This window comes from Sus scrofa, chromosome 14 (assembly GCF_000003025.6).
Source record: "Sus scrofa isolate TJ Tabasco breed Duroc chromosome 14, Sscrofa11.1, whole genome shotgun sequence".
Taxonomy (NCBI): Eukaryota; Metazoa; Chordata; class Mammalia; order Artiodactyla; family Suidae; genus Sus; species Sus scrofa.
This window is the reverse complement of record NC_010456.5, coordinates 7321058-7607703: the sequence shown is the minus strand read 5'-3', so window position 1 is coordinate 7607703 and position 286646 is coordinate 7321058. Positions and strand designations below refer to the sequence as shown.

Below are 286646 nucleotides of genomic sequence, written 5' to 3'. Positions count from 1 at the left end.
AATTATCAATTTTATTTTATTTTATCTTATTTATTTATTTATTTTGCTTCTTTAGGGCTGCACCTGCAGCATATGGAGGTTTCCAGACTAGGGGTCAAGTTGGAGCTGCAGCTGCCAGCCTCCGCCACAGCCACAGCACCGCAGGACCTGTGCTGCCTCTTCGACCTACACCACAGCTCATGGCAACACTGGATCCTTAACCCACTGAGCAAGGCCAGGAATCGAACCTGCATCCTCATGGATGCTAGTTGAGTCCATAACCTGCTGAGCCACAATAGGAACTCCAGAAATCATGAATTTTGGACGTGAGAGGTCAACCCAGCCACCTCTTCACGCCCTTTTTAAAATTACATATGGATGCTGAGGACCCATGAGGTAAACTAAATTTTCCTAAGCTTACTCAGTCAATTAGCATAGCAGGAACTGGGATCCAGTTTTCCACCTCCCAGTTTAGTACTCTTCACCTTCAATTATCCTCTCTCCCTTCTGGTTTTAGGAACCTGGCCAAGTCACTTTGCCTCTGAGACCTCAGCTGTCTGATCTATAAAATGAAAATGAAACCTAAACTGATTAAAGAAAGACAGCTGGGAAATAGGATTCCTTGAAATCCCTTCTGGTTTTCAATCAACCAGCCAACAAATATTTTTGAAGACCTAATGGCAAGTAATGGAATATTCAGCCAGAAGTAATTTAAGCAAACAAAAATTTTATTCTCCTCTCATAATAAGAAATCGGAGGTACACCCAGTGGCTGGTATTAGTTTAGTGATTTAGTGTTGCCAAAATGGACCTAGACAACTCTTTCTTTTTTTTTTTTTTTTTAGGGCCTCACCAGGGAAGTTCCCAGGCTAGGGGTTGAATAGCGGGCATACACCACATCCACAGCAACATGGGATCGCAGCCACTGTTTCTTCTTTTTTTTGCTGATCAGTCTCACTAGGAGTTAATCAATTTTATTAATGTTTCCAAAGAACCAACTTGGTGGTTTATTTTGTCCAACCAATTTTTAAAAACTTCTTCCTTCTTTCTGCTCCTTTTAGGTGCAGAATTTTTAATTAATTTTTTTTACTTATCCTAACTTCTTAAGGTGGAAACGTAAGTCATTTTCTTTACTAAAATAAACTTTTAAAGCTGTAGATTTCTAAGTACTAGGGTAGCTACATTCCATGAATTTTGATGTATTGAATTTGATGTACTTAATGTACTAAATATGATATATTGTATTTTCTTTGCCATTGTATTTGAAATGTTCCCAAAAGCTTTTTTTTTTTTTTTTTTTTTTTGCCTTTTCTAGGGCCGTTCCCATGGCATATGGAGATTCCCAGGCTAGGGGTCGAATCGGAGCTGTAGCCACCGGCCTACGCCAGAGCCACAGCAACGCGGGATCCGAGCCGCGTCTGCAACCTACACCACAGCTCACGGCAATGCCGGATCCTTAACCCACAGAGCAAGGCCAGGGATTGAACCCACAACCTCATGGTTCCTAGTCGGATTTGTTAACCACTGCGCCACAATGGGAACTCCCTGAAAGCTCTTAGAGCTGTGCCTGACATGAAGGATTCAGTAAAGTATTGCCTCCTATTAGCTTAGTTTTTTATTTCTCCTGTTAATAAGGGAGGATAAATCAGTAGCTCACTCTGACAGGTGTGTTTCTGCTCCCATCAGAGCCCCTTTGCTATTTCCACTGCTTGCAGCACTTCTTCATATAGACTCAGACTTCCTTTTTCTTCTAGATAATTCCTACTCATCTTATGGGTGTGACCTAAAACATCACTTCCTCAAAAAAAGCCTTCTGTGGTAAACAAGACTGGGCTGTACTCTCAGGTACAGACTCTCTCACCCTGGGTTGAATAGCATCCCCCCTGCCCCCAAAACTCATGTCCACTGGAACCTGTGAATGTGACATTGTTTGGAACTACCATCTTTGTAAAGGTAATCATGTTAAGAAAAATCCTACTGGTTTGGTGGGGGAGGGGTGGCACTAAATCCAATACGCCTGCTGTCTTTTTAAGAAGAGGGGCATTTGGACACAGACATACAGGAGAGCATTTTGTAACAACAGCGCCAGAGACTAGGGTAATGCATCTACAAACCAAGAAATGTTGAAGATTGCCCACAATGACCGGAAGCTGAGATGAAGCAAGGAAGCATCCTCCCCTAGACAATTGAGAGAGAACACAGCCCCACCAACACCTTGATTTCAGACTTCTGGCCTCCAGAACTGTGAAAAAATAATTTTCTGTCATTTTAAGCTACCCAATTTAGGGTCATTTGTTATAGCTGTTCTAGGAAACGTACACCATGCTACATGTTGTCATATTTTCTCTACACTTCTTTTCTTAGCTCTGATCAGATATTCATTACTTACGAATTATAAGGAAATATTGATGGTGTGATAATACTAGTCTGGCATTTTAGGGGAGCTCTCCTTCAGAGAGAGACTATCATAGTACAAAGCAGTATCTCTAATGGTAAGGACTTTGAAAGGCATACAATTATGAAGGGGCCTGGTCCTAAAATCACAGCATGAAGGTGCCCATGTATCTCTGGGCAGCAGTGTACTCGTTAAAAAGAGAGAGGGGAGAAGAAAAGGATAAAAAGCCATGGTTCTCGAAGTCTCTTCCAGCTCAGTGATTACAGGGCATTTTATTGTTGTGGTTGTTAAGCCAGAGAGTGAGGTTGTGAGCTAAGTACCAGGTCGTGGGGTCAATCTCAGGAACTGGTGCTGTCCATTTTACTATCTCTTCTCATAACTTTTCGTGTGTTGGGGGTGCTCTGTCTAACTCAGAATAGGCTCTGATATATGCAACTTTTGGCAAGGACGAAATCTTGATTCTTACTAATTATGGTGGACTTTGAGAATGTCAGTGAATGAGTGTGAGATTTCGTTTCCCACTTGTAAATTAGGGATAGCTACTGGCAACGCTGTAAAAAAAAAAACAAGAGTTGAGCAAAAATGCCGTTTCCTAGGTTTTCAAGTGCTGTTTTCCATAATCCTAAGAAGCACAAAGGAAAGATGAACTGCGATGTTATAGCACTTTGCGGCTCGCTAACAACCACACAGGCCAGGACGCGTGGTAACCCAGCCACAGCATTCGCTACTTCTGTGATGCAACTTTCACTTTTGGCACTCTCGGAGCCCAGCTGCGCGCTCTGGGTTCTGCCAACAGCCAGGCTCTCGGCTGCCAGTCACCGCGGCGGCAGGCCCCGCCCACGGCGCAGGCCCCGCCCCTAGACGTGCGCGCTCCCGGCGCGAGCGGTGACGCGACGCGAGTGGGGGCCGAGCGGCGGTGGGGCTCTCGGAAAGGAGCCGAGCTTCTGGGAAGCCGCCCCCGGGAAGCCGCGTCCGCGTTGCCGGCGCTGCCTCGCTGCGGTGGCGGTGATGCGCTCCGCCGGTGGATACCCGCTGCCGGGAGCCGAGACCGACAAGTCGGACGCTGCCAAGCAGGTGAGGCTGCCTTTCCGGCGCACGCGGACGGGGAGGGTGGGCTGCTGAAGCGTCCGGCCGGCGCGGGGACTGTTGGAGCGGGGCCCGGCCGGGCGGCGAGGCCGCGGACTAGCAGCTCTGCCCCGGGGGTCCTCCCCACCGCCCCTGCTGCGCGGCGGCCGTCAGCGCCCGTGACCTGGGGCGGCAGGTGCTGTCCCCCGGCCTCTGGCGGGAGATACCTGGCAGTCGTGCTGTCGCACCCTCTCCGGTGACCGAGCTGGATTTTCCCTCTCTGACACGTAGTGAGCGCGGATCTGGCCCGCACTGGGGAGGGACCTGGCTGGGGAGAGGATGCTGCCCCGAGGACCTCGCGGTTTCTGCCTGCCACCTTGTCGTGACATTTACAAATCAGCATCATTTTTCGCTTTGCTCTGCTTTTACTGCGTTTCATGGTTTAGATTTCTCTAAAATCTCAATCTAATTAGCTCCATTGAAACAATAGAGCTAATTGAGCGATAAAGTGATGGTAAGAGCAGTGTTTCTCAAACTTGAGTAATACGTGGACACCTCTTAAAGGGACAGTTCGCTTTTTCTCTGGAATTTGTCTCAGAACCCACAGGGGTTCTCAGATCCTAGTTAGATGAACACAGGTTTAGAGCATTTTGGAGAACATTTATCACTATTAGGAAAGAAAAGGAATGCTTTACAATTCAGAAACTTCCATGCTAGAGAATAAACTAGGTTGTTAATTCTAATTTAGAGATTCTGCTTTGTGTAATGAAAATAACTAATTTTCCAGCCTTGGAGAGGCCTAAAAGAATTAAATTCTTTGTATTATCTTCCATTTGATGTTATTATGTCTTTGTATCAGGTCTCTTCGTGCTGTTTGACACATCAGCAGAATTATAAAATGGAATATTAATTTGTTTAAGTAGTTTAATTGTTTATTTCTGTATTTACCTGCCCATTGATTTATCACTTGTATTCGTCGCATATTGAACCTATGGCTAACGTTCTTCCAGGCCTAAAAGGAATGCATGCTCTCAACCCTTGTGTATACATGTAGTCTGGAAAGAAAAAACAAAAGGAAAGTTGATCTACGTATTTATATTCTGCACATACTTATTCAGAATATTTATTTAAAATAGACTACACATGAGTAAAGGGCAGATTAAGAGTGTGGGAAAACATCAGGAAGTATAACAAGCTAAATCTTGGCAAAGAAAAATATTGACCTGGGCTTTGAAAGAAGTATAATATTGTGAGCAGAACATGGGACTGAGTGGCAAGAGACTTAAGTAAAGGCCCAGGGCAAGAATGAGAATAGCTTGATTGCAGGCGGAGGAGAGACCTGCCTAACTACAGCAGAGAGATGCTATCTGGGGCTGAGGGGAGAACAGGTTAGTGAGATAAGATGGAACCATTTGATGGATGGAAGCTCTCAGATGCCACACAGGGAAGTTAATGTTGATCTGTAGGCTCTAGATGGTTCTTGAGGTGGTCATATTTTGAAGTACTTCAGGGCATTTTGTTGTGGTGGTCGTTAAGCTAGAGTGGGGCTGTGAGTAGGTAATGTTTTACAAAGAGATGTTTCCAAAGAATGGTGTGCACGGTAGAAGGCAGAGGGGAGTGACCAACCTAGAAAACCTGTCTTGAGGTAATGGTACCTGCTCTGGTCATTTTAGATGTGTAGAATAATTAAGGAAGAATTGACAGGACCTGATGAATGACATGAAGTATCAACACACAGATAATTGGGACTCAAAGATAATGAGGACATTAAGATAATTAAGAACCAGGTGACCCCAGGAGTTCCTGTTATGGCGCTGCAGAAATGAATCCAACTAGGATCCATGAGGATTCGGGTTCCATCCCTGGCTTTGCTCAGTAAGTAGGTCGGGGATCCTGCATTGCCGTGAACTGTGGTGTAGGTCAAAGACATGGCTCAGATCCCTTGTAGCTATGGCTGTGGTATAGGCCGGCAGCTACAGCTCCAATTCTACCCCTAGCCTGGGAACCTCCGTGTGCTGTGGGTGCGGCCCTAAAAAGAAAAAAAAAGAAGAACCAGGTGACCCCATTCCGTGGTGGTTCCCCTCTTAGTCCTGGGGAATTTAGGAAGTGGTATTAGTTTGTGTTAAATGTTTGTGAGCCTAAACGGAGACTAATTGAGTTTTTGGTAATAGGGTAAGCTCAGGATGTGGAACTGAAACTTGAGGAAAGTCAGAGTTGCAGGTCTGGAAAACTACAGAGGTAATGCAGGAAAAGTGTGACCAGAAAGGGATCAAAATGGGGACTCAAAGTTTGCAAATGAACAGTGAGAGGTAGGGAAAAGGTTTAATTAGAACTTGCTATTGAAAAATGAAAGTAAATTTTTAAAAATAAGTAGTAAAGGAGTTCCCACTGTGGCTTAGCGGGTTAAGGATCCATCATGGTCTCTGAGGATGCAGGTTCTATCCCTGGCTCAGTGAGTTAAGGATCTGCTGTTGTCCCTGTCACAAGCTGTGGCATAGGTCCCAGATGTGGCCCAGAGCCAGTGTTGCTGTGACTGTGGCATAGGCCTGCAGCTTTAGCTCTGATTCCACCCTTGCCTAGCCCAGGAGCTTCCATATGCTGCAGGTGCGCCCATTAAAAAAAAAAAATAGTGAAGAAATTGTAGCTCATAAATGCAACTACATGCATTCTTTTTTTTTTTTTCTCTATTTTTTTTCAAATTGAAGTATAATTGACCTACAACACTGTGTTAGTTCCAGGTGCAAAACATAGTGATTTGATAATCCTGTACATTTCGAAAAGATCACCACCGTAAGTGTAGTCAGCATACAAACTTATTAAAACATTACTGACTATATTTTCCAGCATATATTTCATCCCTGTAACTCATTTATTTTGAAACTGGAATTTTGTACCTTTTCATCTTCCCCACCTATTATTTCATTCATCCTCCTTATCCCTCTGTCAGCCACCAGCTTATTGATGAGTCTCTTTCTGTCTTATTATGTTTGTTTGTTAGATTCTACATATTAGTGAAATCATACAGTACTTGTCAGACTTATTCCACTTAGTGTAATGCCCTCCAGGTCCACCCATGTTGTCACAAATGGCAAGATTCCATTCTTTTTGTGGCTGAGTAATATTCCATTGTATACGTATAATCAGAATTCTTTGATCCATCTGTTGATGGGCACTTAGGTTGCTTCCATGTCTTAGCTGTTGCAAATCCTGCTATGAACATAGGGATGCACGGATCTCTTCAAATTAGTGTTTTTGTTTCCTTCGGAAAAATATCCAGAAATGGAATTGCTAAATCACATGGTAGTTCCTTTTGTAATTTTTTGAGGAACCTCCATCCTTTTTTCCTCAGTGGCTGCACCACTTTACATTCCCACCAGCAAAGCTCGAGGCTCCTCCTGCTCCACATCCTCACCAACACTTGTTACCAAGCCTTCTTCTTAACAAACAAATCAAGCCATTTCGATGTACTTTTCCCACCTCTAAGTGTCACGGAGCATCATTCTTCGTTGAAGCACCCTTCGTGCCATCTTACCTGTTCCTCTCAGAGGTCTAGCTCTTCACAGTCTCATTTGTCTGTGATTTTGTTTGGCTGGGATTTCAGAATTTTCTAATGTCCACATCCTTGCATCCTGAATTTGTCACCATAGGAGCCATTTCACTTTGCACTTGACTTGCACTGTTTTCATGTTTTCCTAGGGACTGTCAGTGAGAGTGTGACTGACAAAGACCTTGATTCAGGACCCAGTGGACCTAAAGAATGTTCAGCTAAGGGAGCCCACCAGATGAAGTTGTGAGAGTTAATGCATCTCTCTGGTGATAGGTCAATTTAGGCCTTTTAAAAACAGGCAATTTTAGGGAGTTCCCGTTGTGGTTCAGTGCTCAACAAGCCCAGCTAGTATCCATGAGGACTCGGGTTCGATCCCTAGCCTTGCTTAGTGAGTTAAGGATCCAGCATTGCCATGAGCTGGGGTGTAGGTCACAGATACGGCTCAGATCTGGTGTTGCTGAGGTTCTTGGCACAGGCTGGCAGCTACAGCTCTAATTCGACCCCTAGCCTAGGAACCTCCATGCCGTGGGTGTGGCCCTAAAAAAAACCAGGCAATTTTACATAATTAATATTGCTAAGAGTTTGCCTCCCTAAACTCTGGTGCTGAGATTCTTAGCTGCAAATGCAATTGGAGTTTACTTTTTTTTTTTTTTTTTTTTTGTCTTTTTGTCTTTTTGCCATTTCTTGGGCCACTCCCGAGGCATATGGAGGTTCCCAGGCTAGGGGTTGAATCGGAGCCATAGCCGCTGGCCTACGCCAGAGCCGTAGCAACGTGGTATCCGAGCCGCCTCTGCGACCTACACCACAGCTCATGGCAACGCCAGATCCTTAACCTACTGAGCAAGGCCCGGCTTCGAACCTGCAACCTCATGGTTCCTGGTCAGATTCGTTAACCAGTGAGCCACGATGGGAACTCCTGGAGTTTACATTTTCAGATCAAATTACCATATTGTTGACTACTAGGGAATAGTTAGCTATACTTTTGTCCTAAATAAAAGTAATTACTTCAGCAGTTTATAAGCTATCCTATTTCAACACAAATTTTGTAACTTACAGAAATACTTGTTTATCCTCATGGTTAAAAATCATCACATATCTCAAAAAAATAAGTCCTGAGACAAACACCAGATTAAATGACATTTACTAAGTTTGCTATGAGGCTTCCTAACAATTCCTCTTCCTTGAAATGTATTCTGTTTTTTCCTCCCCACTCCAAAGCCTTCCTCCCACCTCCAGGAATCTTTCTGTTAACATGGTAGCCTTCATCGTGCTCTTCTCTGAACTCTTACAACAAGAATCGGGATCATTTAACATTGACCTATTAGCCTCTTGATTATTTCTGGGATATTAGTGGTTCTCACAACCTTTTTCCCTCCCACTGGTTAGCAAGGTATCATCAGACTTTAATCTGCCCATCTGATGGTGGTGAAGTCTTGGTTTTAATTGATATTTTTCTAAATACAAATGAAGTTAGATTTTATCAGGCATTTGTATTTCTTATTTTGTTAATCTCCAATTATCCTTGCTCATTTTTCTGTTCTAGTGTTTTTCTCATTTAGGCATAAGTACTTTTTATGTGTAAGGGATGTTTACCTCTTGTCATGTACCAGTAATTTTCCCCAGCCTTGTGTGGAAGGGATTTTTTTTTTTAAACACTCTGAAGTCTTAAACGCATGAGTGGATATATTTTCATTTATTTATTTATGGTTTGATACTAAAGTCCTGTGAAGGAAAGTCTTATTCTAAAATTATGTAAATATCTGCCTACATTTTCATCTTATGTTTTTGTGGATTATTTAATATTAAATCTTTGAGCCTTCGAAATTTTAATAAAAGGCGTGAGATGGTAATCTCACCATATTCAAATGCTAAAAGGTAGCTAGCTACCTTATTTTAAAAAATATGAAAATGTATTTAAACATCTAGGTAATTAACTTTTTTTTCCTTTTTGTGTAAACTTTTAAATCACAAATATTGTTTGTCCTAAGCTTTGGATACGTGTATGATATGGACACTGGATCAAAACCTGAAATAATTAAAACAGCCTTTGCCCCTTTGTCAGGTCGGCATTATTAATCCATTTTACTTTATAACATCTGTGTGTGTGTATGTTTTGTCCCCTCTCCCTCATTATAAATTCTTTAAGGGCAGGTGCATATCTGATTCATTCTTATATCCGCTGTTCCCAGCCACCCATGAAACAGACAGTAGTTGCTCATCACTCGTGTGACTGGTTGCTGGGGAAACACAGGATAAGCGACTATCCCTTCCAGTGAGGTGTTTGCCATGTGATGAGAAAGTCAACCACAATCATAATGCTGCTGTGATGAGCCAGTACTTTGGGGACATGAAAATGAGGGAAGTCCTCCTGGAAGGTCACTCTGGTTGCATCATCACAAGGAACACATAAGAGGCCAAGAGGTGCACCCTAGCGGAGTGTCATTCCACAAATGCAGAGGGATGAGGGCATCCCAGTGTCTTGCAGCTTGAGTTTAGTGTGACTGGAGCACAGGGCACAGATCTGTCTCATTGGTCTGTCAGGGGATAGGACTCGAAAGATGGAAGATGGACGGATCAGTCTTGTCTGATGCAGAAGCTGCCTGTGGCTGTGGAGCCCTTGAAATAAGGGCTCATGCAACTGACAGACTGAACGTTTTTCTCTCCCTTTTAAATAAATTTTGTTCATTAAAACAGCATCTTTATCCATGAAGATTGTTACATACATTCAAGAGTTATTATTTATCCAGTATATAGTTCTTTTTTTTATTGAGGTATAGTTGATTTACAGTGTTGTGTAAATTCATGTGTTACAACACAGTGACTCACAATTTTTAAAGATTATGCTCAATTTATAGTTATTATAATATATTGACTATATTCCCTGTGCTGTACAGTATATCCTTATAGCTTATCTTTTTTTTTTTTTTTTTTTGGTCTTTTTTGCCATTTCTTGGGCTGCTCCCACGGCATATGGAGGTTCCCAGACTATGGGTCAAATCGGAGCTGTAGCCACCGGCCTATGCCACAGCCACAGCAACGCGGGATCCGAGCCGAGTCTGCAACCTACACCACAGCTCACGGCAACACCGGATCCTTAACCCACTGAGCAAGGCCAGAGATCGAACCCGCAACCTCATGGTTCTTAAGCGGATTTGTTAACCACTGTGCCATGACGGGAACTCCTATTTTATACATAGTAGTTTGTACCTCTTAATCCCCTACTTCTCTCTTTCCCCTCCCTGCTTCCGTCTCCCTACTGGTAACCACTAGTTTACTCGTTATAACTGTGAGCCAGGCAAAACTGAATTTTTTTATATAACGGTTTTTTTGTTGTTTTTTGGCTGCAGCATGGAGTAGCTTGATGTGGGATCTCAGTTCCCAGACCCGGGATTGAACTCAGGCTGCAGCCGTGAACGCACTGAATCCTAATCATTAGACCACCAGGGAACTCCCAAGAAACTGAATTTTTAAATTTTAATGACTTTAAGTAGTCACACATGGCAATGGCTATCATATGGAACAACGCAAGACCAGTCAAGAGGGCCCCCTTGGCCATCCTAAGGAGTTAGGACTTTTTCCTGAGTGCGGAAGAAAAGTTGGGAGGTGGTACAAAGTGTCATGATTCCCACTCGTTTTAGAAAGATTCCTCTGGTATGTAAGTTTCTAACCTTTCTGGGTCCCAGAACTCTGAAATGTGACTTATTGCCAGGCCTTTTCCTAGAGGCTGCCATGCTGGGAGTGCCGCGGACAGTCAAGCAGACCTAAATCTGGCCCCTGAAGGGGCTTGCATTCTGGAGGGGGGAGACATATGAGCAACAGAAATGCAAACACATGCACTGCGTTAGAGGACAGGCTAAGGGTGTGGATTCACATACTTGAATGTCAGCTCTTTTATTTATGATCACCTTTTATTAGCTGGGTGACCTCAGACATGTTACTTAGCCTCTCTGCTTCATCTGTAAAATATTATGCAAATACTACCTACCTCGATGGTTGATAGGAGGAATAAAGGAGTTCTTGTAAAGCATTTGAGCAGGGCCTGGCACATAATAACCACTACACAAGTAGTTAATAAATAAGTAAACACCCAGGAGGAGAAGTCACTCAGGGAAGAGAGCTGGATGGAGGGGAGAGCTGACAGTTACAGATTGGGTGGCCAGGGCAAGGCTTCTTGAGAAAGTGACATTGAATAAAGACCTGAAGGGCATGAACAACTGAGCCATATGAATTATTTCCAAGTAGAAGAAGCAGCACATCAGAGGCCCTGAGACCAGACAGTGGCTGGCACGTGTGCAGACAGTGCAGACGCTGGTGTGCTGGACTGGAATGAGAAGGGGAGAGTGGAGAGGGAGGTCAGAGCAGGAACAGGTGGTGAGCAGTCAGGGCACGGCCCGTGGCCTTTATTTATGAGCGAAGGGAGCCCTTGGAGGATTTCCAGCACAAGATGAACAGGATCCTGGACCTGAGCAGGGGTAGGGGTGGATGTCAGTGTCAGATGAAGACTCTGCCTGAAGCTATTGGCTGAGGAGTTGGAGAGCCTCAGGTCAGGGACCGTCGTGATGGGTCAGGGGAAGAAACTGACCTCAGGCAAAAGCCTGAAGGAAAGGGACAGATTTTAGATAAATCGAAATTAAAGGAATGGAAGGTCTCTGTAAGAAACTGGCTTTGGAGGATGAAGGGGTGGTGGGGGTGGATCAGGCACACTCCCTAGTTGCTGCTTTGAGCAGTGGGTGGGATTGAGCACTAGGAGCGGGTGAGAGCTGCAGTTGAAGGATTCCATTTTGGAAGTGTCTCTTCTGGGCCCGGGCAGTGTTCTGATGGGTGTAACAGTAGGTGCTTGAAGATGTGTATCTATAACTCAGAAGAAAAGCACAGGGTGGAGAAAGAAAGTTCCAGGTGTCAGATCATTGAAGCAGTAACTGAAGTTGACCAGAAACAGAGCTTAGAGTAGAAGAGATTGGAGCCAGGACAGAAGACCTGGGTAACAGAGTGGACAAGGTGTGTGTGAATGCGGAGACGTGGAAGACCCTGAGATGCAGCTGTTCAAGGGCTAAGAGGCAGACTAGGGGAATGGCACCCTGAGCGGCCTGGTCAGGGGTAAAGCGCTGCCACGAGACCGAGAAAGAGCCCCACTATCACACGTCCTCTGGATCAGGCAGGTTGGAAGGAGGCCCTGGCCATGGCTGCCTGTTCTCTCTGTGAGCCAGGTCTGGGCTGGAGGAGTGGAAGCAGCTGTGAAGGTGGCGAAGAGCTCCCTAGGAAACGGAGCCTCACGTGGTACCTTGTACATGGAAAAAGACCTGGTAGACATTTATCAGATGACTGCCTGTCTCCTACTCCCACCCCTAATTTTCTGTAGCGTAATGTAAAGTAGTTAAGACCTATTTGGTGACTTGTATTTTGGGATCACTGACTGATTCACTTTTAGGTAGAAAGCACTAACTAGTGCCAGACTATTGTATCTCTTTTGATGTTGGCCTGAAACTAACTTCAAAATGTGTTACTCACAGTAAACCCTGCTAAGAGTTTCAGTGCCGGATCATGGATGTTCTTGGATTTGAACACTCACTTGATAAAGAACTTGGCTGTTTTCTTGGATTGTGCCACCTTTGTGTGTCTCACTTCCCTAGCAGGAGGAACAGGAGGGCTCTAATGCCAGGACTTCCGTAATGGTGCATGAGGACTGACTCCCAGTACCCTGCCTGACCTCTGACCCATCAGCATGGGGAGGTGAGTGATGGTGCCCAGTCACTGGTGCTGAAAAGCCTGAGATTTCAGTGTCACAGAAACAGGTCTCAAGAGGGGGGAAAAACCTAAATCCCGAGTGAAAAGTGTTCAAATTGTGCTACACTTCTGTTTAACCCCGTGGTTCTTCCAGGCCCCATTGGGGCTCCTGTCACAGAAGGAAAGTGATAATGCCACATGGGTCCTATGGGGGTTCATGTGGTTTATTTACAGTAAGGGCATGCATGTTGGAATCTGTGAGGAATTGAATTAAACACTGGACAACTGTCTGTAAGCCTCGGAGGTAGGAAGGAGTGAGCAGCTCCAAGGAGCGCCCATGAGCCAGCATGGAGACTAGGAGCTACAAATAGAAAATTCCATCAGGTTAGCAGGATACCTCCGCCTCTGTGAGATATTTTAATCTGTGAGGCACTCTTTAAAGGGAAGAGTGGAGAAAAGAACTGTAAAACAATAGACTTTATCCTAATAGCAGCAAGAATTTTTTTAAGCCGAATTCCTGACATAAACTGAGAAGAAAATTGTTTATTTGCAAAAATGAATTCCCTCTGTGGATCAGTGGCAGGATCAGTGGCATCTCTGGAGCCCTGGGACTTAGATTTGATCCCAAGCCTGGCACAGCGGGTTAAGGATTGGGCATTGCTGCAGCTGTGGCGTAGGTCACAACTGCAGCTGGGATCTGATCCCTGGCCTGGGAACTCCACATGCCATGGGGTGGCCAAAAATGAAGAAAAAAAAAAGTCTCAAGAATATTTCTAAAAACACAGGACATACAAACTTATTTATCTACTGCTATGGGACTGTCATTAAATATACTGTTTTCTCCCATTTTCTCACACACTCAGCACGGAGAAGTTGGCCTTGGATTTCAGGGTTGAAAATCTTACTTCGCCTGGGCTGTTTATATGTTTCTACTCTAATGGGCAAAGATTTGGCCACCAGCACACTCAGCCACCTTGGCAGGCTTCCCTTATTATATGTATTTCTGTGCTCTAAATTCATCACCCTTTAACCTGGTTTCCATGTAGATTTATTTATTTGTCTCATTGAACTTATTCTTGTAAGCTGTCTCTAATTCTGTTTTTGGAGCAAAGCAGGGTACAAATAAAAACTATCTGTTTTTTGTTTTGTTTTGTTTCATTCTGTCTTGTGTTTTTAGGGCCACACCTGCAGTATACGAAGTTCCCAGGCTAGGAGTCAAATTGGAGCTGTAGCTGCCAGCCTACAACACCATAGCCAGATCCGAGTTGCAGCTGCAAGCTACACCACAGCTCAGGGCGATGCCAGATCATTAACCCAGAGTGAGGCCTGGGATTGAACCCATGTCCTCATGGATAATAGTCAGGTTGGTTACTGCTGAACCACAGTGGGAACTCCAAAAAAACTACCGGTTTTATTCAGATAAAAAAACAGGAAAGGGGGAAACACAGATGTGTCCTACCATTGGGGCCTAATTCTCATTCACATTATTACCTAATGAGTTATGTAGCAAGATCACAATATGGACGGTGCTGGTACACAGATAACCCACTGGCAGGAAAACAGGGGCAGCCCCAGCAGAATGTCTTACTTTCAGATCAGTGTAGGGGTGGGCGGGGGCTCTCTGGAGCAGACTGCTTCGACTAAACCTAGCTTTCGGAATTTCAGGATCGGCATCTCCTGTCTTTTCCCTGCTTCCTGGCATTTCAGCATCTCTCCAGTGGGGTGCCCTCGAATTCTGAACACCAACTTACGCCAGATTATTGTTGTTAGCATTCTGGCTGCTGCTGTTTCACTTCTATACTTTTCCGTTGTTATAATCCGAAATAAGTACGGGCGGCTCTCCAGAGACAAGAAGTTTCAAAAGTAAGAGGAAAAACATTTTTTTTCTAGATGGGACACCCTACCTTCATTCTAGGTCTTCAAGACTTTGGGGATTAGGTTGGAATTTAAAGGAGCATGTGGCTGGAGGAAATGGATTTGGTACTGAATACAGCGTGGCATGAAAAATTAAACTGCTTAAAGCCATTTAATCATTAACCACCAAATCCATATCATAAGAGGATTTCAGCATAAGCTGCTCCTGTGATATCTTTTAAGCTGACTTTTCAGTTAATGTCGATAGTTTGGAAATGGAGTGTCGCTTTTCAGAACTTGTTGAACTTATTTAAAGGAATGACAAGTGTGTATCTGATTTAGATTTATCACTTTCACTTTTTTGTTTTCTTTTGATTTGTGAATCACTTGGCCATTGTAAAAGCGTCATAGTGGTGCTGCCTCACTGCTTAGAGATCACTGACTTGGTATTTATCTATTGCATTATTGATACTCTCTGTCCCGTTAAAAGCATATGTTTGTTTCTCTAAACGAGGTACTTGGCACGAGTCACTGACATTGAAGCTACAGACACCAACAACCCCAATGTGAACTACGGGATCGTGGTGGACTGTGGTAGCAGCGGGTCCCGGATATTTGTCTACTGCTGGCCCAGACATAATGGCAATCCTCATGATCTGCTGGATATCAGACAAATGAGGGACAAAAACCGCAAGCCTGTGGTTATGAAAATAAAGCCTGGTATGTAAACAACAAGTATTGGATTGTTATCCAGGTTCTTCGCCTGCATCCGCTGCGCTGGCTTTCACCCCATTCCCTTTTTCTCCTCACAGTCATCACCTTCAGTCAGAGCTCACACCAGGACCATTTGGTCTCCTTGTTTCGATTTCTTTTCCCTTTTCTATCCATCTTGCATAAGGTGACTTAACACCTTCATTAAATAGTCAAAGCCCTTGGCTGTCTTTTGTCTCCTGCAGCATTTATTGTAGTGCCTTGCTTATGGTGTCTGCTCAAATGTTTGCTGGTTGACATTAATTATGGAGGGATTGTTTTCTCCTTGGTAGCCATTGGTTTCTATCCTTAATGAGAAGGTAGTTTCAGATAACTCGTGGATATCTGTACTTGACATGGATATTTGTTATTTTGAACATTGCTGCCCCAGTGTATTTTTAAGTCAGTGTCTTATGCAAAAATTGGGGTTTGCCTTCCCCATTAGACAATTGACATCAGTAGTTCTCAGTCTTTTTCTGTATCTACACCATTTCCATGGGCAGCACCCTTCTCTCAGTAGTATTAGGAATGGAAGACGTCAGGAGGACCTTGAAACAGGCCTCTTGAATGGTTGATAATCAACAGTGCAACTGGACCATAGAGAGATTCAGCACTTTTATTTCATCTTACTATTGTGTTAAATGGCAAAATAGTAAATCTAAAAATTACAAGGAATTTGTCTTTTAAAATATTAGAGAATGATGATAAAAATAACTATCGTAGCTTCTTATCTCCTGTTTCAAAAATGTCAGTGAAAAGGAGATTTGCTTTTAACTGATAAGAAAACCTGCCCTCCTGAAATGATTCCTAACCAGTAGACTACAGACCCCTTGCATTCTGCTCATTCTTTAGTGATTAAGTCAGGCCACACTTCCTTCTTCAGAAAACATGTGACAAGCTGATTGTTCTTTGAGGTTTGGGCACCAACATATTGCTCAGAAAATTCAAAATCTCTACCTCATTTTTCAGGTTAGAGAGAGGAAGCTTAATATGAATCTCCGTACAAGCATTATTTTGATATCACAATACATGTCCATGAACATTTTTGGAAGTTATAGATTATTTTCTTTGTCTTAGTCAATAACTTAATTTTTAGTTTTCTATTTTCTTAAATTTTTATGTGTCTTTAAATATAGAAACACTTGCAGTGTTAAAGCAAGATTGACCAAATAAATTCATCAGAAAATTTAAAAATAAAACTCTGGAAAGCACTTTACGTTTCATCTGGCTTCATATCCCAGGTTCTCTCAGAGATTAACCTGCTCTCATGAAATAAGGTGAAAACTTCTGTGCCTTGGAGCTGTCTTTTGATAACAAGGAACAGCTACAACAGCATCCCAGAATCTCATTGAATTCTCTCTGATACTGCAAGAAATGTTTTAAGTGGAAATTCAAACGCCTTTTTATAGCACTTCTCTGTCCTGAGGTACAGACTCTTGTGTATAGCAGTATAACAAATTTCTTTATTTAGTAGATTCTGGATAGTACTGGTGTTGGTGCCTATTGAAAAAGCATTGTCTGTAAAGTCAGAAAAATCTGACTTTTTAGTCTGTTTGCTGCTGATTGCTTTGACATCTTTCTGTGCCACAATTTCCTAATCTGTGAGATAAATTTTAGACTTCTAGACCCCCTCAGCTTTAATATATTGGCGACTAAATGACAGCTGGAAATAGTCATTCACTTATATACTCATTTAGCAAACATTTGCTGAGCATCTGCTATTTGCCAGGCACTGTGTCAGGTGCTAAGCTGAGAACACATTTGAATAAGACACAGTGTGTACCCTCAAGAAGCTTCCAGTTAAAATGAGACAGGCAAGCAAATAGGTCGTTTTCAATGCGGTGGAATGAGTGCTACATCTAGAGGTGGGGGTAAGCATGGAATGCAGTGAGAGATCACCTTCGGGGTCCTGTTAGGGGAGACCTCCAGACAGTAAGAAGCTCAGTGGGTGAGTAGGAGTCAGTCAGGTGAAGGAGGAGGGGGGAGATAGTCAAAGAGAAGGCTCTCCTTGGTGGGAATGCAGGGGCCCTAAGGCAGAGTATGATGCAGTGTAGAAATTTACTCGGTCATACAGTTGAAGCGAATGGAAGGAATGTGGCGAGTTTATATTGTTCTAGAGCTGAGCTATACCTGGGGGGCATTGAGGAGCCACCAGAGGATCTCAAGACAGGGACACCCTTTGCATAGCAAATGGTCAGGGGATTCCCAGGACTGGAGAGTAGGATGTGTTGCAGCAGGCTGGCTGAGGCTGGCGGTGTCTGAAACAGATGAGAGGTGAAATAATGTGCGAGGTGAAATAAATCAGTGAAACCCAGAATGCATGTTGGAGTGAAGGAGGGGGGCTTTATCTAGGATACTGGCTGGGGCTGCTGAATAGCCAGTAATGGTGGTCACTGAGGTGCTAACAAGCAGTAAGAGCAGGTTTGTAGTAGAAGTCGAGTTCAGGTTTACATATGTTGCTGTGAGACAAGCACATGGCCATGTCCAGTGGACAGTTACTACATCCTGAGCTGGAGTTTGGGGCAGAGATCTGAGTGGCTGCTGAAAAGATTTAGAGATCTGAGACATAGATGGTGATGGCAGCTGTGGGATTGAGTGAACTTGCCTGAGGACAGTGCAGGCATGTTTTTTTAAGAGCAAGAATGAGCTTGTGCAGTTGATCCCATGTCTGGCACATAGTAGTAGCTTAATTAAGTCCATGTTTGATGACTGAGAAGAGAGCATAGGATTGAACATTTAGTACCACCATCATTTAAAGCCAAGACACTGTGGAAAGAGTTGCCAGAGGATAGGGAAAAACTAAGAGAGTATGGTGTATAGCTTGAATTTCTTTCAAATTAGCCACATTAAGGAAGCATAACTTCTTTTCGTTTGTATCTCTAAATCCCCTACCCCATCTCACCCTAACACCCTTCTTTCTCTCCACCAGTGACCACTAGTTTGCTCTCTGTATCTGAGAGTTTGCATCTTTTTTATTGCATTTACTAGTTTTATTTCTTATAGTCCACATATAAGTGATAACATACAAGTATCTTTGTCTGACTTATTTCACTAAGCATAATATTCTCCAGGTCCAGCCATGATACTGAAAATGGCAAATTTTTCATTCTTTTTTTCTGCCTAATATTCCATTGTGTATGTGTGTGCACACATTTGTATACACACACACACACACATATAAAAAGTCTCTTCTTTATTCATTCTTCTGTGGTTGGACACTTAGATAGCTTCCATATCTTGGCAGTTGTAAATAATGTTGCTGTGAACATTGGGGGTACATGTATCCTTTCAAATTAGCTTTTTTGTTTTCTTCAGATACACCCAGGAGTGGATTTGCTGGATCTATTTTTGTTTTTTTGAGGAACCTCAATACTGTTTTCCATAGTGGCTATACTAATTTACATTCCCATCAGCAGTATATGAGGGTTCCCTTTTCTCCAGCATTTGTTATTTGTGGTCTTTGTTGATAGCCATTCTGACAAGTATGAGGTGACTCACTGCAGCTTTGATTTGCATTTCTCTGATGATTAGTGATGTTGAGCATCTTTTCATGTACCTGTGGGCTATCTGTATATCTTCTTTGGAATAATGTCTATTCAGGCTCCTGCCCATTTTTTAATCAGATTTTAGTTACATGAGCAATTTATGTATGTTGGATGTTAACCCTTTTTTGGTCATATCAATTGCAAATATTTTCTCCCATTCAGTTGGTTGTCTTTCTGTTTTGTCAGTGGTGTCCTTTACTATGCAAAAGCTTTAAGTTAGTTAGCTTCCATTTGGTTTGTTTTTGTTTTTGTTTTTTGCTTTGCTTTTATTTCTTTTGCCTTAGGAGACAGATCCAAAAAAATATGTTACTATAATTTATGTTAAAGAGTGTTCCACCTATGTTTTCTTCTAGGATTTTTATGGTTTCTGGTATCACATTAGATCTTTAGTCCATTTTGAGTTTATTTTTGCATATAGTGTGTGAAAATGTTCAAATTTCATCCCTTTACTTGTACCTGTCTGGTTTTCCCAGCACTGCTTATTGAAGAGATTGTGTCTTCTCCATTGTATACTTGCTTCCTTTGTAATAGATTAAATCACCATAGGTGCATGGGTTTATTTCTGAACTCTCTGTTCCGTTCATTGATCAATGTGTCTGTTTTTGTGCTGGTACCTTACTATATTGATTACTGTAACTTTGTAATATAGTCTAAAGTCAAGGAGTGTGATACCTCCAGCTCTGTTCTTCTTTCTCAAGATTGTTTTGGCTATTTGGGTTCTTTTGTGTTTCTGAGAAAATTTTAAAATTACTTGTTCTCGTTCTGTGAAAAATGCCATTGGTATTTTCATAGGGATTGCATTGAATCTGTAGATTGCCTTGAGTGATATGGTCATTTTAACAATTTTAATTCTTCCAGTCCATGAACATGGTATATCTTTCCATCTATTTTTGTGTTGTCTTTAGTTTCTTACATCAGTGTCTTATGGTTTTTTGAGTACAGATCTCTTACCTCCTTAAGTAGGTTTATTCCTAGGTTTTTTACTTTTTTCGATGAGATGGTAATTGGGATTGTTTCTTTAATTTCTCTTTCTGACAGTTTGTTGTTAGTGTATAGAAATGGAACAGATATCTATATATTAATTTTGCATTCTGCAGCTTTACTGAATTCATTGATGAGCTCTAGGGTTTTCTATTTATAGTATCTGTTAGGATTTTCTATTTATGGTATCATGTCATCTGCAAACAGTGATGGTTTTATGAAGAAACATAACTTATTAGCTAAAGTATCTACTTGTTAACATAAGTGTCTTTTTTCTGTAGGCATTTCAGAATTTGCTACCTCTCCAGAGAAAGTCAGTGATTACATTTCTCCACTCTTGAACTTTGCTGCAGAGCATGTACCACGGGCAAAGCACAAAGAAACCCCTCTCTACATTCTCTGTACAGCTGGAATGAGAATCCTCCCCGAAAGGTGATCTTCCCCCCAGGGCAGGCCAGGCCAGTGGTGGTGGTGGTGATGGTGGTGGTGGGTTTTTCCTTCCTCATCCCTCGTCTGTCCCGCCTTGTCTTCCTCTCCCGTCATCATCACCATCATCAAAAGGAAGACATTAAAAATTCTTGCTTCAAATCTGGAATAGTAGCAGAATTATTCCCTTAGCCAGCACTCACCAAATGTCTTCTAATGTATTTATTTATGATTATAAATAGTAAACTATAAAGTCATTTTCTAAAAACTGATTTTCTGTTTTATTAGTCTAAGGATACATTGCAATTGTAGCTTTACATCTAGAAATCATATAATTTATATACCTTCCAAAAATTCCTTCCCCAAATAAACGATCTTTTCAATGAACTGTTTTGGTTTTAAAACTTACTTTTTTTCATATGGGATATATCAGAGCCATATGTTTTGTTTTTTTTTTTCTTTCTTTTTAAAACAGAAAAATTCAGGATATAATATTTTGATACTGTAAATTTTTGGATTGCTTTACAGCCAGCAGAAAGCCATTCTGGAAGACCTTCTGACCGACATCCCTGTGCACTTTGACTTTCTGTTTTCTGACTCTCATGCAGAAGTAATTTCAGGGAAACAAGAAGGTTAGTATATGGGTCTTCAACTTGAAATTTGGGAAGCTGTTCCTTTAAGTCCTCCCAACCTTCCTTGTGTACCCTTTATTAAATTACTCTTAACATGCTAAAATTTGGGAAACCATAACCTTCAAATAATTTTTAAATGGCAAAATTTAGTTTCTTACATGACTGGTCTTTATTTTCCAAGCATTAAGCTATTAAAAAAATAACTTAGTTTATCTTCACTACACTTAGAAACATATTTTGGACTCATTTTGATAGAAAAGGTTTGTGTTCCTTGCCCAAGTTATTCAGTTTTGTGAAATTATGATGATTACTGAGCTGTTGGAGCCTTCTACTGATTTACTTGCTAGAAAGGGAAAATTATTCTTGACTTTGATACACTGAGAAAATGTTCTGTTTTCAAAGAAATTACTTGAGAATGAAATGGCACATCAATGAAATTATTTCTAGCTTGCTAGAAAAGCATTTATTTCAAAATCATTTATCATTTCTCCAAATACCTCTTCTGTGAAAGACACAGTAGAGAATTCAGAATTGGGTGAAATTCACATACTTCCATCAAGCTGTTTACAGACAAGTGAGGTCCACAGTTAACTGCTTATATAAGGTTGAGTTTTAGACGCCAGAAGGAAGATAAGGAGAATGTATCATGGGAATTTGAAAGGGGAAGATTTTTTTTTTTTCCCTAGCTAAGGGCATCATGGAGAAAGTGACATTTGAATTGAGGGATTATTATAAATGCAGCATGCCAAAGCGTGGTAAGACTAGAGCTCAGAGAGAGAGATAAGAAGCTCCTTCTAGGCAGGAGAAATGATTTACATCATCACAATTGAGAAAAGCTGCACTATGGACAGAGGAATAAAAATGATTTAATTTGATGGGATTATTATGGCCCTTTAAAAGGTTATGGTAATATTGAAATTTGGAAGGTCTTAGTGATGTCAACATCTTGATGGCTTGAGTGGTCCCTTTATTCTCTCTCCTTTGATTTACAACTAATCAGACATCCATAACCAAAAAAGTGCCTCTGCACAACGCATCAGGACACCCAAGAGATCAGTTCCTCTGTGCCCACAAATGTGAGTGGACTGGACCTCAGAGGAGGCCGCAAAGCCAGGTGAGGGGCAGCAGAGGCAGCCACGTCAGGGGTGATGTGACCCAGCATGACTTCTCTGGCAGAGGAGGTGGAGGGTGAAAGTGGTGAATGGGAGTAGGGAGTTTACCTGGCCACGAGTACTGCAGTACTTCAGAGAGGGACCCATTGCCCTCTCTGAAGAGAGACGACAGTGACTGGGGTCAGGGAAAGGAAAGAGAAGAAGGCAAAGAGAACTGAAGGAACCAGTTTCTTGCTGTCTGCCCTAGGATTCTGAAAAGAGGACTGTCCGTGGACCTCTGGGACACTCCCCCCCCCACACAAAGCTCCCCTTCTGGGTAATGGCACACCTAAAGCCCCAGGTGCTAAGCACACATCTCTTTCTAACTCTGTTGCCATTCTTTTTTTTTTTCTCCACCTTCACTGGCTCTTTTTATGTTCCTGTTCTCAAACTTAGTGATGAATCAGCTCTGGTAAGAGAAACCAGAAACTTTTGCTGCAGCACCACCTTGTAGAACATAAAACAAAGGCTTCTAATTACCAGTGCGTTGAATTGTTAGAATGAAAATAAGCAAAGCTTTACTTAAGTCATTCACTGCTTCAGATGCAATAACAGAGGCACTTTTCATCAAACACTGTGAAAAACCAAAGTAATGTATCACAAAAAGAAAAAAAAAATTATTTTCCAGCAACCGAACTTTAAGGCATGGAATATTGCAATCTAACTGATCATAAATTCAAAATAACTGTTAGGAAGAAATTTGGCAAGCTCCAAGAAAACTCATAAAAGTGGTACAGTGACCTCAGGAATAAAATGAACAAATGGAAGGAATAATTTACTAAGGAGATTGAAATTCTTAAAAACACAGAAATTCTGGAGTTGAAGAACTCAGTAAATACAATGAAGAATGCATTAGAAAACATTGAAAGTCGAGCAGGTCAAATGGAAGAGAGAATAAGTGAGCTCCAAGTGTAGGAATGTAGAAATGTTTCAGGTGGAAGAGGAAAGAGAACTAAGATTTTTAAAAAGTGAAGAAACCCCATGAGAACTAGCAGGCTTCAGTAGAAAAGCCAGTGTAAGATTAACAGGTATCCCAGAAGAAGAAGAGAAGAAAGGAGCAGAGCACATTCCGAGAAGTAACAGCTAAGAACTTCCCAAGCCTGGGGAAGGAACTGGAAGCTAGTGGAACACTTTATTGTTTCAGCACAAAAAAGACCTTCTCTAAGACGCATTATATTAAAACGGTCAAAAGTCAGCAAGAAAAAATTTTAAAGGCAGCCAGGGGAAAAAAAGACAATAATCTACAAACGAACCCCCATTAGGCTATCACCAGATTTCTCTGGAGAAACTCTATATACAAGCTAGGAATGGAATGACATATCAAAGTATTGAAAGATAAAAATTGTCAACCAAGAATGCTCTTATCAGTAAAGGTATATTTCAGATATGAAGGAGAAGTAAAGGCTTTTCCAGGTGAACAAAAGCTGAGAAAGACTACACAACTAGACTACAAACCATGTTAAAAGGAGAGATCTTCAAACTGAAGTGAAGAGATGCAGGTACACAAAACTCTGATTAAAGTGTTAAATAGGCGTTCCCTTCGTGGCTCAGCAGAAACAAATCTGACTGGTATCCATGAGGATGCAGGTTCAATCCCTGGCCTTGCTCAGTGGATTAAGGATCCATCGTTGCTGTGAGCTGTGGTGTAGGTCGCAGATGTGGCTCGGATCTGGAATTGCTGTGGCTGTGGTGTAGGCCGGCAGCTATAGCTCCAATTCAACACTTAGCCTGGAACCTCCATATGCCATGGGTGCGGCCCTAAAGAGACCCCAAAAAAAGTGTTAAATAGAAAATTCACTCTTTTTAAAAATAGTGTATTAAACAATTATAGCGTAAAAGTTAAAAGGAAAGAGCTTTAGGAGTTCCTGCTGTGGTGCAACGGGATCTGTAGCATCTTGGGAGCACTGGGACACAAACAAACAGTAAAACGTTGGTTACCAGAGGAGGGGGTACAGGAGATAAAATTGATTGTGGTTAATGGTACAAACTTATAACAAGTAGTAAATAAATAAGCCATGGAGAGCTAATGCATGGTATAGTGACTATTGACAATAATACTGTTCTATAATGATGAAATGTCATACTGATATTGATTGCTGTATGTATTACAGTCTATAAATGTATCAAAGTGACACACTGTATTCCTTAAATTTGCACAATGTTAAATGTCAGATTTACTCCGTTCAAAAAAAAAGTTGGACAGGTCTTAAATTGTCTGTGGAGTTTGGCCTTTGTTGTCTAGATCAGTCCAGTAGAGAATAGAGTAGATTGGAGTGGGAGAGTCAGGGCAGGAAGATTAATTAGATCTCTGTACCAGCTTAGATCAAGGTGGTGGTGAAAATGGATAAAGATGGGGGAGTGCCTGTTGTGGCTCAGTGGGTTAAGGACTCAACATTGTCTCTATGAGGATCTGGGTCCAATCCCTGGCCTCATTCGGTAGATGAAGGATCTCTGGCATTGCTGTGGCTGCAGCTCCAATTCAGCCCCTAGCCCAGGAACTTCCATATGCTGTGGGTTCGGCCATAAAAAGAAAAAAGATTGTGTGTAGGAAATATTGTAAAAAGAGAATCAAGGACTTCCCTGTTAGCTCAGTGGGTTAAGAATCCCGCATTGTCACTGCTGTGGCTCAGGTCACTACTGTGGTGCAGGTTTGATCCCTGGCCTGGGAACATCTACATGCTGTGGATGTGGCCAAATAAATAAGTAGAGAATCATACTTGGGAACTGAGAGTGCAGGATAAAGGAATGGGGGAGTCGAGAGTTCATATGTTTTTAAAACTTTGTGCTTGGTAGATTTATTTTCATAAAAAGTAAAAGCTCCAGTATTTCAAAACGACCTATAAATTTCAAAGGAGCACCTAGGGAATTATATTTTCAACCTTAACAAATGATATGAAACTACAAAATTAAAAGTTGAGAGTTCACGGAGTTCACATTGTGGCTCAGCAGTAATGAGTCCAACTAGTATCCATGAGGATGCGGGTTCAATTCCTGGCCTCGGTCAGTGGATTAAAGGATCTGGCGTTGCTGTGGCTGTAGTGTAGGTCAGTGGCAACAGCTCCGATTCAACGCCTAGCCTGGGAACTTCCATATGCCATGAGTGTGGCCCTTTAGGAAAAAAGGGATGAAAAAAAGTTGCAAGTTCTTGGAAAACCAGTCAGAAAATATAAAATACATCAGTAGAAATGTATTTCCAATGATGTTTTCATAGGTTGTCAAAGAATGAAATAATTGCACAAAATGCATTGATCCGAGTTACATAAAATATTTTAAAACTTTATTCTTCTTATGTCTCTAGGTGTGTATGCTTGGATTGGCATTAATTTTGTCCTTGGACGATTTGAGCATATTGAAGATGGTAAGCATCATGTTTCCAACGAACATGTCTACCCGGAAATGACGGCTCTTTCGAATTAATGCACAGGACAAAAAGGGAGCCTGTGACACAGCCACGTGGGAGGAGCTGCTGTCTCACACAGTTATTTGAGCTTAGCTGGGTTTGCCTAGAAATGCTTGAACCTACCACGAAAGCAAGATGACTCTTCATAAGATCCCACTTCTCCGCCTTTGTTCTGTTCCGACAGATGTGTCTTATCTTTTCCAGATGATGAGGCAGTTGTAGAAGTTAACATCCCTGGTAGTGAAAGCAGCGAAGCCATCCTCCGGAAAAGAACAGCCGGTATTCTCGACATGGGAGGCGTGTCGACCCAGATAGCATACGAAGTCCCCAAAACTGTAAGCTTTGCCTCCTCACAGCAGGTTATTATCTGTACAAATTTCCTTCTGTTTGATTTGGTTTTCATTTAACATGTCTCCATCCATTTTTGTTTTGTTTTCTGAGTCTGAACACATCTTTACTGTGCTTGCTGAGGTACCGCCTTCTCAACCCAGGAGAAAGGAGACAGGAGGAAACCAAGGCAAACCTCCACTAAGCCGTTTGTGTTTGTTCATTGAAGTCAGCTGGTTTGTTTTCTGAACTTACCTAGAATTGCTCTCGATTATATACATCAAGCCACACTTGGGTTTTGGTTTCTATTTCCAGTCACTTCTTTTCTCAACAGCTAGTGTAAAACTTAATATAATAGCATCAGACTTCTTAAGTTATAATGGGGGGAAAATGCTTTTTTATGTGCGGCTCACGTGACTTTTGACTTTTCTGGAAAGTATAGAGGTTTGTATCCACTGCTTCCACATGTATGAACTCATGGTTTACCCTGTCATTGTGCAACCCCTTCGGTGCTATAGTTTCCCAGTGGGCTGGGCGGCCTTGTATAGGGGTGTCCAGATGCATTCCTGAATTGCTTCTGCTTTATTACTCTTTCCATTCAGTGGTAGATCAATACCAAACCCTGGTTTCCCACACTATCCTCTAGCGGATTGAGTGGTTAGGAAAGAGTGGAGGGGAGGGGGACAGACATGGGCTGTGTCATCACCCTGTCCTCACTAGTGGGACCTTACACAAGTTGCTTAACTTCAGCTCTCTCCAGGTCTCCTCAGCTGTAAAGATGAATGCAAGTGCATTCATCTTTATTATACGGTTATTATTATAAGGTTAAATAAGGCAGTGAATAGAGCGTATCTAATGCACTGCCAGACACCTCATGTCACCTGGGTAAATGTTATTGATGTACTGATTAAGCTCTTTAGAGAAATGCTTTGCAAATTCAGGCATTAGAATTTGTGTTTCCTACATCCCATCCTGACTTGCCTCTAAGAAACTGTTACACTCTTTGTAAAAGGTCATGTTTTTCCCCTCGAGATAAAGTAAAACATATATATAAAAGCAAGTTTGGAAAAAAATACTGAAAAATCAGGAATAAAACTTTCCCATGAATGTATACATTTTTTAAAATTATTGTTAGCAGTTTGGCTTATTTCTTTTCATTCTTTTTTTCCTATGTATAGTTTTTTTTTAATGTGATTGTTAAAATCTTACTGTTTTTGTGATTCTGTGTCTTTTGTTTAACAACACATAAGCATGTTCCTCCATAAACTGTTACCATAATTAACAACCCCCACCCCAAGTGTCCTAGGATTATTTTCAAAGCATTGGATTCCATAAGTAGATTTACTCCATCAGAGGATATGAAACTATATTGCTAACTTTCCTTTTCAAAGAGTTGTATCAGTATCACAGATGCACAGCCCATCTGAAATTTCTTAAGTCAGGATTGTTGTATTAAATTAGGAGGGATGCTTAGAAGGACCCTTGGGAAGTGCAGAAGCGGAAATTTTGCCCCTCTTAGATGAGAATCTTCTTAGATCCTTCTTTTTAACAGGAGGTAGTTGTTTTTGAATTGCTTAACATACTAAAGTTGATATCCTTACGTGTGCAGGAAGAAGTAGCTAAGAACCTGTTGGCTGAATTTAACTTGGGATGTGATGTTCACCAAACTGAGCACGTGTACCGCGTCTATGTGGCCACGTTTCTTGGGTTTGGTGGCAATGCCGCTCGACAGAGATACGAAGACAGACTGTTTGCCAGCACAGTTCAAAAGAACAGGTAAAGCACTTCCACTGCTCAGCTATCACTTTGAAACCTGGGTTTTTTCCTCATAGAAAACATATCCAGACAAAGCAGGGAGACCTCAGTCAGCAGGAGCACATCGCACCATTAGCTGTTTATGTCCCCTGCCTGCTGAGGCGGGAGAAGAAATGAAAATACACCAGGGTCCTGCCTTCGGACCCCACCCACCAGGCTCCAAAGAAGGATCTCTCTCTCTCTCTCTCTCTCTCTCTCTCTCTCTCTCTCTCTCTCTCTCTCTCTCTCTCTCTCAGACCCACAGCTCCCTGATGGATTCAAAGTTTCACTGTCAGGATATTGAAGTGCTTTTGAGCCCCAGGTGATGCTATTCCAGAGAAACTTGGCACCTAGGCCACTCAGGTGACCTGGAGGCCCACAGTAAGTGATGGTAGCTTTGAGTTATATGGGATGTCCTGGCGATGTTATGAGGAACCAGCCCAAGCAGTTATTTAGTGGATAAGACCATAGTGGAGGCAGTTAATCAAGAGAAAGAAATGATCTAGAAGTCAGAGTTAGTGGGTTTTTTTAAAAATTTTTTATTTTTAACTTTATGGCTGTACCCAAGGCATATGAAAGTTCATGAGCCAGGGACTGAATTCCAGCAGCAGCTATGACCTACGCCACAACTGTGGCAACACTGGATCCTTTAACCCACTGCACAGGGCGGGGATCATACCCAAAAACCTCTGCAGAGACCCAAGCTGCTGCAGTCAGATTCTTGACCCACTGCGCCATGGTGGGAACTCCCAAAGTAGTGGTTTTTAACATTGTTAGCAGTGAGACTTTTAAAAATGAATTTATGAAGAACTCTGGTACAGAAAATATATAAAAAGACTTTATCAGTTTAATTTTATAACTTTTAAGTATATAGCAATTATTTATTTGAGATTAGTACATAAGAACAAAGCCTTTTGCATGAATAAAAAGATCTGAAGTCTGGGACTATATAAAATATATCATTAATTACTATAGTTTGTTTTGTTTTGATTAAATAATTTGAGGGGAAAATCCTGACAGAGATAAATGATAGTATATTTCCTTGATCAATTTAATCTTTTTTGTTGAAGCATAGTTGATATACTTCAACAGTCTATTTCAGGTGTACAGTATACTGATTCACAATTTTTAAAGGTTTTATTCCATTTATATTTATTATAAAATATTGGCTAAAATTTAATCTTAATACACCTGTGGAGGCCTGGACCTTAAGAAAGGCCAAGTCAGGGAGTTCCTGTCGTGGTGCAGTGGTTAACCAATCCGACTAGGAACCATGAGGTTGCGGATTCGATCCCTGCCCTTGCTCAGTGGGTTAAGAATCTGCCGTTGCCGTGAGCTGTGGTGTAGGTTGCAGATGCGGCTCGGATCCTGCGTTGCTGTGGCTGTGGTGTAGGTTGCAGACGCGGCTCGGATCCCGTGTTGCTGTGGCTCTGGCGTAGGCCGGCGGCTATAGCTCCGATTCGACCCCTAGCCTGGGAACCTCCATGTGCCCAGGGAGCGGCCCTAGAAAAGGCAAAAAGACAAAAAAAAAAAGAAAGGCCAAGTCAGAGCCATTCAGTACCTCATTCTCCAAAAACTCACATATGTGAATAGGAAAAGTATTAAAAAATTATTATTTGTCTGCTCCAAACATTAACTGAATAGTGCTAAATTAAGAGATATTAACTAGGAGTTCCCATCGTGGCTCAGCAGAAACGAATCTGACTAGTATTCATGAGGACGCAGGTTCGATCCCTGGCCTCGCTCAGCAAATTAAGGATCTGGTGTTGCCATGAGCTGTGGTGTAGGTTGCAGACGCAGCTCGGATCTGGTGTTAACTGTGGCTGTGACGTAAGCCCTAGCCTGGGAACTTCCATATGCCACAAGTACTGCTCTAAAAAGACAAAAGAGAGAGAGAGAGATTAACTAGTCCCAGTTTCTTTTTAAAAATGGTATGTTAGGAGTTACCTGGTAACTCAGCAGGTTAAGGCTCTGATGTCATCAGGAACTTTCACATGCCACAGGCATGGCCAAGAAAAATGATATATAGCACACTTTGATATAATTATTTTTAATAGTAGTCTTAACATAGAAATATTTTATAAGTGACATTTGAATTAGAATTTTAGAGAAAATATCTTCTGCTACTTTAGTTTTTACTAATTGATTTAAATGTTAAGGAGCTTGTATAATGGACAATGCAATGGTACTTCTTAATATAGATATAGAACAACTAAAAACTGTGTGTTAAAGAATTATTTGACTCATTTTGGGCCTTTATAATAATTATAAATGTTAATCATCACCTTTTACTTGTGTTGTGAATTGAGCCTTGAAATGCATTATTTTTATTACTTAAACATATCATTATTTATGTTATTTATTACAATAACATAATTTTTCTTTTATTTTTATTACAATTTTATTTATTACAATAACATTATTTTTATTACTTAAACATTTTTAATTAATGGCAAAGACCTTTATTTACTTATTTATTTTATCTCTTTTAATTTATTTTTTTTTTTGCTTTTTAGGGCTGTACCTGCGGCATATAGAAATTACCAGGCTAGGGGTCAAATCAAAGCTGTAGCTGCCGGCCTACATCACAGCCACAGCAACACCAGATCCTTAAACCCACTGAGCGAGGCAAGGAATCCACCTCACTCGCATCCTCATGGATCCTAGTCGGATTCGTTAACCACTGAGCCACAAAGGGAACTCCTACAGACCTTAATTTCTTAATTCAAGTACATTTTGAGTTGCCCTGATCTTAGTAGTAAACAAGTTGTCATTTGAGTTGCAGGTAGAAACTTCACTTAATTTCAGTGCCTGAATGTTGAATCCAGGCACTCTCCTAATAGTTAAAAGCCTTTTAAACTGTATGATTTCCTGTTATCAAACACTAATATAATTTCAGCTGTTGCAAGCTCTTTTCTGTTTCTCAGTTGCTTAATGGTGAGTACACATAGTAGGATGACAGTTCTGGACATTTCCTTGTGAAATAGTAAGCTTCAGTAAACACAGTTAAGATTTCTGCAGGAATTCTCAGAGCCTGTAGTGCCGTAGAAACTGTTATCTGCTACAGTTGGAATCAATAGTTGGTTAACTTTTAAAAACCAATTAAAACATTTTGTGAATGATAAAAATAGAATCAACCTCAAGCAATTTTTTAATAAAAATTTTTTTTGGCATATTGGCGACTTACAATGCTGTGTTAGTTTCAGGTGTACAGCAAAGTGAATCAGCCATACAAAGCATTTTGTTTTAAGTTATGTGTTCGGTTGCCAGTTTTTTGCCCTGGACTAACTAAAGTCTTTTCTGAGGCTACATCTGTCGTGTCTCAGGCAGGCGCCACACCCACTCATCCTGATGTCATTTTGGCTTTCTTTAAAGAATATCTTGGCCTTAAAGACATCTGTGAAGCAATTTAATACCAATTCCATCTAGATTTTTGTTAATTTTCCCAACATTTTGTATCTTAAAATTTGACAGCATTTTTCTAGCAATTTGCCTTTATCATGTTTTTCTAAGGCATCTAACCTAGCTTTCACAGGACCTGTGACTTCTTTTCACAGTCACATTTCATTTATATGTAATTAAAATCACAGGCACTAGTGGCAAAAACCGGGCTAGAAACAACACAGTGGGTGGGCATTCAAATGCAGTGAGCAGGAGACTGGGAGGAGCTTACCAACTGTGGACCTTCAGTGACGGTGGGCTCCAGGCTGTGTCACAGAGCACAGAAAGCATCAGGTACTCTGACCAGGTTTCACTGGGCCCTGTTCAGGTGCCTGCTCTCCGCAGGTGTGTATCATGAATCTCCAGGCAGGAGCTCCAGTCTATGTTTGTCTAACTTAATTTTTCCAGAACCCTTTTATGTTCCATAGGGCAGAGTTTGAGAAACACTGACTTGCAACCCCTTTCTTCTTCACACAGTTTTCTGTTGGTCTCATGATGAAGTTTCCCTTTGTCCTCTAGGCTCCTGGGGAAACAGACAGGGCTGACCCCTGATGCTCCATACCTGGACCCCTGCCTGCCCCTGGACATTAAAGATGAAATCCAGCAGAACGGGCAGACGCTATACCTGCGGGGCACGGGGGACTTCGACCTGTGCGGGAACCATCCAGCCTTTCATGAACAAAACAAATGAGACACAGACCTCCCTCAATGGGGTCTACCAGCCCCCGATTCACTTCCAGAACAGTGAATTCTACGGCTTTTCCGAATTCTACTACTGCACTGAGGACGTGCTACGGATGGGGGGCGACTACAATGCTGCTGCGTTTACTAGAGCCGCCAAGGTAACCGCCAGGGAAGCCAGCTTCCCTGCGTGCCCTTGAGATGTGGTGTAGACAGCAGCAGGGGAGGAGCAGGGCAGGGTGGAGGGGGGAAGGCTGTGGTGCAGCCCCTTGGGAACCTTTCCCTTGGTTGGGCATGAAAATAGTCACAACAGAAGCAGAAAGTCCCCTGTGAGCCGACTTCTGCTCCCACCCCGTGGCCTGCGCTGCGGGCCATCAGCGGCTCCCGGTCTTTTACACGTAATGGTGTGATTGTGATCTGACGGTTCCTCTCAGGCTCCTCCCCTTGGCTGCCGGGCTCCTCAGCCCTTGTTCCCTACCTTCCTGACACTTTCCTGGGTTCTAAGCCTTGGTGGTCTCATTCTCCCCTGCTTGGCCCTCTGACCTTCGGGTTCTTGGATGGTCTTATCCATGTTCATGGTTTGCTGCTGCCTCTCGGGAGGCGGCTCCACACCTGACCCCCGCCCAGTGCCTGCTGGGTTTCACAGCTCCAGACAAACCCAGTTTCGTCCCCATTCTGTTCTGTGTTGTCTGGTCATGGCATTCCTAACCATCTAGTCCCCCAAACCCAGGAGTTACTTCTCCCTGCCACTCATCCTCCCTCGCTGAACTCCCCATCATGCAAGTCATCAGGCACCTTATTCTTTGTCATAAATACTTCCCAGACCCCTGCCCTCCTTCCTTTCTGTCCTTCCCTCACTGTCCTAGTCCTGCTTTGTCCGTCACCTATCCATTGCAGGAGCCTCCCAGTGGTCCTCCGGCATCTGGTCTCCTTCCATCATTCTTCCTCCTCTCTACTCCCAAGTGTTCTGTCTAAACCCACGTGCAGCCACCTGCTCTCCTGTTTAAAGTCTCCAGCAGCTTCCTCTTGCTTCCAGATGAATTTCAAATAGCCTAGTGTGTCATCCCCTCCCTGTAGCCTCATCTCCCCACCTAGCCCTGTTCAGTCCGGTCCTGTCAGGTGCCTATTCATTCCCCTCCCGTCTGTGCTCCCTCTCATCCTGTCTTCATTCATGGTGTTTCCTCTGCCTGACATGCCCGTTGTCCTCACCCTCTCACCCAGGCTGAGTGCTGTTCTCTGTGTTCCCTTTTGCAGGTTTCACCGCCTCTCTGAGCCTCAGTCCTTGAAACAGAGGTTAGAGTAGTAGCCATGTCAAAGAGTTGTTGTAAGCATTACATTTGGAAAAGGCACCAACACAGTGTTCAGTAAATGTTAGCTCTTAAAATAAACATTACAAATAGGAGTTCCCACTGTGGCACAGTGGGTTAAGAATCCAACCGTAGCCACTCAGGTCACTATGAAGGACAGATTCGAACTGTGGTCCAGTGGCACAGTGGGTTAAAGATTATGGCATTGCCGCAGCCATGGTGTGGGTATCAGCTGCAGCTCAGATTCATTCCCTGGCCCAGGAACTTCCATATGCCATGGATGCAGCCATTTAAAAAAAAAAATCAGGAGTTCCTGTCATGGCTCAGCGGTTAACGAACCCAACCATGAAGGCACAGGTTCCATCCCTGGCCTCACTCAGTGGGTTAAGGATCTGGTGTTGCCATGAGCTGTGGTATAGGTTGCAGACATGGCTCAGATCCCATGTTGCTGTGGCTGTGGCGTAGGCTGGCAGCTACAGCTCCACTTCTGCCCCTAGCCTGGGAACCTCCGTATGCCGCGGGAGTGGCCCTAGAAAAGGCAAAAAGACAAAAAAAAAAAAAAAATCATTACAAACAACTTCAGGAAAATGTAGCACCTCTTTCCCTTCTTTTAAAGATGAAGCCTTTTGTTATCATCTTTGTGTTCCCAGAACCTTGCACCGTGTAGCCACGACACAGGTATTCAGTCTCAACTAGCCGAAGTATCACTTCACCTTCTAAAAGTTTGTGCTGTCCCATGCAGTCAGAGAGGGAGAAACTCAGCAGATTTGAAGAGGTTGGTTGTGGGCAGTGAAATTCTCTTTAATGATAACTTTAGCCAAATTTTAAAAGAACAAGTATTGTCTTTGCTCATCAGTAAGTATTCAAGGAGTGTTTGTGTGTCTCGTCCTCATGGGACAGACATAAACTAAGCTCATGTTTTGAATTGGAAGGATGTGTTTGTTATGAATATGGTAAACACTTGAAAATGAAAAAAATTTAGTCAACCTTTGCTAATGATTTATTTGGGGGTGAAATTTCTTTCAGGATTATTGTGCAACAAAGTGGTCAATCTTGCGGGAACGCTTTGACCGAGGGCTGTACGCCTCTCACGCCGACCTCCACAGGCTCAAGTAAGTCACGGAGCCCAGGGTGTGTGTTAATTCAAAAATGCTAAGGCCTGGAGTTCCTATTGTGCAAGGGAAACTAATCTGACTAGTATCCATGAGGATGCAGGTTCAACCCTGGCCTTGCTCAGGTGGGGAGGAGATCTGGAGTTGGCATGAGCTTCAGTGTAGGTTGCAGGCGTGGCTCAGATCCCTCATCGCCGTGGCTGTGGCCGCTGCAGCTCTGTAGGCCGGCAGCTGCAGCTCTCATTGGACCCCTAGCCTGGGAACTCCATATGTCAAGGGTATGGCCCTAAAAAGCAAAAAAAAAAAAAAAAAAGTGCATTTGAGTTCCTACTATGGTACAGTGGGTTAGTGATCTGGTTTGTCTCTCTGGAGGTGGCAGGTCAATACTCAGCCTCGAAAGTTTCTTCAGGTAGAGGAAATTAAAAAAAAAAAGAAGAAGAAACCACACATTCAGTCTTGACCACACCCTGGTCCCAACCTACCTTTCTATCCTGGTCAGTCCCTACTCCTCCTCTGTCCTGGCTCCTTTCAGATGGGTGGGAAGTACTCGTGCCAGACATGTCTTAACAGTTTGGGGCTCAGAAGGAGAGTTTTGCTCTTGCTTCTGCTGGAATTCTCTTACCTGTTGAGGCCCTGCCCAGACGTCACAGTCCAGTCAGAGGCTGTCTCTTCCAAGTCATCCTCTGTCCACTCAGCCAGACTCAGTCCCTCGCTGTATCTCCAGAGCACTCACTCCGTCTCTCTACTAGTAGCGTTTTTCATGTTCTGCTTTATTTCATAGTTATCTCTTGCTCTGCAAAAATCCTCTTTCATTGTAAGTCATCAAGCACATTAGCTGTCTTATTATTTATTCTGATATCTTACCGCTTAGCCCAATGCTTTGCAAAAGAAAGCCTCTGATAGTTTTTTGTTGTTGTTTTTTTTTTGGATTTTTTTTTTTTTTTTTTTTTTTTTTTTTTTTTTGTCTTTGTGTCTTTTAGGGTTGCACCTGTGGCATATGGAGATTCCCAGGCTAGGGGTTGAACTGGAGCCACAGCTGCTGGCCTACGCCACAGCCACAGCCACACCAACACCAGATCCAAGCCACATCTGCTACTTACATAAAGCTCACAGCAATGCTGGATCCTTAACCCAGTGAGCAAGGCCAGGGATGGAACCCACATCCTCATGGATACTAGTTGGGTTTGTTAACCACTGAGCCGCAACAGGAACTTCTCTCTGATAAATATTTAGAGTCATAAACTATTAGAGCTGAAACGGACCGTCCTACCTTCTCATTTTGTAATTTGAAAACTGAGGTCCAGAGAAGTTGGAACTTGCTCAGTATTTTTGTGTGTGTGTGTCTTTTTGCCCTTTCTAGGGTCGCTCCCATGGCACATGGAGGTTCCCAGGCTAGGGGTCTAATAGGAGCTGTAGCCACCAGCCTACGCCACAGCCACAGCAACGCCAGATCTGTGCCACATCTGTGGCCTACACCACAGCTCACGGCAACTCCAGATCCTTAATCCACTGAGCAAAGCCAGGGATCAAACCCGCAACCTCATGGTTCCTAGTTGGATTCCTTAACCACTGCGCCACAACGGGAACTTCCTTGCTCAGTATTTATTCAATACTGGATTGAGTAAATAACAAAAGGCCTAGAGGGGAAATAATCTCTTATGGCCACACATTAAATCACACTGAGACCAAGTTTCATGCGCAAGTTGATGTTGACAGATGAATGAATGGTGCGGGACAAGATATGTAAACCAAGCGAACCAGCTCGAGGTGCATATGGTCAGTTTGGCCCTTAGAGTACGGGCCTCATGAAGCCTGTGCAGCCACATAGGTCACAGAGGGTGAGGCGGCTCTGCTCATGTGTGTTTAGACCAGTGACTCAGTCCTCCTCATGTTTGGGCTGTTTGTAGGTATCAGTGCTTCAAATCCGCCTGGATGTTTGAGGTGTTCCACAGGGGCTTCTCGTTTCCTGTCAACTACAGAAGTTGAAGACGCCTTGCAAGTTTACGACAAGGAGGTTCAGTGGACGCTCGGAGCAATCCTCTATAGGACCCGCTTCTTACCCTTAAGGTATGACCGGGAGTTTGGTAAGGAGAGCCTAATAGAAGATGCTTCTCTGCATCTGAGGTGTCATGGCAGTGGTGTGTGTGGGTGTTCAAGGCATTGTAGTGCCAGCCGGCCGTGGGCAGAGCAGGAGAGTCAGGGAGCTCTGACTTGGTCTCCCCTACAAGAGCCTCCTCCCTTCCCAACTCAGACAACCCAACTGAAAAATGGGCAGAAGACCTAAACAGACATTTTCTCCAATGAAGACATATGGATGGCCAATAGACACATGAAAAAATGCTCAACATCACTAATTATTAGATGGAAATTAAAAATTACAATGAGATACCACCTCACACGGGTCAGAATTTCCATCATTAGTAAGTCTACGTATAACAAATACTGGAGAGGGTGTGGAGAAAGGGAACCCTCCTGCACTGTTGGTGGGAATGTAAATTGGTACAACCACTATGGAAAACAGCATGGAGGTTCCTCAGAAAACTCAATGTAGAACTACCATATGACCCAGCAGTCCTATTCCTGGGCCTATATCCAGACAAAACTTTCATTGAAAAAGATGCAAAGTCTTGTTTTTAATGCATAATATAAATACATAGGTTATAGAGGAAACCATTGTATTGCAATACATTTATCAAAATATTGCAGAAGACAAACTTGAGTTACAGTAATATGTCCTCTCTGTACTTTGTAATTTCAATGCAGTGATGCCTGTTGATGATCCTTTGAGGCATCTGCAAAGCACCACAGTGTGATGTGAAGGATCCATGAGTTTCACTAGGAAACACAGTCACAAGTCCCGTTGCTGCTATGACAGGTTTTCGTCTGCATTCACATTCAGTGGAAATACTGCTTTACAGCCAGAGATGGGTAAAGTGAGGATGGGCCTTTGCCTCCGGTCAGGGTCACAGACCTGGCTGTCAGTTGACGCCCACATAAGAAGCGTGGCTCACTGATAAATAAGGTTTTTTCCCCCTTCTTTTAATTAAGCATCTTCCAGCAGTACGTTTAGCTGGGTTAACTGCCAAAAATGTGAGTAGTGGGTGTAACTGATCACAAACGTGGTTTGATTCCACACTGGCTTCTGTGTGTTAGTGAAACCCTCCCAATTCTTCTAAATTTCTCCGAAATTTATAATTTGTTACCCAAATTATAACGGTGGTAACAGCTACAGATTTATGAATACACTTGGAGGTGTTATCTTGTTCATACTTGCAACTGCCCTCCACTGGGCCACGTCATTCTGCTCTTCACAGATGGGGACCCTGAGGTTACGGTGTCTGCAGAGCTGAGTCCCTGACCAGGCTCCCCCTGCCCATATCCCCTTACACTGCCTTTCCTGCCTGACTTACTTCTTCGGTCTGTTTTCCTCCCTGCGGGCAGAGACATCCAGCAGGAGACATTTCGGGCCAGCCACGCGCACTGGCGGGGCTTCTCCTTTGTGTACAATCACTACCTGTTCTCGGGCTGCTTCCTGGTGGTCCTGCTCGCCATCCTGCTCTACCTGCTGCGGCTGCGGCGCATCCACAGGCGGACCCCGCGAGGTGGCTCGGCCGCCACCCTCTGGCTGGAGGAAGGCCTTCCGTCCCAGAAGATCGCTGGCACCGTGTGAGCCACAGTCAGAGCCTCCAGAGACTCTAAAGGAAAAGCCATTTTTGCCTCAGGGTTTCTCCTCCTCAGTCTCATTTTTTTTTTTCTTCCCTTTCCCTTTTGTTCCTTGAAACAAAACCAAAACCCACTGTTCGTAAACCCTGCTGTTGTAGAAGTGTTGCGTTTGGCCGTTCTGTGTACAGCTTTAAATTGAGGAGTAGGGAAGGGAAAAATCACTTTGTTTTTGCTGCATAGGATAGTAGCTGCCAAAAATTACTAAGATTTTTGGTTTTTCTTTGAGATAGATTTGATTTTAAACAGATGCACTTTGAGGTCGGAGGGAAATGGCAAGGCGTTTCTGTCAGTAGAAACCGAGGTGGGACCGAGGGCTGGTGCTTTCACAGAACCAAAAAAATGCAGTGACTAAAATGATCCTTCTCTCTAGTTGTCTGTCTTGAAAGCTCTGACCTAGAGATGGTGATAGTTTAATTTATTGTTCAGAGCTATTGCTGTGTGTTTTCTTTGCTGGTTTAAAAAACCAAAAACTGTTTATATCCACAATAGAGAGGAAAAGGTATCAGGAAATAAGTTTTTAAAATTGATGGTAGAGACCTGAAAAATGTGAAATAATGACCAGAGTGCCATGGAGGGGGCGTGTGAGAGAAATGCGTGTGTGTTTGTGAGAGTGTGTGAGTGTGTGTGTGTGTGTGAGAGAGAGAGAGAGAAAGTGTAACAGAGAGAGAGAGAATGTGTGTGTGTGAAAATTGCTGATGGGAGAGAGTGAGGGAATGTAGTGCTCTCACTTTTAAAAGCACACACTTCAGAATTTCATGTTTCATTTTATTTCAAAAAATCAATCCCCATCGCTGTTACCTTTTCCTGACCTCAGGTAGTTACTTTCTTCATCCCATCTCTCAGCGGCCTTAGAACGCTGTGTTTTGAGTGAGTTGGAAAATTCATAGTTTCCCTGGTTTTGGTGTTATTAGAACTAGTACTGCCACCTGCCAACAGGCACGTTCGTAATTCTTAGTGGTTCTTTTGTGCTTGTTTAACTGTGGTCCAGTTTCTTCCATCTCCAAGTTGGTATCCACCCCTGCCCCCCGCCTTGTTAATCAGAGATGGTCTCAGCAGTTACATTCAGAGATCCCACTTAGTCTGACTATGGCTATTGAGGCAATGTTGACAGGACCACTGTAAATCCAGACTAAGAGAAGAATTACAAGAAATCAGCTCACACTTCGAAGAAAACAAATTGAACATTTTAAACAAAAACCTAAAAAGGACAACTGGGGTGGCATATGTGAGATTGGTTGTTTTTCACCTATTTAGTTTAGAAGCTGTGTGTGTGTGCATGTGCGTACGCACACACACATTGTGTGTGTCCGCAGGCTATTTCTTAATAACTCCAGAACCAGATAAATTCGTCTAGTTGGTAGCAAATGTATATTTTGAGAACCATCAGCTACTTAAAAAAAATCACTGTTGAGAAAAAGAATTCAGATTCTGAAGTCCTCATTTAATTTAGGAGGGAAAAATGAATTTTTATCTTGTCCATTAATTACTTAAAAATATGGCATACTGTATATTGATAGAAGATTACAAATTTGTGAAAGAAAAGCAGATCCTCTTATTCTGCTCTTTAAAATGAATATTCTAACAGTGGAAAAATGGTTGGTAGAAAGTTTGCCTCTCAAACATAAAACGGTTGGAGGAGCCGTATGGTGTTGTAGCACCTGCCATGTAGAAAGACTCTTGTGTTCAGAGAGGGTAGAGATGGGTAGCTCTCGAAAAATCCAGCTTCTGAAATGCTGGTCTCCAGCTGTTTAAATCCTTGGTTCCTGGTAAACACTGTTCCTTATCAAGATGGAGCCACCCACGAGCTGTGTCCTGGGTACCCAGAGGTAGAGGGAGCTGGCGTGCTTCTCCTTGAGTGCTTACGGGGGTTCGCCCTGTGGGCCGTGGGTGGCATTAGTGGTGAAGAGGAAGTAAGTTTACATGTTAGCTTTTCTGCCGCCAACCACTTGGAATAGTAAAGCCCTAACCTGCAGGATGGAAATTTTCCAGTGCCTAGAGTATGGGATTTTGCCTTTCAAATCAAGGCAAGGATAAGCTAGCACAGGTACAGATTTTAATGGGGCCTAATTAAGATTTCCTCCCAGAAGTAGCCACTTTTAAAATGAAGGATGCTAATCTGGTCCAGCTCTGTACCATTCGGGAAGTGGAATAGAGACCACACAGGAGAATCCAAGCCTGAGCATCATCTGCAAGGACCTACCTCATTCTCCAAAAGAAGTTCCAGATGAGGTTTCCAGGGCCCAGTGGCCTTGGACTTTGCACAGTTAGGTGCCACGTCCCCCTGCCAAAGAACTCCGGAGCAGGCTTGACAACTGTTACCCACAGGGGAAATCGAAAAGACCCTTGAGCTGAGAAAGGTGTTCCCATTTTTAAAGGGTCATTAAAGAAAAAAAATGAGGAATATGCAACAGAGACTACATGGGGCCTGTAGAGCCTCAAGTGTTTAAGAGACGTTTGCTACGCTGCACAAATGGTCCCATTCAAAAATGGATACACAGGTGTTCCCGTTGTGGCTCAGCAAGTCAAGAACCCGACATAGCATCTCTCAGGATGTAGATTCGATCCCTAGCCTTGCTCAGGTTAAGGATCCAGTGTTGCCGTGAGCTGAGGCGTAGGTTGCAAATGCAGCTCAGATCTGGCATGGCTGTGGCTGTGGCGTAGGCCAGCGGCTATAGCTTTGATTTGCCCCCTAGCCTGGAAACCTCCATGTGCCACAGGTGTGGGCACACAGCAGCACCTCCTCCTATAGGAAGACGGCTGCCACCCATGAACACAGAAGGAGGCAAGAGAAGTGGTCAGTCTTCAGTCTCAAAATGCTTGTTTATGCACCCAAATTTCACTTCTTTTATCCTCTAGCTTTTTTTTTTTTAGGACCGCTTCCTGCGGCATATGGAGGTTCCCAGGCTAGGGGTCCAAACGGAGCTGTAGCCGCCAGCCTACGCCAGAGCCACAGCAACACAGGATCCGAGCTGCATTTGCGACCTACACCATAGCTAATGGTAACGCCGGATCCTTAACCCACTGAGCAAGGCCAGGGATCAAACCTGCAACCTCATGGTTCCCAGTCAGATTCGTTAACCACTGCGCCACGACGGGAACTCCTCCTCTAGCTTCTTTTCCAGAGAGATTTAATAGCAAACCAGGTAACATACTCCTCAGCCCCCGCTCCAGTTTGAAATGTGCTATTCTGGAGGGCTCGCTGTCTGCAGTCTCAGGAGGCCTGGTGGTTTTTCATCGCCCTGCACCGCAGGGGGAGAAGACAGCCAGGACTTTCTCTCCAGGTGCGGGCTAGGATAGCCGGCATGCAGGTGGGGAACTGACCTCAGGAAGCCAAGAATTAACATCAGGTAAGGGCTGGCCAAGAAGATGCTACACTCTGAACACTTAGTGATAGGACTCAAGAGAGATTGGACTGGTGGGAACTTGCTAAAAGCCCCGCAAAGAAAAAACAGTCCATGCTAAGTCTTGGTGAACAGACTCTACAGTGAACGCTTCTGTTGCACCGTCATACCATGTGCTGCTCCTTTGTAAACCTCCAGAGGCTGTTCTCAAAGGTTTTACAGTCTGTTTAAGGACACCACCTTAAAGGTACAAAGAGACTGAGTTGTACCAGTGGGTTTCACACATTTTCACCCTAAAACTGCTGGCTTTCTCCATCACTCCCAACCTCAGTGAACTGAGAGTCGCTGAGGCTCGGCCTGGCCACCCTGGGGGCTGGAAGTCCTCATGCTTGCCACCCATTGTCACACTTGCAAGCCCAGGTAGGCCAGCTCTAGATTACCTGCTGTTGAAATTTGAAACTCACTCCTAGTTAGGATACTTTTCCTTCTAAGAAGCATGCAACACTTAGCCAGAAACGCAAAAAGGCATATGTATTTCCCAAGCTTTTAAAAAAATCAGCTTTAGAATTTTGTGTGGTAATGTGCAGTGCAGCAAACCTACCTACAAGTAAATTATTGAGTTATTTATTTCTATTTCAGGGTTTTGTTTTTTTATGACTTTTATTGATTTTCCCTTTCAGTAATGAATGATGTGACCAACCAAGGAGAATTTTTTGTTCTGTTACTAAGAGTATATTTTACAATTAGGAATTATGCAAACGGAGGGGTCATCTTTAAATGTTTTTTATGTTTGTAAGTGGTGTTTTCCATTCAAAGAATAATTATCTTTGGGGGATTATTGTGGTGTCATATCACTTCCAATATTTTCCGTACTCCACACAGATGGGTGTTGAGAATCAATAAAGTGAAAGTTCCTCTGATGGCTCATGGACCCTGGTGTGTGCGTGCCTGCGCAGGTATATGCTCTCCTATGATCTAAAGAGATTTTTCTTAGATGTTTGAATCTTGTTAGAATGCTTGGTTGAACTTGAATGTAAATCAGTAGAACAAATTGTCCGAGTCTGGCCACGTGCGCTTGCTGTATTTGACGTGTGTGTTGTGAAGCTCTGCTGTGTGGGTGGTGGAGGGAGGGGTCCGACGTCCAGCGGGGAGACCAAGTGCTTCGCAGGGAGAAAGACAGACCAAGGTGTAACAGCAAGCCAAATTTACCAACAGTAAAAGCCATTCCAAGACTATTGTATATAAAGTTATCGTCTCAAGGGACCTTTTAAACTGTGTGTGTGTGTACACACACACACACACACACACACAAGAAAAAGAAGTCATTCATCTTTATGTATTTTGTCTTAAAGTCAGGGCTGACCTTATATGGCACCACTGTGCAGTTAGATCTAAGCTTAGTCATGGGCTTATTTCTAGAGAAACATGAATCCCATCACCAGTGTTGCTAACACCTCTTAGCAGCCCCCCTCTTTTCAGCTGTCTGAGAATATATAAATAGAGGTTTTCCTGCAGGAGGAAGGGCCTGAGCCAGAACCTGAAAATAGATGATAGAGACGGATGGAAAGGGCAGGGGACCAGCTGTCAAAAATAAAAGCAAAGCTGGTTCTGGGCAGGCAGAACGAACTGGGAGAGTGCGAGAGTGTGGAGGGCAGTGAGCACAGGAGGGGGTGCCCTCGCCACCGCCACCGCCACCGCTGCAGAAGGGAAGGAATGATAATGTGCAAAGAGAACCTGCTTAAACACGAGGCAATGCAATAAATACAGGCCTCTGTGCCTGAGGGTAAATACATTAAACTACATCAAACATCTAAAAACGTCTACATTTTATTCCTCTTGACAGAAGAGAAGTAAATGACTCTGCAAGGGCTGCCTCTGTTGACAGATCTGCAAGGCAGCAGTTCTGGCTTTTTGTTTGTTTTTCATCTGTTTCCTTTTGCCCCCTGAGTCTGGAATGTGCAAGTGGAATTTTTTTTTTTTTTTTTAGATCCTGAAATGCTTATAGTTTGCAAAGAGGAGTTTGCAGCGCTCTCACTGGCCTGGAAAAGGTCAGCAAAGACAGAGGAACGCCCTCTCTCAGAGCCCCGAGGGCAGATGGGGGATTTGCCTGGAGCTGAGCGTCCCTCTGGAGGCAACACTACACCCAGAAAGGTGCCCCCATCCCCACCTTGTCTGGGAGCCTGATGGCCTCAGCCTGTGATCTGCTGCTCTTAGCAGAGCCGATTGATCTGTCGCATTTTCTTTGCCCTTAGCAAGCTTAGCCCCCATCCTGCTTTCTGTTAACGTCCATTAAGTTGAGGACTGAGAGACCCGCGGCCCTTGGCCCTCCGTCTCCGCCCATCACTTTTGATCCTGTGTGGCAGGTGGATTGTATCTGGGCTCCAGACTTCACGGCCGCTTAAATGTTTCTGTCAACAGCCCGTTGTGTGCTAGAGACCCAAACCAGAAGGCGCAGGGCGGCCATGAGATTTCCGCCCGGAGAAAACGACTGAACGCTCCTCAGGGAACATGGTGGTGGTGGGCCCCAGACCAGCCACAGAAACTCAACTCCGGGAGGGAAAAGGAGACTCTCCTTCCTGAAAAAAAGAAAAGAGGGCAATGTTGGTCTGTGGCCAGGTCACTGGAGGGCAGAGACGCCTGCCTAATTCCCACATGGGACATACACTGCCTTAGTTCTGGGAAGTCCCCAGGCTGGCCCTTCCTGCTGTTCTCCCAGGTTTATAATTTTGATACAATCTTTTACCCTTTTTTGTCTTCATGATAATCAGAGTTTGGGAAGGATTAATCATCCTCTTCTTGGAGTTCTCATCATGACGCAGTAGTTAACGAATCCAACTAGGAGCCATGAGGTTTTGGGTTCGATCCCTGGCCTTGCTCAGTGGGTTTAGGATCCAACGTTGCCGTGAGCTGTGGTGTAGGTTGCAGATGTGACTTGGATCCCACATTGCTGTGGCTGTGGTATAGGCTGGCGGCTACAGCTCCAGTTAGACCCCTAACCTGGGAACCTCCAAATGCCGTGAGTGCGGCCCTAAAAAAACAAAACAAAAAAAAAAAAAAAAAAAATTATCCTCTTCTTGCCTGTGATTATGTTACCAAAAGTGGGTCTGGCTGCTCGTGGCTCTAAAGCCAATAAGGTGGCAAGTTTGCTTTATTTTGGAGACCAGCTACCGGGGAGGGCGGGTGGGGGGGGGAAGGACTCCTGTCCCACGGCCAACTCCCCCCACTGACCATCAGTGGGCAAGGCATTTTAAAGGGGAGTTTCAGGGGTGTACAGGGGGAGGGAGGGGGTCTACATGCAGAAACAGTGCCGTCAGCTCTGACAGGCAGCTTGAAACTGGTCATGTGGTGGTGCGACCAGCATCATCTTGATTGTTGTAGGTCTAGTTTGCCTTCAGTTCCAGGGTCATTTTGTTCCCATTTCCCTGAGGCCAGTTCTTGGAGTTGTGGCAGCTACGTCATGGCCATAGTCTGGTCCTTGTGTAGTTGATTTCTTCCACGTGGTGGGCGTTTCACCATCTATAAGAGCTTGTGGGATATGGCTCTGGATATTATCTAGAGCCCTTGAGGAGAAACAAAAGCTCCTAGACTTTGCTTAATGACTAAGCTATTACTATTTGGTCTCATTTGACTGTTTTCCTTTGCTTCTGCATTTTCTCACCTCTCTGATTAAACTTTGACTTAAGTTTTTCTAAGACAGAAGGCTGGCAGAGGACAAGGAGGAGAAGGACCATGGGCCCTGCTCTGTTTTAAGTACACATGACTTAAACCCCAGGAACCAGACTCAGCACTTTCTCTAAGAGGCCATCTTCTCCACTTTGCACAAGCCTGATGTATGACCTAGATTTTGGATTCAAAAAGCTTGAGACACTTAAACGTTTAATGGTCCCTACCTAGCCTTGTAAAGTTTTTTATTCAGGTCCTGGCAGCCAACGGAACTTTTTGGAAATTCCTGGCCATTCTCCGTAATGTTCAAATTCCATTTTAAAATTCTCTTCAAACTTCTGTGGCCCTGTTGTCCACCAGTCTGTCTGTTCCATCCCTGAGTCCCCTTGAACATGGATCATGACCAGTCTTAGGCTTACTTCATCTGTGTCTATATTTATAACTATTCCAACAAAGAAAACACCTCATAGCACACAGTTTCATAAATATTTGTAGTCTAATAAAAAAAAAAATCTGATTTGTCAAGTCACTAATGCTTTAGGGTCCTCAGATTTGCAAAAACACATTTTATAAATATTTTATTCTCAATCTTCTTTCTTCTTTCCAGATCAGAGTTTTGTGCCGATTTAAAGTCACCTGCAGGAGTTCCCTGGTGGCTAGCAGTTTAAGGATCTGGCGTGGTCACTGCTGGGGCTCAGGTTCGATCCCTGCCCCAGGAATTCCCACATGCTGCAGACCACGTACAGTGTGGTGTGAAGGATAAGATGGAATTCCAGGCCTCTCTCTTCCCTCCCACCATAAAGTTTGTTCAAGGAATGTAGCATTTTAAAGCTTTATGTAGAAAAAACTTAGGAGAACCAAATTTAGTTCAAGTGGCTTCTTCACAGTCTTGAAAAAAAGGAAAAAGAACCTCAAAATTAGATATTGATGAGTAGAAGCAAAGTAAGATGGAAGTATTCCAAATCTAGCTTGGAGAAAATAATTTCTCTATGTTGATCTTATTCAAGACATAGCTTCAGAATTCTTTTTCCTTCTAAATTGTCCTTAACATTTCATCACCTCATGGTAGTTCCCTTGTGGCAGAGCAGGTTAAGGATCCGCATTGCCACAGCTGTGGCCCAGGTTGCAACTATGATGCAGGTTCAATCCCTGGCCTGGGAACTTCCATACACTGTGAGCACTGGCCAAAAAAAAAAAGTTGGTCACTTTTTAAACTCAACCCCCAGAAGCACCAAATGCAGGGGGGTAGTGGGAAAGATTGATTTGGCTGCATTGAAAGTAAGAGTTTCTGGACGTTCCTGTTGTGGCGCAGCAGAAATGAATACGACTAGTATGCATGAGGATGTGGGTTCGATCCCTGGTCTCCATCAGTGGGTCAGGGATCTGGCATTGCCATGAGCTGTGGTGTAGGTCGCAGACACAGCTCAGATCCCTTGTTGCTGTGGCTGTGGTGTAGGCCGCAGCTGTAGCTCTGATTCAACCCCTAGCCTGGGAACTTCCGTATGCTGTGGGCACAGCTCTAAAAAGAAAAAAATTAAAATGAAAAAAGGTAAGGATTTCTGTTCAACCTCACAGTCAAAGCTAAAAGGTGCAGACTGTAAAGGTGTTTGCAGTGACCAAAATTGAAAAGGGATTGGTATATCTTACACAAGATTTCTTGCAATCAACAAGAAAAAAGGAAATCCAAAAGAAAAATGGGCCATTGATGATTCACAGAAGGGCGAGCCTGAACCGTGAACAATGAACCAAAAAATAAACCAAAAGGGAGAAACCCAGGGAGCCAGAGATGCGCAAATGGAAATAAAGGGCTGCTACCTCAAACCCATGGAATTGCCAAACGAGGGGGGACCGTCACTTTGGTATCACTCTTGGTTATAGAAACTTCTTCAGGCACTCTGGGAAGCAAGCCAGCAGCAGCACTTTTATTTTTATTTTTTTTCTTTTTCGGCCGCACCCACGGCATGCAGACTGGCCTGCAGCAGCAACCCAAGCCGCTGCAGTGACAGGGCCAGATCCTTAACTTACTGAGCCACACGAGAACTCCCCGGCAGCACTTTTTTGTTTTGTTTTGTTTTTGCTTTTTAGGGCCACACCCTCGGCATATGGAGGTTCCCAGGGTAGGGGTCTGATGGAAGTTACAGCTGCCAGCCTACACCACAGCCACAGCAACGCCAGATCCGAGCCGCATCTGTGACCTACACCACAGCTCGCGGCAACGTTGGATCCTTAACCCACTGAGCAAGGCCAGGGATCCAACCCACAACCTCATGGTTCCTAGTCAGATTCATTTCCACTGTGCTACGAAGGGAACTCTCCTTTTTTTTTAATGATTTTAATTTTTTTCCATTGTAGTTGGTTTACAGTGTTTTGTCAATTTTCTACTGTACAGCAAAGTGACCCAGTCACACATACCCCGGCAGCACTTTTAAAATTAGCTGTGTGCATGTCCAGATTCCAGTGTTCCCAGAGACATTTCTCCCTGGGTCCATCAGGGCTCTCTGGGAGGATGCTCTCAGCAGTGTTATTTAAGTAAAATGGGGCAGGTGCAGGCTGTGAGCACTGTGTGGCCAGCCATTTGCAACAATGACTCGAGGTAAGTACAGCAAAATGGATAGATCTTAAAAACAGGGTTGCAGGAGGTTCTGTTGTGGCGAAGCAGAAACGAATATAACTGGTATCCATGAGAATTCCAGTTCAATTCCTGGCCTCGCTCGGTGGGTCCAGGATCTGGCATTGCTATTTGGTAGGTCCAGGATCTGGCGTTGCTGTGAGCTGTGGTATAGGTTGCAGATATGGCTCAGATCCCTTGTGGCTATGGCTGTCGTGTAGGCCAGCAGCTGTAGCTCTTACTGGACCCCAGGCCTGGAAACTTCCATATGCTAGGAGTATGGCCCTAAAGAGGAAAAAAAAGGGGGGGGGTTAAATACTTAAAAGAAATATGTGATTTGTAGCAGAATACCATTTATGAAATGTAAGGCCCACAGCACTCTACATCTTATGAGGGTGTGGGTATTTCAACTATTAAACACTAAAATGGATGTGATGGGGGACACAGATGGGTTAGAGAAAGAGGACAACAGATAAAACTGGTCTCTTTGTTTTAGGCTGACTAGCCACACCCATTTGCTCAGGTCTTTCCTGGTTCTCACAGCCCAGTGAAGCCTCAGTCCAGGCCCCCCTCCCAAGGACGGGGAGGGGGGAATAGATAGTTTTTACCCAACCCCCACCTAGCCTGTCTTCAACACGGCAGCCTTGAAAAACCCAATTCAGACCCTGACACTTGTTGAGCAAAACCCCTCCAGTTGGCTCTCTATGTCACTCAAAGGAAGAACCAGGAGTTCCCGTCGTGGCTCAGTTGTTAACGAATCCGACTAGGAACCATGAGGTTGTGGGTTCGATCCCTGGCCTTGCTCAGTGGGTTAAGGATCCAGCGTTGCCGTGAGCTGTGGTGTAGGTTGCAGACATGGCTCGGATCCCGAGTTGCTGTGGCTCTCGTGTAGGCCAGAGGCTACAGCTCCAATTAGACCCCTAGCCTGGGAATCTCCATGTGCCCCGGGAGCGGCCCTAGAAAAGGCAAAAAGACAAAAAAAAAAAAAAAAGGAAGAACCACAGTCTTTATAATGCACGATACTCCTCACCTCTCTGATCACATCTGGTTTCTCTCTCCTGCCTCTCTCTGCTCCAATCCCACTGGCCTCACCTTCCATGACTCGCTCTCCCATGGAGGCTCCTCTGGCCACCTACTGAAAGCTGACACTTCCACTCTCCCCAGCACGTTCCATCCCCCTGACTCTGCTCTAGTTTCTCACCATGGTACTACCTCCCAACATGCTCACCTTCACTGTGTTGCTTGTGAGCCCTCCCCACCAGAACGTAATCCTCAGGGATGCAGGTTTTCCTGTTTGTTTTTGTCTTTGTTTTTGTCTTTCTAGGCCCGCACCCATGGCATATGGAGATTCCCAGGCTAGGGGTCTAATCACAGCTGTAGCCACCAGCCTACACCACAGACACAGCAATTGCGGGATCCAAGCTACGTCTGCAAACTACACCACAGCTCACGGCAACGCCAGATCTTAAACCCACCAAGTGAGGCTGGGGATCGAACCTGCAACCTCATGGTTCCTAGTCGGATTCGTTTCTGCTGTGCCACAATGGGAACTCCCCATGTGTTTGGTGTTGGATGCCCGGAGTCTGGCACAGCCATAAAGGGTCAATAATTATTTATGGGATCAAGGAAAAGAAGATCTGTGCAGGAAGGGGTGAGAGCGGACTAAGAACCAAGGAGTATGTACTTTCCCTCTGCCCCTGAGGCTTGGGGGCAGGAAGCAGGGCTCAAACCCCTTCCTTTATTGGACAGAAAGAAAGGGCTTCCTGTGCAGAAGAGCTAATAGCATAACAGCTTGCAATGGGCCAGGCAGGCTGTTTCGGGTGCTTTAGCATCTCAGGTCATCCTGAAGACAACATCTTGAGGAGGTGCATTTATTACTCTCACTCTCTAGGGTGGGAAATGGGGAAACAGACGTGGAGAGGTGGTTGAACTTGGCCACAGCGACACAGCTAGTAAGTGGTTGGGCTGGGACTTGGCATCTGGCAGCCTGGCTCCAGTCTATTCTGGAGCTTCGCTGCCCACGGTGGCAGCCATGGTCCGCTGGAAATGTGGCCAGTCCTGAGATGGGCTACAGAGGCAACATATATACCAGATGTCAAAGGCTTAGTCCCCATCCCCAAATACATAAAATCTCAACTTGTTTATATTGGTTACATAAGAGGTGATGATATTTTGGCTATAGTGAGTTCAATAAAATGAGATATCATCTGTTCCTTTTACTTTTCTGACATGGAAATGAGAAACTTGTAAATTACTTGTGGGCTCACATTATATTTCCACTGGACCGCACTGCTCTGAGTCCTTGCTTCTCAAAGCATGGTCCCTAGACCAGCAGCATCAGCCTGGTAGAAGTGCTGAATCTCAGGGCCCGGCTGGGACCTCCTGAAGCCGATCCTCCATGCCACACCATCTCTAGGCTAGTCAGAACCCACATGGAAGGTTAGGCGTGCTGGTCCAGCCAGGACTCGGCAAAATGTTCTCCAAACGGTCATATAGGAACAATTTTATCTTCCCAGACCATAAGATTCTGTTCAAAGCTTACCTCACTCTGCTTTTTGTGGTGTGAAATGAGTCGCAGACAGCACGTAAACGAATAGGTGTGGTTTTGTTCTGATAAAAAAAAAAATGTGTTCTTCATGGAAAGTGGGTGGAAGGCCAATTCCACCAGCAGACAGTGTTTGCCAGCCGCTCCCCTAGACCATGGCTCTTTGCTGGCCTGATAGGGGAGCTCGTCCGGTCTCCTGGTGCCAGCCTCTGCCTGTCATTTCTTCCTCTTGAGAGTTACCCCTTCCTGCCAGATAGGCCTTAGATGGCCCATAGGACCTCCTCCCTCTAGGCACCCCCTGGTAACTCAGACCAGAAACCTGCCTGTCATTCTAGAAGATTTCTTATTGCCCACCCTCTCCAATAATGGCCTCCAATCAAGTGTCAGAGTCACCCTTTTTCTTGGATATAAGTTTCCAGGTGCAGCTTCAGGCAGTCTGGATAGCTTCCCTTGAGACAGCCTGACTGATGGCCCCAGCAGCAAGGGTGAGACAGAACCTCACCGCGCACCCCCCACCCCCCACCCCCGCACCAGCCCAAACAGGGTCTGGAGTCCACCCGCCATCCAGCTACAGAAAGAGATGTTACTGCCTTGTGGCTTCTCTAACCCTGGTTTCTTCCCCACCTTCGCTTCTCTTTCTCTCTCTCTCTCTGGACCTCACTGCCCTTCTGAAGAAGCAATATAGCCTTTGCAGCAGAATCACAGGCTAAAAGTAATCATTTTATCAGTAGAAGTCCAGAAATGTGTGAATGTATGAAGCGCATTCTGTGTGAAAGCTTCCACAGGCCTCACTTCAGCCCCATGTTAGTGATGATGCAGCCAGTTGGCTTCCTGGGTGACACACCTGTGACGGCCCAGGCCCCTCCTCTGGGGTCTCCACTCTCACTCACCAGAGCAAAGGCTGGCCTGGACCTGGAGAGCTGAGGTCTTAACCAGACAGATTCATCCCTCACCTCACAGGGGCGTCCTAACCCGGGCAGTGAGGCATGAGTGGAAGGCAGCGAGGTATTCACTTCAAATCCACACACTGGAAGAGCAAATAGATTAGTTTCTTGTAGCAGCCATAACGAATCACCACACATTTAGGTGGCTTAATACAACAGAGGGAGTTCCTGTCATGGTTCAGAGGAAATGAACCTGGCTAGTATTCTTGAGGATGTGAGTTTGATCCCTGGCCTCACTCAGTGGGCTAAGGATCCAGCATTGCTGTGAGCTGTGGTGTAGGTCACAGACGGGGCTCAGATCTGGCGTTGCTGTGGCTGTGGTGTAGGCTGGCAGCTGTATCTCCTATTTGATCCCTAGCCTGGAACCTCTATATGCCTCAGGTTGGGCCCTAAAAAGCGAGGAAAAAAGGAAAGAAAGGCAGAAAAACAGACAGGAAGGAAGGAAAGAAAGAAAAGAAAAGAGAAAGAGTTCCCGTCGTGGCTCAGTGGTTAAGGAATCCAACTAGGAACCATGAGTTTTCGGGTTCAATCCCTGGCCTCGCTCAGTGGGTTAAGGATACAGTGTTGCCCTGAGCTGTGGTGTAGGTTGCAGACATGGCTCAGATCCCATGTTGCTGTGTCTCTGGCGTAGGCTTCAGTCCCTGGACCTGCCCACCAAGTCCCTGGACCTGCCCAGGCTTCAGTTCCGTTTTCCTTGGACTCCCTCAACCACCCCCACCCCCCACCCCCCGTTGCATGAGCCATGACACTTCTTTTTGTGCCTAGGAGCCCAAGTTGGAGAGATTGCAATTTCCACTTGGAATTGAAGGAGCACTGATGCCTTTCCAACGCTACCTCCCCAGAGTCAGGTCAGCTTTACAGGCTAAAGGCCCAGTCCCCCTCACAAGACAACCCTCACTTCAGACACCAGCTGAAACCTCTGGGGACCCCAGTCCCCTGCCTTTCTGACCAATGGGCTACAAATTCTGGGTTTCTCATGACACCCCCAGGTTTGATGACACTCTAGAATCGAAACGGACAGAACTAAGGGCCTGAACCCAGCCAGAATGCAGAGTGGGACTTGAACCCAGTTTTAAATTAGAATCACTCACCGGGTGTCTGGACTTACTGAAGTTCAGGTTCTTTATGCCTCCACGCAGAAGGAATTTAGAGAGAGACAAAGTGATAGGCAAGAAATAGATTTATTAAGATAGGACCCTTGTGAGAGATGCAAGGAGGCAGGCAAGGAGGCCCTGCCCCCAGGATCCAGCGGGCTACAGTTTTATCATCCAAGGAAAGTTGGGGAACGGAAAAGACAGCCTCCTTCCTCTTTCTTCCAGTAGTAGTTCCTCTTTAGTATCCTGTAAGATATGTATTCAAATTAGCAGGAGGCTGGTCCTCAAACTCCTGCCCTTGGTCTGAATCTGAATGCAGGCCTCATCCCATCCCCCACCCATTGACCAGAGGCTTTCTTGAGTAATTATGAACTTAAAGTGATCTCCCAAAGTCCCCTAGGTTTCCCTCTCTATCTATGGTCCCTTACTGGGACTTCTATAACTACCTGTGCCTGCTCCACCCCTATCAGAATAACTCACAGAACTCAGGAGAGCACAATACTTGCAATTACAGTTTTATTGTAAGGGATACAAATCAGGACCAGGCAAATGAAGAGACACAGAAGACAGGGTCCAGAAAGGTCCTCGACAAGACGTTTTTCTGTCCTCAAGATGTGTCACCCTCTAGGCACCTCAAGGTACATCACCAACCAGGAAGTGCCACTAAGCCTTGGTGTCCTGAGGGTTAATTGGAGGTTCAATATATAAGCGTGATTGGTTGACTCATTGGCTACATAACTGGATTCAATCTCTAGCCCCCTCTTCCAGAGATTGGGAAGTCAGACTGATATCATGTGGCCCCAAGCCCCAAGACTCTAAGCACATAGTGGGTCCTTCCGAATGGCCAGCCACCATCCTGAAACTAACCAGGGGCCGATCCTGAGTCGCCTCATTAGCATAAATTTGGGTGTGGCTGGAGGGACCCCCCCCCCACGAACAATAGAGACACTCTGCCACTGGGGAAATTCCAAGGATTTAGAGGCTTCCTGTCCAGAACCAGGGACAAAAACCAGGCAAACTGTTTAATATACAGCCCCCACATACACACCACACACACACACACACACACACACCAAAAAAATCTACAGTTACCGCAATGCAGCTAATCCCCGAATAGCTCTCGGACTCTTTCCACTCCTCAGTTCTCCATTAACTAACAGACAGAACTTTCCCTGACTTTTTAGGGAAGAAGTGATTGTGTCTGTAAAAAGAGGAAAACAGAGAGGTATGAACTTCATATTTTCCAAAGGGAGAGAAGTCAGAACTGACAGTAGGTGAGGATGCTGGGCCTGGGAGCCAAGCAGGACAGCAGGACCAACCCTGTGCCTGTTCCTCAGGACTCACTGGCCTCAGAGGGAACCAACCATACATTCCACAAATATTTATTAAACAAAGGTACTCGGAATAGCAGTGGAAAACTCGGAATAGCAGTGGAGAAAAATAAGGGAAATATAAAAGCAAGCTTGGCCACTGTGGCACTTACATCCCAGCGGAGAGGAAAACAAGTGAATAATATAACTAGTATGTGCCAAGATTTAAAGGCCAAATAGAGAAATAAAAAGCAGAGAAGAAAATGCCAGAGGGGAGGGAGGTGGAAGTTAAACTATTACAGTTGGGAAAGTTCTCCCAGAGAAGATGGCATGGGAGAAAACTCTTGAAGGAGGTGAGGGAGGAAACCCAAGGAGACCCAAGGAAATACACTTCCAGCACAAAGGAATCCGTGCAAAGGCCCTGGGGCAGGAGAAGGTCCGGGGCATTTGAGGAACAGCAGTGGGACCTGAGCAGAGAGGTCAAAGGGGAGATGAGGTCAGGAAGGCACGGGGGTGGAGGCAGGGGGCGTAGAGATTGTGGGCTGTTGCAACAACTTTGGTTTTCGCACAGGATGTGATGGGAAGCCAGTGCGGGGGGGCTGATCTAAGGAGTGACAGGCTGTGAGTGATATTTTAAAAACAGCATTTGGCCTGTGGGCACAAAAATCAACTGCTGGGGCCCAGGTAAAACAAAGCCATCAGCTGGGCTCTTCCAGTCATCTGAATGAGAGGCGAGAAGTTGAGGCGTGAGGGGAGATCCATCGAAAGCAAAGCCAGCAGGATTTGGAGTGAATTGGGTTAAAAGGAAAAGGGAGGCTGGAAAAGATGCCCTTACCCTCCCCAATGGGGGCAGATTTGGGGAGAGGACCAGGAGTGTAATTTGGGACATAACCCAGCTGAGGTGTCACTTGTATCCCCGGAGGTAAGGTTAGACATAGAGTGGCACACAGGAGGCCGATGAGTTTGGGGGAGGACCAGGCTACAGACAGACATTCTAGAATCGGCAGCTTATAGAAGTAGTTAAAGCCAGGCTCTTGAATGGGGTCCCTCAAAGCTGAGCTCTGGAGGCCTCTGATGACATTAAGAGATCAGGGAGAGACAGGTAGGGAAGTCATTACTATTTTAAAAAAGAGGAGTTCCCACTGTGGCTCAATGGTAATGACCCAAGTAGTATCCATAAGGACTTGAGTTCAATACCTGGCCTTGCTCAGTGGATTAAGGATCCAGCATTGCTGTGAGCTGCAGTGTGGGTTGCAGACACGGTTCGTATCTGGCATTGCGGTGGCTGTGGTGTAGGCCCGCAGCTGCAGCTCCGATTTGACCCCTAGCCTGGGAACTTCCACATGCCTCTGGTGCAGCTCTAAAAAGACAAAAAATAAAAATAAAAAATAAAAAAAGAGAGAAAGAGAGAGTTCCCTGGTGGCCTAGTGGGTTAAGGATCTGGTGTTGTCACTGCTGTGGCATGAGTTCCGTCCCTGGCCCAGGAATTTCCACATGCCACAGGTATGGCAAAAAAAGAGAGAGAGAAAATGTTTGTCTCCAAGGCAGGGAGGTGGTGAGGGAAGTGCCTGTGGATTGTGGCGGTCTTCCTGGGATGGCAGTAGTCACCCAGTTCTGAATAGGATGGTAGTTATAAGGGTATTTGCTTTATATTAGTTTATTAGACCCATATTTTATTCCCCTTTGTGCATGAAAATATATTTTTAACGAGGTCGTATTCTATAATTTTAAATGTTTTGAGATGATAGATAGAGACACAGCTAGATATTGGAGTGATAAGGAAAAACTAGAAGAATGAGATTGAATGGGCATAAATTATTTATGTTAAGCTATAGGGAGCTGCATTTTCCTCCCTTCCTTCCTTCCCTCCCTTCCTCCCTCCTCCCTCTCCCCCTTCCCTCCTTCTTTTCCCTTTACTACAGCTCAGGAGCTCCAGGGATCCTTTAAGGGAAAATGATTCCAATTCCTAAGGTAGAAGCCATGTGGAAAGAGGGGCCATGGTCTAAGACCGATGCTGCAATGGCTTAAGCAGCCCTGCCATGGTCTCCTAGCAACCAAGGAGGCTTGGAGCTGGGGACCGGCCTCTGACTGCACTAGTTTTCCGTGGGTTGCTCCTCTCTTTATTACCAAGTAATGATGGAGTGACTTCCCGTTTTACAGCAGATGGACGCTGAATTTCCTTCACCTTCTCAACAGCTCCGTGAGGTAGTTGCAGAAGGTATTTCTCAGTCTATAAGAAAGAACTCCAAGACTCAGAGAAAATAGAACAAGGAGATTTTTTATCTAATTTGCCCCTCATTTCCTGCAGAGAAAACCTGGGGCTGAGGTCCAAGTTGCCTAACATTCCTGGCGCTCTCCTGACACAGGTCTGTCCGTCCGGAGGAAGCGCGCGGGCTGCTACTGGCACATCGCCAACTCCAAAGAATGAGAATAAGAAGGAAACTAAGATCTTAGGTTTATTATGAAAATAGTTTTGGGAACCCCAAGGGGTTACCCAGGCCACACCTGGAGAAGCACTGATAGCCTATGAGCATGAGTGGCCAACTGGAGGAAGGGCGTGTCGGTATTCCCACATCTCTCAGGGGCCTCGATTTACTGGGTGGACCCCTTTGCTGGGAAGGCAGTGGGGGCTCAGCGAGAGGAGGGTGGTGGAGGAAAGTCCCCCAGGGTCACAGTGTTGGCCACGGCAGCTGTGGCTGGGAGGCTGTCTTAGCTCAGTTTGCTGTAACAGAACACCACAGGCACAGGTGCCTCAATGACACATATATGCTTGCTGTCTTCACGCAGCAGGAGGCGCAGAGGGCTTTGATCTTCCTCTTCTCATCAAGTCATGAATCCCACCATGAGGGCTTGGCCCTTGTACCCTATCTAACCCTCCTCACCTCCCCAAGCCCACCTCCAAATACCCTCAGCTTCAGCATCTGAGTTTAGGGGATGCAATTCAGGCCACAGTAGTCTTCCTGCCATTGAGGTGGTGAGCCCTTGGGGTCAGGGTTTTATTCTACACCCTTCCCAGATATTTAAAATAAGCCAACTGCCTTTGCAGGCTCTGGGGGGCTTTCTCCCCCAGGGGTTGGGGCTGGCGACAGCAGGATTCTGGCTCCTCTCCCTCCGCCGGGGTGCTGAACTGGGTCTGGGCACACAGGAGCCTTGTAAATGCCAGTGGCTAGAATGGAACGGAGTCAGGCTATGTCCTCAGCCAACCCTGAGAACCTGGGCAGCTGGGCAGGGCTTTGCTGGGCTGTGGCCGGAGTGGGGGCCCTGCCAGATGCCAGCCCGTCGCAAAGCAGAAAAGCTCTCATTTTTGTCTGGCTCCCCCTCCCAGTTTTAGCTGCATCTTGAGACAAGCTGGTCAGCGCTGGCAGAAGCCAGGTGTCTGGAAATGAGATTTAGATGTTTTTTGTTTTTTTTTGCCTCTAAATGACTGCGCTGGGTGAAAGTCTACATCTTCTCTCATCCTTTGGGTGGAGGAGGTAAGTGGGAAGTGAGGGGAGCAGCAAAATTATAATGTGGGCAAAGCCGTCTTCAGAACCTGTCCCTGAATGTTCTGCAGCTTTGCCAGATTTCCAGGGTCTGATTTCCACCCTGCCCCCACCCCACCTGCTCCCAGGCTTCCTGGGGCTCCTCCTTGAACAAGGATTAATTTAAGCTGGTTTCCCAGTTCTGTGTCTTTCCCTCTTTTTTTTAAGCTCAGTGAATTTTATTGTATTTGTAGTTGCACAACCATCATCGCAACGCAATTTTACAACATTTCCATGCCAAACCCCCAGCCCATCCTTCTATAAGGTTTTCAAAGTCTGTGAGTCAGTATCTGTTCTGCAAAGAAGTTCATTGTCTCCTTTTTTTTGGCTTCCACAAATAAGTGATAAAATATGTTTGTGTCTCACTGTCTGACTGACTTCATTTAGCATGATAATTTCTAGGTCCATCCATGTTGCTGAAGATGCCATTATTCCATTCCTTTTAATGGCTGAGTAATATTCCATTGTGTATATGGACCACATCTTGTTGATCCCCTCCTCTGTTGATGGGCATTTAGGTTGTTTTTATGTCTTGGCTATTGCAAATAGTGCTGCAATGAACATTGGGATACATGTGTCTTTTCCAGTCATGGTTTTCTCTGGATAGATGCCCGGGAGTGGGATTGCTGGATCAAATAGTAATTCTATATTTTTTGCTTTTTGAGGAATCTCCATACTGTTTTCCACAGTGGTTGCACCAATTTACATTCCCACCAACAGGGCAAGAAGTTTCCTTTTTCTCCACACTCTCTCTAGCCTTTATCATTTGCAGAATTTTTTACACCACTCTGGCTGATGTAAGGTGATACCTCATAGTAGTTTTGATGCCCATTTCTCTAATGATTAGTGATGTTGAACATCTTTTCATGTGTTTTTGGCCATGTGTCTGTCTCTCTAGACTCCTACCTGGCCCAGCCTGGACCCCTTGCCCTCACTTCCCTGCCTGGCTAGTCCTCACCCTCTTCTCACACCCCTCCCCCACCCATGCGCACACCCACAGACCCCACACACCCCCTCTCCCTCTCCCAGACTCTCCAGTCTCTCTGGTCTCTACTCATTGTCTGGTGCCAAGCACTTTAACCTTAATTTTATACTGCTTTGTCTGGTTATTTAATGTCTATGTGATTTTTTTCTCCCAAATCACCATATAAGCCACAAAGCACAATATGAGCCCAAGAACTGCATCAAATCTTAGTTATTCCTATTACCCATCCCTCTTCCAAATCCTGGCCATTTTACACACACACACACACACACACACACACACACACACACACACACACACATACATGAAAACAGGAAGGTATGGTGGTATTCTAGGTGCTTTGTGAAAACTGTTCAAGAAAAAAAAAAAAAAAGACAAGCCATAGACTGGGGAATAAAATCTTTGCAAAGCACATGTCTGATAAAGTATGGTTTCCAGAATATACAAAAACCTCCAAACCCAGCAATAAGAAAACAATCCATTTAAAAGTGGAGGAACTATCTGAAAAGATATCTCACCCAAAAAGATGGGCAGATGACAAGCACAGGAGGAGATGCTCCACGCCATGTTATCAGAGAAACGTAAATCACAACAACGAGACAACACTGCCACCTATTAGAATGGACAAAATCTGGAACACTAAGAACACCAAACGTTGGCAAGGATGTGGAGCAAGATGAACTCTCATTCATCATTGTCTGAGGTATTCAAAAAGTACAGTCCCTTTGGAAAACAGCTTGGCACTTTCTTACAAAACTAAACATATTCTGTTCCCCCCACAATCACTCTGCTTTATGTGACTTTTTCCCCAGCAATGTCATTGTGGTAAAATACACAGAGCACAAAATTTACCATAGCAAATATTTTTAAGTGTACGATCCAGCGGTATTAAATACATTGATAATGTTGGGCAACCATCGCCACCATCTGTCTTCATTAATTCCTTTATAAGATCTCATAACTCCATCTCATTCATTCTGTAAAACTGAAACTCTATACCCTTTAAACAATAATGGCCTGTTTCTGCTCCTCCCAGCCCCTGGCAGCCACCATTCTACATTTTGTTTCTACGATTTTGACTACTTTAAGTACCTCATAAAAGTAGACTCATATAGTATTTGTCTTTTGGGGGTTGGCTTATTCATTTAGTATAATATCCTCATGATTCATCCATGTTGTAGCATGCGTCCGAATTTCCTTTCCTGTTAAGGCAGCATAATATTCTGTTCTACATATAAACCATTAAACTAAACATACTATTACCACATAATCCATCAATCACTCTCCTTTGTATGTACCCAGACGAATTGAAAACTTAGGTCCACACGCATATTTGCGGCAGCTTTATTCATAACTGCCAAAACTTCGAAGCAGCCAAGATATCCTTCAATGGGTGAAAGGATAAATCAGTTGTGGTGTATCTAGACAAGGGAATATTATTTTGTAATAAAAAGAAATGAGTTAGAGTTCCCATTGTGGTTCAGTGGGTTAAGGACCCGACTAGTATCCATGAGGCTGTGGGTTCAATCCCTGGCCTTACTCAGTAGGTTAAGGATGCGGCATTGCCATGAGCTGTGATATAGGTCACAGAAGCAGCTCAGAGCCCGAGCTCCTGTGGCTGTGGCAGAGGCTGGCAGCTGCAGCTGTAATTTGACCCCTAGCCTGGGAACTTCCATATGCTGCATGTGTGGCCCTAAAAAGGAAAAGAAAGAAAGAAAGAAAGAAAGAAAGAAAGAAAGAAAGAAAGAAAGAAAGAAAGAAAGAAGAAGGAAGGAAGGAAGGAAGGAAGGAAGGAAGGAAGGAAGGAAGGAAGGAAGGAAGGAAAAGGGAGGGAGGAAGGAAGGAAAAGGGAGGGAGGAAGGAGGGAAGGAGGAAAAAGAGAGAGAAAGAAAAGCTAACAAGCCATGAAAAGAAGCAGAGAAAGGTTCAATGCGTATTACATAACGAAGCCAATCTGAAGAGGTTACATACTATATGGATCCAGCTATATGACGTTCTGAAGAAGCCAAAACTACAGAGACAGGAAAAGGATCAGTGGTGGTCAGGGGCCAGAGGGGAGGGAGGGGTCCCACAGGGTGGGACGAAGAGTGATTATTCACCCTAGAAAATAATATTATATGAATGAAATTACAGTTTTAAAATATAAAAACCAGGGAGTTCCCGCCACGGCTCAGTGGTTAACAAATCCAACTAGGAACCATGAGGTTGAGGTTCGATCCCTGCCCTTGCTCAGTGGGTTAAGGATCCGGCGTTGCCGTGAGCTGTGGTGTAGTTGCAGACGTGGCTCAGATCCCATGTTGCTGTGGCTCTGGCGTAGGCCGTGGCTACAGCTCCAATTAGACCCCTAGCCTGGGAACCTCCATACACAGTGGGTGCAGCCCTAGAAAAGACAAAAAGAGCAAAAAAAAAAAAAAAAAACCACACATACACACACACACACACACACACACACACACACACTATACAAGGATAGACCACTACAGATTTCTGGATCTGAGAAAGGAAGGCCTGATAGACATCAACCAATAGAGGATCCCTGGAGCATGTGAATATGTGCTCCCCAGAGAAAAGTTAGCCATATCATAAGCACTCTTGAAAATTGTGTTTTCTGAGCAGATTTGTGACTCTCCTTTGGATTAGAAGATCTCTATATGGATTGGATTTCAGCACTGCTGCTAACCTTCTAAGAGACAGTGATCCCTGGGTTTCTGGTTCCATGTCTGAAAAGGAGATGCTTGGCCCAGATGTTTCCTAAACACCTTTGGTTTCATAACTTGGCGCTGACCAGCGCAGGCGTTCAATGCCTTGTGAGAAGTGGACCACTAGGTGGCGCTGCCTCCTAGGAGAAAGCAAAAGTGATGCCCAACCCTTTTGCCTATGAAGTGTCAACATTCATCAAAAGTGGTTGTGATACACAGATCGATGGAACAGAATATAACCAGAAGTAAACCTACACACTTATGGTCAGTTAATTTATGACAAAGGAGGCAAGAATATACAATGGAAAAAAGACACATTCAATACTCGATGTTGGGAAAATTGGACCAGCTACATGTAAAAGAATGAAACAGCACTTTCTCACACCATATACAAAAATAAGCTCAAAACAGATTAAAGACCTGAATGTAAGATCAGAAACCATTAAATTCCTAGAAGAAACATGGGTGGAACACTGTTTGACATAAATCACAGCAAAAAGTTTTTTGGATCTCTATCCTAAGGCAAAGGAAGCAAAGGCAAAATAAACAAATGGGAACTAATTAAACTTAAAGGAAACTATCAACAAAACTAAAAAGACAGCCCTACCGGAGTTCCCTCTGTGGCACAGCAGGTTAAGGATGTCATGTTGCCACAGCTGCGGCACAGGTTGCAGCTGTGGTTTGGATTTGATTCCTGGCCAGGGAACTTTAATGTGCTGTGGATTTGGCCAAAATAGACAACCTTACTGAATGGGAGAAAATATTTGCAAATAATATGACTGATAAGGAATTCATACCCAAAATAAACAGTTCAAACAATTCAACATCAAAAAAAAAAAAAAACCAAAAAATCACAATTAAAAAATGGTCAGAAGAACTGAAGAGACATTTTCTCAAAGAAAATAGCAGGCACATGAAAAGGTCAGTAGGGCTAATCATCAGGAAAATGCAAATCATAACCGCAATGAGATATCACCTGCCAGGATGACTATGATCAAAAAGAACACAGGCGTTCCCTGGTGACCTAGCAGTTAAGGGCTCGGCATTGTCACTGCTGTGGCTCGGTTTGATCCCTGGACTGGGAACTTCCGCATGCCGCAGGTGTGCCCCAAAACAAAACAAAACAAAAACAACACAAATAACAGGAGTTCCCTTCATGGTGCAGCAGAAAGGAATCCAACTAGAATCCATGAGGATGCGGTTAGATCCCTGGCCTCCATCAGTGGGTCGGGGTCCAGCACTGTCCTGAGCTGTGGTGTAGGTTGCACACGTGGCTCAGATCCCAGGTTGCTGTGGCTGTGGTGTAGGTCAGTGGCTGTAGCTCCGAAAAACAAAACAAAACGAAACAAAACACACAAATAACAAATTGTTGGCTAGGACATGTAGAAAAGGAAACCCTATATGCTGTTGATGGATATGTAAATTAGCGCAGCCTCTGTGAAAAAAACAGTATGAGGTTTTTCTCAAAAAAACTGAAAAGAGAACTACCTTATGATCCAGCAATTCCATTCCTGGGTATATAGCCAAAAAAACCAAAAATACTAATTTTAAAAGATATATGCTCTCCAGTGTTCATAGCAGCATTATTTACAAGAGCCAAGACATGGAAACAATCTGAGACAATCTAAGTGTCCATCAACAGATGAATGAACAGAGAAGACACGGTGTGTGTGTGTGTGTGTTCCATTATATATGTAACCGAATTATATTAATTATATATAATATATAACAGAATATTTCTCAGCTATAAGATAGAATGAAGTTTTTGCCATTTGCAGCAATGTGGATGAACTTGGAAGGTACTATGCTTAGCGAAAAACGTCAGAGAAAGACAAATACTGTATGATATCACTTATATGTGGAATTTTAAAAATAAAGCAAACTAGTGAATATAACAAGAGAAACCAACTCTTACACACAGAGAGGAGGGTAGTGATTGACGGCGAGGAATGGGGAAGGGGAAAGACAGGAGTAGGGTAAGAGATACAAACTGCTATGCACAAAATAGATAAGCTACACAGATATATTGTACAGCCCAGGGAATATAGCCAGTATTGTATAATAAATATAACTGGAGTATAATCTTTAAACATTGCAAATCACTGTTATACGCCTCAAACTTATTTAATATTGTAAATCAACAATACTTTAATTTTTAAAAATAAAAAAGTGGTTGTGAGAGAACACGACAGACTTCTAAACCTGAGAAAGCCAGATAGTAGGGCCTGATAGATATCTGGCCAACACAAGGCCACTGGAATATGTGAAATATTTGACCCACATGATTCCTTTAACCACAACCCACCCCCCTCCCAGGGCCAGATCCAAACCCACAGCCTGGCCACTTCACATTCATTCCAAATCAGTTTCCCAAATCACTGGACCAATTTTGCTGATTGATTGCCGGTTCCCCTTTTGACTTAACAAATAGGCAAGTGGGAGGCTCTGCTTCAGTTCTGTAGATTGAAACTGCTAGTTGCTCTACTCTTACTCGCGTGGGTAATCATTCATGATATCCACTAAAAGTTGGTTGACTTTAATCAGACCTTGTGGGCTTTCAAGTGGTTTGGGTTCGATTTGAGTCACTTCAACAGACACAGATGGCCCACGACATGTGCTGCTGACCGCGGAGGTTAACAGGACAGACCTCCGTGGTTTCTGTGCACAAGGAGCGAGCTCGTAACAGTCCTCTAAGAGATAAATGGGATACACCAATAACTCTAACACAAATAGGAAGTGTGATGCACAGCGCAGGAATGATGCAAGTTAAGGGCTGCGGAGACCGGAGGAATGCGGATCTTCCACGCCCCTGTTCCCCACTCCAAGGCTCGCTCTGTGCCACGGCGGCGCAGCCCCCCCCGCTCCGCCCCTCCCGCCCCCCCCGCCCCCCCCCCAAGCTGAAAGAGTACTGTGCTGCCCTCGCCATCTCTCTTCCTTACTCCGCTTTGGTCTTGTCCATAGCACTTGCCACCGCCTGACTCCCACACTTCACTGTTTCTATGTCAGTGTGTGTCTCGCCAGCCTCCCCACACTGGCTGGCACATCTGCTGGGCCCCCACTGACTCCCAGGCTGTGCTTCCTGGATGGGACATGCCCAGACCCCTGGGAAGGTGATTTGGCAATGGAGCTCAAGAGCCAAGGAAAAAAAAAGAGAGAGAGAGAGAGAGAGCAGTCCAAGCCCTTGGACTAGTCTTCATGTCCCGGGAAAGGTGACTCCCGTGTCCCCTGGGGGTGGGGCGGGACGGGGCGGAGGTGCTGCGTGGGGCCTGCAGCTCGGCTCATGCAGGGAGTCTGCGCAGTGAGGGGCTCTCCCCTCTGGCCCCTCGCAGCCCTGCCGGAGCCGGTGCCAAACAGCAACTCATGGTGCAGCACCACAGAGCAGGGACTGTTTTGTGTCCTCTGTGCATCCAGAGCCCCTTTATTCCTCTATGGTTTGTATGTGTTTGTTGTTGTTGTTGTCATTGTTGTTTGTTTTGTCTTTTGAGGGCTGCACCCAGGGCATATGGAAGTTCCCAGGCTAAGGGTCAAATCGGAGCTGCAGCTGCCAGCCTAGGCCACAGCCACAGCAAGGCAAGATCCAAGTCATGTCTGCAACCTACACCACAGCTCAAGGCAGCAAGGATCCTTAACCCACTGAATGAGGCCAGGGATCCAACCACATTCTCATGGATACTAGTCGAGTTCGTTGCCGCTGAGCCAAGAGAGGAACTCCCTCCTCTAGGGGGTTTTGAGTGAAGTGTTTTCTACAGGTGAAGCAAGTGAGGCAGAGACCGGTCCAGGGAAGTAAGTGGAGCCAGGATTGAGCCCAGGCCCTCTGACTGCAGAAGCCTGCTCAGAATCCATTGCGTGGCCCTTCCTCTGCCGCAGCACAGAGCCTGGGAGAAGGGGGTGGCAGATCCGGACTTAAAGTCATAAAGCACATGGCAATTATAACTGTTCCATCTAGAACAGGTGTCTACCACCTCCCTGAAGTGGTCTCCCAGGTCTTTGGTTCCACAAAATTACATCCAGGAACTACTCCATGCAAGCTTCAAATGCTCCTTTTCTCTTGGGAATGGGGGATGGAGAGGCACAGAGGGGCTTGCTGAGACCCGCAGTACACGCGGCTACTTAGAACTTGCAGTAGGGGCCTCACACCTCGTAGTGATCCCAGTGTGGCCACTTATCAGCTCTGTGACTCTGGGGAAATCACCTAGCTTCTCTGAGCCTTGACTCTCTCAACTGCTGCACCTGCAGCATGTGGAAGATCCCAGGTTAGGGGTTAAATTGGAGCTGCAGCCATCGGCCTACGGCGCAGCCACAGCAACGCAGGATCTAAGCTGTGTCTGCAACCTACACCACAGCTCACAGCAATGCAATGCTGGATCCTTAACCCACTGAGGGAGGCCAGAGATCGAACCTGAAACCTCATGTTTCCTAGTCGGATTGGTTTCCACAAAAGGAACTCCTATTTGTTAATTTTTTAACAGGAAAGGCAGGACTAGAAGAGGAGGGATCTAAGAAAAGGGTGAGAGGAAAGAAAAGAGCTCAGGTCCAGTGGGGTTTTTTTTGTTTGTTTGTTTTTTTGTTTTGTTTTGTCTTTTTGCCATTTCTTGGGCCACTCCCGAGGCATATGGAGGTTCCCAGGCTAGGGGTCGAATCAGAGCTGTAGCTGCCAGCCTACACCAGAGCCACAGCAACGTGGGATCCGAGCCACGTCTGCAACCTACACCACAGCTCACAGCAACGCCAGATCCTTAACCCACTGAGCAAGGGCAGGGATCGAACCCTCAACCTCATGGTTCCTAGTCGGATTCGTTAACCACTGCGCCACGACGGGAACTCCCAGTGGTATTTATTTATCTCTAGTGAGGTGTCAAAGACCCAGGTGTTGCTGGGCATGTGCAATGTGAATGGCATGTGCAAAGGCCCTGGGGTGTGAAACAGGAACGGGGTGTGAATTAGGCATAGGCATAGGGTAAGTAAAAACTAGGCATAGTAGAACCTATTGGATGGGGGGAGTGGCTGGGAGATGGGCAGGCTGAAAACGCCCTTAGGAGAAAGTGTCAGCTGTAATAAGAGGTTCAGGTAGCATCCTGAGGGCCCTGGAGTTACATGGGCTTTTTTTTTTCCCCTCAGTGGACATTTTTATTGAGATAATTATAGATTCATAAGCAATTGTAAAAATAATACAGAGGGAGCCTTCCCACTTTGCCCAGTTTCCCCAATGGTGACATTTTGCAAAACTGTAGGACAAAATCACAACTAGAATATTGACTTTGATGCAATCCGCTGATCTTATTCAGATTTCCTGTTTTACCTGTACTTTGTGTGTAGTGTGTGTGTGTCCTTGTGTATATTAAGTTTATACAATTATATCACCTGCGTAGCTTCTTGCATCCACTACCACAGCCAAGATACTGAACAGTTCCAACAGCACAGGAACTCCCGGTGCCCTTTTAGAACCACACCCACCTCCCTCCTGTTCCTTGGCTTCACCACCCACCAGACCAGGGGTTGATTCCGTGTGGAGGGTAGGAAGGAGGGCAGAAGAGAACTCACAGGGTGGAGGGCTGTGAGTTAGGGTGCTAAGTTTGAGACTTGCTAGGTTAGCTGTGGCTGTGGGAATGTCCTAGAGAGCCGTGGATTTACGAAAGTCCACCCTAGAGGAGGGAAGTTTTTGCTGGAGTCTGAGATGGACTAGAGCTATCCCCCTCTAGTGGATCTGAGATGGACTAGATGAACTAGCCACCTATCAGGGCTAGAGCTGGGGTCTGCTGGGAGGGACCCGAATGGGCAGAGAGTATAAGGACCTGGAGGAGGATCACCACCCTTAATGGAAGTCCTCTTCTGGGTTCTGTCTGCATAGACACCCCACAGATGGGTGCCTTGTTTTGCAGCTGGCTGCCTCCTGCCCAGCCAAACCTTGTTCTTGCTTAAGAGGTCCGGGAATCTCCTCAGAGGATGCCCCCAGCCCGCAGGACCCCCTCACTTTGCCCCTAGTGTGAGCCTCAGAACCAGGCATGGAGATCCTTCTGCACAATATGCGCCCTTAGCCCAGGCTTGCTAATCCTGGCCCTCGGGTGTGGGGACGGACCTTAGAGGTCACTGAGTCCAAAGCCTTTAATTACAAAGGAGAAAATTGATCCTCAGGGGAGAAAGAATTTTGGCTGAGGCCGAAGATGTGATCTGCTGGAAGAAAGGGGGCTCTTTGCAATCACCTTCGGAAACTGCTTCCTCCAGAGAGGAGAAACCCAGCGGAGATGGACGAAAGTTTCTGAAGTCTTTCATTCATCAGTTTTTATTGAGCGTCTACTACGAGCCAGAAAGTGCCGGGTTCTGGATAGGAAGATGGATTAGGCACGGACCCGAATGCTGGTGGATTAGGACCACAAAGAGTTAAATTCCAGGATCTAGGCGGGGGGTAGGGGGTTGGAGTGTGGAAGAATCTCCCGAGGAAAAGTCCGCTCCCTAGCTACTCAGGCTCCGGAAACCTGGGCGAGAAGAGCCTGGGAAGGGCTGCCCCATTGGCGCGCGGCTTCCCCGCGGAACAAAAGGGGCAGGAGGCCGGGCCTGCGGCGGTGGCCGCCTTTAGGGAAGGGGGTGGGTCCGGGGAGGGTTTGCTGTGGGGCGCTGGTTAAAAGTACCGGGAAAAGCGCTACTCCGGCGCTCGGCTTCCTAAAACTGGGAGCTCGCTTTTTCCAACGGCCGGAAGTTTCGGCTCGTCTGCTCTGTTCGGGTAGTGGGCTCCGCGGCGCCGGGCGCAGGAGAGGGGCCGCTGTGGAAAGCCTGGCCCCAGCCGAGCCAGCGCGCACTTCTGCTGCCAAGTAAGAGCGCTGCCTGCGCGTCCCCTCTCCCCATGGCGGTTCTCGGGAAAGCCAGGGCGTCCTGGTGGGTCTCCAGGCTCCGCTCTCCTCGGGGCCCCCCTCTCAGCCTTGCTTGGGGTTCCCAGGACTCGAGCGGCGGGCATCCAGAGGGAGGGCTTCATGTTTGGAGAGACGAGGACGTGCAGGCTAACGGGTCCTGCTCCGACTAGGGCGGACTCACCCAGCCCCACCTCGCCTGAACTCTGCGAGCCGACGCAGCAGGCGCGCCCCAGGGAGCAGGGCGCTTGGTTCGTTGCTCGCCAGGGGCTCCTGCGACCAGGCAGGATAGAGCCAGGAGAGACTCGGTGCGCGGTAGGTGCCTAGGAGCGCGGGACCCTGGGGACTGCGCTGGTGCCCGGACTTCTGGCTTTTGAGGTGTGGAGCGCGCGCGGGGATGGGGGCCGCCCTGGAGTGTCCCCGGGGCTGTGGCTTTGGGGATGTGGAGCGCACAGGGCTGGGGTTGGCGGGGTAGGGGCATGGGGCTGAGCCTGGTAGCTCTAGAGCCCACAGCCTGGAGTCAGTTTTCTCCCGAGAAAGCCTCGGCTGAGCGCAGGAGCGCCCTGAGTCCTGTGCGCTGAGCGGCGAGGTCCGCACCCGAGGTATTCATTCTTGGCTCGTCCGGGTTCCAGGAAACCTCTCCCGCCGTAGTCACTGGGAGGCCCTGGAATAGGAAAGAACCAGCACAGGCGAACCCATGGGTCGTACGTGCAGGATCGCCCTGGGGCTCATCCTGGTGGTGTGCGGATACTCCCTCTGTCCTCAGTGCCCCCAAGTTTTACGCAGGCGCTTTGGACACCACGCTCCCGCCCCCGCCCCCGCCCCCCAGCCCACACCTTCTGGAACGCTCTGAAGTAGCTGCCCGCCGGAGGTGTCGCTGTAAATCAGCGCCGGAATAAATATGATTGGAAGAAACCGGCGAGATGCCTTCCTCTCCGTCGTCATCCCTCACCCGAACCGGGAAAGACCACCAAAGCCCAGCCTGGGTGGAGCGAGGCGCGGCGGCGACACGCTGTGGGGGAGGGGGACTGAACTTCTCGAAGCTGGGAAACTTCGGGCCCTGCGATAGGAATGAAAGTTAGAAACATACCCCCGAACTAATTTCATCTCCTGAAATCTCAGAACTGTGGAGATGTTCAGATCAGTCCAATCGATTCTTTTTGCAGAAAAGGAAAAGTGCTGACGCCCAAGATGCTGCGTAGTCAGTGTGGAGACTCGACCTATATCCCTTACTCCAGGCCCCATCCTTACCCCCACCTTTAGCCTGTCTGGGACCCACAAAAGGCCATATGTCACCCTTGTGGAATGATTTAGTTATTTATGGTGTATTGTATACTTATTGGTTAAGATGGGGCTTAGGACGAAGACGAAGTGCTCAATTCCGTGGTCAGTTCCCGATGAACGACTGACTCCCTGGACCCTGCCTGAGCTCAGTTACTCATCTCCCTCCTCCTTTTGTCCTCTTCCCCTTCCTGGCCCTTAGGATCTGTCCTTGGAATGACCATCAAACCCGTGGCAAAATGCTTGCATGCCATTGGCCCCTGGTGGCTCTTGGGGCCCAAGGGCATTGAGTCTCAGAGGTGTCTATGTGCCCTGCGACCGGCATCTGTTTGACTTTGTGTTGAAATTTGAATTGGTCTAAGGTCATTTAGCCATTAAATGGCAAAGGTGAATAGGAAACTTAGGTCTGGAGACAAAGCATCCATTTGATGTTGCAGGTTGGCTGACATTTGGTGTATGGCAGACAAGAGATTCTGCCTAGATGCTTCCATCTACCTCCTTGACAGCTGAGCTCTTTGCCTGGTTTCTCTTGGCCTTTTCCCAAGTCCTTGTCCTCTCACCTCTGGATGACCAGTGTGCAAGGGCCTTGTGAATGAGATAGGTTTTCTGTGCATCTGGAAGTGACCGCTAATGGTGCTGTGTAGTGTCCTGGAAAATTCTGCCCTTTTTATTTAAAAATCATTTTTGTATTCTGAAAAATTTCAAATATGGATGATGGCAGGGAAAAGGCACCCATGTACTTCTCACACAGCTTCAACATTATTGACTTTTGGCCAGACTTGCAAACTCTCCTTTTCTTATTACTTTTTCACTGAGGTATTTTTAAAGCAAATCCCAGACATAAAATCACTTCACTCTTATGTATTTCAATGCAATCTTTAAAAATATTAAATACCCATTATGCCATTACTATAACTAATGAAATTAATGATAATTCTTTGGCATCATCTAATACCCAGTCCGTATTCAAATTTTCCTTGGTTGTCTCCCAAAGTGTTTTCTTTATGGTTGACCTGAGTTCTGTTGATTTTCATAATTTAGGTTTATATTGTATGTCATTCCTTTCAAGCCACTTTTGTATCCACTGTGTTATTTGAGTCTTACAACTTCCCACTAAAGAGTGAGGTGGGTTTTATTGAATTGATTTTACAGTTGCATAAATTGGCCAACAGATAAGCTGTCCAGATGGCACAGCGGGCCACTGGTGGAGCCAGGGCCTGACCCAGTCTCCTGTTTCCTGGGCATCAGTGGTTCTGTTTCTCAGGGCTGCTCACAGAATATCAGCTGTGCTGTGATGCATTCGTCTTGGCTCTGGCTTCATCCTGGGCTTATCACTTCCTATACACCTGCTATCAGAAATCCCAGTGTAAATATTTAGTGATTGGCCATTTGGTTCTGGAGATAGATCAGCTGCAAAGGCAGGAAGCCTGGGCATATTTCCAAGCTTATAAAACTGTATGAAAGCACTTCACACAGGGTGGCCCTCTCTGGACTAGGAGCCACCATCCAGTCCCCACCCTCTGGCTCCTAGTTCTGAAAGTAGGGTGAGTGAAATGACTGGAGTGGAAATTCCTGGAAGAGGCAAAGGCCTCAGGAAGAAATCTCATTGAGAACAATTACCCCTCACTGATCACTGCCCAAATATTTTGGCAGCGGGCATCTTTAGTTGGAGGCTGCTAAATTCTATGGCAGAGGAGAGGTTCCCCTCGAAGTCCTTCATTTACAGACAACTCATTTATTCTGCTCTTGGCCGATGAGGCTGTAGAACACCAGAACATTTTGCTTTTAGCCTGTTCACTGCTTGTGTTTATTTGCTTTGGAATGCGGTGACAACTAAGTCAATTTTACATCTTATTAACGAGACTCGTGAAGTGAAATTCTCCTTCCTTGGCTGGCTGTGTGGGAAAATGAAACCTCTTGTTTCTTGACTCCTAAATTTTTCTGCTGGCCTGCTCATTGTCCTGAAATGGACATCGAATGAACAGACCTTCCACAAAGCAGCCAGTTAGGGACAGAGACACTGGTTGCTCCTATCCCATTACCTAACCCTAGGGACTCAAAAGGGGCAAAGCCTTACCCTGTAACCACACTGCCCTCTGGCAGCCATGAATTCTCTTCCCCCTCAATGGCTGTCTCCATGGGGGAAGAATTTCTAGGTGATTCCACATCAGCAGTTACCCTGGCTTTCTTCCTTTTGCGTTTTGGGAGCCTTAGGAGGAATAGTTTCCCTCCCCTGGGGCTGCCTGTGTTCAGAAGAACAGCTTATAATGACTATTGTTCATGTCCCTCTGGAGAAGGCTCTTGTGGTCAGTCTGCATGACAGTGTCTTGGAGACCCACCTGCCCTCCGGACTCTGGAGCCATGAGGCTTCAAATGAAGTGGCCACAGCCTGCCCTGTTCCAGACCCACAGAACCAGCAGGACTAACAATCATAGGGAGAGCCAAGCTGATACCCAGAGACAGGTCCTCAGTGATGCACTACTCAACCTCATGTCTAGGTTGAAGCGAGTCTTCAGACCTTCTCATCCTAGTAATTCCAGCCATCCTCCTGCAGAAGGTACGTATACTAGGCAGGGAGCCCAGCCCGGCCAGTTGGGCTGCTCAGTCCCCACCCCCTACCTGCCTTCGAGACATCTTTAGGTAACAGAACCAGCCTTGCAGAATAGGCACTTGTTTGAGGGTGATAAAGCAAGATGGTGACAGTTTAGATAAGATGTCTGTCCAGAGTTGTAAAAACTCTCTTGCATTTCCTTTGGCAGAAACAATAGACCCTGATAAATGTGTGTGTGGCAAATCGGCAGATAATGAGGATGTGATTAGGATCAGAGTAAGGCCTTGTCCAAGGCTTCTAGATCCCTTCCCTTGAAACACCTTCAGTATTATGTTATAATGTTATATTGTATAGGAATGCTGAGGCATGTTCTTTTTAGCTTTTTTCTTGGAATCTCTGTCAGATGAGCAGAGCAGACACAGCTGGCCCCGGGACTACCCCATGGTAACAGTTCCCATATGTCCTTGATATGTTGCCAGCATGATGCTAAAAGCATCTTCTGAGAAAATAGTGCTGCTTTCCTATAAAGCAAATGGTTCATGAGAAGACAACGTTTGTCAATGACTTGTGAACAACTTAGTTTTCTCTGTTTCTTTGTACTGACTGCTAGAACTTGGATCCATAAACTGCCCCCCCTCCTCCCCGAGCCTTGTCCCAGGGCGCCATTGATGTCCTGAGATAAACTTAGCACAGCTTTCCAGAATGCTGCATGACTCATGACCTATATTTTCTAAAGAAAAATGCAAAGCTCTTCTAAAACAAACACGAAGATACATTTGAGTAAAGTACCTTATTTAAGTGGCCCCCTTCCCAAGAATAGCAGATGTAAGTTAAAATGGCACCAATCCTAAGTATACAACGGGATGAACTTTGGGGTTTGTTTTTATTGTGGGAAAATAGACATAACATAAAACTCACCATTTTAAAGTGTACAGTTCAGTGATGTGACATAAAGTCACATTTTTTTACAACCATCACCACCATCCATTCCAGAATTTTTTAAACTTTCAAAAATGAAACTCTGTTCCCCTTAAACACTGACTCCCCATTCTCCCATAACCCAGCAACCTCCATGTCTCTATGATTTTGATTACTCTCAATACCTCGTATAAGTGGAATCATACAGTACTTGTCTTTTTGTGACCTGCTTATTTCTCTTGACATTGTCTTCGAGTTTCATCGTATTGTCTCCAAGTTGTGGCACGTGTCAGAATTTTCTTCCTTTTTAAGGCTGAATAATATGCCATTGTTTGTTTATATCAGGTTTTCGTTTATCCATTCTTCTGTCCCTGGACACTTGGGTTGCTTCCACTTTTGATTATTGGAATAACGCCACCATGAATGTAGTTGTACAAATACCCATTTTAGCTGGATTTTTTTTTTTTTTTTTTTTTTTTTTTTGCTTTTTAGGGCCACACCTGCGGCATATTGTTGGTTCCCAGGCTAGGGGTCAAATCAGAGCTGTAGCCACCTGATTGTTTATCTTCTTTACCAGAAGTCAGCTTATTTTGTTTTATCTTTTAATTTTTTTGGTCTTTTTGTCTTTTCTAGGGCCCCACCCTCGGCATATGGAGGTTCCCAGGCCAGGGGTCTAACTGAAACTGTTAGACCCCCGGCCTGGCTGGCCTACGCCGCAGCCACAGCAAGATGGGATCTGAGCTGCATCTGTGACCTACATCACAGCTCACGGCAACGCCGGATCCTTAACCCACTGAGTGAGGCCAGGGATTGAATCCGCAACCTCATGGTTCCTAGTCGGATTCATTAACCACTGAATCACGACAGGAACTCCGTTGTTTTGTTTGTTTGTTTAGGAGCCAGTTTAGAAGAGATGTTTGAGAAACACAGTTTATAATCTGAGAGGTGGCAAGATTGGTTGGGAGATTTAAGGAACTTCTTTCCTTAAAATGTCTAGGGAGAATAATACAGAACACTCGGGCTTTGCAGTTGCGGTTGAATTAGAACATCCGCACTGAGTATCATTCTCCCAGGCTCTACCTGGGCCAAGAGGGGTTTGTGTCCACCTGGAGAACACCTACTGTTTTGTCAGCTTCTGCTAGATCATGTGTTTTATTTGTTTGTATGTATTTATTTATTTTAATTTTATTTTTGGCCTCAGCTGAGGCATGCAGAAGTTCCCAGGGCCAGAGATCGAACCTATACCACAGCAGTGACATGAGCCACAGCAGTGACAATGCCAGATCTTTAACCTGCTGAGCCACCAGGGAACTCCTAGGTCATGAGTTTTAAGCCATGAGTGAAAAATTCATGGCTGAGTCCTGCCTTCCTTCCTTCCTCTTTCCTTTCCCACCTAGTCCTCTCTCTTCTTAACTAAAATGATTAGTGGCTTTCTATGTGCCAGACACTCTGCCAGTCTCCGTAGGAGATAAAAATGAGTAAGACATGATTATCTGACATGTGCATTTAAAAATAAATTATCAGGAGTCCCCACTGTGACACACTGGGTTAAGGATCTGGGTTGCTGCAGCTGTGGTATAGGTCACATTTGTGGCTTGGATTCGATCCCTGGCCTGGGAACTTCCATATGCCATGGGTGTGTCCAAAAAAAAATCATCAGTCAAGAATAATATTCTGATTCCTGGCAACCAACCCCAGGGCGCCCAGCTGCCAGCAGCAGCCTGAGAGGAGAGCCAAAGAATGTGTGGCGTTTGGGCCTGTGGCAACACACAAAGAAAGAAAGACTTTCCATCAGGTGATCTGGAATTGCTCTCGCATGCTGACAACCAAATTGTAAGAATAATTTTAAAAAACATTTACTTTGAATTCAGGTGCTCTGTCTGAGAGCACACTGCTAAAGGTAATTTTAGGACCATTTTAATGATTTCAGAAGAAAAAAATGAGAGTTCCTATTGTGGCACAGTGGAAACAGATCCATGAGGACGCAGGTTCAATCCCTGGCCTCACTCAGTGGATTAAGGATCCGGCGTTGCTGTGAGTTGTGGTGTAGGTCGCAGATGCTGCTGTGGCTGGGGCGTAGGGCAGCAGCTACAGGTTTGATTCGACTTCTAGCCTGGGAACCTGCATATGCCACCCATGCGGCCCTAAAAAGATAAAAACAAATAAGTAAAGGTAACGCATTTGAAAGAAAGAAGAAGTAAAAATGTAGACATCAGTGAAACACTGTGAGGTCTCTAATCCTGCTCAGTGACCCTGTTACTTTTCTTACACATATTCCCCGGGTGTTTTTGCTTCCTGCTGCTCTAGCCATGCCCACCCCTCCATCCCACCATCAACCCCCTAGGTCATCTGTTACCCCAACCTGATGGTACCCCGGCATCTCCTTCGCCTGGAGAGAGTTGCTCATTTCCTATCCAGCCTCCTTTCCCTTTCCCTCTCATAACCCTCTGTGTTAGTTCAGACCCGCTGGGAATGCTCTCCCTTCCCCGCAATTGGCCTGTCAAACTCATACCTGTCTTCACAGCCTGCTCCGATGTTGCCTGTCTAAAGTTTTCCCTGTTCCTCCTCTCCAGTTGTAATCACAGTTCTATTTCTTTCTTTCTTTCTTTTTTTTTTTTTACTGCTCAAATGAATTTATCACATCTGTAGTTGTATAATTTATGATCATAACAATCCGATTTCACAGGATTTCCATCCCATAAACCAAGCACATCCCCCCACCCCCCAAACTGTCTCCTCCGGAGACCATAAGTTTTTCAATGTCTGTGAGTCAGCATCTGTTCTGCAAAGAAGTTCAGTCTGTACTTTTTTCAGATTCCACATGTCAGTGAAAGCATTTGATGTTGGCGTCTCATTGTATGGCTGACTTCACTTAGGATGATAGTTTCTAGGTCCATCCATGTTGCTAAAACTGCTGGTATTTCGTTCCTTTTAATGGCTGAGTAATATTCCATTGTGTATATGGACCACATCTTCTTGATCCACTCCTCTGTCAATGGACATTTAGGTTGTTTCCATGTCTTGGCTTTGCAAATAGTGCTGCAGTGAACATTGGTGTACATGTGTCTTTTCAAGTCATGGTTTTCTCTGGATAGATGCCCAGGAGTGGGATTGCTGGATCAAATGGTAGTTCCATGTTTAGTTTTCTGAGGCATCTCCATACTGGTTTCCACAGTGGTTGCACCAATTTACAATCCCACCAACAGTGTACTAGTGTTCCTTTTTCTCCACACCCTCTCCAGCATTTATTGTTTGTAGACTTTTTGATGATGGCCCTTCTGGCTGGTGTAAGGTGGTACCTCATAGTAGTTTTGATTTGCATTTCTCTAATCATGAGTGATGTTGAACATCTTCTCATGTGTTTTTTGGCCATCTGTATGTCTTCTTTGAAGAACTGTCTGTTTAGATCTTCTGCCCATTTTTTGATGGGGTTGTTTGTTTTTTTTGGTATGGAGCTGCAGAAGGTGTTTATAAATTTTGGAGATTAATCCCTTGTCAGTTGATTCATTTGCAAAGACTTTCTCCCATTCTGTGGGTTGTCTTTTCATTTTGTTTAGGGTTTCCTTTGCTGTGCAGAAACTTTTCAGTTTGATTATGTCCCATTTGTTTATTTTTTTTATTATTATTTTTTTTGTCTTTTTGCTATTTCTTTGGGCCGCTCCCGCGGCATATGGAAGTTCCCAGGCTAGGGGTCTAATCGGAGCTGTAGCCACTGGCCTACGCCAGAGCCACAGCAACGCAGGATCCGAGCCGCGTCTGCAACCTACACCACAGCTCACGGCAACACCGGATCGTTAACCCACTGAGCAAGGGCAGGGACCGAACCCGCAACCTCATGGTTCCTAGTCGGATTCGTTAACCACTGCGCCACGACGGGAACTCCCCATTTGTTTATTTTTGTTTTTACTGTCAATACTCTAAGAGGTGGATCTGAGAAGATGTTGCTGTCATTTATGTCAGAGAGTGTTTGGCCTAATGTTTTCCTCTGAGAGTTTTATAGTGTCTGGTCTTATAGCTAGGTCTTTAATCCATTTTGAGTTTATTTTCACAGTTCTATTTCTGTAGCTATTTCTGTACTCATATGCTTCTCTAGATATCCTGGGATCTCCTCGAGCACAGAACCCGTGGCACATTCATCTTTGAGTCCTAGCACCTAACACACTGCTTGCCGCGTAACAGATGCTTAGTAAATAGATACTACTTAACCGAAGTGCCATTTAAGTGAATTGTTTTTGCAACAGCTTCACTGAGGCATAATTCACATACCATACAATTCAACGATTTAAATCATTCAAGCCCATGGATTTTGGTATATTCACAGATGTGTACAACCATCACTAAGAGCAACCTGTGTGCTTTAGCCGTCCCCTCCTTCTCCTCCCCTCCTCCATCCCCCTCCATAAGTTGCCACTAATCTCCTTTCTGTCTCTATATTGCTAATTCTGGATATTTAACATGAAGGAACCACATATTATATGATTGTCTGACCTCTTCAACCTCTTGTCATATTTTGAAGCTTCATCTGTGTAGTGGCGTGTATCCACACTTCATTCATTTTTTTGGTGATGTACCCGGCAAGTGGAAGTTCCCCAGGCCAGGGATTGAACTCGCACCACAGTAGTGAACTGAGCTGCAGCAATGACCATGCCAGATCTTGAACCACTGAGCTACCAGGGAACTCCTTCATTCCTTTTTATGACCCAGTAATATTCCATGGTAGGGATACACTGCATTTTGTTTATCTGTTCACTGTTGATGGACATTTGGGTTGTTTCTACCTTCTGGTGATTAGGAACAGTGCTGCTATGAATCTGTGTACAAATTTCTGTTCAAACATCTGTTTTCAATTCTCTTGGGTATGTAAGTAGGAATGGAATTGCTAGATCATATGGTAATACTTTATTTAATTTTTGGGGGAACTGCCAAACTGTTTTCCATTTTATATTCCATCCAGCAATGTATGAGGGTTCCCATCTCTCTACATCTTCACTAACACCTACTTTTCCCCACTTAAAAAAAAATTATAGCATCCTCACGGGTGTGCAGTGTTATCTCCTTATGGTTTGGATTTGCATCTCCCTGATGACTAATATTGTTGATCATTTCATGGGCTTGTCAGTTATTTGTGTATCTTCTTTGAGGAAATGTCTGTTTCAAGTTCTTTGCTCATTTTTAAATCGGATTGCTTGTCTTTTTGTTATCAAATTTTTTTTTTTGTCTTTTTGTCTTTTTCTAGGGCCACACCCGCAGCATATGGAGGCTCCCAGGGTAGGGGTTTAAAGGGAGCTGCAGCCATCAGCCTACGCCAGAGCCACAGCAACTCCAGATCCAAGCCATGTCTGCAACCTGCACCACAGCTCACGGCAACGCCGGATCCTTAACCCACTGAGCTAGGCCAGGGATCGAACCCACAACCTCATGGTTCTTAGTCGGATTTGTTTCCGCTGTGCCACAAAGGGAACTCCTGTTGTTGCATTTTAAGAGCTGAAGATGATCTGTATACTCGACCTTTATCAGATATATGATTTACAAATATTTTGTCCCATTCTGTGGGTTGTCTTTTCATATTCTTCATTTTTTTTCCTGAGTTCACATCACACTGACTCAATATTTATTCTGTGGGCTGGTGACAGGAGATCCAGAGATGTCTGAGGCCTCCAGGGGATTCATAGTATGAGGAGGGAGACAGCTATGACAACAGTACAGTAAGAAGTTGATCAATACAGCTTCCTTTTTTCCAACCCCACTGCTGCTGCTCTGGTTCATAAAGCATCCTGATAGTGTCTTTTGGTGCACAAAAGTTTGTAATCTCTCTCTCTCTCTCTTTTTTTTTTTTTTTTTTCTTTTTTTTGTGGCCCTAGCAGCATGTGAAAGTTCCCTGGGTCCGGAATGGAACTTTGGTTCCAAGTCACTGCGGTGACCACGCCAGATCCTTAGCCCACTGTGTCACATGGGAGCTCCGAAAAGGTTTTAATTTTTATGAAGTTCGCTATACACACATTTTTCAATTTGTTGCCTGGGCCTTTGGTGTCATATTTAAGAAAATATTGCCAAACCTAAAGTCATGAATACTTACCTTTGTGTTTTCTCCAAAGAGTGTTTTAGTTTTAGCTTTAGGCCTTTGATCCATTTTGAATTAATTTTTGTACAGGGTGCAAGGAAAGGGTCCAACTTCTTTCCTTTCCACGTGGCTTTCCAGTTACTCCAACATTACTTTTGTTTGTTTCTTTGAAAAGACTGTTCTTTCCCCATTGACTGGTCTCGGTACCCTTGTCCAAATCAATTGATTATAGATGTATGCGTTTATTACTGGACTTTCGATTCTGTTCCACTGATCTATATGCCTGAGCTTGGGCCAGTACTACCCTGTCTAGATTACCACTGCTCTGTAGTATTTTTTGGCAGCCTTCTACTTTGTTCATTCTCAGAACCGTCTTGGCTCTTCTGGGGTCTCTTACAACTCCATATGAATTTTAGAATCAGCTTGTCAGTTTCCATGAAACAGTCAGCTGGGATTCTGATAAGGATCATGATGAATCTATAGATCAGTTTGTGTCCCCATCGTAACAATGTTAAGTCTTCCCATCCATGAACACGGATTTTTTTTTTCATTAATTTAAATCCTCTTTAATTTCTTTCAACAATGTATTGCAGTTCACTGAGGCATAAATGTTGTACGTCTTTTGTTAAGCTTATTCCTAAGTACTCTATTCTTTTTGATGCTATTGTAAGGGGCATTGTTTTCTTAATTTCATTTTTGGATTGTTCTTTGATGCCATATACAAACAGCTGATTTGATGTTTCTGTCGTGGCTCAGTGGTTTACGGACCCAACTAATGTCCATGAGGATGTGGATTCGATCCCTGGCCTCCCTCAGAGGGTTAAGGATCCGGTGTTAAGAATGGTTTTTGTGCTATGAAAAAGATTATATAAATATGTAGCTGAGTCACTTTGCTGTACAGCAGAAATTAATACATCATTGTAAATCAACTATACAATTAAAAAAAAAAAAGAATCTGTTCTTGCCGTGGGCTGTGGCTTAGGTTGCAGACTCGGCTTAGATCCCAAGTTGCTGTGGCTGTGGTGTAGGCTGGCAGCTACAGCTCCAATTGGACCCCTAGCCTGGGAACCTCCATATGCTGTGGGTTTGGCCCTAAAAAGACCAAAAACAAAAAAAACAAAAAACAGCTATTTCTGTATATTGATCTTGTATCCTATAACCTTGCTGAATTCTTATAGCAGTTCTAATAGTCTTTCAGTATATTCCTTGGGATTTTTTAGATATACATACAAGCAGATTCTTAAACACAGAGTAGGTGTTCAAGAGGTGGACATGCGGTGTCCTAAAGCAGGGAGCAGCAAGTCCAAAGCAGGGTGGAGTGGAAGCAGGGTGCCTTCTGGGAACCCCCTGCACTTAGGTCAGTATGGCTAGAGCTTGGGGCTGTGGGTTGAAGCCAGGGGATGTCATGCTAAAGAAAGTGGAAGCATCCTGTAATTGCCAGTGGGAGCTGTGCCATGCTTGGAGATGCAGTCAGAGTATTAGAATCATTCTCAGAAGGAGGTCTGGAAAAGACTCGGGATCAGCACCAAAGACATTGATCAGCTCTAAAAGTAGCTGAGAAAATCTGCCTGCCACAGTAAGAGCAAGAACTTGTAGCTCTCTGTGTGTATGCCACTACTCTGCAGATGTCATTATCTTGACACAGTGCTGGCTGGCATTGTGCAGCTGAGCCTGGCCAGGGTCAGTGAGGTGGCAGTGGCTACCTGCTGCTATTACTCACCAGGCTTCTGGAAGGGGGCCAGTGCCTCTCTGAACAGCAGAATCCCTGATCATAGGCGCTTAACAAACTTTAGAGGTGAGCTCCTGCCACCCTCCCCTGTCTTGCCAGACATTTCTAGATAAGCCTAGGATGTGGCTGTGGCCTCTATACCAATTTCTCTTTCCTTCCTTGGGCTCTGGGATCCATTTCTCATCGAAGGGGTTCAGGCCTGAAGAATTGACCATTGATACAGGTTGCATTGCTTGGATGGAACGCTTCTGGAGACATAGAAGGTGTCCAAAGCCAAAGTTGAAACCTGCTGTGACTAGTGCGCCCTGCTACATGAAGGAAGCTAACTAGGGAGGGCTTAGGGAGGAACTAAGATAACTAAGGAACTTAGGAACTGAGCTCAGAAGGGGCTTTCTTGGTGGGTTTGAGGTTCCATCTCTTAGAAAAGCTGGTTTGTACACCCCTTCCATCCCAGAACTCCCTCTCCACACCCAGTATGCTTTGCTTACCTGCAGCTGTCCAGGCCCCTCTTTAGCTCAGTGTCCATGCCTGGACCAGCCCTCAGCACTCCCTCCCCAGAGATTTGCATGTAGTAGCTGCATCTCTAACTATACTTCCTGCCCTGGGAACAAGACTTGTTTGCAGTGATTGGCTTGCCTGCCATGTCAGCATACCATTCTGGCCCTGACTTCTGTTCTCCTCCCCTCCCTGCCTTTTATGGATTTTAGTATTGCTTTCAAAGTGGCAGAGAAATTCAGACCAATTTGGCTGCTGACTATTAGCTCTGGGAAACAGGGACTCTGAGAGTGCCTGTGGGAGGAGGGGGGAGGATGGTGAAAACCTGTTACACAAGAGCCTCGAAAAGAGTGGTCCATGGGCAGATGAATGGATTAAGAAGATATGGTACATATACACAATGGAATACTACCCAGCCATAAAAAAGAACAAAATAATGTCATTTGCAGCAACATGGATGGAACTAGAGAGTTTTATACTAAGTGATATCAGTCAGAAAAAAGACAAATACCGTGTGATATCCCTTGTATGTGGAATCTAAAATATTTCACAAATGATCCTGTCTACAGAACAGAAACAGACTCACAGACATAGAGAACAGACTTGTGGTTGCCAAGGAGGTAGGGGAGGGAGTGGGATGCACTGGGAGTTTAGCATTGGTAGATGCAAACTATTACACTTAGAGTGGATAAGCAAGGAGATCCTGCTGCATAGCACAGGGAACTATATCCAGTCACCTGGGATAGAACATGATAGAAGATAATATGAGAAAAATAATGTGTGTATATATATATATGACTGGGTCACTTTGCTGTACAGCAGAAATTGACAGAACATTGTAAATCAACTATACTTTTTAAAAAAATTTTAAGAAGAGTGGTCGATGGGTAAAGTGACACCCCTCCTGAAATTTTTTCAGGTTGTTGCCTATAAAAACTCTTAATAGTTACCACTTATTACCCATTCGCTCTGAGCCAGTCACTGACTGTCCTGGGCACATGATACTTTTTCTATAACCCACTAAGACCCTGACACCCTTCTCTATGTGCAGAAACCAGATTTGAACCTGGGACCACTCTCAGTTGTCAGCACCACGTTCTTTCAATTACCATGTGTTATCCTGTAATCAAACCATATCTCCATTTTTTTAGGGGTTTGGGGTGGCTAACCCCAGTGGGCACTCCTGCCTTCATCTGTTTATTCTGCCTTCAAGCAGCAGCACTGGTCTTGGGCTGTAGAGATAAAATGTGTCTCTTACAGACACTATGTATTTGGCTTTAGCCTTCTGATCCACTCTGAGCGTCTCCAGTAGGCACTGTGTGAAGTGTTTGAAATTGTACCTTCATCCTCCCCAGGAAACAGCCTGGTCAGAATGAGATTCTACCCAGAACCAGAGGTGGCTGTGGGGAACCCCAATCGGTCACAACGAATTATGCCTGACAAAGGCCTCTTTCTTGATGCTGAAAAAAAAAAAATCAGCTTTGTGTGCCTACCTCCTGGCCATCTCACTGAGCCCTGACCATTCCTGCTTTGTGCCCAGAAATAGACAGGACTATAGAGGTGGAATCTTTGGCCAGGGGCCCAATGGACCAGCCCTAGCCAAGCCTGATGTCAGCGTCTGCATTCTTGTCTGAGGTGCTGCAGAAGGAGCCCCTAGTCTCCGCCCCCCTCCCTCCTTTTCAGAGCACCCCCCCTTTCACCCAAGACAGCCTTCTTCCACCAAGGAATGTGTTCCGTGTGGGGCCAGAGGCAGCATCCGACCACAGCTGGGGTAGCCTCTCTGGAACCATGAATGAGGACTATTCATCACTCCGGCTGGTGGAGCAGGGAATCTGGGGCAGGCAGCAGGGGGTGGGTCTGATGGAGGCCCCCCATCCCACCCTGACCCCAGATCTGAATGTCACCGCCGACATCTGGAGAGGTCGGGTGGAGCGTTCTGTGTGGGGGAAAGAATCCAGCCGAGCTCCCCCACTGCACCATTGGCTGACACTGAGTAAGTGACCTTTGCATCAAAGGCCCCTGCTCCCGGCCCCGGGGGGAATAGCACCGTTGCCAATGCGATGCTTCCCATTTGGAGCAACCGGCCCATTACTGGGGGATCCAGAGCACAAGAGGTGGAACAGAATCATTTCCCTGCCTACCAGGAACCCCCAAAAGGATGAGGCAAAGCTGGAGCCCAAGTGAGGCCTCTTTTAGGAGGTTCTGTGGCCCAGATAGGCATATCGGTGGGTGGGTGGAGGGGGCGGTTAAGATCAACTGGTGTTAAAAGCAGTGCTTTTAGCTAAATGCGCTGTGCACAAATACTATATAATTTTTATAATGTGTTCCCCCCTTATCTGTGCATGTCTTTGTCACTGACTAGGAAATAGTTGGTCATATTGGGCATTTTTTGACACTCGGGTGTCAGTGGTAAGAGGTCAAGGTCTTATTATTTAAGAATGCATTGGGCAAGTCCAAAGCCACTGGGCTTTTCAGAAAATGTTGTTGCACGCAGGTTCTACAACACAGACCTCCTTTTCTTAGGCAGATGGTGAAGTCATTTGAATGGGGTTGCTTTTGGGGGAAGGAAAACATTTGAGTGGCCCCAAGGAAATCTTGAGACTCAGACTTGTTTGGAGTAGGCCTTTGATGGTCCTTCCTAGGCGGAATGATTCAACTGTCAAGAGAGCAGCCTAAGAAAAGGACTCTGTAAATTCCAGTTTTACATTTTCTTCTTTTCCTTTCGGAGACATGTTGGGTCAAAATCAAGTAAAGGAGGAGCTCCCATCATGGTTCAGCGGTTATCGAATTTGACTAGCATCCATGAGGACACAGGTTCGATCCCCTGGCCTCGCTCAGTGGGATAAGGATCTGGCCATCGCCGTGAGCTGTGGTGTAGGTCGCAGACGTGGCTGGGATCCTGCGTTGCTGTGGCTGAGGCTGTGGCTGGCAGCTGTTGGATTCGACCCTAGCCCGGGAACCTTCATATGCCACTGGTGTGGGCCTAAAAAGAAAAAAAATATATATATATTTTCAAATATTCATCCATTATCAGTACAACGCCACTCTTAGTATCATAGAAATCAGTGTTTCTAAAATGTACTGAAAAGTTGCAGGGGGGACATATGTTTTGGAGCTAAAGCTGTGCTCTAACAAATGAAGTTTATCAGACAATTGAAGGAGCACTGTTCATGATGAACTGAGAAAACTGAGCAAGATCCAGGCTTAGAACTTTTCTCTCTCCCTCGGACCATGCCCTTAGCTCCAACTTGCAGCAAGACCAGGAAGCACTGGTTGATTTCAGCCCTGCTTAAAAGTCTTATTTGGGAGTTCCCGTCGTGGCGCAGTGGTTAACGAATCTGACTAGGAACCATGAGGTTGCAGGTTCAGTCCCTGCCCTTGCTCAGTGGGTTAAGGATCCAGCGTTGCCGTGAGCTGTGGTGTAGGTTGCAGACGCGGCTCAGATCCTGCGTTGCTGTGGCTCTGGCGTAGGCTGGTGGCTACAGCTCCGATTAGACCCCCAGCCTGGGAACCTCCATATGCCACGGGAGCGGCTCAAGAAATAGCAAAAAAAGACCAAAAAAAAAAAGTCTTATTTGCAGGCACCACAGCCTCCCTGGGGCCCACCGTCCCATGGAGCTCGGCACGACTTAGCACCTACTTAGATGTGAACACACTTTTTGATTTAGGCAACTAAGCTTTTCTCCAACACTGTGTATTCTGTGAAGCAAATGTCTCTTTCTGGTTTTCAAATAAGTTATTGCAAGAGCTGGATCCCGGAGAAACTACCTCCGCTCACCTGTGGGAGTCCCCAACTTCCCAAATAACATTCGAGGAACTCTGAAGATCAAAATTAAATACATCTTAGCATCAACCAAAACGGTAGTTGGTACTTAAATAGCTTGACCCAGGCAGCACCTATTTGAACTAAAATATTTTGCTTGATTTTTTTTTTTTTTTGACCACCTACTATGGATCAGGAACTTAAGAAACAAGACCTTTGATTTCTCTAAGAGTTTTGAAATGAGAGTGTTTCTTGCTTTTCCTTTAAAAATTTACTTTTGGAGTTCCCGTCGTGGCGCAGTGGTTAACGAATCCAACTAAGAACCATGAGGTTGAGGGTTCGATCCCTGGCCTTGCTCAGTGGGTTAACGATCTGGCGTTGCCATGAGCTGTGGTGTAGGTTGCAGACATGGCTCGGATCCTGCGTTGCTGTGGCTCTGGCATAGGCCAGCGGCTACAGCTCCGATTCGGCCCCTAGACTGGGAACCTCCATATGCCGCAGGAGCGGCCCAAGAAATAGCAAAAAAGACACAAAAAAATAAAAAATAAAAAATTTTTAAAAAGTTACTTTTAAGTACATATTGTTTCCATTTTATGGATGCAATACTAAGACTTAGAAAACCTGAGTATGCATATAGGAGCTAATAGGTGGTAGAAAAGGGATTTGAACTCAGTTTTGGGTGACTCTAAACCACTGGGTCATGCTGCTTACTGGCAATAGGGAGGTGGGGCATGTACAGCCCATTTTTCCTGGAGGATGAATGTTTAGGCTGCCTGAAAGGGTCACTGCGTGTAGAGAGTGTTCCAGGCCCCTAGGGAAGGAAGGTGAGCGGATTCTGGCTGATGTTTATCAGAACCGCCTGGGTTCTAATTCCTGGTTCTGTGAAAGAATTCTTTCCCCATCTCTCCCAGATACCCCTGGGGGCACAAGCCCTCTTGTCAGCAAATCTTAAATGGGTATCAACCGTGTGAGCTTGCATCCTCAAATGGGTTGTTGTTTTTTTTTTTTTTTTTTTTTTTTTGGTCTTTTTGTCTTTTTAGGGCCACAGCTGAGGCATATGGAGGTTTCCAGACTAGGGGTCCAATCGGAGCTACAGCCGCTGGCCTACACCACTGCCACAGCAACGCTGGATCCTTAACCCACTGAGTGAAGCCAGGGATTGAACCCGCGTCCTCATGGATGCTAGTGGGGTTCGTTAATCGCTGAGCCACAACAGGAACTCCTTCTCAAATGGATTGAGTTGAAGGCAAGAATGTCCTCAGTTGCTTAGCCAAGAGCCCAGTGAGAAAGTACTGGGAGACACCGCTTTCTGATAAGCCATGGTTGACACCGATTTCTTCTGGCACCCGCTGGCTTATTCGCATTAGTCCAGTACTGCGGGTATTGGGCTTCTTGCCTTGACCCCCTGATGATGAGCCACTGCTAAGCTAAACTGTGTGAGGAATTGAGACCACCTGCTGCAGTAGCTCCTGGATTTCATTCAGATGTGGTTTAACACAATACTTTGCAAGGTAGGTCTTCCTCGTGTGGACCTTTCCTGGAGAGGGCTGGCGAAACCTGAACTGTGTTTGGTATGTGTGAACCAACTGCAAAAATGTTCTGCTGACCCAGTTGGCTTGTGTTCAGAGTAGAGGTTGTTCCCAGAGTTTCCGTGATGCAACCTCCCTGGCGTAGGCTCTTGGGCTGTGGATGACTTGGAGGTGTTTGCAGGTGAATGCTGAGAATAGATCACCCTATTGTCTAAAAACTCTCCCAACTGTGCTATCAGATCGTTGTCTCCATCCGGCTGAGGACTGATAGAGCAGGTGGGAAGAGGAGAAATGTGAGTTCCATCAAAGCAAAGGTCATCAGGTGTCCAGAAGAGTAAAGGGAGAGTTTACCATATAACACACTTCAGTTTGTTTGGTTTTGTTTCCTTGTTCGTTTTATTCAAATTAAAATTGAAGCTTTTCTTTGCTTTTGTTTTTAATCTTTTGGATCCTGGTAGGTTTCTGAATGAAGCTCAACTCCTTTGATCCAAAGCAGTCTTCTCAAGAAATTAGTCCCTGGCCAATGCCTGATAAATCAGAGTGTGCTTGTCCCAGAGACAGAGATAAGAATAATTAGTAAAGGAAGGTATCAGTTCTGGTATCTGGCTGCCTGGGTGCAAATCCCAACTTGATTTTTTTTTTTGGTCTTTTTGCTATTTCTTTGGGCAGCTCCCGCGGCATATGGAGGTTCCCAGGCTAGGGGTCTAATCGCAGCTGTAGCCGCTGGCCTATACCAGAGCCACAGCAACACGGGGATCCGAGCCGCGTCTGCAACCTACACCACAGCTCACGGCAACGCCGGATCGTTAACCCACTGAGCAAGGGTAGGGACTGAACCCGCAACCTCATGGTTCCTAGTCGGATTCGTTAACCACTGCGCCACGACGGGAACTCCCCAACTTGATTATTTTTAGCTATAGTCTTCCTGTCCCTTGGTTTACCCTAAGGGAAACACAGAGGTTAACAGTAACTGTCTCACAGGGCTGCCTGCAGCTGTACCATCCAATATGGGGCCACTGTGCACTTGAAATGTGCTAGTCCAAGTTGAGATACTCTGTCAGTTAAAGTATAGCCCAGATTTCAAAGACTCAGTACAGAGCTCAAAGTATCCCATTAGTAGTTTTTAAATTGATTCCATATGGAAGTGATAATATTTGGGGTATGTTGGGTTAAACAAAATGTGTCTTTGATGTTAATTTCTCCCATTTCATTTTACTTTTTTAGTGTGGCTACCAGAAAAGTTTTAATTACATATGTGGCTTGAATCACATGTGTAGCATTTCTATTGGGAAACGCTAGACTAAACCAGAGGATTAAATGAGTTCATACCTGTAAAGCACTTTTCACGCAGTAATGGACATAGAATATGTAATCAATAAGTAGAAGTTTGTTTTTTTTTTTTTAATCTAACTTTCTCTTGAGCAGAAGCCCAGTTTCAGCGCCAGCCCAGGAGGTGTCCAGGCTGCTGTATAAAAGCAGAGGTCAATCTTTTCGAACAAGGTGGGTGGGGGGTGGTGGGAGGTAAGTGCCTGCACAAAGTAGGCAGACAATAAGGAAGTCTATGTGGTCCCTAGGTGGGGGGAGCTATGTGGAAGGGCTCTCCCCAGTCCATGCAGGATAAAATGACCAGATCCCCAAAGTTAAGGCACATTTGCCTCTCAGCACCTTCCAAGATACTGTGATGCTAAAAGATAGAGCCTCTTGAGTTGCCCTGGGAGACTTCCTTCTGCCCCCCTGAGGCCAGCATCTACTTGGAAATGGCAGTGGGTGGCCTGGTAGCCTCACACATTCAGCAGGAGGAGATGCCCCACCCCCTGTAGCCTCCTGAGCTCAGCTGCAGGCATTGTTGGAGGTGAGCCAGGAGGGCAGAAGTCCAAGGAGGAAGTGGGATTTGAAAAATCCCTGTTGGTTTGCCCTGTGGGCCCAGCGGACACTGCAGGGGTCCCGTTCTCCCCTCTGAGCTGCAGCAGTTCTCCCCTCTCACTGCCTCTGACCAAGATGGGCCCTTAGGGCATCAGGGTCCAGCACAGATTTAGAAGCTCATCCTTTTGGGGGCAATCTGGTGTGTGCCGTGAGATGGCACATTTCCCCAGACATCAGCGTGTTGGGATGGGATCATGTCTCAATCTGCCTCTCTCACATCCAATCTTTTTTTCTTTCTTTCTTTTTTTTTTTTTTGCTTTTTAGGGCCACCTCTGTGGCATACGGAGGTTCCCAGGCTAGGGGTTGAATCAGAGCTGTAGCTGCTGGCCTACACCACAGCCACAGCAATGCCAGATCTGAGCTTTGTCTGTGACCTACACCACAGCTCACGGCAATGCCGATCCTTAACCCACTGAGTGGGGCCAGGAATCAAACCTGTGTCCTCATCGATACTAGTCAGATGCATTTCCACTGAGCCACAAAAGGAACTCCCCACATTCAACCTTTTAACTCATGACTCTTGTCTAGACACAAGCATCGATTATGTGCTGGGATGAGGTTTAATGATCCCAGGGCATCTTCCCATAAATTATCCCCAGGTCTGCCTTCCACCTTTACAACACAGAGTGCACTTCAGAGGCATCAGGGTCAGCAGATTGGAAGGGCGCAGGGAAAGTCCACCCACTCGCAAAAAACCCAATTATCCTTACTTCCAACATTACACGATATGAAAATTTTGGCTATTAAAGTTCTTATCTAGGAGTTCCTTGTTAAAACATAGACGGGGCCTCTTCTTAGAAAAGTAGTGAATTTATTCTTTGATGTGTTAATTTCTTAATGTGAAAAATTCATAAGGGATGAATTTATTGACTTGCTTTCCAATGCAATTAGGTCAGAAAGAAAAGGCAATTTCGATAAGGTGTGAAGATTTGCATAGGAATTTATATTTATTCATTCAATAAATATTTGCTGCGTGCCTACTGAGTACAAGGCTCAGAGCTCCACAGTCGGTTGTTTGGAGGTGGCAGGAGGGAAAGAAGAAAGTGAATGTGAAGGAATCAGTGGTGTATGCCAGGGAGTTCCACGTTATCCCATTTAATCCTCACACACGCACCTGCAAGGAAGGCTATTTCCATGAGCAGGAGAGGAAAGGCAATACCCCCAAATCTGTAGGGCTGGGAAGGAGTAAAGCCAGGATTCAGACCCTTATGTTCTGATTCCAAGGTGCCCAACAGTCTTCTCTGCAGGGAACCAATGGGGCCAATAGACACCAGGAGGAAAGGTTGCCAAGAAGCAAGAGGGACCCACACAATGGAAGGTGAGCGAGCCAGGGGCCACCAGTATCCACTTCATCTTAATAGCCCCTTGACTTGTGATCAAGGAGTAGAACTTGGAGTGCCCGCTATGGCACAGCAGGATTGCTGTCTCTGGAGGGCTGGGATGTAGGTTCCATCCCCCGGCTTGGCACAGTGGGTGAAGGACCCAGCATTCCTGCATCTGCTCTGTAGGTTGCAACTGCAGCTTGGATCTGATCTCTGGCTGGGAAACCGCATATTCCTTGGGGCAGCCAACAAAAGGGAGTAGAATTTATTTTACAACCATGGAGCCGTATATCAAGTAACAGATGAGCCCAGTGGGTGAGGGTGGAGCAGCCCTGGGAGAAGGTGGTCCCAAAGTAAACACACACACACACAAATGGAGGCAGGAGGGCTGGGACCAGTGCAGTGTTTGGTGTGGGCTCAGCAGCAGAGCATCAGCTGACAGTAGTGCAAGATCCTGAGAGGTAGCATTACTGAGATCTAGCAGCAGAGTTAGGGCCACTGATATTGGACCAGGGTTTAGAGAGGGAGGGATGCAGCCCCTGTAAGTCTGCCCAGGAATGAGGGAGGGTCTGCTTTGTGCAATACGTGCCCTGTTATTGTCCAACCCCTTTTTATTAAGCGCCCGACATGTGCCAGGCACCGTGCTAGGCCCAGATATCCAACCGCACCCCCCCGTCCGCGTGAGCAATGTGAGCAGAGAGGGGACATCCGTTCCCACGGAGTCTGGCACGTGCTGACCTGGCCTGGTTCGCGGAGAGGCCGCGGGGTTTCAGGCGCCGCTCCAGCACGGCTGCGGCGGGGCGGAGAGGCCAGGCAGCCGAGTCAGCGCGCGGTCCCCTCTAGGGGACCGTGGTCACCCGAAACGCCCCCACGGGCTCACGTGTGCTGCCCACCGCGGGCCGCGTGCGGCTGCTGCCTGGGCTCGAGGGTTGCCCGCCCGCCGCGGCCCGTAGCGCTATGAAGGGCGGGGAGCGGGGGACCGATCCTGGCGCTGCGGCGCGTAGCTCTGCAGGGGGACCCCGAAGAGGCTGCCAGCCCTGGCTGCCTGCCCGCCCCCGGGAAGGGCGCTGGTCCCTGTTCCGGCTGCCGGGACTTGGACCCACCGCCGGCCCTCTCTACGCGCGCCCAATGGGGCTCCGTTTAAAACCGGATCAGCTGGATGCCAACAGCTTTGTAACGTGACGCGGTGCAGCAGGAACCACAAGGAGGGGGGACCCCCGTGGACAGATTCCTCTATAGGCCATCCTTGACCCCAGCAGCTGGGATCTTGGGCGGAGAAGGGACTGAACCTGAGTTCAAGTGCAGAACAAAAACTGGCGCCTGCAGGGAGCGGGCGAGGCCTCTGATCCTCAGAGGTGGAAAAATGGAGCCCACCGCCGGGCAGAGGGGAGCTTCAGGGCATTTTCTCTCATCCTCCGAAGCTCTGCTTTGGACGTTGGCGATTTTTCCCTCCTGAGGGCTGGATGGATGCCAAAGTGAAAAATGAATTTTGCAGAGCAATAAGGGAAAGACATACAGTAGAATACCTTTTTTTCTCTCCTTTTCTTTCTTTCTTTTTTTTTTTTTTTTTTTTTTTTTTTTTTTTTTTTTTTTTGGCTTATCAGATGGAGAAAGTTGGAAAGCATGGCCAGAGCTAGGATTTTGAGGTTGTAGGGAAACCTACATACTGCAGGTTGAGATGTACCCTGGCACAGTCTTTCTTGGGGCAGTTAATATCGTTTTGCAAAAGTATTCACTTTTTACCAGCCCTTTGACCCAGCAATTTTACATATTTTGGGATACGAATATATCCCAAGATTGTGGAAAGTTTTAGCTACAAAGAGAATTCCCTTCAGCAATGTGTGTAGCAGTAAAACATTTACGGGTAAGATTATTCAATGGTATGGTACATCCATACGACTGAATACTGTGTAATGAAAATCTTGTAAAAGTTAATGAGGCATGATGTCTGCAATATCCCAGTAAATGTGAAAAGCACTTTAAAAAGCACTATGTAGAAAAGTATTCCAACTTTTAAGGGGAAGTATGTATCTACAGAAAGAAGGCTGGAAGGGGCGCTTACAATGATTACCAAGGGTATTGCATATTCTCTTCTACCTTTTACTTGTTTGCATTTTCCAGATTTTTATCACCAGCTTGTACAACTTTTGCAATAAGGGACAGAAAAGAACATTTTAAAAACCGTAGACATTATTTTTAAGAGAAAAGAGAAGCATCTGGGTCTAATATTTTACAATCCCCCAGAGTAGGGAGTAGAAGGCCCCACAAAAGAAGCAAAAAATTCAGGAGCACTTTTCTAGGAAAGATTTAGGAGTTGAACACTGGCCATTCCCACAAATGGAGAATCCAAGAAGATGGGTGGAGCAGTTTATAGATATGCAAATCCAGAGATTATGAATTCTTTTTTAAAAAGTGCAGAACCACATATTTTTTCCATTTCTTTTTGAGATGCGAATAGACAATCTGCAGGCCTCTTTAGCTCTCGTGTGAGGGGGAGCTTGGGGGATGGTAAAAAAGTGCTGGACTGGAGCCCTTAGGACACAGTGGAGAAGGACACAGCTCAGCCTACTGCCCTCATTCAGAGCCTGCCTTGCTGCTTAACCAACAGCCCAACCTGGGACAACTTGCCAAAGCTCTCTGTGCCTTGTTTTCCTTCTGAGGGTAATAACGGTGTTTGCCCCATTAAGTGAATTAGTACAGCAAAATGTTGAGCATTGTGCATTTTAATGCACATTGTACACAGGATTGGTTTTAATCAGGTGTGGCAAGACATGCAGTCACAGAAAAGACTGTCATGGAGGAAGAAGGTTATAGTCTCAGATCCCTGGAAACAGGAGGCCTGGTGTGCCATCTAGGGCCACATGGAGAAGCATCAGGGTTGGTCGAAAGCAGAAGGAATGAGGGGAGAAGAGCCTTTACTGACTTTCATAGTAAGTAGGCTAAACAGGTTAAGGATGGGCTTGTTGAATAATTTCAGCTTTGCTATGGGGCATAGGGCCATCTCTAGTTGTCTGGTACCTGATCCTGGAGTGATGAGGGCAAGAAGTAGTGGCCCAGAGTGTGAGATCTTGAAAAAGAGGGTAATTGGGAAGGTACAGCTCTAGTATGACTATAAAAAGTACACTTGTAGGAGTTCCCATTGTGGTTCAATGGGTTATGAACCTGACTCTCATCCATGAAGATTTGGGTTCGATCCCTGGCCTTGCTCGGTGGGTTAAGGATACGGCATTGCCACGAACTTCGGTGTAGGTCACAGGCACGGCTCAGATTTGGTGTTGCTATGGCTCTGGTGTAGGCTGGCAGCTATAGCTCTGATTCAGCCCCTACCCTGGGAACTTCTGTATGCCACAGGTGCAGCCCTAAAATAAATAAATAAAATACAAAGTACACTTGTTAGTAAGTCCTTTATCATCTCTAAGAATTACCCAGAGTAGTTTCTGGGTAGTCTTTCTCCAGCGTGGGCCAAAACCCCAGATGTCAAAACAGCAGAAATGCAGAAAAGAAAAAGACATGATTAATACACAGTACCTGCCTATAGAGGCGTTATAGTGTTTGCTTTATAATGCCTCTAACACTCTATAATGTTAGCTTCACACTGGTTCTAGCTCTGTCACTCTGTGTAACCTTTGACAAGTCATAAACTTTCAGTCTTAAATTTCTCCAAGATGAGAATAGAAGCTGGATAGAAGAGAATAAACTTCCTGAATTCAAAATCAGGCCGTTTGGAGTTTCTCAGTGGTTAACGGATCCGACTAGGAACCATGAGGTTATGGGTTCGATCCCTGGCCTTGCTCAGTGGGTTGAGGATCCAGCATTGCCGTGAGCTGTGGTGTAGGTTGCAGACAAGGCTCGGATCCCGCGTTGCTGTGGCTCTGGCGTGGGCTTGGCAGCTACAGCTCCGATTGGACCCCTAATCTGGGAAGCTCCATGTGCTGTGGGTGCGGCCCTAGAAAGGGCAAAAAGACAAAAAAAAAAAGGGTCACTTGGCCCAGGTGGTTTAATCCATGAACATTCACTGATCTCCTGTTGGCAAACCAGAAAGCTAGACTGTGAATGCCCTGTCGGGACCCATCAGAACCACAGCAAGAGCACATCTGCTTTAACCACATGAGGCCTAAGGTGTACCAAGAGCTCAGTGAATGTTTGCTGAATGAGTAAATTGATTTAATACTGTGACCTCAATGGAAATTCAAGACTTTTTAACCTTTTTACATCATTTCCAAATATTGGGGGTTTTTCTAGTTATTCTTTTATGATTGGTATATAGCTTAATGGTTCTATACTCAGATAACACATTCTGTAAGATTTCATTAGATGTGGTGAGACTTACTTTATGACCCAACTTAGGGTCCATTTGGGTAAATCTTACAAGTGAACTTGAAGCGAATCTGTCTCCTAAACTCATTGAGTCCAGTTGATTGAAACTTGTCAATTAGGTCATGTTTGTTTATTATGTAGTTCCCTTCTTTTATTATTTTTTTCTTATTTTTTGCTTTTTAGGGCCACACCTGTGGCGCATGGAAGTTCCCAGGCTAAGGGTCGAATTGGAGGTACAGCTGCCAGCCTACACCTGCCAAGCCATGCCTACACCTGCCAAGCCACGCCTGCGACTTACACCACAGCTCACAGCAATGCCGGGTCCCTGAGCCCCTGAGCGAGGCCAGGGATCAAACCCGCATGGATAATAGTCGGATTTGTTTCCACTATGCCACAGCGGGTACTCCTCTAGTTCACATCTTTAGTGCAAGGATTTTTGGTCTGCTTCTCCTGACAATAGATGTGTAAAATCTTCTCCTATGACTACAGACTAGTTGTTGTTTTTTTTTTTTTTTCTGTTATTCTATCCATATTTATTTCATACATACTGAGTCCAAGAATACAAATTGAGAAGAGTTAATGTCTTCCTGGTGGACTGACTTTTTCATCATCATAAACTTTCCATGTTTGTCTCTAGTAATATTTTGTGTCTTAACGTTGACTTTATCTGACTTTGTACCAACTCTTTTGGGGATTAACGTGTGTATGGTAAATCTTCCATCCTTTTCCCTTAAACCTCTGTGTCTTCTGTAGGAAACGCAAATAGTGTTGCTTTGTTAAATCCACTGCAACAATCTTTGTCTTTTCATTGGACTGTATTTTTTAATCTAAAGTAATTACTGATATATTTGTGTTTGAATCCTCCATCCTACTATTTTTAAAAAATTTATGGAAAATGGAGTTCCCGTCATGGGCTCAGTGGTTAACAAACCTGACTAGTATCCACGAGGACCTGGGTTCGATCCCTAGCCTCGTTCGGAGGGTTAAGGATCTGGCGTTGCCTTAAGCTGTGGTACAGGCCCTGAAAAGTCCAAAAAAAGATTATGAAAACTATTCTATGTAACTTTTTCTCTGCTCTGTTGCTCTCATTTTGGATTAACCAGAGTTTTTAAAAATAATTTCATCTTTTCCCCCTTTATTAGTCTGTTCACTCTACTTTTTGTTCTCTTCTTACGGTGATTATGTAAAGACTACAGTGTGCACCCAGCTAAGACTATTAAGACGTGCTAATGTGTAATCGAAAAGAGTACCCTTTTTTTGGCCATGCCTGCAGCATGTGGAAGTTCCCAGGCCAGTGATCAAAATCACGCCATAGCAGTGACCATGCCGGATCCTTAACCCACTGAACCACAAGGGAACTCCAGACAAGAGTACTTTTACCCCACCTCAGAAGCACAAAGACCTTGGAACACTTCCATTTACCCCCCCTCCTGCCTTTTGTGCTGTTGCCACCCTGTATTTTAATGATACGTATTTTAAACCCCACAAAACATTATGATTGTTTTACGCAGTTGATCTGCATTTAGATCCATCAGCATAGCAACAGCCTCTTCCTTCCATTCACGCCACATGAGGATTATTTGTCCTGTGGTCTGAAGAACTCCCTTTAATGTCTCCATCTCGTGGATCCTCTGATGACAAAGTCTGTCCACCTTTGCGACAACCTTCCTTCTCTCCAGAGGGTATAGAATTCTAGGGTTTGTTTTTGTTTTGTTTTTTCTTTTGGTCTTTGTAGGGCTGCACCCTTGGCATATGGAAGTTCCCAGGCTAGGGGTTGAGTCAGAGCTACATATTTGCCAGTTTACATCACAGCCACAGCAACGCCAGATGTGAGCCGGGTGTGCGACCCATACCACAGCTCACAGCCATGCTGGATCCTTAATCCACTGAGCCAGGGCCAGGGATTGAACACACATCCTCATGGATAATAGTCCCTTGTTGGGTTCCTTACCATATGAGCCACAATGGCAACTCCCTAGAATTCTAGGTCGACTTAATTTTTTCAACCTTTTGAAAATGTCATCTGATTATCTTATTTGTTTCCTTCTTTTTTTGAGAGCCCAGCTGTTAGCCCTATTCTTGCCCCTTTGAAGGTAACGCTCCTTTTTCACTTTGGCTGCTTATAGGCTCTCTGTCCTTGTCTCAGATTTTCCACAGTCTAATTTTGATGTGCCCTGATGTTGTTTTCTTTGCAGACTATCCTGCTTGGGCTTGATATTTTTCATCCAGTTCATATAATTCTTGGCCATTGTTTCTTCAAATATTTCTTCCAGACATTCCTTCTCTCCTCTTTTGGAATTCCAATTATATGGATGTTAGACCTTTCTAACACGTAGACCATAACTCTGCCCTAACTTCTGGAGTTTAATCCATCAGGGACCCCTGTCTGAAAGCCTGGGGCTGTTTAACAGGGCCCTTCCTCCTTTGTAGGCTCTGGACTCCGTGTCTTCAGTCCTGGGAGGTTGCCTGGAGCTTTGCTTAGCTGTTGACCATGGCCTTGGAATTGGCAAGTGGCTTAAGGGGAAAAGCAGACACAAGGGTCAGGCTCGCCTTGCTGTACTTCCCATCTCTCCGGATTCTTGGCTTCTTGAGTCCTTGCTGCCTCGGTAGCTCTTCAGGGTCTTCAAATACATGTTTTTGGCACTTTATCCACTTTTTCCAGTTGTTCTTGGTGGGAAGTTTTCTCTAGTATAAGCTAGTCTGCCGTAACCAGAAACATGCCATACTGGGTGGAAATGATAAGAGGTGGCTTCTGCCCCCAGGGACTGAGGCTCTGGTAGAGCCTGGCATGACCATGGTATACAGCACAAGCGGAATGTTTTTTTTTTTTTAATATGTATAATCTATTTTATTTATTTATTTATTTATTTCACTGTACAGCATGGGGACCAAGTTACAGATACATGTATATATAATTTTTCCTCGCATTGTTGTGTTGCAATATGAGTATCTAGACATAGTTCTCAATACTACACAGCAGAATGCTATTTTATTTTATTTATTTATTTATTTTGGTCTCTTGCCTTTTCTAGAACCACACCCACAGCATGTGGAGGTTCCCAAGCTAGGGGTTGAATCGGAGCTGTAGCCACTGGCCTACGCCAGAGCCACAGCAACGCGGATCCGAGCCGCATCTGCAACCTACACCACAGCTCACAGCAACGCTGGATCCTTAACCCACTGAGCAAGAGCAGGGATCGAACCCGCAACCTCATGGTTCCTAGTCGGATTCGTTAACCACTGCGCCACGACGGGAACTCCCAGAATGCTATTTTAAAGGGAATCAGAGGAAACATTGATTCTGATTAGGTGCATCTGGAAAGCTTTCCTTGAAGAACAGGATGGATCGTGACACATTATTTAGAGAGAAGGGGAGAGGTGTGGATGGAACACGTTGATCTAGGTGGGAAAACCTGAGCCACTCTAGGCTGCGATGATGGGACAGCTGACACGTGAAGGGCTGCAGTGAGGCCAAGGAGCGTAGTTGAAGCCAGGAATGCAGGTATGTGCCATGTTGTAAAGGCTTCTAAATCCCAGGCAGAATTTGGATTTTTTTAATACGTGAGAGTGGGTGTTTTGGTAGCTTGGCATTGACTACTTCTGGCTTTACTGGCACTATCTGTGCATCTCCGGTGAAGTCTAACAGAAAAGTCCTCTGGTTCTTGATTTTCTCCCTCATAGAATAAGAATCCTCCTCCGCGGCTCCTTCACCCCTGCCTCAAGTTTCTAGAGGCACAGATGAGCCTGTGGAAACCAATGTGCCCTGATGGGAATGAAGCATGGCCAGGGTGGAGGAGGTGCATAAGGAGCCCCTTCAGAGCCATGTACTAGCTGGTCAAGCTGTGGTCTGAAGGGGGCAACTGCAGGAACCCCACAACTTTTTGGCCTGGTTTGTGAGTCATGGGATGCAAATGGCTGGAGCTCCAGTAAACCAGACGGCCTTCTGAAGTCCTTGGTATTGACTGTCCTCTGAGCCCTGGCCTCTCTGCCCCAGCATCTGTGATGGGACGGCACTGCCTGGCCATCCTGACAGACGTGGACCTGCCTCTCTCTGAGGTCGATCATCCTTCCAGGTGCTCTGGGCACGTATCTGGTCCTTCCTTGATGGTGATGCACCATGCACTGAGCAATAGGATTAGCCTAACCCTCTGTACCTGGTTAATATAGAAGGTGTAGCTTTCACCTGCTGAGCCCCACATCCCAAGTCTACTTCCCCTTCCGTGAAACACATCTGCAGTCCTTTAAGACAGCCTTGTCCTCTCTCTCAATTATGGAAGAACCAAGACACATGAGCATAAGTCTTTGTTTCCTGCTATATGAGCTTTTCCTGCTATATGATCTCATCCTGAAATTCTGAGGTAGGTGAGAATATAAAATTTTTGAGGAGTTCCCATTGTGGCTCAGCGGTTAACAAATCCAACTAGGAACCATGAGGTTGCAGGTTCGATCCCTGGCCTTGCTCAGTGGGTTAAGGATCTGGCGTGGCTGTGAGCTGTGGTGTAGGTCACAGACACGGCTCAGATCCCGAGTTGCTGTGGCTCTGGTGTAGGCCGGCGGCTACAGCTCCGATTGGACCCCTAAACTGGGAACCTCCATATGCCCTGGGAGCAGCCCTAGAAAAGGCAAAAAGACCAAAATAAATAAATAAATAAATAAATAAAATTTTTAAAAATTTTTTGAGAATTTGAGAATTTAAAATTTGTATTATCAAATGCTCCTCTAGGCTTATTATGTGCCATTCATCCAATTTTCATAACAATGTTGTGAGCTAGATACAATTATTATCCCCATTTATAGATAGGAAACACTGAACAGCACAGAGAAGTTAAGTATTTCGCCCAAGGTCACACAGCTAGTCAGTATCAGAATGAGGGTTCAAATCCAGATTGTCTAGCTCCAGAGTCTGTGCCCCTCCCCCTCCCTCTACTCCAGTCCTCTGTTGCCTGATGAGGGGCCACTCAGCCCCTCTCCTGTTTGCCATGAGAACTTTATGCCTCCCCTCTGTGCCCAGGGCATGTGGGACTCAGCCCCCAGCAGCCCTCAGGGACAGAAACTATGAAAAGGGACGGAATTGTCACATGGGCCTCCTTGGCTTCCCTGAAGGCGGGAAAGGCACCTCGGGACTGTTCTTTGGGACTAAACTGCAGTTCAGCTAAGGACAGGCCCCGTCTAAGAGCTGTTTAGGGGGCTTTGCCTCTGACCTGGTTCAGCGGCCTCACCCGACTCGAGGCCCAGAGTGTAAGGCGCAATAAGATACGGGGTGAGGGTGGGCATGCCAGAGAGATGTGCACAGAGGGAACAGCAGTGAACTCTGGGAAGTTCATTGCTGAACTCGAAGCCTCTTAGTGTTACTCTCAGCACCAGAAGGGTCCGTGTCCATCCAGATCAGCTCACATCCCAAGAGAGGAAGGCCACCTTGCCTGGGAGTACCTGAGACCTCTTCAGTGTACACGCTGACCTCTAGAACCAAATCACCTTTTCGTTCCATAAACATGTCCTTGAACCTCTCATGTGTACTCTGGAGGAGCCAAAGAAAGCTGAGACCCAAGTTCTACCCTCAAGCGGTTTGTAGGCTCCTTGGGGATTTGAAGGTGTCTGAAAGGGGTGAGGAGAAAATCTAGACAACAAAGCCTCCTTGGCAGGAAGACCCTGGGGCTGCTCTGCCTGCCCTGCAGCCTGCTGCCCTCCTTCTGCCCACTCTCTGTGCCCAGGAGGCCAAGCCCTAGAGGATCCACCAAGAGATGGGCTTGGCTTCAGCTTGGGTTTGCCTGTAGGAAACACCGGGAGATTAGAAGCCAGGAGGAGAGCGAGCTCAGGCATTTGTTCCCCTGCCCCTTCTGCTGTGGTTTGGCTCTGAGACCCATCACGGAAGCCACAGCTCCAAACAGAGCCCCCTCTGCTCAGCTGCTCCCTCCCAGGGGACTCCTCAGCCTGGGGATGATAACAGTCTCCCCGTCTGGCCAGCTTGGGTATCACACTGTCCTTTGTTCCTTTCCCTGACTCTGCTGGCAAGCAGCTACCAGAGCCATAGCAGTGACAACAGGGGATCCTTAACCCACCACACCACCAGGGAACTCCTGGAGATGGTCTTTTTAAACACTGTCCTCAAATGAAGTCTGAATGTGCTGTTTCCTGCCAAGAATCTTCCTGGCAAAAAGCATTTCAGCGATCTGGGAAGGTTGTGGGCAAAGAGGTGGGACTTCTCAGACCTGTCTGGCTGAAGTGCAAGGTGGGCGGAGAGAGAATGGACTCTAGACTGTGATGAGTTTTCAATACTAAGCAAGGGAGCATGAAATCACTGGAGGTTTCATTGATGTCTCTAACCCAAATTCCTCCTCTCTTCCAGGAAACAGCGGTCAGTTGGTCCTGGGCACCAAGCGCCCCCGTCCGTCAGGTCCTCCAGCCTGAGGACAGGGATGGAGAGGCGTGCAGGCTCCTGCCTCTGCAGCTGTCTGGCTGTGCTTGCCCTGCTGCCCGCCCTGAGCTTGGCGCAGTACGAGAGCTGGCCCCACTACCCGGAGTACTTCCAGCAGCCCGCCCCCGAGTACCACCGGCCTCAGGCACCCTCCGACGTGGTCAAGATCCAGCTGCGCCTGGCGGGCCAGAAGAGGAAGCACAGCGAGGGCCGGCTGGAGGTGTACTACAATGGCCAGTGGGGCACCGTGTGCGACGACGACTTCTCCATCCATGCTGCCCACGTTGTCTGCCGGGAGCTGGGATACGTGGAGGCCAAGTCCTGGACTGCCAGCTCCTCCTATGGCAAGGGGGAAGGTAAACTGCTCTGTGCTTGGGGACTGAGCACTAGTGTTACTGGGAGAGCCCGGGAACATGCTTCCAGGCGGGTAGCCTGATCGACGAAGCTGCAGTTACTGTCAAGTACAGATTCCTGATAACACTCCATCTGGGCAGCCTCCGTGCCTTTGCTGGGAGGTGGGAGCAGAGGGAGGCGGGGGAGAGGTACAGCGACCACTGGTCCTGCTTTGCCCAGAACTTTCCTAGTTTTAGCATGCCAGGTCTGGCAGCCTGGGGAATGCCTCATCCTGGGCAGATCAGCCTGCTTAGTGACCCTAGGTAGTGGCTGAAGTCAGTCTGTGGTCATCTCTCAAGCCACGTGACTGCCTGGGGCTGCTGTCAGCCAGGGGAGACGACTTTTCTTCCAGCTGCCCTGGAGGGAGTACCTTTTGCTTCTTGTCACAAAGGCTGCCCCTAGGTTAGCGTTCCCTGACTCTCCCACCCTCCTGCCCCTATAGAGTTCACACTTCTAATACCAAGATGCAGCTCTGGGCGTGGCCAGAACAGGAACAGTGCTGCTTAGGCTTTCTTACTTTGGCCTTTTCTTTCCTCCATTGTTAACCTCCATCAATACATTGAAAAAAATGGGGGGAGGGGATTTTGAGGGAGGGCAGGTATTGGGCCCCAGAACCTTGGGCTCAGTCCTGTGCTAACCTAACTAACTATATACTTTATGCGAAGACACTCATCTCCTTGGCCTCAGTTTCTGAATCTGGAAGTTAGGTTCTCTAAGAACTCTTGAAACTGTCATCATCTGTGGTCCCAAGCGGGGAAGTAGATAAGGGTCAAGAGCATTATTTCAAAATAAGATTCAAGGAGTTTCCACTGTGGCTCAGTGGGTTAAGAACCCAACTAATATCCATGAGGATGCAGTTTGATCCCTGGCCTTCCTTGCTCAGTGGGTTAGAGGTCCAGCATTGCCACAAGCTGCAGTGTAGCTCACAGATGCGGCTCAGATCCTGAGTTGCTGTGGCTGTGGTGTAAGCCGGCAGCTGCAGCTCTGATTTGACCCCAAGCCTGGGCACTTCCATATGCCACAGGTGCAGCCTTAAAAAGTAAAAAAAAAGTCAGTGGTTAAGAGCCCCCCTCTCAGAGTTGGTAAAGCAAAGACAGCTCCCCCACCTGGCTGAGCTGCTGTATAGGTTATCAGTGTGGGCCTGGCTGCTGGACTAAAGCAGAGGGGCCCCAAATCTTGTCCTGGACAAATGGATTAGTGCCACGTTGATGGCATAAGAATCCCCGGGGATTGCCCCTTAACCCCATGATATTCAGGACTAAGCTCTGGGTTGGAGTCCAGGACTTTCAGAAGCCTCCCAAGGAAGGTTTGGGAGTCACTGAAATAGATTGTTGTTATGGCCCCTCCCAACCCTTGCTTTCTGTTATTTTAAAAATTATAGACAAAAGCCAATCCCATCTTATACGTATCTCCCCTCCGTACAATTGAATATGTCCTTTTGGAATAACTGGAAGAAGAGACTCAGGAAAATGTTCTCTGAAGCTGACTCTGGCTTCCTGACCGTGATGGGAGTAAAACCGGCAAAGACCAGTTAGCACGTGCTAGGCTTTTAAAACCCATTTCTTGTCTTCTTTTCAAAAACTCCAGACACTCCTTCCTCCTTTCACGTCTCCACTTATTCTGCTAGCTGAGTGATCCAGGGGGAACGTCAGATTTATGTTTTCTATTCCAGGCTCTCTCAGCATAATTATTTCATTATTTCAGTACTTTCCAATGACTTTGCAGTTTTTCCAGCGACAACTTTATTTTTATTTATTTGTTTTTTGTGTGTGTGTGTTTTTGCCTTTTCTTGAGCCGCTCCCGCGGCATATGGAGGTTCCCAGGCTAGGGGTCTAATGGGAGCTATAGCTTCTGGCCTATGCCACAGCCACAGCAACTCAGGATCCAAGCCGTGTCTGCGACCTACACCACAGCTCACAGCAACGCTGGATCCTTAACCTACTGAGGAAGGCCGGGGATCAAACCTGCAACCTCATGTTTCTTAGTCGGATTTTTATTTCTACACAAACTTGAAATTTACAGGTGGCTGGAGAGGCGCATTAATGTGGCTCAGGCTTTGCCATCCAAGGATGATGCTGGGAGAAAAGTTCACAGGGATAAGGGGAATATTCAAGAGAGAGATTCAAATCAGGGAGCCCAAGCTAGGAAAGTAGGAGGATGCTCCATGGAGCGGTTGAAGAACTGGAGAAAGCTGTTGGGATCAACGGCCTGTGGATTGAGGTTGCATCTTACTAGAAAGATGAGGTGTGGTGTGGATGGACAGCAGAAGTGTTGAAATGGCAATGGAGGGTGTGTTTACTTGTATTGTCAAGGTCTAAGCTATGACCATGGGATGCTAGCGGATGTAGGGTGGAGGAGAGTCACTGGAGAGAGGAGGTGTAATGAGTAAGACCATCGAGACTTAGGAAAGGATAAGTGTCAAAGAGAAAGTGAGAAACATGCTCTCCTGTCTCCAGGACATTAAGGATTATGCTGACTACGTAAAGCGGTACTTGGTTTGCCATGAGTGACCCTTTAAATATAAATGTATTTGAATGTCAGCATCATTTTGGGATTTTTAACACTGGGTACATGGTGGGCAGTCAATAAATATGAATGGACTGACCTGGAGCTCCCATTGTGGCTCAGCGAAAATGAACCCTACCAGGATCCATGAGGTCGTGGGTTTGATCCCTGGCCTCACCCAGTGGGTTAAGGATCCAGCGTTGCCGTGAGCTGTGGTGTAGGTCACAGACACGGCTCAGATCCCACGTTGCTGTGACTGTGATGTAGGCTGGCAGCTATCACTCCGATTCCACCCCAGCCAGAGAACTTCCATATGCTATGGGTGCAGCCCCAAATAAATAAATAAATAAATAATTAGTGGACTGATACCGTTTCATTTGGAAGAAAATTTAAAACAATCAATAATTAGCATTTCGCACAGTGACCAGTGCCCTGGGGTGTGCTGCTGTGGGGCTTAAGCTTCGAGTCAACTCTGTGGATGAATTGGCAACATGGCAGCTGAGCCCATAAGAGGCCACCCCTCCAGGAGTGCCACCAGTTCCCACTCCTCTGAAGTTAAGTCTGCAGTAACGAAACCAGGGAGAGCAGCCATGCACCTCCTGGGTTTTCCAGCCTAGCCTGTCAACCGATCTCTTCTCCCAAAGCATCTCTGAGCTCAAGGAAATTGAGGGACCTTTTAGAGGGTTCCAGAGGGGACAGCTGCCCCACTTCTCATCCTCTCTCCTTGGCCCACCAACCTCAGATGGTTGCTCTCTTGGCCTATCTTCAGATCTGAGGTTACATGTGACTCCCCTTACCCCCTCATCCTTCAGATCAGAGTGACAAAGCCTGTGGGATCCTAAAGCTTCCAACTTGAATCATCCATTGCTGTGACATCTCAGGAAAACACTGGCATTCACATGGAATTTTACTCATGATCTCAATCCTCAAATGGCCTGTTAACTTGTTTGTACATCTCTTCTCCTTTCATCAGGAGAAGCAGTTCTTAGGGTAAATGAGTGGAAAGAGTGCAATGAAATTGGGGTTCTGATCGACTGGCATTTTTTGTCCAAGACTGGAGTCCCACCTGGGTCCCAGGCACCACTTTCCTAGCAGCTCTGAGATGCCATGTACTGAACTGTGCCCAGGACCACCCTGCATTCCAGCAGCAGAACCGGAAGCTGGTTGCTTTGGGATCAGAAGAGTCTAGTTAGTTGATAGGCATTAAGCATTTGGGGGAAAAAAAAAAAAAACAAGCCAAGTCAGTTTACCATGTATGGTGATGATGTCTTGGTGATGCCATCATGGGCTAAGTAGAAATTTACAGATTTACATTTCCACTACCTAAAAAAAATAACTGGTGGGAATGCATAGAAGGTAGAATTATTGGGGGTGAATTAAAGCTTCTTAAGACCCCAACTCTTTGGGGGTAATAGTTCCCATCAGCACCCCAGGGTGCTAATTTCAAATGTTCCTTATCAGAAAGTACAGTGGCCCTGGGGCATGTGTTGGGCATCTTTCCTGGTGCTTTTAGCTGTATGTGGTCCTGTTTCGCATCCCCTTCACCAGGGCGGTTTCTTTCACTGTAGATGGAATAAGAGCTCTGCTTCTTTTCACCATCTCTGTCCGTTCAAAGCTTTGCAACAGAATGTTCCAAAGAAGAGGCCCCGCTTCAAATGTGGAGGGTCTCTTCCGTTGCTAGTACTTAGCAAGACAAACATTGGTTTGTTGTTGAAACAGCAATCGATTAGCAAGCATATGTTTCAGTGGAGTTTGAAGGCTTGGAACTGGGGCCAAATTGAGAAACCAGTTGGACAACCTCAGCCCAGATGTTTTCAATAACCCTTTGTTCCCTTCAGTGCATCTGACTGAGATGCTCTCCTTTGAGCCCTGAGCAGCCGTCCGTCACTGCAGACATGGTCCAGCGGGGCCCTGAAGTCCGAGGCCAGGCCCTGGGCATCCCCCACCCCCACCCTGAAGAGCCGCATATTCTCCTTGGTTTTCTTATCTCTACAATGGGAGTGTTTTTTCTTGCATCGTGGAAACGACAGAATTCATTGTTTTCCTGACTTGTTGGAAGGAGAAAGGGAGGATGACCGCGTACTAGGCAATACATTATTTCACTGAATCTCCATGGCAACCAGTTTGTGGCTGTCATTGTGTTCACGTGAGAAATGGGCGTGGTGAAGTAGCCGAGGCGGTTACCTGGTGCCCGAGTCGAAGGCAGAGAAAATCTGAATCCAGGTTGTCTGACTCCATTATACAATCAAGTCTGCATGGAGTCAGGAAAAGGAGAGTTTTGACTTTGTTACTTTTTGTTTTGTAGTGATGCTTCTGAAAATCAATCACTATTTGAAAACCCTCTAGCTCTTCAGAGTCTTTTCAAATTTTTAATTGTGGTAAAATGCACATGACATGTGCCATCGTAACCATGCCTCAGTGTCTAGTTCAGTAACGTTAAGTACGTCCACACTGTTTTGCAACTCGTCTCCAGAACTCTTTTCGTCTTGCAAAACTAAAACTACACACGTTAAATCACCAGCCCCTGGTAAACACCATCCTACTCTCTGTCTCCATGATTTTGACTCCTCTCAGTTCCTTATTATACGTGTAGAATCACAGGGTGTTTGCCTTTTTGTGACTGATTGATTTTACTTTAACACGATGAACTGAGTTCATCTGTGTTGCAGCATGTGTTCCTTTTTAAGGCTAAACAACGTTCCCGTCTTTGTATAGACCCCAGTTTGTCAATGGACACCTTAGGTTGCTTCCACATTCTGGCTATTGTGCATGATGCTGTAATGCACATGGATGTACAAATACCTCCTTGAGACCCTCCTTTCAGTTCTTTTGGGTATACACCCAGTGGTGGGAATTGCTGGATTATATGGTAATTTTTTTTTTTTTTTTGTCTTTTGTCTTTTAGGGCTGCACTCAGGGCATATGGAGGTTCCCAGGCTAGGGGTCGAATCAGAGCTGTAGCCACCAGCCTACGTCACAGCCACAGCAACACAGGATCCGAGCCATGTCTGCAACCTACATACACCACAGCTCACGGCAACGCCGGATCCTTAACCCACTGAGTGAGGCCAGGGATTGAACCTGCGTCCTCATGGATGCTAGACAGATTCGTTTCCACTGAGCCACAACGGGAACTCCTCATATGGTAATTCTATTTTTAATTTTTGGGGGGACCCACCTTGCTGTGTTCTATAGGGGCTGTACCATTTTGATAGGGGTAGACTAAGATAATAATCAAATAGTTTGCAAAAGCCCACTGAGGGATCATCACTCAAGAAAGCAGGCTTGTGTAACAACGGAAGCTGACTTGCTTAGCAACAAAACCATGTGATAGAGGCACAAGCTATGCCTCAGGACAATAAAACACTGGTAGAAAAATGACACCTGCATCCTGCCATTGAAGTCAGTGAGTTAATGATCTCTAGGGCAAGCTTCTCTGTAGGTGACATTCCAAAGTAGAAGATCCTCGGAGTTATACTGAAACCTGAGATGATTTACCATATTTTAGCATATGTTACTACCCTCTTTGCTAATTTACATAGCTCCATGCTAGTCCTGGTTAGGCTCTCTAGGGACCAAAAACTCCCTTGCCCAACATAGAGGAGGAGCTGCTGCTGGAGGCTTGACATCTACTCAAGAATGAGGAAGAAGGTGGCCTTCTCCCCCTTCCCACTTTTCCTTCAATTATACTAACATAGCCCACCCAGCTCTCAGGGCAGCGCTTCCTTGCCTGCCCGCCTGTATCTCTCACAAACGTCCTAGGATATATATTTTTTAAATTTTTCTTTTATGGCCCCACCTGCAGCATATGGAAGTTCCCAGGCCAGGGACTGAATTGATGCCACAGTTGCAACATCAGATCCTTTAACCCACTGCATCAGGCCAGGATCGAACCCATGCTGGAGCCACTGCAGTTGGATTCTTAACCCACAGCACCACAGCAGGAACTCCTAAAAGTCCTATACTATTAAATCCACCTCTTAGCTATCACTTTGCCTCTCATTGCACTCTTTCTACGCCGAGACATAAAGAACCTGAGCTTCACAGAGCCCTGATAGGCATTCTGCCGTTTCAACTTTACATTCCAGCCAGCAGGGCACAAGGGTACCAGTTTCTCCACACCCTGGCCAACATTTGTTATTTTCTGCTGCTATTGTGGGGTTTTTTTTTATAGTAGCCACCCTAATGGATGCGAGATTGAATCCTCTAGTACTTTGCATGTAAAATTCCCTACTTACTGCAATTCAAGTAAATGCAGAGGAGGTGACCAGAACTCCACAGGGCTTCCCAGGCAGATTGTCTGGCTGCAAACCAGCCCTGCCTTCACCTGACTTCTGAAGCTTGGGGAGGCGGCGCTAGGAGTTAGTCTAGCTGGGCCAATTCTGGATCAGTGGGTGGGAAACATCAGGAAGTGGGAAGAGCTCTGAATGGAGCAGGGTTCTGGGCTCAGGGAGCTGGCCTTGCATGATGAGTCGCCCCCTCTGAGCTTGTGCCATAGTCAGTATAACTAAAATCATCACTATGTCATCATCATCATCATTTTTTCAGCAATAAAACTAGCATTTGTCATATATTATCTCTAATCTGCACACACCCCTGCCATTCAAGTTTCATTAATTACGTACTTTATTTATTTATTTGTTGCTTTTTAGGGTCACACTTGGGCCTATGGACATTCCCAGGCTAGGGGTCAAATCGGAGCTACAGCTGCTGGCCTACGCCACAGCCACAGCGACACGGGATCTGAGCCACATTTGCGACCAACACCACAGCTCACGGCAACGCTGGATCCTTAACCCACTGAGCGAGGCCAAGGATCGAACCTGCATCCTCATGGATCCTAATCAGATTCATTACCACTGAGCCACTACGTGAACTCCTTAAGTGTCATTATTAATCCCCACTTTACTGCTGAGAAAAGAGAGCTTTAACCAGGGTCAGACAGCTCAGTGGCCGAGCCAGAATTAGTATCAAACAATTTCTTACCTAAATTCCCTGTTCTTTCTATTATACCACGTGACTGGGCGTAAACCTGATTTCTGCCTTAATCATGTTCAGTCTACCACATCTCCACATAACATCCCTCTGGCAAAGGAATTCAGATGGCCTAGAACTTCATGCCATGTCTCAACACACTGAAAACCAATTCATGACCACACATAGCTGCCAAAATTAGAGAAGAATTCTCTCTGTGTGCATACGCCCTGGGTGCCCCTGAAGACTCAAACCTACTCTGACGTAGTGCTTGGCTTCTCCCTTCTCTGCTTCCCTCAGGCCCCATCTGGTTGGACAATGTCTACTGTACCGGCCAAGAGGCGACCCTCGCAGCCTGCTCCTCCAATGGCTGGGGTGTCACCGACTGCAAGCACACAGAAGATGTGGGTGTGGTGTGCAGTGACAAGAGGATTCCTGGGTTCAAGTTTGACAATTCGCTGATCAACAACATAGAGGCAAGTCATGTGCTCTTGGTGACTCCTTCATGTGAATATTTTCCTTCTTCCGTGTAACTCAGTTCTTGCCTATGATCACTTGGAGGGGAGGGACCTACACCTTGGTGCCAGGGTTACTAAGGAAGGATTTCTGGAGAAGGGGATGCATCGGTGGGGAAAGGGCATTCCAGACACAGAGAATGGCTTGGACAAAGACCCAGAGGCTTGGACAGAGGCCCAGAGATGTGAGCTGGGGAGAAGCAGGTCGTACCACTCAAGACTGTAAACTGTGAATCTGAAAATAGTGTGAAATGAGGCTAGAAGAGATGGCCGTGAAAGGCCTGGTGTACTATGTTCAGGGGCTTGCCCTTTGGACCAGGAAGATGTATCAGCTATCAACTGCAGTGTAACAAACGATCCCTCCCCCAGTCATATTTTGCAACTTCAGACAACCAACGTCCGGTCAGGAATCCAGGAGCAGTTACCCAGCTGAGGTTGCAGCCACGGGGTCAGCTGGGGACTCCTCCCCCAAGTTGCCCCCAAGTTGGCAAGTTGATTGTTAGCAGGCTTTAGTTTCCCTCTGGCTGTCAGCTGGAGCCCTCTGAGCCTTTCACGTCACCTGCCTGTAGGCTGCTTGAGTGCCCTTATGACATGGCTGGTGTCTTTCTCTAGAGTGAGTGACTCAAAAGAGAAGGAGAGAGAGGGAGCCAAAGATGGAAGCCGCATCTTTCCTAACCTCATCTCGGAAGTGACGCACCGTTGTTTCTGCTGTGTCTCTTGGTCTCTCAGACCAACCGTATATGGTGTGGGAGGACGTTATCAAGGCTGTGGCTACAGAAGGAAGTTAGAGGCACCTTGGAGGCAGACTGCCACAGGACTGTTGTCCCCAAATCTAGCTGGGGATCAGAATTACACTCAAATGGACTGGGGCTCACCCGAGTGAGGCTAAAAGTCTTCCGTTGTGGGACCAGGTTGTTTTTGTAAGCACTCATAGATGATTCTGAGGTTGCCAGCCTAACCCAAGTCAGCGTTTGGGAATAGCAAAGGGGCTTGGGACTCTTCTGTATTTATAGCTAAATTTCAGATTTATCTTTTCAACAAGTTCTGCAGCCACACAACCAAATTAGCGAACATTCCCTGCCCTCCTGCTGTGTGCAACGTGTGCTGGGCACTGGGCAGGAGGAGGAGGCAGCCAAGACTCCTTCCTCAAGGATCGTGTGGGGTGCCGCCCCAAGGGGCTGTGAGCTCTGCCAGGAATCCAAGCCAAGGAGCTTTAACTAGGCTTAACCTCCAGCTGACCTCAGGACTAGCTCGGAAGAAAAGTGACTCTTGAAATTACCCTATTTGGGCTTCAGAGGAAGTCCTCCCCAGACTGTGGTCTTTACATTTTCCTCCCATGACTCATGCCGTCCCACTCCTTCTCCTGTGCTCCTCGAGTACACGGAATACACTGGGAACTTGTCCCAGCCCGCATGATAGCGTGGAAGAGGATTCCCAGCTTTCTCTCCACTGGCAGCCTGGGACCGCTTCTGGCTGACGCTCCCCAAACACTGCTATTTTATTTCAGATAACTAGAAGAGATGGTTACAGAGGTGATATACTTTATCTCATGTCCCAGTTACTCATGACAACTATGCTTTACCATGAAGCTTTTGTTTTTTTTTTTTTTTTTTTTGCTTTTTTAGGGCCGCATCCACGGCATATGGAGGTTTTCAGGCTAGGGGTCCAATTGGAGCTATAGCTGCTGGCCACAGCCACAGCCACAGCAACAGGAGATCTGCGTTGTGTCTGCAACCTACACCACAGCACAGCTCACAGCAATGCTGGATCCTTAACCCCCTGAGCGAGGCCAGGGATCGAACCCACAACGTCATGGTTCCTAGTCGGTTTCGTTTCTGCTGCACCACAACAGGAACTCCATGATTTGAAGGGTGGGTTTGTCCAATCCACTTTCACACATTCCATCTCCACTCTTTATAACCTCATACAAAATAATTAGTATCCACTTGTATATATCTCATCTTTCCGAGATTAGATGGTCCGAGAGGTCAAGGGCTTCATCTCACTCCCCATCACATCCAATAAAAATAATGTTCAGTACCTAATGGGAACAGTATCTTCAACTCTCAAATTTTCTTCTTCCCAAGAATGAAATCCAAAGATCATTATCCACTTCGGTGAAGAATATCCTAGGATAGGAGTTCCCGTCGTGGCCCAGCAGTAACGAACCTGACTAGTATCCATGAGGACGAGGGTTTGATCCCTGGCCTTGCTCAGTGGGTTAAAGATCCAGCATTGCCATGAGCTGTGCTGTAGGTTATAGATGCGGCTCTCATCCTGTGCTGCTGTAGCTGTGGTTGTGACCAGCCGCTGCAGCTCCAATTCCATCCCTAGCCTGGAAACTTCCATATGCTGCATGTGCAGCCCTGGAAAAAAAAAAAAAAAAACAAGAGAGAGAAAGAAATGCAGAGAATTGCTACAGCATTGTAAATCAGCTATGTCTTAATAATTTTTTAAAAAATAGTGAGGAATCTTGAGGGAAAAAAAAAAAGAAATGCATAGAAGCAAATCATTCCTTCATACCATTACTTTGCCTAATAGGACAGTGAACTTCTGAGTGACGTCTTTAATGGGCTCCCATTCAGCCTACAACCTCAGGATGATCCACTTGGATTGTCAAGCAAAGATCCAGGCTTCTGGGCATAAAAAAGTCACTGATATATTGACTCAAAAGGGAGTGGGCCACAGTGTCGGTGGGTGTTGGATTGGGAAAATAAGACTCATTTGCCACTAGAAAAAGGAATGCTTCTGGGAAAGGAGTCTTTGAAGGGCCCTTCAACAGAGAAGTGTTTATTAGAACACCTCTAGGGGCTAGTTCTAATACTTAGCATTTAAGGGGGAAATAAGATGGGTCATAGAGAAAAATTGGAATCTTCATTAGAAGGAATAGGCCGAGAAATGATGAGAAACCATGTGTTGGGGAGAACGTCCTTCTTCTGGAAGGGTGGAGAGTCCTTGATAGGAAAGCTTCGTATCTCCCTTTAATCTGGATATTTGTTGGGGGCCTGCTGTACTCACATCATGGTCTGGAATACCCCTGGGGAAAGCCAACAGGACCCTAACCCTAGCCTTCTAACCTGAGAAGACAAGACGCCTGCCTTGGGGGAAGCTCATTCTGAGTCCAGGAGCCTAGATCCTAAATGAGTTAACAGTAACCCAGAGGGGACTGGCTGGGGGACGTCTGGTTCAAAGGGCTGGATGACCTCTATAACCTCTAAGCTTCACATTTCCCTCGAAGCCTCCCTCTTGCTGTCATCCTCAGACTGGGTTCCCATGGACCAGCCTGGAAGGTCTCTTGTCTAGCCACAAACACCACAGACATTTTCAGTTGAGAGCAGTCCCCTGTCACCTCTTCTCTTGGATTCCTGCTGAAAGTAGGTCACAAATGGGGCCTAGATCTCAGGGTCTGATGAGAACCTTGGAGAGTTGCCTGAAGATTCTTCCATCCAGGACTTGGTGGCTAAAGCTCATGTTTACGGCCAGGACTGGCCTGATGGGTAGGGAGCCGCCCAGACCACCTACAGGGGATATTTGTGGGATGTGAGAAAGTTTCTCCGAAATACCTCATAGGATAGCTGTGTCAGAAACTGAAGTCATGGACTCACTCCTCTGGGCTGGAGAAGTGTCCCCTGTTAAGTGTGTGTGGACCAGAGGAAGAGATGTTGGTTTGGTGGCTGTGCAGTTGGGCGGAGTCATGACTAATGATACCCAGGAGAACTGCTCGTTAATTAGCATGAACGGGCTGGGTGGTCTCTACCGGTGATGCCTCAGGGCTCTGCTTCTGCCTCTCCCCCATGTATCAGAAGTTTGCATGGGGGTTAAAATATATACCGACCACATTTATAGGAGATAACAAAACTAGGAGGGATTGCTGAAATATAACATTACGGAGTGAGATTCAGAAAAACCACACGAGGGTGAAATAATAGACCCACAGTGGAACGTATTAGAAATGAAGATATGGTGCCAGGGCATCATAAGTCCTGATCCCTTCCCGGCACCCTTTGCTCTGGAATCCATCTTTGCCAAAAGAAACGCATGCATGTCAGGGAGGGTCCTCTGTCCAGTCAGGTGTGAGAATTAAAATGAGATGATTGGCTAAAGGTAAACAAAGGCCTGGAAGAACTGTCCTGTATAAGTGATTTAAATCACCCCTCAGGCGCACTCCTCACTCAGGGGAACACCCACACCTACACTCCTCTTTAGGATGTGTATAACTTCTTTGCTTCTGACTTAAATAAACTACTTCTCTGTGTGCTCTTCCCCACACCCCCCCAAAAAAAAGAAAAAAAAAAAAGAAATGAGGATACAATTCTTTCTTCTTCTTCTTTTTTTTTTTTTTCTGTCTTTTTGCCATTTTCTTGGGCCGCTCCTGCGGCATATGGAGGTTCCCAGGCTAGGGGTCAAATCAGAGCTGTAGCCACTGGCCTACTCTACAGCCACAGCAACGCGGGATCCGAGCCGTGTCTGCAACCTGCACCACAGCTCACGTCAACACCAGCTCCTTAACCCACTGAGCAAGGCCAGGGATCAAACCCGCAACCTCATGGTTCCTAGTCAGATTCATTAACCATTGAGCCACGACGGGAGCTCCAGGATACATTTCTATATCAAGGTTCATGAGGGGGAAAAAAACAAAAACAAAAACAGGTGCAGAGTGAAACCCAGAGAACATGACTGAAAGCGTTGATTCTATCAAAAAGATCCCTGCAGGGGGCTGTGTGATTCAAAGCTCAGTATAAGCCAAAGGTATGGTATGGCTGCTAGAAAAGTGAGTATAAACTGATATCCCGGGAAATCTTATTTCCCTAAACTCTTTGCTTTTGGACCAAGAACAGAGTTCCATTCTGGGGCCATCTTAACTAGGTCACCCAGAGGAGGGACGATCGGGTAGAGGCAGGTCTGGAAACTACATCATAAGAGGAAATAAGATATTGTGTCAGGAAAGGTGATATGGGAAGGGGCATGAGGAGATATGTTGAGTCTCTTCAGACACTGAAATGCTTCCATGGACAAGAGTGCTTCTGACTTACTCTAACTCCCAGAACTAAGATGGTTGAGGAGGGAATGGGATGCAGATTTCATCTCAGTGTGAAAACTCTGTAAAGGTTGAGTGATGAGGCTACATGTTTCAACACAGTGCAAAACTCTATAAACTGGGGACCGGGCTCCCCTGCTAGTGATGAGCTCCCTGTCACTGCAGGAGTTCAAGCAGGAGCTGGATGGCCTCCATATTCCAGGAATATGGAAGCCAGATTCCTACATGGGAAGGAAGCAGGATGAGGAGATTAGCAAGTTCTAAGATCTCTCGCCTCTCTGCATCTATGAAAATGCACGCAGCCAGCCCACGCAGGGGCTGCACACCGGCTGGATGTGGCAGTGTCCATCGTTATATGAACTGAGGTCATTCATGTTACACACACACACACACACACACACAGAAGGAAAGCCAGCTAGTGTGTATGCTTGGATTTTCACTGCCTCTTCTCTGGCCTGTCATGAATTTGGCCTTGAAGGCAGACTTTTCACCCTCACTTTTTCACATCAAAGTGAGAAAGCCCCCATTCCCCTATAAATTAAAAAATGGTGTAAACCACCTATAATGGGAAAAATAAAAATCATTTAAAAAATAAAAACAAGGGGAAAAAAAGAAAATACGAATAAGATTTTTACAAATGGCCAAGAGCGAAGTGTCAAGCTGTGCCTTCTCTGAATTTAAATGATTAGGCTAATGCATATGGATGAAGACACCCCATCTCTTCTCCCCCAGCTACTTTGCAAGGGTGTGGCCAGGCTGTAATAGAACATCCACCCTCATGGACTCCTGGAGTTGGGGGACAGGTCACAGACCATTAAAGGTGGTCCTCACAGGCTTGTGCCTTTTCTGGAGCACACTGGAATTCCCCAAGCAGAGACTGGAAGAAAACTACATCAGTCTATGGAGTTCCCCTTGTGGCACGGTGATTAAAGAATCCGACTAGGAACCACGAGGTTGTGGGTTCGATCCCCGCCTTGCTCAATGTGTTAAGGATCCGGCGTTGCCATGAGCTGTGGATCCTGCATTGCTGTGGCTCTGGCGTAGGCCTAGCCTGGGAACCTCCATATGCCTCGGGAAGCAGCCCTAGAAAAAGGCAAAAAGACCAAAAAAATAAAAAAAACCTACATCAGTCTAGACCAAGTTCATCCCACTCTGGGATGCCAGGAGCGTGAGTCACTAAACACTGGGGCCAGGGTGATGGAATTTCACTCGATGAGCTAACTGTGCTTCTGTGGACTCCTTCTACATCTGTTTGGGGAGCATCCTCAGGGGACCCCTGGACAGTTCATGAATTCCTTCTAGAAGAGGGAAAAACTGCTCCTCTTTCCACCCAGGGAGAGTTCGCAGGTTGGGCCCCTGAGCTACCTTGGCCAGCAGCCAGAGCCCAGAGCAAGTCCACTTTCTTTGAGATGAGTGAGTTGAATTCAGTCCCTTCCAGCTGTGACAGTCTCTAGTCCAGAGTGGTGGTGGTTTCTCCATCAGAATGGCATGGCACGCACTCATCATTTACAAGATAGTTTTAAACGTTCTGTAAGGGGGAAAATCAGATGATTGCTGTAAAAGTGCTTCGCAGACTTTCTTAGCACTGATTCACCACCAGCCTTGGTTCATTTTATCCAGAAAATTATCTGAGCAGGGTCCCGGTTCTCCCCTTTTCTGTGGTCTCCCCTTTTAGACCCCAGAGTGGAAGGCAGGCGTTCTGGTCCCACTGGAGCCTGAGATTTGCAACTGTGTGTCCAGTGACGACCCTCCATGGGGCTCTGGACATCTCACTGTGAAACAGATTTTTCCACAGGAAAATGGATCTTGGGTCATTTCTCAAAAACCTTAAAAAGGGAAGCAGGGGAGTTCCCGTTGTGGCTCAGTGGCTTATGAACCTGACTAGTGTGCATGAGGCTGTGGGTTTCATCCCTGGCCCCACTCAGTGGGTTAAGAATCCAGCGTTGCCTCAAGCTGTGGTGTAGGTTGCAGATGAGGCCTGGATCCCACATTGCTGTGGCTGTGGTGTAGGCTGGCAGCTGCAGCTCTGATTTGACCCCTACCTGGGAACCTCCACATGCCTTGGGTTCAGCCCTGAAAAGCAAAAGCAAAAAAAAAAAAAAAAAAAAAAAAAAAAGAGGGAAGCAGGAGCAAATAATAAAATGTGAAATACTGTTGGTTTCAAGTGAATAGATCGTTTTTTAAACCTAGAAAACAGAGCTCCAACCAAACCTCCCAGGATTTCAGAGCCTCTTAAATCGAGAGGCTTTGTTTCCTGTCTGTGGTGGTAGACAAGTTGGAAAAAGCATTAGATAAGGAAAGATTACAAATCCAGATGCCCTCTCTCCACAGGCTGTTTTGCACATTGCTCAATCATGTGCTCCCGGGAAGGCTCGTGGCTGGGGCCACGTGCTGTAGGTCAGGGGACGTGCAGGTCTTTTCCTTTTCTTCACCTCTCCCTCCACCTTCCTCCCTGCCTGTTTTTAAGAGGCTCTTTTGCAAAAGCAGTTAGCTTCCAAAACTGATTAGAAGTGCCAGGGCAGGAGTTCCCGTTGTGGCTCAGCAATAATGAACCCAACTGGTATCCTCGCTCAGTGGGTTAAGGATCCGGCGTTGCCATGAGCTGTGGTTGTAGCTTGCATATATGCGGCTTGGATCTGGCATGGCTGTGGCTGTGGTGTAGGCCAACAGCTATAGCTCCAATTCGACCCCTAGCCTGGGAACCTCCATATGCCACACATGTGCGGCACTAAAAAGACAAAAAAAAAAAAAAAAAAAAAGGAGAAAAAAAGAAAAAGAAATTGCTGGGCTGTGAGATTGAGGGGTTGCCTGTCCCCAAGTAGCCCCAGAGCCTCAGTTTCTCCTTTGTGACACAGGCCACCAGGAGGTCTGGAGGGGCCAGGAGCAGGAGGATGAGGGCAGAGCTGAGAGAAGGATGCTGCTTCCAGCATGGGGAGAATCTGGTACCCACCCCCACCCTCACACTCTCACATCCTTCTGGAGGGGCCCTGAGACCTGAAACAGCTCTTTCTTCTCCTCTTAACCACAGGAACAGAGGCTGTTGTGAATTTTTTGAATTCCAGGAGTCCAGGTTTTTATTAGTCACAGTCAGCTGCCAAATGCTTCAAGGCTTCCCCCTCAGCAGCAGACTTATCTTCCCCAGCATCTGGGGGCTCGGAGAGGTGGAGGGCCCAGAGCCTGAAAGGGAGTCATTAACTCTCGAAAGGTCCAGGAGTTTCCACCCACCCCCACCAGAGAGGAGGTGCAGCTGGTTACACTGGGTGGTTTAGGACAGAAAGGGGGTCTGTTTTCATCTCTGTGCACTTTAGAAGGCGGTGGTCCCTCCAAGCTAAATATAGCCCTGCCTCCCCCAGTGGCCACAGGGTAACTGGTCAGCTTTCCTCTGTGGCCAGAGGAGAAATGGTAGCAAGTGAATGGTTTGTGCTGGACCCTTGAGCAAGAGAGCAAAGGGCCACGGTGGGAGCCCACAGTGTCTGGATCCCCAGATATGCCGAACTGGCCAGCTGGGCGATAACATGGGGCTCCCCTGGGTTTTCTCTCCCAGCTGCCAGGGTGCCTGGGCAAGAAGATGTATTTGATTCTGTCCAGTGCTAACATTCCATGCTTCTGTTTATCGAGAGCCTCTACGTGGCCCCGGGCTCGCCAGCCACCACAAGGGGCATAAGAGAAGTAGTTCTAGGGTGACCTATTTTCCCAACTAAAAATAGGTCACAGCATCTGAAAAGCAAAAGGGCATTTATGCAGCTAACAGAACAGACTATTTGAAATTGTGCGCATTCTGGCAGAGCCGGGAACCTGATTCTTGGCCGGGGTGCTGTACATGCAAAAACGCACACACACACGTATATATAATAATATATACATATATAATTTATTTGTATATTTATACATTATATATTTTTATATATTATTTATATATATATGCCCTTGTAAATACCATTGTCAATGTTTGTGAGATGAAATAAATAATATTACTTGTTAGATGAAATCTATGAATAAGTAGCATTAGAGTTTGTTTTAGATGAAACAGCTGAGTGCAGTATGTACTCAAACTTTGAACGGTGTGGATCAGATGGTAAATTATGTGGCACTTTGGGAAGGTGGTGAATGGGAAGAAATCAGTGGGAGGCTGTACCGAAGAAGTGGGGGCTTGAGCTGGGCCAGAGAAGGCCTCTCTGTGCCCTGCGTGGGCTGATCTGTTCTGCAGGTGGTCTCCTGATGTGACCTGGGGCGGGGGTGGCAACAGGCCCAGGGTTCGTCTGAGTCAGCTCAGCCATGCTGGAGGGGTCAGCGCCAAGGGATCCCCCCCGCCAACCCCATCCCACTCAGGCTGTTGCTAAGGCAGCTGGATGCTGGGTCTGTTCATTCGTTTGTCCCGTTGCGCGGGACATAGGTTGCGCGCCAGACCCTATGCTCGGCACTGGGAATCAAGGGATTGATGAAGTGAAAGGACAGTCTTGCCCTCCGGGAGTCTGCTGCCCAGTCGTGGAGAAAGTAGATCTCGCAAGGCTTTACTTTGTCACCATGGTGATGAAGGCTAGGAGGAGAAGCACCAGGTATCCTCCCTTGGGAGCATGGGGGATGGTTTGGCCGGGCCCAGGACTCGCCTGGTCTGTGGCCTCAGCACCCCCGCTGGGCCAGAGGGAGCGGTTGCTGGAGCAGGTGTCCTGCCAGGTTCCTGCAGACAGCAGGGCTTGACTGTTCGCCAGAGAAGCAGCCTCGGTTACCTACCCCACTGCTCTCAGGTTGGAAAATGAAACACGGAGCATTCGCTTCTCCGGCAGCCTTGCAAACCTCTTGATTTATTGGAGGAGGGTCCAGACGGACTGCAGGCTTTTTCCTCCCGCGGCTCAGCATGACCTCAGCCCTTGGCTACTCCCACCCCAGCCCCCTCTGCAGGTCTGGTCTCCATCACAGAGAACTGAGCAACCGAAAGCCCTGCTCTGCCTTCCTGCTTCCCTTCCCCCACCCGCCCCCATCTGGCGCAGACAGAGTCAGGGGCTAGAGAATGTTCCCAGCAGCTTCTTAGGCTGCGAAGTTCTGATTTGATCATCAAAAGGGGATAATTACAGTGTCGCCGGACTCTTCTGGAACAGCGTACCTCCTGCTGTTTACAGATGACACCCACTTGGATCAACCATCTAAACATGTGCTGATGGTCAGGTCAGCTTTCCATTCAGTTCGCTAACTATGTATTAGCTGCAGCTTGCAAGGGGAAAGGAGGGCTGTTAAATAGCTTGGATGACAAGTGAACACGTGGAGAAAGTGCAGAAGATCTTGCCCAGGGCGAAGTCGCACAAGTAGGGCTTATGCCACGAAGAGAGGCAAGCCTCACTGTTTACTTGCCTTAAACAAAGAATAAAGGGAATCTTTATTACATGTTTGGCTTGAGAGCCCAGCATTTCTAGTTCAGCCGAATTCCTGTAATTGGATTTTTTTAAATGATTATTAGTTTTTTTCAGAAATATGTGAGGATCCACTATGCCTCGTGTCCGGGGAATCCAAAAGTGAATAAAGCACAAGTCTGCCTTTGGGAGGCTCACAGTCTGATGAGGCAGCAAAAAGCCGTGGAAGGAGAAATGGTAGCACGAGGGAGGCAGTGTAAGGCAAGGACGAACTGAGGGAAACGCAGAGGCTAGAGGCATAAAGTCGTATCTGTGGGGGTGAGCTATGTGGGGGAGGGAGCCTCGTGGAGGAGGGGATGAGTGACAGCAGGAGACTTGCCCATCTGGTTGACCAGTGTCAGCCTCCCACAGTGCCTGGGACGCTGTCACCCTCAATAGGTATTTTTTTGAGTGAATGAATGAATGAATGAATGAGATTGTCCCTGAGGGTCAGGAGCATTCTGATCGGTAGGAAGGAGGAAAAAAAAGGATTGTAGGGGGACTTCCTGTCATGGCTCAGCAGAAATGAATCTGACCAGCATCCATAAGGACACAGGTTTGATCCCTGGCCTTGCTCAATGGGTTAAGGATCTGGGGTTGCCATGAGCTGTGGTGTAGGTTGTAGACACAGCGCAGATCTGGTGTGGCTGTGGCTGTGGTGTAGGCCAGCGGCTATAGCACCGATTCGACCCCTAGCCTGGGAACCTCCCTATGCTGTGGGTGTGGCCCAAAAAAGACAAAAAAAAAAAAAAAAAGGATTGTAGGGGCAGCTTGATGCTGGGATGAGAAGAGTGATGTCAGCCTGGCAGTTAGGGAAGCTCATGGCTGGAAAAAGAGCAGGAGGGGATGAAGTGGGTCCAGTCAGGAAAGCTCTTGACCAGGAGCAGAAGAACAAGGAAGTTCTGATCCAGACGCATGAATGCACAGCAGTCAGCTGGAGGGATGTGACCTGGACTAGGTCAGCCAGCCAGCCAGAGAGAGGAGGGTCCCCCTGAAATGACAGAATCCTAGTGCCCTTCTCTTACTTCCGTGATTCTCACTGCACACCTGCCTGGACAATAGAAGTGGGAATGGGACAGTGAAGGAAGGGTAGGAAAAGCATTGCTGGGGAGAGGGGCCTTATGAGCAAGGAAGAGAGAGGGAGCAAAAGGCATGGGGTGGGGTGCTTGTGGTTGGGATGGTGGCTGACCGGTCCATCCTCAGCAGGATCCCCACCCAGCACCACTCCAAGGATGACATCCCTCATGGGAAGCCCTGATAGCAAACCACTTCTAGAGGGAGGGAAGTTCAGCTAAGCTCTGGCCCTTGCAAATGAGCCTCCCTGGGAAGGGATGAGCCCAGTGCTGACTTGGGGGCAAATTGTGAAGGACCTTCTTAGGCTCTCTTGCTTCCTTGCCTTACCCCCCTCTGTATCTCTCCCTGATGCAATCTCCAACTAGACTTTCAAAACTGGTGATTTTTCCTCATTGGCGACAGCCCCAGACTGTCACATTGCGGAATTTGCAAGTCATGCACAGCTGCTGTGTATGTCATTTAAGCACCAGACTGGGAGATCAGCCCTGGTGCTCCCTCACTGGGCTTTCTTTCCACCAGCCCACTCGTTAAAGCTGGGCAGGTCATGGCCTCAAGGCACCCTGAGTCTCCCCTTCAGAAGCAGGTGATAATCACTCCCAAGGTTCCAGTCCTCCCTGGGGAATGTGATGAGTTTTGAGTAGGACCCGTCCTGAAGGTTCTGTGAACTCTTTGGAGGAAAGAAAGCCTTTTGGAGAGCGGGGTGAATTGTTCTCTCTGGCAAGAGGGCCAGCATTCAGACTTTAATTTGAATTTTTAAAACCGGCCAGAGGCATTATCGACTTCTGGGCTCTTGGGCTTAATGTAAAACTCACAAGTGGAGAGAGAGAGAGACTTTTGTTAGAAGAGAAAAAATGTGGATGTGTTTTAGTGTTTCCAATCTTCTCCTTTGAAGTTGAACTTCTGGGGGGAAAAAAAAAGTCCTAACATTTGCGGTTATGGCAGGGATTCCACAGCAATGAGGTCAGGAGGGAAGTTCTGTGTGTACGTGTATGTTTTCCTACACAGAGGTCTCAGAGCGGCCCCCGGGAGCTCTCAGCCAGCAGCGAGCCCTGAATGTGTGCCATAGAGGGCTTCCCTGCCGCCCCCTGGCTGGGGCCCAAGGGCAGCTGGAAAGCAGCTCTCTCTCCCCTCACGTACACTCTGGCCTGACTCAGCTGCTCCAGGCGGGGTGAAGTGTGGACGGACTTTGAATGTGCAAACCTGAAGGAACCTCCCAGAAGGCTGAGCCCCAGGCCCTGCCCCGTGTGGAGTTAGCTCAGTACTGAGCAATGCACAGGGCAGGGGGGTGGGGGTGGGGAGAGGGCAAGGACCCCTCACAGGCCCTCCCACCGGTTGTCATGGGAATTGAGGATGAGGATGGATATCAAGGTTTTTTGTGATTTTTTGTTTATTTGTTTGTTTGCTTTTAGGGCCGCACCCATGACATATGGAGGTTCCCAGGCTAGGGGTCGAATCGAAGTTGTAGCTGCTGACCTATGCCACAGCCACAGCAACACAGGATCCAAACCACATCTGTGACCTACACCACAGCTCAGCGCAACACCAGATCCTTAACACACTGAGTGAGGCCAGGGATGGAACCTGCGTCCTCATGGATGCCAGTCAGATTCGTTAGCCACTGAGCCACGATGGGAACTCTGGGAGTTTTGAACACAGAGCCTGACATGGGTTTGATAAATGAGGGCCCTCAGAGTCATTATGGTTCAGAGAAAAGACAGGGCCCTAGAGTTGTGGCTTAGGGAGGCAGCTTGGCAGGGTCCATGGAGGAGAGACCGTATTTTATGGAATGAATGAATGAATGAATGAGGTGGATATGAGCCCAAGAAAACAGGAAGGACTTGGTTCTGTAGAGGGAGAGAGGAGAAGGAATGACAAACACGAAGCTCGCCTGACCGTCCCCCTCGGGGCTTTGGGAGGGAACCCTCCCTCTTCCTCCACCACGTAGGCACACACATGAAGAGGCACATTCCACACTTCGCACGGACACACAACCCTGTCACGTGCACATCATCCTGCACATGGACACACATGTGCAGTGCACTCCCACAGAGACACAGACACATGCAGAGGTACACTCGGGCACACACACACACACACACACACACACACACACACACACTCAGTGAGTCGGTGGGAGAGCAAGGACAGAGACACAGATTCTAGTGCTTTCCCTTCTTCGAGCCTCATTTCCTCCATCCAGGAGCCCACCTGGCTTGCCTGCCAGTCATACTTCTGCTGAGGGCACGCTGTCCTGCATCAAGACAAAGGGTCTGCTGAGCTCCCCACCAGGTCTTCCTCTGACTGGGTTCTCGCCTCCCATCTCCCCTTAGTGAGTCTGCTGCCCCGCAGGAGGAGCAGGGGAGGGGCCGGGAAGGGTCTGCGAAATTAATAAAGTCGGCCTAGCCTGCCTGCCCCATGAAGCTGCAGGGCTGATGCCACAGCAGTAACTTTCCTTCTGGGCATCACGCGTTGGGTGCTGGAATTCCAGCCCAGCCTCCCTCCCGGTGGGAAGACGGAGGAGGGGGCTGGCCCACACGCCGGTCTAGACCTCAGGCCCCTTTCTTGCTCTCCCCTGTCCATGTGTCCTGGTGGCATGGTGTCTTGGGGGCTAAAAAGGATCCAGGATCCAGGCTGGCAAACTTTATCCTGCCACTGGCGGCTTTCCTTCCGCTCTGCATGGAAAGGAACCAGGGCCAAATGCCACCTCGCCCAGCCCACATACTTTCCACTGCCTCGCAGGACTGGGGAAGCAGCGCCTGGCTTTGCACCCTGCAGCCAGTGGCAAGGAGGCATGAATCCCTGGGCATCCAAATAATGGTCCTGTTCAAACTCATAGCTCATTTGCATCCTGGCTGGACAGGGGTTTGGGTCCTTTCTGTCAGCACCCTTGTCTAGCCTGACCTGGCCCGGCTCAGAGAGCATCTCATGCTGCACCTTAAGTGCTCCCTGCATCTGTGTGGTGCTGGGGAGCGAACTGGTGTCAACTGGTTTTCTTATCTGGAAAATGGAGATGACAATAGCCGTACCGACCTCACTCTATTGTTTGCGGATTAAGTGAGAGAATCATGTGAATCACATATGGGGGCTCACACACCATTAATGTCCTGTCATAATTCATCATATCCGAGTATAGATTGGGGCCTGGGGACAGCGAGGGGGCTGAGGTGTGGGTGGGCAAGATTAGCTGTGTTTTTATTTATTTATTTATTTATTTTTTGGGTCTTTTTAGGGCTGCACCCATGGCATAAGAAGGTTCCCAGGCTAGAAGTTGAATTGGAGCTGTAACTGCTGGCCTACACCACAGCCACAGCAATGTCAGATCCAAGCTGCACCTGAGACCGACACTACAGCTCACGGCAAGGCCGGATCCTTAACCCACTGAGCAAGGCCAGGGATCGAACCTGCGGCCTCATGGATGCTGGTCAGATTCATTTCCACTGAGCCACAATGGGAACTCCTAGCTGTGCTTTAGAAAGAGCCCTCTGGGGGCTGGCCCCGTGGCAGATGGATGGAGGGGGAGAGGGAGGCAGGGACTCAGTTAGGGAGCCTTGTGAGAGCTGCTGGTGGCCCCCTTGGGCAGCAGCGGCATAAAAAGAAGGGCTGGAAGTTGAGAGATCCTGGAGCTTCCACAGTGTTAGGGGGCAGATGGCATGAGCCTTGGAAAAACATAAAAGGTATCACCGCAAATCCCAGGTAGACCCCTGCTCCTCCATCCAGCTTGGCCTTTTGAGGCCCCCTGTCTTGGCAAATCCCTGGGCCTGGAGTGTGCTTGGGGCCAGGACACAGCAGCTCAGGGTTGGGTGGGGGAGGGAAGGCCACCCTGCAGGGAGGTGGGAGCCTGCCCTCCAGCCCCAGCCTCCAGTCAGCTAGCAGGGTCCTGCCTTTTCACTCACTGCTACAGAAATGGGGTGGCGGGGGGAGGGAGCTTCCCAAGGGCCTCAAGGCATTCAGCCCAAAGACTGTGACTATTCCTCCCCTGCCACCCCCAGACCCCAGGACACCCCTCTCTGCTTGGCCAGGCTGGGTCCCCCCCCCCCCCTTCCTGCTCCTCTCTCCAAGCTCTACCCCTCCTCTCCTGGGATTTGCACCTCAAGATGCCCCTGGGGGTATGAGGTAGCGTGCGTGGTGGCCCCACCAGCTTCAAGGTATCTAAGGCGTATCTGCCTGAAACTGCAGTTTTCCAGAAAGATGAGTGGAGAGACACACACACTCACTCCCACGCCTGCACACGTATGCTTGGGAGTAAAACGCAAACATCCAAATGATTTTTACTGCAAAACAGGAAATTCAAGGAATGTGTTTTCTCTTCCGCTCTCCTTTTGAGATCCTGCAGGTGGAACCTGCTGCCCGGCTGTTTCCCACTCCACTCAGGGGAGGAGTGCTGAGGTCAGCTGCATCTCTGGTTGTCCAGGTCACCCCTGCCCCCTCTCCTCTGGTCCCTGCAGCCACACCACCTCCCATGCACAAAGGGTAGCAACTGTGGCTTTGTGCTGTGTGCTCGCCGGGAAGACCCAGAGCTCCCCCCCTCCCCCACCTCGCCCAGGGGCCTGAGGGGAGAGGCGGGCTAGCAGGGTGTCCAGCCTGCCGTCACCTCTCCACGGCCAGACTGGGAAGGTGACCCCCCCCCTCCTTCCACGCCTCCTCCTTCCCAGAACATGAACATCCAGGTGGAAGACATCCGGATCCGAGCCATCCTCTCCGCCTACCGCAAGCGCACCCCGGTGACCGAGGGCTACGTGGAGGTCAAGGAGGGCAAGACCTGGAAGCAGATCTGTGACAAGCACTGGACGGCCAAGAACTCCCGCGTGGTCTGTGGCATGTTTGGCTTCCCTGGGGAGAAGACGTACAACGCCAAAGTGTACAAGTAAGGAGGCTTCGGAGGTTGGGGGGTGGGGCCTGAGGGCCTTTGGCCCCGCCCTGTTGCAGGTGAGCTCTGCAGTGGGGCCCCCCCACAAAAGATCATTTTGAGAAATCTGGAACTTGCAGCAACCATCAGGAAACTGAGAAATTGATGGATTCGATTTGGTTACACTCCTGCCCGAGTAAATCTTGCAATGCTGTTAGGGTCTCCAAACTTAATATCTCCCTGGGAGGTGGAAGGGGGGGTGTCCAGTGAAGGGTTTTAGCTCATGACAGGTGGATGTATTGGCTACTCCTGGGGTCTTCCTGTCCCCTCTAATAATGATTGTCTCTTTACTGAGTGCTTACTGTGTGCCAGCTCCGTTCTTAGTTACTTAATCCTCAGGACACTAGGAAGCTGGGGTCTATTTCAGAGTTGGAGGAATGGGAGTTCCCATCATGGCGCAGTGGAAACAGAATCCGACTAGGAACCATGAGGTTGCGGGTTCGATCCCTGGCCTCACTCAGTGGGTTAAGGATCCAGCATTGCTGTGAGCTGTAGTGTAGGTTGCAGACGTGGCCTGGACCTGGCGTTATTGTAGGGTCCAATCTCCGTATGCATGGGTGCAGCCCTAAAGAGGACAAAAAAAAAAAAAAAAAAAAAACAGAGTTGGAGGAATGAAGTCAGAGAGGGCAGATAGGACCAGGAAGTGGCAGATCCAGATCCAAGCCTGGGTCTCCAGCGACAGGGTCTACACTCCTCAAGAGTCTAGGCTCCCTAACTCTTTCTTTCAAGCCAATTAGAGACGTAGCTTCCAAGCCAAGAGATAGGGAGGGGTTCCAGCCCCAGCTCTCCCCCCAGCGCCCTGGGGTCAGTGCAGGCTGTGTCCCTCCCTGGGCTTGGCCTGGCCGCCTTCGGTCGGAGCCCCCAGTTCCCCGCAAGTGTGCTGGCAGCCAAGCTGCCCCCTCGGGGTGGGTGAGCGTGGTGGTGACTCCCACCCCAGCCACCACCGGACATGGCCTAGACCTTCCTGTTTGCACAGGGAGGGATGAGGGGAGGCTCAGGGTGGTCCCCATCCTCTAAAAAGTTTGGAGAACTCCTGCCAGCAGGTCAGCTCCTTCCCTGGAGACACCTTCTCAGCTTTTCCTTCCCATTGGAGCCAAGGAAAGCAGATCCCCTCCCCTGACAGGCCTCCTACCTGTGGGTCCCACGGGAGCCCGCAGCCTGGCTCAGGTCTGAGCCCAGCCCTGGGAGTGGGAAGGCTGCCATGGGCCCTGACCAGAGCAGGACGGGCATGCCCAGGGCCAGGCAGCATGTGGCTTGTTCAGATGGCGTTTGAAAGCAGACCGAGCCCTTTTCCTGCTTTTGAGGAGGAATCTCAGATCGCAGATAAACCCGATCCAGGAGCATATGCTGGTTTGAAAACCCCTCCTTGCTCCTTCAGTTCTGTGTCTGTGGCTTTGCTTTTTCAAATGCAGGCAGGAAAAGGCTCCTAAGACTGGAAAGGTAGCAAAGGTGGTGGTGGGTAGTGCCGTCAGCCGAGGTGCCGGATGATTAACAAACACTGGAAGCCAGCTCCTTCTCCAGCCCTCTCGCTGGAGATAGAACAGAGGGACCGGGGCACAGGCAAAACCTTCTCAGCTTCTCAGCTTGTCTCTGTGTACTAATCTCTGGGATGCAGCTGACACGCGGGCCCCCAAAGAGAAAGGCACGTTGGAAAGAGTTTCTGGCCTTGGTGGTGCTGTTAGGGGTTGAGAGGAGGCTGTTAGCCAAGAGTGGGCCTCCCAGGCCACAGGGGGTTCGGAGAGGCCACTCAGCCCAGGCTCCCAGGCTGCACAGGAGGGGCTCAGGCCTGAAAGGCAGTGCAGTGGTTGCGGGGGGTGGGTCACAAAGGCACTCCTGCCAGAGCTGCAGGGGAGCCCAGGTCTGCCCCAGGGAGAGCTCTCTGCTCAGCTTCCTCCACCTTCTGACCTGCCTCTGTTTTGCTCCGCCCCCAGGGCATCTCTGGGAGTTAGGAAGAACTCTGACTTGAGTGGGCTGGCTGAATCAGGGTCCAAAAGGGGCTCACCATCGTGAAATGGAAATGCTGGATTCCCCTTGGTTTCATGCAGAGGGGGCTTCAGAGGCTTGGGGACACTGGAATGATGGAATTAATTTGTCATCTAAGTCTTGCTCACCCACCCTGGGAGGGTCCAGAAGACACACTTTTTACCATGACTTGGGAGAATACATTTGTGAGGCGTGCCATGGCATTCTTAAGCACTCCTGATCCCTCTTCTCTGTTAAGCCAGACCTAACAGAGGGAGCTGCCGTCACTGAAGGTCGGGAAAACCAAATGCAGTGGGGGTCACTGGATATGGGGGTGGGGGTGGCAAGGGCCCAGTGACAGCACTCAACGTCAAGGTAAGGTGGGCATGGCTAGCCAGTAGCTAGCAGATCTGAATAGCCTGACTCCTGCAGATCTGTGGCGTTGGCTAGTGGATCCATTTGGCTGGATCGCAGGGTTCGTAGAAATGAAATAGAAAGTGCAAAAAAGAAAAAAAAGAGAGAGAGAGAGAAAAGAAAGTGCACTGAATTCAGAAAAATTCTAGGTCAAGAGAACAAAGATCTAACCCGAATGGTAAAAGCAGAGAGTTGGGTGTTCCCATTGTGGCTCAGTGGGCTGAGAGCCAGACGTAGTGTCAGTGAGGATGCAGGTTCGATCCCTGGCCTCCCTGGCATTGCTGCAAACTGCGTGTAGGTCACAGATGCAGCTGAGATCCTGTGTTGCTGTGGCTGTGGTGCAGGCTTCAGCTGCAGCTCTGATTCGACCCCTATCCTGAGAGCTTCCATATGCCGCAGATATGGCCCTAAAAAGAAAACAAAAAAAAAAACAAGAGAATCACGGCCCCTCAGTCAGTGTCCGGACGAGCCAGCTTACAGACTCAGAACCCGTGAATGAAGAGGAGGCTGGGTCCCGTTGAGGAGGGATGGTGGCACTCTGCCCAAAATTTATACTGTTACTCATTTGCCCAGCCTTCCCCAAAGGGGCCTACGATCTTATCAAGGCCACCATACTCTGGGGAAAAGGAAATAATCAGAGCTTTCGGGAGCCACTGGACCCTGAGCCCAGGGACCCAAACAACACTGTGGCCCATCAGAGGATGACATCCAGGATCAGGGGAGTTTTAACTCAGGTCTGTCTCACAGGGGGCCCAGCGGGACCCCACACCCATCCTGTGGTTATTTCCCAAGTTCCAGAATGCGTAATTGGAATCGACATGCTCAAGTAGCTGGCAGAATCCCTCAAAAGTCTGGCTGCCCCCTTAGCTTGGGACTTCTCATTTTCATTTGACCCAGTCCAGCGCAGTGTTACCCAGCCTGGACACGGCTTTCTCACGCAGGCTTCCCGCTTGGCCATGGCTGTCCTGTGACTCGGTCACCCACCAGTCAGCAGCCTGGCGGGGGCTGTCCACACACCCTCCCCAGCGGCTCCTGTCTACACCCAGGGGCCTTGTGGAGTGAATCGCGGTGGGGGCAGGGTGGGCCTTGGTGGTGGAGGCCGGTGCCTCACAGCACGTTCCTGTGAGCTGAGGGAAGAGGGCAGCAGGCTGTCTGGGGAAGGAGGAGCCGCCCCGTGTCTGCTGAGGGAGCTTCGCGCTGTCCTTAGAGCTCAGTGCATCTGTGCCTGGGAGAGGCTCGTGTTCACTGAAAGCTGGGAGTTAGAAGCTGTTCCAGCCCCGGAGATCGGACCACTCCTTGTGCAGCTGATGTCCCCTGGGTGTGTTGGCTCGCCTCATTGCGGGGGTGTCATAACAAGCTGTGCCCCCCCTGGTGTGCTTCAGTCAGACGTGGAGGGTGTCATGGGGAACAAGCTGGAGGTTGTGTTTCCAAGTGCAAGGGCCCCTCAGGAAGTGGGGGAGGAGCAGTGGCGCTTGGAATTATTCAACCCCCCCCTCCTCGCCCCGTGTGGTTCTCTGTTCTGGCTGCAGCCATGTTGAGCCCACGCCCTGAATTTTCCAGGATAATCCCTTTTTTGCAAACATTCTGTGTCACTGCAGCCACAGATACAGCAGAATTACTACCAGTAGCAATTTAGGGTTAAGGAAAGATATTGGTGGCATCTGCCGAGTTGTTTCTTCCTATTTGTTCACATCTTGTTCACTCATAGACAAAGCAGAAACTTCCAGGCCCCCTAGACCAGCAGGGACAGGACCCATTCTGCCTGTCCAGGGCCAGCCTGGCCTGGGTGGCCTACCTCTGCACCACTGGCAATGATGCTGTCTGGCTCTCCCCGCATCTCACTGGGTTCTGCCAAGCAGGGACTAGCTCACAGACCCCCAAAGATGAGAGGATGGGGGCCCTTCCCAGCCTCCTCCTTTTCAAATCCCACCATCATTCAAGGCTCAGTTCAGGAGTTCCCATCAAGGTTCAGCAGAAATGAATCTCACTAGCATCCATGAGGATGCAGGTTCGATCCCAGGCCTCACTCAGTGGGTTAAGGATCTGGCATTGACATGAGCCGTGGTGTAGGTTGCAGATGTGGCTCAGATCCCGCGTTGCTGTGGCTGTAGCTGTGGTGTAGGCTGGCAGCTGTGTAGCTCTGATTCAACCCCTAGCCTGGGAACCTCCATATACCATGGGTGCGGCCCTAAAACGACAAAAAAAAAAAAAAAAAAGGAGGCCCAATTCAAACCTACTCTTCTGTCATCACTGCAGCCATTGGCTCCCTCCCTTCTCCTATCCTTCTTTTGTTCCTTTAACCAGTACAGTTTTTTTTTTTTTTTTTTTTTTTTTTTTTTTTTTGCTTTGCTTTTTAGGGCCGCACCTGCAACATATGGAAGTTCCCAGACTAGGAGGTCAAATTAGAGCTGCAGCTGCCTTCCAACACCACAGCCACAGTAACACCAATCCTTAACCCACTATCGAGGCCAGGGATCCAACCTGCATCCTCATGGATACTAGTTGGGTTCTTAACCCGCTGAGCCACAACGGGAACTCCTATATCTATATGTTCTTTTATATATATATTTAGTTATGTATTATCTATATTCTTTTCCCATTCTTTTCCATTGTAGGTATTAGAAAGATACAAACCTGCAAGATATTGTGTGTAGTTCCCTGTGCTCTACAGTAGGACTTGTTGTTTATTTTATATATAGTGCTGTGTATCTGCTAATCCCAAACTTCTAATTATCCCTCCCCCCTTTCCCTTTTGGTAGCCGTAAGTTTGTTTTCTATATCTGTTAGTGTGTTTCTGTTTCATAAATAAGTTCACTTGTATCATTTTTTAGATCCCACATGTAGGTGATACCATATGATATTTGTCTTTCTCTCTTTGACTTACTTCACTTAGTATGATCATCTCTCGGCCCATCCATGTTGCTGCCAGTGGCATTATTTCATTTTTTTTTTATGGCTGAGTAGTATGCCCTTGTGTTTGTCTGTTTTAGATCCCTTTTGCATTTTGTACTTAGAGGCTTTAGTATCATCTCACTGTGTGTGGAGTTAGTCCCTTGTCTCCTAGAATGTGAGCCTCCTGGGGTAGTAGGTCAAGCCATCCTTCTGGGTCCTGCTTCCCAGTGCTCAGCTCAGGCCCTGCATGACCGAGGACTCAGGGAGTGCTTACACAGGCACCTGCAAGCCCTGTCTGGAGCAGGACTGAGCTCCCAGAGCAGGGACCGTGTCCATCTGGTTCCACCACCGATCTGCAGCAGCCAGCACAGTGGCCAGCCTGGGCAAGGTCCAGTGCCCAGCTGGAGGGAGGGGCGGGCACCCTGATATCTTGGTCACCTGCCCCGTCTCACCTTCTGCAGGATGTTTGCCGCCCGCAAGAAGCAGCGCTACTGGCCGTTCTCCATGGACTGCACAGGCACAGAGGCCCACATCTCCAGCTGCAAGCTGGGCCCTCAAGTGTCGCTGGACCCCGTTAAGAACGTCACCTGTGAGAATGGGTTGCCAGCTGTGGTGAGCTGTGTGCCTGGCCAGGTCTTCAGTGCTGATGGACCCTCGAGGTTCCGGAAAGCCTACAAGCCGGAGGTGAGGATGGGGCAGGAGCTTTGGCCACTTGGCACCTGAGGGCTGGACTGGTGGTGAAGGGAACAGAGAGGGATCCCCAAGAGAGAGCAGAGAAAGCCCGCCCCAACTCAGACTACTTTTCTAGAGGGCAGAAGGCAGAGAACACTTGTCAGGGCCAGCCTCACCAGTATATGCTATCAGTAGGATGTGACAAGCAGCTGGGCCCTCTGCCCCAAATTGGTGCCCCACCTGTCCTGCAGCACTGCTGCTCTACTCCGAGACCAGAGTCCCCTCTGTGGAGGACAGATGCCTGAGAGAGGGACATGCCTCATTACTGACCATCACAGGCTCTGCACAGCATCTGCAGACTGGCATGAAAGGTGGGGGAGGGGGGCTGGACCTGGGGCATCTGCTCAGTTCCCATAGGAATCGGTTATCCTGGGGCCTTTGGAAGCACAATCCAAACCTCAAGAGCACAAGAAATCAGCTACAAAGGTTGCAAACAGGTCTTGGTTTATTCTGCAACAGGAAGGATAACAATTTTTTTTTTCTTTTTATCCTTTTTAGAGCCACACCCATGGCATATGGAGGTTCCCAGGCTAGGGGTCTAATCGTAGCTCTTGCTGCTGGCCTATGCCACAGCCACAGCCATGCCAAATCTGAGCTGCGTCTGTGACCTACACCACAGTCGTGGCAACACCAATGCTAAACCCACTAAGCGAGGCCAGGGATCAAACCCGCAACCTTGTGGTTCCTAGTCAGATTTGTTTCCGCTGCACCACGACGGGAACTCCAGAAGGAAAACAATTTTTAAAAGCTTTCACCGAGAAAGTAAATGGAAACAGGCCATCACCATGTCTGTGTTGTCTTTACCGTGATCACGTTGTTTTTGTGACCCAGCACGTGGGTGCATGTGGGTATGTTCAAGAGACGTACATCTGCTCAAGAGAATTGTCATCCCCCTTTCAGCTGGCTCATTTCTCAGGACAAGCGAACTATTCCAACCACAGCAGGCTTGACCAAGCATCCGCGGAAAAAAGAGAAAGTGCACTATTCTGTCTTCCCTTGAAAACCATTAAGAGGCTTTTCTTTTTTCCTACCGCCCTTTTTTCATATATCCACCAAAGGTCTCTGGGATTTGCATGCTCTGGAAACTGCTAACTCGGGCCGGTAGGTGGGACTAGCACTTGGGAAGAGCAGAGGGACAGGCGGGAGAGATAGCGGATTGTTTTATTAGGAAATGATTCCCTGTGCCAGATAAAGCCTGGTTTCTTGGGAATTGGTCCCCGGGGCTGGGACAAACTTCAAGTCAGCCCTGATCCCATCCGGGGTAAGAGGAAGGAGAGAGCCCTGACGGACAGGGGCAGATGGGGTAGCAGGCGGGTCCAGGTGGGGCAGGGAGTAGCAGCCCCTCTCCAAGCCGAGACAGCCTCCTTCTGCACCTCCTGTCCCCGCTCCCCTCTGGCCTCTCCCCCATCTTTCCCCTCTACCCTCTCCAATCTCTCCTCTCCATCAACATCCAGCTCTGCTCTCGGGCAGGGGGTGATAACGCTCATCCAGTGGAAACAGGAAACCAGGGCAGGAACCGATAAACCACACTGGGTGCTCCCTCCCAGGCTGGGGTAGTGTATTTGGACAAGAGAAAAAGCCCTAAACCGAAGGAGTGAGGTGAATGCAGCAAACCCAGGCGTCAGCCAGAGGGTGCGGGAACTCTTTGCAGTGTCTTCCTGGTACTTCCAGTCAGCACCCTGCCCTGCCCCCTTCTGTCCCCACCGGGCCCTGCAAAGCACACACACCCCACCACACATCACACTGTGCAGCCAGGCCGCACAGGCATGCCTGGACAGTGCCACCCCCTGCAGTCCCTCTCTCCCTGCTCCTCCTGGCCACGTGACTTTACCCCGTCCTTCCTAGAGCCTCAGTCCGCACCTCTGAGCTTTCCTCGTGTGTCATCCAGAATACCAGGTCCTACTGTTTTGGAATTCTTACTGTGTGGTGCAAAGCAAAGGAATCAAGTTCATACTGAACCAATTAAAAAAATATATATAGCAGGAGGGCCTTACATCACATTTTCCCCTGGTTTCTTTTGTTCCACCACAGCCAGCTGACTCTGCCTGGCCTCTGCCAGATGGGGTGAGGGTACTTGGACTCTGCCTCTCTTAAGCTTGAGTCACGAGGGGAAGAGCAGTGGGGGAAGGGAGAAGTCACAGTGCTTCTGCAGTCAGGGGCTGGGGCCAGCAATGGTATTTGTCATGTTTTCTAAAGTTGGAATAAAGCTTCCTGAAGCCAGAGGGGTTTTTGCATGCCTCCCTTTTCAGAAGACCCCCTGGCATCAGGGTCAGTCCCTGAAGTCTGTAAATCTGGGTGCTGTCACAGCACCCCCACCCTGCCGTGGCAGCCACAAGGCACAGTCCTGGGGGAGAGAAGTGTAGTTGGGAGGGGACCTCAGCTGGAGGATGGAGACAGAGGTTCTTGCTCGTGCCTGGGCCTTCAAGGGGGCTGGTGTGTGTTAGTGCTTGAAAAGCACCACCTCCAACCAGGCCTGCTTGGCCCGGGCTGTTGGTGGGGAGGATGAAAGGAGTCCGGAGCTGAGGACTGCACAGGCCAGAGCAGAACAATGACTCTGGTCTGATCCAGCACATGGAAAGGCTGCCCCATCACTCTTACTCCCTCTGTGTTGAATCAGATGGCATCAGCAATAGCGCAGAGCCTCGCAGGCTTCTGATTTCCCTACCTCCACACACACACACACACACACACACACACACACACATGAGAGAGAGAGAGAGAGAGAGAGAGAAACTGATGCAAAACAGGATACGTGGGCAGATGGAGTCAAATGACCATTCTCCTATCTGAGAAGGCATGATCCAGTGGGAATAAGATGCTAGATGATTAAGGCTTCTGGGCTGTCAGTGAGCAGTTAGGGCTAATTAAACTATAACAGCCCACTGTCTCTGCCTATCTGGTGGCTGCATCTTCTGAAGAGCTGGGCTGATTTGGACTTGGAGTAGAGTCAGGGGTGGCAGGGGTGGCGACTGGGCCCAGCTCCAAGACAGATGGAACCCACAGGGGGCTCCCCATCCCCTTTCGGAGGACCCATCCCCAAGTCATGGCCATCTCGGTGAGGCCCCGCCCTCTATCGAAATAGCATCCTTGCAGCATGGTCCCTTTAGTGCCCTGGGGTCCCCTCCCACACCTCCTGGCCTAGACCACAGCTTTCCGTTCAGGCGTGATAAAATTATGATCTATTTGGAATCTTCAGACTTTGGGGGTAGCAGCTTCTTTCTGTAGCTCTGAAGCTTGAGGTTCTGAAGTGAGAGGTAGAGGGGTGTGCTGGTGGTAAGGTCCTCGAGGGGGTATAGGGTGGGGTGACAGGCTTCCCCGTGGTCCAGGACCAAAGCTCACAGTTAGGCTGTACAGGGAGCTCACAGCAGAGCCAGCCAGGCAAAGTGAGCCTGCGCGCCAACCCCCCTCCAGCTGCTCCACCCCCACCACAGGCGCACACGCAAATCAAGCATGGTCAGCTCCCAGCCTGGCGCCTGGGTTGGGAGTCAGGGGTGGTCGGAAAGCGAGGGGAGTGGGCTGCCACTGCATCAGCTTCTGCTCAGCAGGACTGTGTGTCTCCTCAGCAACCCCTGGTGCGGTTGAGAGGCGGGGCCAACGTCGGGGAGGGCCGCGTGGAGGTGCTCAAGAACGGAGAGTGGGGTACCGTCTGCGACGACAAGTGGGACCTGGTGTCTGCCAGCGTGGTCTGCAGAGAACTGGGCTTCGGGAGTGCCAAAGAGGCCATCACAGGCTCCCGGCTGGGGCAAGGTAAGGTGTGGGGAGGATGCTCCAGGGCCTCTGGTCACAGAAAGTGTCCCACGGGGGAGCCCAGCCCGAGCTGGCCAGTCTTGTGCTTTGCAGGCTCTTCTTGCTTGGCCTCCTCCCTCCAGTAGCTGCGGCTCTGTTAGAAAACCAGGCCTCTCCCCAGGCAGTAGAGCTGGAAGGGCTTTAGGGACATCGAGTCCCACTTCACGGATTTGGAAGCTGGGGCCGGAGAAGGGAGTAAATGCCCAAGATGAGACAATGCATTAGCAGCCAGTGAACACTAACGGAGGCCTCCCAGCTCCCAGCCCAGGGCTCCCCACCACCCCACTGAGAAAGTTGGGATGTCCAGGCCCTTGCTCCAGAAGACCTGAGAATTCATCAGGCGTGGACCACCCTGGGCACAAAGGATCCTAAATGTCATCTGACTTTCCACCTGGTTGGCACTGCAGGCACTCTCTCCCTGCCACCAGAGACCAGGATCAGGAGGCCCTTATCCTGATAGCATGAGATGCTAACAAAAAAAGGGGTCTAGTTTTTATGAAGGGTCCCAAACAAATCTACCATTTGAGCAAAGAACAAAAGCGTAGGCGGCTTTCAAGCAGGTCACCCCTTTGAGAGGAATGTTGTAAACCCGGCATGACAGCACAGCGGAGAGCTTCCTTTCCCAACCCCAGTGAAGACCACTGATCTCTGCCAGCCCTGGTCCTGCAGAGGGTGGGGTTTTCACCCCAGACAGACTTGGCAGCCCAGTGAGTGTCCAGCCCTCCCCTGCGGAGGACTGTGTGTTGAGCAAGAGAAACCAGTCAGCTCCTGGAATCTTTGCAGTGTTGACCCCCAAGGAGGCTGCTGTAGAACAGGTGCTGCCATTTCAGGGGGGTGGGGTGGGGGTGGGGCGGCTCAAGGAGGAAGGAGAGGGGGCTGCAGACGAGGGCCGGGAATCCTATCCTGTGGGGAGAGGAGGTTTCCATACTGTCAGGAATAGGGCCATCGCCCCACAGAAAGGAATGCGGTGAGGTCACCGAGCACAGCCTGGAGGAACTAATAGCTCCGTGGACCCAAAAGAGAGTCTTGGACTCATAGATGGCGCTGCCAGAGAGGAGCTCAGAGGTCAACTGGCCCAACAGATGAGGAACCCGAGGCTCCGGACAGCCAGCCTGGGGTCCCAACACTAGTTAGTGGCAGAGAACAGACTGAAACCCATGTCTTCTCATTGTCAGATGTGGGCTTCACCCTTGTTCCCACCTTGTCTCAGCCCCACTCACATTCGGGACATCGCTGCCTCCCTTCTCCAATCCCTGCAAGCTTCCTGGGGTACCCTGAGGTTGGGGGTCCAGGGTGGACTTGAACATTGCCTCGTGCCAGCTGGCAGTTAAGCCACGTGACAGTCTTCCTCCTCCTCCCCTGTCATGGTCAGCTCTCAGTGGTTCCCTTAGATCTCAAATAGGCCGCCAGTCCTTTGTACTAATTGGCTGATGTGTTGGTTTGTGGTCTCCCTGGGCCAACTAGACAAAGGCCACTCATTCTGAGGAGTTAACAAGCCCTGGATGACACAAACCTTCCGTTTATCATGGGTGTGTGCTATTTGACCCAATTATTTCACTGCCCAGAGCAGCCAGAGGTTTCCAAGGGCCTGTGGAACTCTGGGAGGGAGACACTCGGCATTTTGAATGCTGTCCTTAAAAGAACCATGGGATGACTTATGATCTTCGGCCCTGTTGGGCTGCAGGTCCCATAGGCAGAAAGGCAAAAGTCCACATTTGATGTCAAGTCCCAGAGCAGACAGGGTCAGTCCTGAGCCCTGGCTTTCGCTGGTGGACCAAGTGGCCACACCCACAGCCCAGGCGGTAAGAAGTCGAGGACTGCGAGGCAGGCAGTCTGAGTCTTAGTCCCAGCCCTGCCACCTACACGCTTGGTGAACTTAAGCAAACTTCAGGGCTTCAGATTCTTCACTGGATTATTCACAGTGTCTGAGGTTCTGTCTGACTCCAGCCTTCTGAGAGTCTGCTCTTATCATCAGGATGGATGTTAGGTCAGAATCAGGCACTGTGCTTGTGCACCTCTGGACTCCAGCTGTCTATTTATATACCTTCCTCCCCACTCACGTCGAGCTCCCAGTGCTCTGGGGATGTTCCTCTTATGAAGAATGAGGGAGTGAATGAATGAATGAATGAATGAGTTCCAGTTGCATAAGTAGGATCAGCTGATCAAACACATGGGAAAGAAGTTTCAACACTCCAGACCCACGCTGCCCATTAGACATATAAGGTGAGCCACATATGTAATGTTACATCTTCTAGTGGCCACGTAGGAAACAAATAAAAAGAAACAGATGAAATTCATTTTAATAATCTATTTTTCTTAACCACGTATCCAAAAGATTGCGATTTCAGCCTGTAATCAGTATAAATGCTCTTGATGAGATGGTCCACATGTAGTGTGTCTACTCTGAAATCCAGGATGCTTTCTTATTTTTATTTTTTGTCTTTTTTGTCTTTTTTTATGGCCGCACCCGCAGCATATGGAAGTTCCCAGGTTAGGGGTTGAATCGGAGCTGTAGCTGCCAGCCTACACCACAGCTGCAGCAACATGGGATCTGAGCCGCATCTGCAACCTACACCACAGCTCACAGCAACACTGGATCCTTAACCCACCGAGCGAGGCCAGGGATCGAACCTGCGTCCTCATGGATGCTAGTCAGATTCATTTCCACCGAGCCAGGATGGGAACTCCCAGGATGCTTTTATTGTCATGGTCTGGACTGGCCACATTCCAAGTGCTCAGCGAGGCAGTGGCTGCCACCTTGGACAGGGCAGCTCTAGAGCAGTGCCCTTCAAGCCTGTTTGCCTGAAATCCCCAATCAGAAATACTGGCAGCACATGCCACTCATGTAAAGCTGTAACAAAAGTCTCTGGAAACAGTGAGAAACACTGTGCCATGTCCTTGTCTATTGAGAAGTGTTCTTAGGGAGTTCCTGTTGTGGCTCAGAGGGTTAAGAACCCAACTGGGATCCATGAGGATGCGACTTCAATCCCTGGCCTCACTCAGTGGGTTAAGGATCCGGTGTTTCCGTGAGCTGTAGTGTAGGTCACAGACGTGGCTTGGATCCCATGTTGCTGTGGCTGTGGTGTAGGCCAGCAGCTGCAGCTCCAATTCAACTCCTAGCCTGGGAACTTCCATATGCTGCAGGTGTGGCCCTAAAAAGACAAAAAACAAACAAAAAAAAAACCCAAAAAACAGTCTTCTTAGAAGTCTAATGGCAACCATCAGAGTTGATTGATACTGTTCTAAGAGGTTGGACGGGCTTCTCCCTAGCATTCTGCTTCCACCCCAGGCCTGTGGTCCCGGGGGCCAGTGTTTGCACCTGGGGGAAGAGCAAGGTGAACGTGGAGGAGGCATCATGAATGGAAGGAATTCAGAGGCCAGTCCAGAACCCAGGAGAGGGAAAGCTGGGGGTCAGGGGGCAGCAGGTCAAACCCAGGTCAACAAAAGCAGCCAGGATCCCACAGACACCCATGGACCAGCCCAGCTGGACACCCAGGCTGATGTCCTTCAGTGTCACCTGCCACCTTGCCCGACCCACCATGGAGCAGGGAGGTATAGGGAACAGAGCAAGAGACACAGTTTCCCCCATCTCTGCACTCTGCCCTGGGGCACCATGCATGCTTCAGAAAGTGGCCTCTGCATCTGGCCTCCTCCCCAGATGTCCAGAGACAGCCGCATAAGTTTACCTAAGTTAGGCCAGGGGGGTACTAACCAGTTACTAGTTAGAGTCTAAAGCGTGTTAGGCTCTTGAGTTAATCTTTTTCTCTCCTGCCCAGTCCCATAATCTAGCAGTCCATAGCATTTGTTGAGTATTATTTGGGCTGGAGCCTGGAATGGAGAAATTCATTTATTCCAGAAGCATTTCTAATAATAATTTATTCTCTCTAAGAGGTCACATCAAATGGGAGAAGTAAGAAATAACCCCAGTCAAATCTATTTACACCAACAAATAGGTGACGACAAGAAATAATCTTTTTTTTTTTTTTTTGTCTTTTTGCCATTTCTTGGGCTGCTCCCTCAGCATATGGAGGTTCCCAGGCTAGGGGTCTAATCGGAGCTGTAGCCACTGGCCTACCCCAGAGCCATAGCAATACGGGGTCCGAGCCTCGTCTGCAACCTACACCACAGCTCATGGCAACGCTGGCTCCAAGGCCAGGGACTGAACCCAAAACCTCATGGTTCCTAGTCAGATTCATTAACCACTGCGCCACGATGGGAACTCTAGTAAGAAATAATCTTGATAACAGTACTTAACATTTACTAAGTCCCTGTTAACTTGGCACACTTTGTCTCATTCAATCCTTATAATCTCAACCCTGCAAGAGAGATATTCTTATTGCATTTAACAGATGAGGAAAGTGGAGCTCAAAAAGGTTCTGTCACTTCAAAGGAGATGCAGGCTGAATCTACTCTCAGGCTGGATGCCCAGCTCATTTCCTCAGGAGACAGAGAGAGAGCAGAGAGACTGTAAAAAGTAAATGCTGCAGACGAGGGGGTGGTGGTCAACCTGAGTCACAAAGGAAGATGGTACATGGTGCCCCTTGCTTCTGCTTTGATGGGCAGAGACGAGGAGGTGTTCTAGGAGGAGAGCGAGCCCCCTAGATCAAGGAAAACAAGGTGCTGCAGGAAGCTCAACTCTTTCCCAGAGCAAACTTCTGCCCTTTTCCGCACAGGGTTTCCTCTCCTAACTGTCCTGAATGAGCTTCAGAAACTCAGCAAGATTATGCTGTGGGGTCAGATGTCTGGTTAGAATTTGGGGGCCAGTTATATCATCTTTGGTCCACAGTGGGACCATTTTAATGGGTCATTGGATAATTAAATGAATTAATATAAACAATGTGTTTAGGACAGAATCGATACATAGTAAGTGCTCAATAAATGTTAGGTACCTTTATTACCATCACTGTCACCATCACCACCATCATCACTCTCATCACCACCATCATCACTCTCATCACCACCATCATCACCATCATCACCACCACCATCATCATCACCGCCATCATCATCACCGCCATCACCATCATCACTCTCATCACCACCATCATCACTCTCATCACCACCATCATCATCACCATCACCATCAATCACCATCATCATCACCACCATCATCACCATCATCACCACCACCATCATCACCGCCATCACCATCGTCACTCTCATCACCACCATCATCACCGCCATCACCATCATCACTCTCATCACCACCATCACCATCATCACCACCACCATCATCACCACCATCATCACCACCATCACCATCATCACTCTCATCACCATCATCATCACCACCATCACCACCACCATCATCACCACCATCACTGTCAATCACCATCATCATTATCACCACCGCCATCATCATTATCACCACCACCATCATCTTTGTACTCGCAATTGTCAAACAAGCCTCTGCTCTAACTGTATACGCAACTTCCGGTTGCTGCCTGTTTATGAGTCTGTCTCAATTCATGAGCTGTGGCCCTGCTTGCTTCAGAGTCTCTGTTTAGGATCTGTATTTTGCACAGCCTTTCAGCGCTGAGTCCTTGGATATTTCCAGCCGTAGTTACTGATGTGTTTTTTTAAATTTTAGAAAATTCCAAGGAATTGGAAGCCTCGTCATTTATGAATTTCTAAGGAAGTGGAAACGTGGCTCTTACCTATTACCATGGGTTGCTCCTGGAAATTAATTTTTGGCCTTGGTGAGCCTAGATCCCAGGTGTCTCCAGAACCACCCCCATCCCCTCCCCACCCCCCTCGTGAGAGCCAAGGGTCTCTCCTTTGTGTTCCAAAGCACAGGTAGTCACCTCCGTCTTTAATGATTACCCCATTGCATTACAAATCTTTGTGTGTCTGCCTCCCCACCCCCCCACCCCGGCACTAAATGTGAGCTCCTCTGGCAGAGGCTTGCCTTATTCCTCTGTGAATCCCCAACACCTGGCACAGAGGCTGACATCCAACAGGCACTCAGTGAAGTCAAGGACATCTATTCTGATGCTGTGGGGAGCACTTCCTATTTGCCGTGTTGCCTGGGAATTCACGAGGAACGCAGAGGTGGTGCCTGCCCTGGGGAGCCTTCAGCCCAGTGGGGAAGCAGACAGACATTGAACAGAGCCGCCTGAGTGCGGTGTGAAACAGAGTGCTTAGCGGAGGCTGCATGAGGGGACCCAGCTTAGATAGGGCTCAGCAAGACCATGTCATCAAAGTGACATCAAAGCTGAGCCCTGGAGGATGAGTAGGAATTCACTGTTGAGGAGAGGGAGAAGAGGGTCCAGGCAGAGGGAAGTGCTCGATGGAACAGCCAAAGGAGACTGGAGTGGCTGAGCTGGGAGGAGCTGCCAGAAAGCTAAGTGGATGGAGGCTGATCACTTGGGAACTATGGATTTTACCCAAAGGTGCAGTGAGAAGCTATTACAGGGAGTTAAGACAGGGAGTGACACAATTCAATATGCATTTAAACACTCCTGGACTGGAGTTCTGTTGTGGTGCAGCAGGTTAAGAGCCTAATTGTGTCCATGAGGATGCAGATTTGACCCCTGGCCTCGCTCAGTGGGTTAAGGATTTGACATTGCTGTGGCTGTGGTGCAGGCTGGCAGCTGCAGCTCCAATTTGACCCACTATCCTGGGAAATTCCATATGCCATGGGTATGGCCCTAAAAAGAAAAGAAAGAAAGGAAAAATCTCCTGGACTGTACTCAGTGAATATTTTGGAATAGGCAAGTGGGAGGGAGTCTAGAGGCTATTTCACTCATCCAAATGGGAGATGCCAAGACTTGTGGTTGCCAAGGGGGAGGGGGAGGGAGTGGGATGGACTGGGAGTCTGGGGTTAATAGATGCAAACTATTGCATTTGGAGTGGATAAGCAATGAGAACCTTCTGTATGGCACAGGGAACTATATCCAATGACTTGTGATGGAGCATGATGGAGGATAATGTGAGAAAAAGAATGTATACATGTGTGTGTGACTGGGTCACTTTGCTGTACAGTAGAAAATTGACAGAACACTGTAAACCAGCTATAATGGAAAAAAATCATTAAAAAAAACGAGAGATGACAGGTTCAGACTAGTGTCGTGGTGGCAGAAATGAAAAGCACCGAGATTTGTGGGGAGTGAATAGAACATGGTGATGGGTTGCTTGTCTGAGATAAAGGAGGTGGTACCTCTGAGTTGTGGGGAGACAACCAGGTGAATGGAGGTGCCACCGCCTGAAAGGGGTGGGGGATGCTGGCACAGAGGAACAAATTGGGGAGGTCCTCCTGCTGGAAATGGAAAGTACAAGAACAGGTGACTCTTTGAAGAAGCTCACCCTGAAGGGGAGGAAAGTGACAGGCCAGAGGGAGGTGTGGGGTGAGGGGAGGGTCGTAAAAATGTGAGATTTTAGCACTTTTGAGTGCTGCGGGACAGGATAGAAAGTGGAAGAGGATGACAGATCAGGAGAGAGGAGATCAAGGGGCAGGGCAGGGTCCAAGATGAGAGTCAAGGCAGCCTGGATCTCCCAGAAAGAACTGGATCCATCTTGATGGGTTAGACAGAGGAGAGTAGATTTTTGAGCTGAAGGCTAGACAGACTAGGAATTGTCTTTCCCCAGCAGGGGGAGGCACCCCTCACCATCCTGGTGCCTGTAAGAGAAGGTTCCCGTGAGCACGCACTAGAGGTCCTGATGTGTGTCTTCCATCTGCCCCTATAGCTCCACTGTCCGCCTTGCCCACATGGTCCAGGGCCCTGGAGGCACGTCTGGGAGTGGCCAGCAGGGAGCACTGGGGGAGATGGAAGAGGCTGGGTATTTATTCTGTCTGCAGGGCCCTTTCAGGCCCCTGTGCTCCCCGCCCCCACCAACGAGGGTAACAGCTATTATCCGGGAGCCTCCCCACATGGCTTTTTGCTCTTCTGGGGGGCCAGATATTGGCACCCTTCCGCAGGCCTGGGGGTTATTAGCCACTGAGTACTGGCTGTCTGTTGTGATTTTGTGATTTCCCTGTGCTTTGTCCATGCTTTGATTTTTAAAATCTCTTTCTGTAGCAGTTTGTCCAATTTGAGAAGGCCAGCTCTTTCTTTCAGGAAACCTGACTGCACAATTATCTCCACTCTTTTCAGATTCAGAAGTTCATGGAAAGTTGAAGGAGGCTTAGATGTCCTCTAGTCCCATTCCTTTTTTTTTTTTTTTTTTTTTTTTTTTGCTTTAGGGCTGCACCTGTAGCATGTGGAGGTTCCCATGCTAGGGGTCCAATCAGAGCTGCATCTGTGACCTACACCACAGCTCACTGCAATGCAGGATCCTTAACCCACTGAGCGAGGCCAGGGATCAAACCCACATCTTCATGGATACCAGTTGGGTTTTTAACACAGTAAGCCACAATGAGAACTCTCTGTTCCTTTATTTTAGTAAGAAAATCAATATTCACAGAGGCTGAGTGTGTTGGTCAAGGTCACACAAGTTGGGCAACCTTCATTTGTTTTCATGGGACAAGGGACTCCCAAGACAAGAAACAATTCTCTCCAGACAGAAGAGCCTGGGTCATCAAGCTGATTATGAGAGGCAGTTGGGAGAGTTTCGAGGGTGAGGGAGGCATGTTCTTACAGTCTAGGACTTTCTTGCCCATGCCAGGAGCTTTCCTGTAGAAGCTTTCACAACACATGTTCATTTTCCATCCCAGGGATAGGACCCATCCACCTCAATGAAATCCAGTGCACGGGGAATGAGAAGTCCATCATAGACTGCAAATTCAATGCAGAGTCTCAGGGCTGCAACCACGAGGAAGATGCTGGTGTGAGATGTAACATCCCCGCTATGGGCTTCCAGAAAAAGGTGAGGAGACGGGACTCTCAGAGGGGACAGTGTTATGTTTTGATCACTGAGGCCTCAGCAGCATAGCCCAGGTGGCCTCGGCTGAAGTTTTTCAGCAGGGGTATCAGGGTGCTCTGATGATGAGCTCTGAAAGTTGTCAGGTTCTCCTGCTGTCACTGTTGATGACTGTCACCTAGCCCTGGTGATGTGCCAAATAAGAAGACCCCTGTATAAGCTCGATCATGCTTACTGGTAGATGTGGGCATCCACTGTGCACGCCACCCCACACCAAGGCTGGACACACGGTATGATCACAACTCAGTCCTTTCTGTGAGGGGTTCAAGGTCTACAGCACTATGATACCCCTGGCGAAGGCCCTCTCCAAGGACCCAGAGGAACCATATTACAGCAGGTCTGCAAATTACCCAGATGTAAGCACAATACAGACAGTATCTCAGGACCAAAGACTGTATTTTAGGTTCCAGAGGGGAAGAAAAGGGAACCTTAACAGCATTATGTCCAAGACATAGCCCTCCCTTTTTGAGATGGGGTCTCTGAAAACCTGCGTTGTGGAGTTCCCGTCATGGCGCAGTGAAAACGAATCCAACTAGGAACCGTGTGGTTGAGGGTTCAATCCCTGGCCTCGCTCAGTGGGTTAAGGATCCGGCATTGCTGTGAGCTGTGGTTGTAGGTCACAGACACGGTTCTGATCCTGTGTTGCTGTAGCTGTGGTGTAGGCCAGCAGCTGTAGCTCTGATTGGACCCCCGGCCTGGGAACCTCCATATGCCATGGGTGAGGCCCTAAAAAAAAGCAAAAATAAAATAAAATAAAAACCTGCATTGTGTGGCCTTTCCCACAAGGGTAGCCGACAAGTTGAACGCCTCTGTGCCAGGAGGTCTATTCAGTCCTGCAAAAAGGCCCAGTAAATCCTATTGAGCAGGCTCATGGGCCACAGCCCCACGGCAGCTGGGACAGCTTGCCATCTGTAATGACTCAGTAGCATTCCAAGAAAGCCATAATAGAGCTATAAAAGCTGACGTGCCAGAGCCCCGGCATGCTGGGCACCATTCACTCGGACAGATTGCACTTGGGTGGAATGGGGTTTTCAACCCAAATGAAAGACCTGAGCCAGAGGAAGTGAAGTTTTCCAGAAGGGTTTAATGGTGAGTGGAGCTGAGCCAGGCCACATGCCTGGTCACATCAGCTGGGGCACCATACTCTTAGTGCAGACACGGGCTCTGCAGGCTCTAGAAGGTGAGCCCTTCGCTTAAGCATAGCATGTGGGAGTTTTACACCCAGATCTACCATTTCTTTTGTGTGTGTGTGTATGTGTGTGTGTGTGTGTGTGTGTGTGTGTGTTGAATTTTTTTTTTTTTTTTTTTTTGGCTTTTTAGGGCCGCACCTGCAACATGGAGATTCCCAGGCTAGGGGTCCAATTGGAGCTACAGCTGCCGGCCTACGACACAAGCATAGCAACGCAGGATCCAAGTCACGTCCCGACCTACACTACAGCTTACAGCAACGCCAGATCCTTAACCCACAGATCAAGGCCAGGGGTCAAACTGGCAGCCTCATGATTCCTAGTCAGGTTCATTTCCACTGTGCCACGATGCGAAGTCCCCTGTTTTTTGTCTTTTGAGGGCTGCACCCACGGCATACAGAGGTTCCCAAGCTAGGGGTCGAATCAGAGCTACAGATGCCGGCCTACGCCACAGCCACACAAATCCAATTGTCTGCACCTACACGCGCCATGCACACCAGATCCTTAACCCACTGAGCGTGGCCAGGGATTGAACCCTCATTCTCATGGATACTAGTTGGGTTCATTAACCACTGAGTCATGAAGGTGACTCCCTGGATCTGCCATTTCTATCCCCACCCCCACCCCCCACTAAGGAAAGGAGGGCTGTCCCCTCTTAAGAAAACCCTGTGAGCCACATGCTTCAGCCCCCTGCAGGGCCTGGCTTCAAGCCCCCAAGGGTGATGGCAACACCATTGGGCAGAAAATCTAAGATCCCAAGTTTTATACTGTGTTAGTTTGCTGAGGGTGCCATAACAAAATGCCCCAGACTAGGTGGCTTAAACAGTCAAATTTATACCCCCTAGTTCTGGCAGCTGGAAGTCCAAGGTCGGGGCGGGGCAGGGTTGCTTTCTCCTGAGGCCTCTCTCCTTGACTTGCAGACGGCCACCTTCTCACATGTCCTCACATGGCCTTTCCTCTGTGCACACACACCCTTGGTGTCTCTTCCTCTTCTAGGGACACCGGTCCTGCTGGACCAGTGCTCACCCATGTGATCTCATTTAACCTTTGTTACATCTTGAGAGGCCCCATCTCCAAGTCGGTCATGTTTGGACTAACATGGGGGTTGGGGCTTCAGCATATGAATTTGGGGAGCAGGACACAAGTCAGTTCATAACAATCACTCACTAGCTGATTCCTTAATCAAACTCTTTAACATTTCAGTTTCCTCCTCGGAAAATAAGGAGGTGATTCCTAGCTTCCCTACCAGCCCCCAGTTCATTAGGAAGTGACTTTTCTCATGACTGATAAAACACAGAGATTCAGAACCCGGTGGTTTTGTCCATCCAGCCACAGCAGAGCCACTTTTCTTTCTTTCTCTTTCTTTCTTTCTTTCTTTCTTTCTTTCTTTCTTTCTTTCTTTCTTGCTTCCTTCCTTCCTTCCTTCCTTCCTTCCTTCCTTCCTTCCTTCCTTCCTTCTTTCTTTCCTTCTTTTCGGCCTCCCTGAGGCATGTGGAGTTCCCAGACCAGGGATAAGATCCAAGCCACAGTGTGGCAATGACCAATCCTTTAACCCACTCCTCCAGGACGGGGATGGAACCTGCACTCTGTCGCAGCAAAGATGCTGCCAATCCCATTGTGCCACAGTAGGAGGAACTCTGGAGCCATCTTTTTTCATTGCTGGGGAGAGGCACCAGGACAGGGGGGGACTGGGACTGGCAGGTGGGTTACCAGGCAAGCTAATCTGACCAGGGCTGGCGCCTGGGCTGACTGCAGGTCCCCTCTGGGCTGTGGGCCTGGCCCCGTCTGGGTAGCAGGACCAAGCCCGCGTGTGGAATGTGAGTTGGAAAGCGCCCATGCCGCCTTTCCTGTTAACATCTGGGTTGTGTTACCTTGATTTCTACCTGCCACCTCCAAAAATAGGTGAGGGACTAGCCAACCACAACTTTATCAAAACACAGGGTGGCCTTACCATGACCCCCTGGGTGGGGGTGAATGTTTTTGTTTTCCCTGTTCACGTTCAGAAAAATTCAGCTGCCTGCACTTCACACCCTTCTTGCAGACCCTTTCTGCTGCCACTAAGAACCAAAGGATAGGAAAAAAGAGATGCCTTGGGTTGTTTTAAGAAATTTGGAAGGGAGTTCCCGTTGTGGCACAGTGGAAACGAATCTGACTAGAAACCATGAGGTTGCAGGTTCGATGCCTGGCCTCGCTCAGAGGGTTAAGGATCTGACATTGCCATGAGCTGTGGTGTGGGTCACAGATGCGGCTCGAACCTGGCATCACTGTGGCTGTGACATAGGCCAGCAGCAACAGATCTGATTAGACCCCTAGCCTGGAAACTTCCATATGCCGCAGGTGTGGCCCTAAAAGGACAAAAGATAAGGAAGGAAGGAAGGAAGGAAGGAAGGAAGGAAGGAAGGAAAGAAAGAAAGAAAGAAAGAAAGAAAGAAAGAAAGAAAGAAAGAAAGAAAGAAAGAAAGAAAGAAAGAAAGAAAGAGAAAGAAAGAAAGAAGAAAGAAAGAAAATTTGGAGGATTGACCTTCCCCAGCATCCTCGAGGGGTAATAGGGTGGAGAAGGTGTGGGCCAGAGGCCCCTGGCTGACCCCGAGGCCTCTTGGGGTTCCACTGATGCTGGTGGAGCCAGAGCATCTTCTGCCGGGATCCAGTTCACTTCCAGGATAGGGCGCCCTGGGAATGGAGAGCTGTGTCCTAGGCCTGGCTAGAACCTCGTGGCCGGCCTCTCTTGCACCCTCCAGACTTGTCTAGAAAATGAGAAAAGACCCCCCAGTACATGTTGAAGGGCCTTGGCTTCCTCATGGGCAGTGGAATCTGGTTCCCTTGCAACTCCAGACCTCCTCAGCCTCGGACCCACAGCAGAGGCTCGGAGCTTTGGGAAGTGCTTCAGGAGAGGCCCTAGCTCGCCATCGGTGACCGAATGTTTTCCTGGCCGCAGCATCATGGTCCAGCCACATTCTTCAGCCAGAGCCTCTAAGACTTCTGTTGGCTTTAGACTCTAGGACAGGAACACTTGGCCAGCCAACTTGGGCTGCACAGGCGTGGTGGAAAGGTCATGTTCTCCCAAAGAAAGTCCTAGAAACACTGCCTTTTGGTAGCAGGAAAAGTGTGAACTGGGCTTCTTCAGCCTCCCCTGTCCTCATCTTTCACTGATCTTGGGGGCACTAAAATGAAGTCAGTTTGGGGGGCCACAGCCTATGAGGGAGCTGTCTGCCCCCAGTGCAGTCAGCAAGGCAGGCCACAGTTGATAGGAAATTTAAAAAAGAATTAAAAGTCATTATGCTTTTTTTTTTTTTGGTCTTTTTTTTTTTTTATGGCCACACCCATGGCACATAGACATTCCAGGCTAGGGATCGAATCAGAGCTGAAGCCATCAGTTTACACCACAGCCATAGCAATGTGGGATCCCGAGCCACATCTGTGACCTACACCACAGCTCAGGGCAACGCCAGATCTTTAACCCACTGAGGGAGGCCAGGGATTGAACCCACGTCCTCATGGATCCTAGCTGGGTTCGTTAACCATTGAGCCATGAGGGGAACTCCAGAAGTCATTATGCTTTTAATCCTCACTGCCCGCTGGCATTCTGACCTTCAGTGCTAACCTAACCCATGGGAGAGGCCCTCTCCCCCAGCCTCCGCCTGCCCAGGCTGCAGCTCTGTCAGGCTGAGGTGGGACTCAGAAACCACACCGAAGGGAAAGCGAGAGGATCTGGACCTCCCAATCTGTGACGGCCTGATACTGCTGCCTCTTAGAGGTGCTGTGGGGCTGAATGTCCATAATGGCCTCGCACAGGGCCAAGGTCACGGTAAATGCTCGGAAAGTCGACCTGTCAATTTCCCAGCACCGAGCCTGCCTGCCACATAGTAAAAGCTCAATAAAAAGTGGATGAATGAATGGATCCGATGAAATCCACACAATTTATTTCGTCTCTGGGGAGGTGCCAGTGTTACCGGCAGCGTTCAGTAAGCACCTAAAGGCAGGATCCAGTGAAACGCCAGCCTTTGTTAGGTCTTGAATAAGCAGAGAGGATGGCTTGCGGTTACCCAGAGCCGACCCAATGGGTTGAAGGTACATCCTGCCCAAGGGCTGCTAGCTTTCCTCCAGATGTTGGAGGTGGGTTGCCTGCCTCTTGCTGAGGTTCAGGCCCTTCTAGAACTTTCTGGATGGGCTCTGCTCCTCTTATTTGTTTGCATTTTTACATAGTCATAGGTGACGCGCGATTCATACCAGTGTCCAGTGCTCACTTTCACTGCAGGCTCTCAGCCCAGAGGCGCTCAGGAAGGTAAACGTTGGCCTCCCGAAGGCCAGCCCTCTTCCTGCCTGCTCTGGCTCCTTCTAGCTTCTCCGAAGAGAGGTTTGCATTCAGATGGAGCACTCACCATATTGGTGGCCATTGCTCTGAGGCTGTCTGATGTTTCTGCAGCACTCACTGTGCACTGTCAGGGAACTTCACATGAATCATCTCACTTAGTGCATCCGCTCAACAGCCCCGGCAGGCAGACCTGTATCGTGGCGGCCTCGGCTTGTCTTGTTTGCCGGCTGACCTCACTGACCCTCCAGCCCCAAAGTCCATAAGGATTAAGACCCATGCCCTAGGGGTCCTACTGTTGCTAAGGACTAGCAAACAAACAGCAAAGGATTCCTGGAAATGTTATGCCTTATCTCGGAGGAATGACTTGTTAGAAGCATAAAGGGAAGCAGGGTAAAGAATTTGGATTAGGGGCTGCATTTTCAGAACCCTTCCCCAAATTCCAGATCTCCCTGCTTGAGCTCATCGACATCCGTCTGTGCTCTCCTTCTGCAAGATGGATCGTGTATTCATTCATGCCAAAGATGGCTGTGGCATGTGTAACTTTGGGGAGGTGCTTGTCTTAGTTACTGACCACCCAGTACACCAGACAAACACGCTCTGCCCTTTGGCACTTATATTCTAGCAGAGGAGACACATTAAATTGTAAGTTAGCTTAATTATAATTGCCAAGAATGCAAAGAAGATGTATAAGCAGTGATAGAATGTGTAGGTGGGTCCTGAGCCCCATCAGAGGGACGTGCTATGGGGTACGAAATTGGAAGGATATACAGGACCAGCCAGGTGAAAGGGCTTCTGTGTGTATTTAATCGGCTTCAAATATGTGAAATGAGACTTACCGTGTGCACATCAAGAAAATTAGGTAGCCATGGAAGCTGAAAGAAGGCCATGTGCCTGGAGGTCAGAGAGCAGGGAGGAGAGAGGCACGTGATCAGGCTGAAGAGGGGCGTAATGGGAAGCCACGGACGTGTGCTAGGGGAGGACACGATCAGGTGTTTTTCAAGTGACTCTGGCTTCTGCATAGAGAACAGGTGGATGAAGCCGAGAGGCAGCAGGAGGTGAGGAGGACTGGTTCAGGGGAGAGGGATGGTGCCTGGAGGAGGGGCTAGGGATGGAGCTGGAGGGAAGGAGGGGGTCCGAGAGAGACCTGGGAGAATTTCCACAGAGGAAGATTTTGATGGGATGTGGGGAATAAGAGAGAGGGCGATGCTGAGCTGTTGAGGCTGGCTCCCAGAGTTACGGCTTAGGTAACAAGGTTCAGGATCAGCAAACTACAGTTTGCAGTCCAAACCCATCCCTCTGCCTGTTTTTTTTGGTTTGTTTTTTTTGTTTCTGTTTTTGTTTTTTTTTCGCTTTTTAGGGTCGCACCTGTGGTATATGGAAGTCCCACGCTGGGGGTCAAATAAGAGCTACAGCTGCCGGCGTACGCCACAGCCATAGCAACACAGGATCCAAGCCACATCAGCGACCTACACCACAGCTCACAGTAACACCAAGCCTTAACCCAGTGAGTGAGGCCCAGGATTGAACCCGCAACCTTATGGTTCCTAGTCAGATTTGTTTGCACTGCACCACGACGGGAACTCCCCCCTGACTGCTTTTGTCAATATGGTTTTAGGGGCACACAGCTGTGCCCGTCATTGACACACTGTGATGCCTGTGTTCATGCTCCACAGTTTGCTGCCCCTGGGACAGATGGTAGTGCCTTTAGCTGCCATAGAGAATGAGGGGGAGTTAGAGCACGAGTTTAGGTGAAGAAAGAAAAGATGACAAATTAAGGAGTTCCTTTTGTGGCTCAGTGGTTAACGAACCCGACTTGGAACCATGAGGATGCACGTTTGATCCCTGGCCTCACTCAATGGGTTAAGGATCTGGCGTTGCTGTGAGCTGTGGTGTAGGTTGCACATGTGGCTTGGATCCCACGTTGCTGTGACTGTGGTATAGGCCAGTAGCTGTAGCTTCGATTCAACCCCTAGCCTGGGAACTTGCATACGCCAGTGCAGCCCTAAAAAGCAAGCAAGAAAGAAGAAAAGATGAGAAGTTAGATTCGGGGTCTCCAGGGTGCCCAGTGGGACTGGCCAGTAGGCAGTTGCCTGTGGGGCTCTCAGAAGACGGTGCCAGAGGAGAGAACAGCAGGGGGCGCTGTGGGAGGAGGTGGGATCAGGAGCTGGAGCCAGGGAGTGGAGGATGTGGCAAGGAGAAGAGCCCCACCCCTGCCACAAAGGGCGGGGGGCAGGAGGGAGTCCGTCATTTTTAAGGCCCCTTGCTGCATCCTTCCAAGTGTCTGATCTAAGAACAGCCCCCATGAGTGGCTGTGGGAGAAGAGGTGGATTTGGCTGTGCCTCTCAGTGGGGTCATGGGCCTCCCAGGCTACAGAGGCTTCTGGGGCCCCAGGATGCCTGCGACAGGCCAGGGGAAGGGACCCTAATGCAGAAGACCATGCTTCACAGAATGCCCCACTCCGCAGGCTCTCGGCGATGCTGGGGTATCTGTCACAGGCAGGGCCCCCAGCTTTGAGGACATGGGGACTCAGGACAGCACAGTGGGGAGGCAACCTGTCTGGCCTCCTGGTGACCAGGCTTTCCCTTCTCTCCACAGCTGCGCCTGAACGGGGGCCGAAATCCCTACGAGGGCCGCGTGGAGGTGCTGGTGGAGAGGAACGGGTCCCTCGTGTGGGGGACAGTGTGCGGCGAAAACTGGGGCATCGTGGAGGCCATGGTGGTCTGCCGGCAGCTGGGCCTGGGCTTCGCCAGCAACGCCTTCCAGGTGAGAAGTCCCGGAGGGCCTGGAACCCTCCATCCAGTCTGACCCTGCCCGTCTCTAGTCAGCCCCCAGCTTCTGAGAACCCAGTGATGTAGAGAGGCAGGAATCAGAGGCCAGATCCTCATCCAGGCCTTCGCTCTGCTCTGCCCCCAACCCTGCCCCACTCCCTGCAGCCCTGACTCCTTGAGTGGGTCCCAGGCCCTCTGGCCTCAGTCTCCCTGCTGCAGAAAGAAGGCCTGGACTGGTTTCAGCTCTGCCTTCACAGTCTCAGCTCTGCATGCTGGGATTTACCCCAGGCCAAGTATCCTGGGGTGTCCTGATGTGGTTTTTGCAGAGGGAAGCCAACTCAGTCCTAGGGGGCAGTGGAGACCACCCAACCCAACACCGCAGATGCCCTAGCTCACTCCTTTGGAGGTCCCTCTGCCCAGACCATGTTCCCCCGTGGGTGTGGACATTCCCCCACCCTCCCACTGGTGGGCTGGTAAATCCCGAAGCGTGGTTCACAGCAGCTGTGCCCTCCTCCCACCGACTCTTCCTTAAAGAAAGGGACTTAGCTGAGGGCAGCTGAGCTCCTGCCCCTATCGGAAGACAGGCTTCCTGAACCCTATACTGTGAGGGAACATTGTCAGAAAGGCTGGGAGTGGGAGGAGCAGGAGCCAGGGGACCTGGGGTTTATTCTCCCACCAGCCAGTCATATAATGGTCTGGGGGCAAAGCAGCCACCCTTCCACGCCTCCATGTGACATGGAGCGAATAGTCCCACATCCTTAGCATCCCTGCTCTAAACACTTTCCTTAAGCTGCTCCAAGAATGGGAAAGTGTCTGGAGTCCCATCTTGCTTTGCTAATGCTGACTTCAGCCCCAGGGCCCAGGCAGCTTGGGAAGAGCAGCTTCCGAGGGAGAGTTGTGGGAGAACTCAGGCAGCCTTGCTGAGCCTGACTGCCTGCTGTGGGCTGGCTGGTTCAGCGTAGGTGCTGAGTTCTGAGGAGGGGCTCCCTGTGGCTCCTCATCCCAGCATCCAGAAGAAGCAATCTTCTTATATCAGGAGCCCCCCGGGAGCCTAGCTTTGCAGGGCAATGTAATGTTTCTGCTAATACTGCTTATGACAAGCCAGAGCAGTAGGAAAAATAGTGCTTATTACAATAGAGTGGCTGTCCGGCTGTTTTTGTTCCCCATCAGCTCATTCTGTAAGACACCTGGGCCTTACGGCTGGAGCTGTGAAATGGGCCTGCCCCTGACATCCGTCCTAAATCCTCCCCTGATGGCAGGCCCTGTCCCTTCCCATGGCCTCAGTTTTTCTCCCGAAAGGATGAGAGGTGTGTAGTCAGGTTCTCCAGAGGAACAGAACCAATAAGATGTATGAATATGGGTACTGACATTGGTGAAGAGATTTCATCTCTCTTGCCAATTCAGATTAATTGGTAGTGTCTTCCTGGAGCAGTGTGTTGAGAATGATCCTGAGAGCATATTCAGGCTTAGAGGAGAGTGCTGTGATTGATTAGTAATGTCTGCCTGGGCTCAGGATGAGGGAGTGGGCAGCGCCAGCCGCCAGTCTGACACAGGGCATTCAGCACAACCTCAGCTGTGCTTTCCAGAAAGGGGGAGTGGCAGAAGACAAGGGTGAGGGTCTCACTTGTGCTGCCACCAACAAAATGCATGACTGGGTAAGTGAATCTTTGTGCCTCAGCCATCTGAAAAATGGGATCATAAAGCCTGGGGATTTTGTGAGGCTGAAAGTTGATAGAATATGGGAAAGTGACAATTTAAGGTGATGTACTAGCCATTTCTTTTGTTGATTCATCCAGGAGACCTGGTATTGGCACGGAAATGCCCACAACAAGGTGGTCATGAGCGGGGTGAAGTGCTCAGGAACGGAGCTGTCCCTGGCGCACTGTCGCCACGACGGAGAGGACGTGGCCTGCCCCCAGGGTGGGGTGCAGTATGGGGCCGGAGTCGCCTGCTCAGAAAGTAAGAGCTCCTGGGGGATCGTAGCCCTCCCCCCCCCCCACCCCCTGCCAGGCTCCAGGAGGGGACCAGGGTCTCACTGGCTCTTCCTCGTAAGTCTCTGGGGTCTCTGCCATGAGCCGAGGGAAAGAGGAGAGCAGAGATGGATTCTTGTTAGGTGAAAAGCGTCGGGGAGTTCCCTTCGTGGAACAGCGGGAATGAATCCGCCTAGAAACCATGAGGTTGCAGGTTCGATCCGTGGCCTCACTCAGTGGGTCAGGGATCCGGTGTTGATGTGAGCTGTGGTATAGGTTGCAGGTCACAGGTCCCAGACGTGGCTCAGATCCTGCATGGCTGTGGCTGTGGTGTAGGTCAGCAGCTGCAGCTCCGGTTCAACCCCTATCCTGGGAACCTCCATATACTAAGGGTGCAGCCCTAAAAAGCAAAAAAAAAAAAAAAAAAAAGAGTCGAGGCCAAGTGTACCCCCACCCACAACCCTGGAATCTTGCCTGAGGACAGTGGAGAGGGAGGCAGGAAGGAGGACTTGGGAGCCTGGGGGTCAAAGGCAGGGTCACTGTAGATTATCTAAGCGGTGTCCGGTGTCTGGTGAATTAAGTGACTAAGAACTTTTTGTTTGTTTGTTTGTTTATGCTTTTTAGGAAAGCACACATGGCACATGGAAGTTCCCAGGCTAGGGGGTAGAATCGGAGCTGTATGTAGCTGCCAGCCTACGCCACAGCCACAGCAACGCCAGATCCAAGCTGTGTCTGCCACCTACACCACTCACAGCAATGCCGGGCCCCTTAATGCACTGAGTGAGGCCGGGGATCGAACCTTCATCCTCATGGATCTTCATTGGGTTCGTAACAAGCTGAACCACTACAGAAACTCCCTAATGTATTTCGATTTATTTAATTTAAAAATTTTTATTTTATAACTTGAATACTTCCTCAGAGCATGGTCCTAGATTAGCAGATGAAGCACTTGCTAAGTGCTTAGTGAGTGTGCACTTCCTTCTACCCTGCTCCATCCATCACTTCCTGTTGTCACACCCTGGGGGTGATCTGGCCTCCTGGAAACACCCTAGGAGTGGGAGCCACCTCCCAGTAACCATGGGGATTCAGAATGACCAGCTCCCTATGTCCCTTCCAAGCTAAGAGGACCCGTAACAGCCTTGTGGGCATGTTCCCCTCAGAATCCCCACCCCTCGCCTTACTAAATACTCCCTTGTGAATCTGGGAGGTGGGAGAGGCTGGAGTCTGGCCAGAGAACTCCAGAGCCGACCCTGCCTGCCACTTATTAGCTGATCCTGGGCAAAGTTAGTTAACTCCTAGGATCCACAGTCGTTGTTGTTCTTCCTAGGAACTGGAAATTAGAGGTGACAGCGATGACATGCACGTGCTTAAAAATTAGTGATGTGCTGTCGTTCGCCATCACAGAGGAACTAGGGGGAGGATTGCACTTGGACTCAGTCACATCAGTTCTCCCGTCAACCCCTTTTAGACCCACTCAGCATTTCCTAACCCTTGTCAGGCAGGACTCTCAACCCCGCTCGAGCTTCTCTGGGCAGGTGTCACTAGCTCTGACATCCTGTCTGAGAGAAGAGAGTGACCTCACCGCTACCAGCCCCTCAAGGGGAGAGAAGTGGTCTGGCCCTCATAGGAAACTTTTCTTGGCTTGGGAATTTATTTATGTGTATAATATACCATTTTTTTCCAAAAGGAAATGAAGATAATATAAACCCAAATCAAGTTCAAGGTAGCAGATGGGAGCCTTCCACTCCCTACCCCTCATCCCATCCTGTGCCCTTTAGCTGCCCTGCGGTTCCACACCCAGTTCTGGCAGGTGGAGTTGCTCTCTAGAGGCTGCCCGGCCTGAAAACCCCCTGGGCTCCATGTGTAGCCTGGGGGCGGAGGGGAGGGATGCCGACAAGAGGGGAGCGCTCCAGGCTCCAGTGAACTTGAGGGAAGCAAAGCCCACAGAGGCACTCACTTCAGAAACTTTACAAGCAAACTGTCAGAAAATAAAAGATGGGTTTTGTTGTAAATTATTCATATAAAACATTCTCGTGCATTGCAGTGCACTAGAAATATTCAATAGGATCTCACTTTTTTTTTTTTAGGGCCGCAGGTGTGGCATATGGAAGTTCCCAGATTAGGAGTCGAATCGGAGCTGCAGCTGCCGGCCTATGCCACAGCCACAGCAACGCTGGATTCCCAACCCACAGAGCAAAGCCAGGTATCGAACCCATGTCCTCATGGATACTAGTCAGGTTCATTTCTGCTGAGCCACAATGGGCACTCTCTAGAATCTCACTTTTAAAGGGAAACTTAAATCCTTTGGTAAAGAAGCTAATCCTTCTAATACAGTTGTTCAGTAAGCATCAGTGATTTTTTTTTTAGCACTTACCGTGTGCAACATCTAACTGAGTAAATCAAGCTCGTTTTAAAAGAGACATCTGGAGATCCCTTTCTGGCGCAGCAGAAACTAATTCGACTAGGAACCATGAGGTTGCAGCTTTGATCCCTGACCTTGCTCAGAGAGTTAAGGATCCAGCATTGCTGTGAGCTGTGGTGTAGGTCACAGACATGGCTCGTATCTGATGTGGCTGTGGCTGTGGCGTAGGCTGGCAGCTTTAGCTCCAATTGAACCCCTAGCCTGGGAACCTCCATGTGCCACAGGAGCGGCCTTAAAAAAGCAAACAAACAAACAAACAAAAAGATACCTAAGGAAACAGTGCAAGTGGAAACTGATATATCAGAGCCTTGAAAGTATGAAACCCTGCCCCCCCAACAATTTTACTTATAGAAATATATTCTAAAGAAATGATTAGAGTTATATATGAAGGTTTACTATAGGATGTTTATCACGGCTTTAACGGTGAAAAGTTCCAAGGAACCTGTGTATCTAAAAGTATGGGATGAGGTTATGAATTAAATATTATATAGCCATGAAATTGATATTGTATTGTATATTTATTAACAAGGAAATACGCCAAGATAGATTTTAAGAGAAACAGGATTAGCAGACTATAAATCTACAAACTGGGTGTTCCCTGGTGGCTCAGCAGGTTAAGGATCTGGCTTTGTCACTACCGTGGCTCAGGTCACTGCTGTGGTGCAGGTTCGATCCCAGGCCTGGAAACTTTTGCAAAAATAAATAAATTTAAAAATCTACAAACGTACACTGGGAAACATATTTGTATATTCCCAGAATACATTCCCAGAAGAATCAGACCAAGGTATTTAGAGTGTTCTGTCTCTGGGTAACGCAATTTCATGGTTATTGTTTGCTTTTTATTACGGAAAATCTCAAGCCACTCAGAAGGAGAGAGAAAAATATAATGAACCCTCCTGTACCCATTATCCAGACTGAACAACTGTCGACATCTTGCCCACGTGTACTGAGCTCTGCAGAGGCATCTGGGAGGACTCTCAGAGAAGCAGGAGGGAAGCAGGGGGTGGCGGTGGTGCTGGGCAGGGCTGCAGGCTAGTCCTAGCTCCCAGCTCCCAGCTCCCAGCTTGGGAGTCAGAAGGAACAAACTTGTGAAGCGGGGAGGGGTCTCCGGCCTGGTTTGAACCCCGTGTCTGCCCTCCCAGCCGCCCCAGACCTGGTCCTCAACGCAGAGATTGTGCAGCAGAGCACCTACCTGGAGGACCGGCCCATGTTCATGCTGCAGTGTGCCATGGAGGAGAACTGCCTCGCCGCCTCGGCCGCCCAGACCAACCCCACCACCGGCTACCGGAGGCTCCTGCGCTTCTCCTCCCAGATCCACAACAACGGCCAGTCCGACTTCCGACCCAAGAACGGCCGCCACGCGTGGATCTGGCATGACTGCCATAGGTGAGCCTCCCTGCCAGCGCCCCCAGCTGCCCCAGCCTGCAGGGCTCAGGGGGGATTCAGTATCACAGGGTCCCGTAGAGACCAGCCGAAGAGCCACATGGCCCTGGGAGCAGGGTTCTTCCTAGTTGGAGGGCGTCCCATCTGCCACGCTGGCTTCCACATTTGCTGACACTCCTCTGCTCCCCTCCCAGTGTCGCCGGCCCACTCGCCCTCCTTGAACCCATTCACTTTCTTGCCTCCATTGCCTCTAATGTTAGCAAACAAGCTTTGTTTTGAGAACCCAGCGGCTCTCCGTTGACCTTCTTCAGTCAATGGTTTTCAAGTGTGTCCACAGCAAATTCGTGCTCTGCGGGATGCTTGGGCTTCTGCAGTTGCTGGAGTCTGAGTTCGTGAAGAAATAATTTTTAGGATTTCCCATCGTGGCTCAGTGGTTAACGAACCCGACTAGTAACCATGAGGTTGTGGGTTCAATCCCTGGCCCCACTCAGTGGCTTAAGGATCCGGCGTTGCTATGAGCTGTGGCAGCTGCAGCTCTGATTCGACCCCTAGCCTGGAAACCTCCATATGCCACGGCTGTGGCCTTAAAAAGACAAAGGCAGGAGTTCCCGTCGTGGCGCAGTGGTTAACGAATCCGACTAGGAACCATGAGATTGCGGGTTCGGTCCCTGTCCTTGCTCAGTGGGTTAAGGATCCGGCGTTGCCGTGAGCTGTGGTGTAGGTTGCAGACGCAGGTCGGATCCCGCGTTGCTGTGGCTCTGGCGTAGGCCGGTGGCTACAGCTCCGATTCGACCCCTAGCCTGGGAACCTCCATATGCTGCGGGAGCGGCCCAAGAAATAGCAAAAAGCCAAAAAAAAAAAAAAGACAAAGGCAAAAAAAAAAGAGAAAGAAAAAGAATTTTTAAATCCTGGTATACGTGTTTAGTATCCCTAGGAAGACAGTGGGCATGGACACAAGAGTTCTAGATCTAGGAGTCCTGAGGCCTGGTCTGTCAGCCCAGCTGTGCCTCAAACCAGCTGCATGATGTCAGGCCAGCTGGGCCACATCAGCCGGGACCTCTCGTGTCCCTTCCAGACCCCAGTCTATGGCTCTGAGCCCAGTGCTATATAAATCCTGGACAAGAACTGAGTGAAAACCTAGAGCCAGTCCCAGCTGGAGCCAACAAAACCACCCAGCTTATCTTCCTGCCTCTCCCCTCTTTTCTTTCCCTTTTGCCTTGTTTCCTACCCTAATCCAGAACCCGCTGCCTCTGCTTGTTCTCATTTTCTCCTCAGACTTGAGCTGGGCAAGTGGAGGGAACAGAGTGAGCACGCTGCTGAAAATGAAGCGAGGGAGGGAGGGAGGCCCCTGCCATTCAACACAATAGCAGCCCCCCCATCCCCACCCCCAGGGGTCCACAGTGAGCAGCTGCCCTGTGCTCAGAATCCTGATCCTTACAAGAGCTTTTGCACTAGGTCCTACTTCCCTGAGTGAGGCCCGAGAGCTGGCAGCATCTGCCATCAGTGCTGAATCCAAGACCACTTTGCAGATTCGCATCCAAGTCTGCATGTTAATAGGGTCACCAGGGAACTGTGTGCACATGAAAATCTGAGAGGCCCCCGTCTGGCTGCCTCTCGGCGTCCTTCCAGCTCTAAAATTCAGTGCCCACTGTTAGGGGCATAAGAACTAACATTTATTGACCCCCTTCACGTGCCAGGGCAGGGAACCCTCATTTTCCTGGGTCAGGAAATGGAGGCTCAGGGTTCATGTGACTTGCCCAAGATGACACAAGAAGCTGGGGCCCTCCCTATCTGATTCCCAGGCTACTGTATGCATTCTTTCTGTTATCTCTGCCCAATCTTCATGAGAAATCTCTTGGGGGTGGGGAAATTCCCATTGTGGCTCATCGGGTTAAGGACCCAAGGTTGTTCCTATGAGGATTCAGGTTTGACCCCTGGCCTCGATCAGTGGGTTAAGGGTCCGGCATTGCCAAGAGCTGCGGTATAGGTCGCAGATACGGCTTGGGTCCAGCGTTGCTGTGACTCTGGCGTAGGCTGGCAGCTGCAGCTCTGATTCAGCCCCTAGCCTGGGAACCTCCATATGCTGTGGGTGCAGCCCTGAAAAGGAAAAAAAAAAATCTGTATTGGGCTGCTTCTTCATGTCATAACATATGGATAGGTCACATTTGAATCTGTTTTAGGATAGAGCTGTTCAACCCATTTCAAAAGAAAGGACTATGGTAGAATTTTGGGGTGCTACAATTTCTTCATATAGTCAAGGACTATGGTAGAATTTTGGGGTGCTACAATTTCTTCATATAGTCAACCCTTGAACAACATGGGTTTGAACTGCATGAATCCACTTATAGTGTTTTTTTCCCAATAAATATAGTACCTACATGTATTTTCATTTTACAGATTTTAAATTAACTCAGTGTGGGGAAAAGTTGGATTCCACACTATGTGGAATCAAAAGAACTAGGGTTTGAGGCCCAATTCTAGCCAAATGGTTGCAACTTCCTGCCCTGGAGGAGGTGAGTCATTTATCAGCTTCTTGGTTTCCGAGGCAGAGACAGCAGGAGGTGATTTTTAACTCTGTGGCGGTCAGCACCCCTAACCTCTGCATTGTTCAAAGGTCAGCTGTAATTACTATCGGTATGTCCTAAAGTCCTAATTAGCCAAAGATGTTTTGGTCCTTATATGGAAGCATGGAGGGAGTTCCTGCTGTGGCGCCCACCAAAGTGGGTTAAGGATCTGGCATTGCCACAGCTGTGACTTAGGTCGGGACTTGACTGCAGCTCAGATCTGATCCCTGGCCAGGGAACTCCATGTGCCTGGGTGGGGCGGGGCAGGGGCACAAAAAAGAAAAAGGAAGAAAAGGAACCACGGAGGTCTTTTACAGGGAGGAAGTCAGGGAGTAGAATTAAAGCCATGACATACGGGTGCCTGATTTCCTTCAGAAAGCACATGGGCAGAAACACTGGCCTGTGGGTCTCTAAGTAGAAGGTAATTGCATCTCTGCCCTGCATATGGCGCTCCACCCAGGCACCACGTGGTGGGAGTCTCCCGGTGACACAGGCCTGATCTCCAAAGAACAGTCCCTTCTCTAAGGATACACATGGCAACGTTCTGGAAGTGTTTCTTCTGAGCTGGAGCTCCAGGAACTTTGACACCCCGCACCCACCCCTCCAACCCCTGCTTTTCCTGAGTTCTGTTTTATTTCTTTGTTTACGGATGTTGCAATCAATGATTTGGGAGGGATGGCTGGGAAAGAACATCCTGGCTAAGCATATGTCCCTTCAGGGCTTGCCTTCCTGGACCTTGGCTGAGAACCTCTGACCAGAAGTCCCCAGGGAGTGTAAGAAGGCCTTCTCCAGGCTCTGTGGGAGGACCTTTCAACAGGACCCCTGGCCCCAAATCTCTGTCGGGTCCCTGTGGGAGTGTGATGAAAGCTGGCCCATCCTCCACTCCAAAAAGTCATTTCTAGATGGAACATCCTGTGTTGGCAGATTTACAGACACCGAAGGCCATCTGTGGGGCCGAGTTGAGAACCCCGGCTCAAATAAGTGTGAGCAGGAAGACTCTCCCTCCCGATGTAGTGGGTGCTGCAGTGAGGAACAGAGCTCTGTTCCTTGAAAGCACTAAGATGAAACACAGAGACTGACCCCCGGAGGAGTCTCCTTAACAACCAGACCTAGAGGGAAATGCCAGGAGCCCTGCTCTTTCATATTCATGGCCCTTGATGGATGGGGGTCCCCCTCCCGCTGAGCATCCTGCCTGGACCACTGCCGCCCTAGAACTCCGGAATCGCACGGTTAGAAGGCTGTCCTTCCTCTCATCCAGGTTACAGTCACCTCTGCCTAGTGTCTGATATTCTTCCCCCCCATAGACTTCTGAAATTTTTTTTTGCAAATCAGAGTTTCCCTAACTTTATCCCATGGCTCAGCCCCCCCCCCCCCACTTAGACCCCTGAAGCTCAGGACACTCAGCCTGAAGAGAGGAAATGTCCCCTGATCACCAGGAGGCACCCTCCTGCCTTCTCAGCAGCCCTGCTTTGTGTCTCCTGGGATGCTTGTATGGGTGGTGGAGGGGGGGCGCCCCTGGTTGCGGGAAATGTGGCCCCGGAGGTGATGTCCACATGCCCCCCAGACAGAAAGCATAGAGGCTCCCGCAGGGCAGCCAGCCAGAATCAGGAGGCTCCACACCAGCTGTTTCCTCCTGGTGTCTGCAGGGGAAAAACTGAAGAGTTGGGGGAAGACTCTTAAATCAAGTTTTCAGGAAACAGGGGGAGCGGGAGAAGGTCAGCCTTACAAGAGTCCGTCTGTGGACTCCGTCTGAATTTTGTTTAGACAACGGAACATAGCCTATTCCTCTTCAGTCTTTCCAGCCGGTAAACATGGTAACATAAACCCCTCTCTGAAAGATGCAGACATGTTTTAGGCAGTGAGTCAGACCTCATGTCTCATCATGCTCTCTCCAGAAGCCAAAATAGACTCGTTCAAAATCATCCCTTCAACAGCCACAAAACACGTCCTTGTGAATGGTCCTGTGGGCCTCTGGCTCAGCATCCTTTTACCCAGCAACATGAGTGACCTGGGAAAAGCCCAACTTAGGAACTTCTGACATTATTTTTAGCACAAGCCCAACACAGGAGGAAGGGAAAAGAGCCTCTAATTTCCTCTCTGCAGCCTGGCCTTTTAATCTCTCTCTTCCCCCTGTCCTCTCCTGCTCCTGTTCCAGCAAAGGGAACCTGAGACCAGCCACCTGAGGCTTGGGAGGCCAGGGAGCTGCTGTGGATCTGGGGATGATGGGAGCGATGGGAGCAGTGGTGCTGGTAATAAAATACGATGCCATCACTCCCAGGAGGGGTACAAGAATGAGCGGTGCCAGGTACCTAGTGCTCCTCAGTTACAAGCCCCAGATTTCAAGCAAGGAGGTATTTCTGTGATGTCTCCTAATCCATCCTTCCAGAAGCCCCCACAGGGGTCACGCTGTCATTCTGTCTTTCCTAAGGAGGGATCTCGGGTTGCACAGAAGCAAAACTCGCATTCTATTCCCCAAGGCTGGGTACCTTGTTCCTGGTTTTCCCCCATTTCCCAAATGTCCCTGTAATGACAGAGACAAGCACATTCAAATCTGTGCAGCCGCTTGTGATTGCATATAGCAGCTTAGGATGGGCCTGGCTACCAAGAGCCTCAGCCTGTTTCCCTTATTTATTCTGCACCAAACACAGGCCTTCCCAAGGATCTGCATCTGTTCTCATCTCCCCTCAAGGTATGAGTTGGGACACTGTTAAGGAAACACTCCAGCAGAGGAGTTCCTGTTGTGGCACAGAGGAAACGAATCTAACTAGTATCCATGAGGACATAGGTTCGATCTCTGGCCTCACTCAGTGGGTTAAAGATTCAGCTTTGCGTGAGCTGTGGTGTAGGTCACAGATGCGGCTCGATCCCTGTTGCTATGGCTGTGGTATAGGCGGGCAGCTGCAGCTCTGACTGATTTGACCCTTAGCCTGGGAACCTCCATATGCTGCAGGTGCAACCTTAAAAAAAAAAGCAAAGAAAAAAACAAAAGAAAACATTCAGCTGAGGCAAGAGGCACCGGAGTGCACAAGCGTCCCCCTCTGCTCCTTCTTGGGCCCGCATGATGCACCTGCCACCCTCTCTTGCGCGCTGGGCAGGAAACCCTCTCTCCCCTCCTTTTTATTTGCTCAATGTCACCTGCTTCGGTACACGGGTGCCTTTCCCACACCTCCTCCCCTCTTCAACCTCTCTCCCTCCGCACCATATTCCCACCTTAAAAAGTCTTCAGGAGTTCCCCTCGTGGCTCAGCAGAAACTAATCTGAAGAGTATCCATGAGGACGCAGGTTCGATTCCTGATCTTGCTCAGAGGGTTAAGGATCTGGCGTTGCTGTGAGCTGTGGTGTAGACCAGCGGCTACAGCTCCAATTCGACCCCTCGCCTGGGAACCTCCATATGTGTGGGTGCAGCCCTAAAAAGACGAAAAAAAAAAGTCTTCAAAAGACATCAAAGATGGAGTTCCCATTGTGGCTCAGTGGGTTAAGAACCTGACATAGTGTCTATGAGGAGGCAGGTTTGATCCCTGGCCTCATTCAGTGGGTTAAGGATCTGGCATTGCCACGAGCTTCGGTGTAGGCACATGTGGCTCAGATCTGGTGTTGCTGTGGCTGTGGCACATGCCTTTGGCTGCGGCTCCAGTTCAGCCCCTAGCTGGGAACTTGGCATGTGCCACAAGTGCGACCCTCAAAAGAAAGAGGAGAAAAAGACATCAAAGAGGGACTGACATTCACCTGCAGAAAGTGTACCACGTAGGAGCAGTGGCTGTGGCAGCCACCTGAGGGCTCAGGAAGGTACTGCACGCATCTACTTTAAAAAATCCTAATTTATTGACCTTATTGATGCCAGCCCCGTGCTCATCAGTTTCCCTCGCACGTTCCCACGACAGCCCGTGTGTGAGGCATCATTATTCCCGTTTAGCTGACAAGAGACCTGAGGACTGGGAAGGGGAGCAGGCTGTCCCCCTCCAGAGCCCATGGAAGCCCTGTGGTCCCCGACTTCGCCTCCATCCCCCCTTCCCTTTGTGCCCCATGACCCGCTCCTCTCCCACCTGGGTCACTCTAGACCACACTGCTCTGCCCAAGGTGTACCCAGAGGGAAATGGCCAGCTGGGCTGGCAGGCAGCAATCACTCCAGAAACTGATTTCCAGCCCCCCTCTGTCTCACCCCCCAGGCACTACCACAGCATGGAGGTGTTCACCCACTACGACCTGCTAAACCTCAATGGGACCAAGGTGGCAGAGGGCCACAAGGCCAGCTTCTGCTTGGAGGACACGGAATGTGAAGGAGGTATCTGTGGGGGGGGGTTGGGAAGCTTGAGGGGGACGCAGATGCTCCTGTGGCTGTGCTCACCCAGCCCAGAGCCCAGGCCTGGCTCGGGACTCTGTCACCCTGGCCACCAAGGACTTTTCCCTCTGGGGACCATTCCCACTGGGAACCCCATGGCGAGAGCATGGGGCCTGGGCAGTGGGCAGGCCGGCCCATCAAGGCACGTGGTTGCCCAGAGTTAGACCAGAGAGCACTGGCAGGTCCACACGTTTTCCCGGGTAAGGCCCAAAGCCTCGGTCCCCTCCCACTCTGGCTGCCCAGCCTTTCTCTCTGTGCCCCAACACCAAGTGCCCCTGCACCACAGGCACTTACCCTCAAGGTCAAGCTCACACCCTCTCCCCACCCCGCCCCCTTGACGTTTTCAGACTCTCTCAACTGCCCCAGGCGGAGGCATCACTTGCTCACGCCCCTCACTGCCGCCACACCTACACCGTGACCACCTGTGGGCACAGCTGCCAACCTGACATGGCCAGGGTCTCTGAGAGGGGACACTTGACCTTATCAGGATGGCCAGGCTTAGGGTGGTGTCCAGATGTGGCTGTTTCTCAATAAATGGGTGCAAATTGTTAGCTGTTGACGTGGCCCCTGGCATGCCATGGAATCACACAGCAGATGGGTCTGGGGCACCTACCATGTGCCAGACAATAGGCTGACCCAGGAGTCAGAGAGACAAGCCAGACGGAGCGCACATCCAGAGCAGATTCCCTAGAGGGAGACAAGACCCCTGCATCGGGCTCAGCAGTAAACACCCAGACTTACCAGATAGGCACATGCTCTTCATTCCCAGGCTGATGTTCCTTAGAAAGGCAAGGGTGGGAGTTCCCGTTGTGGTGCAGCAGGTTAAGAACACGACTAGTACCCGTGAGGACTTGGGTTCGATCCCTGGCCTCAATCAATGGAGTAGGTTAAGGATTCGTTATTGCCGTGAGCTGTGGTGTAGGTCACAGGTGCAGCTTGGATCAGGCATTGGTGTGGCTGTGGCGTAGGCCTGCAATTACCGCTCCTATTCCACCCCTAGCCTGGGAACTTCCATATGCCGCAACTGAGGCCCTTAAAAAAAAATAAAATAAAAATAAAACGAGAAAAGAAAGGTGAGGGTAGGCCAGAGTAGCCAGGGAAGGCTTTGTGGAGGAGGGGGCCCGAAGGGAGCAGTGGGATGTGGGTAGGGAGTCCAGGGAGGGAATGCAATGAAAGGAGAGCACAGAGCAGGCTCTGAGCCCAGGTGAAGCAGAGGATGAGGGCTTGGGGGGAAGGAGAGATGTTGAGGGTGGAGTTTGGGGATGTCACTCACCCGGCAGAGCTGCTCAGGGCCCTTAGTGGGGAGGGTGTCACAATGACAGAGGAAGCCTCTGCGGGCAGTGGGGCCATGGGCGCCTGGTGACAGGCTTTCCTCTGCCCCTGCCTACAGACATCCAGAAAAGTTATGAGTGTGCCAACTTCGGCGAGCAGGGCATCACCATGGGCTGCTGGGACATGTACCGCCATGACATTGACTGCCAGTGGGTTGACATCACAGACGTGCCTCCTGGAGACTACCTGTTCCAGGTAAGGGGTGGGAGAAGGAGCTCCAGGCCTCTGCTGATGGGGGGAGGGCTCTCTGCCTTAGCGAGGGGGAGGCAGCCTCCTTGCTGATGGTACCCAGACGGAAAACACAGGAATGGGCGCCAGGCTGTCTAAAGTGCAGGAGCCTTGCACCCAGACACTGTCACGGTCACCCAGGTAACCCAGGTATGCGAGGCATACAGACTCCCTGAGACATCAGTTCCGTTAACACCTGGTGCTTACAAATCAAGATGCACCTGCATCTTGGTCCTCAGGCCAGCACTTTGTGCCACCCTCTAAGGCAACCTACACTTCTTGTGTCCTTTGGAGCTATAGTCTCACCTCTGCCCCGATTTCTCCCAGGGTCCTTATCCTGCCTTGGTCTGTGCTGTCAAGGATGAAAGCAAGCACACAAAGAGCCATTTACTCACAAGTGTTTGTGACTTACCTCTCCCAGAAATGTTTGCCTCACAGAAGAGGATCTGCAGGGAGGACAATTTTCAATGCAAAGAAATGAATCTATAATGGTAGAATGTCAGGCACTAGAGACAGTGATTGTGTGGGGACTTCCCAGGGTTCCACATACTCTGTCCAGGAGGAAGGGCGACCCTGGGGAGGAACTAAGAGGCTTTGGCCTCCCACTTTCCTGCAGATAGCTGCATGCCTCAGCCAGGGCCCTGACTGGTGGGGAGCCAAGGGGCACCATATCCTGTGGAGACTTCGTTTCACCTTCTCATTTTTCCCACATCCTCACCCATCTTGCTTTCCAGCTTGACGTTTGGGTGGCAGAGTGGGCCACCAAAAGTGTGTCATTCTGCCTTGTCATTCTGCTCCTAAGGGAGCATTCAGCCAGCCCAGGGCCTGGCCATGGTCCCCCACCCTACAGACACTCCTGGGAGGAACTGCCACCTGCAGGGAAGTAACCACAGAGGGGCTTTGAAAGTTTCCCTGGGCAGTTTCAGAGGCTGGAAAGCAGACAGCCAAGAGCTTTTCCACCCACGAGCCCAGAACCGCAGACTCAGGGAGGCCCAAGCAAAGAGCAGTGTGCTCTTTCTTTTAAAAACTTAATATCCGTGTCTCTGTACACATACGCCGTGCGGGGTGGCTGATGTTTGAGGTTTTCTATCACTTTGCTGGGTGAACCTGTAAATTCTGACCATGCCATCTCCTCGAGAACTATGGCTTGGAGTTCCCATTGTGGCTCAGCAGTACCCCGCAAGTATCCATAAGGACTCGAATTCGACCCCTGGCCTTGCTCAGCGGGTTAAGGATCTGGTGTGGCTGTGAGCTGCGATGTAGGTCACAGACACAGCTTGGATCTGGCGTGGCCGTGGCTGTGGTGTAGGCCGGTAGCTGTAGCTCTGATCAACCCCTAGCCTGAGGACTTCCATATGCCTCAGGTTTGGCCCTAAAGAGACCAAAAAAAAAAAAAAAAAAAAAAAAAGAAAAGAAAAGAAGAAAAGAACTATGGCTCATGGAAGGTCAGTGGCAGGCCAGACCCTGCCTTCCCCCTGTGAACACACTGTCTCATGTAACCCCCAGGGAAGGGCTGTACCATCACCCTCAGTTCATCGCCAGGCAAACCTAGGTCACATCGACTCTGTATTCTATGTTCTTGACCCTTAAACCATAGTTAGCACATTAACTTCTTATGGGCACGTTCGTGGGAAAGAATATTTCCCTTGATACAGACATGGAGCTCTAGACGTGTGAAAGCCCTGGCCTGGGAGTCACTGGCCCTCTCCACTCCCACATGGACCCAAGCGCAGGCGCCAGGAATGCTGCACAGGCAGGAGAAAGCCGGGCCAAGGAGGGAGTGGCGTTCCAGCCAGAGGGGCCTGTGCACAGAGGCTCAGAGGCAGGGCCCAATGTGTTACTAGGACCCTGGTTCTCACCACTGCCTGGATCCACAGCAGATGTTTTTGTTGGTTTGTTTCAACACAAGACAGCTACTGCCACTTCATTTATTTATCTTATTTATATCTTTTAAAAATCTATTTTAATGTATGTATGTATTTATTTATTATCTTTTTAGGGCCACAGCCACAGCATATGGAAGTTCCCAGGCTAGGGGTCAAATTGGAGCTGCAGCTTGCCAGCCTACACCACAGCAACACAGAATCCTTAACCCACTGAGTGAGGCCAGGATCGAACCCACGCCCTCATGGATACTAGTTGGATTTGTTACTGCTGAGCCACCATGGGAACTCCTTATTTTTTTAATCCTGTATAGCCGATTCACAATATCCCATAAATTTCAGATGAACAACATAGTGATTCAAAATTTTTCTAGATTATAATCCATTTATGGTTACTGTAAACTGTTGTCTGTATTCCCTGTGCTGTACCATATATCCTTATAGCTTTTTTGTTTTAGTTAATGTATTTATTTATTTATTTATGGCCACACCCATGGCATATGGAAGTTCCCAGGCTAGGGGTTGAATCAGAGCTGCAGCTGCCAGCCTACACCACACCCACAGCAACACCGGATCTGAGCCACATCTGTGACCTATGCCACCCCTTGCAGGATCAAATCTGAGCCAGAGCTGTGAAGCTTATTTATTTTATACAGAGTAGTTTGTACCTTTATTCCCATACCCCTATCTTGCTCCTCCCCCGTTCCCTCTCCCTACTGGTAACCACTAGCTTTTCTCTATATCTGAGTCTATTTCTTTTTTGTTATATTCACTAGTGTATTTCATTTTTTAGATTCCACATATGTGATAACCCAACAGTATTTGTCTTTCTCTAACTTATTTCACTAAGCATAATACCCTCTAGTCCATCCATGTTGTCACGAATGGCAACGTTTCATTCTTTTTTACGGCTGAGTAATATTCTATTCCTGTGTGTGTGTGTGTGTGTGTGTGTGTGAGAGAGAGAGAGAGAGAGAGAGAGAGAGAGAGAGAGAGAGATCTTCTTTATCTATTCATCTGTGATGGACACTTAGGTTGCTTCCACATCTTGGTTATTGTAAACCACTATCCTCTTGGGTAAGGTGCTAAAGCCACTACCCACAGATCCTCAGGGGATGTAGACGTGTACATACAAGAGTTTGGTGGAATTGGGAGACCATCGTTCAGCCCCAGCCCGCCCAGTGGAACAGACCCTGACAGCCCCCGCTGCCCTTACGAGCACCCATCAGGGACACCTGGGTGGGCTCCCCCAGGGGTGGGGCTGCTTGCTGTGGGTGAAGGGCTTCCTGAGCTTCAGTGGGTAGGTGGCTCTGCCCAGGGCTGTGAGCCAGGCATGGCCTCGGGCAGGGGACAGCTAAGCTTGTCGGGTGGAAGAGACATCAAAGAAAAGTCAGATCACCCCAAGCAGGACATTTCCCAGTCTTCGCTGAGAGACAGTCACTGGGAGGACACAGGCTAGGGCCCCCAGAGGGCCAGAGGCCCCCACTGGTCTGTTCCCACAGCAGCTCTGGCAGCCCCAGCCAGCCTGCTAAAGGGTCACGCCCAGGCCCTTCTGGGGGGAAAGGTCTGAGAGCCCCAAACCTAGCCAGCTGCCCCCCAACACACACACCCATCTAGGGCAGCTCTGCCCCCACCCCTTGCCTCCCCGGGGTCTCAGCCCTTCCGAGCGGAGCAGGACCCTCCAGGGAAGGTCTCATTTGTGTTCTCAGGCCCGGGTCCTGTCTCCTCACCCTCCCCTCCCCTCCTTCTCTTCTGGGTTCCTCATCCCAAATCTCCCGTATCTGTCCACTCACAGAAGCCCCCTCAAAATAATGATCCTTTGTGCTCCCACTTCTTTGGGCCACACCCTCTTACCTGGGGTGATGCAGAGGAGGAGGGGCAGCCCCCCAGAGTCCAGGCTCTGCACTGGGAGCAGGAAGGGCTTAGGGACCCCCCCAGAGCAAACCAAGGCCTGGAGAGCAGAAGGGACATGTCCAGTGTCACACCATGGGGAGTAGTGTCGTCTCCAGCGCCCAGGGCAGCCCTCCTCCAACTCCCCACAGTGTCCAGTCCTTGTCCCCCCATCTCAGCACGTCCTGCTCCCCAGCTCCCTTCCGGCTCCTTCAGCAGCTGTTCTGTGGCCTCCAGAGGCCCCAGCTCCTGCCTCTGGACAAACCTCAAACCTCCCAGGGCACCCAGGAGAGAGGGTGACCCCTTTTTTGGAGGCTTACTCTTGATAAGGCTGTGTGTGTGTGTGTGTGCGCACGCGCGCGTGTGTGAATGACACCAAGACAGACAGAGGTGCGTGGCGGCCTCCCCCTCTGCCTCCCCGCCCTCACCTCCAGCCAGTCCTGCCCTGGCTGCTCTGGGAGCACCGCCCTTGCCAAGCTTGCTCCTTCCCTGAGGTCAGTCCTGCCAGAAAGGCGGGCCTGGTCTCAGCATCTCCACTGGGCGTGGGATGGAGGGCAGCTGAGGCAGGACCCCCCCCCCACTGGACCTGACTCGTCCCCAGGTTGTCATTAACCCCAACTACGAGGTGGCAGAGTCTGACTACACCAACAACATCATGAAGTGCAGGACCCGCTACGACGGCCACCGCATCTGGATGTACAACTGCCACATAGGTAAGGCACTGGGGCCTCCTGGGAAGCACAGCACCCCCAGGGTGGGCCCCCTCAGGCCTGCCAGCCCCCCCCCGGAATCCCCGACCCCCAGCCCGCAGCCTACCTCCAGGAGACAGGCAGGAGCCTGTCATTTTCTCAAGAAACCAGAGCAGCTTCCTAATTTGGGTTAGAAACCTCAGGGCAAGGGACCAGCCACGCATCTCCACACACAGGAAGGACGTACTAGACACACAGGCCTGGATGGAGACGGGCTTTTCACAGCCAGCTCTGGTTAAGGAGGAGGGCCGTACAGAAATGGGTGGCCCGGTGCAGACCCCAGAGCTATTTAAGGACTGAGGCCACCAGCTCATTATGCATGAGACCTCAAAAATGTGGGCGTCAGCAATTTGTGGGCTCTGTGTATCATTTTCCCGTTGAGAGCTAGAAGCTGGTCCACCCCTGTGGCTTCTGGTTGCCAATAAAAGAAAGAAGCCTTTCCTTGTACTTCGTATGTGCAACCTGGGTTACAAAAGGGGAGGCTGGGCTTTCTCTCCTGCAGGAAAGTGAGGGCCTCGCTCTCGGTGCAGGCAGAAGCTAAAAGCACTAGATTTAGTCACTACCTTGCTCCACTTTGACAGAGCACCTAACATGTACCTGGCTCTGGAGATGACCAGCACCTGTCACGGCCCTAGTGGCATCACAGGAAGGTGGCCCCACTGGTCACCTGGGGAAGGCAGTGGGTGGCTCCAGGCTCCTGGCGAGGCCTGAGCCTACAGTTTGCCAAACTCTCTCCCTATGGCCTCCCCTCAGGTGGTTCCTTCAGCGAAGAGACAGAGAAAAAGTTTGAACACTTCAGTGGACTCATAAATAACCAGCTCACCTCGCGGTAAAGGAGCCATGTGGTCGCTCCCTGGCTTCAGGCCGCAGGGCGTCTTCCCCAACAACTGCAGCCTGCCCGGCTCCCTTCACCCAGCCCGTCTCGACCCCCTGCAGCCACAGCCAAGCTCAGGAGGACAACGAGGAAGGCGTGTTCCTTACGCAGCCTGGGAAGGCCTCTGGGGGTGGGGCTTGTCCACAGGGCTGTGGGAGCAGCGCCAACCAAGAGTCATCTTTCCAGGGCCGCAGGTGCACAGGCTGTCACCAACCTGTCCCATCCCAAACACGTCCACTCCCAGTCTGACACCATGCACTCAGCTCACCCCAGGTAACATGGGGTCATTTTCTTCTCAGTTACACGTTGGCAACCTGAGTTATCAAACCAAGGAGGTCAGGCTGAACCCAGTTTCTCCACCTCTTAGGTCATTTCCAGCCAACCTGAATACCTAGACTTCTCTTCCAACTAAACCAACTGCCTCTACTCTGTTCTATTCTATCGACACATATAAATAATGCTGCCACGCGTCTTCTGATTCGGTGAGCTCAGAGTTGGTGCTTCTCTTTCCCCCAGCCCCCCACACCCCTGCATCCTCTCGTTTTTCAAGATACTATTATTACCTTTTCACAGACTTTGAAACACCAGGTAACTTAGTGGCATTTAATATTGGGCATCTGGGCCTTTGAAAGCATAGCTCAAAAGAAAACCCAACCCACCTGTGTAAGTGACTCATCTTTCTGTCCTTCCAGTGCTGTGGGTAATTGATTCAGCGGTGCTATAACCAGGGTCCTGGGTGATGAGGACACTCACCCATCGCCATGTGTCATCACAGACACTTTACATACTTGAAACTTGGAATAAAAGATTTACAACCTGCATGTGTGTTTCATTTGGGCCTCTGCACCCAGCCACTGAACAGTAAGTTTCCTTCCCTTAGTTAGCAGTCAGGGAGCTTTGCACCCTTACAGGTTCTCATCTGCACAGATGTGGGTTCCTGGGCCCCTCCCATCCAGCATGGCCAAAGGGGCCTCCTTCAAAACCCACCGCGAAGGAGAAGCAACTCCTGCCCAGAGCAACAGTCTAGGAAATGAGGAAAATCAACAAATACAGGACTCAACATTTCATCAGCTCTTGTTTTTTTGTGAAATGTGTTAGGGGCACAGCCTGGTGAGGACCAGATGGGACATTTAGACTCAAGTCTCAGGAGGCGTCCCCAAAGGGCCATGCCTGCACTGGGCTCTGGGGGAGGGTGATGGAGCAGAGCATAGCCCGTGTTCTTCCCCAGGAGCGGTGAGGTGGATGCCAAGCCAGCGGCTGTCCCCAAGGCCCGGGGCTCCCACTGTCACAGCTCAGCAAGTCAGAGGGGATCAAGAGGACCTCGGAACACCCGAGTTGGGCCACTTAGCACCAACTCTACTCAAACCAGAAAGATGAGTCCACCAGGACCCTGTCCCCACAAAGGGCCTCCCACCTCTTCCTATGAGGGGAGAGAACTCAGCAGGCATCTCAGAGTTCACCTCTTAGTTGGTTCATGTTTATTTCTGCAAGGACCCAGTGGGACTCGCACAAAAGGCAGCACTAGGACCAGACAAGAGGGTCAGGGCCAATAGCCCACAGCTGCTCTGGGGGAGGCTGGGCAGGTGTGGTAACAGGGGTTAACCCCCTCCCCCCCAAAAAAAACAGGCAGGCTCTATGCAAAGATGCCTTCAAGGCCCAGTTCTCCAGCAGCCACAGGTCTCAAATGGAAGGCAAACAGCTCCCCCTAGTGTCCTAGGCAGACCATCACATTTTGAAGCACTTAGGTTGTAACTCTTAAATTTTTATTTTTTCTCAACTTGGGGAACTAGACCAAACTCAAGCCCACCATGCCCCACAGTGACGCCCCTAGGATGGCGCAGGTTCTAGTGTGTGTAAAGGCTTGTGGTGCTGGGGCACCAGCCGAATTGTGGGGGGCAGCGGTCCAGACTGGTTGGGCCTCTCAGGGCCTCAGGGTGGTGGGAGGCTCCATCGCAGGCCGCTCTTTCTTTCTGTGTTGGAGCCCCAGAGCTCGGGCTACCAGCCTCCGTGCCACGGCTGTATTTGTCTGTGGTCTCTCCTTCGCCAGACGCAGGAGCTCTAAAAAGAAAGCCCCACAGGGTGGAGACTTGAATTCAAGGCTATGGCCTCTCCTCCCAGTGACAGGGCAGCCTCAGAGGCCATTAGAGCCAAACTCCGAGGCCCAGCTGTGTCCTGGCGTGGCCAGACGCTGGTGAGAGGGGGCCACCTAGGACTCCAGGCCCCCTCTGGGGTCCTGACCTAATCCTGCCACCTCTCTGTGTGCTCCCCGTTTCTCCAGCTATGGGGGGAAGTATTAATCCCGTCCACCTCCCTGCTTTGTAGGGCCCTTTAAGAGGGAAGCAAATCAGGACAGGACACCTGGAGCTCCTGGATCAACAGACAGGATGTTTATTGTCCCCAAGACGTCTGGGACAAAGACCACGTAATCCACAAGAATGTGGAGGGCCTCAGCAGGCTTCTCCTGGGCCAGTTTTGCCAGTCACTGCTTTGCAACCCTGGAAAACTGGCCTCTAAAAGCCCCATCGTGCTTTCTGGAAGGAGGGAGGGGAAAGGGGAGGGGTCATCATTTCAATGGCACCTTGTGTGCCGCCGTCACCGCTATGGAAAGTCTTATTCACTCCTCTGGTCTGCTAGTACGGTATCTCAGAGAAAGAAACCACCTCACAGATGTTAGCTGACTTGCTCAAGGACCAGCTTAAATAAGTGCCAGAGCCAAGGTCACTCCAAAGCCCAAGCTCCTTTATCCTACAGCAGAACACGGTTTCCAGAAAGCTTTCCTCTGAGCCACCCCCAGAAGAGGAATGGATGGAGGGCAAGCCCAGGACGGAGCAGCTGGCAGACATCACTCCTGATGGGTCCTCGCTCCCCAGGCACCCAGACCCCCTGGGGTGGGGTGGGGCGTGCACCCCATTGGCTACCGATGCCAGGGCCCTAAAGCAGAGAACTGAAGGCAGGAGTAAATCAGAGGGGAGGCCCCGCCCTGCCCCGCCCGACCCCGCGCTCCCACAGCCTTCCCACCCAGACCCCCGGCTGCCTTACTTGGCCTCTGCAGGGCCTTCAGCTTGGACTGCTGGGTTCCCTGCGTGAGGGGCCGGATCTTGAGCATAGAGAAGTCCCTGGTCAGAGCTTCAGCAGCTACGGAAAGAAGAGATCTGAAGCCATTCTCTCCTCCTCCTGCTAAGGCCTCCCAGGACCCAGGAGCACACAGATCACCCCAAAGCTGATGTAGCTGCTTCATACACCCACTAAAGCTCAGGGACAGGGCTGCCCTGCCAGCACTCTGGTGCGGCTGGGACAAACTCCATTGGCTGGCCTCATCCCCCAGAAGCCTGCAGGCCTCTCAGAAGGAGAGCCTGTGCCTAGCCCTGCTTCCACGCTCCTGCCCCAGGCTGCTCAGGAGCCACACGGTGAGGCTGCGGTTCTGCCATCAGGAGAGGCAGGCCCCTGCCTCCTAGAACCTGGGAGGTTAAAACAAACTCCATCCTTCCCCACTCAAACCCTCCCAGAGTGCGTGCCCTCACCGCCCCAAGCTGTGCCGGGCCGTGGAGCACTTGGGCCACTTACGGACAAGGCCTGTCAGAGCTGGGACGGGCTTCAGGTCCAAGCCACCGTACAGATGAGGACAGTGAGGCCAGGACATGGTCTGCCTGTGCCACACAGCTTAGGGGAGTCCAGAAGGCAGCCGCGGCCATGCCTGGCCCACTGCTCATCCTTTCCAGCGACCCGGAGGCCTTCCTTTCAGCAGCTCCTTCTCTAGGGTTGAAGTCCTCACCATGCCCTGCGCCTCTGGCTCCCTAGACACTGCCCCCCACACACACCGCCCCCGGCCCCTGGAACCCTCAGGCTCTCCTGAGGCTGGGCCTTCACCAGCCATGGCCACTCCCAGCTGTGTGTGCAGAAGCCTGTGGTTCCGAGAATACCAGCAAAGGGGGACCAGGGGTCACTTTTTATAACTAAACCCAGAGAGAGCAGTGGCGTGGCAGGCAGCTCAGGAAGGGGCTGGGAGGGAGGAGGAGCCCCGGAATGACAGCCAGGAGGCTGGCTGGCGTCCCCAGCTTTGACACCGAGAGGCTGCATAACCTTGATCAGACACTGACATGATGGGAACCGTCTCCCCGTCTGTAAAACAGAGGTCGTCTCACACACTTTTTGAGGCTGTCATGAAAACGGAATGAGAACACATCTGCTCAAACCGTATAAGATTCCGGCACTTGCATGCTTTGGACCTACATAAAAACAGCACCTTCATAGGCTTTCATTTAGTATGTGGCAACACCTAGGGCTTAGACTGTGACATGCGCTCAGTTATATCACCTGAACCTGAACCCTCTGAACTGAAGACACTAAGAGGAATGGTGTGGCCGTGAGCTTCCTGACCCAGAGCTCGTTGTGCCCCCTGGACTTCTGGATCCAGTGGCCAGGAGCTGCCCGGCCAGTCCACCGGCTCAGGGTAGCCTGTGCCCCGACCTGAGGAAACCAAGGCGCCCTCCCTTCCCAACAGCGGTCGGAGGAGGAGCCGAGCCCACTGGGCAGCTGCCTTACCTGAAGCCAGGCAGGGAAAGACTCCCAGTGCATGTGTGTCGTCCACCCACTGGATCTTGAACCCCTTCTCTCTGTGCCAGGGAAAAGACATGGTTATGAGAGCAGATGGGCAGAACCCCTTCTGCTGCAGAATGTCCCCTCTCACCACCAGTCCTTAAACACTGCGAGCTCAAGGCAGGTTTGTCTCACCCAGGAAAGAGACAACTGCCAGCGGCAAACTTTGGCTGAAGCCCATACAGTCAGCTTCAGAAAGCCTAGTATCACCCCTGCTGATCGGGTGGGCCCCCGACTCCTAGAAATGAAAAAGCCAGGACCCAAAGCTCACAGGGCACCACGCCAAGGGCCAAGAGGGCTCCTTACAGGGGCTGTCACACAGGTGAAGGGTGGGATCCGAGGCTGGAGACAAGAGGCTCATGTGGAGGGGAGACAGACGGGACCTAAAATAATCATGTCATTGCAGCTGCCCTGAGGAACTTTCTTCCTGCTGGCAGGAATGCATCCCAGAGTCTGGGGCCTGTGAGAGGCCAAAAGCAGTTCTGGGCCCTGCAGTCCCAGGCCCCAAGGTCCGGCCAGGCTGGCCGAGGAAGCCACCAGTGGCCCCAGTTCAGCTCCACCCCCAGGGGTCAAGGGCAGATGAGCCCCTCATGCTTTCTGTTTTTTTTTGGTTTTTGTTTTTTGGTTTTTATTTATTTATTTATTTATTTTTGTCTTTTTTTTTTTTGCTATTTCTTGGGCCGCTCCAGCGGCATATGGAGGTTCCCAGGCTAGGGGTCGAATCAGAGCTGTAGCCACCGGCCTACGCCAGAGCCACAGCAATGCAAGATCCGAGCCGCGTCTGCAACCTACACCACAGCTCACGGCAACGCCGGATCGTTAACCCACTGAGCAAGGGCAGAGATCGAACCCACAACCTCATGGTTCCTAGTCGGATTTGTTAACCACTGCGCCACGACGGGAACTCCCCCTCATGCTTTCTGCCAGCTCAGGCTTGGGAAGGGCAAAAGAGGCTGTTAGCGCAGTGGTCAGACAGGGTGTCATGAAGAAAGGGATGTTTTCAAAGCCTAAGTAGGAAAAAAGAAGGGGGATGAGAGAAAAAAAAAAAAAGCATTTAGGAAAAGAAGAAAGGATGGGGTTCCCGCTGTGGTGCAACAGGATCGACAGTGTCTTGGGAGCACTGGGATGCAGGTTCGATCTCTGGCCCAGCACAGTGGGTTAAGGATCTGGCATTGCCACAGCTATGGTTTAGGCTGCAACTATAGCTCGTATGTGATCCCTGGCCTGGGAACTCCAGGCCAGCCAAGAAAGAAAAAAGAAGAAGAAAAGAAAAAGAAGAAAGGAGAAAAGACTGGGCTTGGATCCACGGAATTTGGGGAAACAGGAAAAGCCTTTTTCTCAATACATCCCACCTCCCATCACCACCCAGACTCTGTCCCAGAGCCGCTCAAGCCCAGTGCACCCCAGAAATTTCCATTCTCGCCTGGAGACGGCCCTCCATCTACTGACTGACTGGGTGGCAGGTCGTGGAGCAGGGGAGGTGGTGGCTGCCTGGGTCCCGCATCCTGAGGGCCAGCCCGCCGCGTCCTAGCTGGGTGCAGCCATGCAGGGGGCCAGGACGGAGGTCAGCTGTTTTGTCAGCAGGACCAGAACTCAGGCCTCTGGAAAAGTATCTATAACCAAAAAATTAGCTCTCCTCTTGCACACAGTCATGGCCAGGAGGCCGAACTGCGCAGGAGTATGGAGCCCAGAACAACCACAACCACTTCGTGCCTTTCTTTCTAGAATGCTGGGCATCAGGAGAGGGGCAAGCAACTGTCCCCACAACAAAGGGGTGTCTGAGCTCCTCTCCAGAAGCCGGGCACCCGTGCCCCTGCCTCTCCGACGCCTCACCGGCACTCACTGGAACTCAGAAAAGGCTACCAGCAGGTCCTCGGTCTTGAATGTTGGCTCAAAGTCGTAGATCTCCACCACGTGGGCAAAGTCCTTCTCCCCCGGCAGCTCCTCCGCAAAGGACGACGTGTCCACGTGGATGTGCTCTACCTGAATCTCCTTCTGGGTCAGGTTGTCCGTTATCTGGGGGAGAACAGGCCCTTTAGTGAGGGGGGCTCTGACCCAGGGCTCTAAATGACTGCCCTCCAAACCACAGGAGGCCTGCAGGCTTCCGGGCCGGCAGGGAAGACAGCGTCTGGGCAGGAGTCTGAGAAAGCCAGCAGGATGGCAGACTGGGTCAGAAGATGGAGAAGCATGAGTTTTAGGGCAGGAACTTACTTTTGTGGCGTCTCCACTGGGTGGCTGGCACTGACACATGTTACATTTCAGAGAATCCCCCAAAACTCTATGCTATAGACCCACTTTACAGATGGGTACACCAAGTCAAAGAACTAAATAATGCTGCCCCAAGTTGCTGACAGTAAGACACGGCTGGGCAAGCCTGGGATGTTTCCTACTCTCACTGACGATGAGATAATAAGCAAAGCTCTAGGGTCTCAGTCCTTCATCCATAAAACAGTGATGAGGATGTATCGCCGCTGGGCTCAGGGGCCGACACACCGCTCCGAGTAAAGGAGAGGGTAAGACACAGCTTCAGGCGGCAGAGTCATTTTCCTGACCAGCATCTGCAGTGCATCCCAAAGCTCAGGCCCCAACCTCCTTCCTATGTTACCTTGTGACACATGTGTTTTATCTGCTCTATTTTCAGGTGAGGAAATAGAGACTTAGACAAGCCAAATGACTTGCCCACGGTCCTCCTATGTGGTTGAGCTGGGACCCAAAGCCACACTGAATCCCAGATCCGGGGCCTCCTCCCTTCTGTGACATTAGTCCCAACTCTTGTGGGCCATGCCGCCGTGTCCCTCCCCCATGTCTCCTAAGGGACCCCTATCACCCAACACCCGGCCCTGCTAGTCAGCACCCCCCCCCACCCCGTGGCCCTCGGGCCCCATCCACCCTCGACTACACCCACCTCACTTCCGCCCTCCCTTTTCCGGGCTTAAGAGCCTCATCACCTCCTGCAGCAGCTCACTGTAATGGTCCTCAGAGCAGCTGCCCGGCCCCTCCTCTTCCACCTCGTCTTCCTCGTCTTCCTCCTCTGCCACCAGGCTCCTCTCCAGCTCACTCCCATGCCCCTCTTCCGAGTCTGGCTGCAGACTGGGCCCAGGCTGGGTGGCCGTCTCCGGCCCGTCTCCTGTCCCCGAGTGGCTCTCAGGCCCCGGGGGCTCCGTGGCCACTGGGTCCGGCAGCAACTCCTTCTCACAACTTTTGCCAGGGCCTTTTGGGTCTTCTGGGGCCTGAGTCACCAACACTGGAAGCTCCGGATCAGAGCTGGGGTCCCCAGCCCTGACATCTCCGGGCTCTTCTGGGGGCCTGCCAGCTGGAGCATCTCCTAGGAGCCCTGGCGCAGGGGGTGGTGCCCGTTCTTCTTGCCTGCGCCGCCCCCGGGGCACGTACAGGGCCTGGTCCGGCTTGCGTCCGCGATGCCACCGGCCGGCCCGCACCCCTCGGGGGCCAGCTGCCGCTCCCTGGCTTGAGGCAGGCCGAGGACCTCGGTACTTGCTGGGGTGGGAGGCAGGAGGGCGGCAGGGGCCAGAGGGTCCGTCTGAACTGGGTAACCTGGAGCAGGAGCAGGCGGTGATAAGAGCAGTGTTTGGGCCCCAAGGAAAATGGAGCCACCTACTCTGCAGCCAAGAGGCTCTGAAGTCAGCGTCAGGCAAAAACCAAAGCCAGAACACCTTCACAACGCATCGTAGTGGAGGCTGGATGCTATTCCTGAACAAGCCCCAAGCAGCCAGCTCTTCTCCGGTGATATAAACCAATTTAGAGACTGCTGAGTCCTCAGTTACTCACCAGGTGAGGTAAGTACTTGCATTCGGGAACTATGTTATTAGAAAAATATGTAACTTTGGGGCGTGGGAGAGGAAAGTTCTGGGAGTTTGGGATTAGCAGATGCAAGCTGTTACACATAGAACGGATAAGCCACAAGGTCTTACTGGATAGCACAGGAAACTATATTCAATATCCCGTGATAAACCATAATGGAAAAGAATATAAAAAAGAACCTGAAGACTGAAGCACTGTGCCAGACACCATGACCTAACACAACATCGTAAATTAACTATACTTAAATAAATAAAGTTCTCTGGTGGCCTAGCAGGTTAAGGCCCGGGCATTGTCACTGCTCTGGCTTGGGTTGCTGCTGTGGCATGGGTTCCATCCCTAGCCCACATACTGTGGGTGTGGCAAAAAAAGAAAAAGAACAATGACTGGACTTCAAAAAAAACCCCAAACTTTAAGTAAAGAAGTAAAAAGAAAAAGGTATGTAATTTGAAAGGCTAGGATCATAGTCATTATGTTAAGATCCTGCAAGATGCACATGGAAACAGGTAAGTGGGAGTTCCCATTGCGGCTCAGCAGTTAACAAACTCAACTAGCATCCAGGAGGTTGCAAGTTCGATCCTTGGCCTCGCTTGGTGGATTAAGGATCTTGTGTTGCCATGAGCTGTGGTGTACACTGCAGATGCGGCTCAGATCTGGAGTTGCTGTGGCTGTGGTGTTGGCCGGCAGCTACAGCTTGGATAGGACCCCTAGCCTGGGAACCTCCATATGCCATGGGTGCAGCCCTAAAAAGACTAAAAAGACAAAAAAAAAAAAAAAAAAAAAGAAAGAAAGAAAGAGGTATGTGAAGGCCCAGGTGTCCTCTCATGATCATGGCTTCTGAGAGGCACAAGCTCCCTGAGAGGAACACTGGGCAGACAGACACCGTTGCTGCCTTAACTACTCTCTCCTTCTCTCTTTTGGCCCAACAGTGCATAGCTGAATTATTAAAGGAATTTCACAAACAATGCACATTTACTCCACACTGGAGCAGAAGGCAGCAGTGTCTCTAAGCAGATGAGGCTGGGGATAGAGGCCAAGGCCTTCCAGCTCTGGACCGTGGTTCCCTCGGGATCCGGGAGGGGGAGGCGCTGACCAGCTTACCCGACCACCCCCAAAGAACCCCCAAGGAGCCTCCAAGGCGGCAGGATACACACCTGATGTCCAGGTGACAAATGACCGTCCTCCTTCTCCAGCCCTCCCCAACAGAGAAGCTGCTCAAAAGATCAAAATTCTCCGCTGTCCTATGGATCAGGTACCGGAGGCGACTGGAGAGTGGGGGGAAAAGAAGGACCCTGGGGAGGGAGGGACCGGAAGGAACCGCTGAGGTTTGGGAGGGGGGGTGCTCCAGGTGCAGTCCCCAGGCCTTATGCCCACTGAGGCCACTACCGGTTTAAAGACAGCTTAAACACTAGGCTCCCTCTGCCCCCTCGGGTCCCAGGTTGACTGCAGAGGACATGCCAATAGATTATCACAGGTCGCTACTGGCGCCATCCCCCTTCCGGCGCTGGGCCCCTTCAGTCTCGGGTTACGATTAGTGTTGCACAGAAAAGATGGAGCTGGGAGAGGCTTGAGAGCATATTATTAAACCTAATTGCCAAGGTAAGAGCCAGCTGCAAACCCGTTACTTTCGATGCACCACTGGGCAAGGTGTTTCTGGACGAACACTGCCCTCCTAGCAGCAGAGCTGGTGCAGGCAGCCCCCAGAACGCCCTCCTCACCCTCCCCAGGGCAAACCCTCACTCCAGTTTACTTTGATAGCTGCTTCTGCAGCAGGAAGCGGTCCAGTTCCTCCTGGATGCGGTGCACGAAGTCATTCTCAGCTGAAGAGAGGAAGACGCCGTCCAAGCAGAGAAGGGCCAGGGTGACAGGTGGGAGAGCCTGCGGGTCCACAGACACGGCCGCGATCAGAGCACAGACCCGGTGCCAATCCACAGCCAAAGTCTCTCCTCCCATCAGAGAGGAGCCAGGCTCCAAGGCGAGGAAAAGAGGTGTCCGGGATCTCCGGGCAGGGTAGTAGCCGGGCAGAGAGGAGTCTCCCGGCTCCCGCTGCGCTCGCTCCCGTGGTCCCCGGCCCTCGCGCCACCACCTCCGGCCTGCTCTGCGGGCGCAATCTACAGCTCCAAGCCCGGGAGCGAAAGGCCCGGGGTGGGGTGGAGAGCGAGCCTGGCCGCGAGAGAGCGCGGCGACCCTCCCCAACGCCCGCCCGGCTGCAACAGCACTCACCGCGGCCGCCCCGCGCGTCTCCGCCGCAGCTCTGAAGGTCCCCAGAAACCAGCGCGCCCTGCTGCGGAGAACCACCCCGGCCTCCGCAGAGCCGCAGCGCCACCGCGCGGGCTGGGGGAGGCATTGCAGTAACAGAAAAGGTGAGCTCTTTGATTGTTTTGACCCTGAGAGCGCACTGCCTCGAAGGATCAATAAAGTTCAGCAAATACTTTGGGGTGACTCCTACATGCTAGGTCATGGGGGTACTAGATTTTCCGGTTCATTGTTCCCCTCCCTATGGACACAAAAGAGGAATAAATAGGAATTTTCTGGACACCAAGTATTTCTTTGACCATTGTTGCCCTTCCTTGGAACTTGCAGAGGTCCCACTCACACCAACGGGTTACTAACAAGGTGTACTAGCCTTGTTGGTAACAGGGTGGGGTAGCCATTAGAATGGTGACTTGCAGGCCATCAAATGAGACTACCTTGCTAAATCTAAAAATAGTCCAACACCCACCTTAAATAATGCTTGAAGTTCTTGCCACTTGACAGCCTGTGGGATGGACTATCACAATCTAGGAGACTAGGGGTGACCCTCCCCCCTTTTCCCTGACAATGCTGAAATGCAAGCCCTTGATCATCCCAAATCAAGCAGGGCCCTGGAAGACCCAGGTTTCAGAACAGGGGTGAGAGGAGCTAAGTGGGCCCTGCAATAGGATATGGGCAAGGTCGGGGAGATAGTATCCCTCAAAAGGCCAGCTAGGAGAAGCTGGGAACAGAAAAACTAAGAAAACTTAAGATGCATTTTGCTCTCTTGCTATTTCTCCCAGAGTATGTCTTTTAAAAGACCACTTTACAAAAATCACCTTTCCAGGTTGTTTTTCAAGAGTGAAAAGGATCTAGAATAAGACAACACCAAGTGCAAAGAGAACTCATGAGAGAGGTGAGTCATGAGACTCCTTTTCAGACCTTTTTGTACAAAGGAACTCTAGGGAGTTCCCAGGTGGCCTAGCAGTTAGGATCTGGCATTGTCACTGCTGTGATGCAGTTTCAGTCCCTAGCGCAGGAACTTCTGTATGCCGAAGACACGGCCAAGGGGGAAAAAAAAAAAAAAAACCAATCCACTGGATCCTTTAACCCACTGCACCAGGTAGTCAGGCTGGGGATGGAACTTGCACCCCCATGTCATCCTGAGCTGCTGCAGTCAGATTCTTAACCCACTGAACCACAGAGGGAACTCCAAAAAAGAAAAGGGAGAGAGATTCTTAAGGTCTGATGGGTCCTCTGACCCAGCCTCCAGCCTAGGGGGAGGATGGGAGGGTAAGAAGGCAGCAGGAAGAACCCAGACATCCATTTGGATTCTGACTCTGCCAGCTCCACCCACACTCCACATTGGCTTAACTGAAGTGAATCAGGCCTGGAGAGGATCAGGCCACATAATGGCACCATTTATCTGACCAGGTTTCCCTGACGGGAGATATGAGGCTGGGAGGCAAGGCCACCTAGGAGCTATGGACTTGGCATGACCTGGAAGGAATATGCATGCTGACTTAGACAACAAAGGCCCAACTTTCTGAATAAAGTGGTCATCTCTCCCCCAAGTGAAGGAATAAGCCACCTCTTCAGAGCTGGTCCATGATACAGGGCTTCAACACATTCAGAGAGACTCAGAGACAAAGCTCTTGGAAGAAGGCTGCCCATGAACCCAGTTTCCACCACACTCTCTTCAGGTAACTTGGAGGCTTGTGGGGGAAGGTTATAAAGAGATGCCAAGATAAATGGAGAAGGGAATCAAAGGGCATCTACTCACACGGTTTGTGGACATAGCAGGTGAATATTGAATGGTCCCCAATCAGAGATAAACAAACAGGACAAAAAGCAGCATAAAGAATATGCAGGGGTTCCCGTCGTGGCTCAGCAGAAACGAATCTGACCAGGAACCATAACGTTGTGGGTTCGATCCCTGGCCTTGCTCAGTGGGTTAAGTATTTGGTGTTGCTGTGAGCTGGATCTGGCATGGCTGTGGCTTGGATCTGGCATGGCTGTGGCATAGGCCAGTGGCTACAGCTCCGACTGGACCCCTAGCCTGGGACCCTCCATATGTCTTTTGCCCTAAAAGACAAAAAGACAAAAAAAAAAAAAAAAAAAAAAAGAATATGCAGAATTTCTGCAGAAAAAAGGAAGGAAGGGAGGGAGGAGAGAGAGGAAGGAAGAGAGCATAATAGGAAAGAGGATATGGATATATTGGAAAGTTCTTTTGAGAAAAGAGAAGAAAAATTCAGTTAATAACAACTTCACATTCTCAAGGAAATCAAAGAAAGACTGATTACCATGTCACAATGGATAAACCAACAGAATGAGATGCAAACAAATGGACAGAAGCCTGTAAAGACATAAAAGAGGTAATCATGTTCATCATAGTAGCAGCAAAAACTGAAGTCAACAAGCTGAAAACAAATCAGTAACAAAGAGTAAGGGCTTGTGAACATGAAGATAACCACTATGTACTCAAAGCTTGCCATAAAAACAGCAGGAACTTAATCTTTGCAGCAGCCCCTTCAGATGGAGATTGTGACCTGACCCTGATTACAGAGGAATAACCTGGGGTTTAGCCCAGGCCACCAGCTACAAAGTACAGAGTTGGAACTCAAACTAATTCAGATCTAGCCTGACTCTCACACCCACGCTCCTGAACACCACCCAATTAAGATTTTCCATCTTTAGAATGCCATTAGAATTGATACTGTGGCCAACAGCCAGACACAGAAGTCAGTCATTAAATAAATTAGATGAATCCAATCAGTTAGAGAAGCATGCTAAATGTGTGCTGAAGAGGTTTATGGGAAACAGGAGGTATGATGTGATGATGAAAGGATTGCATTCGGGGGACATGGGGCTGCAAACAGTCCCATCTGAAGGGATGAACCTAGAGTCCCCTGCTACTATAGTGACCCTAAATTGCAACCCTGTGTGCCTTTCCTTGCCATGGGTAGGATCACTGGCGGCACCCACAGCTCTAGAATCTATGTCCTAAATTCATATCTCCTCACTCTAAGCAACCTGAGATGGTAATACAAGCATTCATCTGTCTACCAGCAACCTCAGCTTGCATGAGATAGCCAAATGTTCTCTTCGCATGTAAGGTTACGTTAAGAATACCCAGTTTATGTTTGTTATTGAAAGTCCTTGCAATGTTTGCCTAGTTTTGATATATGTATTAGAGAATCTAACACAGTGGCGGGAGATTCCAATTTGAAAAATGAAATAGATCTCAGGCTTACAATTTTAAATGGGTGGATGTAAGAGTAGTCGACTAGAAGCTCCCATTGTGGTTCAGTGGGTTAAGAACCCAACACATTATCCATGCAGATTCAGGTTCAACACCTGGCCTCGCTCAGTGGGTTAAGGATCTGGTGTTGTCACAAGCTGCGGCATAGGTTGCAAAAGTAGCTTGGATCCAGCATTGCAGTGGCTGTGGCTGTGGCATAGGCTGGCAGTTGCAGCTCAGACTCAACCTCTAGCCCCAGGAACTTCCATATGCCATAGGTGTGGCCTTGAAAAGAAGAAAGGAAAAAAAAAAAAAAAAAGACTGTTCAACTAAATTTGTAAACAGCAATACGATATTAAAGAAAACTAGAGGAGTTCCCGCTGTGATACAATGGTATCGGTGGTGTCTCTGCAGCACCAGGACGTAAGTGACCTGGTCAATCCCCAGCACTGCACAGTGGGTTAAAGGATTAGGTGTTGCCCACAATTGTAACTGCACCTCAGATCTGATCCCTGGCCTGGGAACTCCATATGCTGCAGGGCAGCCAAGAAAGAGAAAGAAAAAAAAAAAAAAGGTGAACTGGAATCATAACATTTTAAGATCAATAAAAGTTTAAATCACATAGGAAGATTCTGTTTCAAAGTCTGTTGGGGTGTCCATTTGATATATAAGATTATATATATACATAAATCAGGGCTTCTGGAAAGATGGAGTAAACATACTTTTCCAGTTCCTTCCACTGAATACAACTAAAAGCCCCAGACATTATATATAAAACAAACATAAGGAGACTTTGAAAGGTGGAGAGAAGGCAGATGAACGATGGACCTCTGGTCCCAAGGAACAACAAAGTGCTAAGTTTCCTAGGTTTTCTTTACGTCTCAAACTCCAGACTCGGAGCTTGAAGAAGCCAGCAACCCAGACATACCAACAGACGCAGAACAAAACAAAGACACAATAACAAAACACCCAAACAAAAAGCCTTTTTTTCTCTCAAGCCAAAGGGGCAGGCTAGCCAGGCAGACACTTTGAGACAAAAACTGCTCGACCTCAGCCAAACACTATCCCCGCTCACACCAACAAAGGCCATGCTGGAGCCTAGACTGTCCCCCTCTCCAGGTTGTAATGAAGTGTCACAACCTTCCCACTGAGATGATGTCAAAGGAGGCCAAGTAGGGAACTGGGACTTTCACACCCTGGCACCTGCCTGCAGGGTCAGTAGAGTCTGCTGGAGAACGTGACTTCAGCAATAAAAGGGCACCCTCTCCTTGCCCTCCCCACTGGAGTACTGTCAGAGGAGGCCTGGTGGGCAGAAGGACCTTCCCCACCACCTAGAGATCAAGAGGCAACCACATCCCCCGTGGTGTCAGTGGGGGCCATGTGGGTGACAGCAGCAAGGCCCTTCTACCCATCCCAGCCAGGAAAGCATCCATGGAGACCTTGTAGAAAGCCAAACTCCCACCCTCACCCAGCAGTAATGAGAAGTCCACACTCGGTGGGGGGCTCATGGGAATGGAGCTTCAATGGAGGCTAAGTGGGAAACCTGGACTCTAACCCTCCCCTGGCTGTAACAAGGCAAATCCCTCCCCCATTTCCCCTGCTGGAGTGGTATCAGAGAAAAACAGCTAAAACAGATATAAAGAAGATCCTGAATGTCAGAACATAACACCCAAGATGTCCAGGAGTCAATCAAAAATAGCTTGTGATACCAAGAGCTAGGAAGATCTCAAACGCAATGAAAAAGTCAATGGATGCGAACACTGAGATGCCAGAAATGTTAACTTATCTGACAAAGATTTTATTGATTTTGTCTATTGTTTTTTTAATCTCCATTTTATTGATTTCCTCTTTGAGCTTTATGATTTCCTTCCTTCTACTGACTTTAGGTTTTGTTTGTTCTTCTTTGTCTAATTCATTTAGGTGTTGGGTGAAGTTGTCGATTTGAGATTTTTCTTCTTTTTTGAGGAAGGCCTGTATTGCTCTGACAAAGATTTTATTTGTTTGTTTGTTTGTTTGTCTTTTTGCTATTTCTTTGGGCTGCTCCCGCGGCATATGGAGGTTCCCAGGCTAGGGGTCGAATCGGAGCTGTAGCCACCAGCCTACGCCAGAGCCACAGCAACGTGGGATCCGAGCCACGTCTGCAACCTACACCACAGCTCACGGCAACGCCGAATCGTTAACACACTGAACAAGGGCAGGGACCGAACCCGCAACCTCATGGTTCCTAGTCGGATTCGTTAACCACTGCGCCACGACGGGAACTCCCTGCTCTGACAAAGATTTTAGAGCAGCCGTTACAGAAATGCTTAACAAGCAATTACAAACACATTTGAAATAAATGAAAAAGTCTCGCAAAGGCACAGAAGATATAAAGACGAACCAAAAGGAAAGTTTATAATTGAAAAATACAATAACCAAAAGAAAAAGCTCAGTAGCAGAAGAGAAGGAAAGACTAAACTAGAAGACAGAAAAATAGAAATTACCTATTATGAACATCATAATACCTAGAAGACAGAATAAATAGAAGACATAATAAACTAGAAGACAGAAAATACCTAGAAGACATAATACCTAGAAGACATAATAAACTAGAAGACAGAAAAATAGAAATTACCTATTATGAACATCATATACCTAATATGAACATCACAAGAGAAAATAGACTGAAAACAAAAATGGACAGAGACTAAGAGATCTGGAACCATAACAAACAGATTTAACATTTGTATCATCAGGAGTTCCTGTCGTGGCTCAGCGGAAACGAAACTGACTGGCATGCACGAGGATGCAGGTTTGATCCCTGGCCACACTCAGTGGGTTAAGGATCCAGCATTGCCATGAGCTATGGTGTAGGTTGCAGATACAGCTCAGATCCTGCTGTGGCTGTAGCTGTGGCCAGCAGCTGTCAGATTCGACCCCTAGCCTGGGAATTTCCATATGCCACAGGTGTAGCCCAAAAGACACACACACACATAATTCCAAGCCAAGATGCATCATTATTAAATTTCTGAAAACTAAAAACAAAGGAAATTTTGAAGGTAGTCGAAAAAAAATTTTTATCTTACCTAAATGGGGAAAATTATTTCAGTGACAATGTACTTCTTGTCAGAAACCAGAAGGACGGAAAGAAGTGGCACAACTTTTTTCAAGTGCTGAAAGACAAGAACTGTAAACCCAGAATCATACCTGGTGGAAATATACTTCCAGAATGAAGAAGAAATCAAGACACTCTCCCATGGAGGAAGATTAAGAGAATTTGTTGCCAGGAAACCTAGCCTGAAAGAATGGCTAAAAGTTCTCTACACAGAAGGGAAACAATGAAAGAAAGAATGTTGCAACACCAGGAAGGAAGAAAGAACACAGCAAGCAAAGAGGGAAGTAACAAAACAGATTTTTCCCTCCTCTTGAATCTTCTAAATTGTGTTTGAGGGCTGAAGCAAACTCGAACACTATCTGATGTGATTCTAAATATACACAGAGAAAATGTTTAAGACAGTTATGGTATATGGAGTTCCCGTCATGGCCCAGCGGAAACGAATCTGACTAGGAACCATGAGGTTTCGGGTTCGATCCCTGGCCTCGATCAGTGGGTTAAGGATCCGGAGTTTAAGGATCCGGAGTTGCCGTTAGCTGTGGTGTAGGTCGCAGACGTGGCTTGAATCCCACATTGCTGTGGCTGTGATGTAGGCTGGCGGCTACAGCTCCAGTTGGACCCCCTATCCCGGAAACCTCCATATGCTGCAGATGCCGCCCTAAAAAGACTAAATAAATAAATAATTTTTAAAAATACTACAGATAAATCAAAATAGAATTCTAAAAGAAATGTCCAAGTAAACCACATGAAGGCAGGAAAAAGTAAACAGGGGAAAGAAATGCAGAGAGTACAAACAAAACAAAAATAGCAGACTTAGACTCTAACTTAGCAATAATTTCATTAAGCGTTCTAAATACACCAATTAAAAGACAGATGTCAACTAAAAACCATGATTCAATTATAGGCTGTATTCAAGAGGCTTACTTCAATTATAAAAATATAGGAACATTAAAAGTAGAAAAACCAAAAAAAGATCTAGCATGCTTTAAAGGAAATCGGGGAGGTGGCTATATTAATTAAGATAAGGTAGACTTCAAAACAAAGAAAATTACCTGAGACAGTGGAATATTATATAATGATAAAAGGGTCAGTTCACCAAGAAGATACAGTAATCCTGGATGTATACGCATGATGAAATTGAAAACAGAAAAACAACAGAGAAAAATCAATAACACAACAACCAATAAAATTGATAAACCTCTAATAAAAATTATATGGAAAAAGAGAAGACACAAACTACTAATATCAGAAATGAAAGAGGGGCTATCACAAAAGCCCCTATAGTCATCAGAAGGGTATTAAGGAAACACAACAAATGACTTTGCACATGTACACTTGACAATTTACTGAAAAAAATCCAATCCTAAAAACTTACTTAGGAGTTCCCATCCTGGCTCAGCACTAATGAACCCGGCTAGCATCCATGAGGACACGGGTTCGATCCCTGGCCTCGCTCAGTGGGTCAGGGATCTGGCATTGCCAGAGGCTGTGGTGTAGCTGTGGCTTCCATGCTGCTAGGCTCCCGTGTTACTGTGGCTCTGGTGTAGGTCGGTGGCTACAGGTCTGATTAGACCCCTCGCCTGGGAACCTCCATATGCCATGGGTGCAGCCCTAAAAAGCCAAAAAAAAAACAAGAAAAAAACTGGATAAAAGGGCACGTAGGATCTCTCCGTATTATTTCTTATAATTACATATGACCCTACAACTTTGTTCATTAAATGCTTACAATTCATTCAAAAAGGAAAATCAAATGTATCAAACTTATAAGTGTAAATTAAATGTGTAACTTAATACATAGTAAAACTGGGACCAAATGTATAAGCGAAATAAATTTGTTCTGTCATTTTGAGTTTATCAAAGTTGTTTTCATTTTCTATAAAGTATATTAGAAATATTATTATGAGATTTAGAAATTAAAATTTAAAGCAATGAAAACTAGATATTTAAATGTCTTATTTTCATAAATTGATATAAATTAAAATCTAAATAACAATAAGAAATCTTTTGTGACAAAAAAGCCAGTCTCAGACAAGAAAAAAGCTCTAAACAGGAGTTCCCACTGTGGCTCAGCAGGTTAAGAACCCAATATAGTGTCCGTGAGGATGTGGTTCGATCCCTGGCCCCACTCAGGTGGTTAAGGATCTGGCATTGCCGCAAGATGCCATGTTGGGCCCAGATGCAGCTCAGATCTGGTGTTGCTGTGGCTGTGGTGCAGGCCAGCAGCTGCAGCTCCGATTTGACCCCTAGCCTGGGAACTTCCATATGCTGCAGGTGCAGCCATAAAAAAAAAGCTCTAAACAAAACTACGTGGAATTCTAAGAAAAAACAAGGAGATTAGGCAGAACACAAAGAAAAAATTTAAGTGTCTTACAATTTCCCTAGCAACTCAAATGCCAAAAGAAAATGGAACAATATCAATATACTTTTAAAGGGAAAATATTAAGACCAGAAAATTCTATCAATGGTGATGGCAACAGGAAGATGTTTTCAAACCTGCAATGACTCTGAAGTCTCTCATAGAAATTCTGGCCTGTCTCAAGTGGAGCTGCCAGAGGCCACTGGCAGACAGTGTTTACAGACAGCCTGTCACATAAGCGGCACAGCTTACATCTCAAGAAGTTTTAGAAAATCCACAAGTCATTGAAATTGTTTTATCTAATGACCTGGTCAATCTATTCCAGAGCAGACTGCCCAGACTGGTCTCTTTGACCACCTCCACTAATCACCTGATTAGAAAAATAAAATTCATTCTTCTTAGACTGGTACCTTTCCCCCACATTTTCCCTTCTATTTTCTATACAATTCCTTCCCCTCCGCCTTTATTTTTGACTTTGTTCACTGATAAGGATCTAATGACTATCTCTGAGGTGTGCTGATGAGTTGGTTGTACAAATCACTAACTTTTTTTTTTTTTTTGCTTTTTAGGGCCATGCCTGTGGCATGTGGAGGTTCCCAGGCTAGGGGTCCAATCAGAACTACAGCTGCCAGCCTACACCACAGCCACAGCAACATCAGATCCAAGCTGCATCTGCGACCTACATCACAGCTCACAGCAATGCCAGATCCTTTTTTTTTTTTTTTTTTGTCTTTTCTAGGGCTGCACCTGCGGCATATGGAGGTTCCCAGGCTAGGGGTTGAGTCGGAGCTGTAGCCACCAGCCACAGCAACGAGGGATCCGAGCCTCGTCTGTGACCTACACCACAGCTCACTGCAATGCCGGATCCTTAACCACTGAGCGAGGCCAGGGATCAAACCCGCAACCTCATGGTTCCTAGTCCGATTTGTTAACCACTGAGCCACCACGGGAACTCCAAATGCCAGATCCTTAACCCAACGAGCAAGGCCAGGTATCGAACCTGCAAACTCATGGTTCTTAGTGGGATTGTTTCCACTGAGCCACAACCAGAACTCCTCACTAACTTTCTAAGTCATGCATTGGCATTCATTATTCTTTCTGGGAAGCTACCAGAAGGCATAGTCCAGACAACCAAGAGATGAATCAAAAGAAATGACTCGCAAACTGGGGTGTCCTAAAGGAAAAAGCTATGTGATGAACAATTAATCGGCTGAAATATTTAATTAATTGACATAATCACAGTAACAAAATGGCATACAAATATAATTCTTGAAAGGAGGGCTACAGAATGTAAAAATAAAAGCACTTTAAAAATCACAATAGGAGTTCCTGCTGTGGCGCAGCAGGATCAGCGGCCTCTCTGCAGCATCAGGACACAAGTTTGATTCCCAGCCCAGCACAGTGGGTTAAGGGTATGGCATTGTCTCAGCTGTGGCGCAGGTCACAACTGTGGTTTGGATCAGATCCCTGGTCTGGGAACTCCATTTGCCACAGGGCGGCTAAAAAAAAAAAAAAAAAAAAATCACGATAGCTTAGGACAGGAACACCAGAATACATTCTAAAGTGTGCAAGAAGGGCAAATAATAGCAAAATCATTAAAAACTATTTTTTTCCAGAAATTCCTTTGCAGCACATTGGGTTAAGAATCTGGCATTGTACTGCAGCAGCTTGGGTAGCTGCTGTGGCTCAGGTTCAATCCCTGGCCCAGGAATTTGCACTTGCCATGGGTGCAGCCAAAAAAAAAAAGGTATAAGAGGAGTTCCCGTCGTGTCGCATCGGAAACGAATCCGACTAGGAACCATGAGGTTGCAGGTTCAATCTCTGGCCTCGCTCAGTGGCCAGGAGCTGTGGTGTAGGTCGCAGACAGGGCTCAGATCCTGAGTTGCTGTGGTTCTGGCGTAGGCCAGCGGCTACAGCTCCGATTGGACCCCTAGCCTGGGAACCTCCATATGTCTTGAGTGCGGCCCTAAAAAGCGAAGAAAAAAAAAAAAAAGAAAAGGGGACAAGACGGGGATGTCTACTAATATCTATTTGGCCCCCCACTGCCTCCATTTTTCTAGAGGTACTAACCAAAACGATTTGGTAAAAGAAAAAGAAAAACTGGAAAGTTTGGAAATTTGATGAGACCAAATTATCACAGTTTGCAGAATATTTGATTTTTTTCACCTAATAATCCAAGAGAATCAACTGAGAAACTCTTAAAAGCAAGAACTGTTTCCAGAAATGAAGACCATCTGGGGCAGAGGCGGTGGGGGTGGCAACAGAGAAAGGCAGGGATGGGAGACGTTAGAGAAACGGAACATGCAGAAAGATGGAAGAGAGGCTGGCAGGGCCGGAGGAAGAAAGAAACGAGAGGAACTCACCCTGTCCCTGACTGGATGCTGTGTGTGCTCCCGCTGCTGAGGGGGGTCCATTCCCAACCTGCCCCCAATCTCTGATGCCTTGGTTGTCTCTGTTCCCAAGAGACCACAGCCCCAGGCTAGCCCCTGTCCCAGCTCCCTTCTTAAAGGGCTGGAGTGACAGGAGCCCAGATGGGCTTTGGGCCTGGCAGGGGGGTCTGGCCAACAGGCTGTGGGGCTCAGGCCTGTTGTCATCTCAACCACAAGCTCCCGCCAGGGACTCCTTACCTGACATGACTTTGCAGATGCTTACACACCCACCTCCAAAGCCAGATCTCTTTCCCTCAATTTCAAGCATCATCACACATCAGAGCGTGTTGCCACTATGGGGTCTGGGGGACAGGAGGAAAAGTGAGTACTAAGATCTCGTGGGAGTTCCTGGTTGTCTAGCAGTTAGGACTCGGCACTTTCACCACTGCTGCCTGGGTTTAATCCCTGCTCTGAGAACTGATATCCTGCATGAAGCCACTGCATTCTGTGGCCCAAAAACAACAACAAAAACAAGCAAAAAAGACTTTGGAACGACAGGGCCATGATCCTCAGGCCCCTTTTGTGGAACTGCCTTGACGCTCTCTCATAACAAGTTATCAGAGTGATCTGTCAGAAGGTACATCAGGAGCTCCCATTGTGGCTCATTGGGTGAAGGAGTCAACATAGTGTCCGTGAGGATGCGGGTTCGATCCCTGGCCTCACTCAGTAGGTTAAGGATCTGGCATTGCTGCAAGCTGTGGTATAGGTCATAGATGTGGCTCAGATCTGGTGTTGCCATGGCTGTGGTGTAGGCCGGCAGCTGCAGCTCTGAGTTGAACTCTAGCCTGGGAACTTCTACATGCTGTGGGTGTGGCCGTAAAAAGAAAAAAAAAAAGAGGTAAATTAAATCATATCATAATCAAATCATCCTCTCCCCTACATAAAATCCTTCAATGACTCCCCAGTTCATTACAATAACTTATTACCCGGCTCTAAGTTATCTGGCTTTCCACAGGCCTGCACGTGGGGGAGGCAGGGAGCCATGAACTTGAGAGTGAAAGCTCCGTGCCCCAGGCGCTTGAACTGCCTCAACTTAGCATCTCACTTACTACCAGGTACCCTCCTTCCCGCCCTGCCACGCTGGCGCCCTTTCCATGCCCCCATTACAAGTTTTTCCTGCCTCAAAAACTTGGCAACGGCTGTTCCCTTCGCCTAGGATGCTCCTCCTCTGGCTCTTTTCAGGCCGCTCTGGCTTGTCTGGGTTTAAAACCTATAACCAATTGAGGAGTTCCTGCTGTGGCTCAGTGGATTAAGAACCTGATGTTGTCTCTGTGAGGATGCAGATTCAATCCCTGGCCTCCGTCAGTGGGTTAAGGATCCAGCGTTGCTGCAAGCTGCAGCATAGGTCTCAATTGAGGCTGGGATCCAGTGTTGCTGTGGCTGTGGCAGAGGCTGCAGCTGCAGCTCCGAATCCACCCCTGGCCTAGAAACCTCTATATGCCACAGGTGTGGCCATAAAAAGAAAATTAACCTTCACATGGAACCTACTGGCAGTGGTTGCCTCTAAGACCCTCACTAAGCTCAGAGTGTCCAGTGGATTCTGGGCAGCTCTGCTTCTGTGCCATGGATGGGGTATATGAATCTGTGCTGAGACCAGAAACCTGGAGCCTGCATCCAGCCTCACCTGTGAAACACACAACCATTTCCTTTGAAGTCTTACCAAGGACTGGGCGGGTGGGTGGATGGGGGGTCCTCACTGAAGCTAGGATCCACAGACCCCAACTTTTCTTTTTTTTTTTTTTTTAATGGTTTTTATTTTTTCCATCATAGCTGGTTTACAGTGCTCTATCAATTTTCTGCTGTACAGCAAGGTGGCCCTGTCACACATACATGTATACATTCTTTTTCTCACATTACCATGGTCCATCATAAGTGACTAGATAGAGTTCCCAGTGCTACACAGCAGGACCTCATTGCTTATCCATTCCAAAAGCAACAGTTTGCATTTTTTTAATGATTTTTATTTTTTCCATCATATCTGGTTTACAGTGTTCCCATCTCTTTCTGTTTTCCTAAATTTCCTCTCTTCTTTCTCCCACAAACACGATCCCATCTCCTCCTCAGCGCTCCTAGTAGAACCTCCTAATGACTTTAGGAGAACAAAAGTCAGGAAGGTCAGTGACTGGCAGGCAACAGCGACCAGGCTTTGAAAGAAAAACAAAGCTCCCTGAGGCAAAGGAGCACAAAAGAGCTTGTAGTTTCGAGGGGAGGCAGAGGCCAAAAGAAGATACAGGAAGAGGCATGCAGTGCCAGGCACGTGGTAGGCACTCAGTTCTATCATTTGTTGAATGAATGAGTGAGTAAAACGATTTCCCAGTACCTAGGAAGAAGGAGAGGTGGAACGTCATGTGATCAGACTTCCTAGCGCCTTGGAATTGTTTCATAAAACATGTAAGTAGAGGAGTTCCATCGTGGCTCAGTGCTTAACAAACCCGATTAGCATCCATGAGGTTGCGGGTTTGATCCCTGGCTTCACTCAGTGGGTTTAGGATCCGCGTTGCCATGAGCTATGGTGTAGGTCGCAGATGCAGCTAGGATCCAGCGTTGCTGTGGCTGTGGTATAGGCCAGTAGCTTCAGCTCTGATTCAACCCCTAGCCTGGGAGTCTCCATATGCCATAGGTGCCACCCTAAAAAGCCAAAAAAAAAAAAAAAAAGTAAAATGTATAAGTAGAAAACCTATGCTCAAAAACATGGTCACTGTCCCTGGGAAATACCAGGCAGTAAGTGTGGCTGAGGCTGTGAGACAGCTGGGCTCTGGTCTGGAAATCAGCAGAGGCCTCTGGAATTTCAGTCCTTGTGGATTAAGAAGGAACAAAAGTGCCCCATGCGAGGAGGGGATGAAAGCCACCCAACCACTTAAAGCCAAGGATAGAGGCAGAGCATCCCCGTTTATACAGTTATACAGAAAAAAGCTACATTTGCTGCCTCCTGGGAGCTATGGGTTTTTCCAGAAGGCGGAAGACCAAAGATGTTGCCTTGTGAAGAGTTCCTTGCCCAAGCCTACTGCTAGCCAAGTGGGTCAATGGTATCTCAATATTGACATGGCTCTTAGCTGCCAAGAATAAACCTGATCTTAACTGGGTGCCCGGGGCAGGGTGGAGGCTAGCCCAGAATCACCAGACAAGGATGAGTGACCCACAGAAAGAGGGGAACCACCCACAAAAAGAACTTTGCAAACAAAAACTCTAAAACACATTTAAAAAAAACAACTACTACTACTACTACTAATGGTAAGAAAGGACACGTCAACCAAATATGAGAGATGAGCCTTTGCAGATCCAGATTCCAGCAAACCAATCTACTAGTGCACATATTTGATAAAATCAGGAAAATCTGAAAAGCGGCTTGGGTACTAGACAATATGAAGGAGTGATCTTACTTTTCAGGGGTGTTCATGTTACTCCTGTTAGGTTTATTTGTGTTTTTTAATACTAAAGTGTGTATGAATGAAATGGTATGTCTTAGGAGTTCCTGTCGTGGTGCAGCGGAAACAAATCCGACTAGGAACCATGAAGTTGCAGGTTCGATCCCTGGCCTGCTCAGTAGGCTAAGGATCTGGCATTGCTGTGAGCTGTGGTGTAGGTCACAGACATGGCTCAGATCCTGCGTTGCTGTGGCTGTGGCTGTGGCTGTGTCATAGGCCGGCAGCTGTAGCTCTGATTGGACCCCTAGTCTGGGAATCTCCATATGCCACAGAGGCAGCCCTAAAAAGCAAAAAAAGCAAAAAGAAAAAGAAACGGCATGTCTTAGATTTGCCTTAAAATATGTTGGGGAGGGGATAAGTGAGGAATTACAGGTAAAATAGGATTGGCAAAATGATTTTTTTTTTTTTTTGCTTTTAGGGCCATACCCCACGCATATGGAGGTTCCCAGGCTAGGGGTCAATCAGAGTTGTAGCCGCCAGACTATGCCACAGCCACAGCAACGTCGGATCCAAGCCACGTCTGTGACCTACACCACAACTCATGGCAACGCCAGATCCTTGACCCACTGAGCGAGGCCAGGGATCAAACCCACAACCACATGATTCCTAGTTGAATTTGTTAACCACTGTGCCACGACAGGAACTCCTAAAGCTCATTGTTGAAAATGGGTGATGACTCCACTATTTTCCTAATTATTCTGTATGGTTGAAATTGTCCATAATAAGTTTATTTTTTCAAGCCAAGTTAAAGCTCTTGAAAAAATAAAACAGTGGGTAGGGATGGTATTCAATGCACAGCTAGAGCATCTTTAAATTCTTGGAGGGGAAAAGATAGAGCTAAGGAAGAATTTTAAAATTTGTTAGAAAAATGTATAGTTAGGTCCATATGCTAAAAATTTCAAGGTAACCACTGAAAGACCTGAAATATAATCTATAGCTTTCAAATCATCAAAGGAAAATAATAATGATATAAAAACTTTATCCAATATAAAGTGCAAATGAAGAAAAAGAGGTAAAAGATAGCAAAAGAAAATTTGTGTCTCTTTTGCCTTAATAAAAATATAAGGCAAAAAGGGGAAAAAAGACAGGAAAAAGTACAATAATTTTTTAAGATGATCCCATGATCCAACCGGCCCACCTTTAGGAATGAATTTGCACTAGACTGAAAATGTTCTTTTTTTCTCTTTTGTCTTTTTTTTTTTTGGCCACCTTGAAGCACATGGAGTTCCCAGACCAGGGATCGGATCCAAGTCACAGTTGCAAGCTATGCTGCAGCTGTAGCACTGCTGGATCTTTTAAACTACTGTGCCAGGCTGGGAATTGAACCTGCATCCTGGAGCTGCAGAAATGTGGCTGAGCACATTGCACCAGAGCAGGAACTCTGCAGATGTTCTGTCCTAAGAGAACTGAGTGAAAATTAAGAATTTCTAATGAAAATCTAGACTTTTATTTGCTTAATTCTTTAAAATGTCTTTACATTATTTATTAGTCAACATTTGACTTTGAGGATCTTCATGTTTATTTTTAATCTAATGTCTATCAGCAAAATACTGCAGAGGAACAGACTCGGGTAAAGAAAGGCATGAGGCCAGTTCATCCAGATGCAAGCACTATTTAAAACACAGCAGGGAGTTCCCACTGTGGCTCAGCAGTAACAAACCCAACTAGCATCCATGAGGATACAGGTTTGATCTCTGGCCTTGCTCAGCAGGTTAATGATTCGGTGTTCCCGTTAACTTGGTGTAGGTTGCAGAGTGGCTCAGATCCCGCATTGGTGTGGCTATGGTGTAGGCCGGTGGCTACAGCTCAATTCAACCCCTAGCCTGAGAACTTGCATATGCTGCACCTGTGGCCCTAAAAAGAAAAAAAATAAAACACAACAAAATGCAAGCCCTGATTTATGCATCTATTAGGACATCCAACATAATCACCCACCAGTAAGTGCACAGAGCTCCACAAATGACCTCAGAAGGTCCCTGGATGGACCTGTCCGAGGGCAACAAGGGTTTGAGAACTAACAGAGGTTGAACTGGCTTACTCTATACCAGGCACCCTCTACGCCCTTTGCATTTTTAATTTATTTACTCCTCACAACAATGCTTTGGGGTGGTACCATTGTTAGCCTTGTTTTATAGATGAAGACATTAAAGTATAGAGAGGTTAAGTGACTTGCCCCAGCTCACACAGCTGATAAAAAGAAGAGCTAGTTCAACCAGCCCTCCTCTTCCAGAGCCCACCTCAAAGACACAAGTCGGGAGGGGGTCAGGCCACAGCAGGGCAGATGCCTGATTTGTGTCTGAGACGAGGTTTCACAAGACCATGGCTCGGCCACCTGGGGGAAATGGCCCTGATTCCAGAGAGGGCAGTGCAGACACCCCCATCTTCATGATGCCCTTCATATATGGAGCACTTGATACTTTTTTTTTTTTTTTGTCTTTTGTCTTTTTTAGGGCCGCACCTGCGGCATATGGAGGTTCTCAGGCTAGGGGTCTAATCGGGGCTACAGCTGCCAGCCTACACCACAGCCACAGCAACATCAGAACCGAGCCGCTTCTGCAACCTACACCACAGCTCATGGCAACACCGGATCCTTAACCCACTGAGCGAGGCCAGGAAGTGAACCCTCAACCTCATGGTTCCTAGTTGGATTCATTTCCGCTGCACCACGACGGGAACTCCACTTGATACTTTCAAAGAGCACTTATGTAGTTTCCATTTCTTCACAACACATCCTTTGATGTAGGCTAAAGATAAATCGTTATTTCCTTGGATCTTTTCTTCCATCACAGCCTCAGGCAGTGACGGAGCCAGAACTCAGATTTCTTGTCACCTGCCTGCATGGGTTATGCTGGCCCATCCCTGTACATGCCAGAAGCTAGCCCACAGTGGTCCCGAGTAGGAATAAGGGTGGCTCCAAACACCCACCCATCTCAGTGACAACAAACACGCATCTCTGCCCATGGAACAACAGAAAAGCCAGGCTGCAGACACATACAACTGTATTTTGTACAGAAAGAGGCAATGCCTGCATAAACACATAGGAAGGAAACGGGTCCTAAGTCATGTATTAAGATAGCCACAAAATATAGGTGTTCCATCCCCAAACTCTCCCTTCTCCCATTAGCCTCACATAGCACAGAGGTTATAAGGGCAAGTATTGAGGTCAGATTGTTTGAATACTGGTTTGACTGTTTGTTAGCTGTGTGACCTTGAGAAAATTGCTTAACTACCTATCTCTGTTTTAGTTCTTTGTCTGTGAAATGGGGGTAAGAGTGCTGGCCTCACTGAGTTGATCAACAGTGAAGAAACCCATAGAGAGATAACCCACGTAAAGCATCTGGCACAGTGTAAGGGTCGGGGAGATGGGACCCAAAATCAGAGAAGGCATTCTGGAAACTTCAGCTCCAAGAGAGCCAGATCCAAGGCTCCCCTGATCTCCTCCAGTCATGGCCCCAGGGGCCAGAGCCACAGAATCACAGGTCTGGCTGTTAGTCCTAGTCATGATCTCTCTCCACCACCCAAAACAATTTGGAGACAAAACTGGAAAGCACCACTCCATCCTGATGGCCCAACCTCTACCCTATGAGGGAAAGGAAGGATGTTATAATGTTCACCTAGTGACCATGGGTCCTGGCTGAGCAAGGGCCCCCGATGTCCTCACGCAGCCTGGCTCTGGGGGTCCTCAGCCTGCTCCCCCGCCTGGCGCTGGGAAAAGTTACTCCATATGCAGAGCCTCAGACATGTGACTTCCACCCACCTCTCAGGTCCCCTAAGCCCACCAGCATCCACTCCTGCCTCCTGCCACAGCGTCCCCATGTGCTATGGTCCTCTTCTCTGACTTCCTCAAAACTCACCTTCCCCTAAATTCCCTAGGGGAGGAGCTGGTTAATCTGCCAACTAATTTGTATGCTAATGAGAGCTGAAGAATTAGGGCTTAAAGAAGTAGGCTTCAAGACCAGCCTCTGCAGCTCCACGCCAGGCCCTGCCTATGTGAGCAGGGTGCCCGCAGCTGTTTGGAACCCAGATCCACTTGCCAGGGATTGACCTTGGGATGCTGGGAGTCCAAATGGTTCCCAACGGAAGATAAGTCATGGTCCCAAGTTCCTGGTTTCCTCTCTGTCCCTCACTCACAGGGCAACCTTGGGAAAGCGCCTCCCTGTCTGCACTTCATCTTGGAACTCTGGTCTCTGAGGCTGATTTCCTCTTAAGTTCTTAATATCAAGCCTGCCCTGAGGGGGTTCCACCCATTTGTTCTCTCTCTGCATCATCCTTTCCCGATCACTGCCATGATCACCACCGCTACGACCACAATCACCATCGAGCAGGCCACTGAGCAGGTGCAGCTGAGGCTGGGGTTGCATCTCTGAACCCAGACAGGGAGCCCTGTACTGTTGGGCTGGCTCTGTCCTGCCCCATTTGCCTGATGCCAGACAGCAGCTGGACAGGGGTGAAAGACATGAGAACTGAAGGCAGCCAGGTCACCGGTGGCCACCAGAGCAGCCCTCGGGGTCACGTGCCGCTGGCAGCTGAAGGGGCTGGCCTGCAGAGGCACAAGGACAGGATGGAAGTGAACACATGATGTCAAAGGCTACCCAGATGTCAGAGGTCCCCAAAGGGCTGATAGCCAGCTGCCTGGCTTGCCACTTTCCAAGGCATCACCAGCAGAGCTACCAGAAGTTTCAGGATGACCAGGAAGAAAACAAGAACACTGGTGACCCTGAAGTGCAGGTGGCAAAAGTTCAAGACACCAGCACACGCCAGCACAAACCATTCTCTGCAGCCTGCAGTGAATGAGAAGTCAAAGGAGCGTTGCCATAACGCCGAGTCTTAGGCCTGCCTCACCGCTGCCCTGCCCTCTGCTGTATTGGGGTCTCGGTCACTTCTGGCTCTGCCATGAAGGCCTCCTGGCTGGGAGTTCCGGAGGCTTCTGCGCAAGCCTGAGATGAAGGACAAGGGCCACGTCGTGAGGCCGAGATGAAGGCACCAGCCTTCTTCCTAATATCAGCCAAACGCACCCCCCCACCCCCCCCACCCGGCTTCCTGCGAGGTCGTTATCCCCGCGCTGAAAAGGTGCCCCTGATGGATACTGCTGTTGGAGGAGGTCTCCGCACAGTGCATAAAAAGACGATGTCCTGGATTTTCATCCGGTGAAGCGAACGGGGAGGTTTCGGTCCGTGGCTCCCGGACTCTTCCCAGCGTTACAGAAGGCGCCAGTACGAGCTGCAAACAGTGACTAAGGGCCCAGGGTCTGCGCTGGGGACGGATATGTGGGCACGAAGGGCATGAGCGCAAGAAACGGCCGGAGAGGAAAGCGTTACCTGAGCCAGGCAAGGACCGGCCGAGGGCACAAGGATCCGATAAGGAAGCGGACTTTCCGTCCTGTTCGGCCGCCTTCCCCTCGGGGATCCCACTTGGAAACTTTTCCCGCCGACAGTTCCTAGAGCCTGGCATCCCGCGTTCGCCGCAAAATGAGACGCGCGCCTTGCTCCAGAGCCCTGAGGTCCGGCACCCACCCACCCACTTCCTGCCGAGCGCGGGGCGCGTGAGTCGCTCTCACCTCCTTCCCCGGGCGCCCGGGGACCTCGAGCTGTGCCCGTCGCCTGAGCGGAGACTGCCCCCCAGGAGAAGGCCAGCGAGCGCGGGAACTGCTCTCGGAGAGAGAGAGCTGCAAATATTCCCCGCCTCCCGGAGTCCCCGCCTCCCGGAGTCCCCGCCTCCCGGAGTCCCCGCCTCCCGGAGTCCCCGCCTCCTCCAAACCTCAGGTGCACCAGAGTTGAGACTGGACAGCAGCGACTCTGAGTAAGAACTGTGACTTTGGAACCTTTCCTTCTAGAAGGATCACCTCTCGCTGGACTCGGAAGGCTCTCATGCTCGGGTGTCTATTGTTTCTTTGCAGGAGGAGAGAAGGAATCACACTTTCCCCAAAGAGTAGCTGCAACCTGAGTAAAAATGAGACGTTGGCGGAGAAAATAAAATTCTTCAAAAGAAAAGAGGGTTGCCAAACTCCCCCATCAACCTCAAAGCCATGCTTCGTTTAGTGGCCTCACCCTGAACAGCTTTAGCAGCTCTCTTTTCGGATGGCCTTGATTACATTTCCAGCATATCCTGACCTCTTCCGGAAGTCAGCTCAACCTTCAGGCAGGTGGTGATAATCACAGCAGTTTCACCCTTCCTCGTCCCTCTCACAACAGGCTGTCCGACCTCAGACCCAACCAGCTGCAGGGCTCTGGCTAAAAGCCGCTTTCAGGGAGGTCAAGGAGATTCTGAAGGTGAGCCCTTCCCCCTTTCCTCCCCGCCCCCCTCCCCACCAAGTGCTCAGTCCCCCCACTCCCCACCCCCATGCATGGAGTCACCTAATCTCTCTGCTTCTCCTTATGAATGAGAAAAAGTGCCCCGTGTTTCCAAAGCCATAGTTAGTGGCTTGAGAATTGGAACCACATTTCCTGATGCCCAGTCAGGATCAGTCCCTGCCTGATATATTTTCTCTCCCTACTTGATTTCAGTGGAACCATGGATAGAGGATAGTCTATAACTTGTAGACTGCTTGACAAGATGCTGAAGACCCAAGGAAATAGTCAAGGGAAATGAGAGCTTGGCTGTCATCCCTTCAACAAAGCCCTCCCTGAGCCCCCAATTTGAGCTAAATGTTCTCTGGACTTCCTTGCTGTGTATCTGGACCCCATAGGGTACTTCACTCCCAACAAGGCAGTATCTAAACCTGATTCATCTGGGCCTGATCTCTTGCCACACAGAAGAAAACTCACCGGCTTCCTTAATAAACTAAGGCCAGACTCAGGCCCCTCACGGGGATGGCGTGCTGAAAATGCAGCCACCACCAGACTGTGGCTTTCTATCTTCAATCCAAACCAAGCCCAGAATCAACGCTTTAATTTCCTGTAGCGCAGCAGAGAACCAGCCTGAAACATTAAAGCAAGGCCTCCTTGGCAGCTCACGTCAGCAAAAGAGACACAGTAGAGCAGATAAGACTCATAGTCCAGGTCACTTACTTTTGGGGGGAGGGGGGGTCCCTACAACATACCTCCTCTGAGCCTGTCTTCACTCTAAGTGTCTCTGCTCTGGGCTTGCTCCCAGCGCCTTTTCCTGGTTGGTTCGCCTGCTGACTTACCTAGTGCTGGGGCAGATCTTCCAGCCCATTCTCGCTCAGCTCTGTTTCAAAGCCTGTCTCCCCCCATGGATGGCAAACCGCAGGCATGTAACAGATGCTGAGGAAATATCAATGCCAGACTGAAAATATGGTACAATCAGAGGGGCTGAGGAAAGTGGGTCATTTAAAGGGAACAGGAAAGGAGTAAGGAAAATGGAATAAGGCACATTCCTAAACAGAAGGAGGCCATTCTGTAACAGTGTGAGAGCGATCCGCTGAGGAGTTGACCACTTTCACAACCACTCAGGACCCAGGCAGCTAGCCAGCGTCCTCCTATGGAGTCAGTAAAAGAACCCCAGTGTGTGGATGCCAGAGGAAGTGGAGGCATGAAGGGAGTATATATATATATATATATTTTTGTCTTTTTGCCATTTCTTGGGCCGCTCCCACAGCATATGGAGGTTCCCAGGCTAGGGGTCTAACCAGAGCTGTAGCTGCTGGCCTATGCCACAGCCACAGCCACTGGGGATCCAAGCCACGTCTGTGACCTACACCTGAGCTCATGGCAACGCTGGACCCTTAACCCAATGAGCAAGGCCAGGGATCGAACCCGAAACCTCATGGTTCCTAGTCGGATTCATTAACTACTGAGCCATGACGGGAACTCCTGGAGGCATGAAGGAACAAGGAACTCTATGTGACCTAAAGAAAAGACAAGGACAAAGCACTTGGGGTTTTTCTTTTAATTATTTACCAGATAAAAAAGAAAAAATAGTGATTGTTTCTCTTCATCCCCAACATTTCAGTTTCCCAAGGTCGAATGGGAGAGACATTTGTTGAACAGTGATTTGTGCTCCTGGCCTGGAGCAAATCCCTCCCCTCTGCTCCAGGTTCCATCAAGCAGGAAGGACAGAGCCAAGGGCCAGGCAGGCATCTGGGACTATGGCAGCAGAGTGGCAGTGTGGCTGGTATGTTTTCTTCTCTCTGCTGCCAGAGTGTTGAGACCCTCTCCTGCCTGGCCCCCCATACCATCCTCCCCCACTGGCCAAAGGAAGAAGGAAGATGGGCCTTCAGGAGACGGGGATGGGTGTAGAGCAGGACTGGGGAGCTCACAGCAGGCGTGGCAGGGGGCCACAGTCTTCTGCTTCTATTGCACATCCTGGCTCAGATCCCTTGCCCTGAGCGGTGGGCTACAAAGTAAAATGCTTCTGAAATTCAAATAAAGAACCTGTTGTTGTCTGCCAGGTTCAAGAAGGGGAGGTGTGTCATGTGGCTGGTTTTGATTTATGTATTTAAATTATGTTTAGTTATTCATCATGGGGCAAGGCAGAGATGATGCCTCTTTAAGAAAGCACATGGGGTTGGGATACCTGGGGCCCTGCAGTCACCCGGCTTCTCTCGCTCAAGTTCAAAGAACCAAGAATAACCCTCTGTCCATCAGCAGATCTCCTTTTGCATAAGATGGAAGAGGCGGCAGTGTCCACCAGCCCCACAAGGCCCCTCTCCAAATGTCAGGACTCTGAGCCACTCAGGGGTGACCTCTCCTTCTGAACGCCCAGAGAATTTGACAGCTAAGTCCGGAAAAAAAACTTTTACACTGTAGTGTTTCTCCACAGAGCAGTAGCTGTTTGATTCTCCTCACTACCAACAGAAACAGAGTGAGGCTGGGACACGTTGTGTAACAGACCTACAGACAGAATAAACTCCTCTATGCACAGTGGGGGTGGGGGACGAGGATAGATTTTGATTTGGCAAAGCTGCGAATCTTTCACTTTCGCTGGCCGGAACAAGGCTGGTGGGGGAGACAAACCTAACCCAGCCTGTAGCAGGGACTGCAGGCTATGAGAGACGACAGGGCAAACACAGAACCGTAGAAACTGTGGCACTATAAAGATGAGAAGGCAGGTTCATGACCCCAGCTGGCAGCAGGCCTCAGGGGCAGGCTTCCAGAAATTCTATCTGTCCGTAGTAAGTGTAGCATCCAGATACATTAGAGTGCTTGTCGTTCCTCCTCTTCCCAACACATTCCAAAAGTTTCTCATTTAAATAACTATGTACACACACACAAGCATGGTCTCTCTTTGACATGAGGTCCTGCATTGAGGTCCTGCAATGGCTTTAGAGAGTCGGTTCCAATTGTCTTTTTGGAGATTTACTGCTTGGGACCAAACCTGCAAGGAGAAGAAGGAACTGAACTGTATACCAGGTAGGTCTTCCAGCTGAAAGCATCCTGGTGTCTAAGGGATTGAATATTAATCTAAATAACAAACCACATCCTTCCCTGGCTTTGGTGCCCTGGCAGGTTGCATAACCAGGCTATTGTCACCCAGAGGGCCACATGCCCACCAGCGACCCTGGGAACACAGCTCCATACCTCCCTCTGATAAGGACAGTTTCTCAAGTTCAGCTTCAAGTTCAGCGTCCGAGATCCTAGGATTAGGCACAATGTTGGTATATAACTTCCTCCGGGGGTTGACAGACAGATCCGAAGGTTCTTTGGTGGTGTCCTGAAGGAGGATGTCCAATTCCTTCTCCAGTTCCTCACTGTCAAAGTCTGGAAAGGAAAGACGACATAGGACATATAAAGTCCAGGGATGAAATGCATTACCGCGTCAAGGATTGAGGATAGCAAGACGCAGCCCATCTTTACAAAAGACACCCATGCTTCCCTGCAGGTTAAAAAAATCACGTGAACTGGGAGACAGAGGGCACCTCTAAGCAGATACTCTTTTTCTACACACAGAGCTAAGTCATCAAGGAGGTCTATTTGCCAACACCGTGGAACTGACCCTGCTCCTCTGTGCCCTTGAAGAGGCCTAGTGAGTGAGGGACGCTGGAGGACCGAGGGGTCATGAGCACAGCTTATCAAAGAGGAAATGGCAATTCCTTCTCACTACTCCTTTGGAGAAGCCACAGAGAGAGGGTGACATGGGAGAGCCCCCGAAAAGCAGACCCACGACCCAATCTACCACAGCCCAAGGAGGTGAGGTCCTCCTAGAGAGGACGGAGGACAGAATCACCTGTCAACTCACCTAAGCCGTTGGTTACCCCACCAGCCAGAGTCTGAGATACTTCGTCCTGGGTGTCACACAGCTGCAAGAGAACAGCGCGAGGCCTTGAGCTCTGAATGGTGTTTCTGGGGAATCTCAGTCTCTGGGTCTCAATGTTGAGGGTTACAAAGTAATGACGCCCCATCTAAGGATCAGGGAAAGCTTCCTCAAGTGCACAAGGTAAAAAGGAGCCACATCCACCCTCAGGACCTGCCTCGTTTAGGTGTCCCCCACCCGATCCCCGCCTGTACCTCTTGGATCTGATCCACAAGGCTCTCTGCCTTCTCCACTGTGACATCCTTCATGGAGAGTTTCAGGGCTCCGACCCCGGCCTGATAGGCATTGAAAACCTAAACAAAACAAAGTTGTCAGTGCAGATAAAGAACACTGAGCAAAACAGAGACAATATTGTTTCATCTCCGAAGATAGCTTTGGGTCTGGTTTCTTTTTTCCCACCCATGCGTGACTCACCCCATGTCCACTAAGGCCCAAACTTCCTGAGCAGAGAGGCAAAGGTGATCCCAACCATACCCTGAAAGAGCCCAGGCCTCCTCCAAATGGCAAAGCCACAGTGGAGGGAACGAGCCTGGATGCTACAGGGACCAGCCCAGCACCGGGGCAGGGGGCAGTGGCTACCATCTGATCTGTCTGCGAGGCGTAGATCCGATCCAGGATGCCTTGAACAGTGTCCAGCTTGGCGTGCAGGGCCTCGATGCGTTTTTCCGTCCGCTGCTTGGCCTTGAGAGACCTCAGTGCCTGGCGGGGTGTGGAGACTTGGTCAGACTCAGACAGGGCAGGCCAAAGGGCCAGAGGAAGAGAGCCCTTCCCCGGTGCTGAGACCATCCATCACAGGTTTGTAAAACAAGCTGTGGTGCCTGGGCCACCCACAGACTGCTCCCCTTCAGCCTCAAGAAGGCCGTTCCCCAAACTCCTGAACTCTCACTGCCAGCCCAGGGTCCAGGAACATAACTGGGAGGAGAAAACTCACCAGCTGCTTCTTTCCTGCTCGGCATGCCCGGCGGGCTTCTTCTTTATACCTACAAACAAAGCAACAGCTCAAGATGATGAGGCTGTAGGATGAGGGTGGCAGGGTCCTGAAGTATCCCCAGCAATAGCACTTAGTGAAGGTACTTTCAATCTGCAGATCAAATTCATTCCACCCAATGTCAAGAAAAGTGATGCCCAAGCAAGCTGGGATGTGAGCTGGGGCAGCTGCATGTGGGGAAGGCAAAGGACCAAGGAAAAGCTGTTTCAACCCACAAGGTATAACATGCAGACAAGGCACCTTAAAGGCAGATTCCCATCCTGGGAGCCAGGAGGTAGTGAATGACAACCTTGGCCTTCCCACAATGTGGGGTTTATCCCACCGTAAGATGGTGTGAACAAGTACATTCTAATTCCACAGCTACATGCCTGTAGCAAGGACACCCTGCATGGGCATCTGAGGGCAAGAGCAGGGGTCCCTTGGCAAGACTCTGGGAAGGCAGAGCCATGTCTGCCTGTATCATCAGGTGCGCAGGACAAGGTCTGGCTCAGTCACGGCTGGTTAAATGGTTATTGGCACAGAAGAGCATAAGCATAGTGTTCACGGCTGTACTCTTTGGGGGATAATTCAGTTTTTTCTCTTTTGTGATACTACATGCTTCCCAAGGCTGCTGCACTGTGCAGTTAGCATTTTCATAATCAGTAAAAAGAAAGCTGTTTTCTTTTTTAAGAGCCCAGTGCTGGCAGCTCTGGGGACCGGCCAGGCTGGGGGCCGGAGGTGCTCAGCCCAGGGGTAGTTAGTTACCTCTCTGCTTCCTGGGATAAGGACTCCACCTTGCGAGAGAGCAGCTGTTCACTCTGCATTAGCTGATAAACCCCGACATCTACGTCGTTGACAGGAGAGACCTTGGCGTGTGGCCCCCGGGCAAACTTCACAATCTGAGGAACAGGGGACAAATTACTGCTGCTCCAAACCCAAATGCTGAGAAATGCCAAGGCAGGGAGGCAGGCGGGCACGTCAGCAGGCACCCGACAAGTCCCTGGTGAGTCGGGGAAGGAGCAGCGCATTTCCATACCTTCTCCCCGTTCTGCTCCAAGACAGTGACTCTCTTCTCTTTCTGCAGCTGCAGCAACACCAAGTAGAAGGTCCTCTCATCTGGACAGGAGCCGGCGCAGAGGGCACTCAGCTCCGACAGGGCCACCACAGGGTGGGAGGAGAGAGGGGAGTTCTGATACAGACGATACACCTCCTCTGCCTTCTCCTGCAGGGAAGGGGACGGGTGCTTTCAGGCCCTGACTGCTGCCCACGGAACCCCGCAAGCCCTGACCCCGGGCTTCAGTCCCACCACACAAGGCAAGATCAGGGGTGCACTGACCCTGTCTTCTCTAAACTAACAGTTTTGAAAAGGAAAAGGGATTTGCGTTTTTTTAAACCTTGGAGGAAAGTTTGGTGAACATGGATAAGAAGGGGTACATGTATACGGGGAGCCAGCTGTGTGCTTGCCCTTCCATCTGGGATGTGGCACTTCTAAGCCTCCCTGGCCCACCATCCCCCAAGGGGAGAATGAGGCTGCGTGGTGTGGTGGAACAGCCATGAACCAGAGCTGAGGCCTGGCTGTCGGCCCCGCCTGGGACCCTGGACCAGAAGGTCTCACTGGTCCTCAGCATCCCACTCACATAGCATCTGCAGGTGGATGAGACGGCATCTAAACTCCCCGCCAATCCCAGCTCTCCATTTTTATGCCAAATGGCGATACTGCAAACCAGAACATTACTGAGTCTATAAAGTGTCTCAAGAGGGAAGCAGGTGACAAATAGGTGGGACAGGATCCTTGTGAGAAATACAAGTTCAAGAAACAATGGCACTGTCTTCCTCCTTCATGGAAATTATTCTTTCAGTCTTTTGCAAACAAGAAATATTTAGTGAAGCAGGCACAAAATGCTATGAAAATAAAGGGAAGGAATACCCAAGAGTTCAGCAATTTCCCAGGAAAAAAATGGTTGTTGAGCAGAATTCTGTAGGGTGAGTAAGTCAGTAGGTGAGGCTGGTGGGAAGGGCATTTCAGGAAGAGGGGTGTCAGGAGCAATGGCTCAGAGTCTGAGTCCATGCAGTGTTTAGGGGTGAGGTTGGGAAGGGCCGAGAGAACAGAAGCCCTTCTTCCGCATGCAAACAGTAATGTCTCCTCGGCAGACAGCAGGCAGTCACCGGAGGGATGGCTATGGCTGGATTAACAGGGATCTGGCTGATGACTGGGCAAGGAGGGACAGTGGAGTTAGGTTCAGAGGCAGGAAGACCACCAATCCAAGAGAATATAAGGGACTGAACAGGGCAATGGGAATGGGACAGAGAGGAAGGGATTCAAGCAAAAGTTGGAAGACAAGACGGGGCAGTCCGTGGTTACCGGGCCTGGGTGGGGAGGAGAAAGAGGTGTGAGTCCAGAACGACTCTTGGGTTCTGGCTTGAGTGACTGGGTGGACTAAGAGCAAGAATACAGAGGAAAAGCATATTTCAAAGGCAAGAGAGAACATTCCGTTTTGGACATGTTGGTTTGGGATGCTTGAGGTACATCCAAGAAGATGGTAGAGCAGACAATTGGAAATAAAAACCTGAAGCTCGAGGAGACACCAGGACAGGGGACATAACATACAGAAAGCAATCAAAATCCCAAGTGTAAAAAGTGTAAATGAGTTATCTAAGGAAATGCAGAGAGCAAAGGAACAAGCTGAAGGAAGACCAGCGTTGAGGAGATGAAGAAATCCACAAACTGCTTAGGGAGAACCAAGGAGAACCTGCAGTGTAATGACAACAAAGTCAAGGAATTGGAAAATTTTAAGAAGTGACTGGTCAATAGTATCCAAGACAGCAAGAAAGTCTAATAAGACAGAAACTAGGAGTTCCCATGCGGAAAAGAATCCGACTGGGAACCATGAGGTTGCAGGTTCGATCCCTGGCCTCACTCAGTGCATTAAGGATCTGGCATTGCCGAGAGCTGTGGTATAGGTCACAGATGTGCTTGGATCCTGCATTGCTGTGGCTGTGGTGTAGGCTGGCAGCTGCAGCTCCGATTGGACCCCTACCCTGGGAACCTCCGTATGCTGTGGGTGCGGCCCTAAAAGCAAAAACAAACAAACAAACAAACAAAGAGACAGACAGACAAAACTAGAGCTTTCACTAGATCTGACTGTGCTGTCAGATAACATTTCCATAAAGCCACCGTAGGAAGGATGGTGTGGTGTCCACACACAACATTAACGGTACACAGCATTAACAAGTGAGGCTAGGAAGAAACAAAGTAAATCAACAGTACTTTAATTTTAAAAAAACAATTCAAAACAACCTAAAATATCTAAAAAAAAAAAAAAAAATAGTGAGGTGAGGACAACTGGCTCTCCATTTGAAAGGAAAGAAGATTTTTCCTAACCACATATATAGAATACAGGCCTAATTATTAAAATTTAAATTGAGAAAATGAAAGTATAAAATAATTCAAAGAAAATATTTTAAAAATCTGATTAACCTTGAAATAGAGGATGCCTTCCTAAGCAAGATCAGAAATTCAGCAGCCATAAAGGAAAAACTGAGAAATGTGACTGTAGAAATACAAAAACTTCTATATGGTACAAGACATCATAAATAAAAAGGAAAAGCAAACGTGAGGCTGGGAAACAACATTAACATTCCCAATATTGTGTATATATGTGTGTATATATATATATATATATATCCCAAACACACAGAACTCCTACAAATTAAACAAAAGAAAAACAATCCAAAATAAAAACAGGCAAAGGATATAAAAAGGTACTTCACAGAAGGGAATAAGTAAATGGCCAGTAGATAAGTGAAAAAATGCTATTTTATTAGGGAAAAAAAGATTACATTTCTAAAAAAAAAATGGAGTGTATATGTATACATATATATGTATATGTGTATTCGCTTATCTATTTAACAAATATTTACTGAGTCTCTACTATGTATGCACCCGCCACTGCTCCCAGGGCCAGGGAACTTCTCCCTTCTGGTAGAGGAGACAGAAAATCAATAAGCAGGTATATAAGATTTTCAAGAAGTACTAATGATACCAAGGAAATATAAGAAAAGATGTGTGTTTTCACAAACCAAAATGGGAAGGGAAAGTACCCAGAGATGGAAATGGGATGAATAGAAAGGGAGCTTTCATTTCTTTGTATGACTTTTTGTTTCTTTTTATGAGGTTCCCAGGCTAGGGGCTGAATGGGAGCTACAGCTGCCGGCCCACACCATAGCCACAGCAATGCCAGATTAGAGCCATGTCTGCGACCTACACCACAGCTCATGGCAATGCCAGATCCTTAACCCACTGAGAGAGGCAAGGGATTGAACCCACATCCTCATGGACACTCTGCTGGGTTCTTAGCCCACTGAACCACCATGGGAACTCCTGCATATTTTTAAAATAGCAAAATGTATAGGCAATTTCTTTCTTTTTTGTCTTTTTGCCATTTGTTGGGCCATTCCCACGGCATATGGAGTCCCAGGCTAGGGGTCGAATCAGAGCTGTAGCCACCAGCCTACGCCAGAGCCACAGCAACGAGGGATCTGAGCCGCATCTGTGACCTACTCCACAGCTCACGGCAACGCCGGATCCTTAACCCACTGAGCGAGGCTAGGGATCGAACCCTCAACCTCATGGTTCCTAGTCGGATTCATTAACCACTGCGCCACAACGGGAACTCCTAGGCAATTTTTACTTTTTTCTATTTTTTTCAAATAAAATCAAAAGTTTGTTGGCTGCTTTCTGCGATTAGACTTGGGAAAATCAATTTACCTCAGAAATAGGCTTTGTTGTATAAAAACATCTAGATAAAACCCTTTATTTTCACACATAAAAACAAGTCTCCATCCCAGGAGAAAATAGTCACCTCCTCATATATTTGAAAACATATGTCACCAAATGAGATTACGTGTTCAATGTTCTGTGTAGCGATGTAAGCTGGGTACAGACTGAACATTCCTGCCCCTAAAGAGCTAGAAGATTTATTTTTCTCCCTAAGTAGGATCAGACTACTTTGTTGTCAAAAATTATTGTTGGTTCTTAGAAGATCTATGCAATGCCACTCCCACCCCCAATCCCTGCCTTTGCTCTCGAAAGACTGAGTCCAGAGTTTTCTTGTGGTGCAGTAGGTTAAGGATCTGGTGTTGTCATTGTAGCAGTGTGGGCCTGATCCCTGGCCCAGGAACTTCCACATGCAGTGGAGACTGTGAGTCCAAAAACCACACATGTGGGGGACAAATGGATCTACCTCCCTTGGCTCAAGCTAGAGAACACACGAGGGGAAAGACCGCAGTGAGGAATGGCGCTTGGCCTAGAACCACCTAAACCATCTTTCAGTTTCTGTGGGGCCTTGTGAGCCTTGGAGGTCCTGCAGGTCAGGGTACCAGGCCAGGAGGGGGTGCAGCGCAGAGGGAGAGGTATCCTTCTGAGGAAAAGGCGTGCTGCTCAGTCAAAACTCCTGGGGGACAGGGAGACCTGGAAGATTTCGGAGCCGTGCTCCCGAGTTTGAGGAGGAGAGGATGGGGTCTGTCGAGGTGAGGAGAAACCGGAGCTTCTCTTGGGGGTGGGGGCTGGGAATTCCAACAGCTCCAGCTGTGTGGACGCCGACGGGGCTATGCAAGGGCCCTGAGGTTGGGCTTGGTCAGTTTCAAAAAATAAACCACTGTCTGCAGTGTACTTTATAAAGACACACACACACAGAGACACAAACACACACACACACACACACACACTCTCTTAAGGTTCCTGTAACCTTGCCCACAGCAGCTGGGTGGTGGAGTGGTTGGGGTGAAGCAGGTTGGCCCTGGGTTAAACAGTGTGTGGAGGTGACGGGGGAGCAGCCTGTGAGAAGGAGCGACAGAGCAGTAACTAGGCAGGGCACCAGGTGCCACAAGGAGTCATCAGCAATGGGAAAAGTGAAGAAAGAGCACTGACAGCGACAGGGCAGGAACACACAGATAAGAAGGTAGCTGAGGAGTTCCCATCGTGGCGCAGTGGTTAACGAATCTGACTAGAACCATGAGGTTGCGGGTTCGATCCCTGGCCTTGCTCAGTGGGTTAAGGATCCGGCGTTGCCGTGAGCTGTGGTGTAGGTCGCAGACACGGCTTGGATCTGGCATTGCTGTGGCTCTGGCATAGGCTGGTGGCTACAGCTCCGATTCGACCCCTAGCCTGGGAACCTCCATATGCCACAAGAGCGGCCCAAGAAAATGGCAAAAAGACAAAAAAAAAAAAAAAAAAAAAAAAAAAAAAAGAAGGTAGCTGACAAGACAAAGGGACAAGCAGGGAAGGGACAGAGCCAAGCACACACATAGTACAGAGGAAGGACATTTCATCCTCTGAGCTTGGGCAGAAGGAAGGGCTGAGAGGAAGTCAAACTGGAGGTGGGAGTAGAGGAGGCTGAAGGCCTGACTAAAGGATTCCACCTTCTCAGTGCGGAGTCTGCAGAGAGCAGAGAGGGTGAGAATGCAGGGCATGTGGGAGGGGCCGGGAGGGGACAAGAACTCTGGACTGTGGGGTGGCTCGGAGGGCCCTCCTAAAGCTGGGGACTGTGAAGGGGCCCCAGACTTGGTGATAGAGCAATTTTCTCCAGCAGGGCTGGTGGACCATGGGGCTGGTCTAAGATGGCTAATTTGCTGGTGTCTCTTGTCTGGCCTGAGAGCTGCAGAGGTGCTGAGAGTGTTGCTGAGGGAAGTGGTCAAGCATCCGCTGCATGCTCTAGGCTGCAGGGGGGAAGCAGACCAGGAGGCAGCCAATTGACCTGGACAGCAGGAAGGCACCAAGGACCTGTTGGCTTTCCTTTTCTTTTCTTTTCTTTTTTTTTTTTCTGTCTTCTTGCCATTTCTTGGGCCGCTCCCATGGCATAGGGAGGTTCCCAGGCTAGGGGTTCAATCGGAGCTGTAGCCGCCAGCCTATGCCAGAGCCACAGCAACACAACATCCAAGCTGCATCTGCAACCTATACCACAGCTCACAGCAACTCCAGATCCTTAACCCACTGAGCAAGCCAGGGATCGAACCCGCAACCTCTTGGTTCCTAGTCGGATTCGTTAACCGCTGAGCCACGACAGGAACTCTGGCTTCCCTTTTCTTTTCTTCTTTTTTTTTTTTTTAGGGCCGCCACCACCACTGCAGCATATGGAGATTCCCAGGCTAGGGGTCGAATCGGAGCTGCAGCTTCCAGCTTAACACCATAGCCACAGCAATGCAGATCTGAGCTTCATCTTCAACCTACACCCAGCTCACAGCAACAGTGGATACTTAACCCACTGAGCAAGGCCAGGGATTGAACCTGCATCCTCAAGAATGCTAGTCAGACTGGTCTCCACTGAGCCACAACAAGAACTCCCCTGTTGGCTTTTCTGATGGAGAAGTAAGAGACAGAGGAGGAAATGTGAGCCTAGGTTGCTGATTTAGGGGAAGGCGAAACTGAAAGTTACAAGGTCTTCAGGAAGAAATTCTTGTCCATAAACTACAAAAGGCAAAGCATTTTCTAAATTGTGGCTTATCATTAATCCCTACAAAGAGAGAAAATAATCAACTGTGACAACTCCTAGACAAAGGCTTGCCCTTGAAATGTACAAGCCCAATTGGCAACTAAAGTCTAGCAAGTACTGCAAAAGGGAGGCAAAATGATCTGGTATCTACTCCGTCACATGTGAAAAAGACCCATTCTCATTCTAACAATACACCCACAACCCCAGGAACATGGAGATGACTCCAGATGACACCCAGGTTTCTTGCTTCCAGCAACCCACCTTAAGCAGCTCCACAGCCACTAGCACCTCCTCAGCAGGAACCTTATTATCCCCCAGCATGTTGGAAAGAGTCCACTTGAGGGGCTTCAGCAGGAAGACTCCAACCCCCCAGGAGATCCAGCTGCTATCTACGCTGGCCATGAAGTCTGACTCCCGCTGCAGCTCCCCTCGACTGCAGGTGAAAAAAGAAAAGGGCATTAGTAGGTTTCACGCAAGGTCCCACTTCCCTCTTAACCCACAAAGAGGCATTTAATTATCATCATCATAAACGCCTTTTACCAGGCACCTACTCCGTGCCAGCTACTATGAGCAGCACTGTTTATGCTCCAGCTCTAAGCCGCGTAACAATTTTCTACAAGAGAAAATTGAGGGATTGAGAAGATGACAGAGGTCAAAACTAAACTATAATTTGGCTCCAATATGCAAGCTTTCCGCTAAAACTACAAAGGCACAGGAGGTCATGGGGCCTGTGTTGAGACTTCCCTTTACAAATGGAGTTCCAAATGATAAAATGAAAACAGCAACAATGGATTAGTGTCAAGGACAAGACATAAGGAAGAATACAAAGATGTTCAGAGAAAGAGTTCTCTGCTATTCCTAAGCCAGGGTGGAGATAAGACATAAGCATTTCATGGTACTAGTAATACGTTGCTAAATGTACTGAATGCTCCCATGGGCTGGTTATTATGCTAAGGGCCACAGAAAGAGTATCTCTTCAAATATAATAAATTCAGAGATCCTGCTGTGGCTCAGCAGAAACGAATCTGACTAGTAACCATCATGAGGATGCAGGTTCGATCCCTGGCCTTGCTCAGTGGGTTAAGGATCTGGCATTGCTGTGAGCGGTGGTGTAGGTTGCAGACACAGCTCGGATCCCGTGCTGCTGTGGCTCTGGTGTAGGGAACCCCTAGCCTGGGAACCTCCATATGCCGCGAGAGCGGCCCAAGAAATGGCAAAAAGACCAAAAAAAAAAAAAAAAAAAAAAAGCAGCCCAGACTGTTCTTGCTCCTCACCGACTTCTTCAGCTACTGTCTCTCCTGCGCCCCATCTCGGGCCTGGACTGAAACTTTGATGTCAGCCGAGGCAAGAGAGCTGGGGAAAAGGAGGAGAGACCTCTTGATCAGAAAGAGCAGCAAGCTAAAAGCAATGTATCAAAGTTGACTTTTGTCTTCAGCCAGGCTGCTCTGGGTATGACATATACAACGTGTGCATATGCTTTAGAATAGAAGACCCCGGGGTCCAGTTCCCCCATTCTTCTAACTAGCTATGCAACCCCAGGTAAGTCGCTTATCTCCTTAGGTTCAGTTTCCTCTTCTGTCTGCTGAGGACACCTGCCCACAGGACTGCAGAGGGGGTCAGATGAAATGGTGTGTGCAAAGTACCTGCACACTGTGAAGTGTTGTATGTGTATAAGATGTCCACGTTACCACCTGAGGTAGCTCCAAAACCCTGCACCTGTTGCACAGGTAGCACCTAAAGGGCACCAAGATACTCAGTAAAGCCCTCAACCTCCCTCATGTCTTCTGCTCCAAACCGCTTGTGCCAAGGATAAGCCAAGACAGGCCAGACACATGACCTCTGCTGGGAGGCTGCTAGCAAGATCCCTACAGGCCTCTTCCCCACAACTGTCTTCTTAGCTCTGCCTTTCCTTAGTTCAATAAATCCTGTCTCATGGACCATTTATGTTTCGAGGTAATCTGAATTCAGAAGTCCCTACGAAATAACTACATAATGGGATTCCAGTCCAGACAAATCACTGTCACCTCCGACAGGCTGGCTTCTACTCTAAACCCTCTGCATCTCCGTAATGAGGCTACCCTGGCCTCTCAATTTCCCTCCACCCTCCTCCCTCTCTCTCCCAACACCCCCTAACCTAGCCTCCTTCTTCGCCCACAGAGCAAACAGAGACTGCCCAGGGGGCCAGCTCCTGGGCTGGGCGGCGTGCGCTCGGGAGAACTGCCCGGGTCCCTGCCCGCGGGGAGCCGCCCCGCCCCCCGGCCCGGGCCCGCCCTCACCGCAGCAGGTCCTGCAGCACGGTGGCCAGCCCCAGCGGGACGCTGCCCTTGCGCTGAAAGGCCTCCTGCAAGTCCCGCAGACGCAGGCGCACCACCCCCTGGCGGCGGCTGTGGCTCAGCACCAACGGTGCCCAGAAGCCCATCTTGCTGTCCCAGTCGGTGCTGTTCACCTCGCGACTCCTTTTGAAGGCGGAGAACAGGAAAGACATGCGCTCCTCATCTTCCTCCCACTCGGGGGGCAGTAGGCCCGCCGAGTCTCCCCCGGCCGGGGCCTCGGCCTCCCGCTCCGGGGACCACATCGGAACCCCAGCCCCGCCAAGGCTCCGAACACAACCCTGGCCCTGGTCCCCTTCCGTCCTGGTTCCCTCCCGGCTTCCGTTCCTTGGCCACCTCCTCTTCTGTCATTACGTCACCGCCCCATGAAATAAGTCCGCGTGTCCTCACGGCGCACGCGTCTCCGCCCGGCCTGCGCCCGGAAGTAGGATGATGACCCTATTTTTCGAGAAACTCAGAGCGCTTGCGCCAACCCCTCCTCCCGCAGCCTTTGTGCGGTAAGGAGGACGTCGCGTGTGCGCAGCGGGTAAGTGCGCATCGTCGCACCCCGTCTGGAATCGGGAAGTTTGGCAAAGCATCGTAGAGGCAAACGACTGTCCGCCGAACTTGTGGTGGTTTCTGATAGGACTGTAGAGTCCCGCTAAGGGGCGCCAGAGGCACGAGCGTCAGCCACGCAGATCACCTTGTAGCGGCGTTCTTCAGACATTTAAACTTCCGAGTGAGCTCCCTTTTACGATAACGTCACGGATAAACAAAACTCTCGATCACTTAAGCTCTGTGAGAGTGTATACCCGGATTTTCAAGGATATATAAGCTTTCACTCCTCACCTTCTCTATCTTGGAGTGTCCCTTTGTTACCTTCTCAGAATCAATATACCCTTAAGATCGCGCTCAGTTCTTATTTTCCTTGAAACCGTCTCCAACTGTTCTGACTCATCGTTGATCTCTTTCACGATGAAAGAGTACAGCATGGGCTGAACAATACAGCATTTACTATTCCGGGTCCTGTTCCCTCGTTCCCTGAGAGCGGTGCAATGGCTTTAATATCTGTAATGCATGGTGGTGCTGGAGAACTATTTCATAAACTGAAAAGGGCATACCTTGACCCTTGCCCTTCTAATTATCTTAGAATTGTTAGATTCTCTCACACACAGACACAAAAATCTTAACGAGTAACAGACATATTCAGTGTGTTAAGAATAAACTGGTTTTCTTTTTAATTGAACCATCTAAAAGGTGAAAAGAGTTTCTTATTTAATGGAACCAGGTAACAGTCATCAGAGTGGAACATAAATTTGGCCTCTGTCGCTCACTGGCTGTATGACCTTGGGCCTCTTGTAAAGTAATATTTCCTAATAGGGTTGTTTGAGGGAAATGTTACAATGTATGTAAAATACTTGGCAAATGATGTAGTGGGTGTTATCACTGAGTGACAGGATGTTTAGTAGTTGGGACTTAGTGTAAGGAAGAATTTTAATAAGCATTTTAAAGGAGAGGAAGTGATATGATTGGTTACGTAAATGAATGTGTTGATACTGATGACTTGTGTTATTCCTCCAAGCACTTTCACAGACAATACCTCATTTAATACTCATAGCAATTGACAAAAATTCTTGACCACACTCTAGACAGGCTCCTCTAAGTCTTCTTAACTATACCTGTCAACCTTAGTCTATAAAGATGTGAACAAAAACTAACAGTTTCTAGCAGCTGAAGGCATATTTGTAAGGTGACCCTACCCCCCCTTAAAGTGCCTGCCTAAGAAAACTCAAGGTTATCAAAAAAAATTTACTATTTGTTCCAGCCAACACCTGAAGACAGAGCCCCTGTCTCCTAGCCTCTGTGAGAGGGGAGGAGTCTTACTTTGATAAGCCCTAGTTAGCAAACCCAAATGAGTTTTACAGGGATCAACCCTCCCTTCCTGCATTGTGTAATTTTTCACTGACTCTACTGAGACAGGCTTACCCTCTTCCCTATCCCCTTGTTCTCCCTTTAAAGAGCCCAGTCACCTCTGTACAAATAGAAGCTGAGTTCAGTTCACCCTGGACTCTTTTCCTTATTGCAGTAATATACTACTGATTAAAATCTGTTTGACGACTTTAGCCTCCGGCTTTGTAAACAAAAGACCAAATTTTGACACTTTCCTGTGCGATGAGTTTGGGTACTTCTTCCATTTTATAGATGAGAATGTTGAACCACAACTACGTTAAGTCTGGTGGAGAACATTCCAGAAAAGAAGAATAGTATGTAACTTGAGCAAATAAGCTGTACCCTGAGAAACACATTTCTTCATGCTGTCATGCCAATAAAATGGCTGGTTGATCTGTGTCATGAGAGAGACCAGGCTGTTTTCTGCCAGAGATCTCTGAGTCTGAGTCAGAATAGTCCAGATCCTAAGCATCTAAAGGAAAGCAAAGTTGGGCACTGGTGTCCACCTGCACCTGAAAGCGCTACTGGGTTCCTGACACCTCTGGGCGCAGACTTCCCTGCCTTCACCTTTTAGAGATTAGAAGGGCTGCAGGGAGTAGTGCAGAACCGAAAGGAAGCTCTGCTGATCCTGAGAGGGGCAGGTGGGTATGTGGCAAAGCTTTCACGCTCCAGGCTTCCAACCACTACTCTCTTCCTCTGCTCTGTGGGACTAGCTCATTTTCTTCCTTAGGTCACAGCTTACAGGTCACTGAAAGATCTTGTCTGAACACCCCACCTCACATAGCACCCTTGGCATTTTAGAATGGATGGGTCAGTTTGACAACACCTGCTGATTAATCTTAACATCACAGAAAGAAAGACAACCAGATACGACATACCTCCTGAAGTAATGTGATGGGAAGTACACAGAACCACCTATGAAGCATTTTTGTCCAAAAACTGAATCTGAATCTGATCAAGCCATTAGATCTAAGTATACTGGTTAATGGAAGTTAAAAAAAAAATCAGAAAGTAGAGGAATATGCTAAGCAAAACTGAGTTGCAATCAGCAAAATCCAGGTTGAAGAATTCTGCTAGATAATGACCTTGTTTCCTCAAAAAGATAATGGCAACAGGAGTTCCCATCTCGTGGCTCAGTGGTTAACGAATCTGACTTGGAACCATAAGGTTGCGGGTTTGATCCCTGGCCTTGCTCAGTGGGTTAAGGATCCAGTGTTGCCATGAGCTGTGGTGTAGGTTGCAGACGCGGCTTGGATCCCGAATTGCTATGGCTCTGGCATAGGCCTGCGGCTACAGCTCCGATTTGACCCCCTAGCCTGGGAACCTCCATATGCCGGAGAGCGGCCCAAGAAATGGCAAAAAGACCAAAAAAAAAAAAAAAAAAAAAAAAAACTTAAAGATAATGGCAACAAAGAGACTTTTAATGTGCATTGTTATTGGGTCTGATTTGGGTCCAACTTACATAAAGATAAACACTCATCTATGATAGTACTTTCAATATTAACTGGATATTTGGTGATATTAGCAAATTGAGTGCAATGATATGGTGCTTATGTTTTACTGAAAGTATTTATATCTTGAAGATACCCCTAAAGTATTTATGAATGAGACTGTAGCATATTTGTGGCAGGAGATTGGGTGGGGAATAGTAGAGAAGTATCGGTGAGTGTGAATTTCATATTCAGTACCTGGAACATAGTTAGTGCTTAAATATTATTCAATTTTTAATGAATAACGCAATCACTTAGATCTGAATTCTGGTTTCATCTTTATTAGTAAAGAGCTGCAAGACCTCAGACAAGCCGGGTTCCTCTCTGATTCCTTCTCTGTGAACTAAAGGTATCTATGCTATGATCTTGAGGTTCTTTTCCTAGTGCCCATTTTCCCCTTCTAAATGTATTATCTACTGTAGATGTGTGACTGCAGAAGTTCTTTAGCTCTGGGGAGTCTGAAGAATAAAATGTCACATAAACATCAGCATATCGTGGCAGTGATATTTATTTACTGATGCCCCAATGTGATTTTGGCCAGACCCCTAAGCAGCCTCACTTCAGCCGTGAAGCACAAGCAGAGCGTTGCTTCAAACACTGCAAGGCGTCTGTGGTGCTACAAGATGCTCCGTGCCATCTCTCCTGCTTCCTAGGGATGCCTCATCATTTTTGTAGAAATGCTCATGACCTGTTTTGTTATCCAGTTATCTCTGTAGTCCACAGCCTTTAGGACTTGGCTAAAAGAGGCATGAAAAGGAAAATATATGATTCTTAGCGTAGGAGATTTCGAGGGGAAGAAGCCAGGCTTGTTAATATTCTGTTCAGGCACCACTATGTTATGGGAGCCTTTCCCGATCTCTTTCTTTCCTCTTCCGTCTTGCTCCAGGCCAGATTGGGTGCCCCTCATCTTTCTCTTGTGTGCCTCTCTATCATTTAACAGGCCACACTCCTTTCTAAGTTTCTGTTTATGCACCTGTCTCTCTGAAGTGCCTCCCGTGTCCTTAATATTTGTTTCTATCACAGCGCCTGGTACATCCAAAGGACTCAGTTTGTTGAATGAATAAATAGTTGAATTTAATTGACGAAACCATGAATAAAGACTCAATTTCACGAGGCCTATTATTTATTTATTTATGACTTTTAGGGCCGCACCTGTGGCATATGAGGTTCCCAGGATAGGGGTCTAATCGGAGCTGTTGCTGCCAGCCTACACCACAGCCACAGCAATGCCAGATCCTTAACCCAGTGAGCAAGGCCAGGGATTGAACCTGCAACCTCATGGTTCCTAGTCAGATTCGTTTCCACTGCACCATGACAGGAACTCCCCATGAGGCCTATTCTTTATATCATAAGAATATTTATGCTAATATGATGCACTAATATAGTAGTTGAATTTTTCATTTTTCAATGACATAGTTGTTTCTTTGTTCGGGGCTGAAATGCCTCTTAATTGTCTACATGCGCAGACAGAGGTGTTAGAACAATCACAGATGTAGGAAATCCTCTTGCTTCTTTCTTCAAAACACCCAAACCACAGAAGGGTTGTTGCTGTCTATTCATTCATGACCATGATCTTCTCGAATGCCTTGGTGACCATTTGTGAAACTTCAATTTCACTCCAAGTAATTTACCCCTTTTTATTTTTTTTAAATTAAAAAATTTTTTCTTTTTAGGGCCACATGTGCAGCATATGGAAGTTCCCAGGCTAGGGGTCAAATTGGAGCTACAACTGCCAGCCTACACCACAGCCAGAGCAATGCCAGATCTGAGCTACATCTGTGGCCTACACCACAGCTTATGGCATTGCCGGATACTTAACCCACTGAACGAGGCCAGGGATAGAACCCAAATCCTCATGGATACTATATGGGTTCGTTACTGCTGGGCCACAATGGGAACTTCAATTTATCCTTTAATCTCACTGTCTTCTCTTTCACTCTTCCCTTGTGAATTGCTCTGTGTTTCCAGTCCAGCATGTAAAACCCTTCTAAGATCCATCAGAGAATTGAGATCAAAGGGCAAAACTACTACCATGAAAACTGGAGAAGAGTTCCCGTTGTGGCGCAGTGGAAATGAATCCAACTAGGAAGTATGAGGTTGCGGGTTTGATCCCTGGCCTCACTCAGTGGGTTAAGGATCTGGCGTTGCAGTGAGCTGTGGTGTAGGTTGCAGATGCAGCTTGGATCTGGCGTAAGCCGGCAGCAACAGCTCCAATTAGACCCCTAGCCTGGGAACCTCCATAAGCTGCAGGTGCGGCCCTAAAAAGACAAAAAACAAACAAACAAACAAACAAAACGTGGAGAGACAAACAGGGAGATACAGAGAATCAGAATTTACTACAGCAGAGACCAGCAAATAAAACCCTCTTCCAGGAGTTCCCATCATGGTGCAGTGGAAAGAAATCCGACTAGGACCCATGAGGTGGCAGGTTCGATCCCTGGCCTCGCTCAGTGGGTTAAGGATCCAGCATTGCTGTGAGCTGTGGTGTAGGTCGCAGATGCAGCTCAGATCCCACATTGCTGTGGCTATGGTGTAGGCCGGCAGATGTAGTTCCATTAGACCCTTACCTTGGGAACCTTCATATGCTGCAGGTGCGGGAAAGAAAGAAAGAAGGAAAGAAGGAAAGAAGGAAAAGAAAGCGAGAGAGAGAGAGAGAGAGAGAGAGAGAGAACGAGAACCGTCTTCCAGGAGCTCTGTCAGGTTTTCCAAAGTGAAGATCTGCAAAAAGAAAAAGCTGAAAAACCACGTTTTTTGCATGTGGATGTCCACTTGTTCCAGCACCATTTGTTGAAAGTCTGTCTTCGCTCCATTACATTGCCTTTGCTTCTTTGCCAAAGATCAGTTAAATATATTTATTCTAGATATTTTGTTCCACTGATGTATTTGTCTATTCTCAAACTTATGCCACACTGTCTTGATTACAGTAAAATTATAATAAATCTTGAAACTGAGCAGTTTCCATCTTTCAACTTTGTTCTCCTTCAATATTGTGTTGGCTATTCTGCCTTTATTATTATTATTATTATTATTATTATTATTATTATTATTTTTCCCACTGTACAGCAAGGGGATCAAGTTATCCTTACATATATACATTTTTTCGCCACCCTTGGTTCTGTTGCAATATGAGTATCTAGACATAGTTCTCAATGCTACTCAGCAGGATCTCCTTGTAAATCTATTCTAAGTTGTGTCTGATAAGCCCAAGCTCCTGATCCCTCCCACTCCTTCCCTTTCCCATCAGGCAGCCACAAGTCTCTTCTCCAAGTCCATGATTTTCTTTTCTCAGGAGATGTTCATTTGTGCTGGATTGTGCTTACATTCCAGTTATAAGTGATATCATATGGTATTTGTCTTTGTCTTTCTGACTCATTTCACTCAGGATGAGATTCTCTAGTTCCATCCATGTTGCTGCAAATGGCATCATGTCATTCTTTTTATGGCTGAGTAGTATTCCATTGTGTGTATATACTACATCTTCCGAATCCAATCATCTGTCGATGGACATTTGGGTTGTTTCCATGTCCTGGCTATTGTGAATAGTGCTGCAATGAACATGCGGGTGCATGTGTCTCTTTTAAGTAGAGTTTTGTCTGGATAGATGCCCAAGAGTGGGATTTTGGGGTCATATGGAAGTTCTATGTATAGATTTCTAAGGTATCTCCAAACTGTTCTCCATAGTGGCTGTACCAGTTGACATTCCCACCAACAGTGCAGGAGGGTTCCCTTTTCTCCACACCCCCTCCAGCACTTGTTATTTGTGGATTTATTAATGATGGCCATTCTGACTGGTGTGAGGTGGTATCTCACGGTAGTTTTGATTTGCATTTCTCTTATAGTCAGCGATGTTGAGAATTTTTTTCATGTGTTTGCTGGCCATCTGTATATCTTCCTTGGAGAACAGTCTAGTCATGTCTTTTGCCCATTTTTCCATTGATTGATTCGCTTTTTTGCTGTTGGGTTGTATAAGTTGTTTATATATTCTAGAGATTAAGCCCTTGTCCATTGCATCGTTGAAACTATTTTCTCCCATTCTGTAAGTCGTCTTTTTGTTTTCTTTTTGGTTTCCTTTGCTGTGCAAAAGCTTTTCAGTTTGATGAGGTCCCATGGGTTTATTTTTGCTCTAATTTCTATTGCTTTGGGAGACTGCCTGAGAAAATATTCATGATGTTGATGTCAGAGAGTGTTTTGCCTGTGTTTTCTTCTAGGAGTTTGATGGTGTCCTGTCTATATTTAAGTCTTTCAGCCATTTGGAGTTTATTTTTGTGCATGGTTTGAGGGCCTGTTCTAATTTCATTGCTTTGCATGTCCAGGTTTCCCAGCAATGCTTGCTGAATGACTTTCTTTTTCCCATTTGATGTTCTTGCCTCCCTTGTCAAAGATTCATTGACCATAGGTGTCCGGGTTTATTTCCGGGTTCTCTATTCTGTTCCATTGGTCTGTCTGTCTGTTTTGATACCAGTACCACACTGTTTTGATGACTGTGGCTTTGTAATATTTCTTGAAGTCTGGGAAGTTATGCCTCCTGCTTGGTTTTTGTTTCTCAGGATTGCTTTGGCAATTCTGGGTCTTTTGTTGTTCCATATTCTGGCTTTTTTATCTCTTCGCATAAACTTGAGAATCAGCTTGTTGGTACCCACAAAATAACCTTCTTGGATTTTGACTGGGATTATGTTGAATCTATAGATCAATTTGGGAAGAACAGATATCTTAACTATATTGAGTCTTCCTTTCCATAAACATAGAACATCTCCCCATTTATTCAGCTCTTCTTTCTTTCATTAGAGCTTTGTAGTCTTCCTCATGTAGATTTGCACATGTTTTGTAAGACTTACTTATGCCTAAGTTTCCACTTTTGTGGGTGCCAGTGTAAATGGTATTGTATTTTCCATTTCAAAATCCACTTGTTCATTATTGGTGTATAAGAAAGCAATTAACGGGAGTTCCTGTCATGGCTCAGTGGTTAACAAATCCAACTAGGAACCATGAGGTTTCAGGTTTGATCCCTGGCCTTGCTCAGTGGGTTAAGGATTGAGCTGTGGTGTAGGTCGCATTGCTGCGGCTCTAGCATAGACCCCTAGCCTGGAAACTTCCATATGCCGTGGGTGCGGCCCTAGAAAAGAAAAAAAAGAAAAGAAAAGAAAGAAAGCAATTAACTTTTATGTATTTTTTGAGTCTTCTGGATTTTCTGCGTAAATGACGGTGTCAATTTGCAAACAAACAGAGCTTTATTTCTTTCATTCCACTTGGAATACATTTTATTTATTATTGTGTTAGCTATGACTTCCAGCATGATGTTGAAAAAGAGTGGTGGAGTTTCCGTTGTGGCTCAGCAGGTAAAGAACCTGACTTAGTGTTTGTGAGGATGTGGGTTCGAACCCTGGCCTTGCTCAGAGGGCTAAGGAACCAACGTTGCTGCAAGCTGCAGCTTAGGTAGCAGATGCAGCTTGGATCAAGTGTTGTAGTAGCTGTGGTGTATGTGGCCAGCAGCTGCAGCTCAGATTTAACCCCTAGCCTAGGAACTTCCATATGCCACAGATGCATCCCTAAAAAGAAAAAAAAAAAAAAAAAAAAAAAAAAGGAAAAAGTGATGAGAGGGGATATGTTTGTTTTGTTACTGATCTAAGGGGAAAACTTCTGGTTTCTCATCAAGTATGATGTTAGCTGAATGTTTTTGGTTGGTGTTCTTTACCAAGTTGAAGAACTTCCCCTCTATTCCTAGTTTGCTAAGAGTTTTTATCATGAATGGGTGCCGGGTCTTGTCAATGCTTTTCTACATCTTTTATATGAACATAAGTTGTTTTTTTTTTTTTTTTTTTTTTTTTTTTTTTTTTTAGTTTATTGATGTGGTGGATTACACTAAATGATTTTCAAAATATGGAACCAACCTTGCATACCTGGGATAAATCCCACTTGGTTATGGTGTATAATTCTTCTCATGCATTGCTCGATGAGATTTGCCCGTATTTTGTTGGGGATTTTTGCATCTATGTTTGAGAAATACTGGTTCGTAGTTGTCTTTTCTTGTAATGTCTTTGTCAGATTTTGATAGTAAGATAATGCTGGCCTCATAGAATGAGTTAGGAAGGATTCCCTCTGCTTCTGTCTTCTGGAAGAGATTATGGAGAATTGGTAAAATTTCTTCCTTAAATATTTGATAAAACTCATCAATGACCCATCTGGGCCTGATGCTTCCTGTTTGATTATTGATTTGATTTCTTTCATAGATAAAGGCCTATTCAGATTGTCTATTTCTTCTTGTGTAAGCTTTAATAGATTGTTTCTTTCAAGGAGTTGGTCTGTTTTATCTGGGTTATCAAATTTATAGGCATAGAGTTGTGCATAATATTCCTTTATTATTCTGTCAACATCACAAGGATCAGTAGTTATGGCCCCTGTTTCTCTTTTGATGTTTGTAATTTGTCTTTCTCTCTCTCCCCCCAACCTGACAGGAGGTTTCTCAATTTTATTGATCTTTTCAATGGCCCAGCTGTGGTGTGAATTATATTCTTCATTAATTTCCTGTTTTCAGCTTTACTGCTTTCTTTTTTCTCCCCATTTTTGGCTGCATTCACACCATATGGAAGTTCCCAGTCCAGAAATGGGATCTGATCCACATCTGTGACCTCTGCCACAGCTGCAGTAAGCTGGATCCTTAACTCACTGTGCCAGGCCAGGGATCGAACTGGAATCACCAGATCATTAACCCACTGCACCACAGTGAGAACTCCTCAGTTATAGTGATTTCTGCTTTAATTTGTATTTATTCTTTTCTTCCTCTTACTGTGAATTTAATTTGCTCTTCTTTTTCTAGTTTTCTAAGGTGGAATCAGATTATTGATTTCAGATCTTTCTTTGTTTCTAATATGTACAGTCATATAAATTTCCCACCATACATTGCTTGTGCCGCAGCCACAAAGTTTAATGAATTTTATTTTCATTTCCATTTAATTCAAAATATTTAATTTCTCAGAATCCTTTTTCATTCAACTATGTGTGATTTAGAAATTATTGTTTTAATTTCCAAGTATTTTGGGGTTTTCTAGCTATTTCTATAGTTTTATTCTACTGTGGTTTGAGAGTAGACATTGTGTGATTTTTATTCTTGAAGTTTTGGTAAGGGGTGTTTTATGGCTCAGACTGTGATCTAGCTTGGTAAATATTCCATGTCAGCTTGATAAAGATGTATATGCAACTGTTGTTGGATAAAGCAGACTATAGATGTCAATGAGATGCAAATGATTAATAGTGTTGTTGAGTTCAACTAGGTCGTTACTGATTTTCTGCCTGATGGACCTATTGCTTACTGATAGAGGCTATTGATATCTTTAGCTATAATAGTGGGTTCATTTATCTCTCCTTGCACTTCTATCAGTTTTTGCCTCACGTATGTTTTGACACTCTGTTGTTAGGTGCACTCATGTTAAGGATTGTTAGGTCTTTTTGAAGAACTGACCTTTTTTTTTCATTGCATGTTGCTCCTCTTTATCCCTGATACTTTTCCTTGCTCTAATCTGCTTTGTCTGAAATTAATGTAGGCATTCCACCTTTTTAGATTGAGTGTTAGCATATTTTTCTCTACACTTTACTTTTTTTCTATCTGGTCTACCTTGCTTTTTTCCCCAGACCTCACCCTCATATAGTTGAATATTTTTGTTTAATTTATTTTTATTTTTTATTTTTTTGTCTTTTTAGGGCTGCACCCATAGCATATGGATGTTTCCAGGCTAGGGATCGAATTGCAGCTGTAGCTGCTGGCCTATACCACAGCCACAGCAATGCCAGATCCTTAACCCATTGAGCAAAGCCAGGTATTGAACCTGTGTTCTCATGGATGCTAGTCAGATTTGTTTCCAATGAGCCATGATGGGAAAACCCCCCCCTTTTTTTTTTTTTTTTGGTCGAGTGTTTTTTATTTTTATTTTTTTAATTTATTTTTATTTTTTGACCACATCCACAGCATGTGGAAGTTCCCAGGGCCAGGGATTAAACCTGTGCCACAGCAACAACCTGGGCCACTGCAGTGACAACTGGAGACTTAACCCCTTGTGCCATAAGAGAACTCTGAGTGTTGTTTTTATTCACTCTACGAGTCTCTGTCTTTTAGTTGGGGTATTTGTACTATTGATATTTTAAATTATTATTTATAGAATTGAATTATATTTTGACAATATTTGTTACTATTCACTGTTCATTGCATTTTTCTTTGTTTCTTATATTGACTTCTGTTTTTTCTGGCTTCTATGGATTTAATTGGGCATTTTATATGATTTCATTTTTAACCTCTGTTAGCATATGTTTTACTTCTTTTTTTTTTTTAAAACTTTCTAATTAGTTGTACTTTGGTTTAAATATACACTTAAAACTAATCCAAGTCCTTTTTCTAATAATACCATATAACTTCATGGGTAGTGCAGATAACTTATAGCAATGTTACCTCAGTTCCTCCTTCCCATCCCTTATAACAGTGCTTTCATTCATTTCATTCATCAAGAAGTTATAATCACCAGATACACTGTTGCTAGTATTATTTTGAACAAACTGTTATGTTAGAGCAAATAAAAACAAGCAACCTTAGAGTATAGTTTGTCTCTGGAGTTCCCATCCTGGCACAGGGGAAATAAATCCAACTAGGAACCATGAGGTGGTGGGTTCGATCCCTGGCCTCACTCATTGGGTTGAGGATCCCATGTTGCTGTGAGCTGTGGTGTAGGCCACAGACACTGCTCAGATCCCATGTTGCTGTGGCTGTGGCGTAGGCCAGCAGCTGTAGCTCCAATTGGACCCCTAACCTGGGAACCTTCATATGCCATGGGTGCGGCCCAAAATAGAAAAAAAAAAAAAAAAAAGAGTATAGTTTGTCTCTAATCTGAATGAAATAGTTAAATTTTATGCACTATAACTAAATATATTTGTCACTGAAGAATCAGAAAGTGTATTATATTTCCTAATAGATAAGCTCCATGGTGGCAGTCATTTGGTTGCTGTTATTCACCTTGAGTGTTCCGAGTCCAAACAGTTACTGGTTAATAGTCAGTGTTCAATAAAGAATTATTGAATATATAAACTTTCTTTCAAAAAGATAAACAAGAAGTAAAAGATTTTAATTCACCTTGTTTTATTTCTTCTCTAAAGCTTTTCCTTTCTTTATGCAGATCAGAGGTTCTGACCCATATCATTTTCTCTCTTTCTGAAAAAATTAAAAAAAATTTTTTTTACTATATCTTGCAAGGCAGGTCTACTAGCAACAAGTTCCCTCAATTTTTATTTGTCTGAGAAAGTTTTTATTTCTCTTTTACTTTTGAAGGATAATTTTGTTCAGTACAGACATTTATGTTGGTGAGGGTTTTTTTCTTTCACACTTCAAATATTTGACCCCACTTTCATGGTTATTGAAGAAAAGCTCAATATAATTCTTATTCTTCTTCCTCTATAAGTAAGGCACTTTTGCTTACCTACTTTTAAGATTTTCTCTTTTTCTTTGGTATTCTGCAGCTTGATTATGATATACCTAGGTAATGGTTTGGGTTTTTTGGTTTTTTTTTTTTTTTTTTTTTTTTGCACTTATTCTGGTTGGTGTTCTGCTAGTTTCCTAAATATGTGATTTGGTGTCCATCACTAACTTTGGGAAATTTGAGGTCATTATTACTTCAAATATTTCTTCTTTTGCTTCTGTTTTTCTTTTCCTTCTGGTACTCCCCTTATGTATGTTACTCCCTTTTAAATTGTCCCACAGTTCTTGCATGTATAATTCTGCCCTTTTCATTCTTTTTTTTCCCCCCTCTTTGCACTTTGGTTTTCTTTCTTTCTTTTCTTTTTGTCTTTCTTTCTTTCTTTTTTTTCTTTTGTCTTTTGTCTTTTTCGGGCCACACCTGCAGCATATGGAGGTTCCCAGGCCAGGGATCAAATTGGAGCTGTTGCTGCCAGCCTACACCACAGCCACAGCAACTTGGGATCCAAGCCACATCTGCGACCTACACCACAGCTCACAGCAACGCCAGATCCTTAACCCACTGAGCGAAGTTAGGGATCAAACCTGCAACCTCATGGTTCCTAGTCGGATTCATTCCCGATGCACCATGATGGGAACTCCCACTTGTTTTCTATGTTTCTGCTGACAGTGACTCAAGCTCACTGATTCTTTCCTTGGTCATGTCCAGTTTACTCATGACAACGTGAAAAGCATTCTTCATTTCTGTTACAGTGATCTTTTTGTTTATTTCTAGCATTGCTTTTAAATTTTTTGTTGAAGTTTCCATCACCCTGTTTAAAGCCCCATCTGTTCTTCCATGTTATCCACTTTTCTAATAGAATCATTATAGTAGTTTTAAATTCCTGGTGTGATAATTTCAACATCTGCACCATATCTGTGTCTCATTCTGGTGCTGGCTCTATCCTTTAAAGCTCTGTGGGGTTTTTTGTTGTTGTTGTTTTGTTTTGTTTTTCATCTTTTAGTATGTCAAGTGCTTTTTTTGTTGAAAGCTGGATGTGATGTACCAGGTAGAAGAAACTGAGCTAAGCTGAGCTAAGTAGGCCTTTAGTGTGAGTGTTATTTTTGTCTGGCTAAGAGTGTGTTTACTGTTTGTGGTAACTGTTGGGCGTTAAAGGCTAAAATTTCTTCTGTTGTCCTTGTTTATCTATCCTCTGTTTCTCTTAAGATTCTCTTGTAAATAAAGTGTGACACCTTCCCTATTCATTAGTCTTCCTTTCCCTTCTCCTCCTCTACCTTCTTTCTCCTGATTATCCTGCGTTTTTCCCCTCCAAAGTGAAAATACAAATCCTTGGTGATGTGACCATTTTTAATATGTCCCATCACTACCACACTTTATTACAGTTGCTTAACCGACTCCCTACTAGACTGCAAGTCCTTGGAGCAGGTACTGGCAAATTTTAATCTTGGTATGCATTATGTCTGCTACATAATCACTGCTCAGTAAATATTTATAAAATTAAGTATGCAGGGGCTGAAAAATATTTTAACATTGCCTGCTATTAATACTTCCCATTACATATCTATTCCTTCCAGGTAAAATTTATGCCTTTCTAGTAGTTCTTAACTCTAATTCATAATAGAATCTCTTTCAGGGAGCTTTAAAATATAATGTTCTGTCTATGAAAATAATTATTAAAATAAATGGAAGATAGGCCATCTCTGCATAGATGTGATAACTATAACAAGAACCAAAAGGAAATTTTAAAACTGAAAATTCCATTATTTGAAATAAAAATTTACTTGAATGGGTTTTGTAACAGAGTTTGAACTTTGCAGAAGACAGAATGAGTGAACTTGAGAGACACAGATAGGAACCATTCAATCTGAAGAGCAGAGTCTTTTAAAAAATTGAAAGAAAACAAGGAACAGAGTCTTGGTGACCTTTGGGACAACATCATGCATTATACTCGGAATGAGAGTCTGAAAGGGAATGATTGAACAAATGAGAAAAATGGCTATAATTTTCTCCAGTGTAGTGCAAAACACCAACTTACAAATTCACAAAGCTCAGAAAATGCCAAAGAACGATAAATATAAAGAAAACACCACCTGGAACATCATAGTCAGTGACAAAGAGAAAATTTTGTGCATGAAAAAAAATTGTTTTTGCATTCATAAGACCAATGAATGACCACTGACTTAAACAATGGAGCTCAGAATCTTTAAAATGGTGATAAAATCTGTTCACTCACTGTTCATTTATACCCAGTGAAAATATTTTTTACTGTCTTTTTTTTTTTTTTTTTCTTTTTTAGGGCCACACTGCAGTATAGAGTGGGCCACACCTCCCTGGCCTGAAGGTTCCCAGGCTAGGGGTCAAATCAGAGCTGTAGCCGCTGGCCTACGCCACAGCCACGCTTGATTGGAGCCACATCTGTGACCTACACCACAGCCCATGGCAATGCTGGATCCTTAACCCACTGAGCAAGGCCAGGGATTGAACCTGCATCCTCATGAATACCAGTCGGGTTCATTTACTGCTGAGCCATGACAGGAATTCTGAAAATTTTTTTTTTTTTTTTTTTTTTTTTTTTTTTGTCTTTTTGCCATTTTTTGGGCCGCTGCTGCGGCATATGGAGGTTCCCTGGCTAGGAGTCCAATCAGAGCTGTGGTCACTGGCCTACACCACAGCCACAGCAACGTGGGATCCAAGCCGCGTCTGCAACCTATACCACAGCTCACGGCAACGCCTGATCCTTAACCCACTGAGCAAGGCCAGGGATCGAACCCGAAACCTCATGGTTTCTAGTCGGATTCGTTAACCACTGAGCCACAATGGGAACTCCCCTGAAAATATTTCTTAAAAACAAAGGCAAAATGAAGAAATTGTGGCAGATCATATATTTCAAGTATGTCTACAACAATAAATGTAACTATAATAAACATTTGAGTGCAAGGCTGACATTCTCCAAAAAAAATAAAAAGCAAGCTGAAATTATAAGTTGTCTAAAATATATGGACTTTAGGAGTTCCCACTGTGGCTCAGCGGAAACAAATCTGACTGGTATCCATGAGGATATGGGTTCAATCCCTGGTCTTGCTCAGTGGATTAAGGATCCTCGTGTTGCCATGAGCTGTAGGTCGCAGACATGGCTTGATCCCTCATTGCTGTGGCTGTGGTACAGACTGGCAGTTGTGGCTTCAATTTGGGAACTTCCATATGCCGTGGGTGCAGCCCAAAAAAGCAAAAAAAAAAAAAAAAAAAAAAAAAGGACTTTAAATATAAAGTTCCATATAGAATGAAAGTAAAAGATGGAAAAAGATATACAATACGACCATTAAGTATAAGAAAGCTGGTGTGCATCTGATAATGCCAAACAAAGTAGATTTGATATTAGGCATATTAGCAAAGATAAAGATGGTACATAAGGATAAAAGAGCTAATTCATCAGAATGAACTAATACTAAAACATATGCACGTACCTAACAACTGAGTTTTAAAGACTTAAAGCAGAAATGGACATAAATAGTGGGAGAAATAGACAAATCTACAATCATAGTTAGAAAGTTTAAGACCCTTTTTTCAACACTCATAGAACAATTCAGGAAAAAAATCAGTAGTCATAGACTGAACTGAAAAATTCCTCAGCTTTAACCTAATTAACATTTATAGAGCATCATACCCAACAGCTGTAGAATGCTCATTCTTTTTGAATGCATATGGTATATTCACTAAGTAAATCATATTCTGGGCCATAAAACAGGTTTCTATAAATTTAAAACGTTTGAAATTGTAACATTGTACATTCTCTGGTTGCGATGGAATTGAATTAAAAGCCAAAACCAATAAAATATTTTTTAAAAAAACTTCCATACCAAAAATTTAAAGAGTATACTTCTAAATAATCCACAGTTCAGAGGAGAAACTACACAGAAATTAGAAAATATTTCAAACTGAATGATAATGATAATGCAACATATAAAAATTTATGGGATGCAGCTAGAGCAAGGGTTAGAGTGAAAGTTTATATTAGTGAAGAAGAGAGGCTAAAAATCAGTGCTCTGGTTTGCTACTTGAGAAGCTAGAGAAGAAAAATCGAAGTAAACTCAAAATAAGTAGAAGAAAGGTAATAATAGGAATTCTGTGGTGTAGGGGGTTAAGGATCTGGAGTTGTACTGTAGTGGCTTGGGTCACTGCTGTGGTATGGGTTGACTCCTGGCCCAGGAACTTCTATATGCCAGGGGCTCAGCCAAAAAAATTAGAAGTAATAATAAAAAGAAGAAATCTATGAAATAGAAACTGAAAATGAACCTGGAAAACGAAACTAATGTAGATCATGTAGTTACTTGAAAACACTAATAAAATTTATAAATCCCTAGCAAAATTCATCAAGAAAAAGAAAAACTCACTACCAAAATCAGGATCGAAGGATTTGATCATCATTGATGATAATAAGAGAATCATGTGAGCAACTTTATGCCAATGTATTTGAAAGTGTAGATAAAAGGGACAAATTCTTTGAAAAACATCATTTGCCAAAACAAACACATGAAGAAATAGGACATCTGAATTGCACCATATCTATTAAAAGATTTTGAGTTTATTATCAAAAACCACACAAACACACGCTCAAACAAAAACACCAGGTGGTGTTATTGGTGAATGCTATCAAACATTTACAGAAGAAATAATACCAATCCTATACAGCTCTCAAGAAGTATATTTTTAAGGCCAGCATACCACTGATACATAAACCTTACAAAGGCACCAGAGAAGGAAAAAAACATAGACTAATATCCCTCATGAATACAGACACAAAAATTCCTTAAGTGTTAGCAAATCAAATCTAGCAATATGTGAAAAGGATAATACACCATGACAAGTGAAATTTAGCTCAGAAATTCAAGGTAGGTTTAACATATTAAAGTCCATCAATTTGCTTCATCATACTAATAAAGGAGAGCCACAACAGGAACTCCAGAACAATTTTTGAAAAAATAAAGCAGTTAGAGGACTTAAACTACCTGATTTTAAGACTGACAATAGGGAGTTCCCATAGTGGCACAGCGGAAATGAATCCAACTAGGAACCATGAGGTTTCAGGTTCGATCCCTGGCCTCGCTCAGTGGGTTAAGGATCTGGCATTTCTGTAAGCTGTGATGTAGGTCAATGAGGCTCGGATCTGATGTTGCTGTGGCTGTGGCGTAGGTGACCCCTAGCCTGGGAACCTCCATATGCTGTGAGTATGCCCCTAAAAAACACACACACACACTGACAATAAAGAAAGCTGCAGTAGTCAAGACAGGTGGTATTGGCATGAAGTCAGACAAATGATAGATCCATGGAATAGAATACAGAGTCCAGAAATGGAACATATATATGATACGGTTAAATGAATTTCAACAAAGGCAATAAGATTATTTAATGGATAAATGTATGGAGAAAAATGAATTTTAACTCCTACTGCCCAAACCACACAAAATTGATACAATGGGTGGAGCTGGAGGCCTCCTGGATTCCCTTCTCTTACCCATTTCCCAGCCCTTCAATCATCCTGTGAGCAGGACCTAACCTCAAGCTTCCGGATACTGGATTCCTACCAGCAGGGTGCCAAGTGTGTGGGTATAGAGCAAGATGGGCCTGCCCCAAGTGGGGCTCCCCTTCTTGGCCCATTTGATTTCACGGGCCAATCAATTCCTAGCGGTTCTGTTTCCCCAGGGATTTAATTCAAGAATCTACAGGAAAGGGAAATCCTGAAGAAAGGCTGAAGTGGCTTCCTCCGGCTTGTCTGACTGCAGGAGCAGTAAAGAGAATGTGAAAGACAGATGATGGACCTGGAATTACCAGAAGAGGCAAGCTGGTGAAGGGGGAGGTCACTGGTGACCTGAAATCAGACTCAGGGATCACGGCCCCTGTGACCTTCATTGAGTGTCTGTTCCAGTCAGGTACCTGGCTACTGCGAGGCTAAAACCAAGCCTCTGACCCAGAAGCCTGGCCCTAGGACAGAGCTGCCAAGTGAGTTTGGAAGCAGTAATAACCATACATTTTGTCAGTGAGGGGGGGTAAGAGCAGAAGGTGAGAGTGGGCAAAAGGCCATAGTCAGAGAACCGGAGGTAGCTCTGGAGAGGCTCCGGTCCTGGGAAGGAACTTGGGTTCAAGAAGTACTCTGAATTTTGGGAGCTTCCGTCCTGGCTCAGCGGTAACGAACCCGACTAGGATCCAGGAGGACTCAAGCTCGATCCCTTCCCTCGCTCAGTGGGTTAAGGGTCCACTGTTGCCAAGAGCTGTGGTGTAGGCTGGCAGCTGTAGCTCCCATTTGACCCTAGCCTGGGAACTTCCAAATACCGCGGGTGTGTAAGACAAAAGAAGTACTCTGAATTTCCAGGTTCGGAGAAACTCTGGGCGTAATTTGCCGCCTCAGAGAAAAAAGGCAGCTTTCTACACTGCCAGGCACTGATTGCACAACAGCCAGCCTAAGACTAGGCGGGGCCATCTGCTGCGCACCGTCATTCCGAACCCCCGAGAGCAGCGCGCGTGGGAATAGACAGCCGGCGCTCCACGAAAGACACTGCCTACATCGTATTTCCGGCGGTTCTGCGGGCGTTCACCACGCGGCAGCCCGGACAGCGAGTTCTCCCGGATCGCGGCGGGAAGCGCAGACCTCCGGAGTCCCGGAAGGGCGCACACCCAGCCCCCGGCCATGGCTCCGGGACCCCATCTTCCTCGTCGTCTTGAGTGTCGTGCTGTGGGTGAGTCCCCGCCGCGGGCCCTAGCTCGAAGAAGGCGTGCCTGGTGGCCGAGAGGGAGCGAAGAGTAGGGGAATCGCGGATATGAGACTTGGGGACATGCCCGGGCAAATCCCGGCGTGGTCCGAGGGAGGTCGGGCTGTGAGTCGGCGGGGAGGGGGCGGAGCCTGCGTGGCCCTGCCCCGCCCTCTCCTTTCCTTACTCCTCACCCCTTTTCTCCCCTCCTTTTCCTCCCCTCCTCTCTTCCCTTCTCCTTCTTTTGTATGCTTGTTTAATTTTTTTTTTTTTTTTTTTTTTTTTGTCTTTTCCAGGGCCGCACCCGTGGCATATGGAGGTTCCCAGGCTAGGGGTCTAATCGGAGCTGTAACCGCTGGTCTACACCACAGCCACAGCAACACTGGTTCCGAGCCTCGTCTGCAACCTACACCACAGCTCATGGCAACGCGGGATCCTTAACCACTGAGCGAGGCCAGGGATTGAACCTGCAACCTCATGGTTCCTAGTCAGATTCGCTAAGCACTGAGCCACGACGGGAACTCTCCTGTTTAAATTCTTAAAAGTGCTCGCTGCATCTCTTCTTCCCACGGATTTTAACAGAAAAGTAACTTTCCCACCCCTGCTCTCGTTCAGCACCCCTTCCGGGCTGCTGTGAGAAGAGCAGTTTGCCAAACGCCTGCTAAGCATTTTCTTACACAGCAACACACGGGCTTTACAAGGTAAACCATCAACAATTCTACAGCTGGCCCCAGGGGCTCTGTCTTTAGTTTCAGAAACAAGGATGTGAAACTCTTATTTTGACTTCCATTGATCAAACAAGTAAGGGCGTGCGTCCCAGAGAAACTCATCATAGAAATAAGTGCATACTTGGAATTGGTTTCTAGCTTGCTCTAGGCTCCAGCCAGTTTGCCCTTATATGTTACAAAAACAAACAGCAACAAACCCCACCACCACCCCCAACACACACACACACACCCCAAGGTTATCCTGAAGAAGTATTTGGCCTGGAAATAGCATTTCCTGTCATTCCTATTCAAATGCCTGTAAAAGTGTGCTAACACTTTAGACAACCACCTTGAACATTTAGGGGAGGTGAGATAATTAGAGTTTACAGATGAGAAACTACTAATAAAAGGAGATAGCAGAGAGAGGCATAAAACCTCACCATCCTTGGCTCTCACCCCCTTGGTTGTGATGGTAGCTGGTAGTAATTGTGAGGACTGTGACATCTTTTGTTGTCTGATATGTTAGGCAGAACTTTCTTTTTCAAGGGGGACAGAAGGGACTTTCTCAAAATTGCGAAACTATTTAATGGCTGCCCTGAGCTAGGAGGCAAGAGGCTTTACTGTTAATCTAGCTGTCTTTTTACTCCTGAAACAACCACCCAAATCCACACAAACCTCAGAAGTCTGATCTCAGACCACAGAAAAACCCTAGAGACAAGTCTGACATAGCTGACAAGTCACAGCAGTGGCAAGGCGGTGGAATGTAAGACCATGGAATGCAAGACCTCAGGTTGTATTGTTGGCCTGGAGGATGTCATTTTTAAATTTTTTTGCTACTGTTGATTTATGATTTTATTATGGTTGTCGGTTTCTGCTGTGCAGCAAAGTGATTGGAGGATGCAGTTTTGATCAAAATCCACACACACTGTGGGTAATGGTCATCTTCCTCCAGCATGCACTTCAGTACAGCACTGACCACGTGCCAAGCTGTCTTCCAAGCACTATCTGCACATATGAACTCGTTTTATTTTCACAGCAACCAGACAATGTAGGAACCCTTACTGTCCTTGTTTTTAGCTGAACTGTGTAAGACACAGAGAGCTCAGGAGCAGCCTCTCTGGCTTCTGCTGTCTAGTCACCAGGCCTGCCCAAGGCCAGCACAAGGTCATTCCTAGAAGGCTTTCCTTGTGATATCATTCAGTGCAACCCCCTACCTCAAGAATGATCAACAGGAAGTTCCCATTGTGGCTCAAGGGTTAAGAACCCGACTAGTATCCAGGAGGATGCAGGTTTGATCCCTGGCCTTGCTGAGTAGGTTAAGGATCCCACATTGCCATGCGCTGGATCCTTAACCTACTGGTGTAGGTTGCAGATGAGGCTCAGATCCCACGTTGCTGTGGCTGTGGTGTAGGCCTGCAACTACCTCTCCAATTCAACCCCTAGCCTAGGAAGTTCCATATACCGTGGGTGCGGGCCTAAAAGGCCAAAAAAAAAAAAAGAATGATAAATATGTTTACAGGCTGTCGACTAAAAAAAAATATATGCACAACCTAACAGATGAGAGTTATGTTTTATTCGGTGGACAAAACTGAAGACTTGAGCCCAGGGGGCAGCATATCAGGTAACCCTGAGAAAACTGTTCTGAGAAGGCAAAGGGGGAGCTTGGGTATTTTAGGAGTTTTATAACAAAAGGCAGGTGGTAGGAACAAAAGAGTACTGTTAATAAAAGACCAGACCAATATCTCAGTTAAGGAATTTAGTGCTTCTCTGTGCCTGGGTGGAGGCAAAGGTCTGGGCTCACTGAAGCCATCTCTGTGACATGCACCTCAGCTACTAGGGCCAGTATCCTTTTCACATCGCGATGCATCGAAAGTGTCAGGAATCCGAAAGGCTGCTAGATGTCAAGTATTCTCAGTTTCCTTCCTGTGTTATAGGGAAACCACCCTGGTAACTGGTAGTAACTGCGAGGACACTGTGACATCCTTTCTTTACTGATAGGATAGGCAGTATTTTCTTTCTTTCTCTCTCTCTCTCTCTTTTTTTTTTTTTTTTTCCTTTTTAGGGCTGCAGCTGCAGCAAAGGGAAGTTCCCAGGCTAGAGGCTGAATCAGAGATGCTGCTGCCAGCTTATGCCACAGCCCAGCAACATGGGATCTGAGCCTCATCTTCACCTACACCATAGCTCATGGCAATGCCAGATCCTTAACCCACTGATTGAGGCCAGGGATTGAAGCTGCATCCTCCTGGGCACTAGTTGGGTTCATAACCCTTGAGCCACATTGAGAACTCCCAGTGTTTTCTTTGTCCAGAGGAAGAGAAAGGGATTTCTCAGAATTGTGAAGCTATTTAATGGCTGCCCTAAACTAAGAGGCAGAAGGCTGTACTGTTATTCTAGCTTTTAACTCCTAAAACAACCACCCCACATCCACCAAAACCTCAGAAGAAGTCTGAAATCAGACCACAGAAAGACCCTGGAGACAAGTCTGGCATGGCTGACAAGTCACAGCTGGCTGCTCCAGTTAAGAGTAAAAAACAACTACTGTGTGAGATCACTTATACGTGCAATCTAAAAAAATACAACTAGTGACTAAAACAAAAAAAGCAGCAGCCTCACAGGTCACAGAGAAGAAACTAGTGGTACCAGTGGAGAAAAGGAAGGGGGAGGGGTCATATAGGTGTGGGGGAGGAAAGGGGGATTATATGAAATCCTGTGTGCGGAACTTAAAAATTGTGAAGCACTACAGAATTTAAAGAAAAAACGGTGCAGCTTTTATGGTGTGCCACCCTGGGGAACAAAGAGCATGTGGTTTGGCTGACTGATTGAGGATATAGTAGGGAGAGTAGAGCTCAGGCCTGAGTCTAGAATTGGTCTAACAGTGCAGGGAAGTCTGGGAGAACAAGGGAAGGAAATCCCCTCTGCTGACTCATCTCTGGAGCAGGGCCCCTGAAGGCCCCCTGAAGGCCCCCAGGGTCCCTGCCGCCCCTGGCGCTGTCAGCTCTGCCTCACAGTCCCTCAGGCTCTTTTCACCTTGGCGACCTTGGGAATCTCTGTGTCTCTGCCTCAGCTCCCTGTGGGTGGAAAGGAGAACAAAGGAAGGAAGTCCCCACTCATGACTCATCTCTGGGAGGTGCAGCTCCCAGGCCTGAGGAAAGGAAGGGCCAGGTCATGTCCCCGATGCCCCCACAGGCCCCTCACAGGGCTGCTCAGCAAGCTCTAGATGTGCCTCCCCTGAGCGAGTGGGTGGCCTGGGTTCTAAGATGCCTGCACTGGCGCTGGTATGATGTCCTCATTCTGCTCTAAGAGGGTTTTTATGTGAATGGTGGGAAATATGACCTGCAAGTTGGGGATAGAACGGAGGTAGCTGAATGTCATGCTCAGGGATGGCCCAGATCCATCGGCACCATGCAGTCAATTTCAACTTTTCACTTGCTATTTGCAAAGCTGGTTTTTTTTTTTTCCATTTAGAATTTTAATGCATATGAGTAACTTTAACTTCCAGGTTCACATGACAATAAGCAAAAGTGACATACAGTGCAGGCAAACAGTTCATTTATAACTTAGCTTTGTTTGTTTGTTTGTTTGTTTTTTCCAAAGATCAGTTCCTAAAAAATGTTTGTTTTTGTTTGTTTTTTTGTTTTTTCCAAAGATCAGTTCCTTAAAAATGGACGACATATGAATAAAGAAAATAGGTCTGAAAGGTGAGGATTTCAAAGAGTAGATCTCTTCATTCTTCAAACTGCTGACCCCATGAGGACAGGCACCGCACCTCTGCTTCCTGCTTGGCCTCTGTTCCTGGAGGGGAGCACATTCGGGCCTTTCACTTGGAGAAGCTACTGGTCAGGCCTATCTCCTCCTCTTCCTGCGGTAGTGCTTCAATGGGAATCACGTTGGGCGGGGTGTCCAGGCTCTGGAGAGACAGAAGCTCTGATTCGTTAACCACTGAGCCACGACCGGAACTCCCAAAGGTCTTTTTTTTAAAGCACCATTTATAGGGTTCAAAGTGTCAATTAATCAGGAAGACATCTTTTTTGTGTGTGTCTTTTTGTCTTTTAGGGCCGCACCCGCATCACATGGAGGTTCCCAGGCTAGGTAGGGGTCTAATGGGAGCTGTAGATGCCAGCCTACACCACAGCCTCAGCAATACCAGATCCGAGCTGCATCTGCGAACTACACCACAGCTCACTGCAGTGCCAGATCCTTAACCCACTGATCGAGGCCAGGGATCGAGCCTGCAACCTCATGGTTCCTAGTCAGATTCAACTTCACTGCGTCATGACAAGAACTCCAGGAAGACATCTTAATCTTATGTGCCAAATATTATGTGCCTAATAATAGAGTTTTAAAATACGTGAAGCAAAAATGGATGAAATTAAAGGACAATCAGAGACCTCTTGTGGCAAACAGGTTAAGGATCTGGCATTGTCACTGCAGCAGCTCAGGTACTGCTGTGGTGTGGATTTGATCCTTGGCCTGAGAATCAGTCTTTCTTTCTTCTTTCTTTCTTCCTTCCTCTTCCTTCCTTCCTTCTTTCTTCCTTTCTTTCTTTCTTTCTTCCTTCCTTCCTTCCTTCCTTCCTTTCTTTCTTTTTCTTTCTTTTTAGTTTTACTGAAGTATAGTTAATTTACAAGGCTGTGATATTTTCTGCTGCACAAAAAAGTGACCCAGTGATACATATACACATATCCATTCTCTCTCAGATTCATTTCCCACATAGATTATCACAGAATTCTGTGCCATACAGCAGGTCCCATTGGCCAATCATTCTGTACCCTTCAGTGTATGCCAAACCCTCAGCCAATCCTAAACCCCCAGTCCATCCCTACCCCCAAACCCCACTGTCCCCTTTGGTAATTGTAAGTCTTCCAAAGTCTGTGAGTCTATTTCTGTTCTGCAAATGAGTTCATTATATCATTTTTTTAAAAAGATTCCACATATAGGTGATATCATATGATGTTTGTCTTTCATTGTCTAACTTCACGTAGTATGATAGCTTCTAGGTCCATCCATGTTGCTGTAAATGGCATTATTTCACTCTTATTTATGGCTGCGTAATATTCCATTGTATATATGTACCACATCTTCTTTATCGATTCTCCTATTGATGGACCTTTAGGTTGCTTCCATTAATTGGCTATTATAAATAGTGCTGCAGTGAACAATGGGGTGCACATATCTTTTCAAATAAGGATTTTCTCTGGATACGACGCCCTGGAGTGGGATTGCTGGATTGTATGGTAGTTCTATTTTCAGTTTTTTAAGGAACCTCCATGCTGTTTTCAATAGTGTTTGCCCCAATGCACATTCCCACCAACAGTGTAAGAGAGTTCCCTTTTCTCCACATCCTCTCCAGCACTTATTATTTGTAGTCTTTGGGGGCAACAAGGGTGAATATGATGCCAGCTGAGTTGGGTCAGGACTTTCAGAGAAGAACCTTGAAGGCACACACACATGGCCTCATCATGACTTTTGTCTGTTGAAATAACAATTTGTCTCTCTAGGCCCTTCTTGCTGACAAAATATTAAAAATGTATCTTTTTTTTTTTTTTTGGTCTTTTTGCCTTTTCTAGGGCCACTCCTGTGGCATAAGGAGGTTCCAAGGCTAGGGGTCTAATCCAGCCCATGCCAGAGCCACAGCAACGCGGGATCCGAGCTGTGTCTGCAACCTACACCACGGCTCATGGCAACTCCAGATCCTTAACCCACTGAGCAAGGCCAGGGATGGAACCTGCAACCTCATGGTTCCTAGTCAGATGTGTTAACCACTGCGCCACGACAGGAACTCCAAAGATGTATTTTTTAGGTATAATACATTCAGGACTCAATAAGTATAAAAATGCATATAACTGAGGCTGAGGCTGAATTCGATGCAGATATTTGATGATTTCAAGATGTTTGAAAACTTTCTGTGGGCCACTGACAGGATCATGGGCCCTCAACTGCAGCCTGTTGTGCCCCAAGGTGTGGGAAGCAGGAAGCAGATGCACAAGGAGGGGCCTCTGTAGCCTCAGGAGACCCCACTGGTACAGGGAAGCTTGGAGGGGAGTAGGGGTTCCATCGGAAGCGGGGAGAGAAAGGGGACAAAGACACTCAGGCCTCCTGTGGGTTGGGAACCCCCAAGGCTCCCATGTCGCACCCAGGGCTGCGCTTCTGGCACAACGTCGGGATCCCTTCCTCCTGAAGAGGGTTCGGCCGGCATTGACACTCTGTATCTCTAGTTGGGGGTCGTGGAGTCCTCTCCTCTTCATCTGGAGGAGACCAAGATAAGGCTTTGGTGATGTGTGTCCCTGGGGTCTCCCTAAATCCTTCCTTAGCACCCACTCGCCCTCACCTTCAGCGCAAATCGATTTACAAAGTAATTTGAGGGCCAGTTTCACTGCAACCCCCATAAAGGACAACCGCCATTCAGACGTCATTTGTACTCAGAATCTTTTTTTTTTTTTTTTTTTCTTGTCGTTTTGGGGCTGCGCCTGCAGCATATGGAGGTTCCCAGGCTAGGGGTCGAATCGGAGCTGTAGCCGCCGGCCTACACCACAGCCACAGCCACAGCCACACCAGATCTGCGCTACGTCTACGACCTACACTACCACAGCTCCCGGCAACGCCGGATCCTTTAACCCACTAGGCGAGGCCAGGGATCAAACCTGTGTCCTTGTGCATGCTAGTCAGATTCATTTCTGCGGAGCCACGACGGGAACTCTCTTTTGTATTTTTCTTTTTTTTAAAAGTCTACAATGCATTACTTCAGGACTGGCGGGACAAATATTCCAGATCACGAGGTCCGTGGCAAGGGGGTAGGGATAAGGGTATAGTGAGAGACCCGGGATAAGGAAGGGCTCTTGGGTGACTTCCCGAAATCCTAGGCCTGCTGGGTGGGCCTTAAGACCTGGAGGCTGGGAGAAGCCGAGCACCCACCAAGAGCACAGAGCCCAGGGCTAAGAGGAGCCTGACCCAGAACCTGACCCTCAGCTACTGGGGCCGGTATCCTGTGTTTTCACATCCCCAGGAACTGAAAGTGGCAGTAATGTGCCGGGCTGCTAGATGGCAAGTATTCTCAGTTTCCTGCCTGAGTTATAAGGAAACCCCCTGGTAGCTGGTAGTAACTGTGACAGCCTTTGTTTACTGATAGGATAGGCAGTACTTTCCTTCTCTCTCTCTTGTCTTCTTCGGGCCACACAGCAGCATAGGGAAGTTCCCAGGCTAGAGGTCAAATCGGAGCTGCAGAAGACTGTAGTCAGAGGAGCCAGCCAACTGGGTGGCTGACGACAGCCTCCTCCCCTGCATCTCTGACTCCTGCTCCCCCCATCACCTTCCCTCTGTGCTCACAGTGGTTTCTCTCCCATAGCAGGTCAAAATCTGTCCCAGACAATCCTGATCCCTAGGAGAATTCCAGAAAACGCATCCTCGGCCCATACTTGAATCATTCGCTATCCTCAAATGAACAAGGCTCTTTTACTCCTCCTCTGTGGACTCCTGGCCAAAAATGCTCTCGCTCTGCCACTTGAAAGTCTTCTTCTATCCTTTAAGGTTCAGCTCAGATGTACTCTGGTCCATAAAGCCCATGGGGAGAAAATGTCTCATGATTGTTTGCCAAAATCTTTCTGTATATGCCATGTATATATGCATAGGCATATCTATATGTTTTGACACAAAAGACATACTATGTAGTACACTCTTCCCAGTGTTTCTAATATATTTTAAATACGTTTTCCTTACTTTTTCAAAACTGATAATTTTACCCAGGCAGAATTTCGAATTGTTTCATAAGCTTCCTCTCCCCCCCCCCCGTAATCATTGAAATTGTTATTAAATCTACCTTAAGGTTTAAAAAGTAATCTGGAGAAAATGATTATTGTACGTATCCAGTGAACTTCTTCTAAAGAGAGCATTTCGCAAGCACAGTCATCCCTCGGTGTCCCCAGGAAACTGGTTCCAGGAGTCCCCACACAAGGTTGGGCCAGGGCTGGGGTTCCCAGCCGGCGGGGGTCATGCTGGGGCTGGGACAGAGGCAGGTCTGCACAGAACTGTTTACAGCGTTACGCAGGTGGATGAGGACAGACCCCGGCAGCGTGTTCTCATCTACAGAGAGAGCAGGGTATCCCCCGGAAAGCAAGGCCATCACCATAGGAAGAGTGGATCCCTGGAAGGAAGACGTTGGGCCAAGCAAAGCTCACCTCCATCCTGCATGTCCTGGTCTTCAGCAGAAAGCAGGGACCTGCATCACCTGGCTCCTGGGGGTTCGCTGGGAAAACCTCTTCCTGTACCCACTGCTGTCTTGAGCGTTCCGTTGTTGCTATCATTGTAACGACTTCCACTTACGTTTTCCCAAGAAAAGAAGTGTCCTGAAATTTGTGTATCAATTTGGGGAGGTCCCTTTGTGGCTCAGCGGTTAACGAGCCCGACTAGGATCCATGAGGATGCGGGTTCGACCCCTGGCCCTGCTCAGTGGGTTAAGGATCTGGCGTTGCCGTGAGTTGTGGTGTGGCTCTCAGACTCAGCTTGGATCCTGTGTTGCTGTGGCTCTGGCGTAGGCCGGCAGCTGTAGCTCTGATTAGACCCCTAGCCTGGGAACCTCCACATGCCTCAGATGCAACCCTAAAAAGCAAAAAGCCAAAAGCAACCAACCAAACAAAAGCATCCGTCTAAAGGAGATACACCAACATACTCAATCACGTACCTGACCATGAACTTTACACTTAACCTCTTCTGTGTGTACCTGCTTGCTTTTCTCTGCCATGTGGGCCCTGGTCCTGATCTACCTTGCTGCCGCTTTGAACGGGGGCTATTGCGTGCTGCCAACCTGTGGAGCCTTTAACAACGTTCAAAGGTATGTTTAAGGGAGAACAGGAAGGGTTTCTTATTTCGTTTTAAAAGTTGGGCACACTGTGTATCCCGGTGCCCAGTAGGAAGAGCAGCCAGCTCATCACACTCGTACTTTCCAGTTTGGAGCCCCTCCCATTCTTGCACATGTTCTAATGGTCCGTTACCGCGTGACTTTTGCCTTACATTTTCTTCTGATTTTAAAAGGATCCATGAGGTAAACACATCCTGAGATGACTGCCCATGAGCCGGGCCCTGTGTCATCCCACCCCTGGGTGTGGGCAGAATCTCTGACCTGCTTCACACCAAGAACACACTAAGGGGATAGGATGTCACTCCCTGACTGGGTCACATTCTGTGGCAGAGGGGCAGGATGCCACTCTCTTTCTCTCAGTTACACCCGCCCTCCACCATACCTCCAGTCAGATCTCGTCTCTCTCCACATACCGCCCATGTCACTTGCAGCGCCAGGGGGTGAGGTGAGGGGCACTCTCATCATACGCAGGATCATACGCTGGAAGATAAGCATCCTCCAGCTAGGCAACAGCGCGCAGGAGGACACCCCCAGCACCTACAGAGGCTCCTCCGATGCTCACCGCATGGCAGCCCCACGAGGGCCAGGGGTAGGGGCAGTGGGGGAACGCCGTTGTAGAAATATAAATGGCCCATTACTGCAGCCATCAGATAATACGCCAAGGTTCCTGTGAGAAATCTCTTTCTAACGTTGGGCTAGTGGGCTCTTGACTGTAGCTGAGGACCGGGAGGAATCTGTCCATGAAAATACGCCCCGAAGCGGTACCTGGGTGGCACACGAGGTCACCCAACTCAGTTACACCTGCCCCGGGAGAAGAAGGAACAGAGGCCACAACCACTGCTGTCCTCCCCTGTGGTTCGCTCTGGTAGTTTCACGCCTGCGGTTTCCTCTCTGTGTCCTTCCTCAAAATGGGAGAGTTCCACATCCAACTGGGCTTCTGAAAGCACAGTACCTTCCTTCACAGATGAGGTCCGAGAGCAGCCAGGTGGTACGTGACTGTCGTGTAAAGCCCATCGATGGGTGAACGGATAAAGCAATTGTGAGGTATATCATACATGTATTATATATGTATAATCACTATATATATCATATGTAACAATAAATACAATGCATATGATATGTCATATATCGCCTATATATATCACACAGACCATGGAACATCATTTCGCCATAAAAAGAGGGAAATCCTGCCATTTCACTGACGACATGGGGAGGCCTCGAGGGCATTATGCTGGTGAACTAAGTCAGGCAGAGAAAGACAATAAATATAATCCCTCTCATAGGTGAAAACTTAAAAAAAAAAAAATCAAGCTCACAGATATGGAGAACAGAGTCATGCCTGCCAGAAGTAGGGGGGAAGGGAGTTGGAGGAATGGATGAAGAGGGGCCAAAAGCAAAAAGAAAAGAAAACAGAACTGTATGTCACCTGCGAGTGAACAGGCTCAGAGACAGCGCCCTGACTGGGCTTTAGCCCCGGACTGGGGAGGATTTCTCTTGGCTGATGAGAAGGTTTCTCGCTTCCTCTTGGTTCTCAATGCCAGGGTAGGTGGTGAGGCTGGGGTTCCCGGAGACCTCCACCAGCCTGAGGCATCAGTCCATCCAACCTGCCTTGGATTCTCTCTGGCAGCTCCCCTCCATCGGACCACATTGACTCCCTGTCCCCTAGTCTGACTCTTACTAGAAGACCTGCCTCAAGCCACAGGGGTCAAGGGGCAGTGGGTAAATGTTTTAAATTTTTTTAATTCCAAAAAAAAAAAAAAAAAAAAAAAGCTTTCCTTAAGTCACAAAGGGATTCACTGGCTTAGGGGCAGTTAGAACCCAGAGCCCTCCAGTGGACATGTTGGCATTCTGGTCTACAATTTAAGAAAAGAAAAGAAAAGAAAAGAAAAAAAAAAAAATCAAAAGATCTGGTTGGGGGCGTGGCTATGGAGATGAGAGTGGGCAGAAGGCGGCCCTCAGAAGACAGGAGACTTATGAGCTGGTTGGGGGCGTGGCTATGGAGATGAGAGTGGGCAGAAGGCGGCCCTCAGAAGACAGGAGAGTTATGAGCTAGTGGGGCATTTGCGCTGGAAAGGGGCAGGGTCAGGACGCGCCCCCGGAAAGCAGATTTGGAATGTCACCTCAGCCCTGTGCCCACTTCCCAAAGGTGCAGACTGCCTTTTAATGAAAGCACGTCCCCAGGGCTTTGGCCGCCAGAGCCAGTAATTTCCGCTTTGGGCTGCAGGGTCGCTCTGAGGGACTCCGGGCCCCTCTCCTGATGTGACTAGTTAGAGGTGGTTAATGTTGTTTGTTTGTTTGTCTGCTTCCACGGCCTATGGAGGTTCCCAGGCTAGGGGTTGAATCGGAGCTGTAGCCTCCAGCCTACGCCAGAGGCACAGCCACGCGGGATCCGAGCCGCGTCTGAGACCTACACCGCAGCTCACGGCAACGCGGGATCGTTACCCCAGCGATCAAGGGCAGGGACCGAACCCGCAACCTCCTGGTTCCTCGTCGGATTCGTTAACCACTGCGCCACGACGGGGACTCCTAGAGGTGGTTCATGTTAACCGCACCGCTAGCGCCGGCTCACGCGCCCGCGCAAATGGCGCAATCTCGGCGTATAAAAGTAAGGGCAGGCTGTGTGATTAGACCATAACGTCCTGCCCGCGCACCCAGGAGGCAGCAAGTACGATCCGGCGCTGCAGGAAAGACGCTGTGGACTCCCGATGGCTCTACCGGCCGTCTGCCCGCATCGCGATCGAACGAGGAACTGGGGACCGAGCGCACCCACCGCCTCGGGCGCTCCGGCAGGGCGCGCCGCCAGCCCCCAGCCTTCGCGCCAGGACCTCAGGGCTCCCATCGTCGTGGTGTTGGTGCTGTCGGTGAGTCTCCGCTCGCGAAGTCGCGCTGGTTCGCCGGCCGGAGGGGGGGCGGGGCGGGGCACTAGTGAGTGACAGATCGCACTTCCTTTCGTTTCCCCTTCCCTCTCTCGGATCCTCCTCACTCGTTCTCTCTCAATCTTGCTCTCTCTGGGTTTAAATTCTAAAACGTGCCCTTTTTAAATAGATGAACTAGGGCGGTCCCTGGCCCCTCCCCCACCGTGGCCTTACGCTCCGTCGTAATATCCTTTACCCTGCAAGGATCGTCCAAGTTGGAAACGATCTTTAAAGTTACTTGCTGCTTGCGGCAATGTATGAGTGCTGTGTAGAAACCATAAATCGTCTCACGACCCGGACCAGATGCTCACCACTTCCTCTAGGAGGTGGTTTGGAGGCTCCGTGTAGGATTTATCACTGTTGGTGTTCATCCTCAAGATACTTACTATGGGAAGAAATCTGCACACTTCCATTTTCTCAGGTTGTGGCTTTTTTTTTTTTTTTTTCTTTTTCTTTTCTTTTTCTTTCTTTCTTCCTTCCTTCCTTCCTTCCTTCCTTCCTTTCTTTCTTCCTTCCTTCCTTCCTTCCTTACTTCCTTTCTTCCTTCCTGTCTTTCTTCTTTCTTACTTTCTTTTTTTTCTTTTCTTTTTTTTTTCTTTTTTTTGGCCTCCCCGTGGCGTATGGGGTTCCCGGGCCTGGGATCAGATCCCAGGCGCAACTGCAAACCACGCCGCAGTTGCAGTAACGCGGGATCTTCAAGCCACTGTGTCCGGGAAGGATCCCGCGAACCCGAGTCCCAAGACGCAGGGGATCCCGCTTTGCCACGGTGGGAACTCCTTGAGGTGCTTTTCGAAGTTTCTTGCATGTTTAAAAAAAAAAAAAAAAAAGGGCCAAACAGGGTTATAGGAATCATGAAAATGTCTGTTTTCATTGAGCAAATTACTGCTAAAATCAGAAAAGAAAGAACATTTTGAACTCACAGAGAAAATACAGACGTATTTATTTTTTAAATTTATTTTGAAGCGATTTGTACTTTTTGCCATTATAGTAGTGTTCTGTCAGTTATCTACTGTAAAGTGACCCAGTCACACATAGATCTATACCTTCTTTTTCTCACATTATCCTCCATCCTGCTCTGTCGCCAGTGACTAGCTCTGGTTCCCATTGCTATAGAGCAGGATCTCATTGCTTATCCCTTCTAAAGGCAATAGTTTGCATCTACTAACCCCAGATTCCCAGTCCATCCTACTCCCTCCCCCTCCCCTTGGCAGCCACAAGGCTGCTCTCCAAGTCCATGGTTCAGAATTCATTTTTTGACTATTGGTTTGAAATAGGTGGGATCCATGCTGAACACTGCTGCTGAGTGGTTCTGGGCGCCTGTAGGGCACTCACTGTCACGTATTCTTGTGGCCATCTGCACTGTCTATGGGGTATCTCCTTAGAAGTGGGGTTGCTGTGACAGTAGGCTAGATAAGTTTACACTTGTATTTAGATAACAATAAGCTGCCTCCAAAAGAAGGCTGGACCGTTTTCACTCACACCAAGAGTCCACAAGTGGGCCTGTTGCCCTACACCCTTGCTACCCTGAACTTTAATTCCTCTCTGGCCTGAGAAGTAAAAATGGGGCACCGTAGTGCTGTGGGTGTGATTCCTCAGGGCCAGGAGGGATTTTCAAGGATCTATGAGATTACTGAGACTGGGAGTGGAAGACCAGGAGACCCTAGATGAGGCAGCAGGGGTGAGGGCAAATATACAAACAGTGAAAGAACTGAAAGAAAAATCTTCTACAGATGTCTTCCGAAAACCTAGGAGTTCTTCAGTAGTGTGTAAGGCTAGAAGAAATTCAGTACCTAAACATGACAAAAGCATTTGAAAAGAAGAAAAATGCTTTTCAATTATCTTCCTAAAAAGAAAAGCAAAAAAACGCCTTAAGAAAACAAATAGTACACTCAATTCGGGGATATTTAAAGAAGAAAACCTATCCTGACCAAGTGGGGTTAATCGCATGAATGTGTGTTGGATTAACATCTGAAAATGCATCCATGATTTTCTGCTCTATTAGCACTGCAAAGAAGGAAAACTGTATGAACAGCTTAGCAGGTGCAGAGAAGGCATTTGACAACATTTAACCCCTTTCCACCATAAAACCTCTCTTTACATCAGGGTAGATGGCAACTTCCTCCATCTAGTAAAAGCCACTTCCTCTCCCAGTCACACAGGAGATGAGGTTAACCTAGGAAAGGGGGCGAGGGAATGTTGTGCAGTAATGTTATCTCCTCTCCTCTAGTTAGAGGATTTGAGTTTCACGAGTGTCGGCATTTTCTTAAAGCTTTGAATGGTACCCTTTAGAGCTGTGCATTTCCTTCTTTGTCAATCTTAAAACTGAAAACCCTGGAAGGAAGTATTGAGCTCTGGTTACCCACATAATGCTGAAGTTTTAAGAGCTGAAGACATCTGAATTTCACCTCAAAATAAGGCACTTAGGAGAATGGACAGAGGGATGGATAGAGAAAGAAAAATGTGATAAAGCAAATATGGCAAAATTCGAATGTAGGTGGTGAGTGGATGAGAGGTCACTGTACAGGTGGTTACAGACGTTGTTGGATGCCTGGAAAGATCCACAGGAACACATTGAGGGAGAGAGTGTATGAGAGGAGAACCAGGGAAGACAGGAGTGAATAGGCCTGTGAGGTCAGGAAAAGGAGATTCCAAAGGGATTCAGAGGAGGCCCCGCCTGGGGACAGGACAACTTAGGGAACACACATGAGCTTAGCTGTCCCCAAACACTTGACAGGCTTTTATGAGAAGAGGGCTGTCTTTTTTCTTTCTTCCTTCTTTCTTTCTTTTTTTTTTTTTTTTTTTTTTTTTTTTTTTCTTTCTTTTTTTTTTCTTTCTTTTTTTTTTTGGTCTTTTCGCCTTTTCTAGGGCTGCTCCTGCGGCCTATGGAGGTTCCCAGGCTAGGGGTCTCATCGGAGCTGTAGCCACCGGCCCACGCCAGAGCCACAGCAACGCAGATCCTTAACCCACTGAGCAAGGCCAGGGATGGAACCTGCAACCTCATGGCTCCTAGCTGGATTCAGTAACCACTGAGCCACTACGGGAACTCCGAAGATGGGCTCTCTTTTATCTTGTTTAAAGTCAGGCAGGTTGAACTGGGTTCCACATAAGCTGTTGCCATGTTAGCTTTTTCTTTTTTTTCCCCTTCATTTCACTTTCTCCTTCAAATCACTCCCAGGTTAAAGCAAAGTTGCAAAAACTATACAAAAACCTTTTTCTTTTTTCCCGAATCATTTGAGAAATCGCTCCTGACATGATAGACCCCATGACCGCGTACTTGCGTGTGTGTCTTTCCTACAAGCGAGGACAGTCTCCCCCCAAACCCACAGCACAGCTTTCAACATCAGAACCTGAACTTCGACACGTTCGTCCTCATCGAAGCCTCAGAGTCCATTCAGCTTTGTCCAGCTAGCCCCATTTTGTCATTTTTAGCCCAGAGACCTTCGCCCCAAAGCCTGGGGTTCTATTTCCTCTTTTTGTGTGACTCTTTGGTATGTTGTGGGACACTGACAGGCTCCTCTTGGTGACAGCCGCTCAGGTTAAAACCGGAAGTTCCTTAAAGTGTGATTCTGGATCAGGATTTTGAAAACGTGTACTTCTGCTAGAACCCCCATCTGTAAACGTGTGCGCATGCGTGTGTGTGTGTGTGTGTGTGTGTGTGTGTGTGTGTGTGTGTGTCAGGGGTGGGGGGAGGCTGAGGGAGAGTATTCGTGCGTGCGGTCAAATAGAAGAACTAAAGACAGCAAGACAGGGGCTGTTTTCTCTAATCAAAGGGATACCTGTGGTTTCTGCATTCTTAGCGAAACGTTTTTGTCTATACTTTCTGGAATCAAGGGATTTTCTTTTACTCTAAGAGAAAAGCGTACCGGGGGAAAAAAAGTTCAGTGTTCAGGTACTTGCTGGCACCAAAGACCAGGGGACAAACTTGCATAGAAAAAAAAGGAGAGTTCGGAGCTGGAAGAAAGGTTCCAGTTCTGTTTCATTGTGTGGGCGGTGGTCAAGGGACTGTGGGATGGATCCTAGGAGGACAAGAGTCTGGAAGCCACTCACGCCGGTCCCTGCTTTGTCCTCATAGGTCACAGCTGCCTCAGGCATGCCCACAGGGCAGGGACGATTTCACCAGCAAATGGCTGCCCCAGAGGCAGGGAGTCTTGGCCGCTGGAAGTGTCCACCAGGTACATCCGAAGACTGATCTCCAGCCCTTACCCCACCCTTGTCCCCATGTCCTTTTGGTTTTCAGATCTCTGCAGGTATTCAACGGACGTCTTCTTTGTGCCAGGCACTGTGCTGGGAGGGCATGAGCGTGGTCCCCAGACAGAGGGATGCTCATGATAGTGAGAGAGATGCAGTAGGAACCCCGAGGATACCTGAGTGATGGGGGGTGGGGCAGAGACAGAGTTAGTGAGGCCTCCTGGGGATGGCGACTTCCAGGCTGAGAGCCACTGTCCAGTGCCCCTGAGACGGCCCCCAGGGGGCAGGGCTGGGCTTGTTTAAGCAAAACTAGGGGCCAGCTGGTGTAAGTGGAGGGTAAAGAGGACACAAGGGCAGGCAGGGGCTGATCACAGACCCTGAGCGCTGTGAAGGGAGCAGGGGTTTTGTTTTTTAGTAAGGCATTCACCGCAGTAAAAATCTCCATGTTTTATACGGATTACATTTGAAGTGACACTCTGTTAGAACTTCTGAGCTTAAGAAAATACATTGTTAAAATTAGGTTGACCTCTTTCTTTTTACTCTTTAATGTGCCACCTGTGGCTGTGACTTTCACGTGTGGCTCGTCAGTGTATTGCTGTTGGCAGTACTGGTCTAAGGTCTGTGGTAGATGTCAACTCAATAGATTGAGGCCAAGTCCGGCGTTGCTTCGTGGAAACGAATCTGACGAGGACCCATGAGGATGCAGGTTGGAACCCTGGCCCTGCTCAGTGGGTTAAGGATCTGGCGTTGCCGTGAGCTGTGGTGTAGGTTGCAGACACGGCTCAGATCTGACGTGGCTGTGGCTGCGGTGTAGGCTGGTGGCCACAGCTCCGATTTGACCCCGAGCCTGGGAACCTCCACATGCTGAGGGTGTGGCTCTACAAAGACAAAAAAAAAAAAAACAAACAAAAGATGAAGGCCAGTCAAGAAGGGTTCCCTGTGTGGATTCCACTGATGGGTGAAAGAGGCATCCCGGCCACACTGCCAGCCTCTGGGAATCCTGTGGGGACTTCCTCTGCAGCTTTTCCCTTCCTTTTCAGGGTTCCATGTGGAGGACGCCAGTGGAGAGTGTGTCCGGTGCACAGACGGAGTGGATTACACCAGTCATCCAAACACCCTCTTTTCTTGCTTACGCTGCACGGTTTGCAAATCAGGTACAGGACCCGTGGTCCCCCGAGCCTTCAGTGAGGGTGCTGGGTGATGATGAGATGGGGTGCGAATGGGTCAGGGAGGCAGAAACCCGATTTCCAGCCCAGCTAGGTCTCCTCCCATCCTCCCTTCCTCCCATCCTGGGCTCAGCCTCCCTGGGCCTTCAGGACCTGAGGTCCTCTGGCCTTGCCCTGAGGACTGGGTGTTGAGCCCTGACCCAGGTGTTCCTCGCCCTCCAGGGCGTCTCAGATTACACCCCACCTTACCCCATCGCTTGCTCCGGATGTGTGACTGAAAACACGTTTCTTCCCAATCCTGAGCGTGGGGGGGTTTGGGTGGCGAAGAAGGGTTGAGGGTCACTCGAGGGACGCACATCGCCAACCCTGATCCTTTGTCTTCAGGTGAAGAAGAGAAGACCCCTTGCACAGCAACTGCGGACACAGGGTGTGAGTGCAAACCTGGAACTTTCCGTGAAGAAAACTCCCCCGAGTTCTGCCAGAAGTGCCACACCAGGTGAGACGCAGGAGCCCAGGCGGTTTCCAGCAGCTCAAGGGAACTGTCCCAGAGCCTGCAAGCAGCCCCTCCCTGCCCCCCGCACCTTCCCAAACCTCCTCAGCACCGTTCCCCTTCAGCCGGCTCACTGCTTAAGGTTCCCGACACTGTCCGTGGCCCAGGAGAAGCTGTAGCTTCTTCTGATAGCAGAGGGAAGAAAATGAGTAGAATGCAGCCAAGCTTACATTCATCTGTGACAATGCCGTCGTAAAAAGGGAATTTTCCTCGTTTTGGGGCAGGAAAGGGCCCACGAACACAAAGGTGCCCACAGGCGAGTCCTAATGAGATGGGGCACCCAGCTCCTTCGAGGTTCCTTCCTGTAAAGCTCTGAGCCAGCCCAGCGGGCCTCACACCCAGCCCTGGTTCCCCAAGAAGACCCGAATCTTCCCTCTCTGGGGACTCAGGGGCCAGCAGTCCTGCGCTCTTCTCTGGCGCTCCAGTGTGGGCTGTGGCTGGTAGGAAGGGTCAGCAGGTGGAGGACAAGAGGGTCCTTGTGTGAAAGGGCGACTGGCGGGGGAGGCTCAGCTTGTGCCCGAGCCCTTCTGACCCTTGACCTGGATGAGGTTGCCCCTCCCCCGGGCTCCCGCTGCAGCCAGGGAGGCCCAGGGCAGGCCTTGCAGAGAAGGCCCAGCTCCTGGAGTTCCCGTCGTGGCGCAGTGGTTAACGAATCCGACTAGGAACCATGAGATTGCGGGTTCGGTCCCTGTCCTTGCTCAGTGGGTTAAGGATCCGGCGTTGCCGTGAGCTGTGGTGTAGGTTGCAGACGCAGGTCGGATCCCGCGTTGCTGTGGCTGTGGCGTAGGCTGGTGGCTACAGCTCCGATTCGACCCCTAGCCTGGGAACCTCCATATGCCGCGGGAGCGGCCCAAGAAATAGCACAACAACAACAACAAAACAAAGACAAAAGAAAAAAAAAAGAAGGCCCAGCTGCTGAAGAAGGGGCAGCTCTGAACACTCAGCAGGAGCCCTGGGGGCTGAAGTGCCCAAGCTCTGATCCTTCTTGCAGCCAACAAGGCGGGTGAGGGGACCCGGCCCTGCAGACAGGAGAGCCTGTTCCTCCGCCACTGGCCTGTCAGGGACGCTGGGCGGGAGGTGCTTCCCTCTTTCTCCTCATCTGGCCAGCTTTCCCTGATGGATCCTCTGTGTCTGTACCCAGGTGCCCTGATGGGATGGTCATGGCCACGCCGTGTACCCCCTCGAGTGACCTCAAGTGTGTGCATCAAGAGTCAGGTACCCGGGCCAGTGGGGAGGCCCTGGATCCTGGAGAGCCAGTGACCACGAACCTGCAACCGCCCACCGCTTCCTCTCCCTCCTCAAGCAATTCACAACTGGTGGCTAAAATTGCAGCTTCTTGTTTAGTTGTCCTTTTTCTGGTGGTGAGCGCATGCTTGATCTACAAGTACAAAGTTCAAGGTGAGGTACCAGGATGGAAGGGGGAGGCACGGGCCCCTCCTCCGTCTCCCCAGTCTTCCTGGTGCCCTGGCCTGGCTCTGATCTTGGTCCCCAGGATCCCTCTGCACCTCCCACCTCCCCTGCTCCTGCGAGGGCCAGGATCACCTCAGTCCCACATCTCAGCTGATGGTCCCCTGGTCCCCATGGCCACGGAGAAAGGGGCCAGGTCAGCTCTTCATGCCTTCAGGGCCCCCAGCCACGGCAGAGAGGTGGTCAGCACCTCGCTTGGGTGACAAGAGTCAGGAGGGTTTATACAGCAGAACCCAGCAGAGATTTGATGTATGTTTCCTTTTACTTCATTTCCCCCCATCTCTCTTCTCCGTCCCTGAGGGTTCCCCAGAGTTGGAATGGGCCCGTCCTTGTCCCCAGGCCTGGGGCTCCTTGTTCAGTATCTGTCCTGTCCCTGGGGAGGGAGGTGCTGTAAGGGGACTCTCCCCCCTGCTCAAGCGGCTGCTGCTTCTCTTCCAGGTTGTGGACTGCACCGCAAATTCATGGACAAAGTGAGTTGGTTTCTCCAGGACCTGGTGGCCTCAGGCCCTCAGCAACGGCTTCCCACCCACCCCAGGGCCCCGGGTGGACACAGTGCCCAGTTTGTCCTGTGCTATGGTCCCTGGCTCTGTCAAGTGGGGTGGGGGCTCTGGGCTGACTGTAGGGGCGCCATTGGTCTGTTGAGAGCAGCCCTAAGGCGGGTTGGCAGGGCTGCTGCTGTGCTTCTTAGTGCTTGCAAGACACCCTCACCTCCTAACCCTAGATGGACCCTGGGGCTTGGGGTTGTCCAGCAGGGGTGCTGAGCCCCCCCTTAGCACAGCACCAGGGTCCTGGGGCCATCGGCAGAGCCATGGATGTGCTGAGTCTGCACCCACCTGGGGGGCACAGCATGGGAGTATGTAGGGAGGCAGAACCCGCCGTGTCCCCGCAGCTGCTGCGAGGATCTGTCGGTATGGACGCCTGAGTCAGCTCTTTGCCCTCCCAAGGTCCTTTTCTGGCGATCACATCCCTCAAGAAGGCCTGAGGCGCTGGACAATGCCCGCAACAACACCCTGAGCAATAGAGACGGCCTGTCCTCTCCAGTCTCTGATCAGGAGGTAGAAGACCCTGAGCAGGTGGAGCCCACGGGAGTACAGTCCTCAGGGGAAGCAGAACATCTACTGGTGAGTGTGATGCCCTCGCCCTTCGACTTGCCCAGGGCTGTGGGGGCCACAGGGAAAGGCTGATGCTGGTCCCGTCTCCTATCCCATGGGGAAGGGGTGAAGGAGGGCCGTCAGGGTCATGGAGGGGGAGCCCCCCTGCTGTAGTAGACTGTCAGCTCTTAGGCTACTTGTCCTCTGTCCTGTTCCCACGATGGGACCACCCAGATATTTCTAAATAGATATTCTGTATTTCTCTTATGAAAAGAGCTAGCATTTCAAGTCAAGGGGTTTCTATAGCTCACCTAGATGTGTATTTTTCTTTGGTAAATGTCGCCTGTTTCTTGTGGAGGCTGTATCTTTGTATGGCACGTGTTCTGTTACCTTGTATGTTTATCCATCTCTTGTAATTCTCTATGTAATTTATTGTCTGCTACAATTTGAAACAGTCATCCATCCGTAGGATCGTACAATCACATTAGTAGTAGTAGCAGTAGTAGCAATAGCCGTGGCATTGTGGAACCCTCAAAGTTTTGTAAGACTATAATCATATAGAAAATAATGACTGTTTTGTCTGCTCCCTTTAAAGATCTGAATTGTTTTTGTTGTGCTTACAGCCGCAGAGACCAGAAGTTCAGAACGATGTTTGCTTAGCGCTTACATTGTTTTGACGAATTTCAAATAACGGCACTGTTGCTTACATTGATGCTTAGCGCAGGGGGGTATTTTTTGGTCTTGACTGGACTTGTTGGGGAGGCCTCCAGAGTGGCCACTAAGAATGATACTGGCTCTTTTGGAGATGTGCAATCTTATCACTATGAGTCTAGGCTCCTGTTCGGAGGTGTTTTTTGTTTGTTGGTTGGTTTGCTTGTCTTTTCTAGGGCCACACCCTAGGCATATGGAGGTTCCCAGGCTAGGGGTCTAACTGGAGCTGTAGCTGCCAGGCTACACCACCGCCACGCCAGATCCTTAACCCTCGAGCAAGGCCAGGGATTGAACCCGCTGCCTCATGGTTCCTACCTAGCCGGATTCGTTTCTGCTGCGCCACGACGGGAACTCCTGAGGTGTTTTTAAAACACAGAATCGGAATTTAAATTTACCAAGTGAGGAGTTCCCGTCGTGGCGCAGTGGTTATCGAATCCACCGAGGAACCATGAGGTTGGGGGTTCGGTCCCTGCCCTTGCTCAGTGGGTTAACGATCCGGGGTTGCCATGAGCTGTGGTGTAGGTTGCAGACTCGGCTCGGATCCCGCGTTGCTGTGGCTCTGGCATAGGCTGGTGGCTACAGCTCCGATTAGACCCCTAGCCTGGGAAGCTCCATATGCCGCGGGAGCGGCCCAAGAAATAGCAAAATAAATAAATAAATAAATAAATAAATTTCCCAAGTGGTTTTTCAGCGTCCGTGGGGAATATGTGATCATTTCATGCCCTTCTTTAGACTACCGATATGGTACAGTATTGTTGATCAAAGCAGCCGCATACGCATGGAGTAACCCTCTACCTTAGACTTTCCCAAGTGCCCTTTTAAATAGTCTTCATCTGAGTCACGTCAAGCGGGGAGGGAGTGCCTGTCTCCCGAGGCGGTGGGTGGGAAAGGACTAGAAGGGGCAGAAGGGACTGCGTGGCGGTGGGAACGGTCCCTGTCTTGATTGAGGGACGGCGGCTCGGCTGCATAAGGTCGTCGAAGCTGGAGCAGACACGTAGGACGTGAGCCCTACCGCAGGGAGCCTGTCCCTCCACGAGCACACGAGCCTGGGAGCTGCTCAGGGTGGCAGGTTGCTCTCGTCTCTGTAGAGACCCGGGAGGACGGGTGGCTGCCCGGGTCACACAGCGAATCCGGGACCCCTGACGAAGACCGAGACCTTTCTCCACTGCGTGTTACAGGAACCGGCAGCAGCTGAAGGGTCTCGGGTGCGAAGACGGCTCCTGGTTCCTGCGGACGGTGGAGACCCCACAGAATGTGAGTGTTTTTCCCTGGACCATGGACTAGGAGTGGAGGGAAGCGCGACAGCGTCTTCACTGCGTCCCCACAGCTGTGAGGGCAGCTGAGACCGGGGATGGCTTGTGCCTGGGCCATCCAGACTCTAAAGGCCTCAGAGCCAGGTCTGCCCACTCTGAGGCACCTCAGGGGCTGTGCCGTCCAGCAGGGCACCCACTGGCCCCAGGAGGCTGTGGGGCAGCTGACCTGTGGCCAAATTCGATCCCGTATCTCAAAGAATTGGTAGAAAACAGGAATGTAATAGGTCCCATCAACAATTTTTGACCATTATTACATTTTGAGATGAACGTTTTGGAATGTATTGAGTCCGTGCCATATTTTATGGAAATTAGTATAACTTGTTAACATTTTACGTTTTCCAGCGTAGCTGTGAGAGAATATGAACTTCCTTCAGCGGCCACCTTAGGTACCTATGCACGGTGGTGTGCACTGCGTTGCACACGCTTGCCCTGCATCCCCAGTCCCGCGAGGCGGGCGGCCTCGGCTCCACCTCACATGTTAGCGTCTGTTTGTCCCCATCCAGCTCAGGGAGGCCGAGCTGAGTGTGAAGCCAGAGACCTTCCAAGCTCCAGGCCTTGCTGGGTCCCCAGTGCCGAGGTGGCAGCTGGGGCCCTGAGTCTCACGAGAGGGGCAGGTGCCACCCTGAGTCTCACGAGAGGGGCAGGTGGCCCCCTCTGCCTCCTGCCACTACTGCCTTCTCCCTCCATGACGTCCGTTTCCCCTCCCCGGTGGGCCCTTCTCCCTCACTTAGGACAGGATTCTCTGGTGACCTTGACTCCCTACGGTGTCCTGGGGACATAGGGGGCCCAGGCAGTGTGTGGCCCGATGTCTCTGTGGCTGGGAAGCAGGTCAGGGATGCAGAGCAGCAGCTGCCTCAGCAGGGGGAGCTCTTCAGGTCCCGCCCTGGGGTCCAGGCCTGCCCGAGGGTCCTCTGCCCTTTCTGAAGCTGGTCCCAACCTTCTCTCTGTGACTTTCCCCCAACCTAGGCTTGAGGCAGTTCTTTGATGACTTTTCCAACATCGTGCCTTGTGATTGCTGGGACAAACTCATGAGAAAGATGGACCTCACCCAAAATGACATCCTTCAGAGCAGAGATCGCGCTCGGAACACCGGGGATGCCTTGTATGAGATGCTGGAGACCTGGGTCCGCCGCAAAGGGCGGGAGGCCTCAGTCAACGACCTCCTCGATGCCTTGGAAGCACTGGGGCAAAGATACGCAAAGGAGAAAATTGAGGACACGCTGGTGGGCTCAAGAAAGTTCGTCTTCAAAGAAGGTGAAGCTGGTGCTGCTGTGTCCTGAGTGTTTGAGGACCTCATCTTCCAGTTCTGGACACGTTTTTTATCCAAATGGACTTGCTCTTTTTACTCTCATGTATTACAATAGAATCTATGTTTTGTTGGGGAGGGGGTGTAATCTGTAATACTGTTTGTTGTATGACTTTCTGCTATTTATTGTTTTTTGCGGTTTTTTTGCTGTCTTAGGACCGCACCTAAGGCCTGTGGAGGTTCCCAGGCTAGGGGTCGAATCGGAGCTGTAGCCGCTGGCCTACGCCAGAGCCACAGCCACTTGGGATCTGAGCTGCATCTGCGACCTACACCACAGCTCACGGCAGCGCCGGATCCTTAACCCACTGAGTGAGGCCGGGGGTCGAACCCGCAACCTCATGGATCCTAAGTCAGGTTCATTAACCACTGAGCCACAAAGGGAACTCCTGCTTCTATGTTTTTTATATGTATTTATAGTAGCCTAGAAAAGATTCTGTGAAATAACACTGGGTTGTTTACATGGGTTGCCTTTTTGAGAGGTGCGAAGCCACAATGATTGGGTGTCACAAGTAATGGCAGAAGAGAGCCCAGCACCGCTGTGGGGAGCACTGGAGGAATCCACTCTCCTTCAAAGGCAGTCTCGCACTCTTGGATACCTGGTGACCTCTGTGGTGCCCACTCTTTTATACCTGAAAATCTCATAGGTGTGTGACTATTTCTTTTATTTACCGGTGGGCGTTTACAAGTCAGCAGAGCGTGACGAGACGTGGCATCCCTGCACAGCCCTGTGTCTGGTGTCTGTGAGCTGGGCTGTCAGGCGTGGGCCTCCGCCGGTTCTTCGTTGGACCTCGGTGCTGAGGGTGGGATGCAGGTTGGGTGCAGATGTTAAGTGACATGGGCGTCTTGCGTCTGATCTTGTTAGTGAAGCTTCGGCTCCCTCTGGGTTCCCGGGAGGGAGGGGAGGGATCTGGTCCCAGTGTCTGCCGTGGTCTCAGGGAGGAAGTGCAGTTGGTGGTGGTGGACTGTGTTCAGTGTGGGCTGACTCGGCACTAGATGGGCACTCGCGGTCCGGGTGCTCTGATCTGAGCCTCAGAACTGCCTTTTGCGGTCTGAGTTGGCTACTCGGGCATCTCAACCTCTTCGTAAGCTTTGGCCTCCTGCAGAAACAGACTCACACAGACATGCCAATTCCTAAACACTGTAGGCATTGGCCTAAAATGGCTGATGTGTTGGGGTTCTGTCCTTTCATTCCTTTTTTTTGTTTGTTTGTTTGTTTTAAAGCCTTCCATTAAAACCCTTCTTTGTAGGCGTCCAGTTACTGCAGGATGATCTTATGGAGGAAGGGCCACTCAGGAGTTGTGGTCTTTTCCGTCTCAAGACTCTGTGTGTTGCCTTCCCCAAAGCTGATGTGGCCAAAGATGGAATTGCCTGACATTTAGGCACGTTCAGGGTATGGTGTCGGGAGTCAACTGGAGTGTTTTGGAAGGGCTGCCCCCCATGGTCCTGCTGTTATAAGCAAGCCCTCTGGCCCCTTCTTTCCGGATATCTGGCCCTTCTCTCAGAGGATTTCTGTGAGTGCCCTTCTAAAGTATTAGTCTTATCAGTGTTTGTCATATCCCTTCACATATTTATTGTGTCTTTTACCAGTGAAAACCTTCTAGAGATATGAAGTTGTTTCCTTTATTGCTTCGTGTCAGTGCACGGGAAGTTTTATTTAAAAGTTTTATTTAAAGGTTGGGTTCTGTGCATGTTTCCTCTCCATGGGAAGATCCCTTTTAAGAATTTCTTGGAAACCTTAGACAATGAAAGAAAAGCCACTGGGCACAAAATACCATGTCCTTATGAATTTGTGACCAAATTAAACATGCAATTCTGTATTTAAAAAGGTGTGTGTGTCTTTCTTGGCCATCTTCCCGTCCTCTGGAGCAGCTCGGAGTGACAAGGGTGCAGGGCATGTGTTCTTGCCGTGACCTGCTCCTTCCTTCTTTATGCCTCGGGCTCGGCCCGCAGGGGTTTCTTCTGCTCTGACTCTGGATTTCCCCCTGGAATCCGGCCCCTGCTCCCTCCCTCCCTCCCCTCCCTGCCCTTCCCCTGGCAGAGAGACCTGCGCCTGGCCCGGCCCCCCACAGCCCCCCCCCCCGGTGCTGTCTCTAGGTCACACCTGGGCCTGCAGGGCTCTCGCGAGATGCGCACTGGCTCTGACAGAGCCCTTGGGATGAGGTGGGTCCCTGAGGAGGGGGGCCCTGCTGGCTGGGGTCACTCTGTGACCCTCTCACCTGTGGGCCTCCTGGAACTCCAGGGCCACCTTCCCCTTCCCTCTCTGCTGGCCCCTCTGCCCCCTCATCAGTGGGCCAGGTGGCTCTGCACTGCAACCTCATAGAGACCCAGGTCCCCTCCCCTGGACTGTGGGCTCTGGCTCTCCCACCCACCTGGAGTCTCTGTGGTCCCACGCCTGTTCCCTTGCCCGGAGCAAAGGTGCTGGGTGCAGAGCGGCACACCCTCTTGGGACCCCGCCTGCTCCTGGGCCTGACCGAGAGTCATCACATATTACATCAGGATTAGGAAGAAAGAGGTTTTAGGTCACAAATCAGGAGCAAGAGGTGACGTTACAGTCAAAATTAATTTCATTTCATTTCATTTTATTTTTTGCCTCGTAGGGCCGCACCTGAGGCACTTGGAAGTTCCCAGGCGAGGGGTCGAATCAGAGCCACAGCTGCCAGCCTACACCACAGCCACAGCAACACAGATCCAGGCCACGTCTGTGACCTACACCACAGCTCATGACAATGCCGAATCCTCAACCTGCTGAGCAAGGCTAGAGATCCAACCACAACCTCATGGTTCCTAGTCAGATTCGTTTCTGCTGCGCCACGATGGGAACTCCCCAAATCAATTCTTAAAAAGAACTGTTTCCTGTATGAGGCCCCTGTGTCAAATCAACCGAATGGTCCTTGCACTGGGCCGTCTGACGGGGCCTCCATCTGTTTCTGTGTCTGTCAAGATTTTAGTGGTGACTCAGGGTTGGGGAGGTGAGGGTGTTAGGGCAGGAGGGAGAGTCAGGGGCAGGATCAGCGGTCAGTAGGCTGTATTTCAGTCCACTTGTGATGAGTCTGAGCAGATTTACAGGGTACGTTAGAGCTTGTACTTACTAGCAGAAGTTACTCTGAAACGTAGTGCTTTACAGCCACAGCCTTTATGACCTCACCATTTCTATGGATCAGCAATCCAGGCCCAGAATTGTGGAGTTCTCTAACTCTGGGTCTCACAAGACTGGCCTGTGCAGGAAGGGACATGCTTCCCAGCTCACATCCAAGGCGGAGGCTGGATTCCATTCTTGGGGGAAGATGGCAAGGGGCCACCCTCAGTCCTTGTGCTGTGGGCTGCACACAACACAGCAGCTCATTTCATGAGAACAGGCGAGCAGGGATAGCCTGGGAGAGACGGCCCGCGTGACAGAAGTCACCATCCTTCTACCCTGATCTTGAAAGAGACAGCCCATTACTTCTGCCTATTCCTTTGCTCAATATTTTCTCCGACGCTCTGACAGGTCTGAGATCCTACTTGTAAGTTAATAAGCTCCTTTGCCACAGTTATAGACAGGAGCCCGTGTGTGTGTGTGTGTGTGTGTGTGTAGCCCCGGGTAGCCTGTATGTGTATACATGCATATGTATGTATACACACACACACACACACATGCTAACAGACTATATACACACCATCACCATCAGCTCTGGATCAGGGATCAGATTGTTTAGTTGCTAAGAAAACTTAGCCTTGGTCACTCAAGCCTGAGTTCCCCATGGGGCGAGGGGGTAGAGGCAGGTGCATCTGCACATGCAGTGGAGTGTGCTACTGGAGAGGGGTCCCATAGCATGAGGCTCAGAGCTTTAATAGGTGGTTGTCACATCTGCCCTGCTCTCCTCTTCAGTGAGAAATATGCATCTCCCCGTGAAATAGAAGCAGTGTCTCTCCAGGGGGAAATAAGCCTAGAATGTGAGGATATGCTGGCTCTAATGGGGCGGGGACAGCCTCTCAATCCCTCCAGAGCAGTATCCAACCTCGACCTTCTAAGGCGTGTTTCCCACGCAAACAGCCTTTAAACAGAGTTGCCTGCAACCTTTGCTCAGAAAGCTTAAACTTTAAGCAAATCTGAAAAATGTTATTATGCCCATTTCATAAAGAAAAAGCAAGAGTAGGAAAGGCAAGAAATTCATCTCTAATAGTAAATTAGAAGACAACCAAGGTGCATGCCACCTTACTGCCTGGATGTTAAATACTCTATGGAATTCCATGAAATACATCTAAACTTTTAAAGTATTTTTGAACAACCCATAACATCTTGAGATTGGACAAAGACAAAATAGAAAACTTATTTTTATTTTATTTTATTTTAGAGGGTTTTTTTGTTAGTTTTTTTTTTTTTTTTTTTTTTTTTTTTTTTTTTTTTAGGGCTGCACCTGCAGCATATGGAAGGTCCCAGGGTAGAGGTTGAAATGGAGCTGCAGCTGCCGGCCTGGGCCACAGCACAGCAACGTCAGATCCTTAACCCATTGGGTGAGGCCAGGGATCGAAGTCACGTCGTCATGGATACTAGTCAGGTTCATAACTTGGTGAGCCACAACAGAAACTACTAGAAATAATAGTATTTACATGTGGTGATTTTAAGACAGGTGCACAAAGTCTTTGATATTTTCCTTTCCAGATATATTGCTGCGCATGGGCTGCAGCTAGTGCTTCACCTCTAATACATAGAATAGGACAGAAGTAGCAGTATGTGACTTGGAAGCTAGAACATAAAAGGTGTCATGGCTTCCTCCTTCTTCTTTCTCTTGAATCAGTCTCTGAGGAATGCTTCCTGTCATGCCATGAAGACGCTCAAGCAATCCTATGGAGAGGTCCTGTGATAAGGAACTGAGGCCTCCTACCCATAGCCAGCAAGAAGCTGTGGTTTAATAACCTGCTATGATGGTGCTAACCTGGGCAAAATACCTCCAGCCCCAGTCAGTCCTACAGATGACTGCAGCCCAGTTGATATGTTAAATACAACCATATGGTCACCGGAGCCACAACCACCCAGCTGGGTCTCTCCCGATTTCTGACTCACAAAAACATTCAGATTACAAAAAAATGTTTGTAGTTTTAAGCTGTAGTGTTCTCAAGCAGTTTGTAGGAAGCAACAGGTAACTACTAAAACATACATGCTATGCTGAGGATCAGTCATAACTGAATCATCCCAATCCCACTCCCACTTCCCTCCCTTCCTTCTTTCTATTTGTCTGTCTGTGTCTAACATAATGCACTAAATATGCTGAAAGTAAAAATCTAGATGATGGGGAAATATGGGGCTTTAAAAAATACATGTATCATTTAATGTTCTACAGCAAACTTGTCCAACTTATAACTAATTTAAAATATACAATATTCTGCCCTTTTTGTTTAAGAAGCTTATTTAGTATGAGAAAATTTACTTCCATTTAACTATTTCTCTCAATAAATAAAATACTTAAGGGATACGCTACCTAGAAAATGACTATAAATTTATTTAGCCCATGAGATGCACCCATTTCTTTCTTTCTTCTTTTTTTTTTTTTTTTTTTTTTTTTTTTTGTTTTGTTCTTTCTAGGCCTGCTCCCTCACAGCATATGGAGAGTCTCAGGCTAGGAGTCTAATTGGAGCTGTAGCCACCAGCCTCCGCCAAAGCCACAGCAATGAGGGATCCGAGCCGCATCTGCAACCTACACCACAGCTCATGGCAATGCCGGATCCTTAACCCACTGAGCAAGGCCGGGGATCAAACCCGCAACCTCATGGTTCCTAGTCAGATTCGTTAACCACTGCGCCACAACAGGAACTCCGATGCACCCATTTCTGAAAGAAGACTTCCAGCCAGATTTCTCCAGGAACAGTCACTCACTGAAGCCGTCATTGCAATCCCCAAGATCACTGCGGCAATCCTCTCCCTCTCTGGCTGAAGCAACTTCCAGGGGATTTAAATAGCTTGTGCCTTTTATTTCCCGTATCCTCAAACTTCTTTTTTTAAAGTTCCTCTTTTAGAAATCACATATTTAAGGATTAGAACATTCAAAACCAACCACATATATGCAGAATTTGGAAAGTTACTTTGCATGTCTAGGGAAAGGTGCATGCTCACAAAAAATTGGAGAAAACCTTAAGTCTACACCTCAGTTTAATACCCAGAACACAGACATTCTATGATAACAAGAACAAAAAGGAACACCCTGGGAGAGGAAAGAAATCTGATCTCCAGAATTACCCCATTATAACATTTCAGTGTCCAGTTTTCTACAAAATTAAAAAAAAAAATCACAAGGTATTCAAAGAAACAACGAAGTATAGCCTATTCAAAAGAAAAAATAAACCAAAAGACATTGTCACTGAGAAACAGTGCATGTCAGCTGCTAGACAAAATCTTTTTTTGGGGGGGGTGTCTTTTAGGGCCATACCCTCAGCATATGGAGGTTCCCAAGCTAGGGGTTGAATCCGAACTATAGCCACTGGCCTACACCACAGCCACAGCAACACGGGATCCGAGCTGCACCTGCGACCTACACCATAGCTCACGGCAATGCCGGATCCTTAACCCACTGAGTGAGGCCAGGGATCGAACCCGCAACCTCATAGTTCCTAGTTGGATTCATTTCCTCTGCGCCAAAATAGGAACTCCCAAAATTTTTTATAAGATTATAGGTGATTTACAATGTTCTGTTGATTTCTACTGTACTAGACAAAGTCTTAAAACAATTTAGAGATACTTAAGTACTAAAAGAAGATATAGTCAAAGTCGAGAAAATGATATCTGAACAAAAGGGATACATCTCTAAGGGAGAGAGATGATCATAAAAAAGGGACCAAAATCCTAAACAAAATGAAAAGACAACCCACAGAATGAGAGAAAACATTTGCAAATGAAGCAACTGACAAGGGATTAATCCACAAAATTTATAAGCACCTCCTGCAGCTCAATACCAAAAAAACAACCCCATCAACAAATGGGCAGAAGATTTAAATAATTCTCCAAAGAAGACATAGAGATGGCCAAAAAACACATGAAAAGATGTTCAGCATCACTAATTATTAGAGAAATGCAAATCAAAACCACTGTGAGGTACCACCTTACACCAGCCAGAATGGCCATCATCAAAAAGTCTACAAACAATAAATGCTAGAGAGGGTGTGGAGAAAAGGGAATCCTATTACACTGTTGGTAGGAATGTAAATTGTTGTGACCACTGTGGAAAACAGTATGGCGATTCCTCAGAAAACTAAAAACAGAATTACCATTTGGTCCCACTCCCAAGCATCTATCCAGAGAAAACCATGACTCAAAATGATACATGTACTGAAATGTTCACTGCAGCAGTATATACAATAGCCAAGACATGAAAACAACCTAAATGTCCATCAACAGCAGAGTGGATAAAGAAGATGTGGTACATATACAGAATGGAATATTACTCAATCATTAAAAGGAAAGAAACAACGACATTTTGCAGCAACGTGGATGGACCTAGAAATTATTATGCTAAGTGAAGGTAGTCAGACGGTGAGACACCAACATCATACGCTATCACGTCACGTACACGTGGAATCTGAAAAAAGGACACAATGAACTTTGCAGAACAGATACTGACTCACAGACTTTGAAAAACTTATGGTTTCCAGATGAGACAGGTTGGGAGTGAGGGGATGGGCTGGTAGTTTGGGATGGAAATGCTATATAACTGAGTTGTGATGATCACTGTATAACTATAAATGTAATAAAATTCATTGAGTAATAAAAAAAATGGACCAAAAATTTCCAGACATGAAAAATAAAATCACTGAAGTGAAAACTTCATTTGAATAATTCAAAAGCAGATTTATGCATGTACATGAACCAGAGAACTTGAAACAGGTCATTTGGAATTACTGAGTCAGGAGTAGAAAGAAAAAAAGGAAGAAAAGTGAACAGAATCTAAGAAAACTGGGAAATCTATGTATGGGATGCCTTTAAGTTGACCAATACATGAATTATAAGTCTTAGAAGAAGAAGAGACAGGTTGAGAGAGTACTTGAAGAAATAGTGGCCAAAAATTCATCAAATTTGAGGGAAGATGTAGACCTTCATAATCAAGAATCTTAATGAACTCCAAGTAGGATAAACCAAAACAGACTCACATGGAGACACGTAAGAAAACTGACAAAAAACAAAGACAAAGTGATAATATTGAATGCAGTAAGAGAGAAGCAACTTGTCATGTACAAGGAATCCTCAGTAGTCAGTGGCTTTCTCAGCACAATCCTTAAGAGGTCAAAAGGTATGATATATTTAAAGTTCTGAAAGAAAAAAAAACAAACCTGTCCATTGAGAATTCTACATCTTCCAAAACACTCATTTAGAGAGAAACCAAGACATTCCCTGGAAATCAAAAGCTGAAAGAGTTTATTTATTTATTTATTTTTATTTTTAATTTTTTTGTCTTTTGTCTTTTTAGGGCCACACCCATGGTATATGGAGGTTCCCAGGCTAGGGGTCTAATTGGAGCTACAGCTGCCAGCCCACACCACAGCCACAGCAAAGCAGGATCTGAGTCACATCTGCAACCTACACCACAGCTCACGGCAACGCTGGATCCTTAACCCACTGAGTGAGGCCAGGGATCGAACCACAACCTCATGATTCCTAGTTGGATTTGTTTCCACTGTGCCACGATGGGAACCCCCTGAAAGAGTTTATTAACGCTAGAATTTCCCCACAAGAAATCCTAATAGAGTCCTCAAAGTTGAAATGAAAGGGCAATAGATAATAACTAGAAGCCATTTGAAACATAAAGATACCAAGAAACACAAAGATAAATACATGGACAAATATGAAAACCAGAATTATTACAGAATTTAGATTTTTATTTTCCTCAGTATTAAAAAGACAGGTGTATATAATTGATTATTAATCTACATTAATGAATAAGTAAGATAAAGATGTAAAATGTGATATCAGCAACAAAAAGTGAAGGGGTGGAGCTGTGAAAGAGTAAGGTTACTGATAAGAAACTGAAGTTAAATTGGTATCCATTTAAAGTAGATTATTATAGTTTCATGATGTACTATGTAATCCCCATAGTAATCACAACCAAATGTTTACAGGATACACACAAAGGGTACTGAGAGTGGAATCAAAACATGTCACCTCAAAAATTAACTAACACAAAAGGAATGTATTTAAAGTGCTGTAAGGGAGTTCCCACTGTGGCTCAGCAGAAATGAATCTGACTAGTACCCATCAGGATGCAGGTTCCATCCCTGGCCTCACTCATTGGGTTAAGGTGCTGTGAGCTGTGGTGCAGGCCAGTGGCTACAGCTCTGATTTGACCCCTAGCCTGGGAACCTCCATATGCCACAGATGGGGCCCTAAAAAGACCAAAAAAAAAAAAAAAAAAAAAAGTGCTCGGAGAAATTCAGTACTAAAAAAGAATAAAGCATTCAGAAAACAGAACAGATAGCAAAAGTAAGTCCTTCCTCATCAGTAATTACTTTAAATGTGAGTGTATTTTTTTTTGTCTTTTTTTGCTATTTCTTGGGCCATTTCCATGGCATATGGAGGTTCCCAGGCTAGGGGTCCAATCGGAGCTGTAGCAACCAGCCTACGCCACAGCCACAGCAATGAGGGATCCGAGCCATGTCTGCAACCTACACCACAGCTCACGGCAACGCCGGATCGTTAACCCACTGAGCAAGGGCAGGGACCGAACCCGCAACCTCATGGTTCCTAGTCAGATTCATTAACCACTGCGCCACGATAGGAACTCCTAAATGTGAGTGTATTAAAGCACCCAATCAAAATACCTAGATTTTCAAAATGGGTGAAAAAAAAAAGCAAGGTCCAGGAAGCTCACTTTGGATTTAAGGATATACATAGATTGAAAATGAAAGGAATGAAAAAAGATATTCCCTGAAAATTGTAACCAGAAGATAGCAGGAGTAGCTATACTAATATCAGGCAAAATAGACCTAAGTCAAAAACTGTTGCAAGAGACAAAGAAGGACATTAAATTCTGGTAAAAGGGTCAATTCATCAAGAGGATAATACAAGTAAAAATATAAATATGCACTAAACATCAGATCTCAAAAACATATAAAGTAAACAAAAAATTGTAGAGAGAAAAGACAGGTCTGCAATAACAGCAGAAGACTTCAATACCTCACTTTCAGAGTTCCTATTGTGGCACAGTTGGAAACAAATCTGCCTAATATTCATGAGGATGCAGGTTTGATCCCTGGCCTCACTCACTGGGTTAAGGATCTGGCATTGCTGTGAGCTGTGGTGTAGGCTGCAGAACCAGCTTGGATCCTGCATTGCTGTGGTTGTGGTGTAGACTGGCAGCTGTAGCTTCAATTTGACCCCCAGCCTGGGAACTTCCATGTGCTGAGAGTGTGGCCCTAAAAACCAAAACAGAAACCAAAACAAAAACCAAAAAACCCCCTCACTTGAAATAATGGATAGGACAACCAGAATGAAGATACAAATCAAATAAAGGACTTGAACAACACCATAGAACTGGTTCTAACAGACATATACAGAAAACTCCACACAACAATAGCAGAATATATATTTTAAGAATTCACATGGAACATTCTCCAGGTAGACTATATATTAGGTCACAAAACAAGTTTTTGTAAGTTTAAAGTGATTGAAATCATACAAAGTATATTTTCTTTTTACTTTTTTTTTGTCTTTTTGCCTTTTCAAGGGCCGCTTCCCACAGCATATGGAGGTTCCCAGGCTAGGGGTCCAATCGGAGCTGTAGCCGCTGGCCTACACCAGAGTCACAGCAACGTGGGATCTGAGCTGCGTCTGCAACCTATACCATAGCTCATGGCTACGCCAGATCCTTAACCCACTGAGCAAGGCCAGGGATCGAACCCCCAACCTCATGGTTCCTAGTCAGATTCATTAATCACTGCGCCACAACGGGAACTCCTTTTTTTTTTTTCATACAAAGTATATTTTCTGATCACAGTTGATTGAAACTAGAAATCAATAGTAGGAGGAAAATTGGAAAATTCACAAATGTGTGGAAGGTAAACAGTATTTCTTAGACAATTAATGGGTAAAAGAAGAAATCACAGGAGAAATTAGAGAATATCCTGACAAATAAAAATGAAAATACAACATACCAAAACTTATGGGACAATGTGAAAACAGTATTAAAAGAGAAAAATATAACTGTAAATGCTTAGACTTTGAAAAAGAAGAAAGACGTCAAATCAACAATATAAATTTACACCTTAAGGAATTTGGGGCAAACTAAACCCCAAACTAGCATAATGAAGGAAGTAAAAATGATTAGAGAATAAATAAATAAAATAGAGAATAGAAAAGGAATAGGGAAAAATCAATGAAAACAAGAGTTGGTTATTCACAAAAAAAAAAATGAACAAAATTGACAAACACCTAGCTAGACCGATTAAGAAAAAAGAGAGAAGATTCATAAGCAAAATGTGAAGTGAAGGTAGAGACATTACAGAAATAAAAAAGATTCTAAGAGATTACTATGGCTAATTGTAAGGTAAAAAATTGAATAACCTCATTGAAATGCAAAAACTCCTAGAAACACAAAAATCTATCAAAACTGAATCATGAAGAAATAGAAAATCTGAACACATTTAAAACTACTAAGGGGATTGAATCAGTATTCAAAAACCTATCAACGAAGGAAAGGCCTAGACCAGATGGCTTCACCAATGAATTCTACCAAACATTAAAGGGAGAATACTTCTTGATCTCTTCCACAAGTTCAGGTGGAGAGAATACTTCCATGCTCATGTTCTGAAGTCAGTATTACTATTATGCCAAAGTTAGACACTGCAAGTAAAGAAAACTGAAGACCAATATCCCTTATGAATGTTGAAGCAAATATTCTCAACAAAATACTAGCAAACCAAATTCAACATCCTATTAAAAAAACTGTACATTTGACATCACATTAAAAGAATTGTACATGTGACATATTATACAACTGGTACTTGTTCCAAGAATGCAGGGATAATTTAACATATGAAAATTAATCAAAAGTAATCATTCTCATTAAAAGAATGAACGGGAAGGGGGAGTGAAACCATGTGATCATCACAATTGATTCAGACAAGTATTTTACAAAATTCAGCACCCTTTCATGATAAAAACAATGAAATAGTAACTAAAGAAAACTTTATCTCAACAAAATAAAGGCTGTATGTGGAAAACTCACAAGAAACATACCTAAGTGTTTTGGGGCTTTTTTTTTGCTTTTTAGGGCCACACCCTCAGCACATGGAAGTTCCCAGGCTAGGTGTCAAATTGGAGCTACAGCTGCTGGCCTACACCACAGCCACAGCAACACAGGATCTGAGCCTCATCTGTAACCTACATTGCAGCTCAAAGCAATGCTGGATTTCCAACCCACTGAGCAAGGCCAGGGATTGAACCTGCATCCTCATGGATACTAGTCAGATTCATTTCCGCTGTGCCACAACGGGAACTCCCCTTACTGTTAGAGACTGGAAGCTTTCTCCCTAATATCAGAAACCAGACAAAATGTCTACATTTAGAAGTTTTATTCAACATAGCATAGGAAGTTCTAGCCAGAGCAATTTTGCAAGGAAAAGAAATAAAAGATGTCCACAGTTGAAAGGAAGAAGTAGGAGTTCCCACTGGGGCACAGTGGAAATGAATCTGACTAGTATCCATGAGGATGTGCTCAGTGTGTGGGGGATCCGGCTTTGTCAAGAGCTGTGGGTATAGGTCGGGCTCAGATCCTGTGTTGCTGTGGCTGTGGTGCAGGCCAGCAGCTGCAGCTCCAATTTGACCCCTAGCCTGGGAACTTTCATATGCTGTGGGTTTGGCCCTAAAAAGACAAACAAAAACTTCACTGAAAGAAATTGACATAAATATATAGGAAAATGTCCCATGTTCATGGATTGGAGGAATTAATATTGGTAGGATAATTCTACTCAAAATGATCTTCATATACAAAGCAATCCCTATGAAAATCATAACTTTTTTAAACAAAAATAGTAAAATCCTAAAATTCATATGGAATCCCAAGAGACTTCAAATTGTTGAAACAACTGAAAAAGAATAACAAAGGTACATACCTAATACTTCATGACTTCTCAAACTACTTTAAAAACTATAATAATCGAAACAGTATGGTACTGCTATAAGGACGGATATATATCAGTGGATTAGATAAACTGCCCAGAAATAAACTCTCACATATGTGGCCAAACGATTTTCAACAAGAATGCCAAGACCATTTGATGAAAAAGAATTGTCTTTTAAACAAGTGGTATTGGGAAAACTGAGTGTCCATTGCAAAATAATGAAGATGGACACTTATCTCACACTATATACAAAATTAACTCAAAACTAATCAAGCACCTAAATATAAAAGGTAAAACTATAAAACTCTCAGAAGAAACAGGAGAAAAGCTTCAGAGCATTGTACTTGGCATTGATTTCTTGTTTATTATATCACAAGCAAGGAAAAGCAGACTCAAGCAGAAGAAAGAATGACCTTTAAGGAAGGTCGTTTGAAATTAGTAAGTCTGAGGAGCAGGAAAAAAAAAAGAGAAGGAAGAAAAGTGAATAAATAGAATCTAAGAAATTCATGTGACAGTTTTAAGTTGAGTAATAAAAACATAATGGAACTCTCATAAGGTGGAAGGAAAGAGAAACGAGGTGAGTGATTTAAAGAATGTCTCCAAATGCCACACATTTGATGAAAGATACGAATATAAACATCCAAGAAGTCCAAGGAGGATTAACTCAAAGAGACCTATGCCAAGGCACATTACAATCAAACTGTGGAAAAGCTAAAGACAAAGAGAATTTTGAAGAAATTCTCAAAGAAAAATGGTTTGTCACATGCAAGGGACCAAAATAAGATTATCAGCTGATTTCTTAGCAGAACTCTTGAGGTTAGAAGGTGCTGGGATGATATATCTAAAGTGCTGAAAGGAGGAATTTCCCACTGTGGCTCAGTGGGTTAAGGATCTGATGCTGTCTCCCTGAGGCCTTGCTCAGTGGGTTGGGGATCTGGCATCGCTGCAAGCTGCAGCTTAGGTGGCAGATATGGCTCAGATCTGGTGTTGCTGTGGCTGTGGCATAGGCCAGCAGCTGCAGCTCCAATTTGACCTCTAGCCCAGGAACTTCAACATGCTGCAGGTGCAGCCACAAAAATAAATAAATAAATAAAGTGCTGAAAGGAAAATAAAGTGTGAACCAAGAAACCTATATGTGGGAGTTCCCTGGTGGTTCAGCAGTTAAGGATCTGGTGTTGTCGCTGCTATGGTGCAGGTTCAATTCCCAGCCTGGGAACTTCTGCATGCCTCAGCCATGGCAAAAAACAAAAGAAAGAAAGAAAAAGAAGCCTCTATGTGGCTAAAATAATCTTCAAATATGAGGCAGAAATTAAGAGCTACTCAGGTAAACAAAGCTGATGAAATTCACTACTACTAGCTCTGCCTACAAAAAGAGAGTCCTTAGGTTGAACTGAAAGGACACAAAATGGTAATTCAAAGCCAAAAGATCTTTATCTCTGGTAAGAGTAAATACACTGGCAAACATAAAATAAGAATTGTAATTTTTTTTTTTTTCTTTTTGGCTGCACCAGCAGCATGAGGAAGTTCTGGGGCCAGGGGTTGAACCTACACCACAGCAGTGACCTAAGCTGCAGCAGTGACAATGCTCAATCCTTAACCTGCTGAGCTACAGGGGAATTCCTATAACTTTGGTTTTTAATTCTACTTTAATTTTTATACAAGGTTTAAAGGACAAATTCATAAAAATAATAAAGGTATGTTAACTGGTATGCAATATGTAACTATGTAATTTATGACAATAAAATAATGGGGGAGGGAGTTCCCATTGTGGCTCAGCAGTAATGAATCCAACTAGTATCCGTGAAGATTTGGGTTCGATCACTGGCCTTGATCACTGGGTTAAGGATATGTCATCGCTGTGAGCTGTTGTGTAGGTTGCAGACTCGGCTCAGATCTGGCATTGCTGTGGCTGTGGTGTAGGCTGGCAGCTGTATCTTCTATCAACCCCTAGCCTGGGAACGTCCATATGCCATAGGTACAGCCCTAAAAAGAAAAAAAATAATAGGAGTTCCTTTGTGGCTCAGTGGAAATGAATCTGACTAGCATCCATGAAGATGCAGGTTAGATCCTTGGCCTCATTCAGTGGGTTAAGGATCCGGTGTTGCCATGAGCTGTGTTGTAGGTTGTAGACGCAGCTCAGATCTGGAGTTGCTGTGGTGGTAGCATAGGCTGGCGAGTATAGCTCAGATTTAACCCCTAGCTTGGGAACCTACATATGCCGCAGGTGTGGCCCTAAAAAAAAAAAAAAAGAAAGAAAGAAAAAGAAAAAAAAATACATTAATTAATTAAATTAAATAATGGGGAAGTGATTAAGCAATAAAAGAGTATTAATTTATATTCAAATTAAATTATCAATTCAAAACAGATTGTTAGAACTTTAGGCTATTATATGCATGAGAATCATAAGAAATATCTATAGAATATACAAAAACAGAAATGAGAGGGGAATCAAACATATCACTGAAAAAAAAATAAATCAACTAAATACAAAGAAAAGCAGTAAGGGAATGAGGGACAAAAAGAGCCATGAGACATACAGGGGGAAAAAAAAAGAAAATAGTTCTTCCTTAGTGGTAATTGCTTTTTTCTTTTTTAAACTGAAGTATAGCTGATTCACAATATTGTTAACGTTTCAGGTGCACAACAGAGTGATTCAATATTTGTATATATTATACTCCATTTAAAGTTATAAAATGTTGGCTACAGTCCCTGCGCTGTATTTATTTTATTTTTTTCAGTTATTGAAAGTAAAATTGTATTTATTCATTTATTATTTAAAGTTTACTTTTACCATAGGAGTTACTTCCCAAAAATGTTAATCACAGCTGGACTGAAAGAGTGTTTGGGAAATGTGAAAATGTTGCTTATATAAGTATTCCACGTTATAAGTCTACTGGGGACCCAAAGGGATTTGCTTTTGTGAAATTTGAAACAAAAGCACAAGCAGCAAAGGGACCTACCCTTTGAGGTAGGTCCAGAAGCTAAAACAAAAGGAGAAAGAAAATTACCAATATTGATTCACAATATTGTTAACGTTTCAGGTGCACAACCAAAAAAATTTTGCATATTTCATTACAGTTTCTTAACAACCTACCAGAAGAAGCACCTAGAAAACCTGGTATATTTCCTAAAACAGTGAAAAATAAGCCCATTCCTACCCTTAGGGTGGCCGGTGAGTTAATATTTTTTAAGTAGATATAGTTGAAGTAAAATGATGACAAAGTAAATAACTATGTTTACAGAAGAAAAGAAAAAGAAAAAGAAGATGGGCCGAAGGAAGAGAGAAGACAACATCCAAACCAAAGAATCATATAAAGACACTAGCAAGGAAACTGTCCGTAGAGTAAAAAGATTGAGGACCACGTCTGAGGGCTCTGAAGTAGAGGTTACTGAAGCCCAAAAGCCACTCTCGAAGCAAAAGAAAAAATGGGAAAGAGCCAAAGTATCTAGCTTATCTTTAGTCAAAGGAGGGAAAAGGAAGGGAAGTAGCTCTGAAGATGCAGATTGCCTAACTCCGAAATCAAAAATTAAAAAACCGCTCGGAGTTCCCGTCGTGGCGCAGTGGTTAACGAATCCGACTAGGAACCATGAGGTTGCGGGTTCGGTCCCTGCCCTTGCTTAGTGGGTTAACGATCCCGCGTTGCCGTGAGCTGTGGTGTAGGTTGCAGACGCGGCTCGGATCCCGCGTTGCTGTGGCTCTGGCGTAGGCCGGTGGCTACAGCTCCGATTGGACCCCTAGCCTGGGAACCTCCATATGCCGCAAGAGCAGCCCAAGAAATAGCAAAAAGACAAAAAAAAAATTTTTTTTAATTAATTCAAAAAAAAATTTTTTTGAATTAATTCAAAAAAAAATTTTTTTGAATTAATTAAAAAAAAAACGGCTCAAAAAGACAACATTATAAAAGAAGTTTCTGAAGTTTGCAAAGAAAACAAAGGTAGGTATTTCTAACTTTAAGGTTAGGATTAGATAAATAACTTTATGTCTCAACTTCTTATTAATTTAGAATTAGAAGTTTCTACTGAAGAGAAGGATACTGGAGATATGAAAGACGGATCCCTCTTGAAAGCCAAAAGAAGGCATAAGAAAAAACATAAAGAGAGGTGTAAAACGGGAGAAGAGGTCATACCTCTACAAGTACTATCAAAGTAAGTCAATGGTAAAAAACGTTACTGTTGGCAGTTGACACGCTCCATGTATTTATTTTACACATATAGTGTGTACTTCTTAATATCCTCTCTGTATCTTGTCCCTCCCCCCTTCCCTCTCCCCACTGGCAGCTATTAGTTTGTTTTCTACTTCTGTTGAATCTACTTCTGTTTTGTTATGTTGATTTGTTTCATATTCATTTATCTATCTTGCTTTTTTTTTTTTTAATCTTTTGTCTTTTTAGGGCCACACCCACAGCACATGAAAGTTCCCAGGCCTGGGGTCTAATTGGAGCTGTAGCTGCTGGCCTATGCCACAGCCACAGCAATGCCAGATCTGAGCTATATCTACAATCTGAGTGAGGCCAGGGATTGAACCTGCAACCTCATGGTTCCTAATTGGATTCTTTCCACTACGCCACGACAGGAATTCCCTATCTGGCTTTTTAGGGCCACACATGCAGCTTATGGAAGTTCCCAGGCTAGGGGTCCAACCAGAGCTATAGATGCCGGTCTACACCACAGCCACAGCGATGCTGGATCCAAGCCAAGTCTGTAACCTACACCACAGCTCACAGCAATCCCAGATCCTTAACCCAGTGAGAGGCCAGGGATAGAACCCACATCCTCGTGATTGCATCAGGATCATTACCACTGAGCCACAATGGCAACTCCCAATTGGTTTCATTTTATTTTATTTATTTTATTTTAATGGTCACACCTGTTGCATGTGGAAGTTCTCAGGCTAAGGGTCAAATCAGAGCTGCACCTTCTGGCCTGTGCCACAGCCGCAGTAATGCCAGATCTGACCCACATCTGTGACCTGTGCCACAGCTTGTGGCAATGCCAGGTCCTTAACCCACTGACTGAAGCCAGGGATCAAACCCACATCCTCATGGATACTAGTCAGATTCCTTTCCATTGTCCCACAAGAGGAACTCCTATTTTTAGTTTGTAAAGGAATTTCTATACTATTTTTTCCATAGTGGCTGCACCAATTTACATTGCAATCAACAGTGTAAGAGGGTTCCCTTTCTCTGTATCCTCTCCAGCATTTATTTGTAGACTTTTTAGTGATGGCCATTTTGACTGATGTGAGGTAGTACCTCGTTATAGATTTGATTTGCAGAAAAATGTTTTAATTTCATTTATTTACATGTAGCTATTCAGTTTTCACAACACTACTTACTGAAGAAACTCTTTTCTCTATTGAATATATTTCCCTCCACTGCCAGAGATTAATTGACCATAGGCGTATGAGTTTATTTATATTGAAGGAACTGTCTGTTCTCTATTGTATATTCTTCCCTCCTCTGCTGTAGATTAATTGACCATAGGTGTATGAGTTTATGTCTGGGCTCTCTATTCTGTTTCATTGATCAACATGTCTGTTTTTGCACCAGTACTGTACTGTTTTGATGACTATAGTTTTGTAGTATAGTCTGAAGTGAGGGAGCATACCTCCATAGCTTTGTTCTTCTTTCTCAAGATTGTTTTGGTTATTTGGTGTCTTTTGTGGTCCCATATAAATTTAAGAATTACCTATTCCAGTTCTGTGAAAAAATGTCGTGGATATTTTGATAGGAATTGCATTAAATCTGTTGATCGTTTTGGATAGTATGGACCTTTTAATAATATTCTTCTTCTAATCCATGAACATAGGATATCTTTCCATTTTTCTATATCAACTTCAATTTCCTTCACCTATGTTTCATAGTTTTCGTTTTATAGTGTTACCCAACCAGACTTGGGTCTACCTGCCCACACACTGTAAAGCCAATCTACTGACATAGGGTTATGGTAAAGGAAAGTACAGTGTTTATTGTAGGGTGCCAAGCAAGGAGTCCAGGTTCCTAATGCTCAAAAGGCACCAACTTCTCACGGGTTTCACGGAAAGGTTTTTAAAGAAAGGGTGAGGGAGGGGGTTTTGGGGTGCATGATCAGGTCAAGGACATTCTTCTGATTGCTTGATTGTAAGGTAATTGGAAATCAACATCATCAACCTTCTGGTTCCATCTAGGGTCTATATGCTTGTGAGCAGCATACAGTTAACTTCTTCCACCTGGTGGGGGATTCAGTGTTTGCAAAACAGTTCACAGGATATGGTTCAGAATATTCTCTATAGCCTTTGAAGGGAACTAAAGGTCCTTGACTTTCTTTGATGGATAAACTATTACTATTTTTGTCTTGCTTGACAGTTTTTCTTTGCTTCTCCATTTTATCACTACTCTGATAAACTTATTCTTTGGAACTTGAGGAAGTCCTAGGAGGCTAAAAGTTTTTCTACAAATGAAAGGCAAGTGGAGGACATGGGGGAATCTGTCCTGAGAAGACTCCAAAGGGTCCTGCTTGGTTACATTTTCCCTCCTTTCATTGAAACTCCACAAACCTGGGGAGAAATAGGTATGGAGCAAGAAAGAGAATAAAGTTTTGAATAGGTAAGTTAATAAACTCAGCAGAGAAACTTGGTTTTAGGGGCACTTGGTTTCAATCCCCATTCCTGTTTCAACTTTCCCAACTCTTTGAGGGAATGGATCAGTAACTGCTCTGGCTACTTCCTGCTAAGATGCGGCATAGTCTTGCCTCAATTGGGGGAATGAAAATATTCCCTGGTTCCAAGTTTAGCATCAATATTTTGTATTATGAACACATTATTCCTATCATTGATTGCTTTGTTGTAGAACCTGGACAAACATTTGAAAACTAGTAGACATAGTACAAGGGTGATCAAAATGCACCCTTGTAGCATTCACCAAAAGAGATTTACTTTGTTATTTTATTTTATTTGTATTCTGTCTTTTTAGAGCTGAACCCACAGCATATGGAGGTTCCCAGGCTAGGGATCCAATCGGAGGTATAGCTGCCGGCCTACACCGCAGCCACAGCAATGCAGGATCTGAGTCGCATCTGTGACCTACACCACATCCTCACGAAGTCCTCAGGGATACTAGCCAGGTTCATTAACCACTGAACCAAGATGGGAACTCCTATTTTATTTTTTACTTTTTAAAATTTTTTTGTCTTTTTGCCTTTTCTAGAGCCGCATCTAATTGGAGGAGTTTAATTGGAGCTGTAGCCGCCGGCCTACGCCAGAGCCACAGCAACGTGGGATCTGAGCAGCATCTGCAACCTACAGCACAGCTCACAGCAACGCCAGATCCTTAACCCACTGAGCAAGGCCAGGGATCAAGCCCGCAACCTCATGGTTCCTAGTCAGATTCGTTAACCACTGAGCCACGATGGGAACTCCTATTTTTTATTTTTCAGTCTTTTTTTAGGGCCACACCCATGACATATGGAAGTTCCCAGGCTAGGGGCTGAATTGAAGCTGTAGCTGCCGGCCTACACCACAGCCACAGCAATATGGGATCCGAGCCCCATCTGTGACCTACAGCACAGCTCACGGCAACGCCAGATCCTTAAACCACTGAGCAAGGCCAGGGATCAAATCTGCACCCTCTTGGATACTAGTTAATTTCGTTACTGCTAAGTACAATGGGAACTCCTGAGTCCTCTTATTTTAGATGGCAACTAGGAAAATAAGTTTTGGAGTAGGTCTTCTTGACATGCAGGTAGTAACCAAGCAGCCTTTTGAATTATTCTGTATTTGGGTTTCAACTTCTTCAGGGGTATTAATTATATGTAACAGGAGCTACTGGCAACTACATATATGTATCCTTTTTTGCTGAAATATAAAGTAATTTTATTATATAATACTATTCTGGCCAAAGAATCTCGAACCTTCCACTGAGAGGCTGTAGCTTAAATTGTCTTGCTTGCCATTACTAAAGTAAGAGAAAGGTTTCATAGTTATGAGGAGACCTTGAGACCATAACATTGCAGTTGGCAGCTGCTAGGAGGTGTTGTTTTAAGAATGGCTGGTGGTGTCCTTAAGTCCAACACAATTTAGAAAACTCAGGTTCTCAGTAATATAGGAACATTTCTAAAACCATGTCCACAAGGGCCACCTAGTTCCCTTTTGGATGTCTAAAACATATTTACTCCATTCTGATTTTTAAATGCATTTTCTCATTTAATAGATAAAAGTTGATGTACAATGTTAATCTGATAGGCCACAAAACAGGCTGTTCTGGTTAGCATAAAAGTCAAGTTAAATTATATTTAAGCCAGAATGACTCCCCCATACCACAATATGTGAGAATTTCTTCTACTATTCCCCCACCTTTTGTGTTTGTTTTGTTTTTAGGGCTGCACCTGCAGCATATGGAAGTTCCCAGGCTAGGGGTCTAACTGGAGCTATAGCCACCGGCCTACACCACAGCTACAGCAATGCAGGATCTGAGCCATGTCTGGGACCTACTCTACAGCTCATGGCAACGCTGGATTCTTAACCCATTGAGTGAGGCCAGGGATTGAACCCACATCCTCATGGATACTAGTAGGGTTCATTAGCTGCTGAGCCACAGTGGGATTTCCTCTTTCCCCCTTTCAATTGCAACTCTTTCAAGAGAAAACATGAATGATTAAAACAATGATCGGGTGGTTGCTGCCTGGGGATGCCCTGGGTTCATAATGTCCTTCAATATTAGGCCTCTTTTTGTTAACAAGTTAACAAAACTTCTGCCACCAGGAGAAAATATTTAACCCAGCTGGGGTTTTATGAGAGCCTAACTGACCTTGGGGAATAGAAATATGAACCTCCATCCTGTTCATCATCCTCTTCCACCTTAGTGGAGGGAAGAAGGAACAGAGAAGTAGGTGTGAAGTGCATAATCCAGATGTCCAGGCTCACTAAAAGACCAAGACCTAGACATAAACGATAGTTCACCACCCCTCCGCTGACACTTTACAACTGCCTTACTTCAGGTCTATTCATTTTACTCAGGATATTACGTGTGGCTGCCAAAAAAACAAGAGACATAAAAGTGAGAAAAAAAATTTTAAGACATAAAGAAAACATCAAAACCAGACTTAGGTATAGTAAGGATACTAAAATTATCAGAGTAGATAATCATTTAATAGCATAATGATTAATATGCTAAGGGAGGGAGTGCTTGCCGTGGCTCAGCAGAAACAAATCTGAACAGCATCCATAAGGATGCAGGTTTGATCCCTGGCCTCACTCAGTGGGTTAAAGATCCAGCATTGCCGTGAGCTGTGGTGTAGGCTGCAGATACGGCTCAGATCAGGCATTGCTGTGGCTGTGGTATAGGCCAGTGGCTACAGTTCTGATTCAATCTCTAGCTGGGTGAAATAAGCATTTGAACTAAGGCACAACCATCCTCTTGGCTGAAAAGGCAGCTGCAAGCCTTTTCAGCTATGCTGCCTCATACCATCCTTCTTGTAATTATGTAGCAACTATGTACCCTACCTCCAAGCCAGCAGCCCTGCTAATTGTGTTCCAAGCATTGCTTATGGGTTCTGCTTCCCTAACCTTGCTTGCTCAGGTCCTTAGAGAGGAACACTGCTCCAGGAAAGGTGGGAGGTCCCGGGCTGCTTACATGGGAAAAATAAGATCCTGTATTGTATAAAAGTTGCTGAGAACAAAGACCTGGTGCTCAGACTCTGAAAGTGACTCCCCTGAGCCTGCCCAGGTGCTGAATAAATCTTGCTTTGCCGCATCTGAGCGCCGTTTGTCTCCTTCCGCTGCCATGGTTTCTGCAATTTCTGTGACATGGGAACCTCCATATGCTGCAGGTGCAGCCCTAAAAAAAAGACAAAAAAAAAATGCTAAGGGATCTAATGGGAAAGGTAGACATCATGAAAGAATAGATGGGCAATGTAAGCCAAGACATACGAAATTCTAAGAACGATCCCAAAAGAAATGCCAGAGATAAAAAACATTATAACAAATGAAGAATGCCTTTAAATGGATTCATCAGTTGGCTGAACATGGCTGAGGAAATAATGTCTGAGCTTTAATGTCTGTCTCAGTAGAAACCTTCAAACTAAAAAGCAATGAGAAAAAGACAAAAAAAGAGAAAATATCCAAGAATAGTAGAATAACTACAAAAGATGTAACACAAGCATTATAAAAATATCAGGAAGAGAAGAAAGAGAGCAAAAGCTAGAAGAAATATTTGAAACCACAGTGAATGACAATTTCCCCCAAATTACTGTCAGACACCAAACCATAGATGCAGAAGCTCAGAGGATACCAAGCAGGATTAATGACAAAAAACTATACTTAGGGATATCATATTTAAACCACAGAAAATCAAAGATAAAGAGAAAATCCTGGAAAAAGCCAAAGGGGGAAAAAAAAAGGTTTACCCATAGGCGAGCAAAGAGAAGAATTACATCCAACTTCTAAGAACTCATGTGGGCAAGAAGAGAGCAGAGTGGAACGTTCAGTTGGGTTGATTAAAAAAACCCACTGAACTAGAATTCGGTTTCCTATAAAATTATCCTTCAAAACTGAAGGAGAACTAGATTCGTTCCCAGAAAAACAAAAATTGAGGGTATTTTTTGCCAGTAGGCTTGCATTGCAAGAAATACTAAGATCTTCAGAGACAAGGAAAATACTGATTCCAGACATAAATCTTAAGTCCTTTCCCCTCTACTCTCTGATTTGTTAATGACCCTCTGCCAGCTCCCAGGTTAGGAAACCTAGCATCCCCTTTTCTCCTCTTACAAAACCCAACTCATGACTTGCCAGTGTTATCATCACCTCCCTCAGATCCTTGCCCGCCTCCACTTTCCTCTTTCACGCTGATGCAATCTAACTATGAGGACAAAGGCCAAATACTGCTTGAAAAGAACCTAGACTGTGAGGCAGAGCTGACAGTGCCAGGGGTGGCAAGGACACTGGTGGACACGAAGGGGAAAGGACCAGAGGGGAAAGGACACAGCAGGGACAGGACCACAGACACAAATGCAGTCAAAGTGACAGGGGGAGGGGACCAGGTGGGAGAGGGGAAACAACAGGGTAAATGACCAGCCACAGCTTTTTCAAGTAGGACCAGACATCGAGTACCTGCATGATCCTGGGGATAGGCTTCCTATGTGTTCCTAGTTAGTCATATTCTGGTTGAGAGACCCAGAAGGTGTGTCCATTTTCAGACGCACACATGCACGCACGCACGTACACACAACACACGTTTGTGTGTGTGTGTGTGTGTGTGTGTGTGTGTGAGAGAGAGAGAGAGAGAGAGAGAGAGAGAGCGAGAAACCAAACGCCAGAGGCAGGGTAAAGGAGGATGAGAAGGGAGGAGGCGCTGTGTTCCAGTTCTTGTCCCACATCAGACCTAAGGACCTCGCCCCTTCCCAGAGGTGAGTCATCAGCTGAGAATTTCCTTTTTCTGGCCCCCTTCAGCAGGAGTGCGAGCTTTGGACTCTCCTAGAAGCAAGTTTGATCCTCGCTCCAGCTAGTTTTCCTGGATCAAGAATCAACTCAAGCGATCTCCTTTGTCCCCTCTGGAGCATACAAACCCTTACATCTGCCTTGCTTCTCTGACATTAAAATGAAATTTGGTAAACTCTGACATCAGCTTCAGATCTGTCCTCCACATCTTCCTGTGGCCGGAGATCTGATTCTATGATTTAAGGTTTCTTTTTAACTCTGTAAAAAAACCCACAGGGTAAATGACCAGCCATCAGCCTTCTCATCTAGGACCAGACATTGAACAGCTGCATGACCCCGGGAAGTCACTTCCCTTCCTCTCAAACCTCACATTTATCATTCCTGAAATGAGGGGTCCCACTGCAGGGACCCTCCAGCCGTGACCCTGTGCTGCCTGAGCGCAGGCCTCAGAGACCAAATGCTCACCTGGGCAGTGGTCAGCAGGGGACCCAGCGTTTCAACCTTGGGGCTGCTCACCTGCCTGCCCACCTCTCCACCAAAGAGTGGGTGACCTCCAGCAAGCCCCATCTACCTATCTGCATCTCTCCTTGCTCATCAGACAAGGGTGATCAGAGTTCCTCCTCACAGGGGTGTGTGAGAATTCAGCGAATGCAGAGGTGTAGAAAGAGCTTGGCCCTTGGAAGAGCTGTATTTCAGCACAATCTCTCTTTAGTGTAGTTATGACTCACAAAGCTGATTTTAATTAAAAAAAAAACCAACCAAAGAAACAGCATTTTCCAACCAGCAATACCATAATCTGGAGCCTCACCTCTGTCAGAGTAAATCTACCAAGGCATCACATCACAGCCTCGCTGGAGATGGCATGAGGTGAGGGTGATGAGAGCTCAGGCCATTTTCTTCCAGTTATTTAGGTTCCTGGTCTCATTTCCTCCACCAGACTGTGAGTTCCCAGGAACAGGAGAAACATGGAGTCCTTTGTTCCTCTTCCCCAAGACCCAGACCTTCCCATAGGGAAGGGCTCATCAGCTGTCTGGTGGGTGAATAAGAGCACCCTCCCCAGGA

At 47.4% G+C, this 286646-nt stretch overlaps 5 protein-coding genes across 6 annotated transcripts; 3 read left to right on the top strand and 2 right to left on the bottom strand.

Moving 5' to 3' along the window:
* ENTPD4 (ectonucleoside triphosphate diphosphohydrolase 4) lies at positions 3240–42094 on the top strand. Its single transcript, XM_021072268.1, is given in 15 exon segments — positions 3240–3447; positions 12616–12715; positions 14375–14572; positions 15078–15283; positions 20121–20271; positions 20794–20897; positions 25347–25406; positions 25653–25783; positions 27385–27551; positions 31530–31664; positions 31666–31852; positions 34025–34110; positions 36018–36092; positions 36094–36177; positions 37552–42094. Coding segments are annotated over 14 exon segments (1821 nt in total). The 5' UTR covers positions 3240–3447; positions 12616–12707; the 3' UTR covers positions 37781–42094.
* Positions 67005–171843, top strand: LOXL2 (lysyl oxidase like 2). 2 transcript variants are annotated; one of them, XM_021074115.1, is made up of 15 exons: positions 67129–67349; positions 67559–67700; positions 99621–100045; positions 107862–108037; positions 124225–124436; positions 130208–130430; positions 134042–134225; positions 142918–143069; positions 151218–151385; positions 153187–153349; positions 156925–157168; positions 163896–164011; positions 165459–165595; positions 170003–170114; positions 170904–171843. In XM_021074115.1, exons 3-15 carry the CDS (start codon positions 99691–99693, stop codon positions 170981–170983), a joined length of 2322 nt encoding a protein of 773 aa, XP_020929774.1. In that variant the 5' UTR covers positions 67129–67349; positions 67559–67700; positions 99621–99690; the 3' UTR covers positions 170984–171843. The 2 variants fall into 2 exon arrangements, with proteins under 2 accessions (XP_020929773.1, XP_020929774.1); XM_021074114.1 differs by lacking the exon at positions 67559–67700 and having other exon boundaries at positions 67005–67349.
* R3HCC1 (R3H domain and coiled-coil containing 1) lies at positions 172766–188146 on the bottom strand. The gene is made up of 9 exons (XM_021073022.1): positions 188096–188146; positions 181660–181770; positions 181187–181314; positions 180591–180728; positions 178569–179172; positions 177464–177636; positions 175567–175637; positions 174064–174159; positions 172766–173082 (listed from the first exon to the last, which is right to left on the bottom strand). The coding sequence occupies exons 1-9, from the start codon at positions 188144–188146 to the stop codon at positions 172946–172948; spliced, it is 1509 nt and encodes a 502-aa protein (XP_020928681.1). The 3' UTR covers positions 172766–172945.
* CHMP7 (charged multivesicular body protein 7) lies at positions 204047–217638 on the bottom strand. Its single transcript, XM_021074113.1, has 10 exons — positions 217159–217638; positions 215144–215315; positions 208429–208614; positions 208158–208291; positions 207357–207405; positions 207005–207124; positions 206620–206718; positions 206351–206411; positions 205693–205872; positions 204047–205489 (listed from the first exon to the last, which is right to left on the bottom strand). Exons 1-10 carry the CDS (start codon positions 217455–217457, stop codon positions 205437–205439), a joined length of 1353 nt encoding a protein of 450 aa, XP_020929772.1. The 5' UTR covers positions 217458–217638; the 3' UTR covers positions 204047–205436.
* On the top strand, positions 236618–262916 carry LOC100737977 (tumor necrosis factor receptor superfamily member 10B-like). Its single transcript, XM_021073208.1, has 10 exons — positions 236618–236814; positions 249040–249245; positions 253372–253471; positions 254528–254641; positions 255038–255149; positions 256345–256601; positions 257109–257140; positions 257615–257791; positions 259651–259726; positions 260752–262916. The coding sequence occupies exons 1-10, from the start codon at positions 236766–236768 to the stop codon at positions 261063–261065; spliced, it is 1437 nt and encodes a 478-aa protein (XP_020928867.1). The 5' UTR covers positions 236618–236765; the 3' UTR covers positions 261066–262916.

Excerpts from the sequence above, each read along its gene's own strand:
- LOXL2 (XM_021074114.1), top strand. The coding sequence starts at position 99,691 with ATGGAGAGGCGTGCAGGCTCCTGCCTCTGCAGCTGTCTGGCTGTGCTT. Across the intron at positions 134,226-142,917 it reads AGGCTCCCGGCTGGGGCAAG|GGATAGGACCCATCCACCTC; the intron begins GTAAGGTGTGGG and ends TTTCCATCCCAG. Across the intron at positions 143,070-151,217 it reads CTATGGGCTTCCAGAAAAAG|CTGCGCCTGAACGGGGGCCG; the intron begins GTGAGGAGACGG and ends TTCTCTCCACAG.
- R3HCC1 (XM_021073022.1), bottom strand. The coding sequence starts at position 188,146 with ATGGGAGAGTGTCTTGATTTCTTCTTCATTCTGGAAGTATATTTCCAC. Across the intron at positions 181,315-181,659 it reads AGACGCGCGGGGCGGCCGCG|GCTCTCCCACCTGTCACCCT; the intron begins GTGAGTGCTGTT and ends GTGGACCCGCAG. Across the intron at positions 174,160-175,566 it reads CTTTCCCTGCCTGGCTTCAG|CTGCTGAAGCTCTGACCAGG; the intron begins GTAAGGCAGCTG and ends TTCTTTCCGTAG.
- CHMP7 (XM_021074113.1), bottom strand. The coding sequence starts at position 217,457 with ATGTGGTCCCCGGAGCGGGAGGCCGAGGCCCCGGCCGGGGGAGACTCG. Across the intron at positions 207,406-208,157 it reads TTATCCCAGGAAGCAGAGAG|GTATAAAGAAGAAGCCCGCC; the intron begins GTAACTAACTAC and ends CTTTGTTTGTAG. Across the intron at positions 207,125-207,356 it reads GAGCAGGAAAGAAGCAGCTG|GCACTGAGGTCTCTCAAGGC; the intron begins GTGAGTTTTCTC and ends ACACCCCGCCAG.
- LOC100737977 (XM_021073208.1), top strand. The coding sequence starts at position 236,766 with ATGGCTCCGGGACCCCATCTTCCTCGTCGTCTTGAGTGTCGTGCTGTG. Across the intron at positions 254,642-255,037 it reads CTGCACGGTTTGCAAATCAG|GTGAAGAAGAGAAGACCCCT; the intron begins GTACAGGACCCG and ends CTTTGTCTTCAG. Across the intron at positions 257,141-257,614 it reads ACCGCAAATTCATGGACAAA|GTCCTTTTCTGGCGATCACA; the intron begins GTGAGTTGGTTT and ends TGCCCTCCCAAG.